The sequence below is a fragment of the Anser anser genome, assembly GCF_964211835.1.
Source record: "Anser anser genome assembly, chromosome: 4".
NCBI lineage: Eukaryota > Metazoa > Chordata > Aves > Anseriformes > Anatidae > Anser > Anser anser.
Genome location: NC_139724.1, coordinates 61,901,528 through 62,184,339, shown reverse-complemented (window position 1 = coordinate 62,184,339; position 282,812 = coordinate 61,901,528). Strand labels below are relative to the sequence as shown.

General features: G+C 36.7%; 1 long non-coding RNA gene across 6 annotated transcripts; it reads left to right on the top strand.

Moving 5' to 3' along the window:
• The first annotated feature begins 124,564 nt into the window (after positions 1 to 124,564).
• On the top strand, positions 124,565 to 258,729 carry LOC310898551. Of its 6 annotated transcripts, XR_014583418.1 has the most exons (14): positions 124,565 to 127,345; positions 134,840 to 134,935; positions 137,102 to 137,331; positions 231,108 to 231,194; positions 237,058 to 237,288; positions 237,418 to 237,566; positions 238,232 to 238,416; positions 239,865 to 240,017; positions 243,690 to 243,947; positions 246,969 to 247,092; positions 248,639 to 250,146; positions 252,290 to 252,346; positions 252,679 to 253,169; positions 257,153 to 258,727. It is a non-coding gene; the product is annotated as an uncharacterized lncRNA (long non-coding RNA). The 6 variants fall into 6 exon arrangements; XR_014583419.1 differs by lacking the exons at positions 248,639 to 250,146; positions 257,153 to 258,727 and adding an exon at positions 242,189 to 242,289 and having other exon boundaries at positions 252,679 to 255,522; XR_014583415.1 differs by lacking the exon at positions 137,102 to 137,331 and adding an exon at positions 235,274 to 235,398 and having other exon boundaries at positions 248,639 to 253,169; positions 257,153 to 258,729.
• The last annotated feature ends 24,083 nt before the right edge of the window (positions 258,730 to 282,812 follow it).

The following is a 282,812-nucleotide window of genomic DNA, read 5'->3' as shown; positions in this document are numbered from 1 at the left end:
CAATTATTCTCATTAGTTAATGAGGCTGGAATAGCTATCATTACTGCAGATGAATAGCTTAAATAACAGAAAAATATATGAAGTGTCAGGCAGAAGAGGAAGCTGCCAGATGTGGCTGAGGAATCACTGTAGCTGATCCCATGAAAAGCTGCAGTAGGCAACAGTCTGTGCCATTTTAGGGTTTTCTGTGGCAGCCTTTACCTGGGGATCCCACAGCAGTTTAACAGGCATAACCCGTCGCTGCTACTGAAAGGCACAACCGAAATGCTTAGTCTTGCCCTTTCCCTTGAGCAGGGATTATCACTCGCGTAATCTTCATGGGGATGAGGCCTCTGTCTGGTTCACCACTAGTCCTCCTGAGTGCTGATGCTTGCACAAGAGAGGGGCCAGGGACTTGGAAGGGAGGAAGAAGACAGACTCGACCCCTTCAGCAGTGGTGTGGCTCTGTGCTGAATTAAATGGGGGATCACAACATAAAGCATCGTATTACATTCCTGACTGCAACACTACAGACAGAATAAATTATGGCTGCATCGACTCGAGCGCTGGAAACTTCAATATTTAGTAGTCTTTTAAAATTAGTACCCTTTTACAGTTCCTTGACATGAAATAATCCTCAGATTTATGTAACAGAGCTGCATGCACTGAATGCCTCAAAACCATCTCAGGGAAAAAAGGTAACAGTTAGTTTGTGTTTGTTTGTTTGTTTATTATAGCCCCCATTGCTCACATATATGAATTTAAACATTATTTTGCACTTCTTTGGTTGTATCCACATGTTCAGCTCTGGTTAGGGATGATCCATATGTAAACTGAGTTTCCTTATTTACAACAGGCATCATATGGTGGTCAGGAATTGCTCAGCCCTTACAACACTAACATTGTGTGTTATTTTGATGTGTGCTACTTTGCTTCTGGCTCCAACATGTAATTTTTTGGGCATGCTGTTGAGAGCTGGCGCCTGCCTCATTGCACAGCCTTTGAGCACCACTTGTTGCTGGCAGGTCTTTAAAAGCAAGCTTTAGGGGCCAACTGATGACCTGTGCTACAACTTCTGGAAAAAACTACTCTTTTGTCTAGTTTTGAGTCAGGCTGAAGGGAAGAGATTTAGATCCTGTCTTTCCTTGTTGAGTTGCTTAGGTAAGTGTACATACCACACCTACCCAAAAGGTGATTCCTCTTCTCATTGAAGACCAACCCAGTGCCCTCAAAGAGACAGAATCCATCCCTGGGGGTCTGAAGGCTAAGTTGCTGAGCCATAAAAATTGATGTTCTTCCATGTCTTCACATACAGACTAAATGAACTGTTTTCAGTGTGTCAGCTCAGATAAAACTGAGGCTCTTAATTCTGTCACTTTTATCTGTATAGGTCCCTTTTTTCATTATAAACACCTTCAAGACTGTTCTTTTTGAGTTACCAAGAAAAGTCTCAGAGTAGTTTGTCTTCTGGAGATATCTTAAGTAAAGACATGATTTATATATCTACATGGGGTATATAGAAAAAGCTTATGGATATATATACATGTACATATCTCAAAGAATTTTTTCTTCAATGCCAGTGTACAGTGAGATAGCCACTAAGACTACTGGCTAGATCTATTCCACTTGAGAGGGACTTTTTAAATTAAAAAACAAAACACAAAAACCACCAAAGCAGTGTTGGAAATTCAATTGTACTCTCATACTTTGTGTGGACCTTACTCTTATTTACTCAACTCCGTGTTTCGGTGGCTTATTTGATTTACTGCATTAAGGAGAGCACTAAGTAAACAGAGAAAAAATATCTCCTGAAATGGCAGACAAGGTGTGCTTGCACAAGAGCTCTACAACGTCTTCAACTTCACTACCTGCTCATATTATTATAGATTTCTTGTAAAAACAGCTGCAAAATGTAATTTCAGAAGGTACACCAACACCTCCTTTTGCCCTTTGGGACTTGTTTTATATCTGCTCTGGTGTTGGGAGCAATGGGTGAGGCCCATCTAAGGAAACAATGAAAACAGCAATCCTACCTGTTAATCTGGTTTTCCTATGTTTCCCTTTATTAATCCAGAAATGTTTCACTTTGTTTTACACACTGAAGGAGAACTGTTTTTTTTTTTTTTTTTAAGTTTGCCTTCCTAAAGTACTACTTTGCAATGATACCAGCTACTCATTTTATTTTATTTTTATTTTATTTTATTTTATTTTATTTTATTTTATTTATTTTATTTTATTTTATTTTATTTTATTTTATTTTATTTTATTTATTTTATTTTATTACAGGTTTATTTTTTTTCCCTTTGCTATGAAAGGGTGAATCTTGAAGAGCACCTGTAAAGAAGAGTTAAAGAAACCAATTTAACAGGAAGAAATTACCAATTTGTGATTTCCTTGAGAAAGAAAATCTGGACAGACAAAGATTATACTCATTATTATGAAGCTCTTTTCAGTCACAAAGGCATTAGAAAAGGTATTTATAGCTGACCTTTGAAGATTCATAATTCCTTTCAGTGGAGAACTATAGAATTTTACACTAAATGTTTTATTACATCCTCATAGCTAAAAATGACACATGCTATTTTTGATAGAAGTTATAAAAGATATTTAGAAGACCGTTCAAACAATATCAAAATATGCTTACAATTTCCATTGCTTAAAAAGTTGACATGATCTTTGAGGATATTTTTAGTTGATAGAGTAGAAGGCAAAATATTATAAATAAATAAATATCTATTGTATATGTCTGAACTTGAACTTCGTACTTTTGCTGTACAAGATAATTTTTTTTCCTGTTTTATTGAGGGAAGAGAAGTCTTCAAAGCTCGAAGAAAAAGAGTATGGAAGGAGAAAGCTATGAAATATTTTTTTTTCTTAATAACAGTAAAACATTATAGCCTCTTTGGTTTAAGAAGCACTGTGAAAAATTGTTTTTTCAAAGGTGAACTTTCTTTCTTTCTTTTTTAATATATTTTTTATTTTTCTGTAGCCAAACCTGCTTTTCTAAATACATGTTTGAAGTAGATCACCATGCTACAATTCTGCAAATTGAGCAAGTTTACTCACATTAACTAAACCCCTTAAGTATCAACTGGGTTACTCAATATAGTTAATTTTATAGCCACAAGGTTATAATAATGTTTTATCAATCTCCCACATGTTTTCACCTCTTAGCTGAGGTAGCTAAAGAGTGAAAAAAACACACCCCAAAGCATTAGATTTACTAGATGCCTTAGGAAGTTTCAGTACATAAATGATAGGTACTTTATTAGCTGCTTAGAGGTATTTATCTTCCATAATATATAGAAATCATATTTTAAAAAATGAAAAGAATCCTGAAGGATTTTATAGTAAAATGGTAACTTCCTGTTAATTATTCTTAATGTAAAGTACTGAAATTATTTCAATTTATTTTTTGCTTTCTTTTCCGCCAAAATGTCTACTAAAATGAAATTCCGAACAAACACTGTCTCCAGTTCTTGAAGTCAAGTAAATACATTTTAGTAGCAATCTTGAACTGCAAGTTGCAGTGAAATTAACTCCCCCTTTTCTTTTCCTCTGTGTGGTCAGAAGACTGCAGAATAAAACACCTATGATTTACAACTAAAAATTGTTTTTTCAGTTCCATCATCTTCTGAAGAATTATTATTTTTTAAATATGTGAATATTAAATTGTGAAACTAAGTATGTTTAGTCTACTTGAAGGTCTGCTTGAACCTTCCATATAACATCAACTATGGAGCTGAAAAATACTACTGTATTTCTACTTTCTCTTTTGTCATCTGGAAATTGCAGAAAATTAATCATCACAGTATTTCCTAATAAATAAATAATAATAATAATAAAAAAATCTGTCATTGAAATGTATCTATTTTTTTTTCTTTTTTCTTTTTTTCCTGTAGCTTTTCTACGGGATTGTTAAAGTGCTGTAGTTAATGAGAGAATTGCAATTTTGGCATACTTATTTTTTTCCAATATTGGCAGCTTTCTGAAAGGTAAATTTGCAGGCAAGAACAAACAAACAAAAATTATTTTCTGTAAAACTACAAAAAACAACAGTAGAGGTGCTAACATTTCCTGGTGGTGCATACATCTCTGCTAGAAATCACAGCACAAGATGATATAGCTTGGGAAAATTGGTTGAAATGTGTCCTGTAGGTTCTTGTGGTCGTAACTGAAATGCACAAAATCCACTTAGCTCTTTTAGGACTGAAAAAATAAAAATAAAAATTCAAACATGCCTTAAAAGAGGTTTACATGGGTGTGTGCAAACTGTGGGGCTGTGAAGATGTTCCCTTGTCTTTTGACAGAACTGTTGCTCCTACTGCTTTTACATCTGTCTCAGTGTTGATATAGATTTCAATGAGGAATAAAGTGTTCAGCTCAGAAAGGTAATTAATCCCTATAAGCAATGTGCTTTGTCTTTATTAGAAGAAGATGTAGAAAGACATGATAGTTGCTTTTAGGAAGTGTATTCCTGGTACATCTTGAAAAAGAAGATGCACTGGGGGAAAGAGAGAGCATGGCAGAAGCTCAGCAGGCAGATAGACCCGAATTTGTGTCCCTTCTTAAACCAAGACAGTGCAACTCCAGCAATTTCCTGCTAGCCAGACAGCATATACATGGCCTATGTATCAGCCTCTGCATGAGCTGCTACATGACCAGACAAATGAGTAGGCTGCACGGAAGAGATTTAAGAGTTAGGTCTATGAATGGGGACTGCTGTTGTGTTTGGCTACTAAAAATGAGTTTCAAAAGCTACTTGTAAGGGATAAGACCTAGATGTGCTCCTGGGTGCAGAAGCATGTTCTGGCTGTGTCCCCACTCCCTGTCCAAATCTTTTCCCTGTATCTGCATGGGGCCATGATGTAGTCCAGCCACATCTTTCATCTGGGTGATCAGGCAGACCTGATACACCTGCCTCCTTCCTGCATGGTTCAGCCAGTGCTATAGGAACCCTTTATACAAGATGTAGATCAGTGTAGTTGGTGTCTTCTTACGCACTTGGGCCAAGGTCAGAGAGTGCAGGACCTCTGAATCAAGGCAGTGCAATTAACATATTTTTTTACCTCTCTTTTGAACCCCCTTAATCATTTGAAGTTTAGATCCCAGGTGTCTTTCATATGGCTTGTACCTGAGAGTTTATTAATATTCAATTATGAATGTACAAACAATAACTAAATTGAGGCCCAACTGAAAAATCTGATAAAAGAAAAAAGTCATGTGAACAATAAAAAAAACAACAACACACACACACAAAAAACCAACCACACCAAAAGTCAAGCGAACAGTAAAACTCTTGATGTGCTAATGTTCTCCTCTTCCTCTATTTTTTTCTAACTCCTGAATCCCATCCATCTCTTCCCTTCAACCCATTTGGCCGGTCATGTAGCAGCTTATACCCAGTCTGATATGCTGTCTGGTTAGCAGGAAACTGCTGGAGTTGCACTGCCTCATAAAGAGGGACTTGAACTGGGATCTATCTTTTCCAAACAGAAGTCAGTTTTCAGACACATTTGCAGAAATTTGCATTTTGTTATTTGAAAGTGGTCAATGGGATGAAAATGTATCAGAAGACAGAGGGGTCAGATGAAAATTGGGCAGTGCTGTTACATATATGTCATTTACTTATCAAATCAGAATAAAATGGATGTGAGAGGGCACAGAATAGAGATTGGAACATACAAAAAGGTTCTTAGGGGAAAAAAAAAGCAAAACATTATTAGCTTTTTAAAAATTATTTTGTGTTGTTCAGGTCAGGGAAAATAGCTCAATTGACTTGAAATTAATCCTATGTTTTCTGGGTTATTTCTCATTTTATAAATTGCTTCTGTTCCAAAACAAATATATAGTTCTTAAACAAAAAAAAATATTTTAGAAAATGTCAAAGTTTTCTGATGTATTCAATTTTTTCCTCTACTTTTGAAGTTTAGTTTTTCAATGTATCTGCTATTTATTCAGTTTTCTTAATTAACTTCCTGTAGAATTTAGTTTTGATACTGTAGGTGGTATAATAATTGTTTCAGACATTACATTATCCATGGAAAGATCATTTACTTGGACACCTTCTGGTGATTTATGAAACATATGTTTGTGTTAACAATGTCCTTTGACTTTATCTTAAAAGAGTAATTTTCTACTTATTTAGTGACTAGATCTCTGAAATCTTCCAGTCTCTTGTTTGCTATGATTTACCTTGATCTGGCCTCTTAACCCAACCTGTCTCTTCTGTTCTTCCACTGCTCATCTGTCTGTTGGCAGAGACAGAGAGATATGAAAAGCAAGAAGATTGAATTAGCCATGACCATGGAAAGTAGGTCAGAAAGCGGTGATAGATTTATAGTGTTTTTCGGTCTGAAAGCTATTCGGCTGTAAAAACCTTTGTGTGTTAGTTTTTGGGCTGATTTTTTTTTTTTTTTAGTCAAAAACCAACCCCCACATTTGATTGCTGATTCTTTTTTTTTCTTTCTTTGTTTTGACTCTTTCATTTCCTATAACTCTATGAAATCATCACGTATGGTTGTATTGTGTTTACAATGGGTAAAATATATATAATTTCCCCTCCTGTGCACTGATGATGTTATTCCTGAGAGATCGTGTTGTTAGTTCATTACCTGCTAAACCAAATACCTTTCAGTCTTTTCTCTTGAAACGATTTTAAATATAAAAACCATCATGTTTTTTCTGTCTGTGAACTCCTATTACAACTGATGATACAAATTTGAAAAGCACTCATTTAATGAGGAAAGGTGAAGTTTTTAATTTAACCTTGAGAGGTTTCAACAACCCTTTTCTTCCCTAATGCCTTCTCCCTCTGATCTGAAAGGCTTCAGCTGGCTTTGGTAGCTGTTTTTATGCATGGTCTTTCACTAGAGAATTAGCAGGGCTACTTAGGAAAACAGCACAAATAAATAGCTCTCACAGTTGGAAGACTAATGGCATACAGTGAACAATCATTAAATAAAAAAAATAAAAATAAAAAAATCCAGAGTCAGGATAACAGCTGAAAGAAACAAAGACAGTTTAATCTGTAACTTCTGGTTATTCGAAAGGATTGGTGTCCCAAACTTTCCTACAAATCTGCTTAGAAATAGGCATCCAAAGCATCAATTAAGCACTGAAATAAATTCCACGTTTCTCAGTGTTAGAAGAACCAGCTCTGATTCTCCATGCTGAATAACCACTTCAGGCTTGATTTGTTTCCACTGTCACAAGCGATATTTCCTTGGCACTGCAAACTGTAAAACTGGGAAATTGCTATCATTAAGTAATCGTGCTGTGTCTGTGACCAAGGCAGTCAGTTTCTAACCTGCTCCAGTCCCGTGGATTACTGACACGTGTCGTGCCAGCTCCAGTGATGTGAGCATTGTCTGCTCGGATTTGGACAAAGACCATCATTGGCTTCGCTCAGGATAAATAAACAATCATTGGTCTGCCCTGGATTCAAAAGGAGAATGCACACAAGGCGATTTCTGTCTCTTTTAAGCCACTTTTTAAGAAAATGAGATATTTTAAAATGACAGCAAAAAAAGTGGAATGGCTCCTGCTTTATTCCTGGCAGGTCTGTGCTCTGTCCCTGAGCTTGTTACCCGGGGAACCGAGGCACCAGGCATCTCTGCTGGGCACCTGCTCAGGCTGCCAGGTAGTTGGCAGAATTTAGGGTGGTGTCTTTAATATTGCTTGAAAGTTCTGAAATTTTATTTTATTATTGTTATTATTATCTTAAAATCTGCGTGAGAGGTTAAAGTTGGCTGCTTTCAAGTTGATTGCAACTGAAGGGTATATTTAGGAGTGTGGTTAGAGAAGGTCAGCTGGGGGGGGTTGCAGGCTGCATTAGGTCAGTCACTGTGAGTGCCTGAAAGTGCACTGAAGCTTTCCTGATTGCTCCAAAAAGTTATTTAAATGTTACGTCCAGAATGCAAGTAGCAAAGAAGGCATAGCTGCAGCCTTCACTCCACATGTTGTAGAATATATAGACATTATGTACATCTGCCAGTTTATAAGAAGCTCGGAGAACAAATGATACAGGGGTCGTGTGGCAGTGAGCTTTTGCTGGGAGGCCTCTGAGTGGCCGAGTACCCTTTGCTTGTGGCACTTGTTCCCATGCCATTATTAATATTTACAAAAGGCGGCACCTACAAGTTTCAGACTTTATAGGAGGCAAAGTCTTTGGGAGGCAAACCTGTGACCCAGCTCAGAGGAATTCACCTGTACTACTCATAATCTTATCATGTAACTAAGAAATACTGTTTAAACATTTTTTTTTAAGCTTTGCTAATTTGTTTAGGTAGAACTTTTGTCTTTCAGTCTGTGAAGCTATGGTACTGTAGCAATGTAAAAAACAACTGAACATGTATACTGGAGTTGACACAGTGGATCACACTTGTAGCCAGACTTCTCCCAGTATCCAGTGACCAGTAGCACAGGTTGAAGAAGATGGTACCCAAACATCTCCAACAAGCAGCTGCAGAAAAATCTGACCAGGAATTAAATGCAATCCTAACTGCTACTATGCAATAATTGGCTTAAACCATGAGTTTATTTTTTTCCTAGGTCTTTCAGCTGGAAGTTTTAAAATAGCTTTAATTACTATGTATTAGAAATCTTACCCTCCAAATATCTAATCCTTCCTCAGATTTTAAACTGTACTACCTGTTTTAATGATCTCCACTGATTGTCTTTTGACAATTTTAATTTTGTCATTCTTCTGTTCAAGAAACACTTTTTTACTTAGTGACTGGTATTTCCTCTTTGAGGAAAAAAGAAACAAACAATCAAGCACAACAACACTTAACCTGTAAATCTGAAGAGATCTGTGAGAGACAAACCACAACTTCTGACTTCAGAGGGAAAAAAATGGTGTGTGTAAGGCAATTAGAAATCTGCTTTCCTGTCCTGTCCCAAGAAATCCCCAGCAAAATCTGCAGTATGGTTTGGCTGTTTATGTTCTGCCTTTCTAGATCAGCCTGTGCTTCCTACTGTAAGATGCAAAACTTCAAAAGGGATTAAAGGGATTATCACTAAAAATGTACATTTTGATTTTATGACTGATGACTCTCTAAATAGGATGTTTACAGCAAATGCTTTAAAATTTTGGGGAGAGACTGGAATCCCAGAATTCTACTGCAGTAATCTACAAGTTTCCAGTTATGCTCTTTTACAAGACCATATGTTCAGAACAGGATGACCTAGCAGTGAATATTTCCAGACCTGACCTAAAATACTTAAAAATCTAATACCTAATGAAGGAACAGGATAAAGAAGGAATTTACATATATCTATATACATGTAAGAAGTTGTTGAAAGCCTCACACAAATACCAAATAATAGATAAACTAGGTGAATAACAAAGTATAAAACTATAAAAATGTAATAAAACACATTTTTCCAAAATACTGCATAAAAATTCATGTTAGCATGTGTATGGATGGGAAAGGGTGGGGAAGGAGAGGAATAAAGATTTTATTGGCACTTCTAAGAATGAGTTGTGTAACTCCTTTGTGAGGAACATAGTCTTCCCAGAATCATGTCTATAAAACCTTTTATCATTATGTGTCCTGTACCTATTTGATGATCTTTTCGTGTCATTTTAGTTACATAAAATAGAAAAAGGCAGATGCAAAATAGGGTGATCTAACTGTTCCACAAATTACACAATAGTTACACACTAGTTATACAAGCTTTGGATTAGCGGTTTTATATAATTCATTGCTAGAGCCTGATTTGAGTTTCAAAGAAAGTCAATTTCAAATCAACCTGTAAAGAGATGTGTCTGTTTAGAAGAGCAACTGACAAATTGTCAGTTTAGCTGCAGAGCTAAGAAAATGCAAACCAGCTTTGGCCCATATTTTAGAAGGGACTTTTAATGGACAACAAATGCCCAATGAACCTTGCCCTGCAGGAGCTTGTTTTCTGAAAAGGAGTTTGGGGCTTCCTGAAAATCAAAAGCTCATGAAATATTTCAGCTTATGCATCTGAAGATGAAGGACCAGATTTCTAACTTTTTTTTTTTTTTTCCCATTTCTCTTTGCCCATTGCCTTTTAGGGGGGACAAAAAAGGTGTGGGTTCCACAAGTGCCATAGCTGCATTGTTGCTTTCAGCAGGCACATTAGGAACTTCCACATTGCTGAAGAAAATGCCTAACTGGTATTTTGAAATATGAAACAACATTTTTACTTTGAATCGTTGTATATTTCAGCTGTTGCTCATAGGTTTATAGAGAATATAGATAATAAGCTATCAGATGGTCATACTGGTTTTCCAAATCCTCTTCCCTGACTACAGTTTTGGAGAAAATACTGTGCTCCAGGAAGGTGCAAAGACACTCTTTAAAATAAGCATGAACTTGGGCTGCACATAAAAGATTTCCTGGTTCAGGAACTAGAAGAAGATTCTCTGAGAGGTCATCAATTGTGAAATGTATTGTGAAGAGACAAGAAAGCCAAAATTTGAAGTATTTCTTATGGGATATAGTAGTGACAATTTTTCTTCTACCTTCCTCTTCTTCCTCCTCTTCCTCTTCTTCTTCTTTTCTTCTTCTTCTTTTCTCCCTTTTAATTTTATTTTTATTTTCTCTGAAGAAAACAGCCAAGGCTTTTCCATCCGTCTAGACCTTTCTTGATGAAAAGAACAGAATTGATGCTGAGGAAAGCCTGCAAGGTAATGCAGGCCAGATTTGAAAATCTGTGACTAGGCAGTATCTGGACTGAGGTGAGAGCTTCAGTGAAAATGCTTCACCCAGGAAAGATCTGGGATGAAGAAAGGCAATCCAGGTGACTGCACTAGGGATTCAACCATTTTTAGAGTTTGTAACATTACTGAGTAAGAGTAAAGGCATGAAAGATTCTTTTTCTGCAGGGAACAGTGAGTTTATGGCCTTAAACATTGCATTAGTGCTGTGTTATTGGGGTTTGGCATGCTTAGCTGTCCATAGACACGCTCTTATGGTGCTGTCACTCTTTGGGACTCATTGGTAGGTTGTTCTGATGAAGTTTTATTGCTTTATGTGCAGATTGTTTTCTGCTAATGTATTTACTTTGTGTCTGACCTAAAGGTGGTTAGGAGAAAAGATCTGGTCCCAAACATTTGGAGGCACTAACCAGCTTCCCCATTTTGCTTGTGGAACCGTGTAATAACAAGGCCATAATTCTAATTCTGTTTTAGAAGATGTAATCTAAAAGCATTGGATATATGAGTTTAAGCAATATGCTGATTAATATGAACTAACATTTCCATGTGTAGCTGGTGGTACTTCATTCTTCTCAAGAACCTTTCACAGGTGTACAGGATGAATATACCATACCAAATTTAGACAAGTGCCATCAGATGTTTGAATATACCTTAAGTAACTACAAGCACAAATTAAACATCTACATAAAGCAGTAAACCCCTTTTGAACATAAAAATGAGTGCTATTAGCAGCTGGAATTTGCATAGAACCTTTTAAATTTAAAACCACTTTTGCTGCACTCAGAAACTGGCAACATATGGTGGTGGAGCACAGAAACAAGCTATACTTAGTCCTGTATGACAGGTGTAAAAACAAATGTTTAGATTAAAGAGGATTCACATTTTGCTGATGCCATATTCTGAAACATGCATTTTTCCAGAAGTGAAATTCTTGTAGATTTGGCTTTGGCTACTGAATATTTTCTTACTTATAAGCAGAGAAATTCTAATTTTCTTTGCTGTACATGTTCTTATTCACAATGCAGAAATAATTAAAAGTCTATTGAGAGCTTCTACAAGAATCTGGTGGTGATACAGAGCTCAATTTTTGCCTGCAGAGCTTAACAGTGGCTTTATTGAAGGTAGTTCAAAACCTCCATGTTTCCAAATTAATTAGATGACCATTATAATTGTAATGGAAGAAAGTAGAAGCAATTAGAATACGTGTGTGTGTATATATACATACATATTGTGGTAGCATGGCTTAAATGTAAATTCTGTAAGCAAGTACTGTGGAAAGTCCACGATGTAAAAAGGAAGGAATGGACATAGGATCATTTTTGTGCTTTATTGGGACAAATGCCTTTTTGGTAGCACACTCAAGTGGAGTGCACTTGTCCCTGCTTGACACTGGGCTCGGAGGCTGTATTCTGGCCAGGACATAATTCCTTATTTTAACACTGGATCAAAGCACTATTAAGAATTCAGACTGCAGTTTTATCTAGCAAGGAAGAGAACAAGGCATTCAGGATTGTTACATTGGGGCACGTTGTGCAGTTCCAAGTGCTCTACAACTGTGGAACAGATCTGTACATAGCCAGGCTACATTTTGGTTTCAGAGCCCATAATGTACATTTGAGTCACTTCTTTCAAAAGTGTGACTTCAACTATGGCAGCCTGAAATCAGTATTTCAGTTACATGAAAGCTACTAGTTATATTTCATGGCTTCATTGTGAGAGCTAAAGCCTTAAAACCCTCTATCTTTAGTGAAAGTTCTTTGGCTTGTGGAAAGAGTGGCCAAGAAATTGTCAGCAATCAAACTCCGGTGCAAGCAATGTATTGTGATTTCCATTGTATATTAACAGTGGGGTGCAGCCTTGAATCTGGAGTTTGGATTTTGTGTTTTTCAGGTAGCCTTGAAAAGGTTTCTTCAACTAAATGGGACAACTCAGCTGGTCTGCAGAGTGATCTCTCTTAATTTCAGTGTGAGCTGGTAATCGTTTTCCATGTGTAGGTTTGGGCCCTCTACTGAACGTGAAAATTGCAACAACAACAATAACAAGGGCATGAATATGTTTGGTTTAGAAATTCCTTGAGTTTGGTGGTGGGTGGTAAAGAAAGGCTGCATTTGTCTGCACCTATCACTAGAAAAAAACACAAACCACACTGCTGATGGTTACCCTCACCTGCCAGCACTGCAGGGCTTGTGGGCTCTGCCAGAAGCTACTGCTCACTGCCCCAGGGTCTACATCTAATCCTCTCTCTTAGTGACCAGAGTTGCCCAGCCACAAAGACCAGCTGAAGTGGTTCAAGACTGGCCTGGTTCACCTCTTGCATTTCTTCATTAAGGCTACACAGCAACTAAAAACCATGAAGAGTAGTTTGCTGCTTCATCAGCAGCACTATGATGTTGACTGTCCAGCATCTTGAATCTAAATTACACCTCTCCTTCATATACGTCTAATCAGTTCCTTAGACAAAAATCCTATAGATTATAATTTTCATCATGTGCCTTTTTAATTGGTTAATTACTTTATTCATATGCAAAGCATGTACACAAGAACTAGCACCACATGCTCAGTACAAGCTATATGTGTTTGAAAGCTATTTTTTTTTTTTTTTCCTGAGGCTGCATGTCTTTCTCTGCACATTGCCACAAGCAAACTTCCATTTGTTCTTCAGTGGACTATGGACATCTTTCTTGCCAGTCCCCACTTCATTTGCACAGCTACAGTAATTAGACATTGTAATTTTCACATCTTCACAGGATTGCGTTGATGACCTTTGCCCAGTTTTTCCTGAGCATTCATTTGGTCAACAGGAAGCTTTTTACACTTGAGAAGTAAGCTGGCTGAGATAGGGACTTTTCATCACATAGGTGTACAGTGCTTAGCACAGTTCTCAATCTGGAGCTGGTGGAGCTCTGCTTTTGAAGTATTTCAAAGTATCTGAAACTGGCAGCAGAATTTAACACTTCTAGTTTATGTCAACTTGGCATCATCAATCTGTTTCAGTATTTGCCTGAGAGCTGTCTAAAGATCTGTAATAATCAACAAATTTCTATCATTAGAGAACTGAGACTATGGCATTTAATTACAAAATAGCAGCATGAGCTTATGATTTAAGCAGCTATCACTTAGAAATAAGCATGCTGTTTCTGATTCCTTTTCCAGAATATGCCCATCTATTGCGATTTGCATTCAAAATAAGTGATTTGTAAGTTAGAGGTTCTTTAAATTGAAATACCTGTTAATGCCACATATTCATTTTGTGCAATTAAAAGTTCACAGTGACATACTTCACAAGAGATAAGTACTAGAAATAAATAAAAAGTCTGGTTTTGCACAAACAGGAAGGACTCTGTTCTGCTCTGTAAGCCACACCATACCTCCCTGTAGTGAATTTGGTATTTCTGTATTTGCACATCACAGTGAAAATCAGGGTCCTAATGACAACTGATTATTATTGTATGTACTATAATTAAATTATAGACAGCTTCCATTTTCTACTTGTCTCATTGCACGTGGGAATAGAGTTGTATTTAATAATTCAAACATCAATTTTTGCAAAATGCATGCCCTGAACCCATTTTTTTTTCCATTATTACAAAAAGATCTCAGGTCACAAAATGATCTGTAGTTAAAAAAGAAAAAAATTCAGAGCAGCAAACAGTCAATGGTGATGGAATAATCATGCCTATAATAAGATATCTGGAATGAGAGTAATTTATGACATACATATTGGAGGGAAAAGGAGAAGAAAACAAAGCAAATACACTATAGCAGCAAACAACAGCATTTAATGATAGTCTTAATTACTAAATCAGCTTACAAACCTTATGGTAACTGGGACTTTAGAATGAACTCTGTAGTATCCAGTGCTCTAAAAAGGCAATGGAAAGAGGCATTTACTACTTCAACCACTGTATGATAAAAAGGAATGAAGGAATGAAGTTGAGCCTGAGAAAAAGGTGGGGGAAGGTGTTTGAATCTTTGTTTCTCACTACCTTAAATTTATTTTAACTGGACATAAATTAAATTAATTTTCTGCAAGTGCAGTCTCTTTTGCTTATGCAAAAGCTGGTGAACAATCTCCCTGACTTTATCTCAACCCATGAGCTTTTCCATCAAATTTTCTCTGCCTGTTCTGTTGAGGCGGGGAAGCATGGAAGTGGTTGGGTGGGAGTTTGTTCCTCAGCTGGGGCTGACACCCTACATACACATTTACTTTCCTTAGGAGAAGAGCACTTTCCATAAACTGGAATCCAAATGCATAAGTAATTCCAGATTTTCTAGATTTCTATAGTTTTACCTTTTGGTAAGAGAAAGCCATTACTTCCTTATAGTATTTTGTCTTTTCTTCTAAAGCGGAAGCTCAGAAAGAACTGAGCAAACATCCTCATGTTCAATGATCCAGTTCTTAAAAATATTTTCATTCTAGTCCTATTTTTCCTATTTGGCACAACACAGAGACTTGTTTCTGTGTGTAATCTGAATTTTTGATCCTATGTGGGTTCTACTTCAAAAATTAATTATACTTTTTTATTTATTACATATATATATATATAAACATTCTGGAATTCCAAGAACTAAACCAGGACCAAAAAAATGGACAAAAATATGTTCTGATTATTGGAAATGAAACATATACAACAGGACACACCTATTTCCTCAAGAACATTTAGCTATTATCAGTCTGCACTCCATATATGCAGTTTCTGTAAGAGACTACCTTCCTTCCTTCTTTATTGAAGTAAGCCCTTTAAAAGGCTTTCCACCTTTTTCATTATTGTAACTGTTACTCAATGTGATTACTTACAATAAATACATGGCTCCTCAGCAGCACTTTTGAATAGCAGCACAGCCTGATCCAGTGCCTGGGGAAGGTGAGGTTTGCTGCCTCCAGCGGGCTGTGGCTGGGCACATCGTGCATTGCTCCCTAATACCCTGCTTGGCCACTTTCCCAGATTGCCCTCCATTCAGATCTGGATTCTAAATGGTTTTCAATTAAAGTAACAAGACTAATTAACTGTATAAGTGCAGGGATTTTTCTTAGTGTTACTGGCAAGGCATCTACTTGATACTACCTTGGAAATTCAGTGCTAATTGCTTTGAAAGAAAAGTACACAAAGCCAGTGGTTACTGGTGGTGAAAATAACACAAATTTCTTTCTTTGCTTCTGAACAGGAACAAATCACAAAGTTACTAGAAAAAATTAGTCTAACCAAGATGAGACACCTTTCTGACGGGTTCTCCAACAGCTTTACCAGTCAGCTTCTGCTGAAATTAGAATCATACAGAGATGCTAGATTGATTTCATAGCTGAAGATTTGCAGAGATTCCCTGTACTAGTATGTAGCACTCAGGAATAAGAACTGTTAAACATAGTCATCATGTACAAAAGAAGACTATCCTCTGGGCTCCTTCTTGTGGTCATGTAATACTTTTGTTTTCAAGGTTCACTCCTGGACAGTGTTAATGAAATTTTCCCCATTTCGTTTTGCTTAAGCCCTGGCTTGGGTAACATCCTGAATGTTGAGAGATCATTTAAGCCTCCATCGTTCAAGGTCTTTACCTGATGTTGTTACCAAATGTACCAGTTAATATCTCTTTGTGTTGTGGGGGTATGATCCCTTGCTGTAAGAAGGTGGAATGTGACCTATATTATATAAGCTATTAAACACCAAGAGATGGTAAGAATTTCTGATAACCACAGCTTTTGACACTTGAATCAGGTACCTGAAACTGAAAGTTGAAGCATCGATTTACTAATCCTACAAGACCTTTTGTTGCAGGTTTTATGGACACGTATTTTAAAAAAAAATTTGAAATATTATCTAAATAAGAAAGGTGTTCTAGTAACATACAGTACAGGATATATGATTCAGTGGCTTTGAGTACAATATATGGTACTGTAGAAAGTATAATATCTAATTCATGATTCCTTACTATCATGTATATTTCTGGGTTAGGAATTATTTTTATTATGAGAGCTAGTTGTTAATCAATAAATAGAACTGCAGTGGTTTTTCTTTTCTTTTTTTTTTTTTTTTTTCTGTTAAAGAATGCTCACTATTTTCTTAAATGCAACCAAAAAGTCAGCAATAAAAGAATGAGAAGATGAAAGAAAATAGTAGCACTGGTTTGTTTCATCTTATTGAATAGCAATATATAATATATATCTTTCTAATAATATTAATCTTAGCTATAACATGAATGTTCTATACTAATATTTTAATTTAAAAGCATTCTACTTAGTCTGTAAACCAAGAATGATGCCTCAATTATAAATAGCCCCTACAGACCAGACTGTTTATATACGAGGGGGGAAATTTTCCCTGCAGTCTGTGCACATACAAACTACATCTCCTGCAGAAAAGATTTATTTTCATTGCTTTGTATCCTTTCTCTCTTTTCTTCCTTCCTTCCTTCCTTCCTTCCTTCCTTCCTTCCTTCCTTCCTTCCTTCCTTCCTTCCTTCCTTTCTCTTTCTTTCTTTCTTTCTTTCTTTCTTTCTTTCTTTCTTTCTTTCTTTCTTTCTTTCTTTCTTTCTTTCTTTCTTTCTTTCTTTCTTTCTTTCTTTCTTTCTTTCTTTCTCCTCTCTCTCTTTTTTATTTTTTTTGCTCTTCAGTTGAGCTGAATCTTGAATTTTGTGGCCAGCAGCTAAGTAAACTGCAGTAATGGTATTTTCAATTATTTCTTTGTTATTCTGCAGCTTCATCTTTACAGTTTGCTACTCTTCAAAAACAGCATTAGAAGTCACTAGGGAGTCTCTTCTGTCTCTTAGAGGAAAGAAATTTCTTTGACAAGGCATTGCTATTCAGTATCCCATCTGAAGTTTATTCAATTAAATAGAGAGATTCCCCCTGATTTCACTAAGGTTTGAGTTGGACTTTCAGTGGTGCACTTGTGATTACATGTGTTTTTAGTGGCATATATAGGAAGGAAAAAGACCTGATTATTTTTTCATGTGGACAATAGGTAGTTACTTTCATCTCAGCAAAACAGATGCAAAACATTACTGTTCGGGTTCTCCTCTTTGTGCTGAAGTAAATATTCTTCAGAATTCAAGGCAGTGAAAAGTCAGACAAAGGTAGGATCAGGGAACTGTTTAAGGACAGTAAAGTTGTCAGTGGAGGTATATGTAATGAAGGGCAGAATTCCTACTGATAATTAAGGGAAACCCAATCAATAAATCACCTTTAAAATGCAGCACAAACCTAATTAGGAGCCACCTACTGAAACAGCTTACCTGATTAAAAATGAATGTGTAATATGTTGTGTATAGAATAAGGCCACTGCTAATGCTCCATTTGTGTACAGGGTATGAAAACTTCAATTACTTTTCAAATCACTTCTGAGGAGAGGCTCACAGGAAGAAACTAAACCATTCATTGCTGACCTGTGCTATCCTTTTTTATTTTTGTTTTGTAGAAACAGTTAGACAAAGACTAAAAATATATATATATTTTGCAATTTGTTATTGTAAGTTAAAAAACATAGGCACAGGATCCAAAAGTTAAAAAGGTTTTATCAACAGCTTTGCTTTTCTTCCTTCAAAAACACAGCAAGCCATCAACAGTCCAGGGGAATGACAGCTTAGGGACAAAAATGGGAAATGTGAACAAAAAAAAAAAACAGAAAAGTTTATGTTGCTGTCTTTCTAACAACATTTCATCCCTCATATTTCTCTCAACATGTCTATACGTTGTCTTCCGTCTTTCCCCCATTTCTATGTGACAAGAGCTGTCTGTTCCTTTTGCAATATAAAAATGAAACTCTTCTAACTGTAACTGTTATTCTTCTAACTTCCCCAAATTCCTATAATTCAAAATACTGTAATTACCAAAATTATTGTTAGGAGAATAAGCCCATTTAATATCAATGCCATAGTTACTATTTCCTATTTTTGATACAGAAATATGATTCTCAAAATCACTTGCAGTTTAAACTCTACATGCTGTAAATTAACTTAGAAAAGTATTACATTTGTGAAACAGCATTTTTACAGGTGCTGCTGGTGCCTTATATGAATTTTAAACTTATTCCAAGTTCTCTCAGTCTCATAGTTTCATGCCCATCACATAATCCCAGTTGGATTGGAGATTGCAAAGGACCTTCCTCCAGAGATGTCTAGACGCTTAGATTAGGTTGCCCAGCACCATCCCCCATTGGATTTTGAATACCTCCAAGGATGGAAGCTCTGCAGCCTCTCTGGGCAACCAGAGATGTTCAGCTACCCTCATAGTTAAGATTTTCGCTTATATTCAAATTTTATGCACTGACCTGCTTCAGTCAGTGTCTGCACAGCTTCCGAACACAAAAGGGCTCTTCAGCAACAAGAGCAAAAAAGCAACTCTAATGACAAGTTTCTTCCCAGGGCAGGGGAGACAACTTGCACAACAATAGGGATCAGTGAAGGCTATTAATAAAAAATAGTTTTTTTTGAAAGATAAATTAATTCCTGAATTTAAATATACATTTTGATTTTCATGTATTTAAAGGGCACATCCATTATCTCAGATAAGGAAAGCAAGATCAAGCCATTAACTCATATGATATATTATTTTGCTATTTAGTGTCAATTGGGTGAAGGAAGAAGGTAAAATGTTATTAGGTCTATAATTATGACAGTATTTCCATTATATTTGCACAGAGCTACTAGGAAACACATAGTTCTAACTGGCCTTGTTTTCTTTTACTAGTACTACACCTCAAGTGGGTAACCTTTTTCTTTGTAACTACCACACAACAAAACTCTAGAAAGGAAGCATCTCTACAAGTCAAAGTTCATAACTCAAGTTCCTGTCCCAAGGATAAGAAGTGTGCTTTTCTTCTGTTCAACTTCCAGCTTAACCCTGGAGTCTCTCAATGGTTCTGAACAAACTTGTTCTTTGGTCACATCATGATTTAACCCGTACTCAGTCATAAATATTTCAGTTCATCTCCAGTAAGACTTTGCTTGTTTTAAGTTGGATTTGGCTGTTAATTAAGGAGAGAATCTGGGATTTTTTTTCTCTCCAAGTTTGAGAGGTTTGTATTTCATTTTAGACCCCCCCATCCCATTTCCTACTGACACAAACACATGAATGCTCTCAAAGGGGTTACTAAGGAAACCAGAAACTATGGTAACCTAGACTAGAAGCACTCTTACTTGTCCAAGGAGAGGGAAAAGAAAATTCAGGCAATGTATACTGCAGTCACACTGAAGGTCCTGATCTTTGCTTTTGGTTCAGATGCAGCAGGCCTAGTGTTCCTCATATTCCCCTTCCAGCACCATCCCCGTGGCCACAGAGATGAATGGAAATGCAGGTAAATCAATTTTGGCAATATTACTACACCAAACTTGTAAACATTTAAGTGTTTTCCTTTTACCATTAGGCCAAAGAAAATGCTAAATGAAATTATTCTTCTAGCACTATCATAGCACTGGTCAGCAATGCACTGCATTGCCTTCCTTTGCTCTGTGGAGTAAGGTGTTGTGTCAGCAATGCTCTCTCAGAACCTCTTGCCCAAGCTGTCACCCTGCACATCCTTACACTCACTTTTAGTTCTGCTGCTGTAAAAAGTCTCCCAAGAGCTGGTGAATGCTCTACCATTGCTAAGTAATGTTACTTTGTTAGAAGTGAAGGGAGCTCAAAAACTCATCAGGCTGGTCAGAAGATTTTTCAGTTGTGCCCTGTGAAAACAATCATTTTATGACTGAACTCAGCAACAGGACATTCCCTGACTGAAGGGCACTCAACAAAAGTTGGTAATGGTTAATGAAAAAATAACAGACGTCATAATAAAGCAAGAGTTTAATCTTGACCATGTTTGTTCTTTTATAGCTTTGTGGGAAATGAGAGCTGTTTATGCTGCAGGATAAGCTCGTTAATTTAGAAATGAGGAGATTCAAGTTGCCTATGGCTGAATGGCATACATTTGTATGTCTTTGCTAATGGTCTGATTCAGCGACCCCGGGTAGTATATTGAACAGCACCAATGCAAATAGACTTACTGAAATTAGTGAGAGGTTTCCAGTGAGGTCACAGCTTGAATCATGGTTACAGGACTGGACTTGGTGTTAGCAGAAAGTGTAAGTTTTATCAGATAAAAATGGCCACAGTGTTCAACATAATGTTTAATCATATCTTTGCAAGAAATTTCTAGCATCAAGGCTTTTTTTAAGTGAAGCTACTAGACAAGAATGTGGTTTTCTTATTTAAGACAGAATATAAGACATTTTTTAAAAGTTCATACGCTTTTAGCATGTTATCTGGAAAATTAAAAAGCAGGCAGGAGAATGTTTGTGTGTACCATACATGACTGAATTAGGAAAAAACATGAACAGACTGTATTACTGATATATATTTAATATGGAGTAGCTGTGGTCATTAATAGCTAATTGATTAGCATCACATCCAAAATGGTTGTTGCTGAAAAATATATTCTGAGCAGAACTGTGGCATTTTGTGCATGTAAGCTGAAGAGAAAAGAGATGATGTGAAATCCCTCCCATTTAACATATCCACTTCAGAGGTAGCCAGGATTTTGTTGCTATGAGAGAGAGAGGAAGCTGACCTGTTTTGAATGGTACACAGAGCTTTTTAGTCACACAAGCAAAGACACAGAGCTAGGAAAAAAACTGTCTGATAATAACATATTAAAGGAGTTAATTAAATGGGGAAGTCACATTATAAAATAGCACGAAGTCCTCCTGCTATCTGCATGAATTATGACCCGAGGCTGGCTGTACATGTTTTGTTGGATTAGAAAATATTTACAAAGTAAACTATAATTCAGAGGACATGAAATATGTGAATTAGGTATTAAAAACATACTTGAAATTTTATTGTTATTATTTACTAATTAATATTTTAGTGAGAAGGTTGGCCATATCTTATGGAAAATTATTTTCCATGATCACAATTCAGATGAATATTTTTCTTACTTTGACAAATACTTTGGAGGGAAAAAAAAAAGAAAAAGGAAACTAATGGGAGGGAAAAAAAAAAAAGAAACTAATCCAGATATTGGGTAGAACAAATGATTTTATGTTAGGTGCATTTGCACTACTTATGATACGTTAATATGGAGCATTTGAATCAACAGTGTCCCTCCCTGTTTGCATTTTGCAGGTTAAAACTCTTGGTTATGCAACTGTGGGGCCCTGAATACAAAGGTGGTGTTGCTCAGCTTTTGTGCTGGAAATACTGTGGAAACCCCACAGGGAGCTGAGGGGTCTTGGTGGAAACAGCACTAAAGACAGAAAGCAGAGAGAGGATGAAGCAAATTAAAAGCGGGAACATTTCTCTCCTGAATCCAGATGTACCAAAGAAGGAGGAAAGTCTCACTGCAGAGCTCTACAGGTGAAGGAAACATGCTTTGCTACTGAGCTTAGCAAATCTCTAAAAAGAGGAGAGATGTGAGAAACAGTGGCATGAAATAAAATAGCTAGAGTGACTTCTCACTACCTGTTCAAATACCTGTAGATAGAGCTGCAGGAAAGTCTGTTTTCCTAATTGTCTAATGGTCTGCTTGATACCTTTTCAGGCTTGGCTTATTTATGTCCTCTTCCTGCAAGCAGAAGGGAAGGAACAATATACTAATTCAGAAAATAATGGATTTACTTATGTCTTCCTTCTTTATCAAAACCCCTCTACTGTTATAGCATATGTCTACTATAGTGGACAATAGGACATACATGACTTGCAAATCCTCCTTAATGCATGTTACCTATCATATTAGCTATAAGTAACTTCTGGTTCTGTCTTGCTGAGCATTCATGGTATTATGTTTTTCCTCTGTCATATATGGTAGCTGTATTTTCGTAGGATGAATTATTAAAGTAGCTAATCTGAAAAAAGAGGAAGCATAATTTACTGATGAAGGCCTGCTTTTGTTTCCTTAAGACTAACCCAGTACTTTAAACTTCAGGAGCAGTGAAGGTTGGCTGTAGAGGCATTTTACATCTTTGAAAGGAACGACCATGCTGTTTTTTCTTTAATCCAGCCTATATGTATGGTATCACCATATATTCATACTAAGTTTACCTCTATAGGCAGATTTAAGTCCATGCCAAAATCAAAATCACTCTTTAATTCCTTGTTTTGTATCAATGCATTTTAATTCCATGCCCTTTGATGTCTGACTTTATCTCGGTGTTTTAAACCAGGCTGCTTCCTCAACATATTGCTGTTATTCAAGAGGCCTGTTCCAGTTTTTCAATACATAGATTTCATGTTCTAAATGTAGCCATTTGATTTTCAATATGAAACTGCTAACAAAAATGAGGGAGGAGTGGAGGTTAAAGAGTGATGTTGAGGATGTGTCCACCTCTTTCATTTCTAACGTACAGAAAATCCAGTCTCTTTCCCGGAGAATAACAGGAGGATTTAAGAACTCAAACAGTTTATAACTGTGAAACAGACTTTTGTTATTTATTGGTATTCATGTGCCCAGACATATTTTTGATTTTAGATTTCCTGTTGCTTCTTGCTAATGCTACAGAAGGTTTTTTCTGATTTAACCAGTCAGTTAAGTGTGGATAACTTAAATTTTTGGACCATAAAATATTTCCCCCTACATTTAGTCAGCTGAGTCCTTCCTATCCTGTCTACTATATAGAATAAAGATTACCCGGTGTATTAGATTTTCTGTGTGACATTTGCTATTATCACTAATAGCCACTGGCCCATTATATTCGTTCTCCAGAGCCCTTCTTCCGCTCCCGAGCCCATGACTCCAACACAGCTGGGTTTGTGTTTCTGTTTTATTTTTCTGCATTCAGGTCCATGTTTGTCCCTTTGCAGGGAAAATGCAAGTGAGATTTTTCAGCATATCAGCTGGCCAATGGATATCATTTAATCACCTAGTGGGACTTTCTGCATATCAAAGGCTGTTACATTGCACACTGATCTCGCTCTAGACTTCAGTCAGAGAAAATCATTTCAAACATCGTTGCCCTCAGTGGTCTGTTGCAAGCAGCAGAGACCTTCCACATCTACTGAAGGAAATACGATCATGTGAGCTGAATACTTCAGTTAGACAAGCTAAGAAAGTGCACTGTACAGCAGCAAAGGGAATGGATTGACCTGTGCTGGGTACCATTTCTGGTGTGATCCAGCATCATCACTCTTAAAAAAAAAAAACAAAAAAAACCTTTCTCTCCTTTTGAATGCATCCCTCAGTTGTGTGTTGCAGGGGAAAGGAATGGAAATCTTCCTGATCCCCGAATCCCTAAAGCATAGTTTTGATAAATAAAATAAAGTACTACATGAAAGCCAGACCAGTGTTACTGTTCTCCAGCTCATTTTGTGCATGACAGACATGGATTTAACAGGGGTTAAAATGACCCCAGGCTCTCATCTGGATCACTATCCCTCTCATTTGTTCCCCATCACATAGCCGTGCACAATGCTTTGGCTTTTTTCTGGCTCCTGGGATGTCAGCTTTGTGGAGGGATATGCCTGCAGCTGCAGGAGCTGCTGAAGCAGGCAAGGAGCTGGAGCACAGCATCCCAACAAAGGCATCTGCACTACTCTCAGGAGCTGCAAAACCCTGCTTACACCTTTCTGGAAATGTAGGACATTCTAGTTCTGTCACAGGAGGCCTTCTGTGCCACAGGGGGGATTGCTGGCCTGGAGTCCCCAATTCACTCTGGAGCTTGCTCATATCTGACACTGACACACTGAGAGTCTCCTGGTCCTTCAGAATAGCCCCACGCTGCTCCGGTGATCTCCCTGTCTAGTTACTGTGGCAATGTTGGATGTAAGATGCTCAGCTTTAACTAAAATAATTAACTTTAACAAATGCTCTTTCACATCCTTGTCAACATATGGGAAACTTTCTTTTGCATCCTTAACGTCATATGGGATGTAACATATCCTTCTGCTTTACTACAAATATGGAATAGAAATAAATAGTAGAGTAATAGTTATATCAACATCACATACATCACTACTTCTGATTTTAACTTCTACGTCTAGCAGCAGATGTAATAATGAACTCTTATATATATATATATTTTTTTTTGTCTGTTTTGGCCATAGTTTACTCAGTATCACACTGGAGGAAGGTGACAAGGAAGGTCTATGGTAGTGAAAAATCTGGATGTTATGAGTATTATGGATCTGACAGAAAAACAAAATGTTTCTGTAGTTACTTGGAACTTACTTTGGGTTCAGTAAAGCTTATTTAACTCCAGGTCAACACTGTGTTTTCCAGATACTTGACGGCTTTCTGCGGTAGGTTTCTTGTTTATATCCCTGGGTAATTTGGGTGCTGGGCTCAAGACTACTCACATGCTGCTATGCATGTGCTGCTGTGCCCATTCAAGAAGCTCTCCTGGAAGCGGGATGATGAGATTTTCAATCCTGAGACACTGACATGATTCTCCAGGAGCTAAATTAGGGCTGCTGAGTTTACAAACTCAGCCTTTGTATAATATGAGAGAAGCTCAACTGTTTCTGGGCAAGAGCTTTCCTGGGATTAATGTATCTCTGTTTTGTTGTTTCTGAGGTTGAGCCAGCAAGTACTATCAGACACAGCAAGTTATGCATCCATAGCAAAAATAATTTGTGGTCTGGGTAAATGTCAGTTGATTGTTTGTGTAAATAAGTAGTTCCATGAAAAGTGGAACTATTGAACTCTGGTTTCCTATGAGTTTGCATCTTGTAGTTAATTGTATTTTAGCTATATTGCACTAAACTACAGCATGATCTTACCCTTCTTTGACATCAAATAGCATAAGTAAAATTTGTGTAATCATGTTTAAAATGCAAAGTATGGAAGTTTATATTTTTAGGTATTTTTCAGTGTGAAGTCAGCCTTTTTTTTTTTTTTTTTCAATCAGCTGCACCTTTTTATAGGCTTACAATGATCCACACTCAAAAAAGCTGATGAAAAGTCCAAGTGATAAGCAGAGCAGAAAATGTGAAAACAAAAATAATTTTTCTTATTACTCATGTTCTCATAATACTGGAGTTTGGAATAGGAACGATTAAAATAATTTGCAGAGGGAGGAAAGCACAGCATAATTAGGCTTAGATTTTGTTTACCTGATTGCCTGGGGTGAGAAGAGAAGGCATGCCATTTATTTATAAATCTAAATAACTAATTGAAATAAAATGTGAGTATGCAAGAACACTATTAGGAGCAGATCATACAGTTTAATTGTGTGTTATATTTGCCAAAGACATGCTGTTTCACTGAGATCAAATTAAGAGCTCAAATTAGGCAGATGAAAAAAAGTATGCGTGGGGACTTCATTGTACCATTTATCAGGGTATTCAGTTCTTAATAAACATGTAAGAAGAAAACTGCACAATATCCATTTTTATTTAAAAACAAGTTGAGGTTCTGGTCTGCCATGAGATCATCATTTTCGGCTGAGGCTGAGAGGTGAAGTAAAAATAGAAACTCTGTGCTCTTCTGCAGATGATGAACAACCTCTTACCTAAGTATGAGCTATCAGAAAGACCTCAAAATTACAAAACTAAAATAAAAGTGCAATCAATATTTGTCTATTGTTTTGTACATGAACTGTTAATAGGTATCAAATTCTCCTTACACCTGTTTCACAACAGCTTTACAGTCAGTGAACTGACACACAATATTTTTGTTCTTGCTTTTGTCTGCCTAAGGGAGAACATGGTTCTTTTATTTATTTATTTATTTATTTATTTTTATTCTGTGATATTCTGTACAAGGTTTGTAATTAAGTTATATTTAAAACGAATGACAAATTACTGCTGGATAGACACAAGCCATGGTAAAGTTTCCTCAGCTGTAGTGAAAATGTATTTTAAAATATGGAACCTCAGCCTCCACCCACCAGCTGTGAGGAGGGTGCATTGCCTAATCAAAAACGTATTTCCCCCTTTTCTGAGTACAGATTTATTTCTTAAAAATCTCTTTATTACTCAGTAGAAGTAAATTACCCCTCTGTTAGGAAACAAGAAGAGCTAGAAGAAACCTGGATGCCAACTCTGCTAAGTAAAAGTATGTCTGATTTGGGTGCCTGCCTTTAAAAACTGAGTTTCACTGTGCTCACTCAGCAGCATTAGAACATGAAATTCTATTTGGAGAAGCACAAATCCTCACTCTTATTCTGAAAATCATAATTGTTGCATGCAGTTCCCAGGGTAAGTACAGAGAAGACCAGGGCTGAACTCAGTGGATTTGGTGTAGTCTGGGGATTACCTCAGATATATGTTGCTAGAGTTGAGGTCAAAACTTGGCAAAAGCAATGCTTTTGAGAAGAAGCACCACAACATGCAGGAGGATGTGGGATTTCCAGTCCATTGACATTATGGGTTTTCATTTTCCCTTAGGAAACAGCAAACAATATTTACAAGCTCTTGTCAATTTTCAGAGTCTTAAAATGTTGAACAGTATAATAATGGTTGCTTACAATTTTCATCCTCATATTCCAAAAAAATAAGCATTGAAAACCATATTTAGGCAACTGAAAAAATAAAAACCCTGTTACTCATCATTGCCTCCAAGGAATTCACATCTCCTGGGTTCTCTCTCCTTACATATTCTATTCATACTTTACAAACTTTATTCTAACTTTAGGCATCCATGTCTGAAAATTGAGTAACTGTTTTCAGTAATAGATGCTTTCAAGAGTGTCTATTGAGTTTGCACACAGCTCCTTTCCCTCCACTTTCCACTTGAATTACTATCTGAGTTCAAATAGGCACACTTTGGTGCGTACTGTACACAGCATTGAGGACTTAATTAAACAGCTAACACATATGTCTAAAAGAGTGAATCTGTTAAAGTCCGTTTAATAAAAACAGAAAAAACCTGACTGTAAAATGGGGAGAGGAAAAATTATAATTAATTTTAAAAGCAAGTGCAGGAGAATTTATGGAGCAAAAACTTCTAAGCACTGTTAATGTTTTTAAAATCATAGGCATTACTTTTATAATACATGAATTCATCATGAAACAGCAATAGTTTGAATTCCATTGTAGAGGATAAATTTGACTGAACTGGAAGTTAAATAAAAGTGTGGCTCATTTAGAAACTGGCTTTAGGTAATAGGCATTCTGATACCTAGAGAATTATCAGAAAATCTTCAAAGTCATGATTCTGTATTTTCCTAAAAACTCACTCCGATTCAGTGATGCAATGAAGATAACAGAAAAACAGTCTAGGAAAACAGAGGAAAGGCAAAAGAGAGAGAAATGTGTTTTCAATCAAAAGCAAAGAAAACTGATAATAAACTAAAAAACTGTAAAAAAGTCATGACTGCTGATACAAATGATATATATATATATAAAATATATATATATTTTTCAAGTACATAGAGCACAAAGGAGATCCTACCAATGGCACAGGCCATGATGAAATTGGACATAGATAAAGTAAAAATAATTACTCAGAAAATATTCAGCAACTGTTTCTACTCCTTATTTGGAAAGGTTGATGTACAGGCGTTTCATGGGAACAAGAAAGAACTTTCCAGCCTGCTCACATAAGTAGACCTGATACCATTGTTGACGTCAATAACTGTAGTCTAGAGCTTGAAAAAAGTTGGCTAAGATATCTAGTGTGCTGCTGTTAATTTTAATAAACGTTTGTACACTGGGGAAGTCCCATGCAGTTGAAGAACAACTCCATTTCTGCCAGGAATTCAAAAGGGCAAAAGATATAGCTATGTAAATATATTCAGGTAATCCTGAAATCAAATCCAAGTGAAATAATGTGAAAGGTGTTTTCTGATTAAAGAATAGGAATACAATTTATGATAACTAATGTGATTTTTAAGCAAATACATGATTTCAAACAGGCCTGATTTTTTAAACTTGGATTGAATGTGAAGTTTGGTGCGTAAAGTTTTCTGTAGATATAGAGTATATATTTTTTGTTTGTTTGTTTTTAAAATAAATACAGTAAATAATTCAGTAAATAATGCTGAAAAATTAGCCTTATAGCATAGCAAAAAAGCACTTAATGAATGGATTAAGGAAGAGGTATATGACAGATTTCAAGTGCTTACCAATGTTAAATCATTGTCAAATGGTGGATTTCCAGGTTCAGATCAGTATCAGGCTTAATGCTTTTTTAAACGTTTCAGAAATGATCTGAGGAAGCAAATATAAAATCAGTGATGATAAAATGTGCAGATTACATGAAGATTGATGGAGATATAAATAACACTGGAGATTTGGCACTTGTTTAGAAAAGTCTGGATTGCTTCATTATTTGGACCTATTCAAGGAAATAGGTGTGTTTTACCAGTATTCTGTGTAAACGATTTCAGTCAGTGAACTGAGACCTTAAGCAAGAATAGGAGACTTCAGTCTGAAAAATTGCGCATATATATGATAGTTTCAATCTTACCCATGTCTTTTTTTTTTTTTCTTTTCTTTTTTTTTTTTTTTTTTCCCCACTAACACAGAGTCTTCTTTTTTTTGTATTTATAAATTTAGGTCTTCTTCTCAGGTCCTAAATTCTGGTCCTCTTCACAGATGTTCAGCTCTACCAGCTATGCTCTTCACTTTTCTTAAACAAAAATATTTCTTGTGAGGACCATAGTATCACCTGTATGATAAAACGTACACTCAAGTATATATGTGTCTCTTTTGAATTTTCAGCATGTTGGCTGTGAAAGGCAATGTAAATAGCAGTACAAGAGTCACTTAAAAGATAAATTGAACATACACAAATATATACAACATTTTTGGAAGAGTAGCTACCAGCACATATGTAATATATTTTTTACAGAAAAACAAACAAAAAAAAACCCCAAACCCTTAGCGTTCTCTCAAAAAGTATCACTGAAGTACTGGAAAATATTCATAATCTATATGTTCTAATATTTAATTTAAACAATATATTCCATATTTTCTTTTTTTCCTCCCTTTTTCCTTTCCCCATTTTTTTTTTTTTTTTTTACTCTTTGATTCCCAGAGCAATGTGTCTCTTTTGATATTCTTCCATGTTTGCCTGTGATACAAAGTGAAAGTTTGGGTTATTATATATATATATTCTATATTCTATATTCTATACTCTGATGAGAAAAACATCTGCCTGGAAAGTAGCCTTAAACTCTCCCTCAGTTGTTTTATCCCCCTTTTCTTTCAGTAAATATATTCATTAATTTTTAAATATGCTATCAGATACTTTCCCCTTGAGTACTACAATAAATTCCATCTTTTCCAATTTATTTACTTGCTGATTAAGTTCCAAAAGTTCCGTAACCTGGATATTACTTTTATAACCATGAATGCTGTTGACGCATGTTTTAAAACATATGGCTTATTTTAAACTAACGTAACTGCTTTTGGCACCATACTGTCAATATACTAACTGAAAACTAACACATCTTTTGCAAAAAGGTTCTTAGTATTGTCATCATCTGCTGCCGTTCCATGCTTTGTACCTATGAAGAGATATTTGAGCTAAGGGGCTTTTTTCTATTTGCCTTTACTGCCTTGCATCTTCTTTCAAATAGTGGATAATTATTTGGTTTTTATTGTTTGGCCAAGTGGCTTTAGAGCTGCTCTTGAAGTCTCAGTTGAAGTATGTCTGCTTGTCTGCTTCCAGGTTCATTTTAAGTAGTATTTTCTTCACCATAGTATCCACAACATCAGAATATCATCTAGCCTGCAGAAAATCTTACTTTGGTTTGGGTGATTTTGCTTGGCAAATTCTAATTATTATTTTAGGATTAATTCTCACTCCCCAGATTTTATATCTCAGATCCCAAATATGATTTGGCACTTTAGCAGAAGCTCAATCTCCCACAAAAACAAATAGAGCTTTTCAGTTTTATATCAGTCAAAAAATAGCTGTCTCTCTTATATAAAACAAATAATTTATATTTTATTTTTAATGTGTGAATGGAGAACTCACATTTCTAAATCACAACTTCATAGCTAGCCTCCTCAGCCTGAATTAGCTGAAATCTGTTAAAACAAGTGCATTGCTTACCAAACTACATCTGCTCCTGGTTCTTCCTCTTAGCTGACCACTGTCTAAAGTTATGGGAAGTTTTAGGAAAAAACACAATGTTAATTTAAGACATACTCAGGAAGTAGTTGAGGTTATTGTCTTCAAATTTGGTAGAACAAAATGTAAGCTGCACCAAGCTAACTGTGGCTTTTATAAGAATTTTGTATGTCCAAGTGTAAGAAGATTAAATCGTAAAAAAAAAAAAAAATAAAAGACAGTCAAAATGTTGAAATGTGAATGACTTGATTTTTTATTATGTTGAATGTTTAGATCACATTCATTTGGTATCCATACTCAGACAAGTTTTTTATCAGGCTACAGCAAACTATTTGCAAGAATTTATAATGGGCACAAAATCTCAATTTTAATTGAGAAGTGATCAGGTGCTTGAAAGCATTTTTTTTTCCCCCAGTGACTTCAGTAGATCTAATGGCAGACACATTCTTGCTTCATTTTAATTGGATGCATCCTCCACGTTGACTTTCTATGACTTTCCAAGTTTGCAGTTATTTTGGCAGGTGCTGGAAGTGAGGTGTTTTGCACGTCTTGAGAGACAAACATGCTATAGGATAGGGTAGGGTGGGGTTAGCAGAAGCTTTCCCTCTTGCTGGGAGGGATGCTCAGCTGCAGGGGCTATGTCTGGTTGTCTGGTGATGGAAGGGGGCTTTGAGGAATTATCCACATGGTTCCAAGGCATTGATGATTGCCAATTTTCATGCAACCATGGACAAAGAGAAGAGACTTAGAGTAGAGTGTCTCTTGGCAACTGTGATTTTTAAGATGACCGAAAAATAAGACATTGCTCTCCTGTACATTTGTAAAGCCACAATTATGAATTGTTTGGAGTATCTGGAGGTTCAGTGTAGACAAACACGTGTCTAGAGATACTACCAGTGTTGCTTCTGAGTTTACAGCAATTGAAATATCATCCGGGGCTCATATAGGAATGCAAAGTCTGTCAGACTATTTAGTCAGTGGGCTTATTATTTCAGTAAGTTTTTATGTGGTTGGTGTTCCACACACTATGAGGTGGAGGTAAAAAATGGGAAGAATCTATGAATATCTGTAAAAAGACCTGACTTACAGAGACCTGTTGCAGGTCTTGCAGTCCAGCATTGAAGCTGTGGATGAAATTCAAAGACTTTATATTGAGGATGTTGACCAAAAGATTTTGAACAACAGTAGCTGCAGCACTCCATGAAGGAAGAAGGATTTTACCTCCTGGTTCTACATTATCATGGGATGGAAAAGTTAGAAAGATTACATTTATTCTCTGTGATTTGTGAGAAGAAATGGTTTGTATTGATTTCAGATTCATAAGAAGGAGATAAAGAAGCTTTTCAGCTGCAAACACTAAGCCTTGGGTTATGATATGTTTGTATGCATGTGACTGCGACCCCTCTACCAACATGGATCTCAGAAAAGAGGAGAAAGATCACTCATAGAATTATTTACAGCTGCTCTTCCCTTGTGTCTAAAATAATCTGAATTACTTGTCTAAAGAGAGAGAAGGTGGATATAAACATCTTTAGATATACATTTATGTTAAAATGAGTCATAAATCTACTGAAAATAACTTTATATGTAGAGATTATAAATACAATGGAAAAATCTAAAAAGAGTCAGGCCAAAGTAGCAGACCAGCACATACTTGGCTTTTAATGAATGATAAAGCCGATGACTTCTCTGGGTCCGTAATGTGATACTTACTGATAAATATTTTTTTTTTTTTTCAGGAGGGAAGTGGGTAGGCAAAAGTGTGAAGTGATGTGTCATCTATATAAAAGACAAGTAGGAGGAGAATGAGAAAGATTTTATATAAAGAGATATATCTTTTATATAAAAGATTTTATATAAAGAGATGTTGAGAGAATATCATGAAAGACTGCTGCTTTCTGAGGTTAGTTAGCTTGTTGAAAGCTTTTATGCTTGTTTAAAAATAATAACAAAAAGTAATTTTCTACATGAAACAAGGCAGTTGGTTTTAGTTTTTATTTATTATTACACAGTCGTGTCCACAGAAACACTCTTGACTAAGAATGTGACTGTTTGTATATTCTTTGGCAATTGGGTCCATAAACTTTTAAATTCTTTGTGTTAAGGATTTTTAAGATACTTATTCCATTGCTTATGAAGGATTTTCCTTATGATTTATAAAAGGGGCGTAAATAAATTTATTATGTTTGATTGTTTCACAGTTACATTTTATTCAACGTTTAATACCAATTTACCGAGTACCTTTATTATAAGCCATCTTTTGTTCCTCACCAAAAATCATTCTCAAGTGGAGATTTCTATATCTATACAGCTATTGCTGTCATTCCACTTAGAAGAGGTGGATTGCTTTATTCTCCAGGGCTACATACATTTATGCAGAGGACTTTCCTCTTTAAAAGCATTTTAATTTTTATGACAGCTGCTTACACTTATTTTTCCCTTATATGTTTTATGTTATAATTGAGCTGAACATGAAACTTGCAGTTACATATTCCACATATTTCTGTCTAAAGTAGTTCCCTTGAGGATGATGTGAATTATTTGCAAAGATATTTCATAGGTAACAAGCTAATAATATAGTTAGAGTAGAAACTTAAGATGATGATACAATCTTTTGGAACACACCAAACAAAAAAAAAATCTAGCATGACACGGTTTGCTCTAACCATGCATATACATCTTTTACGGGTTTCTGATCACCACTAACATCTCCTACCCTTTTAAACAGACTGTGAAGCACAACGTTCACACAAATTTAATGGTTAAGTGGTCAAAAACCAATAAAACCTCTCTGGCAAAGCTTTCTTTCTAGGATGGAGAGGAAGCTTTCTTTGTGTATAGCTAGCACATATTTTTTAATCTAATGGATGGAAGAGATTATGTGTGCCCTGGGAGAAGTGATACATCACCAAAGGCTTCTCTGGAATGTCAGCATATTTTTTGTTATACTTCTGTGTGCTATACAAAAACCTTACCAAGTAATATCTTATTGGACCATATACTATTAATTATCATCTGTACTTAAGGAAGACGTTACAGAATGAAATGCTTCTCAGGGCAAAATTAGTAAATTAGTTTAAGAATTACATTTTGACTATTAGCTTTCTATTTTGCCAACATTTAGGTGGAACAGCTGCAGGGGCAGCAGATAAATATGGCTTACACATTGACAGGTTAAATTTATTTAATATAAACACTATTTTAAATTGATTTTTTTTCTCATTCCCAGAAGGCAGAAAAACTGAAAAATACAGACTATATATTTTAATAAAGTTCAGGATACAGGAATCCAATTTGATCTTGAACTTCAGGATGAAGATTCACTGGTTTAAGTAAGTGTTTTTGTTTTTGTTTTCCTATTAAACAACCAGATTATTGTTTGGTTTGGTACGATCACCAAAATATTAGATCCACACTTACAGAAGTACTACAGGCTTTTATTGTGCTAAAAGAGAACTTTCACAAGAATATGCAGCTCTCACTAAAATAAATTAAAACCTTAATATATATTCACAAGCAAACTAAAGCTTTCTTTGTAGCCTGTGTTTATGAAGATATTTGAGGTTAACCATGTATGTATATGAATTGCTGGAATTAGTCCAGTCTGTTCAACATTTTGGAGAATCACATTCAAATGTCCTGAATCAATTATTACTGATTTGATTTCTGTGGCTGTGAGATACATCCCTGTGGGAGGAAAACAACAACAACAATAACAACAACAAACAACAACAAAACAAAAAGAAACAAAAAAAACACCAAAAAAAAAACCACCACCAACAAAAAAAATACAAACCAAACCAAACAAAACAACAACTATGTAAAAAGCAGCTCTAGCAGTTGTAATGAAGGTCTTCTTCATGGATGAGTGTTTAGTCCTAAAATTGAGCAAAGTGCTGTTTGAGGAGCCATCTCTTCCACAAAAGTGTGAGATGGGAGAAGATACAGATTAAACATTAAATGAGAAGTGTACAGGAACATCGGGCTGGAAATCATAACCTGCATCATCAGATCTAATCCACTGTAATTCTCAGAAATCATGCAAGTTTGAAGTGTTCACGGTATCATCTGTGCTGCATGCTACCTGCAGTGTACTTCTCATGTGCCATAAAACACTTCTGCATCCTATTACAAACACAAGCTTTGTAATAAAAGATGGAAGTCTTAGTTAAAATGTTCCACAGGAAGAGATCAGGACAGACTGTGGACATTGTCAGTCTATATTGTTCCTGCACTAACAGGGTATATTTTTAAATAATCTTTCCAGATGATCCCAGAAAAAAAACAACTGCACTTAGTATATAAAAAAGCTAGTGTCTTATGACTCTCTGATACAAGAAAAGTCCTTCTGGTGGTTTTTTTTTTTTTTTTTTTAGAGTAATAATTACTGTATATGCTGTATTTATTATTTTGGATCAATTTCACAAAGTGAATACAATAAAATTTCCAGTTTTATGTATGTATTGATGAATGTGGAAAATTCATGAATACATAACAGATACCCCAGAGCTCTCTGTTATAAAATTGGTATGGGGTCAAGCCACTGCTCCGTGCGGAGCCTATGGTATCAAGGCAGCACTCGTCCATGGCTCTTGGGCAAATTGCTCAAGCCTGTTTTAGTGTCTACCCAAAACCTGCAGCTCGGCATAGTCTACACAATCTTTAACTACCTTTGAAAGATGTGGGAGCTAGATATTTAAACCGTATCTAAACTTCTATGTATCTAGCTACTCACAGGTAATAATTTTTAGGCACATAATTCCCTTTGATAGGAATAGGATATTCCCTTTGATAGAAGAGAATAGGCCTCCTTTTCTTAGAGGCCTTCTTAAATGTCCATCTGCTTTTTTATCTCTGTCAGCCTGTCTTTTAATAATCTTGTTCCTTACCCTTAGCCATCTTCAGAAGGATGTTTACCATGTATGTTAAGCAGCACAAGGCTGGGGTCCACAGAAGCAGATAGGGTACGTACTGGTCGATTGTACCTCTAAGCCACGTGACATTTGTGCTCGCTTCAGCTAGCTTCATGTTTTCAGAAATAGCTAGCAGATCAATTGTTTCCAGAGCTGTAAAGCAGTGTTAGGCCTAAAGGTTAGGCCTTTTTCTCAGCATCCACATTAAAAAGAAAATATTATTGTAACTTTCATTGACTGAAGAATACTCAAAGCACGAGAATAGCTTTCTTTATAATTGCTTTTGTAAAGCAGTCTTAAACAAAGAAGCTGGAGAGCTTTATACGGTGAAGGCAGAACAATGTGTGTCAGGGAAAGCTGGACTGTGCTGAACGCGGCAGTACAATGGAGCTTCACACAGCATTTCAGTAGTCCTTCACCAGGCCAAGGAGACACAGCTATAAGGTTTTTCCCTGAGGTATGAATTTTCATTAGTGTTGGGTAGGAAGGATGTTTTGTTTATTTGCTTGTTTCCTGTGCAATTTTCAGAGCCTGAAACGTGTCCTCTTCAAGAAAGGGATGCAATATCAAAATCCCAAAAAATCTTCAAAAGGAGTCATGAAAATAGCTCCAGTCAGTTGAAATGCTTTACTTAGAAACTTTAAATGTTTCTCCTCTATTTGACTTTTTTTTTCTTTTTCTTCTTCTTCTTCTTATTTTTTTTTTTATCCTAGTGTTTTATTATAATATTCTAGGCTTATTTTTAGGTCAGGAAAAGTCATTTTAAAATTTCAAAGCACCACGATGAAATGTTTTGATGGTTTCTGATTTTTTTTTTCATGTTGTTCTCCCATCAGATTTGCCAAGGTTAGTTCTTTCCTGATTCAAATGGATAGACATTTTCTGATTAAATACGTATAACTGAAAGATTCCCAACACTGTTTTTAAAGGCTTGTTTTACAATAAGCACAAAAGCTATTACTATTTGATATCTATATTACATTTATTCTAATATCTGTAATTAATACAGAATGTTTTCATTATCAGTTTAATTTTAGAACCTCCATATGAATATGCTTTATTTCTTGGAAAGCTTTGTTTCATATTTCCAGTAGGATTTAGTAGTGACTGTCAGTGTACTCTGCACACCACAGATGTAACCACTGGCTGTAGCAACCTCACTGTCTGTAGTTTCAATACAGAATAGGAGAAGTGTATATGCAAGTCCTTAACATTTTTTAGGCCATGATCTGTTGTTAAAGTGTTTGGGAGTCTCTGTTGCAGATACTTGCTATAGTCTCTAATTCTTAGTAAGAAGCCATGACTTAGTTTCAGAAAGGCCAACAGTAAATTATTCAGTTGTTTAAATGTTTAAGGCATTACAGCAGCTAAATGGATCCCACGGCTGTTCTGGCATCCTGAAGCAGTTCTGCTGTGACTCACAGAGGTACTAATGAAGTTATCTGGGTGCACTGCCGATGAGCAACCATCCCTGCAAATCATTGCTGGTTCCTGTCCCCCAGCCCCCGCAACCCTGGCTGCTGCAAGGGCAATGCCCAGCTGATTCATGGTGGCTGGGAATGGCAAACGTGGTTTCACAGCAGTGGCTTCAAGTTTACCCTCCTGTCTCCAAGAACAGATTTTGGCTCAAACTTCCCAGGATGATGTGTTAGGGCAACAGATGAAGACAGAACAAATGTTAAAGGCCATGAGGACTTGCGTAGCACTGAGCTTTCCATCCAGCAGTCTCACATCATGCTCAGCTACGTCAGTGGGAATCCATGATCAGAGGAGAGGGAAAAATTGGCAATGCAATAGAGCTGTAAAGTAGTAATTGATTCTCAATAAATACAGAGAATTCATGTTCCAAAGTGAAAGAATTCATTTAAGTGAAAACATCACAAGTTCACATCCCGTGGAGCTGTGATGGTTTCTTGCTGTACCTGAAATTTAGTCATGAAAAATGAGAATATGCTTCGTTTTTCAAACCCAGTGAGTCATCCTCATACAGGAAATCCTGTCTGGGTAAAAGAATTGTAGCTTGAGAGTGTGCAAATATTGTCCTCCTTAAGTGTGGTATTTAATACTCAAGTTAGTTGACAGAGCTGGGGGTGATTTTGCAGTCAGTGTAGGAAAGGACAAGTTCTGGTAGTAATCATATCTTGCACTTAAATTGAAGCTGTATTCTCAATGAGTTTAAGTGCAGCTAGCTGACACAATGCTGAATATGACTTGTCCTTTGCTATATCAGCTGCAAAATCAGCATTGTGTTTGCAACTGTTAAAAATGGAATAGGATGAAAATGTCCTGTGTAAGCAGGACTGTTGAGTTACTGTGTAAATAAAGAGCTTTTATTACTGTTTTACTGCACCCTCAAATACGATGGAAAAACTGTTGTGATATCCAACATTTAGTGCACATTTCTGAAGTAATTTGAAAAAAACAATATGATAGATATTAACAAATCTGCCTTTTGTTTTGCTTCTGTATCAAGTAATATATCACAAAATGACCAAAAGATAAAATGCCTTAGCTGATTACTTAAACAATACTCTTTCAGGAAGTTTTCCCATCCCTCCCATAAAAGCTCATAAAAAACACATATTCATAGAGCTGAGTCTTTCATATTAACACTTAACCAACCTCTACACTAAAACAGTAGCTTCCCACTTCTTTGCAAATATTTAATAACAATAACACTACGCTGCAGTCAAATTTTATTTTATGAAGAATTCATTGTATACATAAAATGTTTTAGAGGATATTTACTGAAAGAATTTTAAAGAATTAACCATGAAATTAATTGAATTTATGTTTATGCATTGTGTTTCTTTCCTTCTAAACTCTAATAAAATGGCTTGGGATATTTGTTTAAATTTTGAGGTATGATAGAATATTTTAAGTTGGTTCCAGTACACTGAGCAACAGAATGCCATCAAAGGTTGTGAGACCCCCTCCAAATCAGTACAAACAACCCTAATTTTCACTTTCATCTAAAACAAAATACCATGAAGTTCACATAAAAGAATGTGCATACTTGGGTTTTAAAATTACCTGGTAAATTTTAATGATCCAACTTCTATTGACTTTGAAAACCCCATCAGGAAGTTGTTACTTTGCAAAGTTGGTATCAACATCTCAATTCAGTAAAATCTGCTCAGTTTCATAGGCAACACGACATTACCTTTGCCTCCTTGAAATAAATGCAAATAGCCGGTTATGGCTCCTTATGCTTCAAAAGCAGCACAGCAGCAGGCAAGTAGCAGTTTCAGCTGTGTACATCTTTACTGACACAGTCCTATTGGTCACGTTTAAGCTGTTTAACAGAGAAGTTGCATCTTAATGTAGTCTGTGACCTTCTGCTCTTCAAGAACCTATTCAGGCTTCCTCCATAAAGAAAGTTCTTTTAGGACATTGATGAGTCCCTGTACATATGTATGCAGTTAGCTTTGCCTCTGTGGATGTCTCAATTTGACAGGCACTCTTCTACTTTTCCCTAACAGTGGGGAAGAAACATCTATCAGAGGGTCATCTGTGCTGGACTTCCTCCTTGGAAAATGAGAAGAGCAGGAATTACCCCTGTGGAGCCTTCCAGACTGTAAAAACAAAGAAATGAGCTATTGTACCACTCAATCTTTTGATGTTAATGCAGTCATTCCCTGCCAGGACTTCACCAACTCATTCTTCTTCCTGGGGCCAATCTCCTCTGTAGTACTCACATCACACCCTAGGCACTGCCTGATCCCTCTCACTACTTCCCTTGACATTTGCCAGGTTACCTACGCTGTCCCCCTTCATAATCGGAGCCACCGCCAGTCCCTTTGAAGCCCTTACACTGTTCACTCTCCCCAAATGCTCTGTGACCTTCTTTGCTCCATCTGCTGCTTGCTCAGCATAACTGCTCTCCATCTCCCCAGATGTAATCCATGTACCGTTGCTCACCATTTATTTATTTATTTATTTATATATTTTTAACAGGAGTCATCTACTCTGGGCAACTCCAAGGGCTCTGGAAGGCTGGTTCTTGGTCAGAGAACCACAACAGCGAGTTGTGAATGGGTTAGAGTCAGCAGTCCTGTGACAATTTCCTTGCAGATGATGTTTTTCTTGACCTTGAGACCCACCAAAACCTGTAATCTTGTAGTGTGTATGTGTGCATGGATGTCTATTACCAGGTTTGCCACTCCCCAGTGTGGTCACAAAGAAATCCTATGCTAAGTTCTCTCCTTCAGCCATGTACAACCAACAGAAGTGATGGGAAACTTCGTATCACTTGTTGAACTGGAGGGGAAGGATAGGAATACCATCTCTGTCCTGTACCTAATATAGCCCAGCATAGATCCTGATGGTCAGGACTAAGTTGCCTGTCTGGAGAAGTTGTTTTGGGGTCAAGAAGAAGAAAAAGGAGGATGAGAAGCAAGAAGGTCTTAGACCTTAATTCTTAACCATAAACCTTATAAGCTATATTCTCAAGGACTGGTCTAAAATTTGTTGTAGGTCTCCATTTTACATACATATTGTCAGAATTGGAAGATAGGAATAATTTTAAGTTTGTGAATAATTGTAATGGTACATAACTACATATACAACTAATTTTATAGGGTATTTTGAATTTGATTTCTCCTCTCTTGTGTTTTGGGTTTTGAAAGAACATTGTAGCATTCTGTTTAGCTTTCTCCTTGCTTTTTTGTGTGGTATTGATTGACAGATACAAGCTCAGTTTAGCAAAGTTTTTTTTTTTTTTTTTTTTTCCTCCCGGGATCCCTGTCAGCATAGAGTACTATATTGAGCTTTTCATCTCAGTTAGAACATTAAAAACTTGTGCTTTCAGGAATTAAGCATCATATTCACAATTTCTTTAATTATTTTCTTATTGGCTTTCTTTGAGCAAAAGGAACTGCTGCGATGGTCCAAGATCAGAGTGATAGAGACCAGAGGACATTTTTCCCCCTTTAGATTACTTTTTGACAGCCTTTCTATTTTTGTCACATTGTTCAATATATCATTTTACTCACATGAGAGAAAGCAGTTATTATGTTTTACTTGCCAATGGCGCAGAAAATGACTTAAATGTTTTGCTTACTGAGCATTCTTGAAGTTCTTCCTGAATATTAGGCACCTATAAAAATAGGGTATTACTTTTGATTAGCACCAAGAGGTTTTTTTTTTTTTTTCTTTTATGTCTTTTATGTGCATCTATTTGGGGTGCAAATAATTTAGAATAGTGCCATTATTAAAGAAGATGAGAGATACTATTGATCAGAGAGACATATGCATTAAGTATTCTGGTGTCAATATGAACACATGCTTGTTACAGAGACCTCTTGTTGGCAAGCTCATTTTTAAAAAGTCATTATTATAAATTGCTTCGACTAGTCAGATCATATAAAATCTACTTGTACTGTAATATTCCAGATGCTTGATTACTGTTCTTCAATGTAGCAAGTTGCCAATTTCTCCCTCCTGAGAATGTGTGACAGATTGTAATACAATCTGTTGATGTTCTTGATTGTAGCTAAAGTACATCATTGTCACCCATGCTAAAAAGCTGGGACATATACTGCAAATGTATAATTTTGTGAAATATATGCTAGTGTTTCGTGTTCCAGCAATTTCAAATGGTACAAGACAATATACTTGATCTGGTGAGGAGGAGGATCAGAGGCAGAGGAAAACAAAGCAGATAATTATAGCAGCAAAAATAGTGGATAAGCTAATTCCATGAACAACGCAGGTTAAATTGTCTTTGGCATGTGTGCTGGAGATTGGGAAAAGGGAGAGGCTAAAGGGAACCATACTTGTATCAATCCCTGTGCTCCATTTTCTCCTCTGAAAGGTCCAGGTGAAACAGCTATCCCAACACAAAGTGAACGGCAGAAAGGAAGGAAGGTCACGCACTTGTGCTACACCACTTCTGAGCTTTCATAGAAAGGCAGAGACATGGCATGTTGTGCACAGTCCCTTTCCATGCTCTGGTACATGTAGGGAGGAAGAAGAGACTACCTACTGCTGGCTGATGATATGCTTGTACTATTGGGGTCAGAAAAAGAGTTTGAGGCAGATTAAAAGGAGTGATAAACATTACAGTCAAGATCAGTGACTTCAATTAATTGGGAAATTTGGATTGTTTACCCCTTCCCTGTGGAGGAAGATCAGGGATAAAAATGCTTTTTTGGTTCTCCCTACATCATCATTCCTTTTTGGATTTTACCCCCTCAATTTCCTTTCCCATTTTAGCTTATCTTCACTGAAGTTCGTTAAGGCTACAGTTTAGTGAAGCATTTAAACAGTAAGCAAATCCCCACTGAGGCAAACCCTAGTTCTCACTCCCTCAGAGCTATGCATGTTGTAGTTTCTTCTCCAAGAACTTTGGTCACGGGACTGGAGACCTGGACCAGTACCCAGCTTTTTACTACTGCTGCACCATACCTTGGTAGCTCTTATATCTCAGTGTGGGTTTCACATGTAGCTCCATCTAACAGTGATTGCTTCTGAAAGGGGAAGTCCTGTCCATCATTTTTTTTCCCCACTGTTTCAAGGTTTATTATTTTTATGTTTTCCCCTCTGCGTGAATTTTGGAATGCCTGGATTAACAGAACAAAGAGAAAAATGGAGATGATGGCTTGCAGTCTTCTACTGAATATCTTAGAGAAAATAATCTGGCAGAAACTGTTTCTCTTGGAGGATCATCATCGTAGAGAATCTTGGTCTATGAAAGATCAGACATGACACAATGAAGGGCACCTGACATGGCTGCCCTGTAAAAATCTAAATAGTACATGCCCATTTGTAAATGTACTTTAAGGAAAATGCAGCAAAGAGAAATATTTCAGGCTATAACTTGGTCCAAAGAGGAAAATAACTTGATGTTAATTCAAAGCTCTATTAATTGCACTGGAAGTGTTATTTTTTTAAATGTGTCTGTTTGAAAATTGTTTTTGTTAAACATTTTTAATTCCATAGAGAAGCTTTGTAATTTCCATGGCATATGAAGTACGCAGTGAAACAAAAAGCTGGCTTATGTAAGATGGATATACCTGAATGGAATTTCTCCGCTTTGTCTGCATCTTTGAAAGAAGCAAATACAGTCAAATAAGTCATCCTGCTTCCCTGGCATTTTATGGAACTATTCAGTAGGAATGAGGTCAACTTTTAGGTACATATGTTCCTCAGGTCATGTTCTCCTATCTTTGATTGTGCTTAATAATACCTCCTATTGGGAAGCCAGTCATTTCCATACCTTGAAACCAGTAATTTGAAAGGTGGCAAAATTATTAGGTACAGGAAACAGTACTACATGAAAATATTATTTACATGATATTTTTAATTGTAGGAGGACTAGGAGGGTTTTTAGCTTTTGGAGGATAGATACAGTATCCTAGATAACGTTTTAGAATAGTAAATATTTAAGTTGCTTATTTTAAATATCGCATAAGACATGAAGTAATTGTTAATTTACTACTAACCAATGTTTAAATATGCAATATTAAATTAATGAGGTTACAGGTTTTCTCTTCTATATGACCAGTCCTGTCTGTGGACTATATTACTTTACCAAGTGAAAGTATTAACTGCATGTGAAGATTTGAAAAATTATATATGTATGTACTAGCTTGTTCTGGTAGCAGATGGTACTGAAAGAAGATCATCTCAAAGGGGTCATTACAGGATAATGTGGAGAACAAAAAAGCAAATTTGCCTTAAATAAGAAAAATGATATTCAGTAACATGGACTCTTTGTTTTAAGAGTTGCTGATAGTTTAAATATTAACTGAAAAATCATTTCTGTACCCAATACTTAGTCATGTAAGTAGGCCTATCAATGTCAAAATTTCCAGGTTAATGCCCTTTGTTATCTTTATAATTGCTATTTCCTTAAAAATCCTCACACAATGTGCTAGTGTTATCAGCTCTGAATATAACTGAAAAGAGAGAACTAAGGCACGCTCACCCACTTTCTGCAGAAATATCTATAATAAATTATCTATAACCCACCCAATATGATAATGTCATAAACTTTGTCTTGGATTCTTTTTAAGGCTTTGGTCTGTTGTAACACCAAGCTTAACAGATCCTGACTTAAATGTATGCATTTCTGCTCGGACTGTGGTGAGTTTGGAGTCTCTGGCTGCTTTGTTGGAGAAAATCTCCTCCTTCAGCTAGGTCTGCTCATAGGGTTTCCCTACAAGAAAGATTCGCAATCCCTCACCCCCACCCCATGTATACTTATAGATAAACCTAAAATAATCTCAGGATGCATTTAAAGCGATCTGAACTGCCATGTGAAAATTTTCAGGCATTCACAGCGGAACACTGCTGAGCCAGGCTGTCCCCACTGGTTAGCCTGTGATGGAGGATCTCTGTAGAAATATGGGACTGGGTCATACAGACAAATGCAGTCTTTCTAGTCTGCTTGGAAATGGGATGAGCCCTAAGTACTACAGTGAAAGGCAAAACTCATAATGATGAAAAGAGATAATGCCGAATAAAGGATGTCTGCAGTCACTAATATGTCTTATAAAACTGGAATTATTGTTTCTGTTGTGAGAAATAGTCTTTTAAAACACTAGCATGGAAACACTGGGGCTTTGTTTTGATTAAAAAAAAAAAAGATTTTCATGAAAGAAAACAAAATTAATAAAGACAGATTTTATATACATATGTATTCATTCATGTAAAAAATGTTCCATAAACACAAGCCATATGTTATTGTAGGTTGAGATATGTCACATTCTCTTCTACACCTGCACCATTCCTTTGTCCTCCAACAAATAGATATTTCTCATTGTCCAGGATTCAGCTGGGATAGAGTTAATGTTCTTCCTAGTAGCTGGTATGGTGCTGTGTTTTGGATTTAGGATGAGAATAACATTGATAACACACCGATGTTTCATTTGTTGCTGAGCAGTGATTACACCGAGTCAAGGATTTTTCAGCCTCTCATACTGCTCTGCCAGCAAGGAGGGCACAAGAAGCTGGGAGGTGATGTAACTAGGACAGCTGACCCAACTAGCCAAAGGGAAGGGATATCCCATACCATATGGTGTCATGCTCAGCAATAAAACTGGTGGAGTTGGCTGGGGGGCTGCCACTGCCCAGGTATTGGCTAGGCATTGGTTGGCGGGTGGTCAGCAGTTGCATTGTGCATCACTTGCTTTGTATATTTTTTTATCAATATTATTATTTTCCCTTCCTTTTCCGTCCTGTTAAACTGTCTTTATCTCAATCCACAGATTTTAGCCTTTTTCCGATTCTCTCTCCCATCCCACTATGGGGTAGTGGGCCAACAGCTGTGTGATGCTTAGCTGCCTGCCAGGTTAAACCACTACACTCTTTAAAGGTTAAGAAAGAGAACCATGGCAGTAGGTCAGTGGGTAATATATACCCGCTCTCATGTGTTTAAGTTATATTTCCTCTTTACACTGTGGCTCAGCAGTATCTGGAGACTATTGTTCCCTAGGCTAATGCAATCTTTCCACATGAAAAGCCCTTGATCTGTTCCTTATCTACACTCCAGTTGCTGGCACCAGTGTTTCATCCGTTTGGTGCTAAAATGCACAGAAAGCAAATACATATCATTTCAATGTTGAGGTATCCTTCTTCTAGAATCTTTAGCTCAGCTTATTTTCATTAACCAAGGTTTTTTTCTGTCAGCAATATGCATGCCCTTGTGTCCTTCACCCTAGAGAGAGAGTGAGAAATGAAGAAAGGTAAAGAGTCTCTGAGGCTTCAAAAACAAAAATGTTCAGAGACATGCAGACTTTCAAGCAAAGACAGTGAGATTTACCTTGTGTATGTGAGAACATACAGAATTATTACATCTTTATTATTGCACATTGTTTCACAGATGTACATGCATTCATTCACTCACTTCACTTGTGACACGACAGCTATTAACAATGGTGTTATGTGAAATAAGAAAAAGACCTGCTGGCGTTTGATGCTAAAACATTTTTTCTGCTGTTAACATAAATGCAAGTCCATGTTGCACATTATCTAGCAGAATTAGTTCAATTTATCATAATAATTTTTATTCTTGAGCTTTTAAGAGGTATTTATGGATGTTCATTTAGCAATACACATCTGCATAACATGTTATGCATACATATTAACATATTATTATTATTATTATTTTTCAGAGAAGAAAAGTCTTGTTTGCTTTTAACTTGGACTGGTATAACTTGGAACTTGTTTTTGAAAATCAGATTCACAGCAATCTACCAAAAATCAACATGCTTTAGCTTTATAGCATGACATTCTGAAATCTGGAATCTTTCTTAAACCTCACTCAAGTTATCTCAGAGATTATTTTATAAATATTAAAAATAAAAATATTTTCAACAGATACTTTCCATACAAAAACAGGTTTGCAAATATCTAAATTAAATTTCCCAGTAAAACTCCACAAATTTCTACACATCAGAGATCATTAAAAAAGCACCTCCCCCCCCAAAAAAAACAACAAAAGTGAGGAACAGCCACAACAGTTTATTCATGCACAAACTATTCAATTACCAGATTACCAACAGAACAGAAAGCTGTAAATCATAGTGCTGAAAAAATTCAGTTACTTGATGCAAGACGTGTATTGTATCAGCCAGAACAAAAAGCATGTAAGAAGGTACCAAAATACAGCCTGTAATTTGCTAATCATGTGCTAAAAATTAAATATTATGTTCTTTAATTACAAGCTTTTATATGAATAATTTCATAAGTGAAGCCATGCACTTTTAAGAAGACAATCTTGATACAGTAATACATCTGGGTTTTCATATGCTTCTTTTTATTTCTGATTATTGTTAATTATAAATATGAATGCTTCCAAATACATTCATGTGTAATATGAATGTAGCATTATATAGGGATAATTATTTATATAAAAAATAAAATCTCTCATTACCCTGGGAGATAAAAAGGCATTTAACAGTAGGAATGTTATCAGCCTCTAGTGACCAACTGTCTTCTTCGCAATAATTAAAGAAGCAAGTAAGTGTACCCCAAATCCAGACTTTTTAACCTCTGCAGTACTGTAGACTGTGCTGATTGTAGACAGTGGTAAAATCCACTGGCATTATGCCAGGGACATTACTCCCTGTCTTAAATAAATACCATAGAATTGTAATAAACATATTGTGTGAGGATCCTGCTGAGCTATATTTCTTTTCATAATGAGCGTTCTTAAGCATTTGAAATAGAAATCAAAATCATAAATCATTTCTGAAAGGGATTAAAAAACATGAAGTGCTCAGCTATTTGTCTTTGAAGGTTTGCTTTTGTAAACAACTGTGGTCACAACCAGCTTTCAAGATGAAGTTTTAAGATAAAGATTCATACTTTCACGGTTCTGCTGAATCCTTGTTGGGGTTAGAATCAGTGGTCTAGTAACTAATGGGTCCAATTCCCTGAACTATTTCAATATAATTTGGTTTACCAGACTTGTCCTTATACTAGGAGACAATAATTTGCAGTGGCAATCCCCAGGGAACGGGCATGGACTTCTGAGTTATGGGCTAGCTCGCTGAAGAGGACTCAGACTTATATATGCCCAGGCTGAGTTTCTGCTTGAAATTGCCATGGGACACAGCAGCTATAAGACGATTTGCAGGATTAGGCCTACTGTGAATACATGTCCTTATTTTCAGAGGGAAAGGACCTTGATGGGCAGGCCCATGTTGTGAAAATCATGAAATTCAACAAAGCCAAATGCGAAGTGCTGCACCTGGGTTGGGGCAATCCCAAACATAAAGACAGACTGATTGATTGATAGCAGCCACGAGAACAAGGACTTGAGGGTGGATGAAAGCCACTAGGTAGACGTGAGCTGGTAGTGTGTGCTTGCAGCCCAGAAAACCAGTTGTATCTTCGGCTGCATCAGAAGAAATATGGCCAGCAGGTCAAGGAGGTCATTTTTCCCCGCTGCTCCACTCTTGTGAAACCCTACCTGGAGTACTATGTTCAACTCTGGAGCCCACAGCACAAGAAAGATGTGGACCTGTTGGAAGTAGAGGCCCAGAGGAGGGCCACAAAGGTAGTCACAGAATCATAGAATATCCTGAATTGGAAGGGACCCACAATGATCATCGAGTACAACTCCTATCTTTGCACAGGACCACCCCAAAATCAGTCCATGTGTCTGACAGCATTGTCCAAATGCTTCTTGAACTGTGGCAGGCCTGGTGCAGTGACCACTGTTCTGGTTTCCTAGCTGAAACCAGGACACCACTTTCCTGCGGAGCCCCTCCCAGTGCCCGACCACCCTCTCGGTGCAGAACCTTCTCCTAACCCCCAGCCTGACCCTCCCCTGTCCCAGCTCCATGCCATTACCTCGAGTCCTGTCGCTGTCCCCAGAGAGCAGAGCTCAGCGCCTGCCCCTCCGCTCCCCTCGTGAGGGAGCTGCAGGCCGCCATGAGGCCTCCCCTCAGCCTGCTCTGCTCTGGGCTGAACAAACCAAGGGACCTAAGCCATTCTTCGTATGTCTTCGCCTCCAGACCCTTCACCACCTTTGTACCCCTCTTTGGACACTCTCTAATAGTTTTATGTCCTTCTTATGCTGTGGTGCCCAAAACCACACACACAGTACTTGAGGTGAGGCCGCACCAGTGCAGAGCAGAGCAGGACAATCCCTTCCCTCAACCGGCTGGCAGTGCTGTGCCTGAGGTACCTCAGGGTATGGTTGACCCTCCTGGCTGCCAGGGCACACTGCTGGCTCATATTCAACCTGCTGTCAACCAAAACCTCCAGATCCCTTTTTGTGGGGCTGCTCTCCAACCTTTCATCCCTCAGTCTGTACGTGTAGCCAGGGTTGCCCATTCCCAGGTGCAGAACCTGGCCCTTGTTTTTGTTAAAATTCATACTGTTGGTGATTGCCCAGCCCTCTAATTTGTCGAGATCTCTCTGCAAGGCCCCTCTACCCTTGAAGGAGTCAACATCTCCTCCCAAATTAGTGTCATCTGCAAACTTAGTATTCCTTCAAGTCCTGCGTCCAAGTCATTTATGAAAACATGAAAGAGAACTGGTCCTTCAATGGAGCCCTGTGGAACCCCACTAGTGACTAGCCACCAGCCTGTTGCAACCCTATTTACTATAACTCTTTGAGACCAAGTCATCTACCAATTTCTTACCCACCATATTATTATTTATCTAGGTGTATACTGGACATTTTGTCCAGAAGTATACTGTAAGAAAGTATTGAAAGCTTTGCTGAAAGAGGGCTGGAACACCTCTCCTATGAAGACAGGCTTAGGGACTTAGGGTTGTTCAGCCTAGAGAAGGGAAGACTCCAAAGAGACCTTATAGTAGCCTTCCAATACATAAAGGGAGCCTACAAGAAAGTTGGGGAGGCACTCTTTTTCTGGAGGTGTAGTGATAGGACAAGGAGTAACGGTTTTAAACTAAAAGGGGGTAGATTTAGATTAACTATAAGGAAGAAGTTCTTTCCTGTGAGGGTGGTGAGGCAGTGCAACGGGTTGCCCAGAGAAGCTGTGGATGTCTCATCCCTGGAAGTGTTCAAGGCCAGGCTGGATGGGGCTTTGAGTAATGTGGTCTAGTGGGAGGTGTCCCTGCCCTTTGCAGGGTGGCTGGAACTGGGTGATCTTTAAGGTCTCTTCCAACCCAAGACCATTCGATTAATCTGTGATTTTAAAAATGTGTCCCGTTTGGATTGTTTTTGTCAAGTTTCTGAATATGTAAAACAACTTAAAATGACACTGACCAACTGGCCAAAAAGACTTATCACCAAGAGGTGGTAATGTCCAATTTCATAGTATTGTTGCATATATATTATGCAGCCCATTTAAGTCTTAATTCCTTCAACTTTGTTAACTATGAGTTGTGTTAAATGACCTTAGCAAGCATACAGTCCAGATTTCTGAAGAAATCTTCAGGTCTCAAGAGACTGAAAAGCTTCATGCTTATTAGCAGAGATGACAGTTACTTATATAAGTGGTTTGGAAAATTCTTTAAAACATGTATATATGTTGCAAGACCCCATAATATCTCTTCACGTAAATAAATAACATAATACACTTATGAGATACTATAAAAACCTGAAAATCAAGGGTAAAAGAAGCATTGAATGCGGCATTTCATCAGGCTGTGAATTAAGGCAGGCTGTGTAAGTCCAAGGGTTATACGACAGAGATAACAGCAGAGATTAGAAGGTGGTGGCTGTACTCAAAACTGAGTATATTTCCCCAGTTTCATCAACTCATGGCTTGCTGTCCTCCCTGGAACAGACAGCTTGTCATCTCGATTTAGGAGATAACAAGGTGTCAGTAAGATTTTGCTCAGTGAGACTTGCCCTTGTTGATGCAGTTCTTACTTTGGGGACTCTGTGTTAAAATGCTCATTAGGAAGATTTTACAAGTTACCTTTCCCCCCCCCCACTTCAGATCTGTTACAAAATTACAATTCTGTTCGTGATATAGTTCACTAAGTTAATTATCACTTGTTAAGCTCTCCCTCCCTCCCACGCCTCATTTTCTCTATAGCTATATAGATGTGTTATTTCTCTCTATTGGCAACAACCATGCTAGGGTCCTAAGTTACTAATGTCTCAAATGTTTTTTCATCTCACTTATCTTCCTGAGTTTCTTTTAGTCGATCGGGTGTTGCCAAAACTGTGTTAGAAACAGTCAAACCTTTGCTTCAAGATGTCACGTTTAGTAGATTATAACTGAGGTTGGTGGTTGAGAACAAAGGCTGCTGAAATCAGCAGAAAGAATTCAATCCCTCTGAGAAAATGAATATTCAGAAAATGGTTTTTACCAAAGATACATCATTAATTTGTTAGAAGCAGAGTCAACATGCATTATCTGCTGTACGCAGGCCAAGACTGCTGCTTGACATTTACCTGAGTAATACAGGGAAAAAGATCTAGCTAGAAAAGTAAATCATTGAAATTGTTGTGCTCAGAGTGGGAGGATTCATACCCATGGAAGCCATTTAAATGTTTTTTTTCCCTAAGCAAACACGTTAGATATTGGCAGAAAATACACAGAGTAGGAATTTCAATCACAGCAAACTATGAGAAGAAATGTAATAACAACCATAGCACAGTGTCACTGAATAATAATAATAAAAAAATACTGATGCTGTCTTGCAAGACAGAAAGCTGGACACAGGTCAACTGGGATGCTCTTCCCCAACCCTGAGACACAGTGGCCACTGTAACTAAATTCTACATGAGCAAAATTTGCCCCTCTGCCTTGCCTTTGCTTTGGATGAGGTAAGAGCTTGGTTTGCATTGGTCCTGCATAACAAAGGAAGAGTCACTGAGGATGAATTTTGCTTGCAGGTGACATGTTGTTTCAGTCTGGGCTAAAAGAACAAAATACAGCAGGTGGAAAAAGAAGCCCAGAGCATGGAGTGAGATACTTCAAAGGTTGAAATTCAGTTCCTAATTAAATGTGTATTTATTTTGCTTAAGTCATGAGGATAACTGACTACTGAGCCATCTTTATCAACATGATATATTCTCTGCTACCCAATGATGCAGAATCAGGATGTGCGAGGTCTTTTAGAAAGACATGCTGTTGCTAAACCCTAAATTACATAGCCAAAGATTGAATCTATGATCAGATTAAGTACATTATTAAAAAAACTTTGTATAGGGTCCTCGAAAACTGCAGGTCTGTTATTTACTCAGTATCACAGGGGAGAAATCATGGAGCAGATAGCAAACATCACCTTGAATACTCAGGATGGTTGATACCCTCATTATTAACCTACAGAACCTGACGGAATCACTGTATTTTTATATCAATATACTCTGAAATAAATGACTAAAACCATTCTCAGAGGGCGAGTTCTGTAAGTTAAATATGATGACACAGACAATATACTTAAGAACATTTTTCGTGGTAATGCATCTTTCTTATCCCAAAAGTACCCATTTATGTCAATATGCTCTGATTTAAATTACTAAAATAGAGCATTTATCAAAGATACAGGAACAAGTGTTTGTCTTTCCAGGTGAAAGAAGTAAGTTATCAGTGTTTGAAAATATACAGTATATATATCAGATTATTTAAACCCAAGGCATATAGAGTTGCAGCTCTCAGGCTATCAGGATATATCAGGTTTGCTCACTTTTGATAATTTCTTCTAAATATTGAAATCTCAGCTCTTGTACCCTTTCTCTGAATATTATTTTGCTTTACAAGTAATTTGTCAGAATGACAAAGACTGTCTGAGGAATAAAACATTCTTCAGTATGAAGAAGGGACTATGAACTGTACCTTGCTTCTTTTCAAAATAAACATATCAAACTTTGGATCCCCAGCCATGACCTACCAAGCTGTGACTTTGATAGAGTAGTAGGATTTATATCAGTTAAAGGTTTGGAGCAGAATCTCTTTATCTTTTATTTTAACATCCAAGTTATTTCCCTTTCAGTACAATCAAACACCTCAATTCTATTGACTTAATTTGTCTTTCTATGTAATTAAACTATGTTCTGTCCCCCAGATTTATCATTACTTCACTTTTCCAGGAAGTTTCTAGGGGATGCCTTCTGTTCACAGTTGATGTTTACACTCAATTTCTGCTGATTTTACTGCCAGTTTAATTGCAATTGAAAATAAATTGTAGATTGTATGTAGGTTGAACAGATTTAATCTGTTTTGAAATCTTCATTTTTACTGTAGCATTTACAGATCCAGGTTAAATATCACAAAGATGGGTTTACGATGATTATATGTTTACTAGTTCCTCCATCATTTCATACACTTACATTTATTTAATCAATTCTTGTGATGTAGTCCCACATGAATTAGTTTAACTGAGCTAATGTATAATTACTGTTTCTCTCCACCCCCATGTTTGCTACCTTAACCAGCTGGGAATTCTGCTTGTACTTTATGTTCCAGAGAAATCAGAGATAATCTGTGTTTGAACTATTTTCTTACTTTGTGTGTTCTTCTTCAGATATGTGCTTCACTTGTAAATCATTCAGAATCCCTTTTATTTAAATACTGTTGGAGATATGAATATGGATATTTCTTAGTGTCTTTTAAACTCAGTCATTTAGTTCTGATATATTCCTGCTTTCATGGTCTCCTCTAAAAATTGCTGCTTTTATGTAAATGGCTCTACACATCCCTAGGTTACATAGTTATCATGGCATTATGGAATAATTTAGCTTGGGAGGTACTTGGTCATCTGGTTTGATCCCTTGCTCAAAGCAGGTCCGTGTTTGCAGTTAGACCAGGTTGGCTGTGTCCATTTCTAGGAGAGACCATCTCTCTGGGCAACCTGCACCAGGGTTCAATATTACTCATTGAAAAAATTTTGTCCTTGTATCTAATTCACATTTTCCTTCCCATGACTTGTGTTCATTGCCCTGCATCCTTCCACTGTGTCTCTCAGTATACCGTGGCTCTGTCCTCCCTGTAATCACCTATGGATAGAGAGCAATAAAACTCCCCCTAAACCTGAACAGGATGAACAAACCCACCTACAGCTTGGCTGGCATCTTGCAAAAAATGCTGTTAATAACTTATCATACTGCATAGAACATATTTTACAAATCCTAATAATACATTGTGGTGAACAGGAGAGGTGCCTGAGGACTGGAAGAGAGCCAATATCACACCAGACTTCAAAAAGGGCAAGAAGAAGCAACTACAGACCAGTCAGCCTTACCTCTATCCCTGGAAAGGTGGTGGAACAGCTCATCCTGGAGGTCATCTCCAAGCATGCGGAGGATAAGAAGGTGATCAGGAATAGTCAGCATGGATTCACCAAGGGGACGTCATGTTTGACCAATCTCATATCCTTCTGTGATGAGATGACTAGCTGGGTAGATGAGGGGAGAGTGGTGAATGTGGTCTACCTTGACTTCAGCAAGGCTTTTGATACTGTCTGTTATAACATTCTCATATACAAGCTCAGGAAGTGTGGCCTAGATGAGTAGATGGTGAGGTGGACTGGCAATTGGCTGGATGGCAGAGCTCAGAGGGTTGTGCTTAGCGGTGGGGAATCCAGTTGGAGGCCTGTAGCTAGCGGTGTCCCCCAGGGGTCAGTACTGTGCCCAATGTTGTTCAACTTATTCATCAACAACCTGGACGATGGAATGGAGTACTCAGAAAGTTTGCCAATGACACAAAGCTCAGAAGAATGGCTGATACCCCAGAGGGCTGTGCTGCCATTCAGAGGGACCTTGACAGGCTGGAGGGTTGGGCTGAGAGGAACCTCATGAAGTTCAGCAAGGGCAGGTGCAGCACCTGTACTTGGGATGAATAACACTGCACCATTACAGGCTGGAGAATGACCTGCTGGAGTGTAACTGCAGAGAGGGACCTGGGAGTCCTGGTGGACAGCAGGCTGACCATGGGTCAACAATATGCCCTTGTGGCCAAGAAGGCCAACGGTATCCTGGGGTGCATTCGGAAGAGTGTTGCCAGTAGGTCAAGGGAGGTGATCCTGCCTCTCTACTCAGCCTTGGTGAGGCCACACCTGGAGTATTGTGTCCAGTTCTGGACTCCCCAGTACAAGAGGGACATAGAACTATGGGAGCGAGTCCAGAGGAGGGCTACAAAGATGATTAGAGGACTGGAGCATCTGTCATACGAGGACAGGCTGAGAGAACTGGTCCTGTTTAGCCTGGAAAAGAGAAGATTGTGGGGAGACCTCATCAATGTGTATAAATATCTGAGGGTGTCAAGAGGATGGAGCTGGTCTCTTTTCAGTTGTTCCCAGCAACAGGACAAGAGGCAATGGGCACAGGAGGTTCCGGCTGAATATGAGGGGGCACTTTACTGTGAGGTTGACAGAGCACTGGAACAGGTTTCCCAGAGCGGTTTTAGGGTCTTCTTTGGAGATACTCAAAACCTGCCTGGATGCATTCCTGTGTAACATACTCTGGGTGATCCTGCTTGGTAGGGGAGGTTGGACCAGATGATCTTCAGAGGTCCCTTCCAACCTTGGTCATTCTGTTGGTCATTACCTGGCTTGACCACTCTCCTCATACACTTTACTTTTGTTCACTTTGACAAAATGCTGTACCGGCCATTTTTGTTGGTACATGAAACTTCCAGCCTGAAACGCTAGTGACTGTGTAAAGGACATCTGTGAATCCTCAAACCAATCCCTTACTCCTGGGGACCTTAGGGCTAGGTTTTACCGATGCTAATCACCCTGGGATTGAAGGTTGTAGTTAGCCTCAGGAAGTTTTTTCCAGGGTCTCATGAGTTAAGCAGGTATAAATTATCTGATAAACGCAATAGTTGATGAATATTACAACAGAATTCACAGTACTGGTAACAAGCATAACTACATCTCAGGACTGCTTTTGGTGCCTGATATTAGTTCCTAGCTTCCCTACAACAGTCAGAGGTTGAGCTTCAGTATTTATTTATTTTTTTTAATTTTTGTGTAAACTGTAATATACTTTTCATAGTACGGGATACCTTCCTGAAGAAGAACACCTTGTTTCAGCAGTCACATTTTTTGGTTTGCTAAGTCTCTCAAGACATGTTATTAGTCCATAGCTGAGATTTCATCTGCTAAGCAGTTTACAAAAAGAAGAAAGCAAATGTCAGCAGTATGTCCTATATGTATGTGTGAAACAGATTCACAAGGAAGATAAATTCACTGCAAACATACAATTTTGTCTGATGGGCCCATATACTTATTCTATGGGACAAAACACTTGGTTATACATAAGTAAATTACAATCTGTTTTATAGAAATCTCTGGTGTTATTTCATAATTTTTCAAGTGAACTTGGTACCACAACATGCTGGTATATTTTCAACCTTTTTGAATTTTTTAGCTTCTAGCTTAACTATCCTTGTACTGCCCCTGTGTTCACAGCAGCTCATTTCCCCTTAGGATGAAGAAGTGAGAGCCAGCTATAATGACTGATCTTTCTCTCTCTGTGTTTTGCTCCCTCTACCTCAAGCAACTGAACCTCCATCAGCAATTAAAGGGAATTTGCAATTCCCTGGATAATGTAAACATTTATAGTTAGCAATTACAGAGACTTTTCACTCTCCCTGCCCTGAAGAAAATGAGCTGCAGAGAACTAATACCATTTCTAACACTTTGTGGTATCCTTCCAATCCCCAGTTCCCTCTTTAACCTTTTTTTTTTTTTTTTTTTCTGATATTTCCACCAAGGATGACCTACAAATTATCGATAACTTTAGGTGTCTATGAAGTTGGTGAGCTCTCTCTGGCTAAAGAAATCTTTTTTCTCTTAATAAATGAAATTGGCATGCTTCTCAAACATGGGAGAGTGAAAATTTCAAGAGAGAAATAGAAGGACTCACTTAAATTGACTTCATCTCCTATTCCTATATATTTTGGAGTCTTCCGAGGGTTAGAGGTGTACCAGTTCAGACCCTTGTGCATCTTAGGGTATCTTGCTCTTATCAATTACCAGTCAGCAAAAGCATCTTCAGTGCCTGAAGCAGCAGCTGAGCAGGACAAAGGCACTGCATTGAAGCCAGAGATAGCACCCATCATTCTTGGCACCGTGTCAAAACACTGAGTCTTAATTTATTCAGCAATTAATCCCTACCTCCGAGCAGGAAGCAAATCATTGCAGCTGAGCATGACCTCTAGTTATTAGGGGTCATAATCTAGAAGTCAGACTGAGGTACAGACACCTTGTCTGTTTCCTTATGAGACTTGTGCGGGAGAGTGGACGAGCTGTGGGGTACTTAACACAGAACAGGATATCTCCAGTACTCATTTCACATCCAAATGCTCACATCCATGCCATTAGAATTCACAAATTTGTCTGAAGTCCCATGTGTAGGGCTATAAGTATCTTGTCAGCAAGCTTTGGAAAGGGTACTCCCAAAGGTCCTCACTGTCCAATCTGGTAGCGTAGCTCTCTTAGAGCTGCAAGAGACAAACTTAATACAAATTTTGGGGGTCCATAGAGGTAAATATGTAAAGTAAAGGGCACAGTGGAAACCTTTTAGCAGCTGCTGAAAGGCAGAGTTTATAGCAACTGCCTGAAAATATTCCCAGAGGGGAATGTTTTCAGAGCTGCAACACGCACCAAGTAGAACTTGAAACTAAGAGTAGTGAAACCTCCCTTGCGTTAGTAGGCAGGGACTGTGTGGCTGTTTGCACCACAGGGTTTCCCAAAGTGTGGGAGGGAAAGACAAGAATGATCAGGGATAACATATCTGTGAAAAATCTCAAAACTCTCAGCAAAGGAATAGCTGCTATTACTTTGAGTATTTCATTCTTGAGAGGCTGCAAAGAGTTTAAAACAGTCATTCTTCAGTGCAGACTCTTGAGATAACACATTCTGAGATGTTCAGAAAAGGCAATTGATACTTTATTTGTTATTTAGATTTATTAAGTGGTTTAGTGGAATTGAACGTTGTTTGCATGGTTTAGCTTCAAACTGTTTGCTCTGGTTGTGGTTTTAAGATGGAGGACTCTGAATCACAACAGTACAAATAACCTTATTGTAACTTATTTTCACTATATATATATATATATATTTTTTTTCCCCACAAAATGAAGCCAAGTCAGCAGATATTTATTTCAGCAGAACAGAAGAAATAGAAAAAAGCAGTAGGTGTATGCTTTTTATGGACTTCACCATGGAAAAATGGATAAGAGTCTTGGAAGGCTGCAAACACTGTTTGGGAACTTTAATCTCCAGTTCCATAAAGCTAGTTCTTTTTTTCAGCTACGACTATTCTTTTGTTATAGAGACATTTATACTGGAAAGATTTCTAGTTCTTCATTTTGATTACCACTCCACATAATCTTAGGACCTTTGCTTTTAATAAGTTGTTTCAAGATTTCCAGCCTTATAAGTATGAAAACAGGTTTCTAGAGGGTTACCAGTCATGCTGGAGTACATCCATCCACAGGTTCTGTTCTACACAATGTTTATCTTATCTTCTTGATCTTAATCAACTGATTTTACTCCTCTTGTGGCTTAATAAAATTCATTTAGTTATCCCATAGTTGCCCACCTAGTGTCCACATAGGTCAAGCTTCTCTAGGCTTACTGTGCAAATTTCAGTCTGAATACTTTGTCCCATTAGTTCACAGCTTGCGCTGCAGCACATGCTGTATCAATAGTGAATTTTTAGATGCTACCCTGGTATTGCCCTGCAATATTGTTAACTATTTACTCAGTAAATTCATAGAAAAAGACAGGAATAATGTTGTGATGAAGAGATACAAAATCTTCTAGGAGTGCCTGGTCGTATTAACTAACTTTTAAATCTTAGTAAATATTTAATCCATATATGTAGCAGGGTCCCATGTTGTACTCACTCCATTTCCAAGAAAGTGACAAAGTATCTGAAAAGGCCTGATACTGAACAGTATCTGAAAACCAGCAAAGAGTTCAAATTTTCTAAGTCATTATTATAAGGGAAGAGTGAATGATATGAGGATGTTTATCTTATTGAAAAGGAGACGGTAGGGTAATGTGGTAACAATCCAGTATGTACAGGTTGCTGCAGAGAAAAGTTTTCTTTTTCTGTGCTCTGTGTCTGGTGGGTGAGCCATGATGAATCCCAAGCAATCATAGGGGATGTTAGAAAGGATTTGCTAAGGACTGTAAAATACTAGAATGGATTGTCCAGGGAAGGGCATGAATCTTCATCACCAGTAGACTTTTGGAGCAGGCTGAATAAACTGTTCAATGTATTATAGCATCGATTTTGGCTGGGGCCATAGGCACTTTCTAAGTGTCTGAGATTTCCTTAAACTCCATGATTCGATAGTTCTGCGATAAGTGATACTTTAACGTTCCTTTCTTTGAGGCTGTTTATATACAGACAATTTTTTTTCCTTAAGATCCAAAAGAACAAGGACAACAAAAGAATATTTGTCACTTTTCTATTTGGTGTCTTCCCCAGTTTATGTATGTTTTCAGGTCACAGCAGATCCTGGAAGTATCAGTTTATTCCAGTTAATATTTTAAATGAGCTTTATAGATGTTAAATGATCAATAATTAACCTTACTGGATTTGGTGAAAATAAAACAGGAACATTTCTAAAAGAGAAAAAAACATTAATAGAATATTAGCTATAGAATCTAAGTTGAATCACAAGTACTTTTTGGCCTGCTAATTAATTTGAGCGTTTTACAGTAAGATAATTTTTTTTCCCCAAGGCTCTTCCATCTATGCTGATGCTTATGATAAATCTTGACAATTGTAATTATAGGATAATTTACATTTCACTTAAGAAAATCATTTAAGTGGGATCAATATAAGTATAGGCAATTCAGAGGTTCAAGTAATTACTTAAGATGCCAGTATGTTAAATAAGCATCTATCTTGATTTGAACAGTATGTCAATTACAGCTTAGTCCAACTATAAGTAAAAGTTACAGTGCTGGTTTTACTGCTGCTGTCAGACATGCTAAGTAAAGGGACTAAGCTCATCTTTGCTTTAAACAAAGGACTCAGGAGCAGGAGACCACCAGTGTATTACAGAGCTCCCTGGACAGAATACAAAGGTACGATGCCCTGCCATGACTGAGGGAGGGGGTGGCAGTGGAAATGCAATCTGTCATCTCAAGGTGATTTATTTCTCGGTAGAGCAGGAGATCTTCCTGGCCTACAGAACTGCAGTTTAATTTGCACCTCATTGAGCCAGCCAGTATGAAGCTAGCCAAAATCACTAAAATATGTTTGCATAAGAAGACAGAGCTAAAATGTGCTTCCAATGCTCGAGTGAAAGCCTAAAACTTCCAGTAATAAACACTGTTTGTCTATTGCCATGGCAATACAATGACATTCCTGCCTCTATGCTGTCATATTCCATTATGGTAGCTACAATGCCACAAACGTACTTTCGTTTTGCAGGCAAAACGAAAAGAGTAAAGGGAGTGAAACCAAAAGCTTTGGGTGCTAAAGGGATGTGCAGTAAATATACATCCCATCTTAAGTATGGCTTAACTTTGCCAATAGACACTAACGCCATTCTCTGTGTACAAAAAATATAAATAGATGGAAAAATAGAAACATTAGTGAGGAATTACACATCTTGCTTTCTCCACCCCTCAAAAAACAAACAAATAAACAAACAAACAAAAAACAACCCACAGTCAAAAAACAAACAAACAAAACCAACGCCACCAACACTAAAATAAAAAACAAATCAAACAAAACAAAAACCCAAACAAACAAACAAAGGAAACCAACCTTAAGAAAATACCCAGCTTCCTCTTGGCTCCTGTAGCCTATTTGAAGTACTGGTTACCTTGGAAATTCTTGAAAGCGCAGATGCTAGAGGTGGAAAAGACTTGTGAGGTCACCTAAAACATTACCTTGCCAGTACAAAATGTTTTCTGTTGTCAAGATTTCAAGAGAAAGTCACATTCAGTGTTAGCTTTTTTATTCAGGTTAGACCTGTAATTAACCTCTGGAATGGGTTTAATTCCTTGAAGTTGTTACAGGGGACACAATCTCTCCAAAGCTAAGGTTGACTCTGGATAAAGATGATTTTCTACGTTCAGTAATTTCACTTGAACAAAACTTAATCTTTGGGACAGGTAGATTTCTGGGGGGAGGATTATTGCTTTTTATAGAGAAACTTTATATAAAGAAACTTTTATAACTATCACTTTAGCTTTGGTAGATAACAGTTGAATTCACCCATGTAAATTAATGTGAATTCACTAAAGCCAGTGGATTTACTGACATGCACTGGAGGTCTAGTCCTTCATCTTTGTTCTGAATGTAGGAAGGTATACACTTTCTGCAACACTGTTATATGCTGGAAACTGCCTGTTTGCTAAAAATATTTAGTCATTGTTATTTGGTTTTGCTTCTGTGAGAAGAGGCAGCTTCCAGTGGCTTTCAAGTTTCTAGCCTAAAAGAAACTGTGTTGGATGATAAATAAGGAAGTGATTTCTTCTCCTGTTCTCATATGCAAAAAATGTCTCCTTCCCTATTGTTTTTTTTTTTTTTTTTTCCTGTGTATGTAAAATGAAGATAATGGTAATCCTTGGTAAAGAGCTTTGAATTCTGTGTTTGAAACATATTGTTATAGATATAGCCCGTGGGCTCTTTCTACATTGAAATGGTCTGCCCCCCAGTTTGACAGAGGGAGGTGGCTTTATGGGTAAAGACTCTTGGACTGGAGGACAAGGTTTCAGACTTGGCTGCCCCACTCACTCATCTTTCAGGCAAGTCCAAAGTTCAGCTCTTTTCTTCTTTGAGGAGACATGATCTGGGGTACTAAGCAGAGAGAGGGCTGGTCTGATTCTCAGTTTGGTGGTGCTAATAATAAATATTATGAGTGTTTTAAAAATAATTGTACTGACCTTTAAGAGGGCTGCCAGAATATGGGCTGGGCATTGCCAGAATTTGCTTTTTCAATGAATGTAACTAAATGACATTATAAAAAATTTACATTTCCTCCCTACCAACTGCCCAAATATAAACTGATCATACCTTAAAGACAAAATATTGTAAGTCTGAAATAACATCTATCATCAATGAAATCATGTAATTACACTGTGCACTTGAAATAAATTTGCCTACTTTTACTGTAATTGCCAAGAATATTCTGGCTCTTGTCTCTAAAAATCATTGTTTTTCTTATCTCACTAATGCTTCTGAGTGAGGAAGGCAGGGGGTACTTAGGGCTGAGAAAGATATTGATGCTACTCCATAAGCCTTTTTGAATAAACAGCAGCAATTCTTTGCTCCATGAGTGTTTACAGTTTGAGTTGATTATTTTTTTTCAGTGGGAAAATGATTTCACCTGTCTCTAAGTGGCACACATCTGAGACTCCAGGCTCTTTATGGTCTATCTGGATCTCAGAAAAGCTGGAGAAAGCACTGAACATTCACTTGGGTGCCCCCTTTCCCTCACCTCCATTCCTCCCCGAAGACCTCCTTCCACTCTGGCTGGCCATGAATTACCATTTCCGAGGACAAGGTATAGTGGGTTGAAACAGAACTGTGAGGCCTTCCACAGGTTTCTTCTTTTTGATAGGATATTAGGGAGAGATTGTTATTGAAATTGCTATTTGAATCTTTTCTGCTTTTGCTATTCCTTCCCTTTGTCCTTCAGACCCTGAACTGTGCAGCAATGCTACAGGAGGGGGAAGGAAAGGGCCCAGCAGCCCTAAGGTGCATTCAGAAGTATACTTCCAAGCTTGAAATAGATTCCTCCATCTCCACCTTTGTTTTGTTTGTATTCCTCAAATTACTGGGGAATTGGTTACAGATGGAGAGGGCTCTCCCACATACTTTGTGGCAAGAGGTGTTAAGAGATGGTGATGCCTCTTAACTTTTCTAGGTCCTCCTTGGGTACTAGTGGTCCAAGGAAACATAATGGAATGGCAGGAAGTTGGATGAATGGCCTGAAGGAAGAATGCCTTGATTCTTATCTCACAGTTTTGGAAAAGGCCTAAAAAATATCCCCTGAGAAAGCCATATTATAAGAATAACTGTAAGCTAGCAGAGTACTTTGTTTCTAAGGTCTAGACCCATGTTTTGGAAGAGTTCAATGCTTGATTATCCACTATAATTATTGGGTTTAAAACCTAGTGGAAAACAGGAAAGGACTGCTTGCTATAAATAGCTACGTCACTTTCCATGTGCTGAGATGTACTGATAAAATGCAGCCTAGGCTTTTTTTTTTTTGCTTCTTCTTCTTCATTTTTTTTCTTCCTTTTTTCCCCCCCTTCTTATTTCTATTGATTCTGTGAGAGCTATTCATTTTGTTTTGTCTTATTTTTTCTTGTGTTTAACTTCAGTTTGCAGTTTTACGAATATCAGCAATGCTGACTCTTGAACTACATACCACAGCATTTCTCACTGATGACATATCTGAGACTAGTTTTTCAGAAAATCATAGAATCTAGGTTGGAAAAGACCTCTAAGATCATCAAGTATAACCATTAAACTAGCACTGCCAAGTCTACTACTAAACCCTAAGCACCACCTCTACATGTCTTTTAAATACCTCCGGGGATGGTGACTCAACTACTTCCCTGGGCAGCCTGTTCCTCACAACCCTTTCAGTGAACAGATCTTTTCTAATATCCAACCTAAACCTCTGCTGGTGCAACGTGAGGCCATTTTCTCTTGTCCTATCCTCTTGTTCCTATCTTCCTATTTCAATATGTGGTCCACGTAAGATGTAAGAAAAAGACATATACAATATCTGTGTTTAAATAAAACCCACAAACACACATTCATATACGTAACCAAGCAGAAACATAAAATAATTATCCTGAACTTTCTGGGGAAAGAAACAAGAATAATGTTATCTGATGCTGTACCTCACTTGAGAGACAGCCTTTCCTTTTGGGGGAAAAGAGGGGAGAAACAATTTTGCCTGGTTTTAATGTAAAGACATTTTTTATTTGAAGATCCATTTTTGGTTTTGATTTAATTGTATGGAATCTCAACGTCTTTTGTATTTCTGTACAAAACTATCAGGCAGGAGTTGTCAGATACAACAGCCTGGATACAACAGATAAAACAGGACTGAGAAGTTTTCCTACTGCCTCCTGCTGCTGCGTTTGTTTTCTATGAAATTACATGGAAATTAAAAATTGTATATGCACTCAGTTTTAACTGTAATGATAGTATATTCACTGGTAGTGCAGAACTTCTATTGATATGTAATCCTGACTTTTTCTGTGAAACCTATGCATTTTTTAAATTTTGAAAGGCAAAGTCTGTGTAAGTGTGCTGTACATAGGGGATAGAGAAAATAAAGTATGTTTTTTCACCCAGGCCAAATTAATTTGTCATTCTGATCTCATGCATCATTTTTCTAAATCAACCGACCATTTATCGAGGCAGACATCCCTACTGTTCTAAATTGTGCCCCATGGAGACCTTATTCAGTTTAGCTTATACTCTCAGTGGACAGCCATCAGTATTTATTATGAGGTCTGAACAGCAGGATGGTCATTTACACTGTTTGGGAGATTCTGATGTAATCCCGTTTACATTTTGTGATGGAAATTACCCCCCTTACGCAACTTGTCAACAGAGAAACAAAAGATCACTCTTTCTGTGAACCTCACAATATTGTGATGGAATAAGCCACCCAGGACTGGATATAAATAAAATGAAAAAAATACATAAACTACCATTAATTTTACTGGGCTTCACCTCAAACTTAGTCTTTCAAATTTGGACTCAGTTTATGTGTACGCATGTATCTGTGCACACATACACAAAACATTACAAAATGTTTTTCATCTTTTTAGTGATTCCTATAGAATTTATGACACTTTTTATAGCAGAATGAAATATGATAAAATATTTGCAGGACTGAGGAGAGTTCTGCAAATATTCTCAAACATTTTCAAAACCTCCCAATTCTCACGCATACCTGATATAACATGGCAGTAGACAAAAGAAATGTTCTTTCATATTAATTGTAAGACCATTTATGTCAAATAAATAATTGAACAGGTGCCTTTAACAAACAGTTGTATGTTAGGAAAAAATTCATGTCAAGAACATTTGATTTTCATTAGCAAAAACTTATAAAAAAACTAGGGTAGCTGAAAAAGATGTGATGACATTAAAATTAACTTATTATATCTCTACTGTCTTTAATAGTTCAGATTCAATTTTAAATTCTCCAGGAAAAGAATGGAAGAACATATACTAATATTTGGAAAGAGCTATCAGCACTAAAATGCTAGTCCTAATAGTCCTGAAATAAAGTGCATACAGATATAATATTTTTCTTCAAACAACAAGACAGAGAAGATAAACTGAGCTATAATCTGAACATCCCAGTTGTATCTTCTAAAAGGCAGGTCCTCTTCTACTACTTCAGTGCTTAAAGCAGCCATTTTTTGAAGAAACAATTTGTGTTAGAGGAATTACTAATTTATAAATGCTATTTTAAAAGTAATAAGCAAATACTTTATAAAACTTTTACAATAATATTTTAAGAACATTTTCCTTTGGTTTCAGCTGGTCCTTTTCAGTCAGATTTACTAAGTAACTCACAGTAATTTCATGAGAATGAAAATGTACAAAAGAGGAAAGAGAAATTGACTTCAATTTTTCTCTAAACTTGATTATAATTTTTAAAATAGTTGCAAAAAGTTCATTGATTTGAGCATGAGGCTATTATAAGCTTGTTTGTAAATGTGGATTTTAAATTATTAGTTTCAACAGCTGCAGTCATGTTAGCTTAGACCTCCCCATCAGGTGGCCAGCACTCCAGGTATTATGAAGCACTCTGAGTTGGAAGCAAGAAGCAAGTGAGGACATGACATTTCAGGAATTGCCCAACTGCAAAAAGGAACATTCCTTTACAATTTTTTACAATTTTTTATCCCTCCCCCCCCCGCCCCCCCCCCCCCCCCCTTTTAAAATAAGTATTGTTTTTTGGGGGGGGAATAATAAGTATTTATTTTATATTTATATTTTATATTTATATATTTTATATAACAATTTTATACAACAATTTTATATAACAATAAGCATTGTTTTTTTGGGGGGGAAGACTCCTGCAATCCTCACACTGGTGAGACAGGCTTGGATAGAGTATTGCACAGGCAAGTACTTTATGTTTGGTTCTTGAGTTATCAAGATATGGCAAAGGGCAATTTATTTTCCTTCTTACTGCAGCAGCACATTTCTGTTACACATCATTCAGTCTTTAGCTTAACATCTGATGACAACTGGCAATAAGGCAATTAGGAAGATGCTACTGCTGACTTGAATTATAAATACTCTATTAAATGCAAAAAACCTTATGCTCACTGTTCAACTGTACTGTTGCATTGTGCACTCAAAGACAGGAAATGTCAAAGTTAAAAGTGCCCTTTACTCTGCCCCCTGGTGTATATGCATTACAATACAGTCTTAAATTAATTGATTTCAACAATTTCTGTGTAATAGAGTGCAAAATTATACCATAGTTGGGAATTTCAGTTGCTTACCACAGTATTCTTTTTTACTCTTCTCCTGCACAAAGTAAATGGTCATGACATTTCAGAACATGCTCTCTAAATAATATGGTAGAAACACTTTTTTTTTTGGGGGGGGGGGGAAAGAAAACAACTATGATTAAACTACATATTCATAACAAATAACACATATATATGTGAAAAGATACCTTGTCAGAGTAAATGCTCCTTCTGTAATTTATATTTTAGACAGTTTTTATTTAATTTTGACAAATGCTTAGGAAGAGAACAAAAATCTTATTTATTTTATTTATTTTTTTTCTTTGAGTCAATGGTCAAGAAATATCTTTGTATTAAAATGTATCAAAACCTGAATTTGGATTTTGTAAGCATTATTACTGCCATGTTATTATTGTAATTACTACATCTTCTAATCTCTAAGTTATTTGCACTTTTGTGTTCCAAACATGTTTAAAGAACAGGCTTGCAACTCTCTGTTTTTGTCAAGTGGAGGATTAAAGCATGAGGTAGGTCCCTAAGTAGTTTTAGTAATTGGACTGCCTTCTGGACTGCTATCACTGACGCAGCTGGAGCTCAGGACAACATATACAGGTTGCATTTAAAAACTAGACACTGCTACAGATGGACACTGCTAGTGGAGAAAGCAGCCTGAAGTTAAAAGAAATCAGCCTGGTACAAAGATACTTGCCCAAGGTCATTGGGCCATTGTATGCCTAAGGCTGATCTGGATGCAAGAGAAGGACTGTCTAATCCAGACTGGTATTGGACAGTGACGTTTTCTAACATGGACTGTAAAACTGAAACACAGAGAGCACTAAAGGCTAAAGAAACAGCCCCATCCCCTGTGGCTTCCTAAAAGTCCCATGAACTGGAATCAGTTCAATTCTTTTGCCCTTTTCAACTATATAAAATATGATTTAGTGAACCCCAACTACATTATCAATAATGCCAGCCAGCATGCTTGACTGAAAGTTATAGTGCATTGGCCAAGCCTGAGAGATTATTGAGAAGATGGAACTGCATAAATCTTTCCCATAGAGATGCTCAGCAGCTACTAAACTTGCACTTAGTCATTAAAGGATGAGATGCTGTTTGAGGGGCTACAATGGAATTTCAAAGCTGAATTTCTTGTCTGTTCTGTAAATGAATGGTCCTTTGTTACGGCTAGTAGAATCTAAAATAAAAAATTCAAAGAGAAGGATGCTTAGGTAAAACATGAAAAAGCAGTATAGACCTGTGCATATTATTACTGAAGAATTTTTCCTTCCAAAATCCTCTTTACTTTTTCATAAAGGTCAGATGGTATTTAGATGGTTAAATGGCTTAATGAGCAAAACAAACTTGTTGAAGTTATGCATACCACAGAAGAAGTGCATCAGAATGGACAAAGAGTCAAAGAGACTGTTTAAATTCTGTTCTATTTTTATGTTACACTTCTTAACCTGCTGTCATAAAATGATTACATTTGATTACTGGAGTATTGTACTATATTGAGGCAAGGTTTCTTGTGCTTGTGATTAAGATAACTTCATCTGGTGAAAATGAAGAGACACTGAAAGCATACATATAGCCCCTGAATGTTTTGTTTATTTTTGCTTTTGCCATCTGTGTTAATCGCAACAGGAAAGCCTAGCTTCTAATCTTAATGCAGCACATACAATGGTTTTGAATAATGACCAGGTGGAATATGAAAAAAAAAAAGAACACTAATTTTGCCTCTGGCATAAAAGGACATTTTAAAGGGCAAGCTATTATTCTCAGCATCTACTTGTTCTAATTCCAGAATGCTTCTGCTAAATTCATTTCCACCTAAGAAAGTCCCCCTGATCAAAGGTCATAGCTCTTCTACACATAGACAAAGTTCCACCCACTCCACTTCCTAGAGAGTACCAAAAACTCTCTACAAGTTCAATTACATGCTCACATCCCTTCCTAAGTCTCTGCTCAAATACATGATAATAATATGCAAAGATCAAATGAGTCTAATTCAATAACATATTTATCTTTTTAAAATATATTCTTGGTGGATTTCATAAGCTCTGTTGGTCTGGGGATTGCTGAGCCAATGCTGAAAGTAGCACAATCATTTAATAATTTTTTATATATATAAGTGCCTTAGCATCATTTTCATTGTTGAGAACTGAAAGTCAATAGGAAAACAAACTTATTTTTGCCCTTTTTCTAATGCCACAGGTTCTCATCTATATATGACAACACAAATCCAATATGTCATAAACATGTTGAAATGTTCTGGCCTTTACAGTTTTCCCAGCCTGAAGTAAGAAAACGGGTTATTTAATCTCTTGTCTGGATCAGACTCATTAGGACTGCGGCATGTCTTCCTCATTCACAAATAGCAAGCAGAGACCTGATGTCTTGTTTCTCAAGGGCTCTTAATTGTGTTACATGCTGTTTTCTCAAAATAATCTCTTCCTTGATTATCTGTGCAATGTCAGACTCCCTTCCTCTTAAACACATACATTGTTATCTTTACTTTCACTAGTTTATGTGTACGTACGGTGTAAAAAGCACCTTCAAAGATTAATCATCTTATGATTGTATTAAGTCAAATAATTTAGTATGTTTTTTTTTTTTGTTTGTTTGTTTTTTTTAGTGGCAAACCTGATTTCTTTATTGAGTGGCCCACTCACAATTTCCTTAAAATTAGCTAAGATGTATCTTATGTCAGATTGTGCTCTTCAGCTTGGATAATTTAAACAAGTGAACCATCTGATGTTCAGATCTCCAAGTTATACAAAATTGTACATTTCTGTCTGAAAAAATGTGAATCTTAGTCTGCATTATAAATTAGCCAAAGACACTAATAGGTATTGAATAAGATACCAGAAAAAGTATCTTAAGAAACTGAGCATTATCTGCCTTTTAAAATTTGTGTTAATAACATTGATTGAATCATAGCAGAGACAGATCTAGATGTGTCCTTCCTGCCAATTCATTATCTCAGAAAAATTAGCAACATACACATCTCTAAACTGAAATTACTAATCAGAACCTCACACAACTCTTCAGACAATTGAAACACACACATGCATATGTGCATACACTTGACCATTTAACTTAATACACATGGTGCAAATACCGCAGGAAAACCAGTTTTGTTTCCCAAATCTGTGATGAGAGTTAGCTAGATCCGTGGTTTGTTTTACTGGGATAGGTCATGGAGTAAATTATTACTCAGCGTGAATAAGGATACCAGAAGGAGACCCTAAGTAATTATGCAGATATATTATGATTAATAAATAATAACCACAATTATTGAAGAATAGCTTAACCAATAAGGTCTTTAATAAATGTTTAATAGTTAAAATCCATGATAAACAAAACCAGATGGCAATATAGCATATTGGTAAGTCCCAGTTGTGCAACATGGGGTATATAACCTTTATTTGTGGTGAAAACCCAAATGAAACATGTCTTGAGTGAATTGCTGGTAAGAGAAAGTGATTGGACCATATTTTCTTAGTGACTTTGCATGAATATACAGTGCCTATATATCCCCAGAGTAAAGCATCTTTTTTTTTTTTTTCTCCCTTTTATTTTTTGTCATTGATTATTTTATTGAAATTATCTATATGATTGAGACAGGTCACTTCAACTTATTTCTTTAATTGTTAGTTTCAGAATAAAACTCAACAGCCAATCAAACCTTTTGATACATCTTTTAGATGAAGTCAATAGCTATCGCACTGCTTCTTGCTTCTCTACAAAAGAGAAATATCTATTTTGTTTTTCAGTGGAGCTGTGGTTAATCTGTCTCTGTATAGAAGATTGGTCTAGGTCCATGTAACATATCAAAATATACTCAGAGGCAAGAAACAAGCTGTTTCATGTGAGGTAGCAGATTATTAGAGCCATTTATTTGAGAAATGAGGAATATAAGGATCAGTAGTCTGGTGGCTAGGGTCATAGTTCCAGCTTTCAGACCAGCTACAGATTCACCTGTGCTAAGTTTTGTCTGCTTTTATGAAAACAGGAAAATCATGTCTTTAACTTGAATCTGCTTTAAGTCAAGATCTGAATAAAATCAAGACATTTTGTAAATATTGTAGAAGTTAAAAAATCTGTCACATAAACTAGTCCTGCTTCCTATCGGTCAGCTCACCAAATGCAACTTTTGTGGTTTATAGTTCCAGAAAGTCTCTTTACAGTAAAAGAGAGGAAGGCAGCATCTCATCTCTGCTGTGTTAAACTCAGCAAAAGGAGGGAGCTTGATGTGGCTCCAGCTAAAGCACTGCAGCTTCTTCTGAAGAAAGCAGTTGCTCTTATTCCAACAGCTACATGCTTCCTACACAGGGAGGCTTTTAAAGCAGAGAGAAAGGAACAACACCTTCCCTTTTCTCCTTATTTCTCAGCCAATTATCTCACTTGCACCCATTTTAGCAATTAGACCGAGGTGCCTTTGGGTGGTTTTTACAGGGCCCATACTCTTCATCACAAGGCAAAAAAGAATTTTTCTTAACAACAAGGACAGACTGTTTTTCCTCATTTCTTCTCTCAAGCAGAAGTCTTTACTAGCAGACTTTAAACATCACGATGGACTGTGCCTGGGCACTAGAACTGGAACCCACTGCAGTAACTGAATCTTCCCTGTCAAACTATTGGTCTGTAATAACTACCATCTTTCTAAACATCTCTTGGGTTTGCTTTGGGAGTGATCGGTGGCAGAGGACCATTCCTAAAAGAAAGTTTTTTGTTGGATCCCTATTTGAAAATATGAACACAAACAGTTCTATACAACTCCAGTGCCAGAGAATAGTTGAAAGTCTGTTTAACTCAGATTGACATGGTATAGGCATTTTGTTGGTGTCTTAGTCCTCCTTTTCCAATTTATTAAAAGATTCAACTGTTTGCACACCTAATGCTTCCAGGAGTGTAACAGAAAATACATTAAAGATGATAAAACTCTTATGTATGAAGCTGTGCATTGTTACTTAAATATCCCAATTAGAGGTCACAACTGGATTTATATAACAAAACACTGTAGAGTAGTACTGGTGCAGAGCCTAGCACTGTTATAGAATGAATAGATTATTTTCAGTGGCAATAATGAAGGCTATAAAAGCAGACCTGATAGAAAATAGTCATTTATATGGTATAAAATTAGCTGACGGAACCCATCATCACAAGTCTTTATTAAGACATTTTGCTCAGAACATTTCAAACAGGATTAGGATGAATAAATAACCAACGGGAACTAAACCAGACTTTGTAAAAATGTTTATAGGCTGCAAGCCACCATATAGTTAATAAACAAGACTATAAATAGTCCCTAAGGGCTTCTTACATCATGTGCTCCTGAAGGTTTACAACTGACAAGAGCATGAAGTGAACTAGAAAGAGACATGAACTCCTAAATTCTAAAAACTTCCAAGACATTCTTTTGAACATTTGAAATTTGATTCTCCTACAATATTAGAAGGATAAAAAGACATTTTTGTAATATCTAGTGAGAAAACTTGTGGAAGGCGAGGAAATACCTAATTCAGTTTCGGTTGCAACGACTAAGTAGGTGAGAGGTAAAGAACAAAGGGAAGAAGGTGATGTCCAAATGCAAATCCATAAAGAGATTGTAAACACATTTATTTTGGCCCATACCACTCATATCCTCTGAGACTTCAGTTCATCTGAAAATAATTTAGTGAAGCACTGTATGCTGTGATTAAATATTGATTACCAATAGTAAATACTGTATTCTAAAATTAAGGACTAATTTAAATATAAAACTCTTTGAATTTTTTTTACTAAGTAGAAAATTATTTAAATATTTTTATTGAATATTTTCAAAGTATTGTGAAGAAAAATGATTACAGAATCATAGAATGCATTGGGCTGGAAGGACCTTAAAGATCTCCTACTTCCAACCCCTCTGCCGTGGGCAGGGACACCTCCCACCAGACCAGGTTGCTTGAAACCCCATCCAGCCTGGTCTTGAACACCTCCAGGGATGTGGCATCCACAGCTTCTCTGGGCAACCTGTTCTAGTGCCTCACCATGCTCATAGTAAAGAATTTGTTCGTTATATCTAAACTAAACCTACCCTCTTTTTGTTAAAATAGTTACCCCTTGTTCTACCACTACAAACCCTGATAGAGAGTCTCTTAGCATCTTTTCTGTAGGTCCCCTTTAAATGCTGGAAGGCTGCCCTAAGGTCTCCCCAGAGCCTTCTCTAATCCAAGCTGAACAACCCCAACTCTCTCATTCTGTCTTCATAGGAGAGGTGCTCCAGCCCTTTAATCCTTTTCATAGCCTCGCTCTGGACTCATTGTAATATGTCCATGTCCTTCTTGTGCTGGGGGCCCCAGAGCTGAACACAGCACCCCAGGTAGGCTCTCACAAGAGCAGAGCAGAGGGGGAGAATCACCTCTCTCGCCCTGCTGGTCACACTGCTTTTGATGCGGCCCTGGGTCCGGTTGGCTTTCTGGGCTGCAAGCACACATTGCCGGTTCCTGTTAAGGTTCTCATCAACCAACACCCCCAGGTCCTTCTCATTAGAGCTGCTCTCAATGCATTCTCTGCCCAGCCTGTACTTGTGCTTGGGATTGCCCCGACTCAGGTGCAGGACCTCCTTATAATCTGGAGGCAAATATTTAAAAGCAGAACATTTTTTTTTTTGACATGATTGCAGATGCATTTTTCTTTTTACTAATTTTCAATTTAAAGATGACAATTTAATCAATCAGAAAAAAAAAAAAGAAAAAATCATAATTAACTGAATCTGGAAGGCTTTTATTTTTTATTTTTTATTCCCCAAAACTAAAAGACTAGCAAAATGTTCAACTCATAGAAAAAGGGAATATGAAACAGATGGAAGAGGACTCAAAATACATGTCTTCCTTTCTTTCTTGTTAATTTCACCTCTTTTCATGTAAATTTCCAATGATTTACATCGCCATTTCTTTTTGTATTTTTTTTTCATTTTTTTTTCTGCTTTTCTGTTTATTGTCTTGTTCTGTCTGTTGCAGTCCATTTTTGTTCTCACTGATCCTCACATAACTATTGCTCATCTTACTCCCATTCTGAATCTCTCTCTCTCTCTCTCTCTCTCTCTCTTTCTCTTTTCCCATTCCCAATTCTTCCCACTTTCCTTATGCAGAAAAAGTTTATTAGTGACTCCGAGATTTTCTTACTTGGAGAGGTAAGACAGCTGGACTGAGTCTTAGAGACTGATGTTTCTTCTGAGCAATTCTGGACAGACCAACTTGACACAGTGAGATACTCATGGGTTAAGAGAGAAGGCAGTATCTCAGTCTAATGAGAAGATTTCTACTTGCAGAACAGATGGCAGGTATAAGTGAGCTTTCTTACTCCCATTTATGAAGTCCTGAGTGGAAATATGCAACAATTTTTTCTCTTGCTGCTTAGAGAAACATTAAAAGCGATGCGGCAGTGTAGTAAAATGTTGTCCAATATATGTATTATTTCTCTTCTGTAATATATTCATCATACCAGTTCCTAAGAGCTGATGAAATTACAGTTCTAAGAGATAGAATTACAGAATAAATATTAATATTATAATTAAAATTATAATGGATTATAAATGTATTCAGAGAAGTGCTCTAGAAAGTTAATTTCCACCATAACAGCTGGATTTAAACTGTCAGTACTTGTGTGAGATTTTTACTAACTATGATGGAAAATGATGCTTATCAATATAAGCACCATGGCACCAAGCCTGTCAGAGTTTAAGAAGTGTTTTGGACTGTACTCTTAGTCATAGTCTGTGGTCTTAGTCTTATGGTCTGAATTTTTGTGTAGACCTGTGTGGAGCCAGGAGTTGGACTCAATGATCCTTATGGGTCCCTTCCAACTCGGGATATTCTATGATTAATATACATTTGAAACTGTACTTTCACCACATAATCTCAGAAACAGCCCCAAATAAATGAAGACAGACAAATATTTTCAACACATTACCAATACAATCTTTGCATTATATCGTCACTTTATAGAAGTTACTCCCCTTTCCAAGGGGAGTTTCTTGCCACTGTATGACCTTGGTTCAAATTCAGTATTACTTTTCCCACTACAGAGCTTTTGTAATGTTGACTATGGGTGATCCTTTCATGTAGGAATTGGGAAACCTCAAAGAATACAAGGTGTTGTCAAAACCAGAAATGTCTACATGTATACAATTTCAGAATATTTAGAATAATAAACAAATGCCAAAAAAAGATATTATCTGATTAAATGTGTTTCCATATTGTGTCATTAAAACATATAAAATTAAAGCTTACACATTTATTGCCAAATTTCTTCCTGTTAAGAATAAGCACACCACCCTCATGTTGAAACAATGAAATGTGACACCTCCAAACTATACCTTTATTAAGTTAAAAAACAAGCAAACAAACAAACAACAACCAAACACAAAAAAAGGAACAACAAATATGTGTTTGTTTCAACAAATTTGTTTCATAAGCATCTATGCTATCAGCATGTCAAGTCAGGGGCTTATGTCAACAACAAAACTTCTGTAAATTTTGTATGAAGTACCCCAGCTGTGCAAAATACTGTACAAAAAAGATCATAAACACAGTCTCTGCCCCAAATAGACTTTCTAGACATGACACTGTATGATTAAAAGTGAGAAAGATGATACCAAATGTAGCTATGAAACGGAAATTATTTTTCCTTGTCATATTTCTTAAAATACCTTTAGTATAAATAAAATAATTGCTGGGAAGCCATGAGAAGACCAGTGCAGTGGATGTAGACTGCACGGTGGACAGAGCCACCGGGCCACTTTGGCAGAAGCTGTAACATTCAGGCACTCCAGAGATGTCTGTGCTGCCATCCTCCTCCTACGCTGGGCTGTACTCTTTAATACATCTCCCTGAAACTGAAGTCACTAATATTCTGCACTACACTTTACTCTTCTGCTAGATCTTGTTGGCCAACAGAGTGAGAGAGGCTTGAAGGGAAATCTAGTAAGTTCCCCCCCTGCTGTAAACGGCAGCATAGAAATAGCTGCATCTGCCATGGAGCTGCCCCAATGGTGTTTCAGTGTCTTTTCTCTTCCACACTGTTCCCACACTAGTTCTGTTTTCAAGGTCACTATGACATTTTTTACAGCAGTCACTCAAAGAAATAACACAGAAACTGGCTGCGGTTACAATGGCCACAGTAGCAATTTCAGTTGTTTAAAAGAGCTAAAATAACCAGAAAGTTCAATTGGTCAACAGCCTATTTATCTTGTGCTTCAGACATCATTTGAAGATAACATTTCCTGGAATTGATGCATATCTGTATATGGGCTGAATCCAAGAGAGACCTCGTGATTTTTGTAATAGGGCAATCAGCTAAGCGCTACACTCGTATCTGATCTGCTATCTTAGACATCAAATTAAGAGTTAAGAAATTTTTAAGAGGCAGATTTAAAGTATTTTAAAGAATAAAAGAAGTTGTTTTTCTCATTTATTTATTACTCTCCAAAATCTTATGAATTAAAAAGCTGATATTCTATTCCTTGCCATTCATGAAACTTTAGTTATTAAGGATTTTTCCCTATGGCTTTACACTGTGGAGGGTTTCTACATGAGTAGTATTTAGTCACATGTAGATTTGAATATCATTAATAAATCTCTGTGTTTTGTCCCCCAAAGCTGATTCAAGACTGCACAGAAGCTAGTTATTCTAGGGCAAAATGATGAAAAAGTGTGCACACTACAAATACTACTGTGGCACTATTTTAGATTCCCTTTATACTGTTGTGAATGACTTAATGAAGTGCAAAGAAAGAGGGCATCATTAACAAAATGGGAAATAGGTTTCCCCACCTGTAAAATGGAGATAATCATTCTCACTTTTCCTGAAGAGTATTAATAGCTACTAGAAAAATGTGCTCTGGTTTTATAATTATTACTGTTACAAGACTAGCAAAATGAAATGATTTATAATATGCTTTTAAATGGATATCCAGATGATGGAACAAATACGTTTTAGGGCTGTCTGAGCACAGTTTGAACACTAATTAACTGGATTAGAATCTGATTTAATTAAATTCTCTTTGTATGAAGAAAAAAAATCTTTTGGATGAAGAATGCTCTATTCTTTTATTTATTTATTTATTTAGTAATTTTTATTTACCAGTTAAGCAAAACTGAAAAAAAGGAATAATGAATTCAAACTTAGAATGCTTGTGGGAGGAATATATTAAAGTTAAATTAAATTGGTCTCTGGACCAATTCAAACCTTAAAAATAAGGTCATCTAGGTCTGTTACCTAGATATAATCTGAGCTGTGACTGGTTATGTGGATATACCCACACAGAGACAAGAGAGGACTCTTTAGTCTAGATTGCTGTCAATCTATTTTATAAACATGTTTTTCATTCAGTTGCTAATTGGGAATAAAGAGGAAGATTTTTGAGCAGAATAAAGACTCCATTTCAGTAAAACAGATTATAGGATTTTTCCTGTACTGGGAAAGATTAAAGCATCTATTCATTAATTTTTACACAATAAAATCCTTGTAGATCTACCTTGATGGTGCAGGTAATAGAGATGTATTTACTTGGCCTGTGCTTCAATTCAGCCACCATTGAGAGCACTTTGGCCTTGGAAGCTGCATAACCATGGTATCATGATGATATGCCCAAATTAGTAACCCTGGGAGAGGCTCCAGAGTGGCTCTGATGTACTTACACATATATACACATATGCATATGCACACACGCACCCATGACCATGGCCTGATTTCTTAATTACTTTGGGATTTTGAACAATAATCTATAAATGGGTTTTTATTTTGTACTTTCCTCATGCAGAACAAAAAATGAGATTGTGAAGCGTATGATATAAAGAATTACAAAGGCATTTGGAAGTTCTGTTTTTACCATATAAGACGTGTGATTTACAGTATTCTAATCATAAAGTGTGTTTTGAAATTACAGAAGACTTTAATGGGAGATGAGAGAAATCGAAGCAAAAATGAAACTGCAAAAATACACTTCTTTTCTTAGTTTAGTTAATTTCCCAGTGTGTTTGAATTATATTGTAGTGTTTGAATCTATGTTGCTTTTGTGAATGTTATGTATTAATTCACATCAGAGTTATTTGTGTAATTGCATTTACTGGCTTTGTAGCAAATTGCATTTGGAGCCAGCTAGTGATTAAAATATAGTTCCTCAAAAGTACTGTTCATTAAGCTTAGTAAATATTCTAGACCTGTGTTGACTTCAGCTGATTAACTAGTGACTTGTATCACAGAAGAAAGAACTTTTATTTGAAACCACTTATAGAATATTCAGCTTGTGGCATGCAGTTTACCACAGTGCATACTTCCCAAAGAATCACCCATTATAATATTAAAAAAAAAAAAGCATGAATAATGATAAAAAAATCTTGTCTATCTGTAAAGCAGATATTTCGCTTGCTTATTCAAAAATATAGTATTCTGAACATGACCATTTGTGTTACGGTGCCCTTGCACAGTATGTTCTTGTTTATAGACAACCAAGCGTTGCTGAGTTTACTATCTCATAGACATATTGAATTAAGTGGAAACTCTGGAATTAGAAACATTTCTGCAATAGAACGAAGAGGGACAGGGTGACAGTGACCCTTCAAAGGGAAGAATATGACACTTAGCATTCTAAGGGCCTCAGCTGCAAAACTGATGGCCTGATTTTCAGACCATTCTCACAAATGAGTTTTCTTTTGTTAGAGTCCATGTGATTGTGGAGCTCTGATTTACCAACATGACCATGGCTGACAGCTGAAGGCGATTCTGTTGGACGTGGTCTTCTGAAGAGTTTCATCATACTCAAGACAAGAAAGAAGGGTCCTCCAGGAGAGCTGGTGTTACGCAGTGGTCAGGACAAGCAGGCTGGCTCAGTGCAACTACTGGCCATAGTGAACTGCTTCTCAAAGTTTTCTTGAACTTCTCAAAGGCTACATCTGCATTAGTAAATGAAGAGTGCTTGAGAACAGCCCTGGATAAGAAGGCCAAGTGGAGTGGGATAGTCTGCACCCCTGCAGCTAAATGCCTCCAAGGTGCCTCCTGGGAACTGCTCTGGGAAAGCTCTGCCTCTTGAGCTGCACCCAGGATCTATTCAGGAAACTGTTAGTTGGCAAAAAAGAAGCATGCCAAAGACAACTCAACCAATTTATTAGTGCATGTAATTGTGTTCCTGTGCCTGGGAAAGGTTCTAGGCTTTAGCTGAACCCACTAGTGTAGGCACAGCCTACTTTCACAGTAAAAGTGCTATGTTCCAAGAGCTAGCAAGTAGACAAAGGAGATGATTTTGCTCAATTTATGTACCTGTAACTCAAATACACAGTAGATCACAGGAATGTGTAATTAAGTTTTTGCAAACAGTGTTTTTCATGGGGTTGCTTTCTGCAAATGTGATTCACTTCTGATTCAAAAGAAATGTAACCATACTTACTGAGCCAGTGGATGCGAGCTAATAAATTCTGCTTATGAGGAGGAAAGTCTTTAAATCATACAGATTATGAGGTAAAGAGCATTACAGCAATGCATGTGTTGATACTCATGGCAAAGTTTTGGTCCCTCTGAAGCCATTTTAACTCCAGTAGAGGTAGGGTTTGGCCCTGCTGCAACTCGTAATTAAGCCTCTAATCTTCTAATGAAGGAGATTAAAGACAAAGGCTTTTATACAAAGATTTTTTTTTTTTTTGTGACTACAGTTTCCTGCTGTGAGGGTTTTGCAATTTAATTTAAGCATGAACTACTTCAACCCTTGCTGAAATAGCAGCTTGACTGCAGTTTAGCTCTAGGATCCCTGCAGACAAGGCTCCCAGGAGAAAAGGCCTGCCTGAAATATCTTGAGGAAAGATTAAAAGCTTCAGTAATGTTCCATTAAACCTTGCTGCTTTTAAAATAAATGGACACTTCATTGCTATAAGACATTTTACCTGTAGACATTCATTTGGTGTCTCATGTTTTTAAATGACTTTGCCCCTATTTTGCAGTCAAACCTTAAGATATTACAGGAAAGAAGGATTAAGGAGAAATACATATAATGACTGGTAAGATCAGTAATGATAGGCAGAATGAGTCAAGCTCAAATTTTAATTTCATGTGAAGCTTGATGTTGTTTCAGAATGTTGTTGTTGTTGCTTGGTAGTAGCAATTCATTAAAATAATTAAATGTGGCCTAGAAACTAAAAACATCCCACCTATGTCTCTTTGAGATGGTCAGATTAAAGTGTGTGGGTTTTTTAATAAGCACAAATGGATATGTGCTAAGTATTTTAATGGAAACCTGAAACCACACACCATTTCCCTGCCCATATGTTTTATAAACAAAATATTAAAACTTGGAACATATCTAAAACTCTCAGATCTTTATATCTAACCTGACTTCTCTTTTAAGTGAATTTAGGTGAACGAACAATTTTAACTTCAGAACTAAATTTACTGCTGTAACCTTCAATTTCACCAATATCTGTGTTAATTATTAGTGTTGTGGTAGCAGATGTGGGCCCTGCTAAGTAATTAGTATATCATTGTTTCAGACAGTGTGCACCTGTATAAGAAGGGGTGCAGGCATTATTTCATAAAAAGTAAAAGTATGCTGCCTTCATGTTTTTAGTAATATGTTAAAGAAATTGGAAGTTCCACTTCATCTGTTGCTCTGAAGCTTTGGGCTCGGTAGAGCCTGATGCTCAGAAACAGGGATGATCAAAGTACAAACACAACTGGGGTTGTGTAGGAGGATACAATATCCACCTGTATCACTGACTGTGCAGCTCTCTTACAAGGCTTATTTCTGTATATTTGAGCCACTCCTTTAACATTCAGGAGTAATTTTTCCATTCTCTATTTTTGCTTTTCTAAAGGCAGCAGTCACCTATTTTTAAAATTTCAAGTAATGAATCTTGGGAAATGGGCAATATAATTCTGAAAGCACTGGGTTCCTGTGACCATTTTCAAAAAATCATCAGAAATTATTTCCAAAATCTTATCCAGCATTCCATAAGGTCTTGTCCTCATCGTGGCAGTCTTGTATCTATGAACCATTAGTTCCAGTGGAAAGGAGCTGCTACAGAAAGCAGTAGTCATGGACAGAGAGGTGATCTCACAGATGGTAAAGGTCAGTCCCATGATAAGAGCCCAATTAGCTGGGATGACAGCTTGCATTTGCCCATTTTTAATGGGGAGTCAGTGCAGAGATTGGAGCCATGCTGTGATATGCTCATGGTGGCCTCAGCTGGTGGGCAGCTGCATTTGTATCAGATGGAGATTTCTAAGGAATGCATGTTTTCTTTCCTGGTTATGTTGCAGTAGTCCAGCACAGGAATCAAGTACATGGGCATTCACATCAGCCAAACTGCTTCTAAGTCTGCCCTGGCAAAGAGCTCTGGTCAGATCACAAGCAGAAAAGCATGGTGTATTTGGATATCCAGGCACAAATTGACTTAAAAGGCTTTTAGGAGATGCCCCTAATATAAAGGGGCATTGTACAAAATATAGCAGGTGATTTCTGCTTTGTGGATATTCCCATTACAAGTCCAGATGCTGACTAGGCACTGAGAATCCTGAGATGGCTCTGCACATGTGTGATAGGAAAGCTGCTGTCCTCAGTTGGGGACAGGCTGGTATTCGTTGTTAAGGCAGAGGAGTATTTTTGTTCTTAAGAAGAATCTGCCCCTCAGATATGTGATAAAAATTAAGAAATGATGACTGATCTGACAAAATCTTCATAGCCCTAGCTGATGGACTCACTGGGCTCTGTGGATAGATGCTGTGTTTGACAACGTAACATAAACTCTAATATATATATGACTTTTTTTTTTTGACCAGGGATATAGAGTGGACTCATATTGACCTTCTGAAAGTTAGCCTTTCATTCAGCCTTTCAGTTTGCTGTGTTTTTTTTTCTCCTAAAACTAAGACAAAATTTCAGAAGTGAAAATATTCATGAGAGCCGTTTAGAAATATAGAAGAATTCAGATCAAATGAGTTGTGATTGAATAGTCTTCACAATTGTTGTAGCAGGAAAACTTAATACAGAGTTGCCATGGTGACTGGTTCTTTGGCCACTGATTTACCACATTAAAGCCTTTTAGCTCAGCAATGTGCTATTTCCAGATGATGCCATACATGATATTAACAAGTGGGTTGCCTCCATTAAGAGGGAAATATCTCTAAAATTACAGCACTTCTCTTTAAAGCAGAGAGATGCAAAGCTCATTGAAGTTATTTAAACAATCAGTGATCTGCATGATATTATTTCATGGAAATATTGTGTTCGTATAGTATTGAAACATGCTTATTGCATCAAAACTTAGTCAGACATCACAGTCAGTGCTATGAAAATGTAAGCAAGTTTGAATGGAGGCTAGCAAGATGAAAATCTGGCAAACTGACCTTCTTCCAGGTGAACTTCTCTGCTCAGTTCTAGGGTGATTTGAACTTCTTTCCAGGTGGCCTTATTCAAACTAATTCTTCATTAGAGCACTTGGCTAACACATAATAAGTCTTTTTACATTCCTCAGTGGGAGATATCATGGTGCCTTGTCCTGTATTTTTTCTCTATATCCTCTTTCAGGGGTGCTTTGAATACCAGGTTTAAAATAAACCAGAAAGAGACCAGTTTCTTTCCCTTCGCAAAAGATTTATATTGATTACTGTTTAATGAAATATTGTTTTTATAAATTGCATGCTCTATTTTTACCATGTGACCATTGCACACTGTTCTGTAGCATAGTTTTAATGGAATAAAAGGAAGCACACTAAACAGGAATGCAGAAATTAAGTAGAGGTAAGCCACTTAATAGCAGTGCCTGTAATGAATTTCCTAACTAACTGGCCCACTTCATAACCTGATAACATGGACAAGGACTTAGCTAGAAAGACTCTTGATCAGGCAATGGGCTGAAACAAAACAAGAGGCAAAGTTGCAGCTATTAAAACCCATTCTGGCCAGACAAGGGCCTGGGGCACTCCCTGTGAAGGCTAATTTGCCAGCTAAGTCAATATATCATTCCTGTGAAGGCTAAAATATGGCCTTCCTCAGTCCACCAGTACTGTTTCAAATGCAGCCCAAATACCAAAAAGATTCTTAGATTTTTACAAGAATTTAGCGCGAGGCTTTCTGAAGAACAGCTATCAGTCATGAAGGTGACCCAGAGAGGCCAGAGCCCACAGTCCATGGTAGAAAGGTTGGTGAAGGTCCTGAAAGCACTGCTAGCTGGCTGGATCAGAATGTACTGTCATTGTAGTATGGCACTATTGCTTAGATATCTTGTACTGGTCATTCCTGCTAGAGTGTAAAAAACATCACACTTGATTTTACTTTTTATGAAGAAATATTTATTCTCCATGCAGAAGTCAGGTCTCCAAATGCTACTCCACTATTGTGATATTCTTAGAAATGCTCTGTAGTTTCTCTTCCCTCTTCCCACTATGCAGAGTACAAGGAGCTAATTTTAATTTTTATTTTCTGTTTTTATCTGCAGTTCATTTTAAACCCAGTAAAATGTATAAATAAATCAAAATGTTCCTTTGGGTTTGTCCTACATTGCACCAATTTGTCAGAAAATGACATGTTGCTGAAGCAAAACAAGAATGGGAGTCTGAGACTCATTGCCATGCATGAAGACTAACAAATTAGTAATGTGAGACACCTATATTCAAATGCAGAAGTTAAGGATGATCTGGGGTATAAAATTTGGATACTAAATAATCATATTGCATCTATGTTATTCAAGGAATGTGAGAAATGTAATTTTTCCAAAAAAGGTTATTTGACTATGGTTTGTTTTTGAAAAAAGCTAGACTTTCAAAATTTTTAAACATGGCAAAAAACAGGAGTGTCACCTTATACTTCTGTCAATTGTATTGCTATACTGATTTTTATTTTCCTAGTTACATCAGGTTTCTCTGCAAATCCCTGAAATTTGCCTTTGCCTATTTAATATAAATGCAATTTGGATATGCAGGAATATATAATTTAGTTCTGCAGGAGTATATTCCCAGTACACAAAATATGTTGGGCCTCAAAATATTGAGAAGTGATCATTTTTTCCATAGAGATCCTGCTCTTCTGCTCTTCTTCCAAAAAACAAACAAACAAAAAACCAAACACAAAAAACACCACACAACCACACACACACAAAAAAAATGGCACTTTACTGATAATGTGGGAGAAAAAGAGCAACGAAGCAAAGAAATAGAATTTTGTCTTTAATATAGTGTTTGTTTCTTATCTGGTCTGCAATTTTCATAAGGAATACTCTCATACTCAATTAAATATTACTGCCTTAGACACAATTTCTTAAAAAGATACAACTTTCCTTATTTTTTAGTATCTTTGGAATATTTCCCAAAGCCTGCTGAATCAGTAGGAGTACAAGGATTACAGTAACACATGGAGATAAATGAAGTCCCTGGTAGTAATTTGGCATGGATCTGCATGGGAAAAATGCCTGGGTAGTGTATGAACAAGGAAGGCTCAAAAGCAATGTATTGCTGCTGCTGTGGCCACTGCCAGGGGTCTGCCTCTGTGCAGGTGGTGGCTGCAACATCACCCTAGGCATCCTGATGGCCTTGGGCAAAAGGAGGTTTGTCCTACTGCTCAACATGTCCGTACTATTCAGCTGGGACCTCTGTAACCCAAGGGATCTCAGTAATCCCGGGAGGTGCTGAGCAGCTAGCAGGACAGGTACCTCCATCTTCAGGCCCAAGGAACTGTTGAACCCTTCAACAGGGAAGATCAAAACACTCAGACGGTATGAAAGAAATTATTCAGCTGCCTAAGAAAAAAGGCAACCTTGAATGATTAAGAACTGTGTGTGTGAGAGAGGGAGAGAGAGAGATATTAATAATCACATGACTGAGCATAGTATCCAATACAATACATAATTCATGAACTCTCAGAAAAGAATGATTCACCTCTCCTTAGAAAATAATTAAGAAAGATGCCTGGTGACGCTAAGAATACACTGAAGTCCATCATTCTGAAAGAGAGGTAAAAAATCTCTGCATTTGTATTCTACTAAAGCATTCCAAAATTCTTTGAAATGAAGGGCAATGAAACACATTTCAAGCAACTGTCAGTCTCCAATAACAGAAGATAAGTTCCCAAAAAATCTTAAATGACATAAGAAACAAAAGTAAGTCATGCAACAATCCAGAAATCAGACAAGAAAAAAATACCCCCCCTCTTTTTTTTTTTTCCCAGGAAATAAAGCTTATAGTTTTTGTTTTTCAAAACAAGCTGAAGAGGTTCAGTCTCTTGTCAGGAACAGTTGGCCAGTACTGTGTTCCTAGTAATGATTGTTTCTCCTCTTCCCAGAAGGACAGGAAACGTGTTTCCTTATCAGGTTATGAAACAATACTGGAAAATTTGCAATTGTAATTAACGATGGCTGAGGTCAGTAGTTCAGTAATGTGAAAAGCTAAATTTGAGAGGTGTTGGAAGCATTTTGCAATGCACTTGCCCCAAAATATTTTCATTTTCTTCTGTGCCAAAACAAATTCATTTGAGAAAAGTCTCTCCCAGTTTATATGCTGAATGAAATACACAATTTGGAAGTATTAGGGGTGAAACACAATGTTTTTGTTATTAGCCAAAACATTTATGTCCTGAATTTCAATGTAATCCATCAACTATTTCAGAAAGCAAAGCATAAAAATGTGATGCCCTGCTCTTTGCAAGAGCCAAGCAAAAGAGAATCACGAATGAGTCTGAACCACCCAGTGCTTGGAGAAGGGTCTTCACCTACCTTAACAGTAGACTACGTCTACCCATGGAAATTTTGTGACATTTTGCATCTACTCTGAATTGCAAAATTTCAAGGAGATGTGCAGCCATTCTCAGCCTGAGCATTTTAAGGGGAACCATGCTGGGAGTGCAGTAGTCACCCACTTAGACAAGGTTTTGAAATGTGCCTTTAAAGGCAACAGAGATAATTGATAAAAATACTAAAATAACACGGGGGGATGGGGGGGGCGGGCAGGGCTATCCTACCATGGGCATGTCTCCTTGCAGCTCTGGATACACACCAAATGGCTACAGAACTTGAGAACTTGCAGGTAATCATCTCTTTACTCATGAAATAGCATCACAGGGAACAAGAGATTAAATGCAGTGAGTTCTTCGGGTAAGAGGGAGGAAAATTTACTTGCATGAAATTAAAATTTCCCTGGGATTTTTTTCCTAGTATATTTTTTTTCTAATAAGCTTGTTTGTGTGAGTTTGTATTTGCATTATTATTATTTCACAATAAAAGTTGAAATTTGGTTACAACACTCACCTAGTTTATTCTGTATGATAGTAGATTAAATAACTGCTTCATTATGAAACAACAAATGAATGCTCCCTTACTGGTATTATGTAGGTAAGATAAATAGGTGCATATAGGTAATATCTGCAGAAGAATTGTATATGTGCTGTAGAGAAGGTGCTTTTCCTTCAAATATGTTGTTAATGAGAGGCATCAAACATATGATGTTTGCCTTGCTAAGCATTGCTTGTCAAGAAAGAAAAGGTTACTAAATATTCACACATGCTCTAGCCTAGCTGTGTGAATACCCAGAGGTCAAGACTGTTGCCTTAACAAAAGAGCACATCTCTTGTGAAGAGCAAAGACCAGCTCTAGTATTGCTGTATTTCCTCCTGATAATGGTAATTACTTTGCTTTGTCTGCTTTGCATTGCTTTTTCTGAATTTAACTAGATGAAAGCCTTCAGCCAGTAATGATAGCCAGCTCTCCTTTGGATCCCTGCCAGCAACCTATAATTAAAGTGTTTTCTTGTGAGAGGACCACTGTATAGTACCTATTGTGCATTATGTCCTTGGAACTTGACTGCAGTAATTGAAAAAAATCTCCAATTCTTACCTCTTTCTGTAGCCAGCCACCTCATGGGACTGTCACAAGTGAAATTTTATAACTGCATTTTATGAGAATGTGAAAATGGACATAATAAAATATCTTAAAGTGACTTAGGCTAACTAGAATGAAGGGACTGGTTCCAGAAGAGAAGTGTTCGCACATGGGATTACCAGGAGTGCCTTCTGATCTTGGGCACACACACAACATTTAGCTTTTGAGTTTTCTGGCATAGACAAGATAGTAAAGTTCAAGTCTTTTTCATTATGTAAGTTAATATCGGTGAGCAGAAGGATTTCATAGTGGTTTCAGTCTTTTGAGAAGTTGCTGTATGTGCTCATCTCCTTCAAGCAGATGGGATTTTATTTTATTTTGTTTTGTTTTGTTTTGTTGTTTATTTGTTTAGTAAAAGCCAGAAGGAAATGGTAAAGCTGGAAAGATTTCTATGGCTGACAGTTGTGGTGTGTTGGGTTTAGATGATCTCTATGTTCTGTCAAATATGTCTGTGTGATAAGATATGTATGTGTGATAAGATGTACCCAAAATTCAAGAACCAACCAGCAGTTAACAAGAGGAACAATCATTATCTGTCTTTAGTTGGAAGAGAACCAGTACAGGTACACAGGCTATGATAAAAGGAAAGCATTAAGACTGCAAATAAGAAAGTTGCCTTTTACGTTAATTCCTAACAATCTTACTGTAGGTAAAATTTATTTTGGATGGATGAAATAATACCGTTTGTATTGTTTAAGGGTAAAAGGATTGGTTTACACTGCTTGTCTGAAAGGAATACCTGGATGAATGAACAGTCAGACCTTGCTGAAAATTTTCTAAGTAGGGATTGTAACTTCATTGTTGTTATTATTCTATATTTTATCATTTATTATTATTATTATATTACTTAGAAAGTTTTGGTAGGTCTGAGTGTTCACTAAATTGTTCAGGTCAGGGGCCAACAATATCCATAGAATATTGCTCCACACAGTATGGCTCAGTAGAGATGTAGCTGAAATTAATTGCTACTGAAGCAGAAAGTACTAAGTATTCATGTCTTAGTTCTTTTCCAAATGAAAGCAGGGAAATTTGATAGAGTCTCTGTTTAAAATCCTAAGGCTTTTTTTTTTTCTTTTTTTTCTTTTTCTTTTCCTTATTTAAAGAAAGAAACTAAAAGCAAATCTATCAAGTTACAGGATGTTTGCTTCAGAGCTGTGTACTTTATTTTTGTGTTATCTCAGCCAGACATCTGTGGTAAGACAGGTTAAACACCTTGCTCTTGGTGGCTTTCTAATCATCAGTTTTGCATGAAAGACACTTCAGAGGTGCAAAGTCAGACCATGTTTCTAGAACTATAAGGAAACAGAAATTCCTTTTTCAATGAGAAGTATTCAGAAGCTTTCTACAGATTTTCTGAAGCGAGCAGAGAGTTTTGGAAGAGCAACATAAACTCTGAGGATCTCTTACTCACATGGAAGCTGCTTTGACAGAGAATTTATTATTCTCTTGAGTAAATCAGGATTCCAAGTGTCATTGTGCTGGCAAAGTTTATTTATATATAGGATCTGCCAACATCCCATTTCTTTCCAGAAACAATGCCAAATAATCATAAATGATGGCAGAACACTTCAGTTTGGAGAAAAAAAAAGAAAAAAGTATCAGTGAAATTAGTTTAAGAACTATTTAGTTAAAATTTGCTGTTTAATCCTCAGTAGGGTGTTGTGCATTCCAGATTACATGGTGATCTAAGGAATCATTAAAGCCAATAGTCTAGTTCCTTTGCCCAGAGGAAAAATGGGTTCAGAAAACAAGCAACTTGGAAGACAAGCTGGAACAGAAAGACATTATGGAGTATGTTTAAAAAACAAAACAAAACACAAAACAGCAAAAACTTCAGTTGTTTATACAACTCAGAGTACATTATGAACTTATTCCTTCCATGTACCAAAACATATGGTAGATAACCTTCATGGGTGGCTAGAATTCTTGGACATATGAGGTCTCAAAGATCAGTAAATTTAGTTTTACAACAGAGATTTTTCCTAGAGATTCTCACTTTTTGCCCATTACTGATTCTGCAAGGTCAGCCTTCAAGATGCCACAAGGAGATGAGCTCACTGTCTTCACTTCCAATGCTCTGTCCAAATCACACATCAAGCTGCTGCCAAACATAAGCAGGTCTGTAATAACACTGCTGCACAGGCAGGACTGGGAGACAGGCTGACTCTCTAGGCTGCTTCAAGTATGGATATTCTTTTTCTTACCAAGGTAATTTCCTCTTCATTATTACTGGTACAGTGGGAAAGAAGACCAAGAGACATTCTCCCTCAGCTGTAGATGAGTGCAGTGGGAATAGAGGATCTCTCCCAGCTTTTAAAGACTAAAAGATGGTGTTTAGGTACCTTTCCCCTTGGCTAATGGAATACAAACCAGAGTGAAATATTTTGGAGTCCAACATGTGTTTCCTATGGATGTAGTGCCTGCTTGTAAAACTGGAGCTAGGCAGAGAGATTCAGTGAATAATTTATTCCTCTTTTTTTTTTTTTTTCCCAAGCAAGTATTCACCTCTTCAGTCTCACCAGTTTTTTTTTTTCTTTTTCCCTTGTACTAAGTCATTATACTTATTTAGTATTTTAACCAGCTGCTTATAAATTTCTGTTATAGTTACCAATTCTATGCTTCTATATTACAACTAATTATATTGTATATCACAGCATATAAATAGCTGGAGGATGTTTCAGACAACTTTTGTGTGATCTTTTTTTCTATTTACTAACTGTGCTTGGACACCTTTCTTATCCTATTTCTTTTTCTTTGTTTATTTTACAGTTCATTTAACTGACTATATTTCTTCCTATTTTCCACAATGAAATACACTTCTGAATATTTAAGTAGGTTTTGTCTTGAGTAAAAAAATCCATATAACTTCCTTTCTACTAGACATCAGCACAAAGATTTCTTTAACACAGAAATATTAATGATATATGAGTTAAAGTAAGTTTGGAAGTCCAAGATTTCCTCTGGAGATCACTATTTCAAAATTTTTTCAAAGTCCATATCAACGATCCAATGGAATTTGGAATTGAAGTTTGTAATTTCTTTGATTTTAACATTTAACTGAAAGTAGTACAGGAATGAAAGAACATTTGCAAAATGTAATTTTGATCCAATTCCAACGAGAACATCCTGCTTTGCTACAGATGTGCTTTAGTACCAATTGATTATTGCTTTAGCAGAAAAGCTATTTAGAAGTGTTCCAAGATACAAAACTGACACTACAACACAAATTGTATGGCATTGAGCTATATTGTGTTTTCTCTTCGTTTATCTTGCTGAAATTAAATATGTCCAGAAGGAGTGATACAGCTTCAGTGAATCTTATGCTAATGCTTTCCCAGAAAATGTTTTCTTTTTTTCCCTAAATTATTGATTGAGCTATTAGAGGTCTGAGATAAAAATTTAATTAGTTGTTAGAGGCTTCACAAAGTATGACCTGCGGAAACATACGAATGGAATTGAAAGAGAGCCGTCTGACTACAGGAATTGCAGCCAACAGAACAGAACCCTTATGGGGCAGAAAGTTAACATCTGTTGCGGATTTCTAGTGTTTTGGGCAAAGTGATTTTTAGTTGAAATCTGACTGATGTTTTTTAGCTGTCTGTGTTATGAAGAATAATAAAATGTATAAGATGTTGTCTTGAATCATGTGCACTGTCATGTTGAACTGTTAATTTCATATTGGAGTGTCCTTGTCTCCACAATCTAAAACTCATCAGTCTAACAGCATGTATTATGTAAAACAGTACCCGTTGTTTTCTGTTACTGAGATTTTTATTTCTGGATGCTTTTTTTCTCTGTATTCTATAGCTTTTTGCTCGAGATAGGGAGAGGAAAGTGGGCTGGAGTTGTGAAAGCAACAGAAGATACTTATGTGCCTGTCTGTCACTAAAAACCATTCCTGTAATATACTTAAAATAGAAAAAAAAAATCATTTCCTGCTTTATGTGAATTCAAATGACAGTGAGGCTCAATAATTCACGATCTGTCTTCTTGCCTGCCTACTTAGACAGAAACATATCTTTGTCCTACCCTATTTAAGTTTCTCATAGTTGCACTATGTGCACCCATCTCAGACTGTAGCACTGTTCTGATGATTTCATTTCAGGATAAAACCTTGGACTTAATTGAATATATTATCAATATAATTGTTTCAGGAAAAGTGACTTTCAGCAGATGGGAAAATAACAGTATTAACAATTATCATGATTTTATTGTAGGATTTGCAAAGTTTAGGAAGGTTTATCAAGTCTGATATGATGTCATATCCAAAATATCCAGCACTTCTTAACATTGTCATTGGGATTTAAACTTTTCTCATGGAGTACAGGAATTCCAAAAAAACCCAGTGAAAATCCAAAAGCACAGAACTCCATGTAATAATAAGGTTTATGGTAAGCAAGTAAGTGTTTATGTGACACTTCAAGCAAGGGGGATTGGAGCTGCTCTTCTCCAGACAGATAAAGGTAGATGTGGATAAAAATAAAGCAATCTTCACTAATGATGCTATAGTCTTCTGCTTTTGTCTTCAGTGAGGTTCAGGTTAGCTGACAAAACACAGGACACCAAAGAACAAGGGCAGCTGACATTGGTTAAGTAAACAGAAAGCTGGGGAAAAGTCTTGTTGAATGAAACAGAAAGACTCAAGAAGAAGAAAGAGTAAGGAATCAGACCAAGGTGGCACCAACGGTTCAGAAAAAAACAGCATGCCATAGCAATAGGGCTGGATGAATTACAGGCTTTATAGTTCACAGATATATATAGATAGATATAGATATAGATATATTCTTTTTAATTTGGCTTAGTGTCAAATTGGAACAAATCCATTCTTTTTTTTTTTTTTCTTTTTTCTTTTTTAAGAAAAATTTCTTCAGAAAACAAAAATTCCAGGAAAATGTTTTGGAAACACTAACATACTGTGTTTCCAAAACCACACATTTCCCTCTGACCCTGCAGCTGCTCAATGGAACTGGCGTTCATGGAAGAGCTTTGTAAGAAGGCGAGGTCTGCAGCGTGGCTTCAGGCTTTGAAATTTTGGGTCAGCCACCATGGGCAGGCAACAAATAATAGGTTTAAAGTGAACTGTAAGAGGTTTTAGATGAGAATTTATGTTAAAGATACTTTTCTTATTTTTTATGTGTATTTTTATATGTTTTAAAATAGCTATCCATTATAGTATCCATTTACAAATACCTAAATATCCAAACAGTATCCATTTACATTAAATGGCGTACACATATATAGATATATATGTGTAAATTTATCTATTCATCCGTAATAGTTTGTCTAGAAGGTTGTGGATTTGCCTATAGAAATTTTGCGTGTGGCTTTTGACTTTTTCACATCTTTGCATAACAATTCTGAGCATAATAACAGCTGACTTGCTCTTGTTATTTTGCTTTTCAGAAACCACCCAATGTTTACAATATATAGACTGAAAAAAATTAAAGTAGATGACACTCTGCAATCTCTTCCATTCATATTTCTTGTGATTTTTTTTTTTTTTTATTTCCTGGGAGATGTCAACAAGACCTAGAATGGTAAAGGTTAATTTTTTGTAACATTCCCTAATCCCATTTTTTTTTTTTTTTGCTTCAGTCTTTCTCTGAATACTTCTTTTCCCCAAAAATTTGGCTTCTCAAATCCACTGTATGATTATGCTTTTAAGATCCAGGCACTGAAACAACAGTTTTTTTTTTTTTTTTTTTTTTTTGGTGTGTGTGTGTGTCATAGCAACTAAGCAACACAGTTTAAATTAAGGAAATTTAAGTCTTCAATACTCACAGTTTTGTGATTTACTTGTACATTCAAAATAAAGAATAATAACATTAAAAAAGTTCTCCAACAACTTGCAAAGAGAGAGTTTAAAATAACAAAGAAATTGCAGTCTGCTGGTGGACAATAACATGCACCAAAACTATGAATAGCACAAATCAATTGCTTGCAATGAATCACTCACTCAGATTAACAGTGAAAGATATAGAGAGTGAAAGGTATGAAAGAAATGGGAAACATACAGAAATTAAAGAAAATATAGAAGGCCCAGATTTTTTTTGGCTAGGCATATACAGGACTCTTAGAAACATTGGCAGGTGTATTTTTGATTAAAAATTTTAGTGAGATTCTCTGTATGAAAAAAGTAACTGATTGTCTTTTACTTTAGCTAGCAAAAGTCTTGTTGCACGGGACATTTTCAGTTTTTAGCTGATCACTGTTTTGCAAACATCAGCAAATAAGTCTTCAATACTCACTCACTCAATAAGTTTGTGAGTCCTTCTCACAAACAGAGAAGGACTGGTGGGAGATGTGGTGGTTGGAAGCTGTCTTGGGCAGAGTGACCACGAAATGGTAGAGTTCTCTATTCTTGGCGAGGCCAGGAAGGGGACCAGTAAAACTGCTGTATTGGACTTCCGGAGGGCTGACTTTGAGCTGCTCAGGACGCTGGTTGGCCGAGTCCCTTGGGAGGCGGTTCTGAAGGGCAGAGGAGTCCAGGAAGGCTGGGCGCTCCTCAAGAAGGAAATCGTGATGGCACAGGAGCGGTCCGTCCCCACGTGCCCAAAGACGAGCCGGCGTGGAAGAAGACCGGCCTGGCTCAACAGAGAGTTGCGGCTTGTGCTTAGCAGAAAAAAGAGGGTTTATAATCTTTGGAAAAAAGGGCGGGCCACTGAGGAGGACTACAAGGATGTAGCGAGACTGTGCAGGGAGAAAATTAGAAAGGCCAAAGCTCATCTGGAGCTCAACCTGGCTACTGCCGTTAAAGACAACAAAAAATCCTTTTACAAATATATCAACGCGAAAGGGAGGACTAAGGAGAATCTCCGTCCTTTACTGGATGCGAGGGGAAACCTAGTTACTAAGGATGAGGAAAAGGCTGAGGTGCTTAATGCCGCCTTTGCCTCAGTCTTTAGCGGCAATACCGGTTGTTCTCTGGATACCCAGTGCCCTGAGCTGGTGGAAGGGGATGGGGAGCAGGATGTGGCCTTCGCTATCCATGAGGAAATGGTTGGCGACCTGCTACGGAGCTTGGATGTGCGCAAGTCGATGGGGCCGGATGGGATGCACCCGAGGGTACTGAAAGGACTGGCGGAGGAGCTGGCTGAGCCGCTTTCCATCATTTATCGGCAGTCCTGGCTATCGGAGGAGGTCCCAGTTGACTGGCGGCTAGCCAATGTGACGCCCATCTATAAGAAGGGCCGGAGGGCAGACCCGGGGAACTATAGGCCTGTCAGTTTGACCTCAGTGCCAGGAAAGCTCATGGAGCAGATTATCTTGAGGGTCATCACGTGGCACTTGCAGGGCAAGCAGGCGATCAGGCCCAGTCAGCATGGGTTTATGAAAGGCAGGTCCTGCTTGACGAACCTGATCTCCTTCTATGACAAAGTGACGCGCTTGGTGGATGAGGGAAAGGCTGTGGATGTGGTTTACCTTGACCTCAGTAAGGCTTTTGACACCGTTCCCCACAACATTCTCCTCAAGAAACTGGCTGCTCAGGGCTTGGACTGGCGTACGCTTCGCTGGGTTAGAAACTGGCTGGATGGCCGGGCCCAGAGAGTTGTGGTGAATGGAGTCAAATCTGGTTGGAGGCTGGTCACTAGTGGTGTCCCCCAGGGCTCGGTACTGGGGCCGGTCCTCTTTAATATCTTTATCGATGACCTGGATGGGAGGATTGAGTGCACCCTCAGTGAGTTTGCAGATGACACCAAGCTAAGTGCGTGTGTCGATCTGCTCGAGGGCAGGAAGGCTCTGCAGGAGGATCTGGATAGGCTGGAGCGATGGGCTGAGGTCAACTGTATGAAGTTCAACAAGGCCAAGTGCTGGGTCCTGCACCTGGGGCGCAACAACCCCAAGCAGAGCTACAGGCTGGGAGATGAGTGGCTGGAAAGCTGCCTGGCCGAGAGGGACCTGGGAGTATTGGTTGATAGTCGGCTGAATATGAGCCAGCAGTGTGCCCAGGTGGCCAAGAAGGCCAACAGCATCCTGGCCTGTATAAGAAGCAGTGTGGCCAGCAGGTCTAGGGAAGTGATTGTGCCCCTGTACTCGGCTCTGGTGAGGCCGCACCTCGAGTACTGTGTTCAGTTTTGGGCCCCTCGCTACAGGAAGGACATGGACGTGCTAGAGCGAGTCCAGAGAAGGGCGACCAAGCTGGTGAGGGGTCTGGAGAACAAGTCTTATGAGGAGCGGCTGAGGGAGCTGGGCTTTTTCAGCCTGGAGAAGAGGAGGCTCAGGGGCGACCTTATCGCTCTCTACAGTTACCTTAAAGGAGGCTGTAGAGAGGTGGGGGTTGGTCTATTCTCCCACGTGCCTGGTGACAGGACGAGGGGGAATGGGCTAAAGTTGCGACAGGGGAGTTTTAGGTTGGATGTTAGGAAGTACTTCTTTACCGAAAGGGTTATTAAGCATTGGAACGGGCTGCCCAGGGAGGTGGTGGAGTCACCATCCCTGGAGGTCTTTAAAAGACGTTTAGATGTAGAGCTTAGGGATATGGTTTAGTGGAGTACTTAGTGTTAGGTCGGAGGTTGGACTCGATGATCTTGAGGTCTCTTCCAATCTAGAAATCTGTGATACTGTGTGATACTGTGAAATACTTTCACCTTATGTACAGATCGTTCACTGTGATTTGAATTCTGAGCAGTTAAAATGATTGGGAATCCAAAGATGTTAAAATTCTGACATAAGTTGACATATTTAGGAAAGTTTTCCTAGTTTTGTTGATGTTTTCTGTAAATAATAGGGTTCTTTATTAGTATTTCATTGATTAGGTTAGGCAACTGAAATGTTACATATCAGCTTTTCCAATTACTTAGCTGTATAAGCTCCTGAAAATGACTGAACAATGATGTCTTTGCTGGTAATGGAGACCTAAATGCAAATGAAAGGTGGTTTTCTGCTTTCTCTGAGATTGGCTTGAGTATTTTTGTAATTAAGCTACTAAGACATGAATAAAAAGTTACTACATTTTGGTATTTTCAAAATATTTAAAGGCACAACTGCACTCACATTCAGTATGCTTTCATTTAGGTATTTGTGGATGATTTTGTATTAGAAGAACTCAGTTTAATAGAAACTTAATAGATTTTAAACATTCTCATAAATTTCTCAGTAGAGTAATTACACTAGTACACATACATGTTTCCTCTCCCATTTTGAAAAATTTGGAAACAGTATTTGTAAATGTGTCATTTTCAATTTTTTTATTATTATTATTTTTAACAATTCTTTCTCACAGTTTGAATAAGTTTGGTTTACTGTTTGAAATCTGTGCTTTTTTCCTAAGTTATGGGACTACTCAAGAGTCAGAGTCACAAGTTATTTCCTTAGATTCCTTAGATATACGTAGATTTTATAGCAACCTTGTGATGAATTTGGAGGAAGAAAAGAACACTTTTCTTACGTATGTTTTTGAATGCATCCAATAAGAATTTGCTTTTCTTGAGCATTCATACTGAGAATTCATGAACATTTTTTAAAGTAAAATCATAAGAAATTAAAATGTATTTGAGACAAATTAGGTACAATGCCAAGCAAAAGATTTCCTTGCCTTTTGCAGCAAGTCAGTAACATACTTAGGAGCAGAATTCTGGCATCTTAACATCTTTAACCCAAATTTAAATGGAGTTTAAATTAATAGCTAATGTTAACTACCAAATATAACAGTAATAAGAGAATTTAAATGAGCAGATGTGAATCATAAGCATTCTTGTATTTCTGTGCATATCTAAGAAAAGATAAATATATATCAGGAACTTGAATACAGATTAGCTTTCAGGATTTGATTCTACTTTAACTTGCCTTGATATTCACTTTTAAATAGGTGAGACCTCTCTATTATAGGAATTCACTACAGCCCTAAGATCTACGAACTCTTCCACAACTCACTTTGCTGTGTATTCTGAGATTTTGTACTTGTTCTGCAGTTGGCCCTTTGCAATTTTTGCTTATCTGTGAAAAATGAAATGTAAAACTGAACAGTTAATCTTGCATAAATATTTATAGATAATAAAAATGGCATGTAATTTGATACTTTTCTTAATTTAAAGAAAAACATTTGGTGAAATCTCAGTTATATTAATTGCAAAAACTTGGCAGAGTTCCCATTTTTAAAGGTGTCAGTTTGCAGTTGCATTGTAATATAATCTTATCCAAACTCTGTGCAATCTGTTCCAAGGTAAGGGAGATGAAGGAAGAGAAAAAAAGAAAGGGAAAAATGCGTATGCAATCATCAGCTAATACATGCATGCAAGAGAGAATATTTTTAGTTTTAAATGCATTCTGTTATATTTACACAGATTCACACAGATTTCTCTAGGTTAGAAGAGACCTCAAGATCATCGAGTCCAACCTCCGACCTAACACTAAGTACTCCACTAAACCATATCCCTAAGCTCTACATCTAAACGTCTTTTAAAGACCTCCAGGGATGGTGACTCCACCACCTCCCTGGGCAGCCCGTTCCAATGCTTAATAACCCTTTCGGTAAAGAAGTACTTCCTAACATCCAACCTAAAACTCCCCTGTCGCAACTTTAGCCCATTCCCCCTCGTCCTGTCACTAGGCACGTGGGAGAATAGACCAACCCCCACCTCTCTACAGCCTCCTTTCAGGTAACTGTAGAGAGCGATGAGGTCGCCCCTGAGCCTCCTCTTCTCCAGGCTGAACAAGCCCAGCTCCCTCAGCCGCTCCTCGTAAGACTTGTTCTCCAGACCCCTCACCAGCTTGGTCGCCCTTCTCTGGACTCGCTCGAGCACGTCCATGTCCTTCCTGTAGCGAGGGGCCCAAAACTGAACACAGTACTCGAGGTGCGGCCTCACCAGAGCCGAGTACAGGGGCACAATCACTTCCCTCGACCTGCTGGCCACACTGCTTCTTATACAGGCCAGGATGCCGTTGGCCTTCTTGGCCACCTGAGCACACTGCTGGCTCATATTCAGCCGACTATCCACCAATACTCCCAGGTCCTTCTCGGCCAGGCAGCTTTCCAGCCACTCATCTCCCAGCCTGTAGCTCTGCTTGGGGTTGTTGCAGCCCAGGTGCAGGACCCGGCACTTGGCCTTGTTGAACTTCATGCAGTTGACCTCAGCCCATCGCTCCAGCCTATCCAGATCCTCCTGCAGAGCCTTCCTGCCCTCGAGCAGATCGACACACGCACTTAGCTTGGTGTCATCTGCAAACTTACTGAGGGTGCACTGGACGCCCTCATCCAGATCATCGATAAAGATATTAAAGAGGACCGGCCCCAGTACCGAGCCCTGGGGGACTCCACTAGTGACCGGCCTCCAACCAGATTTGACTCCATTCACCACAACTCTCTGGGCCCGGCCATCCAGCCAGTTTCTAACCCAGCGAAGCGTACGCCAGTCCAAGCCCCGAGCAGCCAGTTTCTTGAGGAGAATGTTGTGGGGAATGGTGTCAAAAGCCTTACTGAGGTCAAGGTAGACCACGTCCACAGCCTTTCCCTCATCCACCAAGCGCGTCACTTGGTCATAGAAGGAGATCAGGTTCGTCAAGCAGGACCTGCCTTTCATAAACCCATGCTGACTGGGCCTGATCGCCTGCTTGCCCTGCAAGTGCCGCGTGATGACCCTCAAGATAATCTGCTCCATGAGCTTCCCCGGCACTGAGGTCAAACTGACAGGCCTATAGTTCCCCGGGTCTGCCCTCCGGCCCTTCTTATAGATGGGCGTCACATTGGCTAGCCGCCAGTCAACTGGGACCTCCCCCGATAGCCAGGACTGCCGATAAATGATGGAAAGCGGCTCGGCCAGCTCCTCCGCCAGTTCTCTCAGTACCCTTGGGTGGATCCCATCCGGCCCCAACTTATATCTTAATCTATATCTTATATCTATAGCTAATCTATATCTTATATCTTATATCTTAATATATATCTTATAAATATCTCCAACTTATTTGGAGATATTTAGTTTGAAATAAATTTTTGGAGTGCACAACATGTAAAGACATGATATGAAAGAGAAATCTTTTTCAAGACCTTCATTTTCAGTGGTTGCCCTTTCTACAGTTTCACCCTTATTGTTCTCACAAGTCTCTTGATAGTATTTACTGTAAAAAATGGATTTATGAGAATGCATTCAGGGAATTTTAGTTGGGCTATTTTACCCTCATATCCCCAAATATTTGTAGAGGAAAAACCTCATTAAAAAAGCTACAGCAGTGAAAAAAAAAAAAAAGAGATTTTTTTTCCTGCGTGTAGGAAAAGAAATTTTGCAAAGACTTTAATACACTTTGTTATGGAGTGGAAGACTGAGACCTAAAACATGTTCAGGACACTCAAGTACTGTATTCAGGATATGCATTCTATCCAATCCCACATTTCTTCCTAACTAATCCTATTCAGCCAATTCCCACTTAGAATTTATCCTTCAGAAGATACAAATTGTTTCTTTTTTTACTTGAAGGAGTTGTTTAAGTTGTTCTGTTTTGGCTGCACTAGCATTTGAGGAAAGAACCATGGTAAGTGTGACTATAGGATTCTTCAGGTCTCATGTGAAAGACTTCAACTTGCTTTGAATCCTTTGTAGCTGGGCTGAACAATAGTAGTGTTCAAGCACGTTATTTTTAAAATACCATGCACATAAAATAAACTGATCATACTGCAGTTATACACATTGTTACCATATGTGTGTTGTATAAGCACAATGAAAATCATCTAGTAGGGAGAAAAATATTGCTATGTAATGCAATGGGAAAATAAAAATCAAAGGCAATGTAATTTACAACTTGGTTAATGGATGGTAAAAGTAATGAAGTTTTCTTCAGAAGAACTTGCAAGACAACACTGAATGGGGAAAACTAAATAAATCTGAAGAATATAATTCAGGAAAAAAAGTGAAACTCACAGAAGTCCTAGTTCTTGTGACATCATTCAACAAGATAAAAGCTATTCTATGCATACTATTGATGTGTTCTGTAAGCTGTTGTTACATCTCTCTCAGGTTATAACCCTTGTAGCACAGTGACCTGAACTGTTCCAGTCACAGTGTCTCTTTGTGATAATAATTTAGTAGTGATTTCAGGAATATAGTGATTTCATACACAGTCTGCAGTTAGACTAGCATCTTCTTCAGGACCCAGAGAAGTTATGGTTCTTCCTGTTGTTTTTGTAGGCTTGGTGAGATGCAGAAAACATCTAGGTCCCCTTCCCAAGCTGGAGTTCAGGATGAATGACTGTGACAGTGTATGTGAATGCAATCAGGTACGAAATCAGCAGTTTTAGGTTCTGATCGCCAGGAGAAAGAGGTAAAGAAAGAGAGAATGAAGTGGAACAAATTCAGAAAAGATTCAAATTTAAGTTAGAGATTATGAAAACAGGAGATGCAAGAGAGGATGTAGGCTTGTTGAGTCTCAATTAAAACTTTCATCTCTGTCCCTCATCAATTTTTTGCTTCTCTGTCCTGGTGCTGGCAGTAGGGCATGTTCTTTCTCAACACAGTGTCAATGGTTCTTTCTGACTATCAGAATACTTGCGGTGTAACCAAGCAACCAGAAAATGTGTAATGGAAGACAGGCTCTGTTTGCAACATCCTGTTATGCTTCCTTCTCCGTCAGGTTTGCCGTTACTGGGCTGAGAAATACCTGATTCATTCCAGTGCTCATAACCTTAGGTATGGGACTGCAGCAGGATAACTTTGAGAGATGCAAGAAAGGTAGGAAGACAAAACAAGTAAGCAGGGTGAATAAAAACCAATGTGATTAGAAGATGAGTGTAGAGGTTGAGCTGTACTACACTTTGACATCAGTTTTATGTCTCTCCCACTCAACACAGATCCATGGCCTGGGACACAGTGATTAAAACCCAGGAGTCTTCAGCTGAACTAGAATCAGTCATCCTACTGAAAGAGCAATTTCTCATCACCACTAAAATTTGAAAAGGGATAGCATGGGCAGAATCATTATCTTAGTTTCCCTACTGTATTACAGAAATTGTTATTGTCATTCCTGGTTTACTTAGGCAACTTTTACATCCCCACATCCCAGACCTACTTGTGGGAGTAAGTTGGAGTCATATTCCTTTACCCGATAATGTACTCTTTTTTTTTTTTTTTCTTTTCCCTTCTGGCTGTTGCCATGGAATCTGCCACTTTAGTTCTGTTATACTCAAACACCTGTTAATCCTCTGACCTTTTCTGCAGGCTTGATCCCTTGATCACCGTCAGTGTTGGCAGTGAAAGTACAGAAAGATCACAATATTCGTTGTTGCAAGGCCTGCAGGTTTCCACCCCCATACTTCTAATTATTTTGTGACTTTATATTGTTATAACATTGTCACTTAATTTTCCAGAGAGATGCTGCTGCCTTGTTAGATTAGGACAGATTTAAAGAAATCTGTTTAAACCTGATTCTCATTCCACAGAGAACCTTTTCTCTCTCTTTCTCAAATTTTTAAGGTTACCTTAATGAATGTCCTTTGTCCTTGAATATTTAAATGTTTTTGGCTAGTGATTTTCAAAACTAAATTGACTTGGCACGCAGTAAGTCACTAAAGTAGCAATATGACTTTAGTCTCTGTTGTTGCTCATTCCTTTCTGATTCTTTTCCTCAAATATTGATGCCACTGATTGACCTGAATCAATTTCTCTTTGTTTTTTGTTGTGCTCCTAAGATAAATACAGCACAAGATTAAAACACTGACATACTGGAAAAACGACAAACAAACAAACAAACAAAAAACCAGAACAGTTAAAAGTTAAAACATATTGTCTACAGGTTACCCTGCTTCTGTATCTTCCGTATGCTAAGTCAGTCTGAGACGTCATAATAGATTTTTTGCAGTCAATTGAGTAAATGAATCTAAAGGTATTAATGTCTTTTTTTTTTTTTTTTTTCTTACTACATCGTGTTAGGAAACCAATGGAGAGTGCCAGCTGTTGGGAGTAAGTTAATGTTGCACTGCAAGAGTAGCGTGTATCTTTAACTGCATTTGCTGGTAGTAAGAGCTGGTGGGAATTCTGGGATATTTAACAGATAAAAAGCCTCTTAGTTCTTTGGCTCAGTTTTCTTAGTTTTAGTTTTCAGGATGTCTTATCTGGGTGCTTGCACATTTTCAAATATTTGATTTTCTTTTAAGTGTAGTCTTAACTCAGAATTTCCTGGCATTGTCAAATAAACATGGGAAGCAACCTTCCATTTTCTGCAGAATGAGAAACAAAGCTGCATCTCAAATTTTATACTGCTTGGGCCTCATACCAGTGGTCCTTCTTAAGATCAATAACGGCTCGGTAATCTTAATTAAAAATAATTCTATTTATGCTCTTCTCAATTTGTATTTCTCTGTACAGGTGTATAGCTTAGCAATACTAGCTCTAGTGCACCTGGAACGATACTATCTTAAAACAAATACTGAGCACTAACCTTCCTTTCCCTTCTCCACTCCTCCCAAACCTTCAGGTAGCTAGCAGCTGATGAATCTAGTTTCTAGGATACCAGTGAACCAGATGGTAACACACAAAAAAAGAAATAGAAAAACATGTTTTCCTCGCACTTTTAAAATAATGTTTTCATGTTGTTCGTCAGATAAGTTATGTATAACTTGTGCTAAAACCACATTTCATTCCAGGAAAAAGATGTTGTTTTTCAAAATGTCAGTAAAATACCTATGAGAGTTTTGAGATGTAAATTCCTAGCTGTTAAAATATGCTGTCATGCAATATAACAACATTTAATACATGCAACCATGTAATTATGCATAATAACTGGTGATCATTGTGTATGCTGATAGGAAGGATATGAGGGGGGTGGGGAGGCTGTTGTGTGTTCAGCTGGTCCTCTGCACCTGCAGAAAGCAGACAACTCTCCTCACTGTGGAGGAAACAAGATAATGACAGTATGATATTAAATGAAAACATTAATTCTTTGGAGTAAAATACAAGGAAGAAGTCTATCAATTAAGATGTGTTATTGTGAACATTGAAATTATGTTGCATGTCATCTTAAAGAAAGCTGAAAGATTAGTGGAATAAAATCCGTAATTCACTGTTTGCCACGTAGTTGCTAAATCTATTATTTCTACTTTGGAGAAGATTTACATCATCTATTTAAGCTTCTGTTTGTGATAAACTCTTTATATACATATTAAATTCTACTCGGGTACTGAAGTAAATAATGAAATCATCAGCCTGTGTGATCTAATATTTTAGCCTAAAAGAAAAACAAGGCACTATGAAAACATAATTGTACTAATACTGTGATTCACAGCAAGTGTTATTAGCTCAGGCATAGTCCTGCATTAATTTAGCTAAATGGTTTTTGGACGCGAGGTGGATTGCATCCAGCCAATTTGGAGTGTGGGTGGGGCTAGCCCACGGCTTTCTACATCCAACACACTAAGCTGTTCAGTTATTTATAAAAAGCAACTTAATGTGTTTGGGAAAGATTACATTCTGCCGAAATATTTGTGCTAACATTGGGATGTGGATACCTGCCATCTGGGGCTGATGAAAGAGGGCATAAACTACTCCCAGAGATAAAAAACATTTCTTTCAGAGAAGGAAGCACCCCATAATGCTGTAGCTCTCAAGAAACCAGTACATTACCAATATTTTCTCCATGACTTTCTGCAATAAATATAATTGGAAGGATCATTCTGCAATAAATATCATTGGGAACTATTCCTCTCACTAAACAAGATTTATCTATCTTTAAATTATTAATGATATTGTGTCACATCCTTTGTACTTTGAGACTTGGACTAGGATCTTAAGCAAAGATGATTCAACAGTGCTAATGGGCAGGGTTCTTGTGGCATTTCAGAGGCCACTTCTGTTAGTTTCACAAGTAGAGCTGTCACGTACAGATATGAAGACGTAGAAGATACAAATAAGGGATGGAGCAAGCCAGCATTCCATCCTCATATTTAGGCTTCAGTCAGACGTGATGGTTAATCTCTTTTTAGTGGGAAACGTCCTGGGGACATGGTGACAAATTAGCTACTTTTCAGGTGTTAATTTGGCTTCCTTACGTACTGAAATTTTAAAAAGGGCAATGGACCCTACACTGTAGTACTGACAGCGGATAGTGCTAGCAAATTTTTCTATCTTTTTGTCATTGTTGGTATCAGCACTGTCACCTAATTGTCACAGTAGCTATCTGAACAGAGTCTTTGATTTCAGCATAGTATGATAAGAATGCAATGAACTTAAAAGCAAAGTTTAAATAAACACTTTGAAAGTAAGGTCAGAAGAAGTTGGCTTCAGACAAATACTGATATTGTAAGGTTAGATTGGTGTGGAGGGTCTTACTGCAGTTACTGTTTAACATTTAATCTGCTGAACATATATCAACAGGTGCATCAATAAGATAATTGCTTGTTTGCTGTTCAGCGCTTAGAACATTCCTGTAAATGCAGAATAGCCCAATGACAACCAATTAAATTGTGAGGATCTGAATCAGTAACTATGTGCAGAACCTCAGCAATGCAATCCTTACTCATTGTCATATTCTGGATTGTTGACATAGGTGCAGGAACACTGTACAAGAATGCTTTTTATTGAAGAGACAGCCCATCTGCTTCTAATAAAGAATATATTAATGATAATTAAATACAGTAGAATCAAGAGGGAGAGCACAACTCATGTTCATATCATACTAGAAGAACATTACTATACAATTAACATTAATATGCAATAATCATTTTCACAAACTGACAATTCCAATCAGCACTGTAGAACTCTACAATTAAAGCATCAGTGTAATTAAGAGCAAAGCTTTCTGGAGCCCACATTACAAACAAATGACTATAAATTTGAATAATGTGCTCATCATGAAATTGGCCGTTAATCAGATCATAATCAGCGTTATAGTCAATCCCAAAAGAAGCGTGTTATCTGACTTAAGAACAAAACACTGCCTTTCAGCTAATCTACAGAGCAGATTATATGCAAGTATATATATTGTATCCTGGAGTCCTCATTTCCTGAGTCTCTGTTTTCCCCTGTCTATGATTCTGTGAGTTTTGTGTGCAGTTGAGGTAATGCGTGTCAAAACTGGGTAAATGGAAATGAGAAACTAGCCACTCAGGCACTCATCCATCCAAACAGAAAAAGAAAAAAAGAAAGTAAAGTACAAATAAAGGCTACTGATATTGTTAATTTCTTTCTCCTCAGTAAAGTAATTTTTGACTGTGCAGATTTTCATTAGAGTAAACAGAATTATTGGTAACATCAATTTCAAGCTCACTGTTAACAGAATATTTTCATAAATGCCTTGATAGTCTTAAGTGTAATGAATGAGTTCTCAGGCTGTATTATTTCTGAAAGGAGTGTGGACATGTTTGCCTACTTTTTCCTTGGCATTATCTTGAGCAGTTGTGTGATGAGTTGTATCAGTTTCTTGATCTCATTGCAAACTTCCCAGCAGAATGTTTTCATCTCAGAATCACTGCAGCTGAAACAAAGCAACAGGGTAGGGAAGCAATATGGGGTGAGGGTTTTAGAGCAGGTTCAGCAAACCTCGAAAGTCATTTGAGAGTTATTTTGATGTCTGCTAAATGCCTTGTTCTAAAGCATGAGCTTTTTGTAGAGACTGTATGTGATACATATCAAATGTACCGTATGTGAAGTTTAAAAATCATTATAAGTGAGAGGAATATACAGTATGACAAGACTTGGAGATAATTTATGGGAAAAGAGAAATATATTCTGATGATCTTTCTCTTTTATTATTATTTTTTTCCCTATTTAATTTAATTGTAGAAAATACTGATTTTTTTTTCTTTTTTTTTTTTTCCCCTCCTTACTAGTTGTGTAATTTCAAGGCAATAAAAAGAAACATAATAAGAACATATGGAACATGGATTTTCAAAAAGAAACAGTTGGCAAAACCATGCCTCAGATTACTGTCAGAATATCAGCCTTTCGGCAAGCTTGGACTAGAACAGATGGGAAAAGTCAAAACTGGTAGTAGTTTCCACGCTTAGCACAGGAGAGCAAGTTAACAGTCTAATTCATCTTTGGCATAAGACGATTTTTTCTTTAACGGTCTTTATGGCCAGGGTCTTTCTGTTCTCTGTAATACTGTACAAGGGCCAGAGAATTGCTATAGTGTATATATATATGCTAAGACCTATGGCCTCGACTATGAAGACTGAGGTAGGATATGAGTCTATCTGTTGGTGGAGCACTGGGCTCCATTTCATTCACACTGCATGAAATGAAAGCAATATGATGAATAGGATGAATAGGAATAGGATGAATGACTGTGCCTTACTCCAGGACATGTTTCAACAGGGTGCCCAGCTTTGATGGGCTTCATTTTAATGACATGAATAATCCCTTTGATTTCAGTAGCTTTTCTTCTTAGGACCTCAGTGGGAATTTTCATACACTGAAATCTAAGCACATGTTTGAGTTACTTGGTGCTTGTGTCTTACTGGAATGGTGATGCACCTCTGTACTGAACTGACTTTATAGGCTCTCAGCACTTTGTAAATACAACTTAAATATATTTCACCTTAAAAAAGTGACACAAATATAGCTAATATCCTACCACAGTAGCTAGTGGACTAGGTTCTTGGCTCTTGGAACAGGAGAGAATCTGTTCACCACAAACATGTAAATGCTAAAAAAAAGGTGAGAGAAACAGTGTAGTTTTCTCATCTTTTCAGTGACTGTACCAAATTTTCAACAGAATGACAAGCTTTAGGCTGGTTTGCATGGCAGCTGTTCTATAAAACAAACTAACAAAAACCCCACAAACAACAACAAAAACAACACAAACAAACAAAAAGAAACTATGGAAATATTACTTCAGTGAATTGTGTATCTGTGTATCCTAGAGGATTGCAAGCCTCCAGTTACAAGCAGAGTATTACATATGAGACACAAACATCACTCGTTCTGTTTTCAAATTTAAAATATTGAAAGCATATCATCTCTCTGTTGCATGTCTTTAAGAGAGTAGCGTAAGAGAAGTGTGTGATGGGAGTTGTAGTTGATTGCCTTTGTAATGCCTTAGTATAGGATCAGTCCAAATGAGAAAATAACAGTAAATCTTGTAAAATATCACTTTGCAATTCAGTTTCTGATTGCTTGCATCCAAAACAACATTTAGGGAGGCAACTGGTAAGTTGCCATCTCAAAAGTAGATAGAACTTGTCTTTGAGGGACTACTGAAGATTTGACTGTCTTGCAAGGTTCCCGACATCCACTTCTGCAGTGATTTCAGTAGAAGTTTAGGATAGTGAATATATTGCCAAATTAGGTGTTGAACAAATGGAAGCCTTCTGGAATAGGGACAGATTTCAGAAAAGGGGATATTATGTTGTCAGTTGGCATGTTGATCTTAGAAGTTGCTCCCTTTTGAAGACAAGAAAGCTTTGGTTAACACAATTGCCTAGACTTTACCAGTTAGCCTTCTATGGTAGTCGGTTAGCAGTGATTGCTAGTGTCACTAATACACATTGCAAACACCCTACTTATCCCAAATCAGCAAAAAGCAACAACATAAAAGGCTTATAACATAATATGCTACAACACATATTTAATAGCATACATTTTTTCGAATAAAACTAATTGGTGTTATCCCTGTTTTCTGATATTCCCCAATTCCTTATATTTTAACCAAAAGTATATGCTTTTGAGATTAATATCTGTCTCCCACTGTCTGTCTATACGACACTTACTGCAAAAGAGTTTTTGTATCAGACCTTTGCTGGTGGTCGGCAGTAATCTGCCTGAAAATACCTCTGAGTGTTGCATGTCCTTGAGATGTAAGACTTGTCTGTGTTGTGGAAAGGTATTCAGTGCAAAGACTACTGAGCTAAATGAGAAAAATGATACATCCACACAGTTCATTGAAGTACCTCTCAGAACGGCCTATTAGCTTCAAAGAGTTGATCTAGTATCTGATTATAGCAATTAAAAGGCAGGAGATGAGTTGAGAAAGCTTGCCTTTTTCTTATTAGCTGGAGTGTGAGAAACCTGTGTTTCTCACCCTGAATCTAGATCCCTGGGCCAGGCAAAGATGGATCATTAAGAAATAAGCCTTTAGGTCTGTAACAAGTTATTTTGAAGGGCTAAAGACACAGCTGGCTGAACTATAAGGTTAGGGTTATAATATTACAAAAGCATTGATAAAGATACGTTTGACCAGTTGTGTTGGCACGGGAAGGCTGTCAGTGGATTCTTGCCTACCTGGAATCTCTGGAAATATATGTGATGTTACTAATGCTCCTATGAAATAATGATGGATACGTTAACATCATTCTTGTTATCACTTACATGATAGGAAGAGTGCCTGGAAACTGCTTTGCTAGAGTTTTTTTTTTTTTTTTTTTCCATCCATTTGAACTACTGTTTAAAAGATGTTTACAGTAAATTCTTTTAGAAAACTTTCTTTTTCTGTGCTCACAATGCTAATGAAAAAGAGAACTTACTTTCAAATGACCTCCACCACATATTTTCAAGATCATGCAAAGGAAACAAAATTAATCTACAAACAGATCTCTACTTTTCATTTCAGCTCATTGCAGTTTAATCAGCATGGACCATTTTGAAAGCAGCAGTATATTGCAACTAAACAAATGTTCTGTACTACAGCTTTGCATGCAGCTTTTCAAAATAGATTCACTTAAATGGAAACTATAAATAGGACACTCACAAATGAGAATGAAGATGAAACTACAGAAGCAAAACCTGTTATATGTTACTTTCCCATTTGACTCTTAAAGAATAGCTTTTCCAGCGAATAGATCTTTTTCACAAATTTTGAAACATGAAGTCAAAAGCAATCAAGGTCATACACTAACTTTTTGAAAAATGTCCTTTACTTACTTTACAATGTCCTGGAATTTATGTAGTTTGAAAGCCAGTCTTCCCTGGTACCTTTGCTTGATCTCTATCCTACTCTTCCTGAGACAGGCATTTTTCAAACTTTACAACATGCTTGGGTTTTATACCTACTTTTGTAAATTTTACACTTGGAAGGTAAGAATAACATTTACAATCCTTCAGTGATATACCATAATACAACATAATTATCTGAGTGAACATCTGAGGAAATAAAATCACTCTTATTGGAATAGCACTTCAATTGCATTAAATTTACATTTGAAAATTGAACTTTATGAATGCACATAGAAACTGAACAATTCAATTTGTTTTTATTTTGAATTATTTATCTATATATATTTGAATTTATTTCCCTTTTGAATTATTATTATTTTTTAAATATTGGAATCTTGTTAAATGTCTAAATATAGCTGCAAATACATGCAGTAGATCTAAAGCTGTTGAGCTTTATTGGAACTTGGATCATGAAGCAAGAGTGTTTAGGATGAAAACCTGAAAATACTTAAGTAATATAGTTTAATTTTTATTACTACAGTACAGAAATGAGATTTCAACCAATGCATTGTTTCATATTTACACACAGGCCTTCTGGCTTGAGCCTTTTTACTATGGTTGTTGTTACAATGTTTTCAGACTTACATCAGGAGAAGGTATTTTTAGAAGAAAGAGGAACAATACTCTTGTACAAGAGGAGGTACAATACTCTTATTCGCTCTTCCCTTGGCAAAAGGAGTTGTTGTCTAATTAAATGATAATTTGTCTGAGCCAGAGATCTTTCATTTTATTTTCTATACCTGCATGAGAGTACTTAGAATGCCATATCAAAGGTGTAAGGTAGTTAATAAGAATTTCTTGACATGTTTCTATTTCTTCCCATGTTAACTGTGAGGACAGTTAGATTTGTTACAACTTCTAATCACTTCCCCCTTTAAGAACTTATGAAGCAATGCTAACTCTATACACCATTTAGCTGCAACCACTGAATTTGAACTAGTAAAAAATATGGCAGTTCAATGAGTAACTTCTACATTCCCTCCATTTATGTTCTCTTCTCAAATGCGTGCAGAATCAGCAGGCATGCTGTGGTTGTTATGAATATTGTAGTGCAACGTGGAAAAATAGATAATATATTCTCTTCTTTCTCTGTCTTGCTCTGCTGCTTTGTCACACAGACCTCAAAATTTTCCTATCAGAATGATGCTGTATGGCCAATTATGATGCACTTCTTAGTAAATAAGAACAATTAGGGCTCGGTAAAAATTGCTTTATGTAGCCCTACACATCTTTCAGTGTAATTTCTACTAAGCAGATTGAATTTCAGGAATGCCATTTAGCAGGTAAATATTGAAAGATTTTACGAGGAATCTGTGATTTTGCAAACATGAATAGTCGTAATGTTATCCCAAAGAAATAAGGCCACTTGGCAATGTGTAAATTGAAGAAGGATCCTCAGAAGTTGATAGTTTTGTGAAACAACTAAGAATATTTTACATCATGCTCTTAGGAAGGATTCACACTTTATCTGAGCTTGACCTTGAAAACACAGTGTTTCAAACTGTTCCAGCATTTCTAAAAGACATACAAGGAAAACACAGATCAGTAAGAGACAAAATATGCTTCAATAACTAAGTTTCTAATGCCATGTTTATTTAATGTTTTACATTACATTTGGTTCTTTTGGGAACATTTTACTTAGTTTACAGTTCCACCACTATATAGACTTTTTTTTTTTTTTTTAATTTATTTAACTAAGAAGCTCTCACAAAGTACCTGAGCAATGATTTGTTAAACATTCCCAGAAAAATTAATTCTCAAACTATTTCAGTGCCTAATGTGTTGTTGCTGAAATGGAAGTATGAACTAATGGAATTATCTGATTTTATACCTCAAAGACAGAGTTGAGGTATGGAAAAAATCTAGTTTGCGTAGCTACTTAGGCAATAGCAATGTTTTTTCCTTTTTTTTTAATTTATTTTTTTTATTTCCTTCAGAGTTTGAAGGTAAAAATAACCCTTTAAATTATGCTGGAAGCAACTGTTTGCACAAACTGTGGTTCATACCTTTATACTTTCAAATGACAGTTCAAACTCTTGCATTTTAACTCAGTTTCTTGTAGAACAAACTGAAATGAACAGATCTCAAAGGAAATGAAATATTAACAGAAAAAATAGATCTGTGCCAGATGATAACATATGCCACAGAACAGGTAAGTTAATAATTGACAAAAGAGTAATTTCTTTAACACACTGAATCATAGACAGTGTGCTGTTGTTAAAAGGGAAATGTTCTAGGTGTCAGGCAGTACTGTCAGATGACCTTGGTACTATTAATTAAAAAAATTAAATTAGATAGCTTTGTAACTAGAGTCCATTAGAGAGAATTTAATACTTGATGATGAACCCCAAGAATTTTTATTATTTTACTTTTTTTTTTTTTATAGTGTTTTGCAAGTTGTAACAAGTTATTGTTATAATTTACTCTTTTGATGATCAATGAGGCAATGCTTGGAAAAAATGGGTTGAAAGCCAGTATCTATTTTTGGATATCTAAAAGATAAGGAATGAATTTTCTGTTCATAAAATGAGCTAACACAAGGTCTCAAAAACAGTACCATTAAACAGTTACAAAATGTATCTGGTCTTATGTTGATCCTACTAAAAGGTGTTACTTCCAGTTTTAATAAGAATCACCCATCTGGATGGATCCATTTCAAGTGTTATAGCATAATCATTTGCAAAAGAGCAGGCCTGAATTCTTTAGGCAATTTCTGTCATGTATATTTTTTCTTTTGCTCTACAGTAATCTAAAACATTAGATTTTCAGTATCAATGTTAGCTCAATAAAAGCCTTGAATGTCTAGTTTGTGTCTTAACAATGCTAGCTGTTGTTTGGTCATAACCCTTGCAATAAGAACTGCTAAAGGTATTATACTCTGTAGTGGTATGGGAAAAATTAATATACTAGTCGGTTAAAAAAAGAGAACTGTTTTTGCAACATCGCGTCCACCAACATCAACTGTTTGCCCCTTTCAATATCACAAGCAGTATTATCTATTTACCTTCACCAAGAAGGGCTCTTTTGTATGTAAATCCAATTTTGGATTGGCATTTAAGAATCTGTTTACTAATTTACTCTGAAAATCTCTGTATTTGTGCCTGGATTTAAGATCATGGCAGCCATACATGTAACCTAAAATGCAAACATTCTTGTAAGATCAATGAGACTCAAGTCTGTCCACGTAATTACAAAGGAAATAGGCAAAAAATGCTTTTTGTATGTGTATGTGAGAGATATCTTCGATGGGGACTGCAACAAGGATGACAACTGGCAATGAATAAATGGATTGGAACTCCTCATTATACCAGAGACAGAGCAGATTGTGGTCAAGCCAAATCTTAACTCTTTCTGTTTTAGTTCAGTTCGAACATTATTCCTAAGTGGAAGAAATACTGAATGAATTTTGAGTTTATTGTCTTCTCCTGAATGCAGGGACTCAGTGGAATTATTAGATGTTTTTTTGGGCTGCGGCATCCGAGAAAAAGTTCTATACTTCACATTTTTATTATAGTGTTTACAAACAAACAAAACCAAGCGGGATTAGGAAAGATTTTAGCCCCTCTCTTTTAATATGTTGGTGACTGGAATAATGTAACTTTTGGTCTCTGACTTTTCTTTCAAATGACCTTTCTATCTATTAGATTTCTCTTAGCTGATTGAAGAATTACTGTAAGCAGTATGAATCCTTCATGGCAAATGATTATTTTCCACATTGGGATGAAATGAAAAATGCATTTTTTCATCTTATTTGACTGAGGAGCAAAGCAATTTATGTAATACAACATTCTTAGTAGCATTATGTCACCTGAAGTAATCCTAACAAATCAACGGTAGCCTTGATAGATCTATAGCACAAATAATAAAATTAATGATTTTTTTTTTGAGTTTTTGATTGATACTTAATACCTGTGTGAAATGTTTGTTCTCTGAAATGTTATCTGCCCTTTGAGACTTGGGGAAAAGCATGTAATACAGGGCCATTCTCTAATGTCTGAGAGATGATTGCCTAAAAGTAATTTTTACCTATCTTATTCTGTTGGTAACAAAAAAAAAAAAAAAAAAAAAATCACCTTACAACCATTTCTATGCTATGGTTTTTAAGCATTTGTTAAAGCAGCACAAGATCTTTCAGTTGTATATAGTATTTCTTTAATTTGCTATTATAATATATAGCTATAGTATTGAAATATTTCTGCTTATTTAATTCCATCACATTCCTACAAATATATTAAGAATAGTTTTCATTAATGACTGAGAATGAGATAGCCATTAGACTGTGACTTACTGTCATGACTGGTACTGGTTCAAGAAAATGAGTAAAAGACTGGCTGGGTGCAGGAAATCTACATATGGGTTAATGAAACAGCTTCTACAAAGTAGAGTACAGGATAGTTAAAACAGTTTGATTGTCTACAATGGGGGAAAATCCTCAGTGAGGTGAAATCAGAATTGTTTACATGGATCATATATTACCAGACAGCAAGAAAGGTAAATGATGGCTGATTAACTTTGCTTTAAACATGACTCCTGGATTATTCTATCCACTTTTGTTTGCAGTCACCTACCACTGCACCATGAGTTGGTGGGTACCTCTCTGTAAAAGGAAAGATACAGAGACTATAGCTTGTGATACTTTTAATGTCCATATTGTCAACTGACACCCAGCACAGATTGAGACTATCTGGCACTTATTTTCAATGATTTCAATATTTAAGATGATTCTGTGATAGCCTGTTAGTTTGCCTGAAGATAAGAAAATGGGATCCAGTCAGCACTTTGAGGAAAAAATAGAGAAGAGCTGCAATGCAAATTCATTCTTTCAGGAGGAAGAGAGGGAAAAGAAAACAGGAGGTCACAAATCAGACCCGCCACCCAAAGCCAGGACTTTGACATTGTTCTGGCAGCAGGGACTGCTACATTTTGGGCTTTTTTCTTTTGTTTGTGTGCAGAGGATTCCTGTCTCCAGAGCTACATTTCAAAACTTTTCCATTGGCATGAAATTCATAGGATATTGGGGATTTTTACAACTAAAAAGTCACTCTGGTGTCAGGACACAGAGTACAACAACAGGATAAAATTGATCCGACCAGCTTCATGTGTACCCTGCCCATTTATCCAACATATGCCATTAAGCTCAAGCCTTTGCCCTTAGTCCTCACATGAGCTACATTTTTTGTCCAGTCCTGGACCTTTCTGATTCTGCTTTGACTTCCTGGATCAACCTTGGATTTGTCTTTATTGCTGTAAACTTTATTGGACTGTAGGTTGAATCTGGTTGTCATCAGTAGACATTCTCAGGTTTTGTTGTTTGTGTCCCGTGGGACTGTACACTCTGTCTCTGCCCTTGTCTGCCTTTCATGCGCTTGTAGCTCCTGCATCACCTTCAATCGTTGACCAGCTTGCTTTGTCACTGGAGGCATCTGAGCCCAAGCTGTGGTTCAGAACCACTTCTATTAAGAGGAATTAATAGGTGATGATGACCAGACACATCCTTCCACAGGGGATTGAAGTGTCCAGGATTTGCTGCCTTGGAAGATCTGCTGCTTGCCTGGGCCCTAGATGTGGCATGTTGTAGAGAGAAAGCTGGGATGTTGTAGAGATACAGCATGGGAATCAAGCAGAAGGAATTAGATGCTGATGCGCAGAGCTCTGTCCTCAGTGGGATGACACAGATGGTGAGATAGCTCACTGGAACACAGCAGTGGAAGCACAGCCCTTTAGGAAGATGTGGTTCCTCACATCTCTCCCTTCAATCTCACCATTCACCCTTGTTTAATGGATGGAGGTTTACAAATTATGTAAAGAAGGTGTCTGAATGCATAGAACTTTTCTATGGAAAGGCCAGTCAAGAGTTTATGTGTCAGGATCACAGCAGAGATCATGATATTACAACAGATATCATTATCTCCAGATATCAAGTGAAGAGCAAGTGGATGAAACTTTGCTTAAATGACTGGAAAAAGCTATAGTTTTTGTAAGACCCTTCAGTAACCCTGATGCCTATTAGGAAAGTAAAACTGTCAGGTGTAAGCCATCCAGAAATTTCTTGGTGTGCATAGAGGACAATGGTTGATGGAGTTGCTTGACAAACTGAATAGGGGAGGCACTCTGCTAGACCCGCTAATCATCAGTCAGAAGAACCGATCAGGGATGTGATGACTGACAGCAGTCCAGCCAGCCACAGCCATGCGATGGTGGAATTTAAAGGAAGTGAGGAAGGTGGTCAGCTTAATAATGACCCTGGGCTGTAAGAAAGCAGACTTTGTCTTGTTCTGGAAACTAGAAGATATGTTCTCTTTGCCTAGGGGGGAGCAGGGGTCAGATAACTGCTGGGTTCCACGATGAATGGCTGATCTTCAAGGAAAACCTTCTGCAGTGTGTAGAAAGTGTCATCCCACCCTGGATGGGATGGAGTCTCCATCAGGAGACTCCTGATTAAACTCAAATTCAGAAAGGAGGATGGAAAAGGCAGTAGACGAAGGAAAAAAAAAAAAAAAAGAAGGAATATATTTCTTGGACAGAGAGGGATGAAACTGTGAAAGTCAAACTCAGCTGGAGTTGAAATTGGTGAGGGATGTGGAGAGCAATAAGACAGGCTACTATAGGCACCACAGCAACAAATGGGAGACCAAGGAAAACAGGGACCCCTTGTGACAAAGGACATGGAAAAAAGCTGAAGTATTCTATGCTTTCCTGCATTGACTTTCAGGCCTCCCATATCCTTATGGTTAGTGACATACTACAGGAGAGTGAAGTACTACCCATGCTAGAGGAAAATCAAATTAGGGACCACTTCAGCAAATGGAAAAGAATGAGGCACAATACAAATTATTTACACCATGGAAAGTTCTAATTAGATATGAGGAAAAAAACTGTCATGTTGAGCTAGGTCAAACACTGGAGGAAGATACCTAGCATGGTTGTGAAATCTCCATCTTTTGGCACAACCAAAATTTGTCTGGACACTGCCCTGGGCAACCTGGTCAAACTGCAAAATTGGATCAATCTATGATACTGCATGGTCAGCTGAGGCCACATGCTGGATTTAGGAACTTTCTGTCTTATTCTGCTGTCATGCGGTTTGGAATAGCTGCTTGATTTTTCTCTGCTTGATACAAAAGAACTGATAGAAGAAAGAAACGAGGACAAGTGGTTTAGTGAGACTGGAAGCAGAGTCTATAATGAGAGTAAGTGAGAGAATCAATTAGCTGCCGGGGTGGGACCAGAGGCTGGAACAGTTTGGGGAAAAGACACAGTGGTGCACTCTTCTGATCTCCCGAGCATAATGTATTGGGTAAGGTGTCGGGAATAAGGAGGAACAATATGTGATCAAGTAATTAAAAATCTATTTTAATGCCTATCCAAAAGGGAGGTGAAATGATTTTTTCAGATGAATGTAATTCTGGAATGTCTAATTGTTTGCACAATGCTGTAGCTTTATTTTTCTTTTAACATACTTTGTGTGTGAGTCTCATTTGAAGTATTTTTCAGTATACAGAGAGGTTGGTTTAAATTATTTTTAATTTGAACTATGGCAGGGCTGGGTTAAGTGCCTGGTTTCATTTGATGGGAAGTAAAAGATAGTAAACAGCTCTAAATGAAATATACATTTTAGTGGAATTGCATTCCTGGTGGGGATTATTTCACGCTATACCATTCCCCTGAACTTTAAAAATAACATAAACAGACAAACCACACAGTAAGGGAAATTTGCCCTTAAAAATAAGCAAAAAATCTTTCCTCAGCAGGCTTGCAAAAATGGTATTTAAAACCTCACTTCTTCCCCACTATTTTAAAGGCTAAAATACTGGGCACAGATCTGTTTCTGATCATTTATGAGCTAATTACTGCACTTTGTACTGAAATAGCTCTCTGGGATTAAAAATTCTGGTTGCAGCTGTGGAAAGAGAAAATCAGAATATTAATGAAGCAAAGATTTTTGTAATCTTGAGTATTTTTATTCATTTATTTTGTATTCTATCCTTTTTCAGTATAAACTGCAAGAGAAATATAGAACAACAAAAACAGAACTGTTATTTGATTTTTAAAAACCATTCATAGCAGAGAGAGGAGAAAGATATATAGTTTTTTGCACTTTAAATACAACTTCTACACCACCTTAATATCATTGGAATAACTGGGAGAAGATAATATTGGGGAACAGCATAATGGGACAAATGCACTGCAAAACTGAGACAAACTTTTCAAAAGGTATTTTGCCTTTTTAAGACTTAATGCAAATTAAGACAATTAATTGTAATGATATCCAATGAATTTAATCCATTTCTTTTTCTTGCAAAGTATTTATTGGGCCAGCACTTGTGCCTATAATCTCTGGACATCTTCTTTTTATATTGTTTTGTTATGTGTCCCAGAGCAGAGACAATATTGCTGAGGCTTTCTGCTTTTAGTACTAGACTTCTGTCTTGGTAATCATCCACACACAAAGTGGTGCACCTTCAGCTGAAGAGGCTGCTGCTGCTGAGACACCCTGATTAAAACTAGTGGAAGATGACTAAGCTACCCTGCGGGAAGCAGCACTGAAAACTAATATCTCCCCAAACTTTATTCCTGTGGCAGAGGAAGTTCTTCCTCTCAGCACTATAACTCGTCCCCGTGGCATCTGACTGACAGCTGATTTTTGAATCACCAGATCAATACATGTACAGCCTGACAAACTGCATTTCCTGGCATCCCCTGCCTGGTGTGCAGAGCACCTTGGAGAAGCGGCAGCCAGGAACAGGTTGTCCTGCCAGTGCAGCTCCTTTTGCCGGCAGAACATTTTCCCAGGCTTCCTGAGACCAGAGAAGGAGTGGGATCTGTGCTAGCTGAACCTTGGCATGCCACATCCAAACTGTGGCAGGAGTCTGAGCACTGTGCTGTAGACAACTCCCATAGCTCCCCAAAAATTCTTCTCTTAAAAGTGCAAGGAAACATCTACTAGACTGTTTTTTACTTCTGTCACTAGACTTAAAAGAAAGCTTTTTGGAAACATACTTTTCAATGAATAAGAAGGAAAAAGAACATTATTTTAACTTTGTGACTCACAGTGTTATTGATATAAGTCTAAACTCTCAGTAAACTCAGGCTGACAAAAATAGTTCTGCATTTGTTGATAATGGGGAGAGCTGTAAAATACTTCTTGAGGAAATAAACATATTTGAAAAGCCATTATTTTTCTCTGCAGTGTTTTCTCAGAAAGAAGAAGGAAAAAATATTTTTAGTGGCATTAACTATTATAGATTTGCTTGTGAATATCACCTTTTCCTCTAGGAAGAGACTCCCGTGATATGCCTGCTCAAATGCATAACATTTCTCTAGATCTCTTTGGGCTTTTAGCATTAATAGACAAATTGGGCTGAGCTATGGCTATATAATGGATTACAGCAGAATAGCACAACTAATTCAGGTAAAGTGTTTTGAGCAGCGGGACCACATGCTTGCAGAACACTTCCCAATCTTGCAGTAGAAGGGGATTACACAGCAAAAGTTACAAAATAGAGGACTTGTCCATGCGTGCAGTTATTAGGGAGGTCACAGAAACATTTTAACCACAGTGCTCTGATTAAACATGAATTAAGCAAAATGGTTTTAAAACTGTTTTGGAATGCCATTTTTCCAGAGTAAAGAACATTTTGCATGCATTTAACTTTTCTATGAATACTCCCATTGATTCCAGTGGGACTGCTCTCAGAAGTAAATTAAACACTTGTGAAAGTCTGCAAGATTAGCACTTTTCCCACCGGAATTATTTTGAAAGTATATTGGTGCACATAGGGATACAATGTTTGCCTAATTTGTCTAAGAAATACTTCTCAGACAAGGTGATACACAAAAATCTATTTCTAAACAGAGTTCTGAGACCCTAAATTTCAGTCTAGACTTGGGATAGGTACGCTCATCACTGTGCTTCAAAGACTCCCCAGGCCTGGTGTCCTGTATGTTAGATTCAGATCCTAAATGTAGGTTTAAGATCAGGCTGTAGTTCCATTATTTGGGATACGAGAGTTTTAGAAGAAATGCTACTTTAAGGAATACCTGCCTCTCTCCAACATATAATTGTGTGTATGCATGGATATTTATTTGGATATGTATTTTTGTATATATATATATATAAATGTATATATTTATATATGCATAGATTAATGCAATTCTTGACTCACAGAAGTGATCTGCAAACACACCATAGGAGATACGCTATGTTGGGAACTCCATAAGCTCAAAATGCAGCCACAGATTCTCCACTATAGAATTGCGGTTACAATCTTACCATGGCTAACTCTAAGGGGCCTGAACCTAGGGGTGAAACCACAATGTTTAGTGAAGAGCCTCAAGTCTCCAAAAGATGAAGGAGTTAGATGGTTAGGATTGCAACGTGTAACACCCACTAACAGGATCATACCAAGGTCTGCCATTGTGAAATGGAAGAGAGAATGGTTTGTGCATTTTGCCAGAGGTAAGTCTTTTTGTGAAAGAATAATAGCAGAATATACAATGCCAAAAGAGAAAGTAAATTGTTTTAGGGTGAACTGCTTAATATCCCAGAGGTATAAAGAAGAGAAGATGAATGTGATTTAAAGTGTTTTATGGGAATACACTAAAAGGGTATTAAAAGAAAACAGATAGAAGAGAGAAAGTTCCTGCCTACTCTGAAATCAGCCTTGTAAAATAGAGCAAAATAAAGCAAAAATAGCATGCCAGTAATTAGAAATACATAGTATCATCTTTCTCTGTAAAGCGTTGTCATCACAGTCAGTGAAAGTCTGTTACAGGTATCAGTAACAACTAGTGACTTTTGAGGAACAAAGAAAACCTTTAAATGTTCTGCAGCTGCTGATAAAAATCAGGTAAGGGGATACTTGGAAATTAGTACCTGTTCTCTCTCCCGGTAGACAGAGAGACAGAATTTCTCATACCTATCTGCTGTCAGTTTGATTGATATAACTGTGGAGAGGGAGTTCATGCTTAGTTTGCTTAGCAGTTGTTTATTAAGAATGGATAATGGTACCCCATGACAGATCTAGCTCTATTGTTGTAGATGCAGTCCTTCCCCAAAAGCTGGCATTTATGCAATAATAAATAACTATAAACAATGAACAGCTATTGTATGGCAGGAACCTAAAGAACATTTATTTTTTGCTTCTTCCCTGGAGTCTCTTGTTAATTTGTGCTTGTGACTTTCCCAGGAACTGCATTTTACACTTGTTTCATAGAATCTGTTTCCAAACAGCAAATGCTTAAAAAGCATTGTGCTTTTAACTTAAGAAGTTACAACTTCAAAATATTATTAATCTGTTATTTACAGTGTCTGACTTATACTTGGTTCTGTCTTCTGTTAGAGACTGCTTGGAATCACAAGAGAAGATGTTAGGCAAAAAAATGCCAGCCTTGATACATTTCTGGATGATGGGTTTCTTTCTTTTTGTTTTTTTTTTGGTTTTGTTTGTTTGTTTTTGTTAAACTAAAATTAAAAATTGTACCCTGTGATGTAAAATTAAAATAATTAATTCCTACAATACATTTTAATGCAGAGAATACCCATCAAAATAAAGGATAACAAATAGCAAAGGTCTATTAATGACTGTATGTGCAGCAAATCTAGTACAGAGGAATGAATGCACACGTGCGCGCACACGCACACAGTCTTCCACTCCCACACACGCTTGTTTGCATTATAAATTAATGTGGAAGCCTTTCATTGCTGAAATGGGAGAGCCAGTTTTTTCCAATCACATGCACAAGTGAAAGCATTGGTGTAATTAATTATGCAGTCACTTGTGTCTCAAAAGAAAAAAGGATTAACTCCCTACGTGCCGTCTTTTTCTCCTCCAACAGCAGAATACAGTCAATTAACATTTTAAGTCTTCTATATACACAGTAAGAGTCTCTTAAACTGGAAATGTCAAAGAAAAGGCCTATGAAATGTTACTTTTTTGGGGGGTGGGGGTGTATATGGATACAAAATGAATGGATTTCTTTGTTATCATTGAAACTATCCAGTGGGTTAGATTGATGTAAATATAAAGAGTAAAATTTTAGAGTGCTTTGTAAGTATCAAAATGTTTACATATATTTGTATAATCATAAACATACTCTTGGAAATGTAATTTTAGATTGTTTTATATGGTTTCCTTAGCAATGCATAAACATTACAATTGAAAATCTGAAGTCTTTTTTCTTCTTTCAGCCTGACCTCAGTTATGAAATTAGTGGAAACCATCCTTTCACTGTTTGCTTTTTTTTTTTTTTTTTATATCATATTTAGTAAGATTTTGTTTAATATATAGCTCTAATATAAATTTGCTTCACAGTGTCTTAATTGTTTTGTATTTTAAGTTATTGGTTTTGAAGAGGGAATTCTGCTCTATAGACCATTAAATACCATGTGAAGGTTTTCTCTGAAACAATTTTATTTAAATGAGACCATTTCTATTTACTTGTTTGAGTGGTTGTGGCTAACCAAAGCACACTTATACTACTACATGATGCATGCTTCTTCCTATTTAAATGAATAGACTGGAATCTCATTTTGTGTCAAATGCTGTATTTGCCAAAATATATTTTGTTAGAGAAAACTGCAAGAAGGAAAAAAAAAAAAAAAAAGGAAAATTAAAGACCAGTTATCACACATATTGGTTATGCCCATTTAGCATCTCCAAGAGTTTGGGAAAACAGGTGTAAATTTTCTTTTCCACTTTCTGTGTTGCACTGTTTCCAAGCTGGAGCATCTGCATGCTGCTGTGTTGTGACACAGATTCACATGTTTAGGGCACTACTGGCTCAGGCATCTCTTCTGTACTTTTTGCCTATGAACTGAGAAAAGAAATCCTTTCAGTCTTTGCTTAAAGCTGAAGCAGAAATTGAATTTGAATGTTCTTTCTCATCTAAGTATTATAGTCACCGGGCTAAAGGGTATCAAGAGTGAATCTCCTTGAGCCTCTCCTGTCTGGTGCTTTTCCATTTTGCATGGAGTACTTTCATGTTCATTAAAGCAGACAGTGTGAGATGAGTGTAACATTTTAGCCTGCAGGTTAAGACACCTGGGTTCCAGCCCCTAGTCTGGAAAATGTTTAATTATTTATGCAAAGGGAACAGCCTCAAAAGGAAATACTGAGGAGGCCTGCTGAAGTGGCTTTTTGGCTTCTAGTTCCAGAGTTATAAGACATCTATGTATGGACATTTTATATAGCAATTATAAGGGTTTCTTGCTCCTGAAATTCAGGTCTCTAGAGCCATAACATTTTTAGAAATTCAGGTCTCTAGAGCCATAACATTTCTAGAAATTCATTCACAATTACTGAAGCTTTATGCTGAAGAGTTTATTCTGGTTATGCTTATGTACTTAGCCTCAGTTAAAAAACCATACGCTATTATAGTGAATGTAAACAGACTAAGAGATACTTCTGTGCAGGCTGATCTGGAATGTGAATCTAAGCTAGATGTTCCGAGTTTTCCCTCTAGACCTGTCTGTCTTTATTCAAAATCAGTTTGGTTCTTGAGGGTCTATGCCTCAAGCTAGCCAATATGACTACCCCTGCTACCAGTAGTAACCAGTCTCTCTAAAGTGCAACCACAATACAGGAAGGAGTTGTGTGTTTAGGTACCTAAGAGAGAAGTAGAATAAATGCTCAGTGGACACATACAGTAGCATGTATGCGATGCTTCTAGGCATATGAAAGGTCTTTCATATTAAACTGTTCTCTTCTAAGCCTAAAGAAATATTAACTAAATATTAATAAGTATTAACTTATACTTCAAAAATAAATAAGAAAAGACAGCACAAAAGAGAGATCACCTTCCTACTTTCCTGTCCCATACTAGAAAGGCACATGGGATATTTACTGATGAATTTGACCTCTCAGTTATGATAGAAACTTTCTAGGAGACCATGAAAAGACTTCACTTAAGACTGAAAAAAAAAAAAAGAAAAAGAAAAAAAAAGAGAAAAGTATTTTTCATGATGAACATGCATCTGAAGTTACTTACTAAAAGGCTTTCTCTTTCAAACACTTCTCTCCTGTTATGAACTATGATAAACAGTTGAATATCTCCTGCTATGAGAGATACCAAAACAAATTCCGGGGAGGACAGGGAGTCAGGGGATGTATGACTGACATTACTTCCCACATCCATTCCCTTTCAAGTATCCAACAATTCTCAAATTGGTATTGCCTTGGCTTTGCGGAAGTGTTTCCAAACAGCAAGAATTGGAAAACACTGCTATCTTGTGGCAGAAGGGAGAATAGCAACTGGAAAAGTTTTTTTTTTTTTTTTTTTAACCTTGGCATCAAAACTACTACCGTTAACTTTACAACAGTATAAAACATAATGTTATTTGTTTGGGAATACTCTCACTATAATGTTGGAGTTCCCAAAATTTAATTTTTTTTTTCTCTTTAGATACACTGGTAAAAATCTTGAACCAAAGACGATTTCTGATTCAGTCCTTACACTGATCATGCTTATCCACAAAAAATAGCATTAATGAGACATGAATTTGAGTTATCAAAGACTAAAACCTACAAACAGTGGAGCTTAGATTGAAGTTTAATTATCCAACAGTAAGCTTAAAATATTGTTATCAGGCTATTCGTAAAATCGTCACAAAAGAAGTAAGAATTGTATTGCCAGAAAGGAAGTAGTATGCCAGGGAGTAAGAACTGCCTGCTTTGCATTCAACCTTTCAGCATGAAGCCCATCCTGACAATGATGACTTGTCAGTATTGGTGTTAGCGTGGTTAACTGCACGTGATTCTCAGTGCTGTATGGTCGAGAGATTCCTAGGATCCCTAAATAAAGAGGGAAGGAATATCAAATAGAAAAACAAACTCAAACCAAATCAAATGAAACCAAAACAGGAAAATATGCAACCACATATAACACTGTGATAGGAGATAGGATAGGAATTTTGACAACTAAATTTTGCTTGTAAATGGGTCAAGAGTGGTTTGGAAGGCTCTGATTGCAGGTTGAAGAACCCAGTCTATTCATGTACATTTATTTGCTTATATTTCCCACCCCCTTCTGCTCTACGCTTTGTCATCAAACGATGAATGTTGAGTCACCTCAGAATTTGAGACCTGTTATAATAACTGACTGAACAACCAAGAAACCTTGCCTTCCATTCTCAATTTATTTGATATCCCTTATTTTTTAACACCTCTTGAAAGCATTGGTCATTCTGGTCACTGGATGTTGCTTTATGAATGGGTCAATATTGGGACTTCAGCCAGTCCTATTCAAAATGAGCAAAATGACTTAATAACAAGATTTGGCCAATGTTAATGCATTATGTTCTACACAATGTATTGTAACAGATAAAAAAAGTCCTTTCTTGATTGCGTTGAATTGCACTGGCAATTCTTTCTTATAAATTGTTCTTATACTGTATTAAAATGGAACACATATGAAATGATGCTTAATGGAGGTTGACTTTTCCCCTTTAACATAGTCTAACAGCTTCTCTTGGCCTGTTTAATCTCTGTAACAAATTAAAATATATGACTAATGTACTATTGTTTTTCCCTCTCAACTCATTATTTACAATACTTTTATTTTAGGCCCTGGAAGAATAAATCTCTTCCTTCTACAGCTTAGATGACTGAACGTACTGCACTCAGAATAAATCTTTACAAAACTTGTCAGTGTCCAAAGAAGCAAACATAAACTGTAAGGTTGCTGGTACAGTATTTTGTAAGAATTTAAAAGATCTGTAGGTAACATTTACTTTATGTGTACTGTTTCCATGGCAGCAGTCTTTCAGCTGTTTCAATGCTGCTTTCCAGACTGGATATGTATAAACCAGATGGCAAGTGGGTTGACATTTCAGTTTGAATCATGCCAATTGAAATCCACAACCTCATGTTAAAGTATGCTAATCCTTAATTGGAAAGTATATCCTGTTTGGACTACTGAATTTGCTGAGCTTTCACTGAAGAAGATTCCCTGCAAGCCTCTGTTGAAATCTACTAGCAAAAAGCAAACTGTACAAGCAGGACAAGAACCATCTTCTCTTAAAAAAGATTTTTTGTGAGGAGCTGATACTGTACTTATGATTAGACAGTGGTTTTTGTTGTTGTTGTGGGTGATGGTGTTTTTTATTTGGTTGCTTGTTTGTTTTCTTCTTGTTTTCTAAGGAGGAATGCCTTTTGTTTTTGACTTGGGGAGAGTGGTTAATGAAGCCCTAGAAGTTGAACTGGTTGAACTGCAAAATTCTGAAAATTTGGCTTACACCAATATCTTGGGTTTTTGAAACTGGGCTCAAAGCCATACATCTAGAAGGCTAAGAGATCCTATAGGAGCTTCCCATGCTGGTCAGAGAAATGATCATTTCTAAGAATTTCCGTTATACTCATTAGATTTTCATGGAGTTGGGAAAGAAAGAAAGCAGTAGGGGATACCAGATGAAAAAAAAAAAAAGGTACTCTTGGTCTGCTCAGCTGGTGATCTGAAAAACAGGCTGCATCATGTCCTCACATATCAGTAATATCAATTCTACAAAGGAAATATAATACTTACATTAAAGATAATGTGTTTTCTGTGGATGTATAGCTGGTTGATAAAAGAAAATTAATATATATATGTATTTTCCTTTCTTTTTCTATAAAACACTTGAACAACAACTCATAAATTCACTTAAATGTATGGGGGAGGATGGAATCACACATTTTAATATATTTGCTATGTTTTTAATGAGAAATTTAAACAAAACTTGAGGTTTTAATTTTAAGGACTAACTTTGAAGGATCAGGTCATCTCCTGCAGTTTTATCATCTTAAGTTTTTTTTCCTTTGCTCCCATCATTAGCATCCTTTCCAAATGAGAAGTGGGAGAAGATGAGGGAATGCTTTCAAAACACTTCTCTTTTGCCTTTTGAAATGAAACATTTCCTTTAAAAGTTCAAGCAATTTGATAATTTGTAATGATGACATTTTCTTGGTTGAAAATGTGTTTTCTGACATAACATGGAGTTTCCATAGAGGTAATGGGTACAAATGTTTATAATTAGCCAATGTGCTAACTCTTTTCTCTATATTGTATTCTCATCATATATGCTGTAAGATTATTAATCTGTCTCATTTATTTTTGTTATTTTGGTCAGCATATTTTAACCAATCCAAATTGGAATAGGTCAGGATAGTCAATCAAAGCAGAGTTGTTCTCAAATTTATGTGAAGACTTGGAATGAAAAATACATCAGTGTTAACTGAAGAATTTAGAAATCATGTAAATCCCTAAAATAAAATGTATTGCAATTCTTTTATATGTTTTTTCATTATAAAAAAAAGAAAAAAGATTTTATTTATTTACTTTTTTTTTTTTTAAAGGAGGAGTTAAGAAAATAATTCTGCATCCCTAGGAAATTAACTCTTAGGTTTCATAGCCATTAGATTTCAGCTGTTCACACTTCCCATTGGAGGATCTGACATTTGTGGGAATCCAGCGCTGAAGACTGAGTAAAAGCACCAAATTTTGTAAGTCATATGATATAACTGAGGAATCTCAATCTTGGAAGTAATTCATGGGGCAGGATAGGATGACTGGAAACAGCATGAGCCATGTTTTCGCTCATACGGGAGCCAAGACAGAATATGCCCTCTATTAGAAGAGTTTTGCATTATTCTAGGAGTTTTGCCTAATTGGCATGCTGTTTCTACAGTTCTCTGCTAACACATCTACAGAGGGATGGTAGCACCTCACTGAGATGGCTAGGGCAAAAGGCAAGAGCCCTTTGTTAAAATGTCATGGGAAAATTTGACTTGTTACTTGTGCAGATGTGGCAAAGTGATTAAAAGGTCTACAACTCCCCATGAACCTGTACTGCTGTAGAGTGTGTATATTCTTTTTTTTTTTTTTTTTGTCAGGCTGTGATTATTGCATGGCTGGCAAATTCTTCTCATCCATACTTTGGCTGCATCCATCCATGTTGGCTCTGCATAGCTTGTTTCTCTTCCCTGTGGCTAGAATAAGCCATATGGATGAAAGTGTGTGGGTTGGCAGATAGAACCTGTGTCTGTGCTGCTAGTGTTTTGCCAAAGCATAATAATATGTCTACAAACTAGTGCTGGTGTTGGGTAAAAGAAGAACAAGGTAACACTTAGACTGTGTAATGAGGTTATGCTTCAAATTTTTGTCAGCCCCTGTAACTGCTGTATGGATGCATGGAGTCAGAGTAGTCATGGTGTCACACAGGGAACATGTGAATGCACACTCTTTAGGCCGTCCAATGGTTGATGTATCTATAGCTAAAGAGTAAGGACAGATTATTCTTAGTATTTTTCTTAGGGAATCTGAATCTGTAGGTAGCCTTGAAGAGTGTAACTAGAGCACATAAGCATCTCAGCCTGCCATATTCTCTACCTAACAGACAAGAATTTTAGAGACATAGTTTAGTGGTTGATATCGGTGGAAAAGACCTTGAAGAGGCCTTTTGGCCTTTTCCAGCCTTAATCATTGTATGATTCTATGAATCCCAGAGTGAAGGCAGAGACAGCTGATAGGTATTCTGATGGGAAACAACAGAGATGCAAGTCCAAACACATATTTTTTTACTAGACAAAAGAAGCTTGTGCCTCTGTGACTACAAATTCTTCAGTTCAATCTTCAGTTCAAATTTAACAACCAACAAAAGAGAATTAAATTACATGTGTTTTACACTGTAACTGTAGCAATTTACAGCTGAGCAGAATGAGTCCTCCTTATACAAAAGTATTTACCATTGTAACTGCAGCTGTGCAATTGGGCATATTTTCAGCTTTCAGATGAGAACAAACATGGCTGGAAAAATAAATGAAACCTGGCTGAAGCCTCTTTGCAAAATTCTTTAGTCAGCCTTATTGTTTTATATTTTGCACAATTTTGTCAGACAATATTTGCTGGAGAAGAAATTAAGAATTTCATATTACCAGAGAGATTCTGTATTTCACTGCAGTTTGTTTTAATTGAGGACAATCTCATCCTACAGGTGCTGTCCTAACAAAAATAATAGATAAGCAGTAAGCAGTATTGTTAAAGTGCCTGAAAACTGCAAACTCTTTTACTTATCTTGTTCCATTATGTGGAATAAATTTCTTTAAATATTATAATTCATATACATTCATAGACTAGTTACTGCTTAAGCTTTCAGAGGATTTTATTTTTGATGAATCAGTATTTTATATCAAGCTAGTTTTGAATAGAAATTGTTCCATTCACTTACAAATGTAGTAGCTACATCATATTGCAGCATGTAGAAGTGTTATGGATCCAAGGGAACCATAGCATTCAAAATCTCATTATTTCTTTTGAATTTCAACCCCATTTATCATCACATTTGTCAACTTGTAGTTGCTGTTTGGTTTATAGCCTAGTATTTTCAAAAAATATTTTCTAGGTTAATTTTTCTATTCTCTATGCAGGTGCATAATATTGACATCCTAGAATAAGTTCTGCCACTGACTGATGACTTTTGTGGAGTCAAGATATCAAAGTAGACTCCGAAGTAATCAGTCACACCTACTAGCAAAATATAAAAGACTGGGATCTAAGCAGCACAAGTAAAATCAGTCAAAAAACACTGACAAATATGATCTGATTTACCCATTTTGTTCAGTGAGAATTTTTTTATTCTCTTAAGACTCTAAATTTTTTGTATATCCTAAGGCAAAATTTTGAAGGAAAAAAAAGGTATATATCTTAATTCAAACGTGCAAATGCATAAAGGCTTTAAAATATGGAAACTGCAGCTAGAGCATTACATGTGATGTTAGCAGAGGTGATCCCAGTAAGAACTGCAAAAAAAACAACAAGAAATGATATTGTGGTCTAAGCCAACAGGCAACTAAGCACTTCACAGCTGTTTGCTCACTTCTCCCCACCACTGGGATGGCGAAAAGAATCGGAAAAAAGGTAAAACTCATGGGTTGAGATAAAGTCTGTTTAACAGGACAGAAAAGGAAGGGAAAAATATTAATACAAAATAAAAAGGAATATACAAAACAAATGATGCATAATGCAATTGCTCACCACCAGCTAACTGATGCCCATCCCACACCAGTATAGTGCTCACCACCCTGGCCAACTTCCACAATTTTATTTTTCAGCATGATGCCAAATGTTTTGGGATGTCCCTTTGTCCAGTTTGGGTCAGCTGTCCTGGTTCTGTCCCATCACAGCAACAGATGCACCCCCACTTGGAACTGAATTCAATTGTGCACTGGGAATTAAACCACTCAGCCAGTCATTACTTGCTATCAATTAAAGCTATCTTATGACCCCATTGAAGGTATGTATGGCTCTCCAGAGTTGGGCTGTGTCTGGAGAGGGAAAGCAAAGTATTACTCATAGAGAAACCATTAGTTTAGTAGGTTTCCAAATACTGATATGGTTCATGTTTATACCTGTTGCCCCAAATTTCACAAACTGGCATGCCTTTGAAAAAGTAGTTGGGTGTGTGCCAGGTCTTGGCATTTCTCTGCCAGCTTTACCAGTCCCTGCCACACCCCTGGAGCTCACCCAACCCTTCCCATGGCCCAGGACCCCATTTCAACCCCCAGCACCATCAGTGCTTCAGCAGTGCCGCAGCAGGGCTGGGCTCCAGCTTCTCACAGCCCCGCTGGGCCTACTCCTGCCTGAACCTTGGTCCTGTCATCAACACGGATTTCCCTGATCTTCTGGGCTCTTGGCTGGGCCTGGCCATGGACCCTACCCTGCCCTGCTCCCTCGTTTGGTGCTGTGGGACGGGCCCTGCTGGGGAGGACTCTGCCCAGGATCTGTCTCCCAGCTCTTGTCCCACTAGGAGCCGCCAGCCATTGCTGCTCACTCACCTCACAAAAGGGTAGGCTTTGAAGTTTCCTTGGGTTATATTTTAAGATTTGTTGGCTTAGGTGTAAAAAATTGGCTTATGTAGAATTTAGGCATGTGCTTGCTTCAGTTTCTTAATACCTGTGATCAGCTGGCAGATTTAGATTAGCTTTTAGGAGGAAACTGCTCAGTCAGAGGGTGGTGAGGCACTGGCACAGGTTACCCACAGAAGCTGTGGATGCCCCGTCCCTGAAAGTGTTCAAGGCCAGGTTGGATGGGACTTTGAGCAACCTGGACTAGCGGGAGGTGTCCCTGCCCATGGCAGAGAGGGTTGGAATTAGATGATCTTTGAGGTCCCTTCCCACTCAAACCATTCTATGATTTTATGGTTTTGTCTCTGTCTTCTATACAGAAAAGTCTTCCAGCTGCACATGGATGGACATGGTACATCCCTAATAAGAAGAGAAACACTTTTTTTCTTTCTTTGATCTTTTTAGTGTCTCTGACATAAAATATTAAAACTAAAGTGCCCTCTTAGACTTCTGTTTCAAAAAAATGCCATGTCTGCATTCAAGCTTTCGATTGTTTTGTAGATTTTGCATAAGATATTTAAATATGCTTATTGACTAGGCTCAAATTCCATGACAAGAAGTGCACAAGTATTATTAATTGTTAATGATATCTTTAATATATTATACTATTTTGTGTGTGATTTTCTATGTACATGTATGGACATGTGTATAAAATCCACTATTTTTTTCGGAATTTTGGAATAGTCACTATATCTTTACCCTACTAATTTAGAACAACAGGAAAAAAATATTATTATTTTCAAGAAGGGCAAGAAAGAAGATGCTGGCAATTACAGGCCTGTCAGTCTTACTTCAGTGCCTGGTAAAATTATGGAGAAGATTATTCTGGGAGTTATTGAAAAACACCTGAAGGACAACACAGTCATTGGTTACAGACAATATGGGTTCACAAGGGGAAGGCCACATTTAACAAACTTAATTTCCCTTTACAACAAGATCACCCATCTAGTTGACCAAAGGAAGCCAGTTGATTTAATCTTTCTGGATTTCAGCAAAACTTTTGATACTGTCTCACAGTATCATTCTGGACAGAATGAACAGAAAACAGTTAGATAAAAGCATAATAAGTTGGGTGAACAATTGGCTGACGGGTCAGGCCCAAAGGGTTCTTGTAAGTGGGGTTACATTGGGATGGCGACCTGTCACTAGTGGGGTTCCCCAGGGCTTTGTTTTGGGACCAGTTCTCTTTAATGTTTTCATAAACAATCTGGCTGTAGGACTTGAATGTTTTTTGAGCAAGTTTGTGGATGATACCAAATTGGGTGGAGCTGTTGACTCCTTTGAGGGTGGTGAGGCCTTGCAGAGAGATACTGACATATTAGAGAGCTGGACAATCACCCACAATGTGAAGTTTAACAAGAGCAAGTGCCAGATTCTGCACCTGGGAATGGGCAACCCTGGCTATACGTACAAACTGGGGGATGAGATGCTGGGGATCAGCCCCACAGAAAGGGAGCTGGGGGTTTTGGTCGACAGCAGTCTGAACATGAGCAAGCAGTGTTCCTTGGTGGCCAGGAGGGCCGACCATACCCTGGGGTGCATCAAGCATGGCATGGTCGAGGGAAGGGATTGTCCTGTTCTGCTTTGCGCTGGTGCAGCCTCACCTTGCGTGCTCCATGCAGTTTTGGGTGCCAGAGTATAAGAAAGCTATAAAACTGTTGGAGAGTGTCCAAAGGAGGGCTACAAAGATGGTGAAGGGTCTGGAGGGGAAGACGTCTGAGGAGCGGCTGAAGTCACTTGGTTTGTTCAGCCTGGAGACGAGGAGACTGAGGGAAGATCTCATCGTGGTTTACAGCTTCCTCACAAGGGGAGCGGAGGGGCAGGCGCTGAGCTCTGCTCTCTGGTGACCATGGCTTGAAGCTGCAACAGGGGAGGCGTTAGGAAAAGGTTCGTCCCAGAGAGGGTGGTTGGGTACTGGAATAGGCTCCCTAGGGAAGTGGTCATGGCATCGAGCCTGCCGAGTTCAAGAACACTCTCAGACACATGGTGTTATTTTTTGGGTGGTCTTTTGGGGACCCTGGAGTTGGACTCAATGATCCCTGTGGGTCCCTTCCAACTTGGGATATTCTATGATTCTACGATTTAGAGTATTAACAGATGTTATTTGACATGCCACTTAAATGTTGGGACATATTTTGATAGTTTGATTATTTCTTTGTGTCAGCACATGAAACAATACTACTGAGAATACTTATTGTCTCATCAAGAGATGCAGTTTCATCAACTGAAACAGAACAACATTTATAACAATTCATTCTGGTGGTGGAAGCATTTTGCACTGCAACTGTAGCATTTTTCAAATGATTCCTTAATACTTTGTCAGTTGTTGCCATGTAGAATTTGAAGGACTCCACCAGGACTATAAAAGAATTGAAATCTGCGTGGAAGAAACAATACCTTGTATGGGAAAAAGAATTCTGTCAGAAAAAAAAAAAAAAAAAGTTATTTTGTTCCCAGTCAGGATGTTTGTTTCATACTAAGGGAATCCTCTGTGTCCTAATTAGATTTAAAGAAATGCCTTAAGCCTCCCTGCTTCCTTATTGTCAGTTTTGGGTTTGATTAAACTTATGCAAATAAAGTCACCATGGATTAATATATTAGCTGCAAAACAATACACTAATGTCAAAGTTCTCTCTTCATTGTGGAAAGGATGAAAATCAAAGAGAGCATAAAACAAAGCATGAACTAAGGGAGAAAGACATAATAGAAATGTCAGAATATATATAAGGTACCTAGCTGATATAAAAACTTGTCACCAGGTTCAAACACTCACCATAGCAATCCTTTCTATTGTTGTTTATGCTTTCAAGGTTATTTCCTTAGTCCATTGTTCAAGTTTGCATCAGAAAACATTATTTACCTTTGTATCCATTTTTCTTTAACTTCTGAAGAAAGCTTTATTTAAATAACATCCCTACTATTGAAATTGTGTGGGTGTGTGCACTTCATATAGAAGGCACAGAAGATGACCCCTGATCTTTACGTGTTTTATTTCTATAAGCTTTTAGGGGGGAGCTGGGAAGGGGAAGATGCTTAGATTGAAAAATCGAGTCTTAGAATTGAGACTACAATTCAGGGTAAAATATATTACAGTACATTTGGCTTCATCATCAACCAAGATAATAAATCTAAGAAATTTCAGAGTAGAGATTTCAAATTTTAGATATCTTAAAGTCTGATAATTCAGTTTAAATTTCATGCTTTAATAAGTTGACTGATGATAAAGCCAAACACCCCTACAATATATTTAACATTTTAGATGAACTATTTCCTTAAACAAAATAAAGCCCTGACCATTCCCCCAAATCTGGCAGAGAACAATCTTAGTGGGAACACTCTAGCTATACTTTATCATAGTAAGGTTTTAACTCTGCTGCTAGTGAAATGATGACAAATCCATACAGGATTTATGGAGCACTTCCTTTTTGAACCCGTTTCTTATGTCTATTCAGGCAAAGTTAAGGTTGAAGGGATTGGGTGAGAACCTGGAACATGTGCAAGGGGGAGGACAGGGTAAGCATGGTAAGGGATGGGGGTTTGATTTATGAACTGGAGGGGCAGAGAATAAATACTAAAAGTGAACTGCATCAGGTTAACTATATGAGCTACCCACACAAGAAATCCAGTGGTCTGTTGTATTTCAGGCCATGTTGACTAGCAAATGGTTACATGACAGATTGAGAGATGTCAGGCAATGCACTTCTTGGAGCAGCTACATTGTCTTGAGGGGATTACTGTTCATCTCATCTTCTATCATGATGAACAAAATGGGGGTATTACTGGCTTTGCTCTTGTGGTGTCTGCATTCAGTACAATGTCACCTCTATTGTTTGGAATATATTAGGATTGAATCTTCACCTAAAAGGAGATTTGGTACATAATAGAGCAGTTGGGCTCTGTATCAGTATAAAACATTGGTTTGAGGTTTCTCTTGTGCTAATGTTTCCAGGAGCTTAAATAGGAAAAAGCTGAACTTCATTCTGAACTAAGCATGTCCATACATGGAAATTATTTATTTATAAATATCTTTTTGACTCTGCTAGAATCATTAATGGTAGCAACTTCCATTGCAAGTAATAGCTATTCAGCATAAATCTTAAGAGGCGACCGAATTGTATTGGTGACCAAATACTATTGGAATGGCTTTTGTTCTCAGTTCAGTTGTATGTAGAAGGGCTACACATCTTCTCTTTGGTTTTAGAATGTCTGACAAATAGCTGGGAGTGTGAATAACCTTGGGTAGCAAATGCAGTCATTTGTTTCTTCTACCAAAACATCTTGATTCAGAGACGGATTTTGTGATGTCTGCAATATCTCTCACAAAAAAAGTTTTTTCTTTTTTTTGAGTACTAGGGAAATCTAACATCTGCAGTCTCTTTCACTTTTGAACAATTCCAAGGGGTGACAGTAGCAAGCTTAATTGGATAGATTGCCACAGGAAATCAGTAGATCTGTTTGAAGAGTAAGTTGACCTCCACAGAGATTTTGGAATTTGAAATGGTTCTCCAGATCCCACTGTGGTCCTTTCTTCACCTGGCAGCTGCCAAGACTCTGAAGATATCCATATAGAGTTCAGGATCTGTAGTGGCCCTCCTGCATCCCAGTTAGTCTTGCCCTTCAAAACATGACCCATTAGTGGCCAGTAGCCACAGCTGTGCCTCATGATGCCCTGGAGTTATAATAGCTCCAAGCTGCTCAGGACCCCTCTCCAATCTCCCCCATTCCCTCCTCCCCCACCCCCCCCTTTATTTATTTATTTTTACCTGTCCACATCTAAGCCATCTGGTTGGGCTAAGCTGAAAGATCAGAAGGCCAGCATGAAAGTTCAAATTACCTCTATTGAGTCTTTGGAGCCTCTCAGGTCGTAGCTGTCTGGGATCTTAGCCAGCACAGAACCCCTCTGGGGATTTTCTGCCCAGTGAGAAAGCCAAAGGCATAAACATGTTACGTCCTGACTGATCTCCTGATAATTCAAAAGGTAGATGGAAAAAACAAATTACTTGTATATTTAGAAGAAAAAAAGCATTCGTTTCTAGGTTAGTCATAGCTCATGGGGAGGTCTGACTCATGAACTTTTAAGGTTTGGAGATGGCAATACTGCATGCTCTGTGCTTTCTATTTCATACATAAAACTTGCATTCATGCAAAGTGATGGCTGAAAAATTACCCAGCTTGACGTTCAAATACAGAGCTACGGATGAAAACTCAGCTTGAATACTGGAAATTGTGTTATGTCTTAAAATGAAGTGATAGAGATTACAGGGTAACATAAACTGCTATTTCCCTCCTCAGAACGTGACAATTTGGTAAACTTCTGCAGTTCTCATCTAGGGGTTCTCAAAAGCGAGGGACAGACTGGTATGTCAGACTGCAAGACTGAGAAGCCTTCTCTGTCATGTGCAATGAGTACACCATAATGCAGAATATATACTAGCACCACCGCCGGTTGTTAAATAGAGCTGTTAACCTGCGCAGATTAGTGTGAGCCCACTTGTGTGGCTTTGAATTGACAAAGACTGCCTCTTTGTCACTGTGTGACCTTTGCAGCTCTTACCATAGCCGCACTGTGCTCCATTTTAAAGTACTGGTGTATGCTGACTCTTCCCAGCATAAAACTGCTATGAAAATGCTTCCTGGGTGAGGAAAGAACTGAGGAAACAGACACCAATTTCTCCCTCAAAGACAGAACTTCTTTTAACTTCTTTATTTTCAATTCCCTCTTGAGTCCTCTTAGTGTACTTATTTGAGGCTGTCTACACTAGCTATATCGGCTGAGGCCAACTGCTTAGGGACATGGTTTAGTGGTAGACTTGGCAATGCTAGGTTTACAGTTGGACTTGGTGATCGTGGAGGTCTTTTCCAACCTAAGTGATTCTATGATTTAATATGGTGTCTTCTAAAGAGACCTAAGCTTTCAAAGAATAACCTAAGTCTGGGACCGGAACTGGCTGACGCTCTTTAGAAGAGCTCTCCCCGGGAGCCTGTCAGTTGTTGCATGTATTTCTGTATTCAGATGTATTTCACTAATTCCAGGACCCACACTCATCCTTACAGCTGGACATGAAAGCTAGGTATTTTGTAGTATCTATTGTTGCTCTTCACCACTTTGGCTCTAAGTGATAGAGCACTAGATGTTGAACAGCTTCTGCTTGAGACAACATAACTTTTAATTGTCAGACTGTTCAAAGGACAATTGCCTAGAAGCATGCCAGTTGTTGATAATTCCCCTCTTGTATTCTTCAGTATACTCAAATACATTTAGGCACAGTGTTTGTGAATTTACTGTCTTTCAAAAGTATTAATATTTTTATACACAAAAAGTGGTGTCTCTTAGCACCTTTCTTAGTATACGATAGACTGCCTTTTAGGGGTGCCCACTGCTCTTTATTAGTTACAGGGCTAAGAATATTAGCTGTGAGTAAATGCTCCAACTCTAAGGCAAGAGATCAATCCTGATCCGAACTGGGAGGTGAAAAGCAGTGAAAGCATGTGGTATTTCTAGGATACAGTAACACTTCTCATCTCTCTCTCTCTCTCTTTTTAGCACGTGATTTCCAATGATTCTTCACTAGTAGACCAAAGAGTGAAGAGCAGTGAATGGTGCCCAACACAGATTGTTTTCTGGCTATGTAGATTGCCAAAATGATATTGAGCTGCTAGAATATGCAGGCAAATAGCAGCTCTAATGTCCAGTAAGTCTAGTGGCATTTTGTTGTTCTTGTGTTCCTCCTGTGTCCCTCCTCACATCATGTGTAGAGATAGCAATTCTATGAATAATCTATAAGCTTGAATGCAAAAAAGAAAAATACTGGTGAAAGAGAACATGGACAATTGATCCATATAGTTTATTGGTCTTGACATGTCTGATCTCTTTTGTTGAGCAGATTCATGACAACTTGAAGAAGAAGTACTTATAAATACTCAGCAAGGTAAAAGCCTACCTGAACTACATCTGATGTCACACTACATCTACTTAATAGGTAATGAAGTTGTTCTCTCTCCTGTTTTTGTTTGTTTGTTTGTTTTGTTTTTAATTCTCTGGATATTAATAATCACTATATTATGAACATTATTAGCTTTATATCTGGTGGTGTGGTTTTTTTTTTTTTTTTTTTTTTTCCTTCCCCACTCCCCTGGTACCCAATATTTCTGTTGATTTAGTGATACAAAAAGAATTCATGGTCTGTATTATCTCCTTATTATAACATTTGGGGTAAAGAAAAGACTGACTGATGTTAAACTTAAATTTTAATTCATTTTACCTCTAATTAATGGCATTGCTTTTTAATGCTTGTAAAGCTCATTCTGTGCTTGAAAAAAAATGAGTACTGACTTTGGATTGAATATATCATAAAAACTGAATTATACTTTAGTTGCTAAATAAAATCTCAATTCAGCTGTGTAGATCCAAGACGCTGCTAGTGTATGAAACTGCTAGTTAATGAAACAGTAGATGGCGCTCAATAATTTGCAGGACTTTTAATATCTTTTTAGAAACAGTAAAACTTATTCTCTTCAAATTAAAGTAAGGATAAATTTGGTGGCAGCAATATTGTAATTTACATAATTCAAACCTCTATTGAAAGGGTCTACTACACAAGCAGCAGGCTGATTAGGGATTAGAGGACCACTCAAACTGTGAAATTTTCCTTGTTTCTAAGTGCAACTGCTGTAGTGTGTTATATTTGTCAGGTTATTGCTAAATGTCCTCCATGATATTCTTGTCTGATAACCTGTTGAAGCATTTGATTACTTATTGGTCATTGGCCTTGTTATCAACAACCTTGTTATTCTCATCTACTGAATTTTTAGAAAGAGGTAAAACTGGCTTTATTACAGAATGGCCTCTAATTTTGATTTACTGCATTTTGATGTAGAAAACACTAATTTTTAACATCTCTTTCTTTTTATTTTTTGTTTTTATTATTTTTCATGTTGAAAATATATTTCTGTTGGACAGTCTGTTCTGTTGGCTCACTCCACATGAAATGTGGGGAGATGAAATCCACCACCCACTGTGTTTTCCAGAGGCAAATCAATTCTCACATGCAATATACTCTGGTCTAGCAGAGTCCACTTTGTGATGCAGAGAATTAGATACTACTCTACTCTGTAGCACTTAACATAACTGCTAAAACTTCTGAACTATCACAGCCTAAAGTTGGGACTTAAAAGGGAAGATGGGTGAAGGGTAAAGATTCTAGCCTGGAATTTAGAAGATCAAGTTCAATCCCTTTTTGCTCTGAAATACTTCCCATGTGGCCTTGGATAACTCTTAAATCCTGAAAGAATGCAGTGCCAGCAGCCAGGCATCTCAGCCTGTGCTGAGGATCTGTACCTTAATTCCTCTGTTCCGGAGTTCTCCATATGTAAAATGGAAAGAGTAATACTGCTCTGTTTGGAAGGATAAATGGATTATCTGTTACTGCACTGTGGGGTAGTAGGTAGAGCAAAGAACTACCTAAAATAGGTATTTAAATCAATACACTTGGAAGAGTGGTGATGGAGGGCAGCTCTGTACCATAGAGCACAGTGATCTGTGTGCTTACTATAATCAGTCTTTCTAAAAAGACAAGCCATATAAACAAAAGAACTACAACAACAACAACAACAAAAAAGCTGAGCTCTTCTGTGCTGGAGTGGGGATTTTTATTTTCTTTTGAAATAAACTTTGCAATGTCAGAGTTGACTGGAATTCAGTGGGAACTGAATTCTGTTAGTCTCCTTTGAATATTCTCTGAGCATATAAAGGACCAGTGAAAATCTAGGAAGCAGAACTTTTTGTTATGCCTTCCTATAAACTTCTCTTTCTCATGATGAATTAGAAACTTAATGTAATCTGTGAAATGAAATCTTGATAATATCTATGTTATGATACCAAAGACTACTTGCATAAATGTGTGTCCAGTCTAATGTGTCTAGATGCAGCAAATTCTACTTAAGATTGCCCCATTTCCCTTTCTGTTTTATATTCTACCCCATTTTCAACTTCATTGCACAATTCTAGATGGCTACCAAATTCAGAATGGTTTAGCCTTCTGGATAGTTAGTGCCTACTCCTTCTCCTCTGAGATACCATGAATCAGTTTGTCCTGTAATGGTGTAATTTTCCGGTTTATATCTCATGTGAGGTGTTTGCTTTCCAGGCTCCCGTTTAATGTCCAAGATATATGTTTTCTTTCTTCAATCGACGCATTCATTGCAAAAACATCTGGACTGGCCCACTGGTTCAACTTCCAGCTAGAAGCACTGGAAGCATGACTGTCAGACCTGTCATAAACTGGAAATGCTCCTGTCTTTATGTTGACATTGGCACGGAATTTGCTGTGCTGAAACAATAAAAACTGGACCCAAAGGAAACAGGAAGTAAAACAGGGTATTAGAGCAAAATGAGAAAAGTTCATTTCTAAGAAACAGAGAATTTATTATAAAATGTCTGCAGTTGTATTTGGGGGGGGGGGGGGGGGGGGGGCGGGAGTCCTTAAGCGAAACTCTGTTCTCTCAGTGCAAAGTCTTGCCAACCTTGGCAGAGAACAGAACGTCAAAATCTGTGCTGAGTTTCCCTTCTCCAAAAGACAAACCACTGTGTTACTAAACACCAAATTATCATGACACGTCCTATCACCTCCTTGGCTGCTCTATGCCTTCTTTCTTACCCCGTTTGTCTTGTCCTTTTTGGATTAGGAAGTATCTTTACTTTTTATACCTTTCTGATACCTAACAACTACTGCAGAGTAGTGGAAACAAATACAGATTTGGGATATTGAGGGAAAAACAAAACATAACAACAAAGATCTGTTGTTGTAGCAGCAGTATCATTTGAGGAATGTTAACCAGTACTCCCTTAGTGCAACTCACTAAAATAAAATAAATAGTATTCTGACAAATACATAGAAGCAAGTTTGAACAGTTTTCCTTGTAGCTATTAGGGTATATTCTTTTGCAGAAGAAACAAGACAAGCATGGTTAAAATCTTTTCAAACCTATTCACAGGAGAACATTAATCTCCAGGAAGCATAATAAACACAGACTTTGATTTCCCTTTCCTTCTTTATATAGACAACCCAAGAAATGCTGTGGAAAATGGGGAAACCAGAAGCCAGACAGGAAGCAATATACAGAATCTAAAGTACTTTAGGTCTTGTTAGCATTAGATAACCATATGGTTCTACAGAAACCATAGAATAACAGCCACTCTAATTATAGATCAGTGATGAAAGCAAGCTTAACCTTAACCCCATTAAAACAGCAGCTGAGGAGATCTCATCACAATGGAAGAATGCAGTAGAATATAAAGGATGCCCTGAGAGTGATCTCTAAAGATCCATGGTAACAACCTGTATATGGTCTTACAACAGATGTGCGTACTGGGTTTGTTTTTAACATGCATTAGCTTGGTTGCTATTCTTGTCACAGTAATGAAGATCCTGAATCCTTGCCTTGGACAAGATTTTTTCACACAGTTGCAAGCTTTGTTACCTGCTGTTCATGACAATTTCTTAATTCTGCTGATGTGTGCTTTATGTCTTTTCCCCCATCAGCTAACTAATTGAAATGCCAGATATTCAAAGTTTAAGCTGTGCATAATTTTGCGCATGAGGCAATTCCTTTCCTTGTAGGCTATTCACTGGGACTACTCACCATTTCACTGTCTGCAGTAACTTAGCTCCTGGTGTCCCCTCTGCTGACAGTATTCCAGTACAGTAGCTGAATGTCATTTGACAGGGATAAAGATCATTTGTCTCAGAGGAACTGGGGAAACTTACTGATGGAATCTATCATGTGCTTTCAGTGCCTTCCGCTTCTTGACTTCAGCTCTTCACCACTTCAGTTCTTTGTTGACTTTATCTAAAGGAAAAGCCTCTAGCCCACAAAGCAGACTGAACTTTTATAAGAAGCTTCCAATATATATAGAAATACCCTTAATCTTTCCACTAGAAGAATATTAAAATTTTAGCCAAGAAATAGTAACCCATGTTAGGGATCTTATTTTTGTTCTTTTGTTGATAATTTTAAGTGTTTGTTTTATGGTAGAAATCTGGTCAATGAATGAATTTCTCTGGTGGTATAAGTCTGCTAGATGGAGGTCCGTATGGTTACTCTAGTTTATGTACATTAAAAATGGAAACTAGCATGCCTTCAGAGAAAGTCCCATGGTTCAGACTGTTTACAAACATAACTTGTGCTTTGCTAACACTTCTGTCGTATTTCCTACACTCGTATTTGGATTCTGTTATGAGTAAGCAGCAAAGAAATTACCAGCTATTGCGTGGCCTTATCACACTCTTAGTTAATCATCTTTCTAAAAAGCTTGAGCCTATCTGATTGTTTATGTTGATATGTAGCAGACTCTCCAGTAATATTATTGAAGTATACCAGTAAAAGCTGGAATTGTCCTGACAAGATGACGTTTGGATCCAGATCAGGTTCACACTAAATTGTTATTGATATTGTATGAGAGAATGAATTGGTACTTCGTATCTGACAGGATTAATTTTCCTGATATGTTTTAGATTTTGTCTGTAAAATACTTAGGAGAAAACATCTGAAAAGCTTTTGCATATAGTATCTAGCATAAGTGGTCATGAAATGTAAATTCACTCGTCATGAAGTATAAAAAAGAAAATGAGACTTTTAAGCAATCCCCTTTTTCCTCTAATTAAATCCTGTTGTGAATGAGCTTCAAGTTTTGAAGTACAATTCAAGTTTGATGAGCTAATGACATTTTGACTTGGATTTCTGTAACAGGAAGTGGGACAGAGTATTTGACTGATGTAATAACATCTCTGATTACAGAGAGATACATTTGCCCTTGTAAACTAAGTTATCATGTTTATGTGAGCTAATACCTGAAGTCATACTAAATGGGTGTTTCAATACTTCAGAGAATTACTGGAGTGTTTAGACTTCTTCCAGGAATACAGCCTTCAACTCTGGTGCAAGAGTTATCTCAAAGAAGTGTTACAGTCCACATTTGTATGCCAAAATGTAAAATAGTGAGCCATTTCCCAGGAGCAAGGGAAATTACTGAAGGTAACAGAGTACGAGGTTGCTGTCTCCTAGAATCTAACAGAGGTTGAGTCTTGCACAGGGTTTTCCTCCAGGAATTTTCCGTCCAATATTCATTCTACCAAAGGAATCCTCATTTAGAGAGAAAAAATGAAGATTACTTCTTCTGTCCTCTCATGGCCCTTGCAGTCATACAAAAGAAACTAAAATTAAAGGGTTAATATTCTGAGATCAGCACCACATGATGACACACGCATTTCAGCAGAATTGCACTTGACCTTTAAATAATTCTATAAACAGTGCCTGAAAAAATGTTAGCGGATGTTCAGTAAAAGAAAAAGCAATGTTCATTAAACGTTTGTACAGTTTGATGTAGAAAACAAATGAGCAACTGCTTGGTTGAAGAGGCCATCAGAGTCTAAATCTATCTGGGTTTCACAAACCTTGGGTGCACTGTGAGTGAATTGTTGATTCTTTTCCTTCCTTCCTTCCTTCCTTCCTTCCTTCCTTCCTTCCTTCCTTCCTTCCTTCCTTCCTTCCTTCCTTCCTTCCTTCCTTCCTTCCTTCCTTCCTTCCTTCCTTCTCCTTCTCTCCTTCCCTCCTTCCTTCCCTCCCTCCCTCCCTCCCTCCCTCCCTCCCTCCTTCCTTCCTTCCTTCCTTCCTTCCTTCCTTCCTTCTCCTTCTCTCCTTCCCTCCTTCCTTCCCTCCCTCCCTCCCTCCCTCCCTCCCTCCTTCCTTCCTTCCTTCCTTTCTTCCTTCTTGATTCATTGAGCAGAGTTGGACACTGCTACAGTATGCCTTCTGTACTAATCAGATTAAAATTGGACTTCATGTGACTGTCCTCAAGTTCTTGAATAGCCATAAAGTTCTAAGCTATTTTAAAAGATTTCAACGCTCCTTTCTTACCAAAATGGGGGCTATCAGTTGAAATGTTGACATTTTATAAAAAATTGTTCAATAAACAATTCAAAAGTGCCACAATAAATCTGTAAGAAGTATGGAGGAGCAAAACTATTGTTTCAAGGAAATATTTATATACCCCTGGTTATACATCAGGTATAGTTTTTCTCTCTCCAGACTTTTTGCATAGTATCATTATTTTTCCCTACCATAGTAGGAACTATTTCCTTAAGTGTGTTCCACTGTACTTTTTGGCATATGGGTTTTGTTTTGTCATTTAAACTTTACTACGTTACTTCCATTACACTGCTAATATTATGAAACACATCATTATATTCATCCTGAGTATCACAGCTCCACAAGATCAAATCTCACCAGTCTTGTGTCTGAAAATCAGTTCTAAGTGAAACCAACATAAGCAGTATTTCTCCTACCTCCTTGCCTTTCCCTTGACTGCCACAAAAGATGCTAATATGGTTTTGCTCTTTTTTCCTTTTTTTTTTTTTTTCTTCATCTGTGGGAGGAATTTCACATTTGGTTTCTACATTTGCTTGCTGGATTCTTTTTTGTGGCACACAGCTCAGGAAATGTCACTTCCATGTGTCTCTGGATGCCTGTCTGAAAAACAAAACAAAACAAAACATCTTCTTAATATTCACCATTAATGACTTTTACCTCTATACAGGATTTTCCCTAACTGACACATAAATATTTACATACATAAATATTTACATACAGTTTTAACAAGTACTGAAGTGAACACTTCCTAGTATTGGTTTTAAGGCAAGTATTGCTATATTTTGTATTGAATATTCTTGAAGAATTTGTGATAATGCTTGTTTTTTAATTAATTAATGTTTCAATAGTGCCTTAAAAATTTGTTTTGTCTGTTCTTTATTTGCCTTTTCTTTCCTGAGTAAAATTATACTGCCAGTGAGTTACAAGAATTGTGATTGATAATACATACTTAGAATCCTGTTAATACCACAATAATGCCACCAACACGCTGTCTATTTCTACCTTAAAGAGAAGTTTGTGCTCTTATACTATCTATTCTTAACTTTTTGGAATGAGGAGTGTGGATTGTTTTAGCAACAATACAAATTTTATAAGGAATGTTAGTTTTTGCAATTATACCTATATTGCAGTGGCTGCAGCTCATGTTTCCTGCACTAATGTTGCAATATCTATTTGGAAAAACATGACAGTACAGAGTAGAGCAGCTGGATGCTCAGTGTGAGCCAGCCACCTAAATTTCTACTCAATATGTGAAGTGTTTCTTAAAGCCCAAGCTAAGCTTCATGCTCTTGCTGTCTCACTCCCATATGTCAGCAAAAATGATGCCTGGCCACTCATGAAGGTTGGTCTTCTGGCCTTCAGAGGGCCTTTGAGGACAATATGCCATGGGTTCTACAGCAGCATAAGATGAGCAATATCTGCAAGGAGTGAGTTGTGGGCCACCAGGAAAAAATCACAGGGTTTAAACTGAGAATCCTCTTATATACTGCAATTTTCACAGATATTTCTAACAAGAAGAGGAAGAACTGAGGAAAAGATTTCTCTGAATTGGCCTATGTATCTGAAAGAGGAGGGTGGCATTCACTAGTTTTTATCTAGCATCAATATATCGAGTCTGAAATTATTAAGCTGCTCGAAAAATCTTGAAATTTGAAAAATAAAACTTCTGAGAAGGGTGTTTTGGTGGTGGAGTTCTCCCATTTCACTGAAGAATGATCCTCAGGATTCTTTCAGAGGAAATAGAAACTCACAGTCAAACTGAGTAATAACTGTGAGAAAAAGGAATAAGTAAATGGAGAAAGGGAATAAAAAGAACATAGTCCCTCCTTCAGCAGAGAGAAGGATCACAATCCTGTTGTAAATATTGAAATGAAGTATAGGAGAAGGTAGAAAGAGATGGAATAGTCAAAGAAGGAGAAAGTTAACTTGGCATTTGAACCTGTCAGTTCCTTCTACCAGAGACCGTCTCAGATTATAACATTCATCCTAGGAAATCTTTCCAGAGAGCTGGAAGGCTCATCCCTTTTCCCTGTGGTTAAACCTTGTGAAGCAGAATGAAAAGATCAAAATGCTGACAGCCCATGGCGGCTGCCCCCATTGGGTCAGCTCTTCCCTCTGCCTATGCAGCTGGATGGCCGCTGTTTGATTCACACTGTTAAGCTGGTGGAAAGAGTGCTAGTGTGGAAGGAGCTGCCCCTCCTTCCTTGGCTGTCAGCTGGACTGAGAAACATTAGAAGGCTTCGTTTGTAACTGCTTCCCAATTGCTTTGCTTAGTCTATAGGAAGAATGCAAGTGCTGGATTAGACAGGCAGGATGTAAACGTTCTGTGTGCAGTAGGGTGGGCCTTGTTTGACCTGCTGCTCTTGGCTTGGCCATACATCTTTTAGAGTTCTGAGAAATGAGATTTTTTACATGTAGCAATTGTTGTTAAATGTTTTTTCTTTTATTATATGTAAACATTGCTTTATGCTAACAATGTAAAGTATTTCAAGTGTTATTTTGTAGAAAGTGTTGCAATTGAGTTTATTTCAGTATTTCTGATATTCTTGGAAGCAACGCTGAACAGTACTTTGTACAAATAAGTCTATAGAAAAGATATTCTCTAACTGTATCAGACTTTCCCCTGCAAACTCCTGGACTCATGATTATTTGCTGTGTGCCAGCTCTCAATAAACTGAATGAGTTGAAGGTGTTCATCTCTATTCAAGGTTATGGCTGGTAACTGGAAAATAGTTATCTGAAGATGCACGTCACTAAATCCATCCCTGGTGGCCCATAATTAATAACATTCAGATGACCTCACTCACTTCCTTTAATGAGTGATTTAACATCCCAAGCACTTGCAACTATTTAGCATTTCAAATATGTTAATGTTCTGAACATTTTATGGGAGAAGAACATTTGAATAATTTACCATAAATATTTTTCAAAAATTTTATTGTTGTTACCAAATCTGGCGTGGCCCATTTGCTTCATCATATTGCCTAAAACTGCAGCTGCACACCACAAACAAAAGAGGATTAAAGCCAGAGTAGCTCATTTCTGGATCTGCATATAATCTGTTTCACTTGCTGTCAAATACCATGAAGTTGATGTGTCTTTTGGGAAAGGTGTATAGTTTCTTTTTAAGCTAACATGAAGACTAAAGCAGTAGAAGTTATTTATTTAGTAATTTATGTTGGCAACCAGACACTGCAGTACTATATATCTGAAAAACAAACAATCAACAAACTACTGGTGAAACCTGCAGACCCTCCTCTGTGTTAAATCTTAACTCCCATTTCCCATGAAGACAAGGGTAAATTCAAAGTTTTTCAAATTAGATAGGTCTTTACCTTCAACACGATGCTCTTGCATACTACCACAGAAGGCTTGGCTTGTCATAAAGAATGCTTTATTGAAGACCTGGAAAATTCAAGCCAAGTGTCATAAGGGTGACATGTTAGATCTACATCATATTATGAAAAGAAAGTGATCTCACTCATAACTGGATTTTTTTTTTTTTTAAACAAGTTAAAAAATATGAAAATACACATTCACACAAGGAGAAAGCAGTTACACTCTTTAGACACACAAACCAAAAAATAACTCTATAGCTTTTGACCTGCTGGTCATAATCTGATACTTATGCAATGTAGCATTCAAACTCATTGCAAAATGTCAACAAGAAAAAGATGAGGAATCAAAAAAAAAAAAATCAGCTTTTATAATGTCACAGACATACACTGTCATTACAGTATGCTAAGGATCTTTTTTTTCTTTTTTTCTTTTTTTTGGTAGGAATATTTTTGTTTTAAATGGTACCCAGATGTTCAAATTTGAGACTATATTGACAAATGATGATCTGTATAACTGGAATCAAGTGTTTTAATGTGCTCTCTTCATCTTCTAGCACTTCTGTACGTATGGTGTGGTCTTTAGCTCCTAAATGGGTGTATGAGGGCGCATCGGACAAAAGAGGGTAGGCAGTGCAGAACTGTATAACTTCTGAATGTTTTAGGGCCTTTTTAGGTGGCCAGTCACTTGTTACATACCATTATAAAACTCCATCCACTGATTGCATCCAGCCCAACAATGTGCAGTGAACGGGAATGCTTTTTCTTGTTCCCTAGTTCTTTAAAAAAAAACACACCAAAAACAAACAAACAAAAAACCACAATATCCAAATTTAGTTGAAAGTCCTCATTCACAGCAATTTGTTATGGTCAGTTAACAAGCTCAGAATCTGACTAGCTCAATTCCATTTTGAAATCTATTGGCTTTAACTACATGTTATTGAAATGCTTTTGGTGTTTGGCAGATTAGAGTGGCCTCACATATTAACATAGTCATCAGAATGCAGGGTCTGCTATGGTAAAGATGTTTTCCCTAAAGGCTTCCCCTGATGGAGTGGATGCTAATGTGGATTCAGGCCTAGAACAATTTAGCAATGTTGGAAGAGGAAACAGAGGAAAGAATACTGAATTTTGCCTTTGTTACTTTCTCCCTCTCCAGATAGTGAAATGATAACAGAAAAGCAAGCAAGAATCTTACCTCTATTTGCACACAGGGACTAGATTTTAAGGGCTTTGCTGTCATAAAATGCAGGTTTGTTCCTCCTTACATTTCTGAAAACAGCACTGTGATTTATTCATTTTCACACAAGTTACATAAAGCCCCAGAGAAAGTTACAGGTGAATATGTAGGCCTATCAAGAAACACAATTTCCACACAAAATTTTCTACACAAAATAAGCATTCTTTTGCGTAGGCACAAGTGCAAATAGGGTTGAAAATGAGTTTCAAAATCTAGCAGGGAGTTAAGACATTGTCGGCAGGAAAGAAAGGGATGTTTCGTGATTGTCTGCTGAGGTGTGTTGGGTTTAATTGCCGAAGGTTTAGTAGCAGGGGCCTGCAGGGGTGGCCTCTGTGAGCAGAGCCCAGCATGTCAGACCAGAGCCAGCTCCAGCCAGCTCCAAAAGGGACCTGCCGCTGGCCAGAACCGAGCCAGTGAGTGACGCTCGTTGGGCCTTGGGGAGAGCAGTTTGAAGAAAGGGAAAGAACCTGCCGTGCAACAGCAGCTGGGAGAGAGAGAGTGAGGAAATGTGAGAGAACCAGCCCTGCAGCCCCCAAGGTCAGTGCAGCAGGAGGGCAGGAGGTGCTCCAGGCACGCAGCAGCAGTTCCCCTGCAGCCTGTGGAGAGGCCCCTGGTGGAGCAGGCTGTCCCCCTGCAGCCCATGGGTCCCACACGGAGCAGATCTCCACGCTGCAGCCCGTGGAGGAGCCCCCGGTGGAGCAGGTGGATGTGGCCTGGAGGAGGCCGTGGCCCATGGAGAGCCCCCGCAGGAGCAGGCCCCGGGCCGGAGCTGCAGCCCGTGGAGAGGAGCCCACGCAGGAGCAGGGGTCTGGAGGGAGCTGCCGCCCGTGGGGGACCTGTGTGGAGCAGTTTGCTCCGGGGGGATGGACCCGGTGGTACAGAGCCATGTTGGAACAGTTGTTGAAGAGCTGCTGCCTGTGGGAAGCCCACGCAGGATCAGTTTGGGAAGGATGGCATCCTGTGGGAGGGACCCAATGTTGGAGCAGGGGCAGGGAATGACTGTGAAGGAGTGGAGAAGACGAAGTGTCAGGGACTGACCGCAGCCCCCATTCCTCCTTCCCCTGTGCCACTTGGTGGGAGGACATAGAGGGTGGATGGGGGAAGGATGTTTTTAGTTTGCTTTTAGTTTCTCACTGCTCGAGTGTGTTAGTAATAGGCAATAAATTACATTAATCTCTGTATGCTGATTCTGTTTTGCCCGTGATGGTGATTGGTGCATGACCTCCCTGTCCTTACTTCAGCCCTTGAGCCCTTCCCATTGTATTTTCCCATCGTATTCCCCTCCTCCTTTTCCTTTGAGGAAGGGAAATGAGAGTGGTTGTGGTGGAGTTCAGCTGCCCAGAAGGGTAAAACCACCACCTGAGGTGAGTCTGTGAAATGAGAGCTCTAATTTGGTAAAAAAAAATATATAAAAAAATTGTTCTTTCTCAAATAATAATTGCCTGACAGGATTTCCTCCCCAACAGGTGAAAAAAAACAAACAATATAAACCGAATTTGAGCACTCTGTAACAGTAAGATAAGATGCCAGATCTGAAGGTAATATTAAAAATTTCAATTTCCAGATTTTGACTAATAAATTAGTCAGAAGAGCTTGATTTCATTTCAAGACTTATTTTATTTTATTTTATTTTTATTTTTATTTTTTCCCTTATATCATATCCAGGTGTACAGCAGAGATTCTTTCTTCCAAAAGAGAGTGAAAATCAATTAACATTCTATCATGAGATAGCTGTTACCTGAATACAAAACATTGCACAGAAGAGAAGTAAACTAGATGGGAAACTTTCTCTTCCTAATGTTTTAGTTGAAGCTGCTATTCGAATAAGAAGTGTAACTGCATCATTGTATTCAGATGCTAAAGAAGAGACTAAGTCCCTTTGAATTGTGTTTGGAAACTCTCTAAAGTTTCTCAGATCCCAAGGCAAAGTTGTATGGTAGATATTCTAGCAGTTTGTTTTTCTGGCAAGAAAACCATCATAAAGGCTAAGAAAAGCCACATGTTACACTAATTATGAAGTTCCTGCACACAGTGAATCCAAGATCACTGGAGGTACTTTTAGCATATTTTTCTGTGAGCTCAGAGAATGTAAAATACAATACAGAAAAAAGAATCCCTCTTTAATAACTGAATTGCAGCTATACCTATGAAAAGTGTCAAGTGCTGTCACCATAAGAGAAGTCTATGATATATCTACTGAATGGTTTAGCTCTACCAATGTTCAGCTCCCACTACTGAACAGCAAACATACTTGCGTCTGACCATCTGGAACATCTCTTTGGAATATTTCTTTGGATTTTGCATTTCTGAGACACTTTTTACAAATCTAGAAACTATTGACAAACTATACATGTTCTATTCTAGAACAGATATTTCTTTACAATCTTAAGTAATATTAATCTGAAAAGAGAAACCCCTGCTTAAGGCTGTCATCTCTCCTTGTATTATCACAGTTAATAGAAATATTAGATTTCAGAAGAATGCATATGTGTGATGTTAAGTATATCCTGTGAGATACATAATCCAGAAATGTTCCTAAAAACTCAGATCAGGAAACTTACTGGGCATTTGCTTGATGTTCTTTGAAGATTCCATGTATTGACTTATGACAATGTCTGAGGGGACAGATTCTGAAGTACTTGAATGTCAGATCAGTCAGATAGTCAGATGTGAGATTACTAGCCTCATCCCATCTGAAATGGAGGCTAGCCAATGGGTGATTTCCCCTTTTCTATTAGAAACCAATTTAAATAGTAATTCAGCATTAAAAAAAGTTGAAAAAATAGCTCAGTCTTCATCAAGTGATTACTCTTACTGACATGCATATGTCATACATATAAGAGCATGCTGTGATCTGATCCCCTGTACTGATTTCCCTGTGTCCAAGATGTCAGGGAAACATCTCCCCTGAATGTTTGCTTAATTTTGTCATTTTTGTGTGAATAAGAACATCTCTTGAGATACAAAATGAGTGTAAAACATTATCTAGAAGTACTTTAGATTGGACACAACTGGAGTTGTGTTAGCAATTTTTAGTTAAAGCAATTTTTTGTTGTCATCTGCATTTTCTTTGGAAAAAATGCTGCTTTTCACATTGAGAATTTCCATATTTGCTGTCTGGTTGAGAGAATTTTTTGGAAAGTCTGAGGTTTCATAAATGGACATGGTACTCTATCCACCATTATAGTTTGTGCTGGTAAATGTTTCCCACTACTTTTGTTGTTTAGACAGAAAGCTGCATTTCTTCATCCATCATGAGGGCAGAGTTGAGGTTAGGTCAAATGATGCGTGCATAGTGTTTCTCAGCTGTTGTTTAAGCAAGCTTTAGCTGTTTCTGCAGCTAATTTAGAGTTCTTTGATCTGTCTAATTCACTATAAATATAGCGAAGATGTAACCGTGATCAAGGCTGAAAGCAAAATATACTGACCTTCGTTACCTCTGTGCTAGAATAATGATGGGGGGCAGTAAAGGAAGGAAAACAGGAACAATGAATTAAAGTATAAAGAACCTGATTCTTCACTTATACCAGTTTGTTACAGTGAATTCCGTCTACTTCAGGAAATTTATATCTGATTTACAATGGTGTGTGAGATAGCAAAAACAAGCTTCATATAATTGTGGAGAAAACTAGAAGGAGCAATGATTCAGATTTTGCACTTCTCACGAACCGTGAATAAGTTAGATTAAATATATTACCGTAGGTTGGACCTGGGAAATGTTCAGATAAAGGCTTCTTTAGGAAAGAAAACTCTATAGGCTAATTTGTGATTTAGTAAAAAACAGTCTTGCATGAGCACAGAGCTCATTGTCCACCCCACAGCTCATGGCCTTTTGCTGTCAGGCAGAGAAGAAACAGTATAGCACTGTAGTAAATTTTTAACATGGCAATTTTACTTTCTACCATTTATCCGTTTAGATTTTCACTTCCAAATCTGCTTTTGCTAATGTTACTATGTGTCAACCAAAAGGCAGAATTTTCTTCTGTTGGAAAAGCACTTTTTATAATTTTTGTGGAGTCTGGCAATAGTGTGGGAATAGGTTGTATAACACAGTTGTAACACAGTGGTCTTATGGAAAGAAATATACCCAAAAAACTCAGAAACCTTTTTGAAACTGGTCAGGCTCTATCATTATAGAAATCAGTGCTGCGAAATCAAGTGTCTTCTAATGTAGCTGAGTTTTTTATACCACTCATGAATTACACTGAGCTTATGAAGAGGAATAAGAGCTCCCGTTATGCTATTCTGTTCGTTTAGAGCTATCCAGCTACATCTATGTTTACTTCACTCTGTATCTCTTTCTAGATGGGTCATATTCCTCTTTTAATGTTAACGGTTTTAGAAAACTGTTTTCTGTTCTTGCTTGAGACTGTCTTGAGATGAAGGTTCTAGATGAAGATTCCTGTAATAACCATGTTTATACCATGCAGAAATCACTTTATAACACGTCAGAATTGTAGTAGGGTGATGGTTGAACCAGATGATCTTGAAGGTCTTTTCCAACCTTAATTTTCTATTCCTCCTCTCCTCTCCTCTCCTCTCCTCTCCTCTCCTCTCCTCTCCTCTCCTCTCCTCTCCTCTCCTCTCCTCTCCTCTCCTCTCCTCTCCTCTCCTCTCCTCTCCTCTCCTCTCCTCTCCTCTCCTCTCCTCTCCTCTCCTCTCCTCTCCTCTCCTCTCCTCTCCCCTCCCCTCCCCTCCTCTCCCCTCCCCTCCCCTCCCCTCCCCTCCCCTCCCCTCCCCTCCCCTCCCCTCCTCTCCTCTCCTCTCCTCTCCTCTCCTCTCCTCATTACAAGCCCCATACTTCGAAACACAGACTGAATTAATTTTTTATATTTTAAAAATAAAAAGTATTGCAAACAATTCTCTGCCAAGCCAAAACATCAAAAATAAAAATGGAGTTCAGATAATCTCATGAATTCAGAACCTTGTGTATTCAAAACACCTGAACCTTTCTAAACATAATCTGTAATGAATATTAAATTCAATCGGTCTTGAATTAGACTTTTTCTTTCCTATTCTGATAAAGATTTAAACAATTTATATTTAAAATATTTTGCATATCAGAGCTAGTTAAAATTATAGAAAAAAATACAAGAGGAAAGTATGTTTTTCAAATGCCAGCTTCTTAAATGTAGAAGAGGCATAAGCAGTTTCAGATTAGCGCACAATAAAAGACAAATGTGGATCCTCAGTATACCTTTTCAGAAAAGGAATAAAGTATTCTCACTAATTCTATTTATTTTTCCACACTGATAAGTAGAGATTTAACAGTAATGTAAGGGTTGAATTCATTTTCCACATGTTAAAGTTAGGCATCTACTTAAAAGTTAGGCATGTGGGCTGCCTGTGTAGTCAGTCAATACCACAAGGACTTGTGCAATAACCCTGCCTCAGTCTGGCATCACTCAGATGATAAAAACTCTCCCAGTGATCATCAAATCCAAGCTGTCTCTGTGAGATTGCTTATCGTTTGGAAAGACATTTAGTCTTGTGGAAAGGTTTTCAAGGGGGAAAGAGGTCATCACTTTCCTATATAAGCCATTACAAACGATAAATACCGTGGGGACATTCAAAAAACCCAATGAGTCTGTTTTGAATTTGATTAACATCAACTTCCAGGATACTTATTAATACAAGTTTACAAGAGCAAAGCTTGTTGCTGCCAGAGATCTTCTGCTATATATTCTTGGGAGTTTTTGCAAAACTTTGCAAGTGTGAGAGGAAATAATTATATTTGTTATTAGAAAGTGCTGATGTTGGCTCTATCTAGACTGTGGAGCAAGTACTTTCTGCATTTTGGCCATGTTCAAAATTCAAATGGAAAATAAAAGTTGGGTGCACAGCCGAAGAGAAACCTACAGCGTGCTTCAGTATGTTCCCTAGACTGGATCAATCAGAAGTAAGACTGCTGAGTGCATTGCAAAGCACAGTTGCCCTGTGGAATGGTTGCAGTCAGTAAATTCTAGCCCTCATATTTAGTATTCACAGGGGAAGAACAGATTAAGAATGCTGGTTTCTTCTTTCATGAAATATTAGAGTTGTATGACAGAAAAGGCTACTGGGATGTTTACTTCTGCAAATTATCGGCTTTGTTTCCGTCAAGATGCTGATGCCTTTGTTCTCATAACTGAAGTGTTCCAGCTCATATAAACTATGTACCTACCAAAACCTACTTTCCTAGAGTTGGTGCCTGCTTTTCAGATTGAGTATCTCTCATGTTGTCTAGACTACAGGCAGACATATCTTTAAAGCATCTGTAAACTCAGCTGTAAGTTCTCTTGCTATATCTGGGGAAGACCTTGATATATCATTGTAATTGTAAAGGATTTCATACTAATCTAATTTCAAGATACATTTAATCTGATTAATAGGATCTACAGTTTTCTATTCGTGATTGTTGTTGTTTAACCTGGCCGGCAGCTAAGCCCCACACAGCCATTCGCACACTCCCCTTACCCACACTGGGATGGGGGAAAGAATCAGCAAAAAGGTAAAACTCATGGGCTGAGATAAAGACAGTTTAATAGGACAGAATAAGAAGGAAAAATAACAAACCAGGGAAAAAAAATAAATAAAAAATTAACAAGTCTCCTGTGTCTTCCAGCATGGTTACCTTTAAACCAGGAATGTTATGTGGCTCTCTGTGAATTTCATTTGTTTCTGATTTTGCTCTCTAAAAGAGCACATGAATGGCCAGAAATTTAGTCTTTAAAAATCCTATTGACCAACATTATCTACTTTCCATGCCTGCACCATTACTGGGGGTCCAATCAGATTGGATAATAGGTGCTGGTGATTTACCTGCATGCATGTAACTTATTCAACAATTTTATCTGAGTAAAACTTAAGTATATATGTGACTTGATATAACAGTAAATCTACAGTTTAAAGCTGAAATGCATTAATCTTGGGCGAAATATAGCCATGGGCAACCACATAGTTGGTTGGAATTCAGTAGCTAAAAAGAGGAAATCATTCTATTTGAATGCAACTAGGATACAGGGACTATTGCGTTATTTTTGTGAGCAGAGCTATTTAGAAAATTAAATGCCTCTAAATATTCATAGCGTCAGTTTAATATTGCATCAAAGGACGGCAGACAGTGGCTGACTTACCTAGCCAGAAATGCTACAGACATTTCCAAGGTTAAAACAAATTTAGTTCTTTGTTGTGCATTTACTAAGTGAAAAGTATGTGACTTTGATGATAATGTGGTGCAATAAAAATGAAATCTGTGAAAGTTTCTTCCTGCCAAGCACACTACTCTGCAGACACTATGGAACCATCAACCAAGGTAAAATAAAAATAAAAATAAAAAAATCAAAATCAGTTTCTTAACTTTAAGAAAAATACATTGACTTTTTTGATTGTTTGTAACAATTAAATAATGTATGAGATGCTTATAGTGCACAGAGAGAAAACATACAATGCAACTCCTTGTTGTTCGCAGTACTATTGTCCTCAGATGTGTCTAGAAACTGTTACCAAGTATGGAAATGACAGCTAAAAGAAAGGAAGAACTGAATGTAGAAGGGAATTTTATTAGAAGTTTTATGCAACTTTTTTACTTTTTCTTTTTTTTTCTTTTTTACTTTTTACTCCCCTCCCTCCCCTCTCTGACTCCTCAGGTCCCTCAAACAGGCCAATGTAACAAGCTTTCAGGATCATTAAAAGGACTGTGAAAAGTCTTGATAAAATAAGAAGATAAACACTGTCTGAACTTCACTGAAGTCATTGTTAATGAAGTTATAGAAACCTTGCTTTTCAAAGAAAATATTGATAAATGTATTATTATTATTATTATTATTATTATTATTATTATTATTATTTTATGGGACGAGGAACAATCAGACAAGGTGAGGTCAGGAGGAAATAATTTGGGGGTTTCAGGAAAAGTGAGTTCCACACGGAAAATTGTATGGGACACATTGAAACAGGCTTATGGAATAAGGCAGAAGTAGATAGGAGTTACCTGCTAGGTGTGTATGTGGCCCCACACAGAGATGGACTTGGAAGACTGGAGTAATCATCTGGAAAGATGATTAACAAACAAGGAGTCTGGCAACGACAGGAAAAAATTGCATCCAGTGAGCACAGCAAATCAAGATGAGGGCCCTGATCCGGCAATATTATGTGCATGTTTAACTATACCTTTGGGACTTGTTGGATTTATAGGAAGTACTCACATAAATAAGGTGAACTGTCTGCAGAGTTGAGGCAAAGGGCCAAAGCATCTGTCCTCAATCTTATAATACAGTGATGCAAAATAAATTACCTGAAAAGTAATGGAACCTTTAATTCCAGTACTCTGAGCCTTTAATTCCTCAGTGTATTATATGTGGATTCATTACGATATATGCACTGAGTCTATTTAAACAGCTAATACAGCATGTAAAATAAACTTTTCTGATGTAGGAAATACATTCTCATCTAAGTGAAAACTGAACTCATTTTCTTTCATAATCTGGTTTATGTCTTCCACATGACCCAAATGATTAAGGCCAAGTGGTATATAATTTTTGTAGTACTTGCTGTAATAGTCATGGTTTTAGTTGGTATAAACCTTAAATGTCACTACAGATGAGGAAAATATATTTTGTTTTTAAGCAGAAATTGTCCTTTTAAGTTAAGGTTGAAGAAACTGCATAATAATTTTTGCATGATGTTAAAAACTAATCTTGATTTCTCTTGTTGCTCTGCAGTGTTTCATACAAAAAACATTGAAGATCGTATCTACAGCTGACAATGATGTAGTTTGTTGTAGACTATTAGTGTAAAGATAATGTATAGTGTCAAGTGCAAATCTACCTGAATGTCAAGCCTTGAACAAAATTTAAGGGTATTGGTAGATGAGACATCCATGGATTAACTTCTAATTAATTATTTAGGAAGGATTCAAAACATGCTTCCTGGAAAAAAAGCAAAAATTGAATGTGAAGCAGGTATTTCAGGTAGTTATATTAATGCTTATTGTGACTGACATTTTCAATGAAAACTGAGGGCTATAAAGGTCAGAAAAATGGTGAGAGAAATAACATTTCTTTTTCTGGAATAGCAGCTATAAAAAGATCTTTAGTCGCCTGGATATCTTAAAATGGGTTAAACTCCAAAGTTTAGCAGAAGCTGGAAAAATCAGCAGATACTTCCAACGTGTGTGCTCTTCCATTTTTGTTGAATGCAATAGAAAATTATGATCTAGAGAGAAAATGGGGTACAATATGCTAAGATTAATAGTATTTGTTTGTAATAAATCTTCCAGTTTTAACGGATTTTGAGTGCTGCTGAGAACATAGTCTTTGATGTACAAGTTTAAACCCCTCTGACAGTATCAGAGTTACAAAGCTGTATATTTCAGTTGTCTTCACGTTTTGCAGTTTCTGGACCTTTGAGGCTTCCATTTTCTGATGGCTTCTTTATTTTTACTACTTTCTTTTAGGGTGTGTTAGGCTAGAGTTATTGCAGGTTTACTCACCTCAGTGCTCACCTCAGGTCTTTGCAATTCTCGCAGGTTGTTTTTTTTTTTTTTTTTAATTTTAATTTTCTTCAGGTGCTGGCTGTTCTCCATCCTCTGGTACTTCAGATATTCAAGGATGCACACTGTGAGCCATCTTAATAGTTTGCTGCTACAGCCCTATATTCCGAGCTTGCAAAGACATGAACTGTTTACATTCATATTTAGCAAACACTGATGGTTAATATCTGCTCTTCTGTTAAATGGTGAGAAAATCGATGCTTTGCATTTCCCTTCTTAATTTTATCCCAAATCTCAAAGGCTCTGCTTTATGTCCTGGGTTAATAGCCCTTCAAAATTTTAATTTAAAAATCATCTGGGCATTTGGGCAGAAACCCCATATAATTCTTTCAGAACTGACATGTCTCTTGCAGTGGAATACCTGGCCTAGAAACATTCCACAGTCTGCTTGGTCCCACAACTGAGAAAGTGATATTGGTCAGCATAGAGGAAGGAGTAGAAGCTAGTCCTACACAAGGATACTCCCTGTGAATATATTTTTGAGATCTTGAGATATATCAGGTGAAACTTTAGCTTTGTGAAGATAATGGGAAAAACTGAAGATTTTGATATGTAAACAAATCCTAGGTTTTTGACCAATGTCATTCACTTTGCCTCTGACAAATAAAAACTTACATCTCGGTCCCATTAATCTTGTTCTCATTTATGACTGAAAAAAGCAACACTGAGCTTTTATTTGAATATTTCACAAATTAGGATTCTGGGCAGCCCTCATAAACCCTGAAAATTAACTTCTGAATTCCCTTAAACTTCAATACTACTGCTAAGCAGTTTAAAAACATTGTTGATACAGAGGCTTATTAATTACTAGTATAGTCTTTGTAATTGCCTAGTCTAGAAATTGATGAACAAAGTCATTTTAGAAAGCAATCAATTTGAAATCTAATTTGTTGGCGAAATGAACCATATAAACAAAATGCCACTTGCAGTTTGACTAAAATGAGATGTGCTTAACGAGCCTATCATCATCTGTGATATTCATCATGATGGGTCACAGTTACATAAAATGTTATAAATCTGAACCAATGCACATAATACTGTATTCTGGAAAGAATAAAACATAAAACAGATGGCTGCCCCATGGAAACATCCTAAAATCTCACATGTTCTATTCATTGACTTTTGGGCATATGTACTGAAACAGAGTAGGGAAAAAAAAAGGAAAAAAAAAAGCAGATGTCCTTTCTGCATTGCATTGTACCCTAGCATTCATATTGGATGTTGGGATCAAGGAGGCAGAGATGCTAGATTTGAGCAGCAAAACACAAAGCAAAATGATGCACAATTTATCATTTTTCTTGCATGGGTCTAGAGCCAAGTGTTTGAAGAGCAAATTTTAATACAGTGGCAAAGTCAATACTCGTATCCATGAGGTAAAAAACAGATACTTCCATGCAACATGGTGGAACTTGTGGAAGCCTGAGGACTTTGGAATTAGTAGTGATGAATAAGTGCTATAAATAAAGCTATAAGTAAAAATGAAGATATGGTTGGATACAAAAAAGACTCTGAAGGGGCTAAAGGGATGACCTGCCTGATAATATGAGGTCTAGTTTCTATTTTTTCAGTGCATAGCTAACCAGACAGCATGTCTCCTCCCTCCCGACTCATGACCCTGTCTTTCTTTGAAATGTCCAAAAGAAGAAATCTGTGCCTACAGCTTTCTCATTTAATATCAGATGATTGGATATTTTCCAGCAATCCCTTTTTAGAGAATTATTTATGCAAACATATCTGGTTTTCTAGGAAAAGGGACTTTCTTAAATATGAAAATACTTGTAAATAATGAAGGAGCAAAGTCTCAAGTACAAAAAATCTTTTAAACTTTGTATGGAGCTACAGTGCAAGGTCTTACTGTTAAAGAAGAAGAGGGAAAATAATTAAAAAAGATGGAAAAAAAAAAGAGGAGAGCAAATATATTTGCTATATATTCATTGTCTTCTATGACAGATGCTTACATGTATGTGATGTGTTCTTATATATATGTATGTGTAGACATGTCTGTATGTGTGTAGAAATGTCACGCATCATATATGTGTATATATGTACATATTTCATGATAGAAAGAGAGGTGAGATGCCCTGCTGAAGCTGTTTACTCTGTGCTGTGGAAAGAAATATTCTGCTAGTGTACTAACATATGCAATATTGATGAAATGCAATCTCTGGTAAAAGAAACTAAGTATTTAAAATTAATGTGTACAAATGAGAAAAACAGTAATTTTTGGAGAAATTTTTATTCTTCATTCCTCTCTCTCTCTTTCGTTATCCTGTTATAGGATTGGGAAGCAGAGGGAATCATCTTAAGTAGGAGACCTGATTGTGATCTCCCTTACAATAATATAAATTCATTGTTTTCTATTCATTTATTCCAGATTGACAGCACCACAACAGAGAGCAGAATCAATCCCCTAATCACTGAAGTGTTACCTGATGGTTTTTAAGATAAGAAGAGTCTATTGATCTCTGCTGTCAGAGAAGAGTATCTCAGAGTAGCATGTGCATATAAGTGAGAGAGATGGAATAGCAAATGAATGATCAGTATGGTAAAAATATCTTTCCTTTTATCCAGACAAATGTTTTTCAAGAAGTCTACAAATACCAAAAAAATAAGGGAAAAACTTATTTTGGCTGGGATTATTCTTTTCGCCTGTCTGCACTGACAACAAACAAATGAACAAACCCATGTTTGTCAGGTGCATACCAAATACTACAAACATGGATTAACATGACAAAGAAAAAACGACTCCAGTCATATTAGATCTGACAGAAATCTGCAGGAGTGATGCTGCTCTGCTTCTGATTCTTGAGCTAGCTAAGAGGCCTTGGAGCTGTCTTATACTAAATGTGGCCCCATGGAATGGAAGCTGCTCAAGTCTGTCCACAGATGGATTTGATACAGGTCCTGGTGAAATTCCCAAGCCCTGACAGTTGAGACAAATTAGGATAATTTCAACAGAGATAGTACTTATGGCTTTGGGCAACCTAGTGAAAGGTGTCCCTACTCATGGCAGGGGTATTGGGGCGAAATGATCTTTAAGGTCCCTCCCAACCCAAACCGTTCTGTGATTCTATGATAAGACAAAAACCACGTGGGGACCACAGCAGGCATTTATAGGTGACCCGTTAACACAGAATAACCTGTCTTGTCCTTTCTGGACAGACTTTCTGGAGGCTATTAGCTTTTTTAACATCCAAGCCCTACCTATATAGCTGGCATGTGTTTTCAAGAAGTGTCCTGATTAGCTTAGATCCCAGTTTAATGTGGAAGAGAGTTCCTGAGGAGACAGCTTTGCAAGTTTTGTAATCAATAAGGTTTTCACAGGAAAATTGATCTTAGTAAATTTGCTACCAATGGGCAGTTATAATGATTTTTTCAAATGTTTTCTGAGCAGAAGTAAAGAAATTTCTAAAAAGTCATTATACCTTGTTAATATTCTAATGAGAACTCCACTGGCATATTACATTGCTTGTAATCAACTTATGTGTCTTGTGGCTACTTTATCTTCTAGCGGAGTATTAAAATTAAGGTAATCATTAAATTTGCTTAGGGCTTTTTCCTCACATCTGTTGAAAGGGAGACAAAGTCTAGGGACAATTTTGTTTTCCAAAGGAAAAACAGTGAAAATGTAACACTCTGTACTCATACTTTTTTTTTTTTTTTTTTTAATCTGGAGCCAAAAAAAGATCCTGCCTGAAAAGCTAAGTTAACATTCCCATCTTGCACAGAGAAGTTTAAAAGTGAGGTAACAGAAATAACCTGTCTTTAAAGCTATGATCTCTTACTATTATATCCCTAAGATCTGTATTTTCTGCAGGTACAGCTGCAAATCCTCAAGGAAGCTGACAGGCAGCTGGAGGCTCAGCTGAAGCCCAACCATAAATAAGATAGCTTTAAATAGTCTCAGCAGCATTGTCTCTCCTGTTGTGTTTATTGCATGCTGTAAGAAGCATTGCTTAGCTATGTCTGCAAATAATAAATGGAAGAACTGAGAACTCAAGACTACTGCACTTCTGTATTTTATACTGAAATTAAGAAGGTTTTATAAAGGGGGTGCAGCAATAGAACAGTAAAGCAGAACTGACCATTTAATATTTCTCAAATGACCCTGGTAAGGGATGGCTAAATAAAGGAATTTCCTGTCTAAGAGCAGGAACTTAATTAGACTCACTGTTGCACCAAGCCTTCTTGAGCAAGTTCTATAATTTTCGAGTAATAAATATGCTGAAATGATTTCTTGCATGGGCTGGTTTGTAATTATAACAACTACGGGAATAAACAGTTCTATTTAATTTATGCCAAAGCAAGGGCATCAGTGGCAGATAGAAAGTTATCAGAAATACACTATCACCCTGCTATAGACAATTAATGCTTTTCCTAAAGTATATGAGAGCAATTTATGTGCATTAGTCCATCCTTTCCTAATTTAAGGTTTATGATCCTTGTAATATCAAGATATATGAATTTCAAGGATTATGCATGTCCTTGGATCAAATTTCTCAATAGTCAATGAAGTGTAACAATTAATTATAATAAATAATGCAAGTAGAACTCATGACGAAAGGCTGGGTCAGTAACTGAACAAAATGGACAAGGCTTCTACTCAACGTATTTAATATGCAGAAATATAAGATCAGGGAATTTACTACAAAAAAAAAAAATATATATATAGGTCCATCTGGCATGAAAATGAGCAAAGGAAACATATTTTCACAGTGTCCTTCCTTAGATATTGACAAGGTCATTCAGCATGTCTGAGATAATTCTTTTCTCCAACTAGTCCCAGCTCTAACATTTCACGCATCAAATGATGGCATAACCCTTGCTTTTCTGCTTGGTAGTACTGGCAATGAAGTGAACTTTAGCATCCATTTGCACCATGTGATCCCTCTGTGCCATGAGGTTGTTACCACAGTCATTTAGCTTAGATTCAGTACATAATGACCAGGCTTCTCATATTAGAACCTGTGTCTTAATCATACAAGAGCAAGGTGGATTGCTCATAATGGCAAGAAGCCACCCATCCTCTTAAAATTTTTCTTTGCTTCTTGTATCCGTACAGAAGTCTTAAAAGGTCTTTAAAAGACTTCAGTGACCCATCTGTGCATGCTAAGAAGGCCCACAGGACTGCAGCATCACAATGGCAATAGTAACACGAACATAAAAGACAGTTCACTTCGGTATCAATACACTTAAATTAAAAAATTCTAGAAGATATATATCCAGAGTCCTAGTCATTCTCGTGTATTGCAACACATTTATGCTTCATATACCAGTGCAAACAGATGTGACGTCTGATAGCTAGTGCTGGGAGGAAGGGTCCCTGGATGAAATGTTTACTTCAAAAGACAGTTGGCGCCTAAATGAAATAATATTTGTTGTTATTTTTAGTTTTCTGGTTGATCTCAGAGTTCAGTCTAGATGCTGTCCCTCCATATGGTAACCAGTAAGTTTCAAGTAAGTGAAAATCTGGATAGGAATTGAGCACACATTTTCTAGAGATCAAAAGCTGTTTCTCTAGCTTGTTACTAATCCTTCCAACCCATTTAGCCTTATGCCCCTTCACTTTTAGAATGTAACTAGAATAGAGACACTGTCATAGCAATCAGCAACCTGAATATTTGAGATGCTAAAAATGCTTAAAACCACCTGGCAATTCATCTCAATCATGGCTGTTTTCTTAATGTTTTCTATACTTTCTAGTAGTTCTATACAGCCCCAAGAAAGATGATACTCTCTAAATTCTCAGTTTAATTGAGAGAGTCGTGAAACACATCTTCTCACCAAGGGTAAGAAACTTAGAGGCAAAATCAACTAGTACTATGTGAAAAGTGTTTTGTAACTTCCCTCCTCCAGGTGCTGCACTCTGAAAAGTTCACAGCCAAAAACTCTGCAGTAAGACTAAATCTCAGGGAAGCCCTTGTGCTCCAGCAGTGTCAGAGGGATTCTGATGCCACAGTGACATTTCTCTCCTTTTTAATGGAGACGGTTTATTAGCCTGGGGTGTCCTGGAAAGAACACTTTTTATGGAGACAAGCTTCCTGTGGAAGTGCTGTGTGATGTGTGGACCTTGCATCTAGCACCTGGCGTTTGTGCATGCTAATTCTGGCTTAACTTCTGTTTTATCATCAGACACTAACACTGACTAAATCATGGTTATTCTTTTGCTCCTTGCTGTATCATTTGCTTAATGGATCTTGTGCTATTCCCTGTTTTGATGCTGTCAGTCCTAATGACTTAGGAAATGATGATTGTATGGAATTTTGATCTCTAGGGATGTGAAACCTTCTGTATGACTGAAGAGCATCACCACCATGTCCCTAATCCCCACAGATAGACATTATACTTCATGCCTTTAAAGCTGGCAGTATCATGCGTATGCATAAATGTTTTAAATATAAAGAAAATAAAACTTGGGAGTTCTGTCCAAAGACATATATTGGCCTTCTGGGACTAATATTCCAGGCTTCCTCTACAAAATAGCAGTCTATTGATCTCAAGTTCTCTCTCAAAGTCTGATTTTTCACTTGCCAAAGCAGAGCCACTGTTCTGTTTTATTTATAGGCTCCGGGGAAGGTCACAAAAATATAACTGGGGGCAGGGCGAGGGAGGAGGGGGAAGAGATGACAAAAAAGAAAAACCTTTCTACTTGCTAGTCACATTTTGTTAACTTTTCTCCCTGTTCAAATCCACATCAGCGTCAGTATTTGTTTACTGAAAATATAAGCAACAAATTGCTGTGCTTTGAATTCTTGATTTCAAAGTAAGATTTCTGGGTATCTTATGCAAAAACACACACATAGATATGATACTTCCTAAAATGCAAAACATGAAACCAAATTTCCAGACTGTGTTTGTGTAGATGAAAGAGTAGCCAAAAATGACCTGAACTTAAAATTTTCAAATCTGTGACTTTGGTATGAACAAACCAAAAATGTGCTAGCTTGTATTTGTGAGGTATATGTCTAAGGAAATCTATCTGTATAGCCTTTAGTTCATAGCCAACCTATTCTTTAGCTGCTGCTTAAGAGTATTCTGCACTCGTGGAATATTTGTGAATTGGATAAATTAATTCCTTTGAGGCCCTTTCAGAGTATTCATTATACTGTAGCACACAAATTTTGTAGTGACTTTTAAGTAGAAATGTGCTCCCTAAAATAGTATAGCAAGAGAAAAAAATGGTAGCTGGTTAAGTAGTGTACTGTATGCCTTGAAATTCTTTGTGCTTTGGGATCTGTTTTGAAAGGTTATAAAAAGAGCATTCAGCATTCTAAAGAGAAGTGTTCAAATTTTGCAAGCATTGTTTTCACATTTTGTGTATGCACACACAAACACACATCTGCATCTACGTACATATATATACATACATGCACATATATAAAAATTTTCTCAATCCCAATGAGTGACTCAGTAGCAAAGCCAGGAAAAGAACTGAGGTCTCCTAGTTTTAATGCCACTTCTCTCCTCATTGAGCAACATAATAACTTGTGGCTTAGCTTCAATTTTTGATATTAAGCAGACAGCATTGAACAAGATTACTCGGTCTAAATTAGATCTGATTCCCTAACATGTCCTGTCATTAGATACTATTGCATAAATAGCCAGTTGCACTTTTACCCACAAAGATGATTCAAAGTGTACAGACATTAAATGCTCATGAACTTTTCATAATGGTGAGAAGAGAGGAGTCTTCTACTAAAAAATTTATCATAGTAAAGAGGTGATTCTTTTTACTGGTTTTCTTAATCATTTCTATTTCAAGATGTATTTCTGGCTTGATTTAATACAAAACAAAATACAGATTCAATGTTTTAGCTCATAGATTCTGTTAGCCATCTATTTTCTTTCAAAACACGTTGCAAAGTTTCTGAAGTGGCTTAGCTGATGTACCTATACTGTTATTGTGAAATCTGCTCTTCACCCCACTGCAGCATCTAAAGCATGTAAGTGAATACATTTACTCTAATAGGCACATTTAGCAGATAATAGGCTTGACATGGTGTCCCAAAGTAGAAGATGTTCAGAGTTAGTTATTCAACAACATGACCAAATAAGACACAACTGGAAAGCAGCATTTTATCCCAGTTGAGCATGCATTCATAATTTAGCTTGTTTTTGGTACAAACGCTAATGCTAGCCTTTAATTATCTGACATGGTAAGAATATTTAGTCTCTGAATTGCTTTGTGTATGTCTTACAGCTAACCCTGAAGTTAGGTTATTTGGAATTTTTAATAATATTTCTGTATAAATACTAGTAAATTGATTTCCCACAAAGTAAATATTTTATGACTTTGTTTCTTTATCAAACAGTTTTCACTAACACATAAACAAGTGTAATTTTTCTTTTCCCAGTTTATTTTGTATTTTGAGTTCAGGTTACATGTAGAAATTCCTGCCACTTTATTCAATGCCAGTATAGACTTTTACATTGAATGGTGTGTCTATCAACACATTGAACTGGGGAGAAGTTCATTACAATCTGTAGAAAACTATAGTGTTCTGTAATCAAAGCTTGTTATTTCAGTATTTGTCTTAATATCCAGTTGAAATAATAATTTGGCTAAATTCTTTGTCTTTCTTAAATAAGATTTTGTTTATAAATAAGTCTGGATGTTGTCCTTGTTCTAGGCACGTAGTAATTACAGCATGTGCAGAAGAACTAGATTTGCTTATTTGCAGCTAGCATGAATGATGATGCCAGAATAGCTACACAGATATTGAATAATTACCCAGGGGTTGTGGGCAGGATTGTGCAGGCTGTTTTGAAACCTATGCCACTTTGTTATCATGATGCTATTATCAGAGTTAAGCAGTCATAACATATGGCAGCAAAGATGTTTTCTCTATGTGTATATGAGTATGGGCATGCAGACCCAAATCTAGTAGATTATATCTATTTAGTGAGAAAAAAAAGTGTTGTTTTTTTAATGTTTGCAGCTTCTGTTCACAGATGAATATATAAGAAATGAAATTAAGTGTATCTAGGCTTTCTTTTCAGTTTTGTTTCCTGTCAGCTTAAAGCATAGGACAAATTCTCCCTTTAACAATTTTATTCAAGGTGATGGGAAAACAATGAGAATATAAAGATTTAAGATATCTTCTACCTAACAGAAAATTGATTATTTTGCTTGATATATATGAGGAGATAGGAACACCAAGGGATTGGCTGACTGAAGTGGGGTTTGAAGGGTTAAAATAGCAGTGCTGAACATGAAGTGACCGTTTTTCAGATGAATAGCTGGGATACAAGAATAACAAGAATCGACTTGGTCTCTGGTGTAGGGTTCATTTGGAGATAGATAGTGAAGCTAATGTGGAGGGGTATAAGAAGTTGAATTATGAGATGAGGACTGAAAGGATTTCTTTCATCACCTTCCTGAACCAAATTCCCATTCCTTTTCTGTTCCTTCTTTTAGTATATAAACTAAATTATGTTAAAGAAAGGAATGAACATACCATCCATCTTCTGGCTTCCTTTTTATCTTTTATTTATATAGTTTGTATTATGGTAGTATTTCCTAGCTCAAGCCCTTTGCTGTTATTTTTATTTGGGCTCTGTGGCTTTTCATGTTTTAAAGGCTTTTATTCCAGTTATTTTGAATTTTCTTCCCAAGTTTTCCATTAAAACCTTCCTGAGTAGGTTTGTTTCTTTGTCCTTTTTCCTCACAGTGCTCCTTAATTGTACTTTGGTTCTCTCCTTCAGCTTAGCTATGATTGTTCATTCCTCATCCACCCACTTACTTGCTTTAATTTTCTCCTCATGCTAACAATCGCCCACATACATGGTTTTCTTTCATTCACCATCCTGTCTCTTTCCTGCTTGACTCAGTCACCCACTAATTCATGCCTTATTCTGCCTCACACTTGCAGTTGCTCATTCAGTCCAATTTAGGAATCTGGGGGAAATGCAAAGAGAGGAAATGTAAAAAAGAAAACATAAAGAGCAAGAAGAAAGACACGGGCTGTGAAAAGGTTGGAAGTGAACTCCTGAAAAAAAGGTGGTCAAAAGAGACAGAAGAGGAAATCTGCCAGAGTGAGAAATTCTTGGGGTGTCAGGGAAGCAGCTACCATTGCAGTGAGTGTGTTTGGGGGAGCAGATAGTAGAAAGGAGAGTTTGGAGAAGTAGATGGGATGGAAAACTGCTGTTCCAAAGGATTTCAGTCTTCTATGGGCTGAGCTTAATATGTGAGCTCTGTGTGGGTGAGCAAGTTCAAAAGACTTTCTTTTAAGGGTGATGACTGACTTCTAGCTTTTTGCCTCAGAACTGTAAGTGGTGATTTGTAAAAACTTTCACAAGACGATTGTGGTGAACACAAGAGTCACCAGGTGTTGCTGTTCATACAGACCATATTTATGATCATAAATTCTCTAGGAGCACTAGTGAAATGTATTGCGCTATACCACAAGAGTGATTGATAATTCCCAATTCTTACAGTAATTTTAATGCGTAGGCTATCACCATCATCTCTTATTGTTTCTCAAAATACTTGTGGAGAAATAGGGTTTGATATTCTGCATCTTGCATGCTAGCAAATTATATGTAATCGCCAAATATACATAAACTCAGGAATGTTTCTGAGGACACAGAATAGTGCAATGAAATACTTTCTAGTAGCAAACATTAAATACAGAAAACTTACATAAATTCTTTAAATGTGTAGAATTAATAGGAAAGAAGGATAAAGTTCCCTTTAAACTACAGGTAAACTGCTGTGCAAAACTTAGCTGAAGGGCATTAGTATGACTAGGTTATATTTCAAATTTATCAAATTATTTTACAGTTGCTAAAGTTTATTTCTAAGTGTCTGCAAAAACGATAAGTATTTATATTCCACATTAATTTGCTGCAGGACAGTATTGTAGATAAAACTACAACCACGAGATGGCAGAATTCCCATTCAAACCTGAAAAGTTTTTAACGGTTCTGCATATAGTAAAAAAGCTTACCCTGAACTTTGTTTATTTCCACAGCTATAATATGACTCCTCTGATCCAAATTTCCTTTTAATTTTACAAAACACAGGATTTTATGAGAAGGCTGTATTTGTGCTTCAACTGCATTGTGTATTTCTGAGCCATTCTACCCTCCATCACTGCTAATACTATCATTTATTTATTTATTTTCTGACACATGTATTAACCTTTTGGAAATGCTGTTTGAAAACATAAATGTATTTCTTCAAAATAATTGGCATGGGCGTTTATGGAGAAATATGGAGAAAACATATAATTTCTCTGAAATTTACACAAAATATTAATCAAAAGATTTCCCATGGATGCTGTCCTGCAGACAGTTTGATGAGTATTAATGAATTTTCATTCTCACATGCTACTGGCCTTTTCATTCTGTACAGTGAAGAATCCAAGATTTGACACTTTTCAAAACATCTTCTTTATTAGAGCATATTTCATCTAGATGGAATTTTTAAGAAAGCTTGGTGTCAGCTGACCTCTGTAAGGGGAAGCAAGGTTGGCAAGTCCAAAGATTTTGGGATGGGAAACAATATTGTGTGTTTTCGTTATAGGTCATCTTATTGGTTTGTAGAAATACGCAGAAATCTCAGTTTTCACTTAAAATATTTTTTTCAGCCCTGAAGACTATGGGGGAAAACACTTGGAAAAAAGATTGCTAAGTGATCGAAAGCACAAAAAAGAAAGCTCCACATATTTATCATTTAAAAAAATAGTTACTTTAAAGACAGACTTTTTTTTTTTTTGTGGCTTGACTCGAGCTTTAAATTTCTTTTTAATGTTACAGTTTAAAAGTGTTACTGACATCAATGAGAATTTTACCATTGACATCCAATGAACGTAGGCTAAAGCTGAGTTTTTCTGAAAAAATGCATGTACGTGTTAAGAACAAACATGATTCTCCTTGCCTTTTATTTGACTTAATAAATAACAAGTACTGATGTGTTGATTATAGATGGAAAAAAATCTTTTCCTTTTGAATTCAGGGGGTATATTTCCTCTTGCAAGGAGAAAACACTCTCAGTTATACAACAGTCAATATTGATAAAATGACTTTGAAAATTCATTGTCTGGAGGGTTCTAAAACAGTTAACTTTAAGAATTTACACTAATTCTTTAACTTATAAAATGACTATGTTGGTGTCCAGGTGTTTTTAAATGATAGACACCATACAGTCCTAATTGTACAAATATAAAGATGAATATTAAGTTATCTGAGCAGTCTCACTTGTCTCTAGTATCATCTATACCGTGCAAAAACGTCTCATAATCCAAGAAAATTCCTTGGCTAATATCTTGATCTAACATGTTAATGTATCAGGAGTGCATGATTATTGCATAATCTCAATGCATTTTAATGAATTGCAGTGAAAGAGAGCTACTTGCCAGGTTGATTAGCATAAATGACACACCAACACTTTTATAAAGACAAATTCCACAGTGCAAACTATTCAGAGTGAATATCCTTTGATGTACTATAGAATAACTCAATTGGGTTAATATTTTTAATAAAGTGGGTTGGATGTTAGGAAAGTGATATCCGTATTTTGCCTTTGTCTTTTTCAGGTCATTTTATTTTATACTTCATATGTGCAAAATTCAATGCATTGAGGAAACTAGTAAAAGAGACCCAGTAACAACCTGTGCATTAATACCACCGTCATCATTTTGACCAGTTAGTGGACCCCAGCATATATACATGGAAAGTACCTGAACTGTACTAAAATCTTAGATTATGAACTCAGACTGTAATGGACTGAAAAACTCACTAAACAAGTGTTATCATTTTGTCATATTAGATCTTCCTGTGTAAGCTCATTATCATTAAAACTTAGCTGGCAAATCAGTGCCAAGGAACACAAAACAACAGCTGAGTTCTCTTGCAGCCACTTCTGAGTAATCTTTTGTTGTACTCACATTGTAATATCATCATTAGTTTCAGTTACTTGCCAGTGACAATGTTAGTTCCTCTATCACTCTGTCAGTGCCAGTGTTTATCACAGTAGTATCTAAGATACTATTTTTTTTTTAATAGTATGAAGAATGCAAAATAAATTAGTTTTCCCAGACAGGTCTCTTAAAAGAACTCAATATTTTGCAATCAGAACAACAAACTCGTTGGGTTGTGACTGATGAATTCATCATCATAATTTTTCATAGTTTTTAAAAACTGTATGGCTGGAATATTTTAGTGTGGGAATTTCTGTAACTGATGTACGTTAAGAATCTTCAGTAAACTAGGAACTCATCTTCAACCTTCAAGGAAATATTTATGCATAATAGGGTTTAAAAATGTGGTCTTTTGTTTTCTATTTCTTTTGGTTACAGAAATAGGTAGCTAGATTCAGTGAAACTCAGATATTCACATATACCTGTGTACATGTTTAGGTACATTACAGGCTACCTTTGAATTGTGGTTTTCCTCACAGTAATTCTCATGATTTCCAAGCAGATCAGAATCAGAAAACAAGAAAATGACTGTTAAAGGTGCACAAACATCTCTATCATCATTTTATGTGGTGAGATTTTAAATTAGTGTCTGTTTTTTAAAATGTGCATTCAAAACTTCTAATCCAAAATACGGTTAGTTAGAAAAACCAGCTGATTTGAGATGTTCATCAAGGAACTATTTAATTCTTAAGAAAACTAATGGTATGGACAACTGCTTCAAAAGGATGCTAATTCTTGATTCAGGTATCAGCTGAAGATTAAGTTGCACTTTATTTAATTTGACATGTGGAAATCAGAAGTTTATGAGCCCATGTACGTCATTCTTGTTAACCTATCAAGGTTAGGTTTGCTTCTGCTCTCTCAGTGGAAGAAATATTTATGTAGTGTCTTCTTTCTGGTAACACTAAAAATCTCAAGAATGCTTCGAAGATGAATCTTACTCCATTAAAATTCATGATTTAAAACTTTATAGTTTTATTTCCAAAAGTTTGCCTAGAAAAATAACTAGAGTATGAACATGATAGCTAATATGAATTGTGATTCTTTGTGACATCAGTTGCTGCATTTCTACCAAAGTAAGCAAGGATAAGAAAAAGATTTGACTAGCTAACTGACAATAGGTATGAAGACATCTGCATTGCTTCTTTGAAACTGCAGGCAGAAGAAGATACAGGAAGATCAAGGACAAAAACTTTAGTATACAAGTGGAGCCATTCCAGAACAGACTAACAGCTTTCTTATGCTATTATTTCTTCTGACAATGGCCTTTACCAGATGCTTTAGAGGAAAGTGCAAGAAACCCTGCAGTGAGCACTTATGAAATATTCTGCCCGTAGAGGAAATTTCTTGTTAATCTCTGTCAGTGATGATTGGTTTATATCCTACAGCATGATAGCTTGAAGGTTAAGTGTAAAATAAGTTTAGGACTAGTACAACTCATACTGCTGTAAAAAAAGCTGTTTTTTCCTGATTTACTTTAGTTTTATAATGTGATAACAGGCACTGGCCAAATGATGTTAAGCAAATTCCTTAGAACGTTTTGGCATTTATTGTAGAGGCTGGATAGTGAAGGAGATCTGGGATAAAAACCAAAGATTAAGTCTGTGTGATTTACAAAGAATTTGTGAAAACAAATCTATTACTTTCCACTATTTTCCATACTTTGTAATGGTAATAGGGAAAATCTTATCTAATTTTGCTAGAAGATTTTATAATGTGCCTTCAGATGATACTTAGGCAGGAGAAATTTTTGAAGCTTTAATAAATACATTTTTTATCAAACATATTATAATTCTGAGTTTTGCATAGAAAATGCTCTCCTTTCATCACATCTTTTCACTATTCCTTCCAGTCATAGAATATTCTACAGGCAAGGACCAAATTTTCTTGCTTAAAAAGAAGAGAGAAAAGAAAGAAATGTCAAGCGTTCTTTCCAAGTCTGATGAGGTGCAAAAAAACATATATCCAAATGTCTTTCTCTTACTTTAAAATGGAGTTTAATAGCAAACAAATGATACCCTTTTATTTTTGAATCATTCATAGGCTTTTTTTTTTTTTTTGTCTGACTTTGTCGTTAAAAAAAGTTGCTACTTGATAATTTGGGCTGGCTATTATAAAAGGATCATGATCAGATCTCTTCTAGATCTAGCTGTGCTGAATGAGGATGTCACTATGCTCAGCTCCCTAAACCTGTAATCTGCTAGCTGGAAGTTGCCATTCAAACAGCTGTGCTGGACAAAGAGCTGTGCCTTATCCATTTCAGGCAAAGTCAGTTCTCTTTTCAGACTGCTTCCATCAGCTAATTAATACTATCACGATCCCATATGGAGTTCTCATATGACCTGTTCTGCCAAGAAGCTGCAGAACAGGCAGCCCCTTGGGAAGAGACAGGAAGAAACTCTTGGGGTTGTTAATGCCTTCATTTGTCATTACTCTTTGCTAGATGAATATTTATCTATGAATATTGCCAATGAACTTTGCTGTTATTATGCTTGTGTTTTTGTGCACTGCTTGTGAACTTTTCATCTCCTTGCTAGCCTAGCTATCTTAACCTTGCTGGGTATCTTGAACTTAACCCACTGTTGTGTAGTTCAAGCTCTGTATATCCTCAGTGTAGGTTTCAGCCTAAAAACTGCTCTGCATATGAAAGGAGAATAACAGATAAGCAAAACAGCTAATGAATCAAAAAATTCAAAATTATTCATGAAATTATTCGTGCAAGATAAGCAGAATTACAGGCATTATTCTTTCTACTCACTTTAGATCTAGGCTTTCTCTGAAACGTCATAACAATATACAGGACATAGAACGGGTAGCAAAATGTCCTCAGTATTTTAAGTTATGTAGTTTTTTTTTTTTCTCTCTCCTTTCTAATACCTTATAAGTATATTATATCTCTGAAAGGATTGTAGAATAAAATTCAAGTTAGTTAAAGCAAAGTTTGTTGCCTTACACCATTAAAGTGTTTCTGCCTGGATATTCAATGTTCAGTAAGATTTCCCAGAAATTTTGCAATATGCAGCAATCATGCTGCAGGTTATCTGTAGATCTATCTGTTGTCAAACCACTTATCCTGGTACCCAAAAGCACTTCTTGAAAGACTGATGTACATGTGGCCTGTAAAACAGTTATATTTATTCCCATGTAGTGGGAGTGATTGGAAAGGATAAATGCTAAGTGAGAAATAGACATCAATGGGCAGTTGATGTTCCCCCATGTCTGGTGTTCTAAGGCGAATTTTGTAGCTGAATATATGCTGACACTGGTACGGTCTGTATCTAGCATGAATCTGTTCCTGTTCCAAGGAAATTCTGACTTTATTTTGCAGATTGAAGAAAATCCTATATTGAATAAAGCTGATGACCACTTAACAGAAAGTAGGGAGTGCTCTCTAGAAAGATAACATCTCTTCAAGATTGAAGTGTTCTTCCTGGAATAACTGACCTGTTGTAAGACATAGTATTTATTACGACTTAAGCACGATAAAGTTGAAATGACATTCTAATATACTTTACCTTATTTTTTTTTAGAGTTTAGTAGTTCTGTATTCTATACTGAAAAAACCTTAGGATACATAGAATAATTTAGCATGAATTCATTGGAGGCATGCCAGCTACTATCTGCTAAAGTTCTGCTCCTGCTTTCATTATGATAACATAAGGCTAGATGAAATGAGATTTTTGCCTTTATCCTGCTAATGGCATTTAATATATCTTGACCAGACCATTTGTGGTATCTGCATCTGTCTTTAGAGTTTAGGGAAAGTCATCAGAAACAGCAACTGGAGAGAAATTCGTGACTAGATAGGCCTGGCTGCCAGCAGACCTTTCTTGTTGATCAGAAAAATCATTTACTGTCACTCAGGTGTAGATAAATTTCATTTCTAAGTGGATTTACAGTTTCAGCAGGGCAAAGTTAGTGCCTTTAAGTAGAAGAAATTTGTTTATTGTATGGTATGACCTAGACTTTCTTCCTGGAGTTTATTGCCGTAGTAGAAGCTGCTCTGAATCAATTTCTAGCATACATACATTTTGTAAACTGATCTCTCTCTCCTTTGGAACCTTCCCAAAGGGTAATATCAATCAGTATAGGTTGCGGCTGTTCTGGTCAAGGGTTATAGGGTTTGTTTTAAATATGGAAAGCATAATTTTGTTAATTTTATTTTGTCTTTACAAATATAATTAGAAACTAATAACAAAGATGATAGGGGTCTTTACTCCTGTGTCATTTATACACATATATAATCATAAAATCATAGAATGGCTTGGGTTGGAAGAGACCTTAAAGATCATCTAACTCCAGTCCCCCTGCCATGGGCAGGGACACCTTCCATTAGACCAGGTCCTCAAAGCCCCATCCAGCCTGGCCTTGAACACCTGCAGGGACGGGGCATCCACAGCTTCTCTGGGCAACCTGTGCCAGTGCCTCACCGCCCTCTGACTGAGGAATTTCCTTCTAAGAGCTAATCTAAATCTCTCCTCTTATAACTCAAAACCATTCCTCCTTGTCTTATCACTATCTGGCCATGTAACAAAGTCATCCTCTGTCTTTCTTTTAAGTCCCCCTTAAGTACTGAGAGGCTGCAATGAGGTCTCTCTGGAGCCTTCTCTTCTCCAGGCTGAACGCCCCCAGCTCTCAGTCTTTCTTTATAGGAAAGGTACTCCAGCCCTCTGATTGTTTTTGTGACCTTCCTCTGGACCCTCTCTAACAGGTTCTTCTTGTGCTGGGGGCCCCAGATGTGGCTGCACCACTCCAAGTGGGGCCTCACAAGGGCAGAGCGGAGGGGGACAATCCCCTCCCTCCCCCGCTGGCCACTCTGTTGATGTAGCTCAGGATGCAGTCAGCTTTCTGTGCTGCAAGCACGCACTGCTGGCTCATGTCAAGCTTTTTGTCCACCAGAACTCCCAAGTCCTTCTCTGCAGGGCTGCTCTCAAAGAGTTCTTCTCCCAGTTTGTGCTCATGGCTGGGATTGTGCCGACCCAGGTGCAGCACCTTGCACTCAGACTCGTTGAACCTCATTAGCTTCACATGTGCCGCTTCTCAAGCTCGTCCAGGTCACTTTGGGTGGCATCCCTTCCTTCTGCTGCATTGACTGCTCCTCTCAGCTTGGTGTCACCTGCAAACTCAATGAGGGTGCACTCAGTCCCACTGGTAATGATATTAAACAGCACCAGTCCGAAAATGGAACCCTGAGGGACACCACTCATCACCAGCCTCCAATACATTTTATTGCTTAAGATACAGCTGTTTTAGAGGGCACAGACTCTGCATTATTTGTTCTTATTCCCTCCATTTAGCAACACAGAATCTCTTAATTTAAGAGACCACCTATACGTCTCTTTGTCCCCCAGTGCCTGCATTCCGGGAAATCATGAACTGACATAGATAACATTTTATTTCTAGAATAGATATAATCAATTAAAGCAAGAAAAGGGAGTCAAGACTATAAATAAATTAAACCCAGCATTTTAGAAAGTCTTAGCAACTTAAAATTGTACCATAGATGGTTTTCAGATCAGCATAGATAACAGAGCAGAGAGAGCTGCAGTGTGCTCTTTGTCTGTGTTGCTAAATAAGCAGTCTGCAGAGTCACTCTGTGCGGTAGTATAGATGGGATTTCCTGAAATAATTTGCTCAAGAACAAACCAGATAAGCAATCAGAGTTCTATTTCTAGTCAGTGCCTCAGTGGTGTTTGGGATAGCAGCTTCTTTGTTGGGCTTGTATTGATTCAGGAGCTCTGGTGTGCTACTTCATCAAGATATTAAAATATAATATCCTTCTGAGAAGAAACAGCCTCAAAGCATCTGGGTAACAATACTTGTATTAATCATGTGATTGGATATGAAAGGATGAATTTTAACATGTATTGTAGGACTATTAACAGTGAGTTACATCTTCTCTATGTGCAAATGGTATAGATGTGTAATGTGAAATATGCCTGACATATCAACTGCCAATGTTATGTAATGGCACTCTGATATAAGATAGCTTTGGTCTAACATCTGAGAAAGCCTTAGGAGTCATATTCTTTCACAATGTTTGTTGCTAAACAAATACTAGTAAATTGTTTTGAAATTGATATTAAAAAGTTGCATATTTTGAAACATTCAAATTAACTGTAAATTTCATTAACTTAATACTTTCCTGGGAAATCTGTGGAAGCCTGACAATACCAAGTGTTATTAGCTGCTTTTTTAAATAGCAACCTTAGGGTTTTAGAGCTTTATTTATTTATTTTTATTTATTTTAATGCCAAAATGACCATTCATTGAGCTCAAGAAACATTTTGAAAAGTCCTAGAAGATTCAACTCTTACTGAAAGTGAAAGTCCACTCAGAAAGCGTGTGAATACAGTATTCTCGAGAGTTCCTCATGAGCTGTGAGCTGCTCCCTTGGAGGAGATGTCTTTATTTAAAACTGAGTTTATTGACTGGAGTTCCCAAACTGATATAGCAGCTTCATTGTAAAACAAGGGGATGGTATATTGGGATGCACCTGTAAACTGATTGGAGAAAAATGCAGGTTACAGACTACCAGGACAATAATCTGTATTTAGTACTCATCATTAGATAAAGCTGTCTTGAGACTGCCAGAGATGATAATGGTGTTCCCTGCAAATTAAGATAGAAGTTTAATTTGGATAAAAGACAACTTCACAGAGCATCCATAGGGAAAAGTACATTTCCAGAATAATCATTGGTCTTATTTTAGTAGGTTAACTTCTTATCAATTTTTATCTCAAAAATCAAAGACAACCACTGAGTGAAATGAAGTGATGAGTAAATATAAGAATATATGCAAGGATTCAAGTAGATTGGTATTTTGGCAGTGGTCAGTGGCTGAGGCATTGGGATAGAATAGCGGAACAGGGCAAGTGTATAGCAAAACTTTTTCTGGTATTGCATCTAGCTTCTGTCAAACCCTAGCTCAGGGACATTGTGAGTGGGAAACAATATATATATATATATGTATATATAACATATATATATAAATATTTTATATAAATGTATTTATTTTTTGGTTTGTGTGTCATAATAGCCTTTGAGGAATTTTTTTCTTCCATAAGATTTTCTAATTGCTTGTTAAGCCCACCTAAGCTTTTGAAATCTCCAACATCCTGTAGTTATGAGTTCTACAGTTTAATTATGTGCTTTGTGAAAAGTGTTTCCTTTTGTTTGCTTTAAGTGTGCCACTTGATAACCAAGTCTCCTAAGTTCATTTATGGTGAGTCAAGATTTTATAGGATTTCATCATATTAATTTCATGGTTGTTTCTTTTCTACCTACCTGGTCTTTTTCATCCTTCCCTATTAAACAACAATATTTTATCATCCAATGTATACATTTCTGTAAATTCTCTAGTTCTCCAGAGTCTGTTTTCAGATCTGGGAAAGTAGAAATACATTCAATATACGATATGCTTTATTCTGTATTCCTTTTCTTAAAACATCTACCATTTTGCTGTTTTTATGACCTCATGTGAATGTGAACTGAAGCTTATATAGACATGTTCATAAAACTGTTTTGAGCGGACATAGCTAATTTAGAGTCATAGTAATAGTTGTTTTGTATTATGGTGGTTGATATTTGTTTGAAATTTTCTTGTCCAGACACTCATTATCATGATAACCTTCTGTAGCTTCTTGCAGCTAGCTTTTGTTTTCACAAAGCTAAATAATTTAGCAATGTCAGTAAAATTTGTAATCAGTGTTCATCAGCATCCCCAGATCATGTGTGTAATTTCTGAATAGCGGAGATATCCACATCCTCATTGGGCTTCATTGGAAAATTTCCTTCACTGAAGAAAAAGATTTTATTATCATTCATTGTTTCCTATGCCTTAACATATCCATAATCTTTCAGAATATTTTTTCTGTTATTCCAAGTAATTTACTGTCTTTAAGAGATTTCAGTGGTGAACTTCGTAAAAAGCATTTTGAAAATTCATGTATGTTATATCAGCTCCTACGCTACTATGCTCTGGAATTTTTCAGAGAACTCTAATTTGTGGGGCACAACTATCCACTACAGAAGCTGAGTCAACTTTTCCTATTATATCATATTTATCTATATGTCTAACTTTTATTTATTTTTTTATTTTTTAGTTTAGTTTCCATCTTTTTCCTGATAAAGAAGTCAGATTTACTCATACATATTTTCTTCCATTCCAGTTATGAAGCATGTCAGAACTGGCCTACTTTGTTACTATCAATTCTCTCAGCACTTAGACCACTTTCAGTAGTATTAATCATTTGGAAATTTCATATTTGTCTTTTTTTGACTCAGGTGAATATCATGTCATTGTGTTGATTTGTTACTATTCATTTTATTAATTCTAAGATTTGATTGTTCTAAGATTTTTTTTTTGACTGAGAGACCAATTGCTGACAATTCCTACAATTCTCCCTCTATAAAAACAATTCCTCTGTGGAAACCGGTCTAATCTCATCTGTAGAGAACACCAATACGAAGAATTAATTTAACTGTTCAGCTTTGGCCTTATCTTCTGTTACGGTTCCTCAATCATCCATTGGTTCTAGAGAGTCTTTGGCAGACTGCCTGCTTTTGATGCTGAAAAGATGTTATTATGATGTTTTAATGTCTTTATAAAATGTTCCTTAAAATATATTTAGATGTTTTTAGGGCATTGTATTTCACTTTCTAGACTTACACATTTCTTCTATTTTGCATATTTGCAGAAAAAAAGATTTCTAAAAGCTAATAAACCAGCAACAAGTTAGTGAAAATATTATTTAAACTTTTTTTTGGTGTCTTCTGTTATTTGTATAAATAATGTTATTTGAATCATTTTATTTTTGCATGAGAAAAGACAAGAAACATTCTTTTGTGTGGCAGTGAACTGTATTACAAGTGCACTCATGGTATATATAATTGTACTGATAGCCCTTGACTTCAGTACTAGTGTGTCTGAATTTATGTTTTGTTTTACTGCTGCTGGAAGTACATTGTGTTGTTTCTGCATATTCTCCAAATATTTGGAGGCACAAAACTGAAATCTGAGGTACGACAGAGGAACTGTTGATTTGGATATATGACCTAAGGGCACAGTTTTATTATAACCATTGTAATCATACCAAAAGATAAGTTTAATTTTTTAAGGAATATGTTTCCAAGTAATTATACTTAACCAGATGCCAAATGAAAGTTCTTCATTTTAGGGTGCCATTTAACCCAATGATGTAAAATCAAGCACATTATTTTATTACTGTTTCAAAGAAGATTTGTTTGTATTCTCCCAATTTATGCGATTTAAATGGTTTGGAGACTTATTTCTGTTCTGTAATCTCTTTCCTTGTCCTGCAGGCCATCTGTAGGAAAGGTTATCATTAACATGAGCAAGCCAACTCATGTGTGTACATGTACATCCTTTTCTCCTCATGATGCACTGGAAGCAAGGATGGATTTGGAGGACAATGGACTGGGTAATTTGCTGTGCAAATGGGAAGCAGAGGGCAAAGAGAAAAGGGAGGTGCAAGTCCCATTTGCTCTGAGGGTGTTAATGCACCTCAGGCCAGCCCTATCAGGGCTATTACTGTCAGCCTGAATAAAAAGTTCTCCACCTTCCGAGTGTCTATATTGGTAGCTACCCTGAGCAAAGTATCTGTTCTGTATATCCAAATTGTTGAAACTTTCTTGCGTGGGGCATTTATTCCTTTTCTATTCCATCTTATCTGCATATGTAAAATGAATTTCAAATTCTTGCCTTCCTGTTCATAAATATATCTTCAGAGTCTGACATTTTCCAGCAGAATACCTTCTATTCAGTTAAGGGAATACCAATTTTTTATTGGTTCAAAATATTAAGTGGGATTTCTGGTGCTTTCATCGTAGCCATGCGACATTCAACTGCACAGAGAATGCAGAAACCTGAAATAACGTCAGAAGCCCACTATGGTAAAGTCAATACAGCTTTTGAAACTGCAGCATTTGTAACATGTTTTTCAAAAATCAGAAGTTTAATTTTTAAGATGGGAATAGGGTACCTTCTTCTTCTTTCTAGTTCTTTCTCCACCCACTGTTAAAAATGAGAGGACATTTTCAATCTTCTAACCTAAATATCTTGGAGGACTTCAAAAGGAAATGGATTTTGAGCTTAAATTCAGGTGATAAAAAACCAAAAACATTTCTAATGGTAAGCTACTTTGGACACATTTCAGGTCCCTCCCATTTTATTTCCAATCTGCTGAACCTACTTGTATTACTTCATTCCTGAAGAGGAAGATATACAGTGATGGTGATGCTTAAATCAAACAACTGATGCAGCAACATTAATATTTTTAATTATACCACTAATTGCTAAGAAGAGTTGGAAGCATTTGTATCAGTCATTGTATTGTCATATCTGTCCATTGTGGTTATGGAATCTAGAGTCATTTAATTCAGTTAGGAGAAAGAAGTGAGAAGTTTTTGGAGAGCCAGAAATATTTTCTGTGCTTACAAATCAATAAAAATACATAAACATGGCACAGAGCAGATCTGTGTTGTTATTGACCTAATAGTAATGCAGTTCTATGCAAGTCCTTTGATCCAGACTCTTACCCTCGCAGAAGCGTGACCTGGATTTGTTTTTCTAGGCCTTAAAACTCTAGCTTTAAAGCTGACCCTACAATTCTTCTTTATGTAGAAGACAGTTTTCCCCTATTCGGAGGAAGATACAGGGCTAAACATGAAAGAACAGAGGAGTTAATACTTTGGTATCTCCTGGTAGAGAGCTGCAAGGCATTTCTTACCAGCATATCAAATTTATCCCATATCTTTACAAGTTAAAACACATACTGTTAAAGAGGATGTATTTCAGGGAGGATTCACCTGAAAGTCTGAACTGGTTAGCAAAAGAGATAGTTGTTTTTATTTAATTTTGTGCTTTCCTTCAACTTTCCAAAAAGGTTTCACTGAAGAGCTTTTTTACAATTAGAATACTTCACTGTTATATTCAATATTTTTTTTTTTCCCCTCTGTGGCCCCTCCAGAGTGACCTTTCCTCCAGATTGCCAAGAGCTTATCATATTCCAATGCATCCTGCTGATATTCTTTCTTATGGTGCTTCCTTGGGAATCTGGGAGAACCTCCTTCATATACTATTTATCCTTCACTCGTCTCATTAGCAAGCATTCTGCTGTTGAGAATAATCAGTAGCAGAGATGCTGGAGTAGGACTAATGCTGGTGGTATGTTTAAAACATCAACACAGAGGTTTCTAATCTGCCTAGAAAGCTGAGCTTTTTACATAGAATTTCACAGTCAGTGGAAAAATTGAGAAGTTCTAATTAGAACACTGATAATACATATATGTTCTTTACTGTAATACCAGTCTTAGTGATACCTTCTTTTGGTATTTATTTCAGTATGATATCCAAGTTCTCAGATATCACTGAAAACAGTATACAAGATACTGTTTTGCCCAGACAAAGAACCATGTAAACATACTCTCTTCCAATATTATTTGGAGATTATGTACATAGGCTTGGAGTTGACTCTTTCTTTGTGGGAAGACAAATTGAAATGGATATGTTATAAATCACTCCTTTAGCCAGATAGAATTAGCAAACATGCCTCATACACCACAGATAGAGTGTGAGCATTATTTTATCCATTTCTAATCCCTTGCCAGCCTTCTCTTCAGACTCCTGCAAGTTTTCTGGCTACCATGAATCTTGTCTCACTGTTAGAATTTGACTTTACATTTTCTCTTATAGTATGTTAAAAGTTGATTCTCCAGGAAGCTGAGGTTTTTAAAAATATTTTTATGCCACTTTCGACAGTGAGGTGACTGAGAAGAAAAGATCCATGGTTATTTATGATATGCGTAAAAGGTCTTGAGGGCAGTCACTTGATCTTTCATATTTTCTGTAGTTTTTAGATCTTCAGAAATGAAAGCAGGAGAGCTGGAGCACAAACAAGTAGGAGCTCTATACATAATTCTGAACTATGCAATGATCAGTAATGCCAGAGGATCTGGCATGTATGGTAACAAATATTTCTCCAAGGTGTTGGGTTTTGGTACATGGAAGTCATAAATAAGCATTCATAATATGACTGTAGTAAATTAATTTTTTACCTAATGAATTGAGAATAAGATCTGGTGGATTGCTGTAAAGATTGCTGCCGTCAATATTTCAATTTACAAAAAGCCTTTATTACTGCTGAAATCTTTGCAGTATATGAACTTCTGTAAATGATTTTTCCAAATACAGTGTTTGCTTGTTCACATTTTTAGAGAATCATTTAATAAGAGCTATGATTCAATTCTGTAGAACATGCTTGTAGTTTTGCCAAAAATGCCATGAGACATTTGTCTTTAGAATACTAAGTATTTATTATAGGCTGGAAGTGTAACATTTCCGCTTCTTTCATGTACAGTTAAAGGAATAATCCTCTATGGAAAATGAAGCCATTCTAAGTTTTGGAAAAATCCACTTCTGTCTGTAGTTATTCTAATACATTTACTTATTTACTATATCTAAATATGCAGTAGCATCTCAAAAACACGATTATTGCATTTATGTATTGAGTTTATGAGTGTAGCTATTAACATTCAATGGCTGATAGCCTCTTAACGAAAATCTTTCCTTCCAGATTTTCTTGTTTGAAACTTTTAATGTCTGTAACATGATGATATCTTAATATTTGTTTAATTTTGCTGGTGTTGGTGGATTTACTATACTGAGAAGCAAATATGACATAAACATATTATATAATACATATACATTATATGCTAATATAATACATTTACTAATATTGCTGTCTATTGATATTTTCCATGATTGTTGGATTAGATTTGGGAAATAAAGAAGCTCTTTGCAAGCAGGACAACAGCTAACCAGCTGTGGTTGTGTTAAGTATTTCCAAAAATAATCATGGTGCATGGTGCATTGGTATTTCTGTTGTGTTTAAAATTGTATTAGGCCTATAAAACTCACTATGTCAGATTTGTCATGAAACAATTTGGAACTTAAGGGACTGTGCAGCTCAGGGTTAGGTGTTACAGAAATAAGAATTCCATTAACATTGGAAAGTGGCCATGCTGATTAAAGAAAGCTGTATTGTCTTTCTCAATTTGAAATGACATGAAATATTTTGCTGGGATTTCACTTCAAAGTATTCAGAATGTACAGTGTCAGACTGGCATGCAATCACTGCAAGTGTGAGAAACAAAGAAAAGTTTGTGTATCTGGCTCCAAAGATTGCAGCCTTGCTCTTAATATCAGTGCCTTTTCTTGGTGTTCTGTGACTTATGAAAATATTGATTACAGTGAAGATATTATTGCAAAGCAATAAAGGTCATCTAATATTTATCCAATATTTTATGTGTATAAACATTTACATAAATGATTTTTGAAACTAGTATGGATACATCCTGTGGTATTTTATTTTTCTGTGTGTACCAAGAAGATACTGAGATCTCAAGAGTGCTAAAATGAATTTAACCTAATAAAGCATTATTATTATTATTATCATGCTAACAAAATTTAAATGAATACTTACAAGATAATTTCTTACATGGTAAGAAATGCACCTCTCTGACCTGAAAATACACAGTGACATGACATTGGAAAGTCCATGACAGTGGAGTGAATATATAATTCCATCAGTGCAGTTTTCATTGAGAAATATGTGTGAATACAAATGGAATTCTTGATTTGAAAATGCCTTTTCATCCATTCTTTTCTTGTCTCTAAGCAAATGATTAAATATTTTTCTGATCTACGGGTACTGAGAGATTTTATTTAGGGTGGTTTTCTACAGCCATATGCAGAGAGCTATATGTGCTCCTATGATTGCACGGCTGTCCAGCCTGGGAGACCTGTTCAGCTGTGCTCCTTTTTCTGGCTTTCTTGCTGAGGTCTCATCCTAAGATAGAGCTAGGATGTTCACCTCAGTTTATTTAGGAGTGATCTTGGATCCCATAGACCCTGACTTGCTATATTTTAAACTTTGATTTTAAAATGCATTCTAAACAGCAGCTTTAAATTATGTTTTTATTCAAGCATTCAAGCTCAAATTGTCTTCAGGCTAAAGTAGTTTAATTTTCCAGTAAGATACAGGCAAGTAATGTTGACACAGTTAAAAATTGTTTTAAACCTAAGTTGGAGCTTTCTTCTGGGCTTAAAATCAAACACAGCTCAAGTGTAGTTTGCTCTCATTCATAATGGCTAGTTAAACATTGTTATACTCATTTTATTCTGAAGACACCTCTTGCAACATGTTTTAATATAAGTATATCTGGCCTACAGCATTGGTCAGAAAGCAACTGCTGTTGGCAGTTATTTCATTTCTAACGTGCAATAACACAGCAGAAGCAATTCAGTGAATCACAGAAGCAGCTTCAGGGAGCCCATAGGCCATAGAACTAATTTCAACCTGCAAGTAAATAAAAAATGTGAAAATACAGTTCCCACTTTCTCAGTGGAATCGGAATGACAAGGTCAATAGACATGGATTACTGAACTGTATACATTTACAATATTGGTACTTGTACCACATAGAGTATAAATATACAAATCCTTCCCATCCTGTCAGCCTAATGAGAATTATGTTGTTTACAAAACAGTGATACAATACTTCAGAGAAAAACAACATCATTTGCTTTTGGTTTAATATGCAAATAATTTTCATGATTTAAATGAACTAATTTTGCAATATGTTGTAGTAATGGCCATAGAGACTACTTTTCATTTTCTGATTCAGCTTGGGAAAAATACCAGGATTTGTGGTAAAGCCACTAGCATGAAAGTAAGAAATAAAATATTCCACCCATTTTCCCATTTTTACTGTGTTTCAGTGCTAGTGTATTTTTAAAAGTGTTTCACAAAACTAGGAACAAAGTAAAAATAAACCCTGAGAAATTCAATGAACAGACTCAGTTTTGCGGAGTTTTGATGTCACTTGCTGAATTATGAGAGTTAGCTGGAATATGTAGCAATATTTTCTTTGGTGGCCATTTTCCAGGTATGAGATTAGAATATCTGTCTTTTTTTCTTACAACCCAAAAATATGAATATTCTGAAGATGTAGTTCTTAACAGTGCATCTAATGTAATGCAGTTGGAGGCATCAGATTTACAATTAGCATGAATTTTATCCCGGTTATCATTTTATTCTTTTACTACATCAATGAATCTTTTATCCTTGATGGGAAAGCAGTCCTTCTCTCCTCTTTGCTGCTCCCAAACAAAAAGAAAATGTTACTGCTCAGCAAAAAGAAAAAGCCATTCAGACCACTTAACTGATACAAGCCCCTATATTTACTAACAGTGATTTCTGTTTCTCATTCATCCAGGCAATTAATAGACACAACCCTTCTATTTCCTCCCTTGCCATCTGTTTAAGCACTGAAACCTGTGCAAAGTCAGACAATGAAATCAAGAGATTGTAATAATTTACAACTTTTACACTTGACCTTTCTTACCTAAGTGCTTGATAACATCATTTATCTGCATTTCTGTCATGAAATCTTGTGACAGGACTACTTATTAACATTGATTATCTTTTAAATCCAACTTCAGTCCTTATGAGAAACCTTTTGATGGATTTGAAATTAAAATCTATGCCATTACATTATATATCTCCTAGAGAGCCCCTCTTAACTGTTCAAACATATATAGTCATATACTTTCTATCATTATCAATTAACTTATTAATTATTGTTTTACCTTTGCTGCAGTGGATGAACATCCTGTGCAGCTTAGTAAAGCTCATGAAGTGAGAGGAGCTGTTGTCCGTATAATGTTTGCCTGATTTACAGCAGAATTGGAAAGATTTGACATGACTGAAAGAGAAATTCAGTGGAACAGAAAGGATGTCTTCACAGGTGCAGAAAATGAATATACTGCCATGAAAAAATAAATTCTAAAGGTCTCTGACATTATTGCAATGGCAAGTGAGTCTATTAAACCAAAGTTCTCAAATATTAATTTTGTTCCTCATTTTCTGGAACATATAGTGTTTAATTTGCAAAAGAGCTATCGTACTTTTGCAAGATGCAGTTATAGCTGAATCCAAGGAGCTTATCCAATGGATGCCCTAAACACGTATGGTGTTATATAAGGTTCAGTACTTTGAGTAGATCAGATTTAGGTATATTAGAATAGGCATTTGATGTAATGGATGCTTTTACCATACATTTTCTCACTTCTCTAGCTGTTAACTGGAGGGTATAATACTATTTTCTCACAGGATCGAGAGACAATACATTAATTAAGGCTTGGAATGTGTTCAGATTTCAGAATATTGAGACTTTGACTGAAAAGCCCCTGAGTAAATGAGTGATTCGGTTCACAGGGAGAGTTTGAATACTGTGCAATAAATAAGGCCTACAGATACTGTCATGGTTTTGGCTGGGGTAGAGTTCATTTTCTTTGTAGACATTCATGCAATACTGTGTTTTGGTTTTTCGATGAAAATAGTGGTGATGACACACAAAAGTTTTTAGTTGTTGCAGAGCAGTGCTTACGCAAAGCCAAGGACTTTTCTACCTCTTGTGCTGTCCCGCCAGAGAGGAGGCTGAGGGTGCACACGGAGCTGGGAGGGGACACAGCCAGGACAGCTGACCCAGAGTGGCTAAAGGGATGTCCCATACCGTGTGGTTTTGTGCTGAACAATAAAAGCTGGGCTAAAGAAGAAGGAAGGGAGGTGATGTTCGGAGTGATGGCATTTGTCTTCCCAAGAAACCATTATGCATGATGAGCCCTGCTTTACTGGAATTGGCTGAACACTGGTCTGCTGACGGGAAGCAGCAAATGATTTCCTTGTTTAGCTTTGCTTGTACATGCATCTTTTGCTTTACCTAGTGAACTGTCTTTACCTCAGCCCATGAATTCTTGTACTTTTACCTTTCTGATTCTCTCCCCTATCCCACCCGGGGCGAGTGAGTGAGAGGTTGTGTGGTGCTGAGCTGCCTGCTGGGACTAAACCACAGCAGATACATATTGAAAAACAGAAAGTACTGAAGAACTGTGTGTCAAGTAAACATGGTCTGTTGTTTGCTTAGCTATTTTGTGTGAAGGTGCAGTATGTGATTCAAATCTATACACAATACAACAGATTTGCAACTTGCAACTTGCAAATAGGGATGTGCATAGGTGGGTTTGAGAAAATCAGATAAACAGTTTAAAGAATTTTTTGAAAATAAGGAAACAGAGAAGCAGAAACTTTGTTAGAGCTAGAAGTGCAGAAACCAACTGGAATATTGCCAGTATCAAACTATGAATTTTAAAATAAAAGCTCCTATGAATCTATCTTGCCAGATATTTGTTGTTATAATTGTTACTTTTTTTTCTTTTTTTTTTTTTTCTTCTATATCTGTATAAAGACTGTCAGAAATAATCAAGGAAATGTATTCTTTTGGCTTTGGCTTCCTTTTATGAAGCTGTTAGGCCGTCACTTGAGTTTAAGCATGTGAATGGTCTCAAAGGCTTCAGCAGAACCGTGTACATGCTTCAAGATAAACATGTTTTGGTGTTTTAGTCTTGCCTTGTAGATGACATTGAGGAAAAACTAAATGCTCAGATGAAGAATGATTTAAGCTAATAATATATTCTGCAAAGTTGTGTGAGTTTCATGGTATGTCATTATGAAAGAAAAGAGCCTATAGTTGTGTTTTACTAGCTTTTTCACACAGGCAGCCAAAGGTAGTTCCCAAACAGAAACAATTTGTTCAGGCAATGCTGTAATCTTCCTCTCAGTTTCCATTGCAGCCCAGGAAGAAGTTACCTGAATTCCACATAAATGTAGAATTGTTTTACATATACATTATATAGAAGACTTTGGAGTTATTCTTTTATTCATTATTATTCATTAAGTTAAATGCATGATCTCCAAATTATCAGGTGTGCATTGTGAGCTGATACCTATCATCTGTCTTTTACCATGGAAAGGGCATTAAATACACTGAACTTGATTCCTTGATTCTGTTGTCATCAACTTTGATCAAAAATTCCAAATATTATAAAGATTACAAAGAGGCTTGAGTTTTCTGTAACATTTCGCTCACAGATAGGATAGCATCAAACCCAGTTATGGTGTACATGGTTCAGCAACATTTAATTCAATCATTGATGATCTACTCTGGGCAATGAAAGGAACTTTAGTATTACTATTAACAATTTACAATTATTTGAGAAATGATAGGATACTGGGTTTGTAGGGAAGAGGCACCAGAAGACAGTGTGAAAACCTGTGAAATCAAGGCTGGTAGGATGATCATGAGCCTTATAATGTTATTTACCTAGTGTGCACACTATTCAGAAAAGGCGCACTCCATTATTATCACTCAAAGTCAAAATTAATAGTACTTGTTAACCTTTTGTTGAACTCTAAGAGGGAATGATGATGGAAATACAGTCAGTCACTGGAGTTACAGAATGGATTTTCAATGCACCATATTTAAAAATAAAAATAAAAAAAATGTAAATTTATAGGTGGAGATACATCCAAAGTTTTGCAGAGCTACCTCAAGATAATGGAGTCAAAAAAGCATCACTATTTGAAGAGGTTGTCCTCTGCCCTTAAGCGTGAATGAAGTGAAGATGTCAGCTCACATTTTGCCTTCTCTGTGACTCCAGATATTGAACAACAGTGCTGTGGCTAGGCTTTCAATCTCTGTTTTTATAAAAGTGTCAACTTTTGTTTCAGATGCACCAGTTCTTATTTTTGCTTTCCCATTCACCCATGATAGTTCACTGGTCAGTTTAAGAAAACACAGTTTTAAGAACTCATGCCTTGGTGATGTGAACACCTGAGCTCCCTTGTATGCTTCAATGCAGGAGCTAACGAGTGAAGACGGGTGATTTGTACTGTAGATAATACACAGTTGGGTACTCCAGACGTGTGTCTATTCCTTTGTCAATGATGTTAACAAAAAGCAGGCATGCTGAGTAGTCAACCACTGATATAAAATATTTGTCAAATGGATAGATTTATTGGAAAGAAAATATTATTTTTACTCTTCTAATATATTAGCAAATGAACAGATAAGTAAAAATCACTGCTGACTGGAACCTTTCTTATGAAACTTAATAATCAGTTGTTGTTTTAGTTGAAAATGGAAGGCCTAATCTTTCACTCATATTATTATGTTTGGCTCTTTTTGGAAATGTCTCTGAATCTAAATTGGCCAAAGATATATTTATGGTTTTAATGTAAGTGAGACTTAAGTCTTGAATTTTGGAGATTAGTGGACTTACATGGGGCAACACAAAATGTTTTTTTCCTTAGTACGTGGAGAGTATATTGACAGAGGATACTTTGATGTGATGACCATTCGACAGTTAGAGCACAAGAAGAAGGTTAATATAATAACACAATTGACTTGTACACATTTGCATCAGAAGTATACTGTGTTAAAAATGATAAAGATGTAATTTAAAATCACTTCTATTTCAAAATTTAAAAAATAATACATAGCACAAAGCCTGTGTTTTTTTTTTTAACTGTTGCAGAGAAAATGAGAAAAGGGGTATTCCAGAATGACTGTAAAAACACTACTGTAAGAAGAGCAAGAACACGTGAATGCCCAGAACACTGGCACCAGTATGTATAACCCAGGTGCAGCAGTGCTCAAAGAGCAATTCAAAAGGTATAAACTCTTTCCTGGTCCAAATCTTGATATTCAGAAGGGAAACTTAGAAAATAGGCTCTCAGATTAAGTATGTCTTTGGCATTTTTTCCGTCTCTTTATCATTCAGTCATAATTTGTTTCCTTGTGTTTTCAATAAAACACAAGTCCAGGGAAAACAGAAACATCACTGTGTCAGATTAAAAATTGAATGAAAGAGACAGTGCTTTTTGCAAGATAAGAATTGAGAGTGAATTAGCTAACTGTGGGAAGGATCTAAACTGCTAGCAATTAGTCCACCAAGATTTTGCTTATATTTGATATTTGGGATAGCAGTTATCTTCTAGTTTTAAATAGAAAATTTGTTTAACACAGGATACGATGCATTACTCATACCACATTTACAGTCTTATAGACTAATTGTAATCACCATGTGATGAGGGTGGATGGTTTGTTAGGCTCTCATGAGTGTAGAGGAAAGAAAACAAGCTGTGCTACAATAAACAATTTAGAAGGCTGATAGGCCTAGCTCTCTAGGTAGGAATAATTTTCCGCTCAATACACAGTTGGGACCCATATGCAAAGAAAGGACACTGGGAAAACAGGGTTGATAATTCTGTAGCAAGTTTTAGTGCATCTATCACCACTGTTTCATTTACACTGCTTGTTTGTGGTTCAAGAAAAAACACACTACAGAAAGTGGAAAAGGAAGGACTTTATTAAGAATGTTCCAAAAGACAGACTCTGCATTGCTTTGAAGTGTTAATTACCTTTAGCTAAAACAACAGTAGACCACATAGGAAAACATTCATGATATTTACATATGCCTTTAATAGATGAATGTGTTATCCATGAATATAGCTATGCTAGTGAATTGTTAATGACAGATTGTTTAAGGCACATTAAAAATGGTTCCAGTCTGAAGAATGATGATATACATAAGGCAAAGAGGCACTGGACATGGAGCATTTTCACTAGGTGAAGCTCTTTCCCTTCTGTTGGTGAGGCTATAGAACTCTGTGCTAGCCCAGCTGCTGTGATGACAGAAATATGCTATAAACTATTTCTAAAATATAGCAAGTTGTGAAAGGTGTCAAGCATGCAGTATCTGAGTACTGGACCTTTCTTGACCAATCTTTTTACCTTCTAACTACATACCTACAAGACCTTGTATTTGCTGATAGTTTGAGGCCTCTTCTAGTCCTCAGGATTCTGGGCAGTCTGTGGGAAAAGTGTAAAAGAAATGAATAGATAAAGTTTTCCCATCTGAGCTGCTGTCTGTAGCTTCAGCCACTATAGGTGGTCATGTAAGAATTCTGAAGAACATGGGGAAAAAATGAGGATCAGTTTCTTACTTCAATTAGTATAGAAATATTGAGGGGGTCTAGTTGTTGACTCAGGAGGTCACGAGCATTTTGTAGTGATGAACTTTCTTGCACACCACTAGACTTGTTTGTGCTTTCAAGCTATTGTCCACAATGTTCATTCTCCAAAGGCTGTTACAACTGACTTTGTGAAACTATTGTGTAGAAAGTTGACTGGTCACAAACCTTTTCAGAATGTACATTTTTTAAAGTATTTTACTCCTAACAAGACAGACTTCATTCACTTCAAAAATAAAATAAAATAAAATAATTATTACCACAAGAAGAGGCTAATGTACTAGACAAACAGTATAAATAAAACAAACACATATAGGATTGATTCTAAAAAACAAAACAAAACAAAACAAAAAAACACATCTAAAAATAGCTTGAATAGAAACATAGTGATCCTGCTACAGAATAACTATTCATACCAACACATCATTACATTTAAGGAAACTCACTTTTTTTGTAAAATCCCTGTTTGGGCATATTTGCCTTCAGACTTGCACATTAGGTATGGAGTTCTGTCAGACAGACATGAATCACTACCCTAATCTGGAAAAGAACATATTTCCTTCTCTGTTTCCATTTATAGCTAGTTCCTTCTGACGGCCCCCAGATTTTTAAAGATATACCATTTGCATGAAGGGTGATTTTGACTGACTTTGAATTTAAAACACAGGATACTCAACAGTACCCCTAGCACCACCTTGGTCTGCTGAATCTTCAGCTCAGCACTGACTCAGAGGGAAGCATGTCAATTTACAGTCACCAGCACCACCTCCTGCAACATCTGGTTTTGCTTGGAGGTCTCCTCTTCAATGCCTGGTATTGCTCACCTTATGAAATATGACAGGATCACATCCTAAGATAGTAAAGCTATGGGCCTGCTTTGCATTACTTAAACCTTGCAACGGACGTGGGTTTCCTGACACAGTGGAAGATTTTCAAAGGCAATTTGAACTCAACTCTTATGGAAAATCAAACAAAAGAAAAGACTGATCAACATGTTTTGTAATTTGATTTACTTACACAATGCCAAATAAGTGCTATTTCTGTGAGTAGGTGTGGTCTTAAAATACTAACAGAGATTTTTCTTCTGGGAAACCTCAGTCATACCAATGCTGCCCCATTAGCAAGAGAGACAAATCTCTTGAGCCATTGTCTTGTTATGACTCTATTGGATTTATTCTGTTCCTTGCATTCCAAATTTCTCTTGAGATAACATCTAATTGCAAAGTTGATTGTCTAAGATAATAAAGCTTCCCAAATTCATCTTCTTCTGTGTGGCAGCACTGTGGCGCAAATGATATTGTCAAAGTGTTCATATCTCATCAGAGAGTACAGTCCTTTAAACAACAGTGTTATGTTGTTTAGTAAAAATGTGAAGTAATGTTTATGGATTATTAAAGGCAATTTGATCCACAAAGATGTAAAGAAGAAACATTTAAAAACATTAAATTCCAAAATACCACAGAGTGTACTGTTGATTCAGTATCAGTATACAAATTTACAGCGTAAGTATAGCACACTGCTGATTATTGAAATAACTCTTTTGGATTGCTAAATTTAGATTTTGAAAGTTGTAACACTTAGGTTAAATTCCTAAGGTACATGTTCATAAGATGTATTCGCATTTCTCCTTTATTGGCAGACTTGCAGAGCCATGATTCTTCTGGTCACATCACTATAGGTTCAGCGCATGTCATCAGAAACTTGTGAAACATACACAGATAGAAAGCAGAATAGTACATTTGTGTTACAGCTGCATGTCTAAGGTGCACAAATGCACATGTGATACGTGTACATTTTTGAAAGGATGTGTGAGGACATGTTTAAAAAAGAAAAAATGTAACTTTGAAATCTCTGTTCTCATTGATGTTGAAGTTGCTCTGGTGCTTATTCAAGCCTAGGGCTTCTAGGCATGCCTAGAGTAGCACTTACAAGAGTAGCACTTCAGTGTGAGAAGTCTGCTGCAAAGGATTATATGTTTTTACCAGTTTCCTGAATACTGGTGGGTTGACATTAAAAACATCTTATACAAGTACATGGATGTTGACAAGGGACATCTGTAGGTCAATACTGAGGGAAGGGGAAAGGTCCTTTACAGCAGTTACCGTGCTATTGAAACAAATAGCAGAGAGAGCACCTTTGGAAATGGTACTTCTGTATTACATTTATTTGTCCATTGTTATAGGATGTTATAGAAGAAGTGCCATGAAGTTTCACCTCTGATATAATTTTAGGTTCTTTATTCTCCAGCCTGCATTCAACTGATTCTTTTTATGCTCTGTTTGGCAATGGATTTCTTTACTTCACCTTTCACATCTAGATAGCCATCCATTCATTGCAGATGTTCAGTAATGTGCTTTCTGGGTACTGTCACTTTTCTTGAGTGAAACAAAAAGTCTAATGAGAGAAATCATCACCACCTTCTTTATTCAATTGTGTTTTTAATTTGCTGTTCTAGAAAGCCATAGATTTTTGTAAAAGAGTAGGAGTAAAATGTGAAATTTGAATTTTCTAGACCTCTTCTCAAAAAGATGACTGCTTCACCAGCAGTAAGGCAGAGTTCTTAAACTAGACCCTCTGCAGTGGTTACTTTATTCTATGCTTCCTCTTTACCTGTGATTTGAGAAGAGTCTATTTTGTATGGTGTCCAGTGCCAGGACAAGAAGCAATGGGCATGAACTGGAATGCAGAAGGATCTGTCTGAACATCAGGAATCACTTTACTGTGTAGGTGATGGAGCAGTGACACAGGTTTCCCAGAGAGGTTGTACAATCTCCCTCCTTAGACGTGTTCAAAAGCTGCCTGGGCATGGTCCTGGGCACCCTGCTCTGGGTGTCCCTGCTTGAGCAGTGGGGTTGGACCGAATGGCCTACAGAGGTTCCTTCCAACATTAACCATTCTGTGATTCTGTCATTCTGTCTTTTATGCCATTCCATCCTCTGTAGATCTATGGCACACAAGAAATACGAGTTCTTTCAACATCTTCAGTACATCTTCATGTCCGTTACTGAGTGATCATGTAACTACATGGCTGACTGCTCACTACTCAGAGTCCAAAATGTGCAGAATTTGATAAAGTCATATAGTTTTGTGAAATACTGATCTGAGCAAAATATCTGTCTTTATTGTCTGTCTGTATCAAAATAACTGGACAAAATAACAAAAAACTGGAGAAATTTAATTCCCAGAAAACTCTAGTAACTTCAGACAAGTTAGCACCAGTGTAATTTGACTAATACTATTGTGGCGGTTTCATATTGAGGGACAGCTAAGCTCTACCATGCTGATCTCTCATGCCATGTCTTCAAGTGAAGAGGGGGAGAAAATATGATGAAAGGCTTATGACTTATGACTACAGTAGTAAGAAATTAAAAGCAAACTAAAAACACCTTTAAATATTTCTTCTGTAGTTCAAGTTTACACTTTCTCAGTGATTTCTTAATGTCCAGTTAGCAGTTTGATTTTCCTTCTGTATTTTCAGGAACCATTCTAGAATGCTACTCTTTTGCCAGTCTTGCTATGTTGCCTTCAAAAACCCTGTTATGAAACTTCTGCTCATCAGCCTGACCTCTGTTCCTCATGGATTTTGCAGTGGTGTTTTCCGCAGCCTTCTTCAAATGCAGATCACAAAACTCAACATACAAGTAGTTTAGTTTTCTTTGATAAATTGTATCAGAGGTAAAACTTTGCCTATTTGTATTTGAGGTTCTTCAGGTTATGCTTGTGTTACATTGGCTTTCCTTGCTGCAGATTGCTCTGACAACTATGCTGATGCAATTATCTACAGTGACCCCTATGTCTTCCTTTGAAACACTGCTTTCCAAAACAATTTTAACCATTCTTGAGTTATAGTTTGTATTCTTAGTTTCCAGATGGAGAACCTTGATTTTGGCTGCTTTAGTATTTCTTTAAACAAGTAATTCAGCTCATTATTTATGACCCACTGCTCATTCAAATTTCTGCCATATGTCCAGCTTCCTTTGGGCTTCTCTTACTTTAAGCTGGAAAGTGATGAACATTTTATTCAATTTGCACTAACTACCATTTCATTTTTGACAGAAAGTTTTAATATTTCCATTCAGTTAGAATCTCAGTTAGTATTTGTTCAGGGTAAAATATCATTGCTCACTAGCTAGCTTCAGCTGTGGAGCCTGAATTGTGTTAAGATTGTACAATACAGTGCTAGTAATAGTTTTTCAATGGCCATGTTCCTGTACCAAATACACAATTTGTGTACAAATAACTATCTGGAAAATAGACATTGATTTCAGTAAAGTTTCATCAAGGTTACAAAACAAAGCATAAAATGTGAGCAATATGACACATTAAATTAATAGATAGAAGGAATTCAATAGGTACATTATGCTTAATGTCTATATGCATGTTATCACTGGAGCAACTATTCCAAATTTGTTTGGATAGGAATGCTTACATATGGAGAGGAATATGAAGAGGAAACAAAAATTATCCTGTCCTTAGCAGCTTTGCAGAGCAAGAGACTATCACACAGGAGAAGAGAAGAGAAGAGAAGAGAAGAGAAGAGAAGAGAAGAGAAGAGAAGAGAAGAGAAGAGAAGAGAAGAGAAGAGAAGAGAAGAGAAGAGAAGAGAAGAGAGAGAAGAGAAGAGAAGAGAAGAGAAGAGAAGAGAAGAGAAGAGAAGAGAAGAGAAGAGAAGAGAAGAGAAGAGAAGAGAAGAGAAGAGAAAGAAGAGAAGAGAAGAGAAGAGAAGAGAAGAAAAAAAGAAAAGGAAAAGAGGAAACGAAGCGAAGCGAAACGAAAAGAAAAAGAAAAGAAAAAAGAAAAGAAAAGAAAAGAAAAGAAAAGAAAAGAAAAGAAAAGAAAAGAAAAGAAAAGAAAAGAAAAGAAAAGAAAAGAAAAGAAAAGAAAAGAAAAGAAAAGAAAAGAAAAGAAAAGAAAAGAAAAGAAAAGAAAAGAAAAGAAAAGAAAAGAAAAAGAAAAAGAAAAGAAAGAAAAGAAAGAAAAGAAAAGAAAAGAAAAGAAAAGAAAAGAAAAGAAAAGAAAAGAAAAGAAAAGAAAAGAAAAGAAAAGAAAAGAAAAGAAAAGAAAAGAAAAGAAAAGAAAAGAAAAGAAAAGAAAAGAAAAGAAAAGAAAAGAAAAGAAAAGAAAAGAAAAAAGAAAAAAAAGAAAAAAAAGAGAAGAAAAGAAAAAGAAAGCTTTGCACATGAATCAGAGAGCAGTCAGAGCAGAAATAAGATCAAGGAAAGAAAAAAAGTATAAAATGTAAAAGACAATCAAAAATGCATCGTCAGAGAGTAAAATCAAAGATAGGGTTATTTGAAAAACACAAAGGGCTCAAAAATGTTACCTCTCTAAACTAGTTTCTTAGTTTTTTAAAATGGGTAGTTTTGTGATAAACTTTATGAGCTGTGTAATTTGGACTAGCATATTTTCTATAATTCCAGTCTGCACACGTTGTCAGGTAGGAAGCTCAGAGTCCTAAATAAGTGTAGTTGGCCCTTCTTTTAAAAAGATGCCTGAAACTACATGTGATGTTGTTGACCACTATATATGTATGTATATGTCTACATACACATATATGTTACTAATTTTTAGGTCATTCACCCAGAAGTAGAAATCTTGGAAGGATTTTCTGACTCAGCATGAGAACTTTGCTGTCAGAGTTTCTCTTCACAAAAGCAACAAAATACAAAATAGTTGAAAGGAAAACAGGCTCCAATATGAGTTGTTAACACAGTATCTGACTCAATATCCTGTCTCCTCTACACCAAAAATGGTTAGAAATATGGAGTGCCCCTCCAGTAGTATACTTCCAGCAGTCTGGAAGATTGCATTTCAAAGTTATATTTAATAAGCACCAGTAAATGTAAAATAATCTAGTTTGCTCTTTTGGCCTCTAAAATATCTTGTGACAATGAGTTCCGCAACTGAACTATATGATTTACAATTTGATTTATATATGTGCAATATTCTCACTGAAGTGTTCCTTAGTTGTTTTAATGCAAGAAATACAGAGTCAGTATTATTACTTATTCTCTGTACTACATCATTCAGATAGTTAATCTCTGTGTAATCTCTGTCAATGTACTTTGCCTTTCATTCATGTTAACTTTTTCAGACCACTCAGTCCTCCTTTGTACATAAGGAAAATAAATAAATAAAAAAAAATATGTTCACAACCAGGTATCTTGTTAGATTTTTAGGGAGTTTTCAGATAGGTGCCTATTGACTGATTTTTCCTAAAATTGGTGGTCATGAAGAGAGATCCTGGGTAATTTTCTTCAACTTAGTTAAATAACATCCAGTTAAGTTTAGAGTTGACACAGACCTCCCATGTGTAAAGACACAAAACAAACAAAAGGAGCAAATATTTTATATCTGATGTTAGTTCTAGTAACTTGTGCTTGTTATTTTCTGTAAGGGAAAAGAAGCTCCATCTTTTCTTGAGCTTTGCCAGCTTATCTTTTAATTTTTTTATTTTTTGATTTTGCTAAAAAGTGTTTCAGATGAAAGCTAAAATGATTGTTTACTATTCTAGGGGACAGTTAGGGTTACTGCCTTACAGTTCTGTATGTAATGTCTCAAGATCTTTTTCCTTTTTTTTTTTTCTTTTTTTTTTTTATGCAACTATTTTTATCCTTTGCTAATGTTAGAAATCTCGTTATGTTCTTACAACCTTTTTTCCTTCTACAGTGCTTCTTTTGTTATATATTATGGGTCAAAATGATCTGTGGCACAAAGCCACAGTATTAAACCATGAATTAATATGGAGCAATATTCTTAGAAAAATGCTTACAGTCATTTTAACACCAAAGATAAGGGATAGAGGCATATTTCTAAAATCTTTGCAAATGAAGGAGACAGGACTGCTGTTTAAGGGAGTTTCAGCTGAGCACAGAGACAGACTGAATGCAATCAATCAAAAAAGATTTATTCAAGGGTCATAAATTAGGCACTACCTTAGATTCCTTCAGTCTCCTTTTCTTATATATCATCCCTTGTCCTGACATTCAGCCTGAAGTATTTCCTCCATCCAGTAAAGAAAGATTTTCCAAACTCAAGAGTCCAATTAGGAAAAATGTTCCCCCGCCTTTCAGCATTGTATTATCTGAACCAGTTCCCTCCAGAGCACCGTCCACAATGGAGGCATTTATAACAGCAAGTATCTCAGTAGGAAAGGGTACTCAGTTATTGTATGAAAAATTGAAAACTACAGACTGAAAACAGGCACAGCTTGAGTGCTGCAGTATACCTGCTTTGTGTCTGTTTTATGACTGAGGCAGTATTCAACAATATGAGGTAAGAACAGGGTAAAGACGGTCTGAAAAGTTTTATAAAAAAGTAAGACAAGTGGTTCCAGACCAGCTGCTATGAGAGGGGTCCATAGTTACAAGTGCATATTGCAATTTTCAGTAAGGAAATACTTCAGCAACTTTTGTTTTAAGGATTCTTTTGGGTTTTGAAACTGCCTCTTTCCCTGGCACTTCCATTTCCTTCAACAGCTCCTGTGCTGTGAATTAGCTACAGAACAGGCACTTCCTGTTCTTTAATGGGAAGATTTTTAAAATAACAAACTTTATCCTCTTCCCTCCATTGTGGAGGCTTTGTCAAATATCACAAGAGGTAGAAACGTTCTCAATTGCTTGTTCATCATATGGTGTTGAATAGGTCTCTTAGCTGTGCTGGCCCAAATGTCTGGGCACCATCACTGTCAGCATGCAGCACTGATTCCGCTTTGAAAACCCTTCTCTCTTCCTTTCAGTTTCGCCCTCTTCATCCCACCCTCCCTAATATTCCCCCAGGTAAAGTCTAAGCCAGAGCAACTGGAGGCGTAGCAGTAGTTCTGCTGGCAGGAATGAGAAGTTAATGTGCTGCACAGATGGAAGTGGGCAACATCAGAGAAGCCTGTACTGCTGCTGAAACCACAGCCTGAGACACTGAGAATTGGTGCTTTGTAAATGACAGCAAAGGTTGGAAACCCAGACCCCATATATTTTAATTACATTATATATAATCTGTTTGACAGAGGTTGTGAGCGTACGCTGGAGAAATATCATGTATGTTTACCCTGTTTTCAGAGGCAGGTTTCTAGGCTATATGCAGTAGGCGTTGAGGAGTGCCTTATATGCCCTTCTTTAAAACTGGTATTTCTGTCTAATCATCAATTAAAGTAATGAAGCAAGATCTGACTGTTATTTTGTTTCAGTTTATCTCTGTGTTATTGGTATTCTCTACCTAACCGAACATTGTAAGTTCATTTGTTTTCCTTGTGACAGCTGATGTCAAGCTGATCTGTATTTATCATCTCACCTTCAATATTTGCTGGGATGTGCCACAATTAGAACAGCTGACATTTTGCTGTAGGCAGAATCAGAATTACATTGTGTGCATTCTCTGTGGGTTACTCGTCTTGCTACCCTTTACAAACACAGTCATTTGGATTCATTTCTAGGCAATCCTGTATTCTGTGTTGACACAGCGCACCACTCAGTTTAGGTGCTGGGTTTGGTTCCTGCTCCTCTGTATTACAAAGAGGTAATGTGGCTGGGACAGTAGAGAGGTAGCAATGATGGAAATTAGAAGGGGCATGATTAGAAATCTAAATAAGAAGCTGAGCAATGACTAAGACAATTTTTGATTGGACAAAATGTAGAGTTGGTGAGAAGTTGATGGTTGCAGTGATGTTTCAGCAGTGCATCTCTGATACAGGCAGACCCTAAAGATGTGAGTATGGTAAATGGGCTGTCCTAGTTTCAGCTTGGATAGAGTTAGTTTTCTTCATAGTGGCTGGTATGGTCCCATGTTTTGGGTTTAGGAGGAAAGTAATGTTGATAACACACCAATTTAGTTGTTGCTGAGCAGAGCTTACACTATGTCAAGGACTTTTCAGCTGCTTGTGCTGCCTTGCCAGTGTGGAGGCTGGGGGTGCACAAGGAGCTGGGAGGGGAAAGAGCCAGGACAGAGGGATGTCCCATACCATGTGGTGTTGTGCTGAACAATACATCTGGTGTACTTGGCAGGGGGAGGAGAGAGGAGAGGCAGCTGCTGCTCGGGGATGGGATAGGTATCAGTCGGACTGGCTGGTGGTGGGCAATTGCATTGTCTACTTATTTTGCAGTTTAACTATTTATTTATTTATTTATTTTCCCTCCCTTTGCTTTCCTATTAAGCTGTCTTTATCTGAACTGATGTGTTTTTTTTTTTTTAATCATTCTCCCCATCCCACTCTGGGGGAGTGAGTGAACGGCTCTGTCGTGCTTAGCTGCCTGCTGAGTTAAACCACAACAGGGCAGAGCGCAAAATACTATATATGTTGAGGATGCATAGCTGAGAAGGAGTATTTCAGGAAACTTCAATTCAAGAAAGTAAGAACATTGTTTGGAAGAAGATAAAATAGATCAAGGTGCAAATCTATTTTCTTTTCACAGAAGTCATTTGCAAATGACCCTATAGCATCAGCAAGGCAAGAATTGACTATTTTGGAGATTAATTTAAAAGAAATATGGCTGAACTGGGATCTGAAGACAGAGCATGAAAACAAAATTTTCATTTTTATTTTTATTTTTTTTATACCTTGCAGGTAGATTATTATAAGCATCTGAACTTAACATTCACTTGAAAATTCAGTGCTGACCCTTCACTGGTTTAAACACATCATCACTGTAATTGTGACATTGCTGTGTCCACTGTCCAGTCCCATTGTGTCACATGAAGTTTCATGCCATCAGGCCTGATAGGTAGAGCTATGCCATGTCACAGCCTGATGGAAGGTGACAGAATGCAGTACAGTAATAAGAAAAAATGCTCAGCATGTTAGCATGTTCATGAACAAATGGATATTCAGGATACAAGTACCTAAATTTCTTACACAAAGTATCTCTGATGTAGGAAGTAAATGTCTTTTCATGTCTCATTTCTCTAAAATACATTTGGAAACATCTTAGCTTTGCTTGAACTGCTACTCTCATTGTCTAATAATGATTTAATGATGTGGTAGTGGATCAGTTGGCCTAGTGGTTGCTAAGAAAGTGGCTCTCAGCAACGTCTCCTGCTCAGCAGGTTAGAGAATGGAGTCCACAACTTCAGGTATTAAAAACTTGCTGTCATAATAAACGAGTGGTCTCTCCAGCCTTCAGGGTGCAGTGCTGTCTTAACCTCTGGCCATCCTGCTATACTTTGCAGTTGTTGTTTGTATTCATTTAGCTTGGCTAAGCATTTAGTCACAATTTCTTCCTCAGTAGTTTCTCCAGAGCACCTGCAAGATCTCATCCTCCTTGAAAACATACAAAGCCTCTAAATTTTGCTTCAGGCTGTTTTCAGGAAAAGTTGTGTTGCCTGCATGAAATGAGTCACTTCAAGTACTTTACGTGTGTACTGTGAAGGGAAGATAAAAGCCACACATAAAGACCTATTTATGTACACAGGCAGCATCTTTCAGAAAGCAGGCCAGCATCTTGAACTCTGAGTTAAACACCAAAATTTACTTTCCAAAATTATATTTATATCTTCAGTTTACTTTGAAAAAGGGAAGTTCAGGTGTAAAGCAAAATCATTGTATGCTATTACTAGCCACAGCAGGGGTAAGTCGGGGACAGATAATTAGGTCAATGGACATAGCAATGCTTATTTTCATTAGTTTCCTAACATTTAGAACCCTGTGTATATTTGGGAGTTGATTAATTAATTATTTTTTTAACCAAACAGAAGTTTATAATAAAAAAAGCCTTCTATTAGAATAGCTGTTAGTTATGCACACAAATATTTCATGTCTGAAGCAGATTTCAGCCCATACAGGTTGAGAACAGTTGCTCCAAATTTAACTTAGTTATAATAATTTGCTCTTTTGTTTGTTTTTAGTGCTTTGGATGACATGCAAAAGCTTGTTAAGTGGCAAACAAGCTCAGGTGAACTTGAATGTGTGTTGCGTTGTTGGGAAGCAAAAAAAATTAAGAATAATGTATCCTTCAAGTACCCCACAAAGAGTTTAGATAAACTAGAGTAGCTGGGGCTATTTTTTTTTTAATGTATTCTCACTGCACATATACTCAGTCGTGATCCTGGCATCTCACTTTATTAACTCTAGAAGGACAGGAAGATTTCAGTGGGTTCAAGGTTTTAAGGAATGTAACAGCAAAGAGTTTCACACTTAAACCCTTAACATTAAGGGTAGACATCATATGTTAAATCTCCCCAGGTTGTTTAACCTAACCTAATAATTAAATTCCTAGTTTACCTTTCCCAGTGCACATTATTTATATACTTCTAATGAATCATCTTTGTCACGTAACTCCATGTAGCTTTTAGCCTGTCTAAAAAGACAGGTGGGCTCTGGTGGTTGTCTTGTTAATTGTCTGCCTCAATGACCAACAAAAATCAGGTTTGTTTTGCTGATCGGATCTTTTGGTATAGGTTAAAAAATTATAATTTTATTCCTCAGACAAACAATGCTTTCAACACTTGGTTCATCATTATTTAGACAAAAACTACATTTCTTGAGAAAAACAAACAAACAAAAATCCAAAAAATAAAAACGGAAACCATTCCATAATAGCCAAGGTATTAGTGCCTATGGATATTCTGAAAGGTTTCAGGAGACTCAGAGTTGTAATAGTGTTACTGTCATTTAAAGATATATATGGGGCAAGGTTTATCAGGAGAACTAACATCATGCTTTGTCAGCAGATATAATTACAGCAGCAGACACCTATCACAATCACCCACATTGGCCCACCCTCTAATCCTAAGCCATAAACTCTCAGCTGGCTCATCACCTGACCGTAGGTTTGGCTCCATATATCCATGCTGTTCTGTCACATAAAGGGCAACTTCCCCTCCTTGCTGTTCTGGTCTGTTTTTCAACTGCCTGTATCTAGCTATAGCTATGTGAGTTATCCCACCATGTCGCTGTGATCACAATGAGGTTGTAGCCTGGCTTCTTCATACAGACCTGTAATTCCTCTTGTTCATTCCCCATCCTGCATTTGTGTACAGCTACTTCAGGTGGACTCCGCTTGTGCTGGTTTCCCAGAAATAACACGAGCACATTCCCTATCATGTTATCCTGTTTGCATATCCTTATTTGTGTGCATAATCTTGAAGTGTCACCTTTCAGCTCTGTTTTCGTGACTACTTCTTTTGTCATAGAATCATAGAATCATCTGGGTTGGAAAAGACTTCTAAGATCAAGTACAACCGTTAACCCAGCACTGCCAAGTCTACCACTAAACCATGTCCCTAAGTAACACATCTACATGTCTTGTGAATACCTCCAGGGATGGTGATTCAACTTCTTCCCTGGGCAGTCTTTTCCAATGCCTCACAACCCTTTCAGTGAAGAAATGTTTCCTAATATTTGACCTAAACCTCCCCTGGTGCAACTTGAGGCCATTTCCTCTTGTCTTACTGCTCGTTGCTTGGGAGAGGAGACTGACCCCCAGCCTGCTACAAACTCCTTTGAGGTAGTTGTAGAGAGCAATAAGGTCTCCCCTGAGCCTCCTTTTCTCTTGGCTAAATAACCCCAATTCCCTCAACTGCTCCTCTTAGGACTTGTTCTCTAGATCCTTCATCAGCTTTGTCACCCTTCTCTGGACATGCTCTGGCACCTTGATGTCCTTCTTGTACTGAGGGGGCCAAAACTGAACAGATAGTCCACAACTTCTTCACTGGATTGGGCATCGTCATCTCCCTTTCTCATTGTTCATAACTTAAAATTCTCCACACCAAGTTGTTAGCAAAGATGCTTTCAACCCACTTGGTCATCTTTCCCTAGCAGGCCTCAATCCTTAGACAGACTCTTGTGGTCATAACAGCCAAGTTAATGCCATGGAAACCAGCTACAAAACCATATATTCACCCACAGGGTCTCTCCACTCCTCAATCCCTTCCCCTTCACTGTCGGGACTGAGGGGAAGGAAGGAAGGAAGGAAGGAAGGAAGGAAGGAAGGAAGGAAGGAAGGAAGGAAGGAAGGAAGGAAGGAAGGAAGGAAGGAAGGAAGGAAGGAAGGAAGGAAGGAAAAAGAAAGAAAGAAAAATGAAAGAAAGAAAAGGAAGGAAGGAAGGAAGGAAGGAAGGAAGGAAGGAAGGAAGGAAGGAAGGAAGGAAGGAAGGAAGGAAGGAAGGAAAAAAGAAAAAGAAAGAAAGAAAGAAAGAAAAAGAAAGAAAGAAAGAAAGAAAGAAAGAAAGAAAGAAAGAGAAAGAAAGAAAGAAAGAAGGAAAGAAAGAAGGAAAGAAAGAAGGAAAGAAAGAAGGAAAGAAAGAAGGAAAGAAGGAAAGAAGGAAAGAAAGAAGGAAAGAAGGAAAGAAAGAAGGAAAGAAGGAAAGAAGGAAAGAAGGAAAAGGAAAGAAAGAAAGAAAGAAAGAAAGAAAGAAAGAAAGAAAGAAAGAAAGAAAGAAAGAAAGAGAAAGAAAGAAAGGAAAGAAAGAAGGAAAGAAGGAAAGAAGGAAAGAAGGAAAGGAAGGAAGGAAGGAAGGAAGGAAGGAAGGAAGGAAGGAAGGAAGGAAGGAAGGAAGGAAGGAAGGAAGGAAGGAAGGAAGGAAGGAAGGGAGGAAGAGCATACAGTATTTTCTCCATATCTTTTGGACCTAATTTTTTTGGCTAAGTATGTAAACTCATTTTAAGCACTGTTGGAACAATTAAATAGCATTGGGTTAATGAGAAAAAGCCTGTTTCTTTAGCACAAGGTATAAAGGCTAATTTAAGACTGGAAAATGTTGGCTTGAGCTCTCATTGTGAAACATACTCTATGATGCTATTTGGGAGCTGTAAACAGTGGGTGATCCACTTTTCTATAGTGATTCTTAGGCAACAAAACCAATTTCCTCCTTGACTCGGGTTTTAACTCAGAAGACAATCATTTTGTTGAAATAAATGTTTCCAAGTAATATTTTGATTTAGATGTGTCTGCATTTTTTAACAACAAAATAGCAGCACAAAGTCCTCCACAGAAAATTCTTATGCATACGTATCTTAATTTCTGTAATATCAGATTAAGAAAGATGTGTAAGGCTGCAACCTTTGGTCTTCAAGAAGTGTTGAAGAGCAGCAATGGGGCTCTGTTCATGTAAAGCTAGCTATGCATTTTCTTGTGCAGTGTTTAATGAAGGTTGTTATCAATCCTGGTCATTCTGGGTGCAAACTAATTAAGGGCTAAAATTGACATCCATTTATGCAGTGTATAACTTGCAGCATTGGCAAAATAAATGTGCTTACTTCATTAGACAAAGAATACAGGATCTTTACAGAACTAATTATGGTAATCTTTCAAGGATATCTTGGATATTATCTGGATGCACTGTGTTGCTTTCCCACTGCTTTATCCAAAAGCATGTAATAAACAGGAACAATATTTCTAAATAGGAAGATATAATAGATTATTCTGTATGAATTTATATATATAAAAGTTACTATTTGTTCATTCTAAACAATCATTTAATTTTCATTTAACAGTCCTAGTTCAGTGTGTAGCACTCTGCCTGTCTCATGCTTTCACTACCTCAGACTTCATTAACTTTTAATTCATTACCTAAGCAGTTTAAGATGTTAGACGACAATATTCTAAATCTTTGGGCCACACTTAGATTACACCTTCTTACCTACAGTCCAGGCATAGGGTGGTCTGTAACAACAGTAATTAAGAGATGCCTGCAAGATAGACATTATGGCTAGATATGTTATGTGATTCATCAAGGTTGAATACGCATATTAGATATAAAACTCTGTGCACTCAAATGAGTTATCTTAGTCCCAAATAATATACCAGTCAAAGATAGTGATGGAACAGATGAGGATCTCTTTATGTGTTTTCTGTTTTTCTTATTTTTTTTTTTTTAAGAGTCAAACTCTTCGCAGCAGCAGACATGCAAGAGCTGCAGACTGCACTATGAGACATTTAAACTGGGGTAAATTGCCCAAAGGAGCAAAGTCTCATCCCCTGTACATTCTCCAGACTCAAAGCCCTTGCAGACTTGATGTCATCTTTTTGATAGCCTTGTTCTAGCAAGAAAGCCTCCATGAGTCCCTTCCAACAAACATTTCTATGCTTCTAAGAAGAGAAAATGCACTATATCAAATTTTTTATTACATGTTTTGATTTAATACAAATAGCTCTATTTAATGGCTGAGTTTTAACCTACTAATGACAAGTTTCCTGTCTTTTCAATATTCCACATAATAATCTCATGACATAAAACCTAAATGTTTCATTCATTTTCAAGTACAGCTGTAAAACAGCTTTAGTGATCCAAAGATCTGATGCTGCAAAGAACAACTGTCATCACCTAATTTAACCTCCTGATTGCAGGGAGTTTTCAAATTGTTAGACACAGCATTTAGGAAAAAATAAAATAAAATAAAATATCATATGGCATTTCCAGTGAATATGTAAGACTGGTAAAAGTGACAATGAACACCTCTTCCGTCTATGTATTTTCCCACTCCTTAAATTTTTGCAGACATTATTACTAGTGATGTTATATTTCTTTTTACCATTCATTGACAAAAATATCACTTAAGTCTGAGATCCTATCCCATAGGTTCCTCATTAGAAACATAATCCTTTGATAATGATTCCCTGTTCACAGCTCTATGTAGACCTATCCATTAATCTTTCCAAGTCTTCTTAATGTTTGCTTTCTTGATTTTTTAAATCTAGCTAAGTGCTTCCTTGGAAAGTCACATCACATTTTTAAAAATGTATCTTCCTACAATCAGTTTTTCTCTCTTTCTCTCCCCCTCTTTTTTTTTTTTTTTCTTTTTCTTATGAGGTTTCCCACAAATTTTATCTGCAATGATTTCATTTTGATCTGCTCAAAAAAGTCAGGATATTAGCTCAGGGTCAGCCATTAACTCATCCTCCCTAAACTAATGAATGTAGTTAAATTTGATGTTCTTTGAACACACATCAAGTCTCAGATTGATTTTGTCTGAAGCTTTTCTTAATGTATCTTGCTTTATCTAAAATAGTGCATTCAAATTTTGTTTCTAGTAATAAAAAAGACTCTGAAAATATTCAGAATATAGCTATAAAAGCTATGCAGAAATTTGAAGGGAACTTAAGGAAATTGATGTTTTAGTTTCATCAGGACCAATGAAGCTACAGTCAGCTATGAACAAAATTAGTGAAGAACCAGTTTAACAAGCCATTATAAGATAATTGTGCAAATTAGATTCTCCTGCCTTCTTCTAATTAATATTTAATTTTCTCCTAAAGCACTGCTGCTAGTTTCCATTTGTAATATAAAATCTGTGTGTCTCCACCTCTCTTTTCTTAACTGTAGTGGAAAGTTTTCAATTACCTATTATGTCACTTTCTGAAGTGTGACCAAATGATGCATCATGAATTTTCAAAAAATGCTCCTGGTGTCTGGACCACAGTGTCCTTGAATAACAGAGCTTCTTCTAAAAGAAGTCTTTAGATATATGCTTGTAGAGATTTAGTATTTAAATAAATAGGAACTAAAAAAAAAAATTTTCATCTCTTCCAAATAATATTTGCATACTCTTCCACTGTATTTCTCCTGGGAATATGATTAAAAAGTACAGCTACTGATCTCAACTGTACTGTGTAAAGCAAGTAAATTAATGTAATAAGTGGAATAATTCTGCATTTGTATTACTCAGCGAAGAACAGAGGTTACTGTTCTTACTGTCTAGTAACTCTTAAAATCATGCCCAAATGTTTATTTTATTTTTTTTTCTTGAAATTTGAGACTTTTAAGACTTTTAATGCAGTGATTAAAAAAAAAAAAAAACTTCACGAGGAAAGCATCACATGCTTGTTCCTTTTTGCTGTGTCGTATAATACCAGGTCATTAATCATTAGTAGAAAGAGTAAAGGTCCCAGTTTAGTGCCCTGGGGAGACATCTCCATTAATCGCTTGCCAATTGGAGGGGACACAATTGACTTTAACCTGCTGGCTATGGTCCATAGGAAAAGCTCTGACCCATTTAATCAGCCTGGAATGCGTTCCATAACCTTTCAAGTTGGATCATGGAATGTCAAGTTTTGTTGAAGGCTTTATTTAGTCAGCCACGACTGGTAGCCTCCTTATCTTCTGCTTTTGGTGTCAGGGGTACAATAGTTTTATCAACTGTGTGTGGTTATTAATTATTTTAAATCTGCCAAACTGTGTTCTGTCCAATAGGTTTTGAAAGATTTACTGTAACTGTGCTGTTATCATATTTTATGCACAAGTTCAATGAAAAAGTGAAAATTGTAACTGCTCTTTTTCATCTTTCCTTGAAGCTGCACTGTGAATAGTAAGCATATTTAATGTGTTCCAGTCCATTGTAACTTCTTCAGAGACATAAGAAATATTAATAGGAGGCCCCCCCAGTTTCTGATATATAGAGTGTGCTTTTTTTTCCTCTATTGCCCATAACATATGTTAGCATCACGCCATTATTACTGCACTTTGTGTCACTGTTAACAAGGAAAAAATTAATTCAGGACTTCTCATGATGGTGAATGACCCCGTGAGTCAAGACGGTACAGTTGTTGGGTGGGTTTATTTCTTTTATGTCTGTGCACTTGCTTCATCTGCCAGATCAGATTACCCAAACTATTTTGTGATGGTTTATAAAAATATCCAGTGGTATCTGCAGTTCTGCAAAGCGTAAATTAGAGTCCCTTCTGAGGGAAGTACTGACTCTGTGTATTGGCTTGTTCAGAAGTAGCAGACCAAAAGCAACTGCAAAATAACAGCAGCCCCAACAATAAAACTTCTGTGTTTATTCTCTGTCTGATGAAACAGCTATCTGACATCTACAGCTACCTCATAAAATGGAAGCAGATTGATGAGCTTAAGGTATTGACTGTTTCTTGGTTCTGCAAGCATTTTGTTGCTTGGAGCAATGTAGGCAGTTTTCTTTCTCTCTTTTGCTATTTCTCTCATTCTCATTCTCCATTTTTGCTGAGAAGGAATGCTTTCTGTTTTCAACCTTTTCATTTTACAAATTGGTATTTTAAATGCTTCACTGTCTGATAATAACAGCGAAATAATTTCTGGCTAGATATAGGTGCATTTGTGGTCCTAACAGAGTCACTGCAAGGAGTAAACTGTACATTTAATCATAGACATTTCATTATCTAAGTCCTATCTTGGATCAGCATCAGTCTGTCATTTGTTCTAAAAGAATGTATTTAAAAAACTGCATTGTATTTCCTTTAAAAGATCTTTACTAGATTTGAATAATAACAGCCTACAAACATATTAATGATAATGAGTATGTAAAGTCTTGTGTACAAAGAAAGATCTAACAAGCATGAATGGTGACAGATGATGACCAGAATTTTCAAAATTTATGATCATTACAATGTGAAAAAGTAATTATGAATAATAAAAATCTGTTACAATAATTAGCTGTAATAAATGCTCATAGCAAGGTAAATGAACTGGAACAATTTAAGGCAATAACACACAAATCACATTTTATACTAAGTCAGAACATTTTATCATTAGACAAAGTCAGCAATATACTCTTATAGTACCACAATTCTCAACTTTTTAACCATGTACATTGTATTCAAGTCTGTTCTTCAGTTGTGATTTATCCGTAAAGGAAAAGTGCTATAAAGAATGAATTACTTCAGTAAGTCAAGCATCACCACATTTAAAATAAATGTTTTCATGTGAACGTTGGTTTTACACATATGCTAATCAATCTGTTTAAAACATAGGATTTCTCTACATAATAAATGATTTATGGTGTGGAGAAGAGTCTGTCTAAGATGCTAGTGTACATTTTGTACAAACTAGGACACACTTGTGATAGTCTTTAGGAATTTTCCATGTATATTCATTCATTCATACTGTTAATTCTGAAAACGCCACTTATTTGAAGTGCTTAGGTTCCACTTCTCTGAAACTGTGTTTTAGCATGTGAGAATAAAGTGCTCAGGGAGCCCAGCAAGCCATGGGTTGGATTTGGAACTACTTTAAAGTTTGTAGCGCTGTCTATTTCAAATTCTTTCCAGCAGTGAACCATGAGTTTCAGGATGATAAGGTTACAACAGACTGGCTCTCACTGCTGGATCGGAGTAGTCGCTCCGGGGTGGACTGTCATCACTAGCATTCAAGGTCACTTTTTTCATTACAGTGGACCTTTCTAAAGGGCTGTAATTCATCATTCCTTAGACATGTGATGTATCAGATCTAGGAGCATCTCTATGATTTACTTGTCTTAAGTCTTATTCACTTGCCCCATCATTCTTCCGGAACACAAAATAGGAAAGCTAGAAGTTCACCAGGCAAGAAGGCTCTCCTTTTTCTGTTCTGCTAATTTAAGAAAATGTTTCTGGGATTACTGCACTGGTAGTACTTCTTAACGTTGGTGCCCAGTTGGCTTACCAGAAATGCTTTTCAGTCTTGCATGGCAAACTGTGTTTTGAAAAGTTTATTTCTAATTCTCTACTGTGAATCTAGGTGCTATTGGTTTTATACTTGTCATTGAGTTTTGCTACACCTTGTTCTAACACCAGTGTTCTCGTTCTTTTAGATGTTTATGGCAGAATAAGTATTCAACAAGTGACATTTCCAAATAAAGTTGTGACCTGATTGGTGTTAAAAGTCTGTGGAAGTCTGTCTACTAACTATAAACAACCTTCCAGAAACAGAAACTATCAGGTCGTCCAGAAACGTGTGGCAAATAATTCCTCTCCTCACTCAATGTTAGGACACAGAAGGTGTCCTGATAGATGCACTGAATTTTTACTGTTGAGCTGTCTGCTTTTCAGCAAATTCTCTGAAGCTGAGGGAACAATTTCTGAGCTCACCTTTTATAAAGCAACTTTCAACTGATAAAGGTTTAAGAGTAATTTTAAATCAGATTATTAATATTTTTAAAGTAACAATCATAATTTTTATTCAATATCAGAGTAATAATAAATAATATCAGATAATCTCAGGAAGGTTGCTATCACATTTGGTGACTTTTTTTTTTTTTTTAATTTGGTCTGAATCAAGCATTTATGGCTATATTTTAATATAGAAGAAATATAGTCTGATTCTGCTCTTAGACCACATTTTCACAGGTCATTGAAAAACAGCTAAAGTTTTCTAGGTATATTGTCACCTAAGAAGCTTGTACCATATGAATGAACCCCCAGATAGAGACCTGAAGCCCATTCAAGACTTCTGGGAATTAGATTCCTTTTAATTTTTAATTTTTATTTCTTTTATTTTAATTACAGAAGTGTTTGGATAGTAATATGAGACCAATAGGACACATTTTAATTACTTGTTGCTGTTTCTTCTTAATCTACCAGAGAGTGCAGTGTAATCACAGTCCCAGTCATTGTTCTGTGATTTTCCTTTTTTTTTCTTTTTTTTTTTTCCCCACTGTTAACTCTGAACAATTTGTTTTTTTTTTTTTTTTTTTTTTTTTCTGGGTCAAATGAGTTTCTAGATAGACCAAATACTTTCATGTATGACAAGGACAGTAGGACATCAAAACATATATACCCCAGGGAATGGCTTTAAACTTCTCCTTTTGATAATACTCTTCCTGACATGTTCAATGCATCCATCACATCAAAGCTTTATAATTTCTTTTTTAAAGAAACAGCTTAAGTCTGTTTTTCTTACTAAATGCATGGAGGTTGTTTAAATAAGAAAAAATGAATTATATACTTTCAGAACAGGAACTGCAATGTGCTTGAGCAGAGACATCTGCTATTTTTATTTCCAGTTCCCCAGAAATAGAAATAGGCTGTAGAAGATGGTAATTTAATGCAAAAGTCTACAGAATATTGAACGTTAAAACAAGTGAGCACAGAGTTAGGAAAAACTATAGGTTGGCATGGGCCTGCAGCTGTATTCTGGGTTAGAGCATGCAAGAATCTGGAACAAGTTTACTCAGAACTAAGCTTTGAACTGGTGCTTACCCAGGTGTCGTGTCTGAGCTAAACAAGGCAGTAGACACACTTCCTTCTTCTTACTGTTCTATTTTGAACTGGGTAGAATCACAGAATCATTTAGGTTGGTGAAGACTTTCAAGATATCCAAGTCCAACCACCAACATGACTTACTAAGTCTCATCACTAAATGATGTCTCTTAGTGCCACGTCCATATGTTTTTAAATAACTGTAGGTATGGCAACTTACTGCTTCCCTCGGCAACTCGTTCCTATGCTTGACTGCCATCTCTGTGAAGTAATTCTTCCTAATACCCAATCTATACCTCCTTTGCTGCAACTTGAGACAATTTATTCGTGTCTTGTCATGTGTAATCTGAGAAAAGCCTGACACCCTCCTCGTTGCAACCTACTTTCAAGTAGTTGTAGAAGGTGATGACATTTCTTCTCAGCCTCCTTTCCCCAGACTAAACAACCCCAATTCCCTCAGTCACTCCTCATAATTCTTGTTTTCTAGTTTGTTCACCAGCTTCATTGCTCTTCTCTGCACATATTCAAGCAACTCATATCTTTCTTGTAGTGAGGGGCCCAAAACTGAACACAGTACTCATGGTGTGGTCTCACCAGTGTGGTGTACAAGGGGACAATGACTTCCCTAGTCCTGCTGGCCACACAATTTCTGCTGCAGGCCAAGATTCCATCATCCTACTTGGCCACCTGGGCACACGGCTGGCTCATGTTCAGCCAGCTGGCGACCAGCACCTCCAGGTCCTTTTCTGTCAGGCAGCTTTCCAGCCACACATCCCCAAGCCTATAGTGCTGCATGGGGTTGTTATGAGCCAAATGCAGGACCCAGCACTTAGCCCTGTTGAATGTCATGAGATTGGAAGTAGCGCGTTGTTTTTGATTTCGATTGTAGATTAATCTAGCCTATCCAGATCCTTTTGCAGAGTCTTTCTGCCCTCAAGCAGATCAAATCCTCATTTTTGATTGAACAGAGTTTATACATAAACACTGCTCAAAGACGAAAGAATGACTGCAGAGGAAGGGGTTGTTATTTTGTAAAAAAATAAAAAAATAAAAAAAAGCTTATAACTTCTGAATTGTCCTTTTTACACTCCCTCAGAGTATCCACATGCCTACTTTTGCAAACTAGGGTACAAACAAGGAAATCTCCGCTAAGGGTTACTGTGCAGGTGCAGTAATTCTGTAATGTCATTAAGCGCTTGTAAAAGGAAATGTCTAGGTGAAAGTTATATGTAATAACTTTTTTTTTTTCTCCCCCTGTTCTTCAATGTTTAAAAACTAAATGTTTTCCTCTTGTTCACTTTGTCTTTACAATGAATAATCTTTACTGTTTCTTTCTCTCTTATGTCTCTGTTGCGTTATGCTGCTACTGCAGGTTACTGTTAAGACAGAACAACACACAGAAAGATTTAGTGAGATAAAGCTCTAGTGGGGACTGATCCCTCTGTTCCCAGTGTGAGAGTTATCCGTATCTACAAGAAAATCATTAAGAGCCATTTGTTTAACTGAGTCACCCCATCATTTCCAATAGGAGAAACTGGCACTGGCCCCTGTATGGTGGTGCACAGCTGGTCTGTGGCGCTGCCTAATCAGAGGAGGAGTGGGACCTGCATCCAGCTCCAAGTGAGCTTGAGAGGGCAGAGACCTACCCAGCCAGGGACATGAGACTTTCTTTCTGTACATGCTAGCATCTTTTGGGTTCTGCTGCAGCGACAACCCAGTGGGAGTGAAGCAGCATCTTGCTTTGCCACTCACAGGAGGGTCTGAATGATCTGCCTGAGAAGCAGCTGCTGCTGGGTCCTGATCCCTGTCAAGTTCAGCAGGAACTCCTGAGCTCAGTGCTGAGTTGTACACCCATGCTTTCCTGTGCTCTACGGTGAAGTTGGTCTAGAGCACAAGGCTCAGTAAGCCAAGCAACACTGCAAGTAATAGTTTTCTCTGCAGGTTTTACACTGTATTGATTACATGTGATCCAAGACTGTGGGAAAATTAGGAAAACTAAGTTATTCAGTATTACAAATAAATGATCTCTCCCTTATAAATTCCTTCACACAATGCATGCTGCTGTATTTGCAAAAGTTATTTGAATAATTGAAGACAAAAAGATTTTAATAGTTTTATACAGAGTTGAAAATGCAAACTATGTAGTCCACTTCACTCTGAGATATTTAAGTGGCTGTCTGCAGAACAGCAGTGTTTTGACTATCCTCTCTCTTTACACCATAGCCTTATCTTATGTTCCTCACATTGTGTTATATTCTGCACAGTTGGAAGTTTTATTATTGCATAAAGCCAATGTTATTTAGAAAAATTAGATGAATGAGAGTTCTGAATGTAAACAAATTTCATATTGTTTAGAGCAGAAATGCAGCTCAAATAGACAAAATAACCATTTGAGTAAAGTAGCCTGGTTTCCATTTGTACTATTATCTGAGCTGCTTGTTGTTATGAAAAGCAGGAAGACATGAATGACGACTGACTCAGCATCAGCAATTTGTATTGGGCAGTATGTAGAACAGCATCTTAATAACACTGTTTAAAATGAACAAGATTCTGAGTCCCTGTGGGACTGTGTGGGATCTATAGCTTCCTGCAGAGGAGAAGAAAATTATCTTCATGCAAGGTCATGATTCCTACTGAGCATTTGTAGCTTTGGTGGGAACAGCTGAAAGGCAGTACTTCACCTCTGTGGATGGCAAGAGTGTTCAACACCCTCTTCTTGACCTCTATTTCAAGTAGTGTTCATCATTTCTATAAATTAAGACATTTTTGGATGCCTAACCGTTGCTCGTACCGGTCACTTACATGACTAAACTCTTCTTCTCGATGCAGATAATGAGCTCACAGGTCTCAGACTTCATAAAATGTATTTTGTTTCCTAACTAGTCCAAATCATGTGTTCACAGTGAGAAGGAGAAGTATATCAATGGTTTGGCCACCATCTAGTATCTCTTAGCAATAACGGTGATAGCCCAAAAGTGTAGTAAAATAGCGTGTCATTCCTTTTTGGTCAATGAAATTCATCATTATATTTAAATATAAAGCAGTAGGAATCTTCCTGCTGTAGTTTAACACATTTCATAATGTGCTTTTTGCAAGATATATGATTGAGGAAACCAGTCCATCATAAATTTGTCCTGCAAGACTTTAGGTATTGACTCATCTCTTCAAAATGTCTAACAGTAATTTTTCTCTGCCCTTTTTTTCTCCATATATGGATATTTTAGATGGCTATGACTGCACCTTTCCATGCACAACAGATACAAATACCTGAGAGAAGAAAAAGAAAAAAAGAAAAAAAAAAAAGAGGCTCATGCAGTTATTATTGTACTTGATGAAACACTGGAGATGTGACACAGAACCTTTCTCGGTGGGCTTGAAAGTTGAGTCTCTGTTCCTGCAGGCCTGGAGCCCACAAGCCTGTGGGTCTGATTGCATACAACAGGGGTCTGACTGCACACAACAGCTTTGTAAGGGATTTTCTGCTCCCTTTATGCTCTTCACTGCTAAGTCTATGGAAAGCCAAAGAGATCCAGAATCCCATTGGCACAGAAGTATTGTATTTCCTACTTTAACCTGTGCCTTTAATCCACCTAACGCCTCGTTACTCAAGCTTTATGGGTGTAATCCAGATCCCACTGATCTGAATGGAAATCTGCCCACTGAGTCCACTGGGCTTTTGATCATGGCACATACATGTGGTGTTAATTTCACCTTTAAATCTTGTGCAAACCAACCAGGTTTGTGAGTGGCCTAATTTTTCAAGGTTGTGCATAACTGTAGGCCGAGTGAAAAACAGGCTTCCTCCTGTGTACGCGACGTACAATCCTGCCAAGTACAGCACAAAGGAGGAAGAAAAGCACAAATTTCTGGATGTGAATCTTTCCCTTATCCCACCCCAGTTCTGAGTTTGGAGAACCCCTGTGCCATGGAGATTCACAGACTTGGCTTCAACACCTGGCTACACTGTCTAGCTCCAAACTTGGCCTGGCCTCAGAAGTGTTTTTCCTCAGAACCATGGGTGCCTCCCACAGAGAGCTGAAGGGGATGGAAAACATAAGCAGTCCCACAGGGAACTTAAATCCTAACTCAGGAGTACCAAAAATTGATTCTTTTCAGCTGTGGAACAATTTTTTCTTTCCTGAATTGAGGGAAGAAAAGCTCAAGGAGCTCCAATATATTTCTAGGAGCCAAATTTTTATTGTACTTGGAAATTTTTATTTGATCAGCAGCCTTGAGATTTGAAGAGGATTATTCACCTCCCTTCCTGGTTTCAAGAACTAGCATAAATAATCCATTTAGCGATAATGCTGTGCCTCCCAGCGTGCTTGTTTATCATTAGAGTTCTACAGCTTTCAGTGGGCTAGTGCACTCTGATTGCTGGCTGGATTTATGATGCAAATGTCAGGCAGAAACTCTGTCCCTCTGTTTCCAAGCCAAAGCTCTTTATTTTTACATTGGGTTTAAGTTATACATTTATGGAATCATTGAAACAAAATGAAATTATTAAAATTTTCTCCATGTTTAAAACCACGTTGGACATTAGCTCTACCCAGAGTCCGGAGGGCCATGTATGTTCATTTTCACTGGTTTTCTCTGAGGGTCATCATCTGTTCTTCAGCATGCATATCAACCACATGACCACCCTTTACTCACTCTGTAATGTCTTTTCTCTAATTTTGTCTGTATATCATATATATCCCTAGAAGAATCTGAGAGTTTTATAGGTTCTTTGTAGGTTACCAAGCTCTGTTGCAAAAGTACGTTTGCCAAAATTAGGATCAATCATTAAAACTCTTCAGGAAACAGAAGAAAAAAAAATTTTCTTCATTAGTAAGATGTATGGGAATAACTCTAAGAAGGAAGAATATGTCCCTAAAATCCTCTATAAAGTGCTCAGTGTAGTCCAACAGGCACAATTAAAATCAGCATGGCAGGCGTTAAATGGATTACAAATAAACTGGTAAGACTTCACATGCAAATGTTGCTGGGAATTCGAAAGTGACTATGAAATTTCAGGACTTAGTGAAATGTGGATTTATAGTATAGAATGATAACTAAATGGGAGATAGATATCCTTGAAAATAATTTAATAATTTAATATTAAACTAAACTACTTAGTTTATTTACTGTTATTTAAAACTATTATTTAAACTAAACAGTTTAGTTCAATAGAAAAACAAGAAGTAGGGTTATATTGCCCCTACATTGTCAATGAAGTATGACCCCTACCAAAATTATTATCCAGTCTCATGACATACCAATAAATACCTTGTGAAATTAGAGACCCTTCAGATAAGATCCACAAGAATGACACATGATTTGAAACATCTACTTGGCAATGAGAACTGTGAAAAGCTAGATTTGTTTAGCTAAGACACACACAGTTAAGGAGGACTTTGGGGTAGAAGTAGCTGTGATAGAAACACGGTGGGTGCACAAATTGTGAGATGTGCACCCTATCTGCAGTGCTAATATAGGAGATAAAGTCTGCTTAGCTTCCTTGGAAAAGGAGAAAACAATCTTGATAGAAAGTGACTTTATGGTATAACAATGAGGATGGAAGGAGACTAGTTTGAAAGAATGTTGTAAATATTGCAACTAGATCAATTCAGACTGGAAATGAGTCATGGGAGAGTAACCCACTGAAAAAAAAAAATATCAGATCTTGCTGTGCATTTTCCATTATTATTATTATTTTTTTTTCTTTCTTGTCATCATCATTTTGGATTTTTTAAGTGTTACCTTCTACTTCACAGGGGCAGGTCTGAAAAAGCACAGCAGTCCAGATGTCACAATGGGGGAGTGTAACAGACATTTTGGATTTATAATTTGTGAAAATGTACTTGTTTCTCACAAGTCTGTTTTCAGGAACCTTTGAGTTAATAACTATTTTAATTTCTCTCAGAAGAAAGCATTTGTGCCTACAATGTATATGTACAGTTTAATGTTTTCCTAAGTAGAATATTAGGGTTTCCTTAATCTATATGTGAGCAACGTATTCCCAAGTGTCATTAATTTCAATGAGATCTGTAACTGTTCAGTGTTATTAAATTTCTATTTAGAGATTGATCTATCTTTTATATTCAGATAAAACAGTGGCTGTATCTGAATAATGATGTTGTACAAGTAAAGGAATGCAGAGATCCAGGACAAGAAGACCATGTGCCCTGGGCATATTCTGTGACCCCTTATTTTTAACAGGAATTGTCCACTTGCTATATATTTCACCAAAAAGATGAGCAACAACAAAGCAAATTATCTTTGGCTTTAAAAAGTGTCAAAGTTTTTGAACATTATGTAAAACAAGAATACATCATATGATGAAGTAGGAAAAATTAAAGAAATCTGAACAGTTTTTGTCTGAAACACCACGTAATTTGGAGATATACTAAACTTGTTGTTAGCTTGTAATTTCATATGTTTTGTACTGCTGCATATTGTAGTTTCTAATTAATGTGAAAGTTGAAATATCCCTGGGAAAGGCTGTTCTTATATTTCAAATGTGAGAGAAAGAAGGACTATGCAAATCCCCTCAAGAAAAATTAAATGAATATTTCTTATCCCATTGTGCAGAATTCCATCAATTTGAAAAAGTTAAGGCACCTGTCCAAAGTCGAATTGCTATAATCATGTGCTCCTAAATCTGTGCCCAGTCACCATGATGAAATACTATAATCAGGATTATATAAGCACACAGCATCCAAACGTGTCCTACCTATAACTAAAATGTTCCCAAATAGTTCTGAAAATGAAATGCTGAAATCTTTATTTCATTTCTTGTCTTTCAATCTTTTAAAGCATCATAAAAAAGAAGAGATGGAATTATATATGTCACACTAAATTCATGCCTAGACAGGCAGTATTAAGAACAGGTATAATCCTTGTAAATAACACCTGGGGACAGATAATCACCAGTTACATTGATTTTTCTGCTACAGGATTTTAGTCACTGGCATTAGTCAGAGCTTTATAAAGAAATAAACACTTCTGCATCTATAGATTTTGCAGATTTTTATAGAAAAGCTTAATTGTAGAATAAAGAGAACTTTAGACATCATTGTGCTGCTGCGTTCCCTGCATGAAACCTTTACATATGTTGCTGATTTCAATCCTAAGGTAAATGACAAGTGCTGTTTAAGCATGGGATCATTTTTCTCTTTTTCTTCCAAGTAACGTCTGAAAGTTTGTGAGCAGCTCAGATGAAGATTTGGTCTCTGCAGAGCTCCATTTACTATCTTGTTATTGGAGATGCAAATTCTGTGGCATTTACAGCACCCCCACAGAGGCACTGAGTGCTCTTGGCCACATATATACATATAGTGATGGTTGGAGGTTAGGTAATTGGTGCTTACTTCCACGGAAAAGGCACTGGGAATGTTCTGAAAAAAAAAAAAACAAAACACACAAAAACACTTCTGCAGTGAGATAAGCTGAGCTGTACTTGAGACTCCAGTGAGCATATGGTTTGTTCTGTCCTGTGCAGCTCACCATGACTGAGAGCAGTCTAAACAAACTTGAGTTGCTTTCAGGACTGGGATTTGAACCTATGTCTCCTTCGGGGTGGGGGAGTTCTCTGCTGGAGGACAATATGGTGCTATAAAAATCTATTGGTTATTAGGTGACACTACAGCTGTACATTTGAGTACAGGAAACGGCATTCATACACATGGGATAAGACTCAAACTGCAAAGGTGAAGAGCCATGAAATATCCTCGTACTGAAACAGATTAGCAGTGCCATCAGGAAACTTCTTTTCTTTCCAGGACTCCTGGCTCTGCTTGTCTATGCTATACCCTTAGGACAGATGGGGAAATGACTCCCTGCCTCTCAGACACTTTCACCCTACCTCCCTTTGTGCACTGAGCTGAGCTGCAATGAACCATGTGCCTTTGAAAAGTCTTGCTAAGAAAAGGCCTCCTCTCACATAACCCCTCCTGGGTGGATTGCTTTCCTATAAACAGTTTAAACAAAGCCAACACACCTTAATGCCCCTGGCAAGCACAACTTGTGATGATCTCCTGAAGGCTGTTTTTACTGAAAGTTTGCATTTAGTCCTTTTTTTTTTTTTTTAACACCCCCCCCCCCCCACACACACACACATTATTTACTCCAAATCTGCAGGTGTTTATCTTCGGTGGATTTACTTCTGGGATTTTGTAATGCAGTCATCACATCTTTTTACTCTTGTTCAGGTAAATGAATTTGCACTGAAGTCTACACTATTTCACCTTCATCAAAATCTAAGTCACGTACAGTGTTATAACTCCATCTTAATTTCATTTAAGTATTATAAAGTACTTTTGATCTGAGGACAAATTATAGCCCTTCTTCATTAATACATGGTGCATTACAGACATGGATTCTGTGTAAACTTGAATACATGTAAAGTCAATACTTCTATGACTTTATCAAAATAAGAACAGATGCTGATTGGGAATAGCATTGTCTCTTTTTATATCAGGTCAGTCAAAAAGAGTCTCAGTGAAATTTGTAAAATGGAAGACATTTTTCTTAAGTCAGAAATCAATTTTCCAAAATTTTATTTTCACAGATACAAAATTAATTACAATTATATTAAATTGAAATGCTGAAATAAAGATGGATGATTAATCAACCAGCCTCTCCAATATATTGTTTGCTGGGAAGGGAAGACCTTCTCCAGCTGCAGTAATGTGTCATTTGTGTTGACAGATGGAGTACAATAAATTCTGATCTAGAGTGAGACACTCTCAGCTTCACTTCATCCAGCAAATGTCTGTAATGCTTCTTCTACATGGCCTTTCCAGTGACCTGAAATACAGATTGTTGCATGATCACTACCTCTTCAACAGAAGTCATCTTGCTGTTACTATTCTTTAGCATAGAGTTGCAAATGGATGTTGAGGATAACATAAGGAAATGTCTGGAAGTATTATTTAACTTGAAAAACTGTTATTAAGATGTTGGAATGCTATGATAAAGGTTGTAGGAGAAATACTAACCTTTGATTTAGGCAGAGTATTGGAGGACTAGCAGACTAAGACATAGCTATTGAAGATTTTTTGTTCGTTTGTTTGTTTTTCCTTAGTCTAAGTCCTCTTCATTGACTGAAAGTTTGAAGTATACTGTAGTGTTAGATATTCCATCTCTACACTGGGAATTTCTGTGCTTATGGTACTTTATTGTGGACCAGCATTCCAACTCTGCAGTAAAACGAAAAGAGGATGTAGGGTATATCGCCAAGGTATATTTAGCCTTAGCCCAGGTTGGATGGGGCTTTGAGCAACCTGGTCTAGTGGGAGGTGTCCCTGCCCATGGCAGGGGGGTTGGAATTAGATGGTCTTTAAGGTCTTTTCCAGCCCAAACCATTCTATGATTCAAGATATGGTCTGTGAAATAGAAGTCTGTAAAAGTAGCAATACAGTGCATGCCTGTACTGTGGAAGAGAACTTTCTAAACATTTTATTTTTTTACCATATCAATCAGTTCATCTGTTGAAATCAGAAACCAATTGCATCTGTTTACATTGTTTCTTACATAACACAGAATTTCTCAGTCTATCTCATTTACAAATTTAATTTCTAAACAGATGAATATTTTCTATGAGCATCATATCCAGACTGAAAAAAAAAAGTGAAGTAGTTTATATCCTAATCTGGCTGAAGAACAGTTATGCTAAAGTAGGCTCCCCAAGGCAGTGGGACCTGAAGATCACTAAGCAGGAAAAAAAAAAAAGACAGTATGACTGCATAGTTTTCTTTTCCAGAGGGAAACAAATAAGAATTATAGTGATAAGGTAGGGGGGAAGAAATTAAACAAACAAGCCATAAATAAATAAATAAAAATCAAGAGTAGCCAATGGGAAATACACATTTACATCTCATATTAACCACATGGTCAGTCTGTCAAGTGTATTTTCCACATTTTGTAACTACAGCAAAGAAGACTACATGGATTATATGATCATTTATTACTTCTGTCAAAACAAAAAATTAAAAGGGAAAAGTATGCTTTCTCCACAAATGTCTAGACTCTCTACTTTAGAAAAGATGCTTATACAGAATGCTGGTGATGCACAATGTTAGGATAGTCATGAGGAAAAATTTATTTTACTAAAAAACAAGGTTGTTTTCTCCTTTCCCCTGCAGTGTTCATCGCAGTAGCTTCCAGCTGTTTTCCCTGGGATACAGCCCCATTGCACCAGGGCATCCGATCTCCGGGGTATGAAGAGTAGTAATTTTTAATTTCAATCTCCAACACCTGCATGAGGGAGGGAGCTCTGGTCCTTGATACCATTTAGTCATTGACTTCCCCCCAAATTGGATTGAGCCATAATACATCCCTGGACAGCCAGGAGACATTAGGGGCTAATAAGTCTTATGATATATGGACACTATTGATTTACCATTCTGGCTTTTAAAATCTGAATACCAATGGCATTTACCCAGGGATACGTTAAGCAGGTCCATATGGAAATGTTTTTGATGCCTCAAAACCATGTATTTAAAGTTGCATTGTGTATTTTGTCAACATAATTCTAATTGATCTCAGATACATATACATATATATATATGAATAAATACAAAGATCTATTGGACTAAAAAGCTTTAAGTGAAAAACAACAACAACAAAAACAACACAAGCATTCATGGATCTTCTCCTTTCTTAAATTCTCAAAATGAAATTTCACTTTGTCCTTGAAAAATAGATTTAGCAAATAAGGGAACAAGAAAATCTGTTCTAGTGACAAGACAAATGCCTCCTTGGTGCTGTACTTGAAAAAGCAGGCCTTTAACCATGCAAAAATTTAACCTTATGAGGAAAGATATGTAGCGACATGAAATCTAGAACTTCTGGTTGAGTTTGTACACATTATGCTATCCCAATAGTGTTGTTTTGTCCAATGTTACAGCCAAGGAATGCAGCTTACTATTTCTTAATGTGGATTTTCATTTCTATTGAAAAGGCTTGCACTTCAGGATGTGACCCCACTGCCTTTTCTTTTCAAATGTATACATTTTACTCATTCAAAAGTTTTGCTTTAATTTCCAAACCTGTTTTACAACAGTATAAAATTATGTTAAGGTGCTGTCGTTGGGAACACTAAAGCCAGGAAGGCATCAGAAAAACATCTGAAGATAATACCTTTCAGTGAAAAAGTTCTCCAACTCCTGGGCACAGTTCCAGATAAAGAAAGAACATCCTTCGTTACATGTTAGCCTGCTTCTACTGGTATTAAGGACTTTTCCTAAACCATAAAAGATATATCCCATCGGAGAATACGCAGTTAACTATCTAATGTTAGAAGAAAGATTTTTTTTTTTTTTTAAATATATGATGAAATTAGTTAAACAGATTTTTGTGCAAGAGAAAGAACTATTAAAATATGTATTTTTTATGACTGACAATCAGCGGAATGAGTGTTTCATATAAAATCTATTTTCCTTTTGGGATACAATTTGTTCCTGATCTTTCTCCCTAGCAGATCAGTTTCCGAGGAGGGTAAAAATAAATAGGCTCCTTTAAAAACAAAACAGTGACTGAATAAGTATGCTCCTGTGAAACAGCAATTATTTCTGACAGGTGAAAAGGCCATTAGACATGAATTGATTTTCAGAAGTACTGTGAAATCCTAGTGTAGTCAACAAGAACTGTATGCGCTCAGCAGCTCTGAAAATCAGGGTCAGTCTTGCAAGGTGCTGAATGACCTCAACCCACAGAAAGTTTTCCACACATTTAAGGAACTGGCCTTTAGAAACGAGGCAAGAAATCTGTAAGCCCAAACTTGGACTGCAACAATTCTGAAATACAATCCCTGAGTTGTCATGTTGTCTGGTTTAGAAGGCATTGAATTTGGCACCGCTGAGCAAGTCACTTAACTTCCACGTGCTGTTTCCACTTTTACTCCTTCCGTGTCTTGTTCTTCTAAATTGTACCAAGAACTGGATTGTCTTCTTCTGCTCAAAAATACAGTGCCTCCACTACTGGGCTCTAGTATCAGTTGGGACCACTTAATACTATGAAATAATTGTTCATAAATATGAGAATTATGAAATATAGCTGTTCAGGCAAGGGGTTTTGACTTTGCAAACACTATACAAAGTTTCAGTGAAAATCCATGAATAAGAATACAGGATGGTTGAACTCTTAGTTAGCCATACATATTCTTCTAGATTAAAAATAAATTCTGAAATTAAAACATTGAATTTCATACACTCAAACACTCAAAACATTTAAAACTAATTAATATACCAAAAAGACAAGACAAAACTGGAAAAGAACAATTAAAATTAGAACAAGTACTAACACAAATGACAAATAAAGTTATGTACATAATTAATGTTTTTTTGTTTGTTTGTTTTGTTTTTTCCTTGATTTTCTTGTCTTTGTACAAAATCAGATTAGATCTGCCCCTCAAAGTTCAGTAAACACTGGAGTCCATACACATCTGATTTTGGGGGAAGGTCAGACTGTGTTGTGATTACAGAACTGTGTGATTTGAACTTCTCATAATGTCACGATTGCCTTCCCTTTCATCCAGCCTTGGCTGACCTGCTCTAGTGGGTGGCATCTCTGCCTATGCAGGCAGGTTGGATTTAGATTTTAGACGATCTTTAAGGTCCCTTCCAACCTGAGCCATTCTATGATCATTCTATGATTCTATGTGCGCTATATATGCTACAGCCCACTAGTTTTATAATAACAGATTCTGTTTTTAATGTTGCCAAAGAACCTCTAGTGAAAACCTTCATCTATGCTTCAGTTCCTGACTATAAAAGCAGATTAACAGAATTTGTTTTTTCAAGAAATTATGGTGGGACTAGATCAATATTTGCAAACAAACTTAGTATTCTCAGGTAGCAGGTGGTTTAAACGATCACATGTATGACTTTCTAACATGTCTGCATCTTCAGGGATTTTTATGCAGCTGTCCACTGATATTCATTGACTTTTTTAGTGGTTTTGTACTATAAATGTAGCTGGAAAACAGCAATGTTTAGGATTATGATTGCAATAGGATGGATTTTGTTTGGTGCAGTGCATTAGATTTTAGTCCTTTTTCCATCAGATGAGTAAAGGGAATATATGCATTTCTGGTAAGGCAATTAATAAAAAAGCGACAAGAATGGTATGGCTAAAATGATGAGATTTTCTTAGATTTATGTTTCCTGGATTAGAAGGAAAAAACTTGGTGCTATACTTATGTCTTGCCTCTTACTACATTCTTCTGTAGTCTAGACTAGAAATATGTCTCCTCCCAAGTACCAATATTTGGAAAATGTCCTAAAATTAAAGTCCTTTATCAAATCCTTTGCACCACAACCCCAGACAGGAAATACCGACATGGAAAACCTTGATCTGAAAACTTTGAAAGGCTTGACTAAATTCATACTTTCACGCCTTGTAAAGGACCCTTGAGAACTGAAATGTATGCATTTAAGACCTATAGTTCACAAAATGAAATTTGACTCCAGACAGATTTCATTAATTGGAAGAAGTTATGATGATAAGCATTGCTTTACTTTTCTTTCTTCCTAGCAGTAAAGTTTGCTAAAATTACAATCTGCTCTATCTTAACTGTTGGAGTAAAGAGACTTCATATTACTAAAGTTTTCTCTGTGTAGAGTCACTATATAACACTATACTAAATAATTTCTGTGAGTGCTCGGAGCATTCTCATGATTTTCACACAGCGTAACAGGTCACATGAAACAGGTAAGGCCTGAGATCAGCACTGCCTCTTATATGTCTTCACTCTATTTCCACCACAGCTATGCAAAGCTAGGCTTTTTTTCAATGAAGTGAAGCCTCTCTTCATTGAGTGGAAGAACACAGCAGCATTTTTATTGTCATCTAAGATGCTCACGGTTCATCCACAAGTAGTCTTTGTAGAGAATTGTGTTTTCAAGTAAGTAGACCTTATCCTTTATGGATTTGGGACAAAAGTACTATACAACAGTTCACCTTATTTCTCTCTTTTTTTATTTATTAACTTAGTTCATTATTCTGTATATTATTTGTGTTTTGCATTAATGTCTATTAGAGCATGACTGCTTCTTTGAAAAACAGAAAAGAACTTTGAATTTTTTAGAAAATCTGGTTATGGTTATGCTGCCAGAGAGCTCCTCTGCGTGTGGAAACTTCTGCTAGAAGCCTGTCCTGAATAGCTTCTAATTGTCTTTGAATCACCTGAATGACTTTGATTTCAGTCTGTTCTGCCCCTATCCTTGACTGTGTTTGTTCTTGATTATGAACTAGCACAGTAATAGATAAGGTAGAAACAATCTCAGATTAAATGAAACATAGGTAGGCTTTTGACCTCTCTCTTACCCTAATGAGGTATTAATTTATGTTGACCTAAATTACAATTTTTTTTTTTTTCATGAGGTTTTGTGTTTGGGGATTAATATTCCCAGCATAGTAGTCAGGGACATATTTGCAGAAATCTCAGCCTAATATGTTATTTTCCGTATATATATATATATATGTATATATAAAAAAAAAAAAAAAAAAAAAAAAAAGCTGATTTAACTTTAGAAGCATATTGCAAGAAGCATTTTATTTCTGGCTACTGCAATAATTAGGAGAGTTGTTGGACTAGTTTGTACGGTTGCATTTTGCTTTTATCTGTAGGAAATACGGAATTAAGGAAGTGTCTTTTAGATACCAGATTTAAAAATATTTTAAAAATATTTTAGCAAAAAATACCTGATAACATTATGTCCCATAATAATGCCGTTACTTTTTATGTTGTCTGATTTTGCAAAACCCGTGCTTCTGTGTGAACTGCGATTTCCTTAGCATTGGTTGATGGATAGGTCAAAAGTTACAACTATGACTTAAGCCAGAGACTAGCTTCAAAGAAAAGTTTTAGCTCAGACTCAGCAGAGGAAGCGGCAGGATACACTTCCCAGTGATCAAGAAGCAAGGGACACCTCTTCGTTACACGTTACATCAGAGGTCTGAGGAAATTTAGGGAAAAACATTCTCAACAGAAGTAAAATAAATAAATAAATGGGTTACCTTTAGGACCTCAATCTATTTAGAAAAAAGTACCTATTCTATGTAGATTAAATAAAAAAAAAAAAAGAAAAAAAAAGATAAAAGCTCAATCATAACAGAGAATTAGAATAGAAGTGAACCTAAATATCTGTGTTAGGTATTACAGTATTTTCCCCAAGCATTCTTCCTTCTATCACCTTCCCAGGAATTGACTCATTGAATACATACAGAATTGTACAATTAATAAAATAAAACTCACTGGATTTGATTTAAGTCGGAAAACTTCATAATTGTGTGTGTATTAATCTTGCTTATTGAGTTCTCTAGTGGGAATAAGAGACCTTTATAAAATGAGAAAATGCCTACTGAATTCTTTGTGCACAAGGGTACTCCCTGACTGAATGGGAGTATGGACTTGACGAATGCTTCTAATTGGAAAATTTCTGCTCCCCAGAGTGACTGGAGAAAATGGGAATGTTTGGTAGATGGGGCGGTGTGGGCTACATTGCATTCCAGTTATTGCCTACTGTTCAGGACCCATAAGAGGTCCCAGGAACTAAAATATAAGTTCAAGCAACTGTAATCTGACTTGAATGTGAGTAAGGCAAGGATGCTTTAAAATATAATGGTTTCTACTTTCCAGCTCTAGGTCAAACATAGGAATAATTGGAAGTTAAGATTCTTATATTTCAGCTTGGGTTTTCTGAAGTTCAGTCATCACTAAAATGGAAAAGGTATTCTATAAGAGCTTTTGTTCTGTGTGTTTGCCTTCCTGCGTTCATCAAGCCCCTGTTATAGAACCATAGAGGCAGAGGGAACATGAGAAGAGAGATGTTTCTTTTCAGGTCAGTCAGGCAGGGGGAGACAGTAAGGCATGATTCTTGAAACTGAGTTAAAAATATGGAAACATAGTAGAAAACATTGCAAAGTGTTTAATGTGGTAAAAACTTAGATATGAAGAAAGGCACAATTTTGTACCTCTGCTGCTGGGAAATAAGGCAAAGATACCTACTTGAACCTAGTTGACTAATTGAGAAAAGGTACTTAGTGCACCCTGTTTTCCAGAGGAAACAACACACGTGTTACAACTAGTATCATCAGTAACTGCTCTCAAGTGGTGACCAGGTAAACTGTTAAGTCTAGTTTGCCTTGGAAGGTGGCTGGAACAAGGTTCCACTTCATCAGTTTCTGGGTCCACAGTGAGGGGACCTGCTCCTGCCCCAATGCAGGGTCCCTCCTATGGGATGCCATCCTTCCCAAACTGATCCTGCACGGGCTTCCCACAGGCAGCAGCTCCTCAAGAACTGCTCCAACATGGCTCTGTAACACAGGGTCCATCCTGCAGGAGCAAACTGCTCCACACAGGTCCCCCACGGGCGGCAGCTCCCCCCAGACCCCCTGCTCCTGCGTGGGCTCCTCTCCACGGGCTGCAGCTCCGGCCCGGGGCCTGCTCCTGCGGGGGCTCTCCATGGGCCGCAGCCTCCTCCAGGCCACATCCACCTGCTCCACCGGGGGCTCCTCCACGGGCTGCAGCATGGAGATCTGCTCCGTGTGGGACCCATGGGCTGCAGGGGGACAGCCTGCTCCACCAGGGGCCTCTCCACAGGCTGCAGGGGAACTTACTGCTGTTTCACAGTTGTATTTCCCTTTCTTCAATCTGCTCTGCCACAGGCCCAACCAGCATCACTCACTGGCTTGGCTCTGGCCAGTGGTGTGTCCCTTTGGGAGCTGGCTGGAACTGGCTCTGCTCTTATATGGCAGCTGCTGGACTCTGCTCACAGAGACCTGCCTCTACCGAAACCTTGCCTCATAAACCCAGTATAGCACAGATGCATCACAACAAAATGTTCACTTAGGGTGCTTAATCCTACCCTAAGTAGAGGAGAAATACATAAATCATAACACTTAGCAGAAATAATTGCAAGGGAGATGAAATTCTGAGCATTTGCTATAAATAGTAATAATATTACAGTGCAATTTATTGTGAATTAGGAGGGCAAGTCCTTTGATGATTCCAGAATCCAGACAACTGATTTCTAGCATACTGCTTTGAGCATTTACCATTGCAGCATATACAGTCCTGTGTTTTCAAGGACATGTTTTATCTTTCACCTGGTAGATGGAATAAAGGGAAATGGAAGGGTATCTATAAGATATGTATAATTTATAGCAGGATTTTTTTTTTTGAATTTTATTTTTATGTAGTAGTAATTTAATCCTAGATTAAACTCAATAAATATACAATGCTGTTTCATTGCTTTCCATTGTATTAGAATACAAAAAATTAATTTTGATGTTGTGTCCTACACAAAAGGAGGAACAGACTAAATGTTTTTAGTAGTTCATGAAAAAAACAGCAAAAATCTCACTCATTCTCTCTTGTGTTCTTGATCAATTTCAAGGAAAAATTCATTAGCAAAATAAAGGAAAATGTAATTCATGTAAAAGTTATTCAGATAAGGCTGATGTCTGTTCATATAACAATAAAATAATACCTTGTCTAATCCACTTATCAAACACAAGTGTTATCTAATACTTCAGTAATAGACTACCATGACCTTAACGGTTAGCAATGAAATTGCCTTCTGAACTTTACAGTCCTTACCATGCCTTTCTGAGCCTCTCTGAAATGTTTTCATTTACATAATAGTGTGGGCACAGTGGTTGTAATGTGACAGTATGAAATTTGCTAGTCTTTAGAAATCTGAAATCTTGCTTGCCATCTGAAACAGAACTTGCTTGCTCCTGCTTGCAATGAAGAGCTTGCCCACAGGACTCCAAGCTTGTTTTTTTAAGGTTAAGAAATGCTAGTTATGCCAAAATTTGAGACAGGAATAAAGAACAATTTTGTCATATTAATATCCAGTGCTTAAAAATAAAGAAAAGGCTTAGTTGAGTAAGTAAACATCTTTATTATTATTTATTGAAATAGTTTTCTGTGGTGAAAGACAGACAAATCAAACATCAAAGTGGAATTTTAACTTGATTACTGTAGATATCTGTAGTCTTTTTCTCCCTATTATGTGTGTGTCTTGAGATGAATCTAGGAGCATATTTTTCAAAAACAGGTAAATAAAAATTTAAAAGTACAGTGGAAAGAGATTTTTAGTAGTTTTATGTTCAGTTAATGGTTAAAATATGTATATCTGGAGATTTTCAAATGGACAAATCTCTTAAAATGAATACAGTTTGGTTGTTTATCTTGATTAAATGGTTATGACAATCCTACTAGATAGTCTTTTGCCTAAAACTTTAATTTCCTTCTGATACTTCACTGTTGGTATCAACAATGTTGGATATATATGTATATTATTTTTTTTTAAATTGTATCTTGCTAAATAGTCTTTTTAGTCCAATTTTTGAGTTATGGTTCTCTAGACAAGACTCTCATACTAAGGATCCATCTTCTATCAAAATAGTTGGTTATTTGTGATTCAACTTTGAATATAATTCCACATTTCTTTAGAAGTCTACAAATCTTAGAATTCATTATTTTATTTTATCTGACATTTTATCATAACCCAGAGCGGTATTTTGTGTTTTTCTGGAGGGTGATGTAACACAGTACTAGTGACTCTTTAGGGTTAAAACTAGGAAGGTGATAATTTAGGAGAACAAAGTCTTCACTTTAATCCATTATGGGGAAGATGTTTACCAACTTGCAAAATCAGATGCAAGACCTGATCCCTGTTCTGGCAGATTTTCAGGTGTCTAGTATGAGACATCCTTAAGAACAAGCTTACATTGCGCCAGCTCTGAAATTATGCTCTCTAGCTGTCATTGTTACTTGGGACTGCCTGGCAGGGTCAATGCCAGCTATTTGTGGGGATTAAGAAGGCATTGTGCACCTCTGAGCATGTGTACCTCTGTGTGCACAGAGATGAGTAGAAATTATTATGGTAGAAACATCTGGAATTCGGAATGACAGAAAGACTTAGAAAGAATTGGTGAATATTTATAACTACTTATTTTCTCTAACTTATTTTCCTTATTTTTGCTTATATTTTAAGTAAAAGAAAAAAAAAGTTTAGAAACATTAAATCAATGAATAATAACTAGTTTTGTATCTCTTTTCTAATATGTAAGTTTATCCCCCCTTCTTTCTCTTTTCCTGTAGACTATCCAATTTCTAATGTACTGTAAGACTATATACTTCAAGTGGTGCATGTCTCTGAGAAGGAATATATGGCCAACAGAGTTACCTGGTGACATCCAGCTTTGATAGAGTTACATAAGCATTGGATTGAAATAAATGACGTACGGTGGCCTGAATTTCTTCCAAATCTTTTATACTTGTACACTACCAAAGTATAATTGGTTTCACAGAATATACACTCTTAGGAGAAACGAATGGATTTTGCTATGTTTCAGAGGGCTTATTGGAAAGTAAACTGGTTATAAATGGTATGGACTAGGCTGTCCATGTAAATCAAAGTAGGCATACTGAATCTGTAGAGCTACATTGTTTGATACTGGTAAGAATCAAGTTCTATAATTCCATTTTTAAAAGAAGTACTGGTTATAACAATTTTATGTCAATGAAGTTATAATTCCTGTTCACAAAAGGCTGGGCTGATTTCTCAGGTTCAGCCCTGAGACAGTTGCAGACTGTAGCTACTTTTCAGAGAAAGTACATCTGCCTTCCCTACTGCCTTGTCCTGGCTGGGAGCAGAGGTAGAGTAGTTGAAAACTATTCAAAGGAAAATATTGTTTTTGTCAACAGCAAATTATTTTTTATCTAGCAAGTGTTGACCATAATTCTTTGATGTGAAAAGGCCAAAATGTCTCAGATTTCTTGCTTCATTTTGAATATACTTCACTCTGATTGTGTTTTGGTTTCTTTTGTCAAACATTCTTTTCAAATTTATTGTTTTGATTTTGGGGCCCAAACATATTAGTAAATTAAACTGTACATTTAAAAATATTTTTTAATCACCAAATAAATGTTTTAACTCAATACTGCAAAGTACGCCCTTCCCTTCTTCCCTTCCCTTCCCTTCCCTTCCCTTCCCTTCCCTTCCCTTCCCTTCCCTTCCCTTCCCTTCCCTTCCCTTCCCTTCCCTTCCCTTCCCTTCCCTTCCCTTCCCTTCCCTTCCCTTCCCTTCCCTTCCCTTCCCTTCCCTTCCCTTCCCTTCCCTTCCCTTCCCTTCCCTTCCCTTCCCTTCCCTTCCCTTCCCTTCCCTTCCCTTCCCTTCCCTTCCCTTCCCTTCCCTTCCCTTCCCTTCCCTTCCCTTCCCTTCCCTTCCCTTCCCTTCCCTTCCCTTCCCTTCCCTTCCCTTCCCTTCCCTTCCCTTCCCTTCCCTTCCCCCCTCCTTTTTTTTTTGTAGAGATCTAAAGTATGTTTTTTTTTAAGTTACTAAGCACACTTTCTTTGACACAACTCATACCCAAAGCAGAAAGTTTTGTATTAATGTGATGTCTCTTCATTTTCAGATTAACAATATATTTTTATTCAGTTAGAGTGGTTTTTGTTCGTGCTAGACTAGCATATTCAATTGATGCTTTCTTCCATTTTCACTACTGCTTCTGGGACAAAACTTATACTTAGTAAGGACAAGTTTTACTCCAGGTGAAGTCCAAAAATAAATTAACTCTAATCCTGAAAATTGTGTCTCTACAAGAAAACATGCTTAGGCTGATTTTAATTACTGACATCACATCAGAATGTTAGTTTCCTTTCCACTACAGTAACTGTTGCAAAGCATTATTTTAAACATTAAATCTTCCACTATTGTTTAATCTACATGTAGATTATGTAGCTAAGTGAAAACCTAACGGAGTGTGTCTGGTGATCTGTTTCTGTAAAACCCTGTGCACACAGATTAAGTGTGTCTAATAAAAAGGGAAAAAAAAAGAATGAGAAAATTTAGATTAATGATTGCCTTGATGTCATTTTTGGGACTAGAATGAAATCATTGCAGCAGCTCTCCACTCAACAACTCTTTCAGTGATTTACCTTGACTGCAAGATATTTATCACCATCTATTACTGTTAGGAACAAGTTGAAATGAATTATACATTTATACTAATTCTGAACTGTTGTAAATCATTTCCTCAAATATTTGATGGTCTGAAGTAAAAAATATAGTAATAATGAGCATACGTATATGCATATAATATATACACACACAGAGCTTTTGGTGCCTGTGTGTATATAGGATCATAGATATGTATTGTGCACGTGCATGGATATATGTGTGTATACATATATACCCCAGAAACTGATAGGCTATTGGTTCGGTGGGAAGTGTCTAGTGCTTTCAAAGTTCTTAAGGCATATAAGCACTTTCACTAAGCCCAATTTTACATTTCTAGTGTCATGTTTCTCACAAAAGAAATTAATTCTTTAATTTTAACTTTTGCTATTTATGAAGGCAGTTAAGTTGTAATTTCTTACAGGGACTGACTAAGAAGAAAGAAACAAAACTACTACTCCTTTATAACTTGAAGGTTATGAGGGTCTCATAAGAAAAAGTTGATGATGAAGTAAGTTAATAACTATCTATATTCATATTAAAATTAATAAATTATATTTATACTGAATTGTAGCCTATCTTGTCTCCTATCTTCTCCTATACTCTTGCATGCATATAGCTTGAGAACGCATTCCATCTAGATTAGAAATTTCATGAAGTTTCTTATTTATGATGTCTTGGAGTTCAAAGTAAAAACAGTTTAGAACAATATAATTTAACTGAAGTAGATAGAGCAGGTAAGGTGACAGAAGCCCATAAAGGTAAAGTATCAAAACATACTTTCCTCTTTTGATGTTAAGAGAGGGGCTAAAGCTACCTTAAAAAACAACAGAAGCATTATGACTTCCTGTCAAGCCAAAATTGCCCTGCTACTATCTTCCCAGTCTTTCACTAGTTGAATACTGAATAGAGGATGTATTATGATCAATGAGCAAAATAATGTTTCATTCTGAATATTAAAAGCTACTGTTTTCCCTTTTGAGCCTATCCGTGAAAAAAAATCTGTCACTAGAGAAAAGTGAAACCAATTTCTTTGTACCTGAAGCAGAAAGACTGCTGGCAGAACCATTTTTAAACAGCAGAAGAGCTCTCTATATAAACATTGTATTCGGTACTGATGTTAAAACTAGCATATGAGGGACCCAGCCATTGTTTGTCTATTTAACAAGCATGAACAGAGCAGGAAGACATTTTAGGACCAGAAAAGGAATCAGCCCTTATGATCACTGGCATCCTATCCTGAATTTTTTCAACAGGTGTACAATATGTTACTTTAAGAGATCTGAAACCTCTGCCTAAGTGGCTGGGTAGATAAAATATTTTTCTGCTCTTAGTAATATTTTCCGGCAGTTGGAACTTGGTGTTCACATCCTCAGATTAATAACGATTCTGTGCAATAAAAGTAATAAGCTTAAAATACTTATAAATATCCTCAGAGAATTTGAAGATGATTCTTTAAGAAAACCAAGAGAAAACAGAAGATGGAAGTGGAAGCTGTTTTGTAACTTCTATGAGTATTTGTTTTAAAGTGAACCTAGATAGACATATGAGTTATCCGCTTTCCTTTGAGGATCATCAGAGCCCTGATCCGCATAGAGAATTAAAATATTTTCCCCATTGTGGATGACCCTTTTCCTGAGTACATCAGTCAGCCATGGAGCTGAACTCAGTAACTTTCTGTGGGTCATTAAGAATGGATATAGCCCGTAATGATTAGCTAGATTATTTCTTCTCTAAGTCTAATGATCTGTGAGGTGAAAAGTATGGAGTTCAGGCTAGGAAAAGGAAAACTCTATGGAGTGATTGGCCTTTACAGTGAAAAAGACTTTGCTCCTTAGAATTTACATTGCTGAGGATTTTTAGATAATGTGACTAAGAAAAACATTGTGTCAAACAAAAGTCAAGAGATGCTTTGTGGATTGAATATTAAAAGTACAAGAAAAACAAAGCTTCTTTAAAGTAGTAAGGTCTTCATCCTGAAATTATTGAGACAGCTCAGCATTTGAGGAAATTGTGTAGAGCTGCAAATTCTAGTTCCCTTGGAGATTGCTATGTTTGGGGAAACTGGTACTTTAATCTTTGTGTTAAATATCTACTAGGGTACAGCCACTGATATGTTATGGAATTTTTGGTTTTGGATCACATTAGAAGTAACGTTACTGAAGAGGTGTGATATTCATACAGTATTTATTGTAATATTCCAAAAGTTCCTTTATATTTGTTAGAAAATTGGTAGGAATAATGCAAATTCCTACTCAGTTGTAGGTATGATTGCTGACATATTAATTATGAAATAACTGTTAAGCCAGCAAGCATTCACAATTTATTTAAATTCTGAAGAAAATTATAAAATTCTTTGTAAATAGCCCTCTCCCCCATTGGACATGGATTAAGGCATATAAGGCCAATTCAGCTGAAATTAAATGGAAAACTAAAAGTAGTCCCTGTGGCAGTGCTTTCCTATTTCATAGGGAAAAGAATTGACAATGTTAGAAAGTTACTGAAATCGCTTTATTTGAGAAGCTTGGAGCAAAAATTGAGTGAAAAACCTGGCATGTTCCTAATGGAAAAGTACAGAAACTATCTCAAATGTGTCCATGGAAAGGGGAAAAAGACTATGCAATCCAGAACTACTTCAATGAATAATGCTCTCAGAAAGGCTGCAGAGAATGGGAAAGTAACGGACTGATCAGCAGAGAGAGATATACTTTAGGGGCTTGGAGAGGAAAAAATTCAAGGATTCAAGATATTTAGACCATCCAAAAGATATTTAAAGTACTGTTAAGAGGTTCTTTAGACACATGCATAAGAGAAAAAAGAAAGAAAAAATGAGATATGTAATAGAAAGGACAGACTGTGCCACTATCAGTCTTGGATAACATAGTGATGTTCTAGAAAGAGGAAGTATAGTATGACTAAGCTGTATGTATTTCCATGAAGCATTTGCTATAGTGCTACACAGGAAATTCATAGTTAAATCACTAGTGTACCTGACATATAAAACAAATACAGATAATTTTGGGACAATCTATTTTCATAGATTACCTTGACATAAAAAGCAGCAGAATTCAACTAAAATACAGTCTGACAAGTTTTGTGGAATTGATATAGAAAAGAATTTGAGATGAGTTGGATGTGCTTGAAGATTAGAACAGTAGGAATAAATAAAATACAATACGAAATACAAATGAATAATTAATTTAGGTTTTGACTTGGCCAGTGGTGTTCCACATCCTTCTGAAGGGAAGCTGGATTCTGGAATCATATTCTTCCACAAGACAACCAATTTTAGTGAGAATAGTACTGTTAAAGACTAAAATGGAGAACTGCACCTATGATCAGGGAATCTATCAGTGGAATAGGATACACGAAAAGTACCTCTCTATACATATGATATTAGTAAGAATCATGATGTAAGTGTAAGGAAGGCCTATGTGGTTTGTTACGTACACTGTGGAAGGTAATCCCAACAGGTCAATTGGGGTTATACAATTATGATATCGTAGAGTGGCCTTACAGGTAGAGGAAGATCTACTTGTATTTATTTGTTTATTTTTTTCTCAGATATTTTATGAAAGTGAACATAGAAAGAATATAGGAGTAGATTTTATCTGGCATTCTTGAATTCTGTAAAGTGTGATCTTTGGGTTTGCTGTAACAACTTTGGAATTGTGTCACCACAGCTGAGAAACAGACTTAGGAAGTGCTGGGAGTCTTTTATTAGTTGTTGTTTCCTTCTAAGTAAATTCAAATTGAAAAGATGAAGCAGGAGAGGACCAAAAAAGATTTTTTTTTTTCAAAAAAGGTATGTGTGTGTGAATTAAAATCTATAGGCCTCCATGTCTATGAAAAGTTTAAGCACTGACACACAATAAATATGTACCTTTACAGTTTCAAAGGAACAGGCACAGAAAGTCAATAAAACTCCAGCACTCAGTAAAATTTATTTCATAACACTTTGGACTAGCAGCATCCATCCAGTCTATGTAGACTATATAGCATAATTTAATCTTGAATTCGTATAATTATACTCAATTTCTTTCCTCACTTTTTGGAATTATAGTGCTATGCTTATAATAGAGGCTATAATATAATATTATAATATGATATATAGGCTATCATATACAAAATACTGAGAATGATAAAGAGTGGAACCTCTTATTCAAAGACCAGACACCCCAGCTGAAATGTGTTATATTTATTCACAGTTTGGGTGCCAGACTTTCTGTCTTGCCACCTGAACCCTGACCTAGAATGACCAAACACTAGTCATGCAAGAAAGTCTTTTATCATCCCAGTTTCTTCAGTCCTTTGAAAAAATGTTGTCAATTATGTCATTTAAATATGTTGGGCATGGTGAATAATTGCCTGCTAAGACCAGTCTTTAAGGTGAGAAATAGTCGTCCCTGAACTGAGAAGACAGAAAATGAGACTCCCAGTCCCAATCTCCTTTAATTTATAATGTTCTTTATTTCTCCCCTCCTGCCTCCAGAAGGGCTTTCAGCTACATTATCAGAACATGCACACTTCTTGTAGTGAAAGGTCACTGATTAATTCACTCTGCAACACAGTGCTTTGTGAACTTTTCAGATGTAAATTCTGTTGTTACGCTTGTTGGAGAACATGTAACTGGAAAACATAAGCCTGTTCTAACCTAAACCATCAATGCAAAAGGACAAAAAAGAATGATTCTTTCAAGAAGCATCACTAATTAGGTGAGTGAAATTAATCAGCAAGGGCCTGATCTACAAAGTTACTTTGCTTGTAACATGCTGAAGAGCTTCTACTCAGTGGTTCTCAGTGAATGATGTTTTTCTAAATACAGGAATTGCAATTTGTGCTCACAATCAGGATTATTTTGATTTTATGAAAGGAAAACGAAGAAAAAAAGGGAGAAAAAGCATTGTCAATGAAAAATAACAAGTGCAACTGTAACGTATTTTATAGCAGTTGGCTTCAATGGCCTCATGTCTGTTTTTTGTTTGGTTTTTGGTTGGTTTGTTTTGTTCTTCGTTTAGTTTTGGTTTGTTTTGGGGCAGATTAAAGCAGTAATCATTTGCATTTAAAGCTGCAATATGTTGAAAAAATATATTAGCATGGCATTTGTTGAACTTTCAATTCTGGACAGATGCATTATTATCTTTTGTGTGGATTGTATCACATTAGACCCAAGAGTTTTTAAGCTTTCAGAGTCTAATGTAGTTTCTGTTTTCTGACTTCATCACATTCTGGATACAGACTCTTGGTGTAAAGCCATGACAGGGACATTTTAATTGCTAGTAAATATCTCAAAAGATAAGTGCTAAATGAAACATGTAACATATTTCAAGAAAATCACCAAAACTACTATTTGTTTTCCTTAGATAGCACAAGAAATAAAGATAACCTAGATAAAGGAGTAAAACAAATTTATGTGATTTCCTTCCTCAGTTTCCTTGCATCTCAGTATCCTACAGCATTTGGGTCAGAGTCATTTCAGAATTCCACATCATCTTTTCTGAATCTCAGCTTTTCTAAGCCTCTGATTCTCTCCTTTTTGAATGTCTTTTGTCTTTGTGATCACAGACATCATGTTTCTTTTATATAGTTTCTTCCAAGTAAAGTCTACTGCAAAGAAAGTCTACCTAGAGTACAGTTACGACTAGGCTTTTGACCATGTTTAGGTAACTAAAAAGAAAATTCAAAAATGATTTATCTTAAAAGTTTCATTTCTCACTTCTCAGTTGAAGTCTAATCACATGAAGATGGTCTTTAATACCAAGCAGACACACAAATGATGTGCTCAAACACTTTTGGCCAAGGGTTATACATAGGACTAATAGTACAGAAATTTGTTCTTTCACAGTACACATTTGTAGAGACAATCTTCTGGACAGAATTCAAATGTTGTAAGAATTGTACAGTTTAACTAATCTGACACATATGGTATCTCTTCTGCTTCTCTGTACTACATAAGACAGGACTTAAACACATGCAGGAGTTCTTTTTGATCACGTGAAAATTGCTTGTGAGAACATTGTGATGAGCAGATTCTGCCTCAGTGATCAGGACCTGATCCTACACTAAAGACACACCTGATCCATTATGGAAAAGAAAGGTGTAATTAACAAAGAAAGATGTTATATATCTGTATTGACTTGTAGTAGATGCCTACACACACAAGACTAACAATGCACAACTGAATCTCTTCTGACACAATTTAATATGGTTCCTTATAAACAGTAAAACAACTGATGGCTGAGTGATTTAATTAGTTTGAATTATTATTATTATTATCATTATTATTATTATTTTGAACACTATACAATTACTATCCTGTTAAACCAATGATGATTATTCGTGAAATTAACATGACTTTCTCTTTCCTCCTTTAGGGGTAACTATGTCACCATTTTTTTCATGAAAGAAATTACAAAGGCTAGAGAAGCTATGTTAGAATATAAATAAGTAGCAAGAAGAAAGGGGCTTGTATCTTCTGGATCTTTATTGTATACTTCAAAAATGCAAATACATTCTACACGTGTGAAGTGGGATTTTGAAAAAATAATGAGATAAATCAGGAGTTAGATTTAGGACAGAGAGTTCACTGTTTTTCATTGGTCAAGGTAAGTCAAATTATAATTTTGGTTTATGATTTTTTTCCCATTAAATTTGTGAATTTAAGAGGGGAGAGAGGGCTGCGACACAGGATAAAATAAAGGATTTCAGAATAACAAAGCACTTTACTATCTCAGGGTATAGGTGCTATTGGCCAAAAATGATGGGATCTGATAAGTAATGGACAATATGATGGATATAAAAAGCAGTTACAACATCAGCTTCTTTCATGAAGTTCCAAACAAACCAACACATCTTAACTACACCATTGCCATGGGACTCTGAGGTATGGGTGAACTTTTGACTTCTGGGAACAAAAAGGATTGGGAGAAAGAAAGTGGTGATTATTTTTAGAATAGAATACTATTCTGTATGTTAAATTGTTACACCTAAAATCTCAGAAATTAGAAGTTCATTCCAGTTTATAAATATGTAACTAGGTAATCTGCATGAGAGTAGGCAGGAATCCCCCACTTCTGTTTTCATGCTGCTGGCCAGCTTCCTTCATTCTGTGTTGGAGGAATCTTTACTTCAGACATTACTCTGTTATGTTCTGTTGACTTCAAAATATGTCTTTAAAAACCGCAATGTAATATCCAGCACCTGCAAAATATTGTGAAGTATTAGGAACAGTTGTAATGAAAACTGACTGCAAGCGTCATAACAACAGGTGACATTATTCATAACCTACAGTTATAACAAGGTTATGATGTAAACTCAGTGATCATAGATGAAATAAGCCAGCTACAAATGTGAAAATATCCTGAACTTTAGAAGTAATACAACCAAATATAATAAATCTTGCCTGCAAATGTAATAAGGCTTTTAACTGAAATGTAATAAAATCTATCAACAGCTGCAATGTATATGGAACATATTATATAGCTTTACTATGAATTATACCCCCTGCTGTTTATGGACTCCACAATGTCATGCTTTGTCTTCTTCCAGAAAATCAAGTGCTACGAGACTAAGTGTTTTCCAATTTATATCAAGTATGACAGTGTGTTAATACAAAAATGTTGAGGGTGAAAATGAAATTTTGAATCCAGATGTGCTCCTTCGTCATCCTGCTAGCATAAAAGAAAGGATGTGGTCTACCACATGTGGCTCAAACACTTCCTCATCTAGACAAGGTAGGAACCAAAATGGATGTTCTGGGTAACTAATCTGTTCCTCTGCTGCTAGCAATATAAATCCTTACACAAAGATAGAAAGAATTTTGATGAGTGACATGGCAGGGGGAAAGTTCAATCTTCCTGATCATTATGTGTCTCTCTTTTTTGGCTTCTGAAATTTCATTTGAGGATAATACATATCATTTAAAAAGTGCATTTGTGGCTTCCTTTTGGAGTACTATCCCAACAAATGAACAGGAAGGACCAATATGATGTGGCTGACTTGTTGCCATCTGTTTGTGATAATCTTGCACACTTCTGCAGTTTCGGAAACAGCAAAAACCCAGTGCTGTAACTCAGGAGAAACCTAGAAGGTTCTATGTTAAAACGTCAAAAGGAAGATTTTGACTGATGGTTTCTCTGTGTGCTGATTTCTCTATCACCTGATCTTTACTTGTGCTAACTCCTTTGCTATGGAGAACTTAGCTCTGGATGTCTGTGAAGACTTTATACTGGTCCATTCCAAACCTGAACATTTGCATTGAGGGTGCAACGAACACAGATAAAACACTATATATTTTCAAAAGCTGTCTATGTTGTGCTATATCAGGCCATGACACTCTCCCTGATTTGCAGTGATTTTTGTCAGTTTGTGTTATGGACACAAATATGGTGTCGTATGCAAGTAAAATGCTATGCTGTCTCCTGACTCTTCCAGCAGCATACAGGTGACTGCAAATATCACAATACACAAGTCTAATGAGGTTCTCTCTTAAAAACAAGTTATTGGAGAGCACTTTCGGTAGAACTTAATGGTAGATTAAGGTATCTTGCATATCCTAAGAATGAACTAGTACCTGTAATATTTACCTGTCAAGGTTGTTGCAAAGAACATTGCTGCAGCTCTGTAAGCACAGAGGGAGAACTTCTACAGCAAACCATATAGACAAGATAATTACAGGCATTTCTGTACATATACTAAAATGCTTACATAATCACCGGACCTCAATAGATAGAATTTGAAATTAGGAAAATAAAATTTAATTATGTTAAGTTACTATAGAGAAGAAAATGACTATTAAGAAATTTACAAAACAGAAAATTAAAGAAAAAGACGATAAAACATTTTAAGTTGGTTTACGTTTTTTAAGTTGACAGTGCCCTTTACAGGCTTTCATTACCATAGGTCTAGCTTTCATTTGAAAATCCATCTGGATTTAATAACCATTTTAAATTTTATTGTATTTTGATTTCCAATTTGGAGTCGTGGAAGACAAATGACTGCTTTACTAAATTAAGCCCATGTCTATTTATTTCACAAATGGTATTCCAAAATAACTCTAAATCATATGTGAGAGAGTCAGATACAGTGTGCTGGTTATTTGGATAGTATTTCAATGAAAAATTGCTCAGTTCTTTCAGTATGGGTCTTAAGTTCTAACATATTTTAACTCTACAACATTTAGGTGGTAAGAGGCTGAGGAGATACCTTAAAAAAACAAAACAAAAAACAACAACAACAAAAAGACCGAAACTAAAGCTGACAGAATTATCCTTGCACAAAGATTGGTGGAGACATAATGTCAGTGAAATCATTTGTCAGAAGTTCAGTTTCAAAGGTCAGTACTATCACTGTGGTTCTAGCATTCTTCTAACTTTATTGTTCAATATAGATGCGTCCTGTGTGAGTTGTCATGATCACAGTCACATTTTACCTTTTTGGATAATAGTTGACTAACAAATGACTTGGTGCTTTGAAAGAATAGTAATCTAAACTTCACGGTCTTTTCTAGTAGATAATCCAGATATTTCAAAACTAATTTTGTAGATACATGGACTAATGCATAGAGAGTTAAAACCATGAAACAAAATTCATTGAAATCTTTAAATTAGCCACTAATGATCTCCTAAAGGCATCTATCAGCACATTGACAAACCTGAAAATGACATCCAAGAATGCTACTTTCAGTATCACATATTCTATCAGTAAAACTATTTGGATTAACTTTGCAATAGTAATAGTATTCAGGGGCAATGACACACTTTAAAGAGAGCCGAACACAGGTGGGAAAAGGGGGCTGACTCTAGTGATGAGCTGATACAAAATATTCCCTCCTGGAGCAGAACAGGAGCTCCAAAGGCACTTCAATTCCAGGAATTCATTTATTTTCTTCCCACCTGAAGAAACAGAAAAAGCACAGCTGCACTGCAGCATGATGCACGCCAGAAGTTCAGGGGCTTCCTCCTGAGATGTTGCTCTTTCCTAGCCCTCTCTGGGGAGGTGTAGCTACTCACCACTCCTGACTCTGAGCAGACATGAAACATAGTGGATTGCTGAATGAAATGCACAGCACCGACATCTCAAACTTTCTTTGTGCCAGAAAATGGAACACCTGCACTGGACAATAGGAAATGGATGATTAAACTCAAGCAGATTTATCAATTTTTAAGCACATCATTTTCCTCTAAAGCCTACAAAAGAAGTTCACTTAGCTGTAAATGAAAGACTATTGCAGGGAGAATCTCCCTAAACCCTAAGTGTATGTAATGACTTAGTTATACTCTTTAGTCAACACTTTTTTTTTTTTTTTCATGGATGTGTTTTTTTTTGTTGTTTGTTTGGTTTGTTGGTTTTAATGAGGTGAAAATATGACAGAATTTGAAAACTCTCACCACTTAGAGTTCTTCCTAAAGATAAATGGAACTTATATACATGTAAAAGAGTAATTATGAAAATTTCCTTACACCAGAATTGCTGTATCTACTCCCAGCAGTAATGGTTGAAGTGTTACTGTTCAATGTTTAAGTTTAAAACAGGAATCCCCAAACACAACAATGAACACCTTGAAAATGAATTCTGGTTATTATACTTGTCAAAAAGTAACATCTAAAATGTAAATTTTACCTCACAAGTGAGATATGATAATGTCAATCTAATAATGAATTATTGTAGTAAGTATAGAGTTTTATTAACTTAAATGACATTTGCTGGAGACCAATTTCAGCACAACGTGCCAGTTCATTAGGTTCGTGTTTGTTTTTTAAGGTTACAATGTCTGGATGTCTGTAGCATGGTGATAATATGAAATTCTTCAATATAGGAAAATGATTTTTGACACATTCCAGTTTTGCAATTATAGAAAAAAATGGAAACTTTTTCTCATAAATGGAAAGCTGGTATTCTTATTAAGTTAAGCAGATACTTGTTGCAGTGTAGAGTAATTATGATTTTTAAGGATTTATTTTTTGTCAAATGCAGTTAGAATCTGATAGGGAATTAATTTTACAGTTTGTTGGGATCAAAATAGCGACTTCCTTCACTTTTGACAGGTGGCTTATATTTTATATAAATAGAACCGATGATGTAGGGAGGTAAAGATCTTTCTAAATTTATTATCATAGTGTTGTCAGTGTATGATCATAGTCATCTTTCAGATGGATAGTTCTGGTACTGTCCTGTGTGGGTGGGACACTTACACAAATACTCAGATCATTATGGCAGATGATTCCTTCTTTCTCTTGCTCTGGCGGTGACTTTCATAATATACAAGGGTATGCTTCTCTGCCATTAACAATTCTTTATATTTATATTTATGTATATATATGTATATGTATGCATATATGTATGTATGTATATGTAGATATGCACAGCAATCCCTCTACACCACTGCACATATATCCAAGTATATTTGCTTGTTGTTGCTATGGCAGGATATTACTAACATCTGAGAAACAAAATAATAAATACCAGCAGAGGGCTCACAAGCTACTTTATTTTTGATGTCAACAGCTGTCTAAACCAATGAGTGCTGAGAATTACATCTTTCTTGGGATTTAGTTTCCAGTGTTTTTAATGTTTCTGTGGAGGCATCAGGGTGTCCAGATATCAAGGTGAGGGTGTATTATCCCTTCTTTTTACATCATAATCTCATTTCAATATCACAATCATTCTTCTGCTGAGTAAAACTGTTCACAGACAGCTCAGAGAGTTTACTTTTCTGTTGGAAGGCAATCGCAGCCTTCAGTCTAGATGTGTTTGAAGTTTAATACACTTAACAAACAATTATAGCCTATAAGCCATATGTGCATGCATACAAGTTGGTGGGCACCTACTTAGAATACATTCCTGTAACCTATTTGGAGATGGATATGGATATAGGTGCATGAGTTGCCTAAAGTAAATAACCCTATTAAAAGAAGTATTCAAAATATACACCATGTCCTCATTTATGAACTGTGTATGTAAGTTATTGATCAGATCAACCACCTCCACAGAAAAAAAATAGTTCTGACCACGGTGCCCTTCCACGGCAGAAAGCTTGCTGCTCCTCTAAATCCCTCTCAGAGATGCCTGTGTAGAAGTAGTCTGGCATAGCAAAAATGCAAACAACACAGTGTGTTGACTATGTGCTGAAAAGTAGGAACAAGGAAGACTGTATGCAAGGGAATGACACTTATAAAAATAAAGACCTTAGATGGTAGCTTTGAGAGAGAAAAAGGAAAAAAAAAAAGGATCTGAAATCAGAAAGACCGACAGAACTGACAGTATGTATGCACAGATCAATGGTAATCGTAAAACCTTTTCTGTAGGGCATAACGTGGGAAAGTCTGAATGATTCATCTTCACTGGTTGAAAACTAGATTCAAATTATCTCCAGTCCCTTTATTTCCTCCCCATAACCACCAATACCCCTCCCTCAGTAGCTCTTATTCTCCTCTCCTTCTTGGTTTTATTCTTTCCTTGTGATCTCTACCGAAGCTGGCTTTGCTCTTAAACCTCCCTTTGATTTCTCTGCTTCTCTAATTCCTTTCCTTTCCTCTTTGTTTTCATTCCCTTTGCTTGATGCCAGAGCCTGTATTTTCAATTCTTCCCACCCTTGTGCTCTCTCCCCTCTCAGTGCTCTCCACCTGACTAATCCCCAGTACTGGCTCCTGACCAAAAGCACTACTTCCACTTCTGTTCTCATGCTGTCAAACACATCTGGAATAAACTCACTTCCTCTGCTTAAAGATAATTCTTTTATCTGAGATCATCTGAAGATTATTACTTCTCCTCTGGAATGAAGTCTTAGGCTGCAAATTGCCTATTGCTTCTCTCTACCTTATAGTTCACCCTCAAAACTTCTGCCCTTGGCACCTCTGTCTCCTTCCAAAACTCCCTCCCACAATTTTACCACCTCATCCCTCAGACACTGCACCATTCTGTATCTCTGCTCTATGTGGCCACATTCAATCTTTAACATGAAGACCCATGACTGAGCTGCCTGACACTTTTTTCCCCTTTATGACAGTTGCAGAGCATCCTCCAGAAGGCAGGATGTCACCACACCCCCAGATCGCTATGCAAACTACAGTGGACGAAAGAGGAGCTCATTTGAATTATGCAAAGAGAAGAGAGAGGTCATTTCTGTGATCATCTCACCTTCTTGTGCAAAACCTCTGCAAAATTTGACTGTGCAGCCTCCTTCAATACCACTGCTGAATTCTGCTTTTGAATCACTGGGCTGAATCCAAAGACCAGATATTTTAAAAATCTAAGTAACAAAGAGGTATGGATATTAACTCAAGAGTGACATTTAACTTCTTTAGCACTTTCAGTAGGTTTTATTAACTACTAAGAATAAATAATTCCCTATTATTTTCTTATACAAATATATAGAAATATTCCTATTCAGTTATCTTTGAACATTCAGTTTTCATCTGCTTTTCTTTTACAGCAGACATAACAAGAAGGCTCTTAAAACTTCCTTTTATTAAGAGTATGTAACTGAAACCACTTCAAAGCAAGAGTCAGGAAAATATAAACTAGATGTTGACCATTGACTATAATTTCATTTGAATTGAAAGACTTAATTGTTATACATGTTAAATGGACAGTATTCAACCCTAACATCTGACTCCTCTTTTTTTTTTTCACTCTTATTGGGCTTATCTGACATTCCTTGGTTTCCACAGATGCTTTGGTCTACAAGGTGATAATTTTCAAAAGAACAAAATATGTGAGGTTGATTTTCTAAATGTCTATGATATTTGCAGGCATAAGACTTTAGTACTGTGGATTGTTGCTACTTACCTATTTTACACCTGTCAAGGAAAATAAAAACATTGATCCAGGGGAGAAAAATATTTGATTGGGAGGAAAAACATTGAATGTATTTCCAACATAACAGTGATTTGAGCCAAGGAGCCAAGGACTAGCAATTCCTTCTCCATTGGCTTCAACAGGGGATGTATTTATTTCCTTTCCTCCAGAAGTGACTTTATCATTAGTCTAAATTTTGCCCAGTGTTTATTACACCTAATTTTTCCATGAGGACTCTGTCTAGCTTGTGTTCATGTTCTGTGACAGTAAATTTCTGAATGTGATTCTGGCTGCAATAGTGATCTTCATTAACAGTACTTTGGTAGTGTTTATTTAAAAGTATCAGTTGTGAACAGAAAAGAGAAAGTATTGGATCCAAGGGACAGAAAGATTCTTCTCTAAATTTGGTACATGAAAACCTTGACCAGGGCTCCACTGCTGCAGACACCATTCAGCAATCATTTTGCTGTTCTTTTAACCATGTTGTGACACACATGCACTTTTAGCAACCAAGTATTACACCAAAAATCCACTTAGCATATGCAAGAGGAATACATAAGCTAGTAAAGGAGGATGTACAAAAAGTGATGTAAAAGAAAGTAGTGTAAAAGTTGCAACACATGGTCTGCATTAGATGACACTGAATAATAGTGGTGTGTGATAGTAATTTGCTGGTTTGATCCCTTAGCTTACCTTCTTAATCCTTTGCCTTTGTTTCAGACAGATCTTGTGTTCTCTGGAGCTCAGTTTGTTAAATGTACCCTGTCTTAATTCAGTCAGTTGTTTAAGATAATGACAAATATAAGCACACAGTCATGAAGAAGTCAGTTCAAAACTATAGTTCCTTTGCATTTACCACTTCACAGCTGAGTTGGTTAGCCCACTCAACTTCCAATATCACCTATGATATCAGCCCTTTGCTTTTTAGGTCCACCAGAAATGCTAAAGCACATTCTCATCACATTGATACGCCCTCCTACATCTACTCCCATTGATTTGACAGAGCAAAATTCCGAGGGTAAACATCAGTATACATAAGAATGGAAATTGGAGAAGGAAATAAAATTGGATAGAGAAGACTAACACGCATGGGCCATGTCAATGGCCAGTGACAGATTTACCAGAGGGTATTATTCTTTTTCTTTCTTTTGCATTATTTCTGCTTGTTGTGGTATGTCCTCTGTGTCACTTGACTGGGAGGCATCCATATCCCTGGGCAGCTGCTTGTCACTGTAAGTGTTGGCATCCAGCTCCATAGTCATCAAGTGATAAGCAGTACTGTTTTTTAAGCCTATCTAAAACACTTTCAGAGTCCTTCAGAGTCCACACTTCTGTAAAGTACTTCTCTGTATATAAAATTGTTACCGTATGTAAATGGTATCCTTGGGAATTGAATTTTGTTTGTTCATAGGTGTATTAGAAACCATTTTACTAGTGAATAAGAAAACATGACTGAAGCAATAATAATGGTCCAATTTTTTCAGAGCTATAGTTTTTTTTTTTTTCAGTGCCATCTGTACACGTCTCAAGATGACATCACTATATATCTTCCATCATCTTTTGCAGTAGTAATATTTTTAACCTTTGTATCACCAGGCTTGTTACTTCTCTTTAAAGGAAGAAATCACATTTTAATTAGTAATCTATTTTAGAGAGTTCAGTGACTGAAAAATAATGAAAACAGCGCAATAAAGTAGAAAGACCTTGTTTCAGAAGTAGCTGAATTCAGACTTTATATTGAATGTAGCCATATTCATCACTTCCTTTGTAAATTAAACTATGTAATGGTCACCTCATGACTCCTTCTTTCAAATATCGTGTGTGATTTTTGCATCTTGGAAGTTACTACCAGTAGCACTAGGAAAACAGAGTACAAGTCTGCAATTTAAGAGGCAAAGTTCAATTAAATCTGTTCTATTCAATTAAATCTTTCAATTAAACTTTTGAGTTTTGACACCTGACACTAACTGAATGCTTTTGTCAACCTTATTGTCAGCACAAAAGCTTGGAATAATTTTGTTTAGAGCATGACATCTGAAGATGGATAGCAAAAGAAGATTCTGAGATCAAGATAATAATGAGCAGGGTTCTGTGTCAGACTTATTTTTATGTCTAGCACTTTGACAAAAAAAAATTATACTGCTTGTATAGTTAATTGGAAAGTATTAGTGATCTCTTTATCCTGCTTTTGAATCTGGAGTGAATAATGGGAAATGCAAAACTACCTATATTTCATGTCAACTGAGCTTATGAAAAACATGTAGTGTCTATGAATATAATTCTCCAAGAATACTGTTGATTAGTGTGATTTAATTCAAAATTTCATTATTTGCAAAACAGCTTATCAAAGCAATTCCAGTTGTTTTTCCCTCATATTTAAAAGTCTGTTCCAATTAATTTCAATTTTGTTGGTGAATTTGTATCACCATTTGTGATTTGAGTAATTTGTGAAAAGTACTTTTGCCATCCCTCCCTTTCTTCTCTACAGGCATTCCCTCTTGCAATCCCAGCTGATCTGCAAACATTCCAGAGTTTTAATATTTCCTCTGAGTTGTCTGGATTTCACACTTGTGTAAGGTGTAACTCCAGCTGACCCTACATGGATATCTTAGGTATGATTACAATGGAAATATTAATACTATTTGCTGCTTGTAGGCAATACCTATGGGTACAAGAGTGTTTAAAATATCCTTCTGGCTTAGAGCAGAGATCCATCTATCTCAGTGCTCTGTATCTAGCCATAGCAGCAGGCAACTCTAGCTGGGGAGAGCATGAGTCTGGCTGCTCTCTGTGGGTCACTCTTCCCCTCCTTTTCCAGCACCCATTGCTGGCTTTTAAGGAACATAGAGAATACTTGCTGTTTGCTTTAGTGTCTCCCTTCTTTGCTGATTTGATTTGGACATGATGATTTGAACTCCTTCCACAATCTGCAGTGGAAGGAACTTCTGTATGTTCACCTCTGGCTGCACAGGAAAGTACTTTCCTCTACCTAAGTCAATCTGTTAAACTGAGCACTGTTCACTTCTAGTACTACAGACTTTAGTGAAAAGCAGTTTCACATTTGCTGTATTCACCACTCATTTAGTGGCTGATGACGTTATGATGCTGAGGTTAGAAATTACAGTACCATACCTTCCTCACTATGAAGTATCAATACTGCATGGTGTGGCTTGGATCAGAAGCCAGAGTGCGAGCATCTGTGCTAGAGCCTAACACTCAGGAGCAAGGGGTTTTAGGGACTTATTCCTTCCAGAGACTGAGTAACATGAAGGAATTGCTGTGTTAGGCTGCATTGCACGGAGGTAGGCTACGCAACCCAAACCTGACTGTGTGGTTAGAATGCCCATATAGCCTGCAAAGACTTGGTTTCATACTGAAATAAACTGAAACAAAATATGAACAGAACTTTATTTCCTTCCTCTTCCATTTATACCATGAAAGAAGAAAAGTGCTTTAGCAGCTGGTAATTGACTGGAAATAGTTAAAAGAATAGGATAAGTTAAAAATCCTTGAATATGCATCATTTCACACTATTCAAAAATAATCTGGGATCAAAGTGCATGAGAAAAAATGGAATGACAAGAAATGCTTTTATCTGTTGCTTTCACCACCCATACTGTCTACCTTGGGTTCTGGCTCTGAACCCTCTTCGCTCAGCCAAGGAGGGGTAGAGGGGAAATAAGGACCTTTTCCTCTTTGTACAGTGGCGCAAGGGCAGAACACTATAGCAGTTCTTGAGCTCCCTTCAGTGTGGGGAGCTTGGAAACCATTCATCCCTGTATTCACTGATGAATGAGGTTCAGGGAAAGCTGAGTCCACAGCACTGACAGCCCCACTTCACCGGGGAAGTGGGACCAGCAGAAAGCTCCCAGTGCCATCAGAGAGACAAGAGCAAAATACTCAGGGCCTCTCCCCACACCTGGGGGACAGTGTGGGAAGGGATGACTGGGCCTGCCTGAGGCACTGTCTCTCCAGCACTCCTCCTGGGGCCATGTCTCCTCACCACCCGCTAGTCAGAACTTGCAGATAAACGGCACAATCTACTCTTCCTTTCATCTTTAGGACTCTAACAGCATTATGCAAATCCCAGCTATGTCCCTAGCAACCCAGTCCAAAGGCAATTTTGTATGCCTTTTTTTTTTTTTTTCCCTGTGACAGATTTCATCCCCAAAGAGATGAGTCCAGTAGAGGACAGAAGTGAAGGCTGCTGGAGTACAGTGTGTCTGGTTTTGAACGCAATGAGTCAACAGCTGCAGCCTAAGGCACTGGTGTGATTTTGTTTAAACAAACATAAGCCAATTAAAAATACAAAAAGGTTCAAGGAAAAGATGCTCTTAGCTGAAAGCCTCATGGGAGAATAATTTAAAGAACAGATCAATAGCAGTGAGAGAGATTTGTTCCCATAAGACCAAAAGCCAGAATGTAACAAATCTCAGGAAAGGCATTTATAGGATTGTATTTTGTGAGTGACTGTGGCATAAAAGAATAGTGCTTTAGCATAATTATAGTTAAATATTTACACAGTCTTAGCTGTTTCAAGGAAAGCAAATATCCTTGCGTAGATAATTTTCTTCTATTCAATATATCATTGAAAATGTTTGCTGTGCATAGCTTTATTGCAAACATAATAATTATATAAATGTGTCTTCAAGGAAAAGGGTTGTTTAGAATGCTATCTTAGAAAAAATCACACAATTTTTGCTGTTGCCTACAGATTAAAATATTCTCCCCCTCATTTTCCAGGTCACAGCTTTTGACTTCTAACCTCTTTCTCACTCAATTACGAACACAAAATTCTTAAAAAGTTAAAAAAAAAAAAAAGGGCAAAAAAAAAGGCTTGAAATTATTTACCTAATATTTTTAAACCCTAACTAGTGTGCAAAATTTTGGGATCTTCCAAAATTGATGTAGAAACAATATAGGATATCCTGACTACCTTGCTCTTTAGACACCTAACTCAGGTTTATTAATTGAGTATGCCCCTAGATTTCAAATGCTTTAAGTGGAGAAGGGAAAATCACAGGGCAAAAATAATATTTGTGTGCTTGTGTGTTCTCCAAAGGATGATTTAAAACAACAATTCAGTTCAGATGTTACTATTTGTCCCTTGGAGAAATCTCTCTTCTGCACTATCAAATGTTTAGGGAAAATAGAGGGTAAGGTGTCCTATGCTGGATCTTTACAGTTCATGATATCAAATTTGCTCCGTGGAAATCCTTTTTCCACAGGAAAAGGTTTTCTCCCAGACATGGGAAATCTCGAGAGATTGTTTCTGAGCTATAACATTCATACATTTTACACAGCAGAACAGAGTATCTTTGAAGAATTTTTTTTTTTTCTGAAAGTGTTTTTCAGCAGGGGAGGCTGTTTCTGTGGTAAGATGACTTAAAAAATAAGGCATACACCAGACCATTGGTTTATGTCTGTTTAGTTCCAATGGTTTGCTCCAAGTTCATAAAATCAAAGGTAAATATCAGTTTATATCTGCTGAAGAAATTACCCATTTCTTTAAACTTCTCAGAGGGTAGAATGGGATAAAGATTAGTAATGCAGTGTAGCTGTGATCGGAAAAGCCCAATAACTTTGTTGCATTTTTGTGTTTACCAGGACAATAGGGGTTCCAGAAAGCACGTTTCTACTGTGCACATGGTTAAGGTACCTCACAGGTAACTTAAGATCTTAATGACATGATTTGATATCCAGCTTATTTATCCCACTCCTGAAGACACCAAATTAACTATGTAGCGACAAGTCCCTTTTAATGATTTCCAGTGTTAGCAGCTACTAAGATGCCATGCTAGCAGGAATTTTTTACTCTTAATTGTATCTTGCTCCATCGGCAAGTTTGGACTTGAGCGTGCAACTTGATGTCAGGAGATGAATTTTACAGTGCTTCTGCCAGGTGCTGGCACCAATGCTCCAGAGCATTTTGTGTCTAGCAAGCTTTAATATATGAATACAATGTAGTATTCATATACAATGAAGTATATACATACTTCACATGCATAAATGAGTTTCTTAAATGCAACATGCATTGTAAAACAGAAAGAACACATTTTTTCACTTCCTTTGAAGCACTCACTGGAAGGTCTAAGCATAAGTTTTTAATGAAAGCTAAGAATATAGCTTTACTTCAGGTGTTTTCTGCTTGTCTTGCAGATTACTGATGTTTGTGGTCAGGACTTCTCTAATGGCTCATGACGCAGGTGCAAATGTCATTAGGAAAAGTTTCTAGTTGAGAATGAGAGCATAAAAAGTTTTCAGTCTCCACATTTAACCACCTAAGGACAAAAAGAGAGAGGGAAAACAAATAAAACAAACACCTCCACATAAAATACACTATTCCATTTGCTGAAATAAGTGCTGGAACCAGGAAAAATATGAATAATGAACTAAAAGTATTTTTTAGCTTTGTAAAATGTACATGATGTTACAAAAATAAGGAAGTAAAATTTAACTGAATGATAGAATGATAGAAATTTAAGTGAGACATAAAATGTTATAGAAGAGGTTTTCTTCATACATTATCATTACAGAAAGTATGTGCTTTTCCAAGATCTTCCTGCTAAGCCTGAAGGAAACCAACTGAACCATTGTCTTTTGATCAGACTCAAATGAGATCACACATTTATGCTACATTTAAGCCACTGGGCTGCCTTTGACTTTGGTTTATTAGACAGAGCAAATGTCCCTTAGGAAAAACAAACAAAGAAACAAACAAACAAACAAACAAAAACAAGCTTTCCAGTTTCACAATTAATAGGTCAAACCTGAATTTTAAGAACATTCATTAGGAGAAGATTCAAAAAATGTAAATAAAAATTTGGAACAAAGGATGGGATTTGTAGTACACTCCCTTTTAATCCATAAATATAAATATTTATGCATACAACTTAACAATGGCAAAAAACAAACAAACAATAAAAACAATGAAACTAAAATAGATTGTTCAGTACCAGAGTATTAGCCCATTGTGATTCTTCTGCTTCTAAAATACTAATGTTCATATTTCTATACATAGAAATGTGTACAGAAAATGCTTTTTATAAAGAAAGGTACTCTAAATTATTTTTAAGTATTAACATTATCCACTATGTTGTATTCTTGAACCTCTTACTAAGAGAAAATGTTTTTGACAGTGGTGTGTTTTATAGAAGAGTTCTATAAGATGATTAACCATCTAAATATATGCTGTAAATAGGGAGTTTATATCCATATTTGAATGTTCTTATTTATTTGACAGTTGCAACAATTATCTTAATCATTGAATTGATAAAGAACTGTCACATAAATGTCTGAAATTTCTTTATCTTAGATTCCCGATGCCTTTAGTCTTCACTTCAGTCAATAATTGTTAATAAAGGGATAAAGTAATTGTCTGAATAATTGTGTAATGTGATCTTCAGAGAATGATTGGGCCTTGCTGTTTAGAGAAAAGATTTGGCAACAGAAAGATTCAGTTTCTTTCATGGGCCACTGAAATTTATTTCATGAAACTGATGTATTTTGTGGTCAGTGTCTTGATCTTTCCGAGTCTCATTTTTTCAGGCTTGGGAATAACAACAATAATTGTTAATATTCTTACATGCAATGTTAACTAATATTTCTAGAGCGTTTAAAATACACTCTTGGTGGCAGGCAGGAGTGACTGGGTAAGAAGCAAAAATTACCTACATTTTAAGTGGGCAAAAATGCCTGAGTGTGAGAAAAAAATAATGAAACAGTGAACTAAGAAAATAAATTCTACCTTTGGATATCTTTAATACATAACACAAAAGAGGTAAAGGTGTTTTTATTTTTCATTTGCAGTTTACTTTTCAGTTACATTCAGGATATACTGGAAATGACTGTAGGGAATGTACGTGGGTGAGTACCTCTTCCTGAAGCATTTCTTCCTGAAGCACCAACCCAAATCAAGACAACGTGCTGTTGTCCCCCTTGCTACACCACACCTATTGTGGGGCTTGGAAAGTCCATGCCCTCCACAATCCTCTCCCCAGTGACATTTCTTTTTCTTCATTTAGATATTATTATACTGTGAATATCATTCCATACATTTTCCCACATTTCTTGTTTGCTATAGGTTAAAGGCATGCCCAGGTTTGGTCTTTTGGAGAAAGTTATGACCTCTATATATTCATGTGGATGGTTAAATTAAAAATTCATTGGGCTACTTCTGTTCTTTGTTTTCTTCCAAGGAATGACAACCTAAGAGGAGGCAACCTGAAGAGCAGACACCCGGGAAGTAAAACAACAAAGTATTCTGTTTGTATGATAGACTTCCCTATTTCAGCATTATAGAGATGTAACAGCTAAAATGAAGTCTGTCATTGTTTTTCTCATGGCTGAGTGAGTGGCAGACCCTGGGGAGAATGTATTAGAGTTCTCATCTTGTAACTTAACTTCTTCTTTTGTTATTCTGCATAATTGCTGTCACCCAGGTAAAGCTGGATTGTTTCTTCCATAGTAAATTCTCTCCCACACAACCCTTTGACCTTCAGGCAGTGAGAGCAGCAGGGCTTCTCATCTCATGATTTAACTGAAGAAAATAACTACTTGAAGAGGAAGTGCTTTGGAATAAACAATGCCTCTGAATTAGAAAACTAAACAACTGTTTTTTACCACAAACTGTGACTCCTGGGAATATTTGCCTAGAATTAACAAAAAATACAACATTTGAAGAACTGAGGTACTTAATCATGTGAAGAATTTAAGCATAAATTTGAATACAGCTGGGACAATTGCTTAATTATGAGTAGAATTCTGATAAATGCAAAAGCAGCTTGTGTTTTGTCAACAGACATTAGAATGAGTTACGAGTTCATACTGTCTCTCCATCGATATTAAAAAACCCAAGATATTTTCAAAGTCCTGAAAGCACTGAAGTAATCATCCTTAAGAATGCGAGTATGGAAAAAATGTGATCATTTCATCATTAGATATCTTATAAGAGAGTGTTATTGATGACTGTTTTTCTTATAGTTATTACCTCCGCTAAGAGGTCGAGGTCATTTTTTTGGGGCAAAAATCCCTGTAAATCACCCCCTCAAATATATATTTTTTTTAAAAAAAAAGAAAAGAAAAAAGAAAAAAAGAAAAAAAAAGGCGCAATCTGATACTCACTGTAGAGGCACGTTTTCCTTAAAATCTCCCCAGAAAAGACCAATATATAATAATTCATTGTGCTATCAATCTGTTAATTTGATCTGATTACTTCCTGTATTAATTTGGTGATTTAATCATTGAAACTATTGGTATATTGATTCAATTTTAATTGAGACCTTAATTTAATTATTCAATTATTTCAGTTTTAATTAGCAGAGTAAAACTGTAGAGTATTAGCATAGTAATTGTACCATATTTGGTCACCTTTGCTGAAGTGTGTGTCTGACATACATTTTTTTTTAGAAATCCATAAAAAGGCAAAGAATATTTTTATTTCAAAATACTGTGTTGTCAGAAAACATATGAAGGGACTTGCAATCAGAAAAACTTGCAATTGCAAACCTTTTTGAGTGTAGTTGCATGTTCAAATTTAAATCCCTTACTCTATAAAATGTCTTTTTTTTTTTTTTTTTCAGGAGATGCATGGAAAATATGTTTCAAGCATATGCACATGTAACTATAGAGAAAGAAATCAAATATAGCTTATTCTGTGGAAAGTTAGAAAGTAATGAAATATTTTAGTGCCTATTTTAGTGCTACGGCAAACCTATGCTTTGCAGAGCACCAGCTTTTGTAGTCAAAGAGTTCTCAGTTTTCCAATATGTTTCGCTCCAATTATAAATTAGAATATGTGGAATGTTCCTTTAAGGCATATAACCTTAAGGACAACAATGGTGCTGACTCCTGCTTGTCCACCTGACTAAATGCTTCCAGTATCTTATCTTTTCTGTTCTGTTTTCTGTCACGACCCTTCAGAAAGAACTCAAATATTTTAAGTAGCTAACTTAGAAAACAAGGAATTTGTGCATTATGTACATTACAATCATGACCATGTTGCCTTCTGTTTCACAATTCCAAACCTTTTGTTTTGAGCCTTGAGTTTATCAGCAGTTTTAAAGGTAATGAAAATAGAATCACAGTTCATAGAGTAGGTGAGAAATACAAGCATGTACTTGCATTCTTACATTTATTAATTAAAAAGTCAATTTAAGTATTTTGTATCTGACCAGGAAATGGGATGACCCTACACTTCTGACCACTCTGCCATTCTCTTCCCACATCAAACTACTCTTCTTTATTTGCCTGTGGCTGCTGCTTGATCAGTCCTATACATGTAAGATTTACTGATGGCAGGATGTGGATAAGGCTTTGGTGTGCCTAGCAGAAGTCATCTTCAGTACCAGGACTGTCAGTCCAATGCAGAGAACTGTAGAATAAAGTACCCCTGACATACTGTATAATTTTTGTTGTTGTTGTTGCAGTGTAGGCAAAAACTGTGAGGGAAATGAATGAAAGTGCCCAGAAATCCAAGGGAGTAAGCAAGTTGTAATATAACTTGCTGTTCAGTTGCTAGCTATTAGACAGACCTGAATTTCTATAGCTTTTACAGTATTTTAAAGTTACTTTCTTGAGGTGTAACTCTTTCCCCTTCAGCTTCTATAAAGTACAAACCATCAATTTCCAAACAGTTTAAGCAAATGAAAACTCAGTTCTGATTTTCAGGAAGAAAAAAATTCCTTATTATGTAAACAAGAATAGAGAAAGCACTGTACAGTTGCTGTAGAAGGCCCATGAGAATGTGTGACTAGGGCCTTTAATATTATTAATTTTTAAATATCATAATTGTTGACATTTCTTTTAAGTCATAGATCAGAAGTAAAAATTATAGAATTTGGAATCTTGTTTGGAGATTTATAAAACAATCAGAAGATTTTTTTTCCTTTTCCTTTTCCTTTTCCTTTTCCTTTTCCTTTTCCTTTTCCTTTTCCTTTTCCTTTTCCTTTTCCTTTTCCTTTTCCTTTTCCTTTTCCTTTTCCTTTTCCTTTTCCTTTTCCTTTTCCTTTTCCTTTTCCTTTTCCTTTTCCTTTTCCTTTTCCTTTTCCTTTTCCTTTTCCTTTTCCTTTTCCTTTTCCTTTTCCTTTTCCTTTTCCTTTTCCTTTTCCTTTTCCTTTTCCTTTTCCTTTTCCTTTTCCTTTTCCTTTTCCTTTTCCTTTTCCTTTTCCTTTTCCTTTTCCTTTTCCTTTTCCTTTTCCTTTCCTTTTCCTTTTCCTTTTCCTTTTCCTTTTCCTTTTCCTTTTCCTTTTCCTCTGTTTTGAATAAATATCCCTCAAAAAAACTCACAAAACCTGACATGTATTGACTAGACTAGATCAAATACAGCCCATCTAGAGGATAGTTAAAGTCCTGGATACATCATTTGAAAGCTGAGTTACTGCAAATGGTGTTTTGGAAAAGGGACAATTAATTTTGATCATCCATGGGGGTGACTATTGCCATTGCTGCACAGTTTGGATTTACAAGCAGCAATGGTCAAACGCTTCACAGCCTTCATCGCAGAAATGAACCATGTAGGGGACTCAGTGGTCGAAAACCTAGTACAAGCCTACATTTCTCTATCTGTCAAAAGATTTCAGAAGTAATTCAATGTTACAGCTCCCTGGAGTGAGAGTCTGCTTGTCCATCTGATTTTCCTGACTGAGCGCTTTAAACATTCTCTGAGGAAAAAAACGTTGTAGTCTTGCTTCCAAAGCATGATAGTAAAGAGGGGAAGTGTGAAGCCATTTAGAGTCCTTCTTCCCTGTTGTCATATTTTATCACTACTCGTGTTATGCTCATGAGCAGCTCCTGATTGCAGGCCTCAGGGTTCATATTACTTCTAGATGCTGTCTGGTGTCTGAAATATCTCTGGATTTCAGAAATCAGATATGTTAGAATTTGTTCATCAAATATTTCAAATAAAGTGAACTGAAAAAGCACTTAGAAATGTAAGTTTAATGACAGACTACACTGCACAGTGGGGACAGGATTTTTCTGAGGAAAGATATATGAAATCAATGGCATTGCTTGGTCCCACATACATAGCTGAAATAAGAATCTAATTTTTAAGGTGTTACACCGTGGAGAGCAGAATCTGTTTATTCCTGCTACATAGATCCAGGTGGTGCAAGTGGGTCATTGCCTCAAATAACAGATCTGGCCCTGTTTCTGTTTGAAGAAGAGCATCAGTAACATTCATGTTGACTAATATGAGAGGTCCATAACTATTTATATTTTTTGTCTGTTCCAGAATTATGCTGATAATTAGAAATTGATGCAGAAGATAGCATTTAAGATTTTTAGCTAGACTTTTTGGTCATTTCTATATTGGGGTTTTCTTTAAGTAAGCACGAAATCTGCTTTTTAAGTAAATCTGTGGCTGAAAAATGGGTTGGAAAAGGATGCTTTTAAATTCTGTCCATATATATTTTCACTGTTTTGACTGTAGCAAGTTTCATTTATTTGTTTATTGTGAATAAGGAAAGAATGTAAAAATAGGTTTTCATGTGCAACAATTTGTGCATACATCACCATATGAAAATTTTAAAGTTTAAGTAAACTATCCTCATCAACTGAGGAATCTTAATTTTATGAGATGTAGGGACGTCAACTTGCTCAGCTGGCAGATTTTTGCAAGTTTTTCCCTGCTCTGCTTAAAATGACCTTTATGTCTGTTTTCTTTTTCTTCAGGTTATTTTGGATATTGCCTTGAAACACAGCCTATGGGAAATCAGGTTGTCCAGTGCAAAATGCATTCAAACTGATTATTGTAAGAAATACCAAATGTAAGATACAAAGGGCTGTGATTCAAAGGAGCTTATGATCACTTTTCTCTATGCTGTTATTACAGACTTCTTCCTGTCTGATTTGCATTTTGATGAATCATCTCTGCTGTGTATTAAGTGATGTACCAACACAGTATTAAAGTGCATCTTTCAGGAGCAATGGTCCACCACAGCTATATAAAATGAAGGAATGTGCATTAGCTGAATAAAACAAGATGACGTCAACTGTTTTCTGTTATGTTGCTTTTTGTTCTTATTTTAATCATTGCTTCCATCAGCCAGGAGAATGTGTGACCCTACAGGTAAATGCAGTTCTCAGTCCTACTGTTACCCCAAACAACCCCCCCAATTATAAGATTATTTATTTATTTATTTATTTATGGTCTGAAAATGAGGTAAATGGGCAGAAAGTTAATGGGGGAAAGAGAGATGAAATACACCAGGAAATCTACAACTGAGACAAACATCCCTGCCTGTAGATAAAGGTGACATTCTTCTTGTCAATAAATCACCAACTTAATCCTTAGCAACAGGCTTGCTTTAATCAATTCTGGAGCATTTCCACCAGGGCACAACAAACATGTTTATTCAAGGATTGCTAATAAAATTACTTGTTAATTCAACATTAATTACATTGTAATGTGAATAATAATTTCTCTTCTGTACATATCATTTCACTTTGTGATGTAAATGGAGAAGAACAGCTGAGGATAAAAACTGACACTCCAAAGAATCTTATAAAAGAGAGAATGCTTTTTTGGCAGTTCTATCTGTCGGGAGGGTAACAAACTGTAACATTATGCTTTGCAACCTTGTTAAGCAGAAAGTTGTGAAGGAAACAACACAGTTCTTTTTAAAAGAACTGTACTTTACTATCAAAGAGAAGGTTACTAAACATGTCACTGAAAATCTAAAAATAATTGTGAATAAAATATCAATATTCCATTTTCATGTTGTGCCAGTAGGAAGGATTTTGCATATTCCAATATTGTCAGGTTCAGTCTGAGAAAAAATAAATGAAGAAAGAGAAACTACAATGATATAGTTAGCAAGGTGTAAACTTGGGGAAGAAAGGTGGGAAGTGATTTTTTGGTTATCAGAAAAAAAGTAATGTCGTGTTCCACTGTACAATGAAAACAAGCTCTTTTAACAACAAAACAAGTTAAAACAAGTTTCTTCACTGAAACCAGATATAAGAATACAAAATATAAGAATAGAGTAGCTTTTACCATATTGCTATTTGGCCAAGCTAGTCACCTAGAATGAGGGAAAGCCATGTTCAACATCCATTTCTCTGAAACTTGGTTTCTTTTATCTCACAAAGTGTCTTACCTGACTGTTTAGGTTTCATTGTTATCAGATGATTATTTGGAGGTTACTTTTCATTTTGAACATACATTTCATTAGAAACCTAAATTTTTTCCCAGGCAAGTTGTTTTTCTTTTTTTTTTTTTTTTTTTCCCTGAAGTATGTATTTCCATATAAAACATTGGACCTGGTGAACTGACATTTACCAATGCAGTATTGGTTTGTCAAAGTTGTGTGCAGGTCTAAAATTTAGGATCTTGAACAATATTCAGTTTATAGATTTTTCACCGATGACCTTTGGAAATTAGCAAAAAATAAAGATTGGATAAAAAAAAAAAGTGGTAGTCAAAAATTTACTTACTGTCACAGTACATCATTAGCACAGTGTTTCACTAAAACATCCAGATTTAGTAAAAAGAAAATATTCATATTGTTTTCTTTGTATTTGGATCTCCTCTCTCTCCCCTCCCCCCCCCCCCCCCCCCCCCCCTTTTATGAAGATTCCAATTTATTTATTTCATCTGTGAAAACAACCATCAGCACTTAACAGATATATATCATGTGATGTCTAGGTGTGTTATCATTGCCAAACCACTAAGAGTAAGAGAGAGAGAGAGGGCATCTTCCTCAGAGCTTTTCTTTCATGCTTTATGTTTGGCAGATTTTCCTTATTATGAAGGAAGTTACAATTTTTTAGTGATCTCTGAACTCCCAAATGTTCCACACAGCTTGTCTTCTCCTTCCTTATGAACTATGCTAGTATATTCCCTGAAGAAATAATATTTAACCCTTTCTCTTTGTAGTTCCCAAAAAACTTTACCATAGAACTGTTACCCATTATTTCAGGTTCTAAAACTAGGAACTTAAAGAGAAATTAAAAAAATGAGTGGCACTCCAATTCAGTAGAAATATGAGGCTTAGCATCCAGATTGCAGAACTCTTTGGTCTAAGATCACACGTTGGATTGTGGTACCTTTCTTCTAAAAATAAGAGAAGCAAACTTTATTTCAAGACAGGCCATCAGTGCTGGTTAAAGGGCATGAGAAGAAAAGAAGGAACGCTGAATAGCAAAGGCATGACTGACTATAGAAAAGGAAGGGCAAGAACTTTTTTTTTTTTTTTTCTATCAACTGCAAACTGCTTGCTGGCTGTGACTTTCAATAACACTTACCCATGACCCTGTCAGCTTTTAACTTTCACTTTTTTATTTTTGAAAGAAAATATAAGTAACAGACGTTACTTTGCTCTTAATTTGGGTTATTTCAATAAGAAGTGAGAGTTAAACTCTGCTGCCACGGCTGCTGTAAGTGCTATTGAAAACCATCAGCTTCAGTAATAAAATAAATCAGGTGGGTGCTGAAGAGCATGAAAAAAAGCCTGGAAACCTTATTTTTTATTAACCTTTTGTTGACTTTAATACTCTGCAGTAGGAGATTCACACAGCAAATGTACAGAAACACGTTTAAGAATGAGTCACTTTTGCTTACATAGGAAAAGGTTAGAACTTACTTAAGAACTTGAGGTGCCTCCCAGGATTTTTCTTCAAATAAAAACTCCAGTCAAGACTATATGAGTTTCCGTTTCCTTTACAAACGTATGGAACAAATCCAGAAAGATATGCAGGCAACTGTTAGATGCTGAAGACCAAACTTGTTTTTCTGGAAATCTGCTCTGCTGTCACCTAATGTTGGGATTGCCCAGGTCCCCTGGATTCTGTAGTTTTTTTCTTTACAGAGCTGCAGGTTCAACCACAAGGTTTTCTTTACATGCATGTGCATTAACACCTCTGTTTTGACAGTAAGGGTACAAACCTGGAACCCTTCTCTCAAGTTAGAGCCTTCATAAAAGGAAGGAAGAATCTGCATCCCGTCATGGTTATCAGATGCATTCATGACTTTTATGCAATGAATGCTTAATGTAAAATGCAGTAGATTTTCTAGGAATAGTTTCCAAAGCTCGAGGCTAAAAATTTCATGTGGTTCTGTAAATAGCACGCTATAAAATTGGGTGGTAATTATTGCCTACATGTAAACCAATGAGTTCTGGACTTTTTTTTGCACAGTATAAACAGTGGCAGCAATTACCTGTTAAGTACAGTACACTGTAGTGAGAAGCTGGTCATCTCAGGCAGGAAAAGAACTTGAATGATGTGAGCTCCCTTACCTTGGGGATGCAAAAGAACTTGTCTTCCCCTACCCGCCTCCTTCTCTCCCCTACTTCCCCCCCCCCCCCCCCCCCCCCCCCCCCTTCTTAATAGTGTGTTTTAAAGGAAAAAGCTTTTTCATTAAGGGTGAGATCCAGACATTGAAACCTCATAGGAGCACACCTGTTTACAGACAGATCAACAGAGGCAATGGAAGTGTGAGCACCATGGACACAAAAGCCCCTGTTTTTATCATGATTGAGTTAGCAAAAGACTCAAGCATGGTCTGTGTATGCTGGGTTCTGGTTTCAAGGGAAAGAACACAAGGCAGTGATTCAGAAATGAGAACATATTCTAGCAGGTTGCTTGCATTGGTCAATTGGAAGATCAGGACTGCACGATGTCCTTTGGAAAAAGCAGATGCTGATCTTTAGACCAGAAGGTACCTGGGACATAATGTTAAGTCATTAACCTCATTTTCCTCATTCATCTATTAGCTTTTGGCATCTGTGTAATTTACATAACTACATTTTAGGCCCAGCTCCCTTCAAAGGTTTTATAAATGGTCTGGATGAAGGACTCAAATGCATACTAAGTTTGCAGACCATACTAAATTAGGAGGCACTGTTGACTCCCTCGAGGGTGGAGAAGCCTTGCAGAGATACCTTCACAAACTAGAAGGCTGGACAATCACCAGCCATATGAAATTTAACAAGAGCAAGTGCTTAAATTCTGGTTGATGTAACGTTGAATATGAGTCAACAGTGTGCCCTGGCAGCCAGGGGGGCCTTCTGTATCCTTTTGGTTGGTCCTCTGCAGAACTGTGAGTTGGACTTGATGATCCATGTCAGTCCCTTCCCTCTCGGGATATTCTATGATCCTAAGTGATTAAAACCATTCCCTATTGAGAGTATTGGTAGTTCCAGGTTTTTTTTTTTTTTGTTTTTTTTTTTTTCATGAGAAGACCTAAATCTTATCTCACTCTTGAAACTGTCCAACTATTTAGCTGTGATGTATACAGGATCTGGAAAAATATGGTTAATGCTTTATTGCAAGGTATATAGTATTAGATATTGTGCTTTTTAAATACTCTACCAGATCTCTTTGAATATGAAGCAGACAATGATTCCTTTGACAACTGTTGAAAAAAAAAATCAGCTTAAATTTAGATAGTTAAAGGTAGTACTAGAACTGGAGAATGGCAACATCTCTCAGTTTAATGGGTGTGTTTTGCTTATAATGAGGCACATTATATGTCGGAGCAATTGTGAGCTTCAAGAAAATTGTAGAAATCTGGGAGAAGACTATAATTCTTATCTTTATATACACTAAGAAAAACAACTGCTTTTGGCTGCTTTATGTTTTTTAGGTAGTTGATGTGCAACGGGCTCTACATGTTCATTTTTCTGAAACTCAGCTGTGTTTAGGCTGGTTGATTACTTCTGTTTGTATTGGTTAGAGCTTATGTATGTAATTTTTATACCATATATATACTACAGTAGCTGCTGAGTGTACATCTGAAATTCTCTAGCTGCAGCACGACAAAATAAGTTAAGTTACTTTAGAATTACTATTTGGTTTTGCCATACTTGTGTTACAAATTGTAAACTTTCCTTGATGAAGGATTATCTTGAATGATTCACATTTTTTTTTCCCAAAGAAGTTTGTATTTCACCCCTCTCCACCTCCCCCACCCCCCCAAAAAAAAAGTAAGTTAAGAAAGAAAAACAGATATTTTTTTTCCTGTGCTCTTTTGATATTACTAGAAAGTCAATGGCTATTTGAGCCAATACTCTCCTCACAGTTTAGCTGCTTCTCTGCTTGTTGCACAAATGTCACAACAGATTGTTTCTCACAATTCTCTGCTGATGAGATCACATCTCCTGTTTGTAACTGTGGCATTAATTGCATAGAAGGGGGAGGTTAAAAAGCAAGGGATGATCTAGTTCAAATGATTATTAACTGCTGAAACCTGTACAAATGTCTTAGTACACCTAATTTAATAGACCTAATTTTACATATTGGAAGTTAATTTGTGCATCAGGAAAAAAAAAGAAGGGGGGGGGTGGGACAAAAAAAGCCAGTCTGGACAGAGCCAGACAGCTCAGTCGCTCAGTCTACATAAGTTTGACAATATTGATATTGAATTTTTATTATTACCTGGTGGAGAAGAAAAATTATGGGGTATCTGTGAATGACGCAGTAGCTGGATGGTGCCCAACCAACCTTACTGCAGTTGTGTTGTTGCACTCTGAGTCTCTGCATCCACTTCTTTCAAAACATGGAAAAACGATCCAGTCATTTCTCCTGGCAAATGCTTAATTTTACAATATCCATAGGGCCATTCCTCTCAAACATACTTTTCCAGAGAAAAAAATAACTTCTATGTTGACCTACTGTTTAGGAATAAACACCCTTAGTGGGTTTTGTATCACACCTAAGCTGGAAGTCTTTTGAACAGCAGTTAAGCTTGATTTCCCATAACCATCTTGGAAAATGAAGAGGACCCAATTAGGTCAAATAGTACTCAGATAGCCCTTCATATGCTGTTGGTTGCTCTTCTTTGTTGTTTCTTCTTTAAAACAAAACAAAACCTTTCACCCACTTGATACTGACTATTAGGCAAGTCAAACAGAAAAAGCTCAAGGCTTACAGAGGAGAAAGGCTGTACTTAAGACCTGACAGACTGGAGATCAGTGTAAGTGGCAAGAAAGATCAGGAAAATCCTGTGACAGCTACCTTGGAAATATGAGCCTGGAGAATGAAAGACCTTTCCTAGGAACAAATTTCCTCTTATTTATCTCTACTTTTGTGGAATTAAGCCAGATTGTAATTATGATTCTTAGCCACATATCTCTATCCATTAATTCATGATAATTTGCTTTCTGACAATAACAATGTATGCTATTTTTTTGACTGTACATCACTGCACATATTGCAGATGACATGAATTTAAACAATAAATTTATTTAAGAAGAATTAAAAAACAATTTATTATTAATAGTCACCTTATCTAAAAGTATATTAAAGACGAACAGTATTTTCAGACATACTATATAATATAATTGATGTATTCATTCTTTTTCAATATTGTAACACATACTGTTACTTATTTATTCAATAGCAATTTTCCATAATAATGTTAGAAACTGTTCTGAAGTGCCAAACATAACTAATATGGATTGTTTTAACCTTCAGTGGAGTTTTTATTACTTCACTGTATTTTGCTTTATTATCTTCTTGGTGCCATGAAACAGCCATGAGATTTGCTTGTACGCATGGAAACTGGACAAGGAAGAAGTGCTCTTACTCAGGCCATGGTTCAGATTTAGACTCACAGGTGCTAGCTAGAAGCGTGTAAACATTTCTCACTGTTTCTTGGCCATAAATGGTGGGAAATCTCTTGAAATTAGTTTTTCTTACGAGGTGACTGTTTGTTACGAAATCCTGTTAGAGTGATTCTTCTCACATGATTACTGTCATGCTCAAAGTAAAGAAGGAAAACACATATTCCTTCCAGTCAAAGTCACAGGGAAATGTGAGCTCAACAGCCCCTTGTTGGCATGTGGAACAGTTAGGTGGGAGGTTCAATTAGTCCCATCTCTAACAGGTTAAATGAAACTAATTGAAAATGTACGTGATCTCTAGTAACAGGAAAACTGGTATACCATATATTCCCCCACCACTCCACCCCCACCCCTTCATTTTTCTGTCCTACCCAGGAAAAGAGAAAAGTATGTGAAAAAAAAAAACAAAACAAAAAAAACCAAACAAACAAAAAAACAGAAAGGGGGGGGCGGGGGGGAGAGAGAAAAAGAAAGGAAACATAAGCCTAACAATGGTAATTTATAGATCCTAGAAAGGTAAAGACAGTAATGTGCTTGGTACTGTTTCAGTGAATGTTCTTTAAATTATACAGCACTCTTCTTTCTGAGTAAATGGTGGCTGCCTAAATGCAAAATATGATTTCCATATTGGAGACTGCACAACTGGGAACAGAAAGAGCAGTGAGATTAATGAGATTTAGAGCTTGTTTATACTGCCTAACTACTCTAACTCACATTCCATAATAAAAAGAAAGGGGTGTTGAAAGACCAAAGCTAGTTCTTTCTGCCTGGTGTCTCCTGAGGTTGGTATAGCACTTCAGTTGAGAACAAAAAACCAAATGTCACTAAACAAAATCAGAGGCTGTGACAAAGTCTGTATTTTTTCCTTCAAAATACATTTTACTGAGGTTCCATTTTTTTCCCTTTTCTTATAAATTTTCAATTCCTATTTACTGAAACTAAATTAGAGAGATGATTTCTCTTTTGCAGTCTGTGACAGCATAAAAACTGTTCCGGTTTTATAGCTCCATGTCCCCAAGGAGCCTTGGAGCTGAGCATTTATATTGCTTAACAGCAGGGTATGGAGACCATGAGACAACACACTATCTCTAGGATCACACTGACTTTTTCTTAAAGAAATATAATAGAAGTGTTGGCTGATGTACTTCTAGTTCCCTTACTACAACATATTTATTATTTAATGAGATGATTAACTTTACAGTTTAAATCTAAATGGAGTGGTTTAAAATTATTTGAAACATTGTTTTATGTTTGCATATAATATATGTATATTATATATAATAATATATATGTATACATACACAAATATTTTAAAATAAATAAAAAAAATAAATCTATTATTTAGGAGAACTGCACATATGAGGTATTTTATAATGCACATTTTGAAAATCTCCATTTCCCTTGCTTTAAGAAGCTGTTCTGTTAAGAGCAAGTGTAAGGAACCCTTGACTCCTAATTAAACATTTATGTGGGTATGGCCAGTAGGTCATATTCTATAATAGCTTTTATAACATGGTTATTAAATTGCAGTTCAGCAATCAAACATTTTTGCACTACACTCATTGGTATTCATGGCAGCAAATCATAAATTTGTAATAAATGAGATGAAATGTATAGGTTTATGACACTGTCAAGAGGACTGGGGAAGCTTAGTGGAGAGATCCTTGGCCTTTACCATATTTATGTTTCAAGTCCAAACTGAAACAGTAAATGAAGCAAATACTAGTTTCTGCACAGATCCTTCATAGTGGATAATTGCACCGTCAAAGCATATACATCTTTTCATGAGAGAAAAGCAAAAGACTCCCTACTGAAGACAGCAAAACATTTTTTATATCACTTTTTAGCAATATATTTTTAGTTTAGAATTGGAGGAGAACATCAACATTTTTCCCCCAGTGAATTCATGTTTTTAGAAGTATAAAATAATTTCAGTGTCTATTCTTTGCCTTAGAAATAATCATGGCATCAGTTCCAAGGTAAAATCATTTATCTTTAAATTCATAAAAGGTTAGAAACAATACATTTCATGAACAAATTATGTCTTAATGCTTCAATATCAGTGAGTGGGAGCTTGCCTTCTGAGGACATAGTGCCCTTAATTCCCTTCTGAGTGAATGCAAGTTGTAGAAAGTGGGCGCTCCAGAATGTTTTCCTCTGCACCTTGCAAGGATCAACCTCCTAAAGAAGCATTTTCATAACACTGAGTATGACACCGGCAAAAGTTCTTGCACATTCCTGGCATTCACTCTTTCGGTGCCATGGCAGACTGATTAACGGCAGACTGCTTTAAGTGAGCCATCAATCAGTGTGACTGTTTCTCAGTTTGACTCTCAGTTTATTAGTGAACTAAGGAAGTATGTGCTATAATGAAAGATGTACTATACTGTATATTTTTTTTCTGTGAGATCAGTTAATACGTTTGACAGGCAAGGCCTCTTGGATACTATTGAACCGGGAGTTCTCAGAACTATTGTTGAACTTTATAGGCATGCATGTATTTGCAGAAAGCACATGTTCTCCCCTCTAAAGATACTTGATCCATGAGTCTACTGCATAGGTATATTCAGAGTAACATTTAACTAGTGAAAAAATCAGTTCTTAGTATTCCTTGGCTATGACCCAGAGCCTGGACTGGGAGATTCTGTCCTTTCTCATGTATCACAGAAGTAACAGCCCAGTTTTAACCATGTTGGCAAGACAGTGGAGTCCAAAATAATCTGGTTCTTATATGACTGACTGAAAGCAGAATAAGAAAGAAAAAACAGTTTGATCTTCATTATCACTAATCACATGGAGTATAGTACCATAGATGCCATTTATATATATATATATATATATAATTTTTTTTTTAGGCTTACAAGTAATTTTAAAGTTTAAAGCAGTATGGTTGCACATTTTATAATTTGTCTTTATTTGTGTTCGTTTTAGACATTGTTGGTGAAATGTTGGACCTTTCTGTAAGATAAATGTCTATATCTTTAAAGATTTTATGTTTTCTCTAACATATTTGTCACTGGAATATAAGAGAAACGTGAAATGTATCTGGAAGGAAATAAAACTATTCCTTTTCAGAAATAAAGTGTCATTCCTTGAATTCCTGTCATGATTATTATTGTTTAAATAGCTGATCAAGCACAGAGACAGACTAGTTTAAAATGCTCAACACATAGCCAGGAATGTATGCTGCATTTTTAAAAATAATAAGTTCATGCAAAATGGGGACTTACCCTGATAGCCAGTCACTGTGGCTCCTGCAACAGGATTTGATAATAGGCAGGGCTAAGAGGCCTCAATAATCTGTTGAGCAGTCTAGATGTATATGTTACCTGCATCTTTCAGTAAATGACTTTTGGAAAGAGCCGTACCAATAAATCTTTCATGAAATTATTAATTATGAGAAATTGCCAAAAAAAAACCTTCTCCTCCAAAACCTGGATGTGTTCTTTAAAACTGTTATTCTGCTACTATAAAACAATGTTTATACTATATCGAAGGGAATGAAAGTTTATTTTCATATCTACTTGTTCCTTCTTTACTTAAATTTATATGTGTAGTAAAAAGCCATTAGTAAACCTAGTAACTTCAGGTAAACAAAAAATATATTTTTCTATTTTCCTCTGTTTCTTTTTTTCCCCAGTTTGTTACTTCCTTATTGTTTCATGCAGAATCACAGGATAATCCAGGGACTGGAAGCGACACCAGCAGGTCTTTTAATCTACACCTTGCTCAAAAAAAGGATCAACTATCAGATAACACCAGGTTGCTCAGGATTTTATTCAGCTGGGTCTTGAGAAGTCCGAAGGATGGAGATGGTACAAGCAGTTTGGACAAAATTCTCCACTGCTAGACTGTCCTCATGGGAAAAAAGTTTTTACTGATATCCAGCCAAAAACTCTTGTTTCAACTTGTTTTCATCCTCCTACCACGCATCACTGTGAAGGTCCTGTCTATATCTTCTTGGTAACCTCCTCACAGGTATTTGAAGGTTGCTATTAGTTCCCTATTAAATTTTCTGAGAAAAAAAGGATGCAGGAAAATGTGATCTTCACAGTCTATTGATTTGTTGCTCAGTCTATGACTAAAATAACACTGCTAGATAAAATTCATGGAAAGAAACCAAGCCCTTACATATGTTATTAATGATTTATTTCACTGATCGCTTGATGGAACACAATATTCTGAACACATCTTATGTTCTCACTTTGCCTAAGATCATCTAAGAGGCACTATAACAATCATTTGGGGCTACTGAAGAGTGTAAGAATCAAAGATAAAAAAGAACTAATTAGGGTAGTCCAATGGGATATAAATGGGAGTGATGTGATATGCTATGCAAAGAAAAAAATCTAGGCTGACAATTAGCTCAATTTTTTGAAAAAATTAAATATTTTTAGATACATCACTCAAGACCATCCTGTAGGCCTACAATAAAATGAACATGACTGAATAAAGCTTTTTTTTTGCATCTCTTTCTTCTTAGTTTATCACCAATCTGAATTATATTCAGATACAGCGAAGGCATCAAAATTTGTCTGGTAAATATATATATATTTCCAGACAGACAGATTAGCCAAATATCCTGCATATCTTTTGTACCATGGAAGCTTTCTCAAGTATTGAAAAATTAATCTGGAGAATTCCGAAGTCTAGTGTAGACTAGTTGTTTATACAGACAGTCTTGACAAAAATCTCTTTTTATATGCTTTTGCCAGTGAAGTCTTATCACTTAGGCATGTTAACATAGTGTTTCATCAAATGTGTTGTTTCAGTAGGCAGAGTGGATTAAAAAAAATATATATCTTAAAAGCTGAGAAGCAAAACAAATATTCTTTTTAGAGTAAAAGCTATTTTTCATTAAAAGATACCTCAAATGAAAAACCATTGAAGTGTAACAGTATGTTATTACCTACAACTTGTTTACAGTGTTCTTTTTTCTTTCACTTCCTGAGTTCACTGTCAAATGCAGGTGAACACGTCTTTTATTTACTGTTGTATATCTGTGTTTGCTAGGGCCTGACTGAATGTTATTAAGATGATCATAAGAATTATGTTGACTTGAATAACTTTTAGACTGAGCCTTAGAACATCTGGGAAACAAAGATTGATATAACAGGGTATCTCTGGGCCTACAAATTGTGCCCTAAAATAGAGTAGAAAGTTTCTTTCTCTGTGGAGTACCTGAGAAAGGTAACAATTCAATTAGTTGTGTTTTACAGATAATGGGAAATGGATTATATGTTTATGTATTGCTGGAATTTCTTGTTTGATTTTAACAAAAACAGAGAGAAAACAGTACCAAATTTTATAGAATTTCTGAAGTTTTAACAAGAGATAATACCACAATGTTGGAAGAAAACGTATCTATTTTAAGCACAAGAGAATCTATTTTTTCATTAATTAAATTTAAAAGCCTATTTTCTTTCATAATGGAAATATGAGAAATATAATTTATAAAATAATTTATAAACTAGCACTGATAACTCGTGAGGTCTTTTTCACTCCTTATTGCAATACATAAAATTAGCTTCTCATTGGAACAGCTTTGTTTTCTAGATTGATCTAGTCATTCCCAAAGTATAGGTCCATCTAGGTCTTTCCACATCAGAAAACTTCTATACTAGATGTTAAGCACAGATCAACTAAGAATAGTGATATTTTCTGCTGCTTTCAGCTTGGAATGGGACAATAACTTTCCTTCCAAATTCTGGGTGACTTGGAGGGGAGATGGAGCCTGTGTCAGAGGGTGAGAGGAAAGCCTGAAACTACTTACAATGCAGTAGTGCTCTGCAGTTCATCACTCTCCCACTAGCAAAGTGTTTCTTAATATTCATCTGTTGTACTCAGTCACTGAATGGAAAACACAGTGCAGCATCTCCCATCAGAGGAGTTATATCAGCAGCAGGGCAAGAAGCTTTTGCTTCAGCACCTGCTTCTGGTGGCTCAGCTCCTATTTTGTTTGAGGTCCTTCCGTAGAAATGCTACAAGTCTGTGACCAGGGTGGGATTGGATGGGATTGACCCTGCTGGGGTTGTGGCTCATTATTTCTTTTAATTACTACCGGGACAGGCATGCATTCTGAGCAAATTCTCAATGAGATACCTATAAAAAGGGTCAAAAATTAAGATGTTGGTCAGGTCTGTTTTCTTATAGAGAGATAAAACGTGTAAGTAAATACAGTGGAACTTTTATGAACAGAACTGAGAAAGAAACTGATAAAAGATGAATACATGCTTTTGAGGTGGGCTGAGCCACGTAAGAATAAGAATCTTTATGAGAAGAGAGAAAATATGTTAAGATTCATATAAAGAACAGGTGAGATTGGAAAAGAAGTGATGAAAAGATAAAAACAGAAAGGCTCTTCCATTAACTTCTTACCTCTTAACTAAAATCTGAGACACGTCCCTGTTGATGAATTTTATCTTTAGCAAATAATTATTTTTTCATGTTTATAAACACATAGTCATTTCTCCTAGTGGATGGTGACCACCTCTTTCATCTTCTTCTAAGGTCATCACTGAAGAGGGCAGAAAAAGAAGATTGAGAAACAACAGATTTTATTGAAATTAAATATTCTAGAGGGCTAATGCAGAGGAAGGGAAGATATCCTCAGTGCAAATATGAAAAATAGAAGTAATTTTAGGACTTATTATGGTTCCCAGGAAGAGCTGACATTTTAGGAAAACGTCTTTCTTTCATTAACTTTTCCCCAAAATTGCTCTATAGTTTCTGAAATGTCTCATTTAAAACAAAACAAAGCAAAACAAACCTTGAAAGGCTGAGTCTCTCACCTGAAATTCTTTGTTTCTTCAATGTAATTTGAAGAATAATTTACTGTATTCCCAAAAGCCATACAAGTTACTAAAAAGCTTCTTTTAGAGATTATATTACTTAAGCTTTTTATTAAGCAGACATATTTAATGCTGTGTTTGATGTTTTGTTTGTTGAACTTGCCTTTTACGATTTATAAACAGAAAAAGTTACAATGAATGAACTGAATGTCAGTCTCATACTGAGAGAATAGCATAGAAAATAGTATAGATATAGAAGGGCCATATTTATGTAATGTTTTGTTCAGTTCTGGTGTCCAGACTTCAAAAGGCTGTTGCAAAATTGAAAAAGTTTTAGAACATATGTAGAAGAAATATTTGCTTTCTATAAAGCTGCCTAACATTAAAACCTAGAGAAACTTGCAGCCCCTTCCCCAAAAGCAGTTAATGAGAAATACTTTTTTTTTTTTTTTTTTTCTGGGATAATTTAGATCAGTTCCTATCTACACACTCATTCAGTCATGGTTTAAATTGGACAATTACATGCCATTTTTTCCCCATCAGAATTGCCTGGTTTGTTGCAAAGGCTAATTAATACTTACTCCATGCATACAGAAATATTTTGCTTTTTTTCACATTGTGGCTTTACAGGCTGATTATTGCATGCTATTCAAACCCTATACTCCAAGTGGAATTAATAAACATTAATGCGAGGTTCTTCTGTGTAACTCATCACAGTAGTGCATGAGTGCTTAAAAAATTATTTTAATTCAAAAACTCTGTAAAAAAAAGAAGTGAATGATACATTTTAAAAACATGAATGAAGCTCCAAAGACATATAGGGATTCAAGTTGCCCAGTGTCCTGATATTTTTAGGATGTTGCTGTTTATTATATGAATTCACTGTGTTTGGCTGCATTTGGAAGTATTGAGCATTTCAGCATTTTGGCCTCAAAACTTCAGAATACCAGAACTATAAAATTAGTAAACACATGGAAAAAAACTGCACCCTTGGATAATGAACATGGGCCCTACCAACCTGCTGTAGATGACTTTGCTTGAGAAGGGAGGTTGGACTAGTTGATCCCCAGAGGACCTTGTCAACCCCAACTATTTAGTGATACAATTCGTCTCAGCCATGAGTTTCTTCTATTCCTTAAAGCCTTACATCGTCCAGTGATACAGCACGACTGAGCTCCTAAAGTGTGAAGCAAGATAGACTATTTACACAGTGAATTATCATTCATTTTCATATCTATGTTCTGTTTCAGAAAAGCCTGAACATTCCCAGAACTTTTGAGCCTGTGTCAGACTTATGCTCTGCAAAAAGAGTAACTTTTGGCAAAAATAGAAGTAAGCATAACCAGACTCTTTTGAGTGAAAGGATCAAATTGCCTTAATAATAGGAGGCATTCCCAACACTCTTTATGTAACAAGAATGTTTAAAGGAATCTGCATGAGGACAAGATTTCTGTCCACAGAGACACCTAAATGGAGAAAAAGCATAATGAAAACCAGGAGACAGAAACTGGAAGAAGAAGAAGAAGGAAAAAAAAAAAGCTGGAATAAGATGCATATTTTTGTAACTGTAGCTTTTTAAAGACTTGCTTGCATTTGCTTGCATTTTCAAATCAAATTTTGATGTTTTAAACACATATACTCTAAGGTGACCAGAAATAATGCTTGTTATAGGCTTCATGGAGTCTACGGCTTGTGCTACACAGAAGGTCAAATTAAATTATTAACATGGTCTTGCCTGGCTTTAAATTCTGTGTTTATGAAGATATGTCTCTGGAGAATTTCCAAGTCATGACTTAAACCTGCAAGATAATACCACTTTAAGAAAAACTTTTACACAGGATTTGATTTCCTTAAGACATATGAGAGATAAGAGGTTAAGCAATGACAGCAGCGCTATTCCTAAGAATATGTCTCAGCCATAGCTTCAGGGTCTTGGTCAAACTCCAAATACCACTCCTATTAGATAAGATGACCCTGAATATTGCTCAGGTTGTCTCAATTTTCTGAACTTCCACACAGTTTGTGCTAACTAGAAGTTTAGTCCTGTTACAGGTAATTCATGATGATGACTTAAATATCAAAAGATAACATTTCTCATTTCCCACCTTTTTTTTTTTTTTCCCCCTCCTGAGTATCTGTAATTTCTTTATAAGAAAAGAAAGAATGAATGAAAGAAAAAAGAAAAAAGGAAAATTTCAAGTGACAAAGGCTGGGATTTTCTATTATATCAGCATAGATGTTGTTTGTCATGGTAGCAGTTCCAATTTATAAACGATGATTTGTTTTTCTTTGATTTTCTTTTTTTTTGCTGTAATATTATGGCCCACTACCCAGTGATTCAGTTATGTCTACGTTTACTCTACCTTTGCTGTACTACTGAACACTTTCTTTTGAATAAAATTGCATTGCATTAATCTTCGTTACTCATAGGAGAGAACAAGGATAAGTGTAAGAAGGCTAATCAATCAAAGAAACACTTTTAATCCTAATGAGGAGCATAGTCCTAACCTCATCATGAAACAAGCAGATCTCAGCCTACAAGATACATAGAATCTTCTCCAGCCCAGTTGCTGCCCAGTGCCAACAAACATGCTGTGTACTTTTGAACATGAGCAAGTCTTTCTTTATAAGCTACATTTAGTGTTAGCTGGAATGATCCAGAAGTAGTCTTAGAGAAAAATACCTCCTGATCTGTCACCAAGACAGATGGATGGATGCACAAGCTATCGTTTTAGGATGAAATCCTTTATATCCATTAGATTTCTCGTGTGAGTTACAACCACGATAGCTTTTAAACACTGATACTATTATTAAAAGACTTAGCAAAGTATGTTAGAAATAAAAGCCTTGATACTATGATTAACAGATTAAAGGAGAGAATGAAAATTCCCACCCAGCAGTTTCATTGATCACCTGTGCTTGGTTGCAATGAAAGAAAAATCATCTTTCTTTAATTATTTTTTCTAAAACTGAAATTAAGATAAATTCAAAACAGTTTCATTTTTTTTTTTCCACTTGGTTGATTAGTCTTGTTTTAAGTCCTGTCCAACGTCTGAAAATCTGAATCCTGATTTTAGTTATATATGGCAAACCATGATCTATACAGACATTCATTTAATATAAAAAATTATTAAATACAATGGGAAGAAAGCATACTGTTGAATGAACAGTTGTGCTTTCTGTAGGTAATGAGAGTATCTACCTGTAAGTGTTAGTGTTTCCTAAGTTTGAAAGAAAAACCACATAGTCTATATTTTATTAGATCAGTCTATTTTGTGTATATATAAATGTATATGTATTATTTCATACATATATGTACACTATATATTCATATAAAGTACTAAATCTTAATTTAAAAATACATTAGGCACATTTTGGGGACTGTATTTGCAAACATTAAGCAGATTTTTTTTTTGCTTTCACAGGTTTTGCTTCACTTTTGTCTTCTACTTTTTTCATCTCTCTCTTCTGTGTGATTCATTATTAGTGACACCGTCCTTTACTGTATTGCAATTATACAGCAAATCAAGTAACTTTCAGGAAGTACCTTGAATAAAAAAGCATATATACTCCTCTGTTTTAGAAATAATTCATCCTGGAACTGCAAATTCCACATATAGAATAGTACGTGCAAAATAAAGGAAATATATACATTTTAAATACAGTAGGGAAGAACTGCTAAAAATACTTTCAGCTATCATTTTTGGTCACTTTTCTACAAGTGGCTAAGAGACTAACCACTCACAAACTCATAAAAATTTTAAACATTTGCTCCACTTGCAGAATTTTAAGATCTTACCTTGAGCCTTGTGTCCCAGACCACTTAATTATTGCCTTGTCTGCTGTCTTACAGGACATTTCTGCAGCACTCTTTTCACATTTACATTTAGGGCCAAGTTTTATATACACTGTTGTCTAGTATTAGCCACTTGAAATATGTTCTCCCAACTGTATTGTGCCTTCATAGATCTTGTTACAATTGTGTTTGTTGTCTTTCTCAGGCAGTTTCCATTGAGTTATCAGTTTTGTCTTTCCTTTCGTTGCAATCACTGCAAAACATAACTTATTTCTCTTATAAGTATCCACAGTTTTTCTGATCCACAGGTGGATCACAGACTTCATGGTCTACTAGATAAAGGAATAATAAAGAAATATAAACAAAGCTAGCTGTGCAGGAAATAGAATTCTACAGCATAGGAAAGTAAGTCCCCATGGGTCTACAAAGAACAAGACTGGTCAAAATGCTCAACCTGCCTACCTGCTTGGTTTCCTGATCATTTCAATGAAATTGCTACATTTCCACAGAACATTGATTCTGAGCATTTGGCAATTCAGAAGGCAAAAACATGTTTTTAAAAATCTCATCCAGCCTTAAGTAGCAGTGTGTGCATAGTAGGCTTTTTGTGCTGTATTTTTCTCTAAATCTTTTTCATTGGTAAATACTTTTGATGTCAAGATGAAGTTTAGAAGAGATTACAGTATGGGAAATTTACTCTAAAGCAAAATAAAAAGTTTAAAAAATTTAGAAGAGCATTCTTTTCTTCAGCATTCCCTGAATATAAGCATTAGCTAAAACTCTAGTATATTAGGACAAATGTATGAATTTAGTATAAAAAACTGATCATTGAATGCAGCAAAGTTCTTAGAGAAAGTTGTTTGGATTTCCTACTGTTACTCATCACTAGAATTTCTTCATTATATGTCTTGCGTTACACTGAAATTTACACAAGCAAGCAGTGTGCACTTGCAGCCCAGAAGGCCAACTGTATCCTGGGCTGCATCAACAGAGGAGTGGACAGCAGGGTGAGGGAGAGGATTGTCCCCCTCTACTCTGCCCTTATGAGGCCCCACTTGGAGTCCTGCATGAAGGTCTGGGGTTCCCAGCACAAGAAGGATGTAGTTAGAATGGGTCCAGAGGAAGACCACAAAAATGATCAAAGGGCTGGAGTACCTCTCCTATGAAGAAAGGCTAAGAGAGATGGGGATGTTCAGCCTGCAGAAGAGAAGGCTCCAGAATGACCTCACTGCAGCTTTTCAGTACTTAAAGGGGACTTATAAAAAAGATGGAGAGTGACAATCTGCTCAATCAGATAATGGCAGGACAAGGGGGAATGGTTTTAAACTAAAAGAGGGGAGATTTAGATAGAGTTTAAGGGGAAATTCTTCACTCAGAGGGTGGTGAGGTACTGGAACAGGTCGTCCAGGCAGTTTGAGGATGCCCCTCCCTGGAAGTGTTCAAGACCAGGTTGGATGAGGCCCTGAGCAACCTGATTTAGTGGGTGGTGTCCCTGCCTACGGCAGGAGGGTTGGAACTGCATGATCTCTTCCAACCCAAGCCATTCTATGATTCTATGAAATTTCTGGTTTTCTCCACAACTGCTAGTTTCTGAGTTATTTTCCTTCACTCATTCTTTTTCCCTCATTATTTTGCATGGTCTTTATTTCTTTTGATATAATTATTTATTTTCATATGTGAAAAGGCACAACTGCAAGGCACTCCTTTCTTCTACCCCTTTGTTTCAATTTTACATTCGTCTACATTGTCTATATATAACCTTATTTTCATTGTTTGGTAGCATGTTAATCCCTGAGCATAATATTAACCAATCTGACAACTATTTCCTTCAGACTTTAAGCATCCTGATGTCTTTCCCCTTTTCAATCTCAATTCATTTCTAATTATAAACCTTAATTAGATCATGGTTCCTACTGCTTAGGTACTTTTTCATTTGCTACATCTCTAATTGCTTTCTGGTTTACTTAAAGGGAGTGATTTTTTTTCTCTTTTGGCTATTCTAAAAAATAGTATCTTACAAAGTTCATAATGATATCAAAAGAGAGGCTAATAAATCATGGTTTTGCTGGTTAGGTTTTTAGTTTTAGCGTCAAAATGTGTGATATTAAAAGTATTTATCTCAAGTATAACTCAATCATAGCTCTTCATCTGTATGCTTTGCCAACTCCAATGAGGAATAGGTTTTTTTTGGAAATTGTTCCTGCCATGTGAATCAGAGATGTGGGTTGTGTTTGTTAACAGATAAGAAATGCGGGAGGTGGGAAAAATAACTTAAGCACCTCTTTTTGTTATTGGCTCCATATCTGATAGATTATGCTCATTATTTCTTAAACATTGTCAGTGTCCAAAAGTGTGTAAACCAGGACATTAAAGTGGTAAGAGACCACGACTGAGAGATGCGGGTGTATATTGGATGTATATGTCAAAGTGTTGGCAGTGGTGGGGCTGTAGAGGTGGCCTCTGTAAGAAGTCGGGGCTGCCAGGTTCCAGACATGGCCAGTTCTGACCAGCTTCAACTGGGCATGGTTGGGCCCAGCAGCCAAGATGAGGGCACCTCAGTGGAAAACTGTTTACAAAAAGGGAAACTGTTGGACTGCAGTGAGGAAAAAAATGTGAGAAAAAAAGACTGTGAACACAAAGGACCAAGGAAGGAGGTTAAGGAGGTTCTCCAGGCTCCATAGCAGAGATTTCCCTGCAGCCCTTGGAGAGACCAGGACCACATCAGAGCAAGTATCCACACTGCAGCCAATGGAAGATGCCACATGTAGCAGGTGAAAAGTGTGAAGAGCAAGGAGTGGCAGAGGTGAACAGTTATGGACAGATTGCAGCCCCCCTACTCCCCATCCCTCTGCAGTTCTTGGGGTGGGGAGGTGAGTTGGCAATAAAGTTATGAATTTGAGCCTGGGAAAAAAAGAACATGTGGGAGAAGGTATTTTAGTTTTTGTTGTTGTTTCTTACAACCCACATTTGTTTTAATAAGCAATAAATTAAAGTAGGTTCCTCCAAGTTGAGATATTTTGCCCATGATTATAATTGTTGAGTGATCTCCCTGTCTGTATCCCACAAGCTTTTCCTTCAGACTTTTTCCCCTGCCTTCTTGAGGAACAGGAGTGAGAGAGGTGTCTGGCAGATGGCCAAGGTCAATACACCACAGGGTGTGAGTCCTTGCCAAATGACCAAAGATCAGTGTATTTATGCTAAAATGTATATTTTAACATAACCAAAAGTACCATTTAGAATGTTTCTGTTCCACCTTTGTCATTATCCTTACTTTAATCCTTTTTCTACCTCGTGACAAGCCAATTTTGGATAACACCCACTGTGAGACTCAGAAAACTACTGGGTTTAGTTTTACTTAAAACCATTTTATAGTAACATTTATAAAAATAAATAATAAATTAATGCAGCACCCTTACATTTAAGAAAACAGAGCTTTACTACAAAGTTGCTTTGGCAGTGCAGCATGGTGACTTGTTGGTGTTTATTTTACCTCTTTTTTTTTTTTTTTCTTTTCTTTCTTTTCTTCTTCTAGATTGCAACTTCTGGCAAGGTAGAGATAGGGAAAAATTACAATTTTTAACCCATAACATAAAAAGAGACAAAATTATGGTACCTGCTGAGGAAAACCATATAACTCCTTTAAAGAGCATGGCAGAAGAATTTTGTGGTAAGTTTACGTTTGCAATATGACTGCTAGTAGTTTTTCATTTCAATTCACCATGTATCAGCATCTGATGATAGTAAGGTGCTGCATTGATAAGCCTAGACGGCACTATATATACATTTTTTTTCCATTATTCTGCTTATGAATATTCTACAACTATGGTATTCCCAACAGGTTAAAATAACTACATTTTTTAAAGTTCTGCTCCTTAGGGTAGCAGTTAAAAATCTGTTATAAATTCTGAAGTAGTAAAGGACTTATTCTTGTAGCTGGTCCATGGAAAATAATTAGAAGGATATTTCAAATTGTTAACAGATATCTCATTTAAATCTGTTAAGTAGTTATTTAGTGTCAAATAAAACACTGAAAGCCTACTTACTAAGGCTGCAGGAAAGCTCACTTCAAGATGCAATTATCAATATGAAAAATACACCACTTTAACAGTAAGGAAATACATAAAAGACCAGGTTTTCTACTGATATAAATTGGTTACACATTGTGGAAGGCAGCATAGCTGTTGTTTCATATGAAGCAATGGTCCAACACAAAAAAAAATTCATAGTCCCCCCACCAGCGATTTATTCAAAACTAAAGGAAAATCTTTGGCTTCAGATGCCTTGGCCTCTTCCACTTACTTATAAACTCCCATTTTAATTCTAGCAATGGTGACTTTGTAACATGACCTGAAAACCACCCACCATGATCTGCATCTGCAGGCTTCTCCTAGGTTGACTGGCAGAGTCAGGTTCAGTCCCTGTTATTTTTGTTTGCCACTGGAGTGGTGGCTGCCATCTGGGGTGCCTCGTGCACAGACCACGTACTCAAAGAAAACTCTGTCCAAATGTCTCCTGTCTAAAGGAGAGCTTTATATCTCTTTGTTGTCCATAACTATGGAAGGAAAAAGAAGAGTTAATTAGGAAGTTCAGCCTTTTTTTCAAGAACAAAGTCAAGTTTCCTAGTTCCCAAAGACTGTAAGGTCTGAGAACTAAACCTGCATGCACATTACATGCCCAGGAAAGTCATGCCCATGACAAAATGACTTATGGAAAGATTATTACTGCTTAAAATTTCTTTTGTCTTGTTGCATTTGCTGCTCTGTGAAATTTTTGTAGTTTCAACCTAGAGAACTTTATTTGAAGATTGTTCTTTATGATGACTGTACATTGCATTGATATGATTGATAACTTGCAGGATTTAAAATGAAAACAATCTTTGTAAGAAAAAAGAGATTAGCCCTTTAAACTACATCAGAATAATTTTAAAAGGCTTAGGAGTACTACCCAGTTAAAAGCCATCTTAGTACTTTTTTCACCTTCCTGGTGCTACCTCAGACTATGCAATAGTTAAAATCTTGTTAGTATATCGATGAGCCTATAAACAAATCTATTCAGTGTTGAATTGTCAATCATTAAGTACATAAGACTATTTGACAGACTAAGAAGTACTGTAATGAAAAAAAGATAGTAAAAAAATAGATCTGATATTTTATTACTGAATTTACATTGACAAGGGTAATTCCAACAATTAAAACAGTCCTGTGCGAAGTACTTCTGTAAAGCAGATAAAAAGAATGAAGTTTGGATCCCTTCTAATTAGTAGTTTCTTAGTGCAAGATATAGGGGCTTTTCTTCTGATGTTTTTAAATTCCTACTTTGTTGTTTGCTCTTACAGGTTTGGTTAAAAAAAACATATATAACAGGGGACATGGATTGCTGTTCTATTTGGATGCTTATGACATGTTTGTCAAAGAACAGGGGAACTCATATAATGACCATGAAATCTGCCCACACCAAGTTATTTTCAGAGAACAGGAAATCCTGAACGGTCATCCCTAATGGCTCCTCAAGATAGGATCGGAAAGATGGGTCTATGTTCAGAGCTTAAACCTCTGGCATGACTGTTGTTGGATTATACACTTGTTTTAGGGACAGGAGCTAATAGTGAATTACAAGGATAAGTATTAAGATAAAAACATCTGTAGTACAGGGTATCAATGAAAGTAATTGGTTTATTTTGCAAACTACCCTTTACTGGTTTAGAATTATGAACCCAGATTATTCTGGTAGCTGAGCTGAAATCAGTAGAACCCATGAATGGTCACAGCTTGTCTAAAGGGAAAGAAGGAGGTTCCACCAGTCTTCCGGGTCTCACATTAAAGACCAGCCTGTGAGTGATGACAGACATATTATACAGCCTATGGAATGCAAAAGACATTTTACCTGAGAATACATAAACAGTAGGTAGGATCTCTATTGGTCTAAGGCGTGTTGCAAAGCTTGCAGACAATATTCTTTTAAATCACTTCAATAATTCTACTTAGTTGGTTGGACTGACCATGTACAAGTCTAAGTTTACACAGCAATGAAGTGGAAAAACTTAAATTTACAGTCTAATTCATAGGTTCTACCATCTCATTCTTTCTTCCAGTTACTCTTTCTCATCTTCCCCCAGACATATGCCTATCAAACAAAACTGATCTGTGCCATTTGATGGAACTTCAGTGAAATGTAATTTTCTCTCACATAGGCAATGTACCAACAAAGATGCTAAAAAACCCACATTTCTGTGTTAATGGAAATCTTATTTCAGGATGAAACAGCTGAATAATGGTATTTCTGTATTCTTATGGAGCAAAAGGGATATTTTTTAAAACCTGCAGCTGTTTTAAGTTTGCCTTTAAAATTATATTCCTTCTGTGTGTGTAGACTTGAAAGCTGGCTGTTGTACATGAGAATTATCACAATGCTTTTATGTCTCAATATTTAGTGGTTTAACACTATTAATTGACAAAGATATGACAGAATGTTAGATTGTATTAAGTACTTAATACATACTTCCAAATTGCCTCTGTACTGTTATAACGACTCCTCCCACTTAAAATCTCTCAAAGGGAATTAAATGACTGTAATGATATTGAAATAAGAGGTAGGATATGAGTTACTGTAGAATCAAAAAAAAATTTGGAATGAAAACTGAAGTGATCTGCTACTTGTCATATGTGGATTACTTTTTGGCTATTATGATAACGACAGTAAAACTGAGAATGGATAGGTAACATGTTCATCTTTCAATCATTGCAGCCTCAATTCTGTGGAATAAATGGAATAATTTTCTACAAAATTTATTTTAAACGTTTTCTGTTCTTTATTCTTGCAGAGACAGGTGTCTTTTGTAAACAAACAATGCTTTCCTTAAGGCCATTTTTTATTATCCTAACAATTTTTAAGTTTAAGTTTAAGTTTAATGTTTAAGTAATTTTCCAGTGGTGGGAAATTAGCTCAAATTAACAGATACAATGTAAATGAGAATCAGTTCTATGGTGGAATCACTTCTGCCCTTATGGTGTTCGTGTAATTTAATTTTGTATTTGCACAGGAAAATTTTGGTACAGAAATGACTGTGAAGTCCTATCACAGACAACTGTGTTTACATGGTAAGCATCTGCAAAGCTCTGTATTTTGTATAAGACAGAATTTGCCCTCTGTTTAAGTCCAAATGGTTCCACCATTGTCAGATAAAGTATGGTTATTTGTACCAACTGAGAATCTAGAACATTATTTATTATTAGAACAGCTAGAGGTTTTAGGAAGTGTGTAACCATTTCTGTACTTGATAAGAACTATATGCACTTGTCTTTCATTGCTTCCTAGTTACTTTTCTTCTTGACAGCAAGCCACTGGTTTTTAACACTGCAAATGAGTCTGATAGTTACATTGTGTGTTTTATATGTGTTTTTTCATGTGTGCAAATGCATCCATGTGCAACATTAAAAATTGACTTTTTTCAGGAGGTAATTTTGCCACTTGTGCTATAAGGTGCAGCAGAAACAGAATGAATTTTAGCCAAAACTGATGAAGATTTATATATGCACACCTCTAGGCAAATTATAAAAGTTGTTCCTTACTACTTAAAAAATATATATACTCAGACTAGCCTCCTCCCTTCCTTTTTTTTTTTTGTTAAGATATTGCTGTATTAGATATCTCTGACATTTTAAAATTTACATGTAGATTAATTGTGCATGTACTAGAAGGTTATGGTAGTTATGTATGTTTTGACACTTCATAGAACTGCAACTTAAGGCGGTAGTTTTGCAGTGCCTCTAAGCTATATCAGTCATTACATACTTAAAAGGAAATTCATGAGGTTCTCAAGGACCAGACAGCCTTAAAAAAAAAAAAAAAAAAAAAAAAGAGAGAGAGAGAGAGAGAAATAAGTCAAAATACTGTTTTATCTTTCCATAAGTTAAATCAGATTCCTTATGAGAGAAGTTACATGGAGTAATCATATTTGAGGTGCTGGGAAATTTCATAACCACTCAATTTTCATAGTTTTATTACTAAAAGTAAGATAAATATACAGTTTACATGGTTACTTGTGGTACTGTTGGTAAAATCTTTCATTTTGTGGAAGTGTGCTGTTCTGCATAAAAACAAATCATAACTGAAAGTAATGAAGTCCCTGGATTTTCTTTTTCTTTATGTTTTGGTCTCTTCTTACGAAAATGCTGAAAGGA